This window comes from Plectropomus leopardus, chromosome 21 (assembly GCF_026936395.1).
Source record: "Plectropomus leopardus strain MGB_pleo_1.0 chromosome 21, ASM2693639v1, whole genome shotgun sequence".
Lineage (NCBI taxonomy): Eukaryota > Metazoa > Chordata > Actinopteri > Perciformes > Serranidae > Plectropomus > Plectropomus leopardus.
Window position 1 is genome coordinate 21,885,221 of NC_142196.1, and position 288,358 is coordinate 22,173,578.

General features: G+C 38.8%; 5 protein-coding genes and 1 long non-coding RNA gene across 10 annotated transcripts; 5 read left to right on the forward strand and 1 right to left on the reverse strand.

Moving 5' to 3' along the window:
* Positions 1–14,039: 14,039 nt before the first annotated feature.
* Positions 14,040–30,181, forward strand: LOC148186067 (uncharacterized). Its single transcript, XR_015775278.1, has 4 exons — positions 14,040–14,136; positions 15,354–15,486; positions 29,677–29,739; positions 29,964–30,181. It is a non-coding gene; the product is annotated as an uncharacterized LOC148186067 (long non-coding RNA).
* A 2,273-nt stretch (positions 30,182–32,454) lies between these two features.
* On the forward strand, positions 32,455–58,075 carry LOC148186068 (uncharacterized). Its single transcript, XM_088072349.1, has 5 exons — positions 32,455–32,460; positions 32,726–32,864; positions 56,465–56,521; positions 57,856–57,902; positions 57,989–58,075. The coding sequence occupies exons 1-5, from the start codon at positions 32,455–32,457 to the stop codon at positions 58,073–58,075; spliced, it is 336 nt and encodes a 111-aa protein (XP_087928475.1).
* Positions 58,076–105,355: 47,280 nt separating this feature from the next.
* ralylb (RALY RNA binding protein like b) lies at positions 105,356–228,493 on the forward strand. Of its 4 annotated transcripts, none has more exons than XM_088072105.1 (10): positions 105,356–105,719; positions 149,631–149,719; positions 154,919–155,192; positions 207,220–207,295; positions 208,391–208,438; positions 209,797–209,969; positions 217,063–217,179; positions 219,384–219,553; positions 221,422–221,460; positions 223,702–228,493. In XM_088072105.1, exons 2-9 carry the CDS (start codon positions 149,636–149,638, stop codon positions 221,452–221,454), a joined length of 975 nt encoding a protein of 324 aa, XP_087928231.1. In that variant the 5' UTR covers positions 105,356–105,719; positions 149,631–149,635; the 3' UTR covers positions 221,455–221,460; positions 223,702–228,493. The 4 variants fall into 4 exon arrangements, with proteins under 4 accessions (XP_087928231.1, XP_087928233.1, XP_087928234.1 ...); XM_088072106.1 differs by having other exon boundaries at positions 105,357–105,719; positions 217,066–217,179; XM_088072107.1 differs by lacking the exon at positions 149,631–149,719 and having other exon boundaries at positions 105,356–106,452.
* Positions 228,494–256,530: 28,037 nt separating this feature from the next.
* rbis (ribosomal biogenesis factor) lies at positions 256,531–259,114 on the reverse strand. 2 transcript variants are annotated; one of them, XM_042510749.2, is made up of 4 exons: positions 258,989–259,114; positions 257,364–257,479; positions 257,139–257,255; positions 256,531–257,039 (listed from the first exon to the last, which is right to left on the reverse strand). In XM_042510749.2, the coding sequence occupies exons 2-4, from the start codon at positions 257,472–257,474 to the stop codon at positions 256,971–256,973; spliced, it is 297 nt and encodes a 98-aa protein (XP_042366683.1). In that variant the 5' UTR covers positions 257,475–257,479; positions 258,989–259,114; the 3' UTR covers positions 256,531–256,970. The 2 variants fall into 2 exon arrangements, with proteins under 2 accessions (XP_042366683.1, XP_087927875.1); XM_088071749.1 differs by lacking the exon at positions 258,989–259,114 and adding an exon at positions 258,793–258,967.
* Positions 259,115–259,119: 5 nt separating this feature from the next.
* On the forward strand, positions 259,120–261,519 carry rad51b (RAD51 paralog B). The gene has a single exon (XM_042513532.2). The coding sequence runs from the start codon at positions 259,264–259,266 to the stop codon at positions 260,326–260,328; it is 1,065 nt and encodes a 354-aa protein (XP_042369466.2). The 5' UTR covers positions 259,120–259,263; the 3' UTR covers positions 260,329–261,519.
* A 1,948-nt stretch (positions 261,520–263,467) lies between these two features.
* On the forward strand, positions 263,468–271,487 carry LOC121960751 (carbonic anhydrase 1). The gene is made up of 7 exons (XM_042510602.2): positions 263,468–263,626; positions 263,886–264,083; positions 265,834–265,952; positions 267,002–267,094; positions 267,243–267,305; positions 267,393–267,548; positions 269,931–271,487. Exons 1-7 carry the CDS (start codon positions 263,593–263,595, stop codon positions 270,048–270,050), a joined length of 783 nt encoding a protein of 260 aa, XP_042366536.1. The 5' UTR covers positions 263,468–263,592; the 3' UTR covers positions 270,051–271,487.
* The last annotated feature ends 16,871 nt before the right edge of the window (positions 271,488–288,358 follow it).

The following is a 288,358-nucleotide window of genomic DNA, read 5'->3' on the forward strand; positions in this document are numbered from 1 at the left end:
GTCCATTGCTAATTTTAGCTCACAATTTCAAATCTGTGAAAATAATTGCATGAAGTTGCCTCTCGACAGTCACCTTGTAGCTTTTGCAAACTTCAGGCTGTTAAATTACACAATTAAAAACGCTGCTAAACAAATGAGTGCTGGTATTTATTTGAATATTCAAATCTTGGAATTAATTAAGGACTGCTGTCACAACACTGTCACTGACATTTGACATTTTCCCTCCTGATGTCTCTAATTCTTTCAAAATGTTTTCATATTGCAGTCAAGTGTTGAGTTTGTTTTGTGCATGATTGAAAATCTTTAGTTGAGAATACTGGCTTAGTATGAAATAGGCTATAAAGTTTTTTTAAAAAAAAGTATGATCATACATGTTAATATCACCACAGCTACAATCACAATTTTAGATAAACTGAGCTTATATGTGTCCTTAAACACACCCGATACCTCAGAAAATTTGCACCAAACACCACAAATAAATTCTCTAAAATGTTTCAATTATTTGAGTTCATCATTCGATATATTGCAGTTAACTATTTATATATATTTTTGGTAGCTTTTTGATTTAACATGGTCTAAAAGTCTGTTTTAAAACCTTCATACTACCGAGAATATCATCCTGTTGAGAAATATTAAATCATTTTTTTCCGTTGGCCTTCTATTTTTTTTCTGTGTTCCACTTCATTCCACTTTGTGAATGAACTGGCTAACTACTGTCTTGAATACGTCCTGTTGATCTTCCAATCTCTCTTTTTTAATGATGGTTACAGACTACCACGACCTGCTGCTATAAAGAGTTATTTCCTCTTATGCAGGTGCAGAATGTACTTGCTAGTTGGCCATGTGCAGCTTTTTGGGCGAGACATAGACGGCGTAAGGGAACATAATAGCTGGTCTTTGTTGCCACTAGTCCTTTAAGTTGTTTTAGTGTGTCAGCCTACCCAAAATTAACAATTAGCTCCTGTTTCATAACACTGCCCCCTTCAGTTAAACAATTATTTGTTAGTTGTGTATCGTCCTATCGCTGATAAATACAAGGACATAAAAATATGTAAAGGTTTATGAAAAATAAGACGTTTTGAAGGAGCCAAGTGACGAACATGTAGCTGCATTGTCACTCGCAGCCTGTCGGCTTCAGCTGGCAGACACAACGTCAGCATGCATGCAGACAGGGAGCAGTCACTGTCACTGCCCCAAAATCTGTCAAAACAACAACCACCTTCAAAACAAGTCAGTCATACTCATGGATAACTTCGGCGAGAATAAACAACCCTGATTGTTATTTCCTGAAATATTTATAGCCGGTGCATCTTGAGCAGTGAGTTCTGCAGTGCTTCCTGACAGATCCTTACTATTTCCACGTCTGTCAACACTACAGAGTGTGAAAAGAGACTGCTGCTGTCATCCGCATCAATGCCAGCCCGCTCTCCCATGAGACCCAGTGCAAGCCTTTCACGCTAATAAAGATTTTCCGAGGGCAAATATGATAAACTGAGGAGTGGAGGTACAGTATGCAGGGAAAATGCTTGTGCACTCTGAGCGAGACAAATCATTCCCCCAAAATGACATTCAGACTGATCTTGCAGGGGATGCTGCTGTAATACACTGTGAAATTGATTCCATGAAGTGAATCATGATCTAATCTTGTCTACCAAAAACAAGGTGGCTTGTTCCGTGGATGAAACACCTAGACGGAAACAATCCACAAAACGTGCCTTCACATTTCTGCTGCTGGAACAAAACTCTTTTTCAGACATCACAGAGACCAACCTGACAGAGTCACCTGCACTGTTTTTATTTTGCCTGTTCAGATATGAAATGATTTGATCATTACTAAAACCTGTAACTGCTCTTTATTTCCCTTTTAAAGGATCTGAGTCACGAACCTCCATCAAAGCTCTACCTAAATGGAGCAGTGAAAAAGATTTAGGGAGATTTTGTGGCGTCTTGTGGTAAGAATTGCAGATTGCAACCAGATGAAACTTCTCCTAGTTAGATTTCCTTGAGTGAGTTTGTAACACCATATAATGAGCCAAAAAGTCCTTATAGGGAGGGTGGGAGAGAAGATGGATGGGTCCAACAAACTCCAGACTTTCACCTGGGAGACCGCTGTTTGCTTTAAAGCGTGACTGTTAAGCCAAACCATATTTTTTCCCCTAAACCTAACCATGTGGGGTTTTTTTTCAACGTAAAAAAAGGTAAAAATGAAGTGTTTTACATGTTGTTTGGAAAAGACTGTATGCATGTGATGAGTAAAAATTATACTTTTTCTGTGAAAACAGAAGTGTATTTTAAAAAGACACAATGCATTTAACAAGCGTACATTGACATGCTGTCTCAAAATGTCCAAAACAGACACAAGAGATACCTAGCACGTCATATTTTGACGTGAAGGTCCACTTACAAAGAGGTGGTATTTGATGAGTTACAATAAGAACATGTTGAATGGCCCAATCAAGAGCCAGTGTTGAGGCTACTGTAGGAACAATGGCGCTGTAACATGACGGACTCCGTAGACGAGCACCTGCTCACTACGTAGATATAAATAGCATAATTCTAAGGTGAAAAAAAACACGATTCTTATTTTCAGGTGATTATACACTGAAGAAAACATACTTATTACATTATGTTCTATTCCTGCACAAATCCCCCTGAATCCTATAAACTGGACCTTTAAGTCATTTGTCTGGTTGGACTCACAGCATGCCACTCATTTTTTGGAGCTGCACCGCATGACTAAAGCTTGCATTAAGAATGTCTAATCAAATCGGTCAGTGACATGCCTGCAGAGTATTTTCTCCTCCTAAGCTGTGATCACACAAGTGACTCACCCAGAAAATAAGACCACTCACTCTGAGCCATTTCGAGGAGTATTTGAGAGTCCAAATATGGCGATAAACAATCTTTTCATAGTTTGTGGACTTGAAACTTCATGTCAGTTCAGGGGAAACATTCATCACTATTACATGAGACCTGGCTGACCGAGCTGTCAGGAGGCGATGACGTTTGACTGATCTCTGCGCACCGTTGGCTCTGCTGCCTGTGTTTATCCAGCTGTTCAATAGCCTCATAGTTCTTCATTTGTCATGTTGGGACACGGGGGAAGAGAGTGTTGGTTGTGGGTTTGAACTCAGGTCAGTCGGGTCGATGTACCCACAAGCCGACCTGTGCGCCTCCCTAAATTAATTCAGGTAAGTTAAAGGAGAACTCTCCTGTTTTTACAAGCTAAATCTTTACTTTCATTCCAATCTGACATGATAACATTTTAATCTTTGCTACCACAGGGCAGGAAATAGAGGTCTCTCTGATATCTGAGACCCAATCTGAGTTCAGCAGGGTTCAAATGACAACATGTTCAGTTTAATCGGGTTGATGAGGGTTACGTTTTATTGCTGCAGGTTTTTGGGTCGGTGTGTCAGTAGGCTATCAGATTGGCTATAACTTCTGATCACGTGTATGGGGCAATTGTCGCAGAAGAAAAATGTGCTTTTCGAGCTGAGGTTGAGGGTGTGAAGTATGAAGTGTAGGAATAAATAACGTGTAACATGTAATACCACTGCAAATGTGCAGGGTTTGCTCTCTCTACAAAGATCTTTTTGGTTCTACTACAGTTGTCATCAAGTCTATTCTGATCATTGCATTTTTTTAAAAAATAATGTATTTTTGAAACACAAATTTGTTTTGGGTTTTGTCCCAAAATATTGTCCCCACTATTACTTCTAACATGAACATGAGCTGTCAGTTTAGCATTAGCATTAGAGTTTAGCATTTTGGCTGTCACCGTCTTGGATTTCTGGAGCCAGAAGTGACCATATTTGTACAAGCTGGTTGAGCTAACCTGAATGCTAACTGCTAGCGTGGTTCTCATGGTGAATTTACAATCTATGGCTAACTGTTTTAATATAAGTGTTTATGCTAATATAAGCTAAAAACCAGGCTTAAAACACTTAAAACAAATCCTTAGTGGATCTCAGTACAACCAAACTCTGAACAAGGTTTTTTTTAGTCCTGACACACTTAAAAAGTGACAGCTATGGCAATGTGCCTATACTCACAATGGTTACCCCAGCTTTGTCAAAGGCGTAAAAAACGTGTAGAAGCAGCATTCATATTAAGAGATTTTGACTCTAATTATGCCAGTTTCACAGTGATTTCTGATTTCACCTCTTTTTTCTCATGATTGTCATCTTAAGTCTAGGGCAGCATAAAATTGCACAGTGTAGGGGTGTGCAGTTTTAGATAATCTGACACAGGTGCAGATGACCACTCACTTTTTTTGCTCTGTTGACTCAGATCCCAGTAATTAACTTATCATACAATTTTATCTGATAGAAATAATAAATACGAAACACATAAATTCCCTTTAAAAGAATGTGGAAAAAAGTAATTTAATTCAGAGTTTTGCCAGAAGACATTACATCGGCGATAATGTCTGTTCTTCAATGTTTAAATTAAAATGGTCTAAAATCTATGTCAATGTATCAGCGATGGCTCTTTGACAACAATGGTTCATTTCAACTGAATATTAGACATCGAGACAAACGGTTCCACATAATTGGCAATAAAAAGCCCTCCAGACAGGCCCTATTCTTCAGATATGGGTTTAATTGTCCAGAATATGATTGCTAAGTGAGAGATCCCCTCACTTATCAAATTAACGGCTTTGAAAAGTGGGGCAGTGGAGTACTTAGTGCTTATTAAAGTGGAATGGGTCATGCCAAAGGTAAGCTGTTTATCTGAGGAGAGTATGGAGCAGAGGAGGAACGCCTCATAGACAGAATGAAAGAAATAAAGAGTTTTTCCTCCACAATCCAGCCTCTCATTAAGATACGATTGGAGAGCCGCGGAGTGCCATTATAATACAAAATGGGAGTTTGATGCAAAAATAATTCGAGATTTCTCTGTGTCGGGAAAAAAACAGGAACAGGACTGGTGATAAACACAAAGACACATAGAGAGATACATGGAATTGGATAGACCCATGCGTATTTCTTGCATAAACGGTCCATACCTCCTCATGTTTTATGCATGCGTAAAGGTAGTGTATGGCCACACATGAGCTATCACATTTCTCAGTGCTCATTTATAGCTCTCCTGTGTGAGTCTGGCTGGGCCCAGATAACAGTGAAACTGCCTGGAGGGCAGACACAACACCCCAAAGAGTAATACAGGCCGTCATAACACCCAGGAAGAAACATGGTAATGCAGGTAAACTCAAAACTCTTATCAAAATGCCATACACCTTTCAGCGCGGTGAGTGAGCACTGTGGACTGGCTGCCAGCTGGCCTGATAACGGCCCAGACATCTCAGGTCCAAGTGTGCCGGTTTTAGCAATACTGGTAGGAAAAAATGAAGATATTTGTGCCTTTTAGTGCATTGATTTTTCAATAAAAGTCCCTCATGACAAGAACCTAAGGTTGTTATTCTGAAAAATATTCCCCTATTGGCTCTTGGTCTTGTAGTTTAAATGACTGGTCATTTTCCGGGATACAACTTATGCCCCAAAAAGCTGTCCAACCTGTGCATGCAAAGATACAGTATATTAGTAATAAATAATAAAATGCGTATGAAAGGCAGTGTTACAAGTTCACAATTTCATCATTATAGCAACAAATACACAAGAAATCATCATTTATTTCTCCAGTATCACAATAAACATTAAATTACAAAAAAAAAGTGGAAGCAGGCCAGATGAAAACAAATATGAACACTTTGCAATGGGCTTTCAATGATTATATGACTTTTATTTGGTGCCACAGCAGTCATAAAATTAAACTGCAGCCATGAGTGATTGTTGACGCATTATTGTATGCAAATTAAGCATGGCTCAAGTTTGTGCAGGTTGGAAAGGCCAATAGTTGGTGCTTAGGGGAATGGGGGAGGGCCTTGGGGAGGATGTAGCCCCGGGGCCCATGGCACTTTAATGCGTCCTTGGCATTAGTGGGGTTTTAAAAAAAAAAAGAGCGGGAGGGGGGCAATTCTTATGTGCAGGGTTAATTCGATTGTTCATTTGGCCTTTGGGTCACACTAAAAGGGCCCTTGAGTTGACCAGAGGGTGTTTTGAACCAACCAGAGGGGCACTAATGGTGACCAAAGGGGCACTAGGCCACCCACATGCCTGTATGGCGAGACATGTGGGCGAAAATGAGATTTCTAAAAATGGGACACTTTGGCACTGAGAGCAGTAAGGGCACAGGCGGTCAGGTTTGTGCTTGACAGTGCAATTTCCATATTTTCACACTTAGAGACTTTTTCAGACCCCTGAAGGTAATCACAGATCCAAACGCTCTGGCATTAGCACAGACGACACTTCCTGTTTGACCAGCTTGCTGAGTACTGGACTCCTATTTGACCTTGGGAAGCAAATATTTCCAAATAATATTCCTTGTAATGCATTTGCATTCTCTCACCCCTGCATGCCCTGACAATAATTCAAGGCAGCCACTAATCTCTTGCTAATATTAACCATATGTTAAGAGAGATAACTGTTTGGCAGGGTGGTCATTTGGCATCGTTAATGCTCAGGGCAAAATGTGCCCAGTGGGTTGTCCCAGAGTCATCTGTCTTAGAAGAATTCTGCCTCTGAAGTTGTTTGCAGACCCCTCAGTGTCACAACTTTAATGGATACAAGGATTTGGTTTCCCCTTGCCCAGTCCTATTTGGGTGAAAAGCATCAACAGTGAGGCAGCGAGTGTAAACCAGACAGCGAGAGATTTCCTCTCCCTGTAGTGATGCAGCAAGAGGAACCAAACCAGAGCAGTTTTTTGCTTGCTTTCCTCTTTTTCTTTTAAATACATAGCCTAAATGATAAAAATGCTTAAACTGTGACTGAATAACTAAACAAATAAGCATCTCAATGCAAATTTACTTCCTTTAAAAAGAAAAAAACAACAACAGAAAATCAATGTATTGATACTTTATGTTAGTAAGTGTAAGTGTTAGTACATTTACTCAAGTACAAATTTGAGGTACTTGTACTTTACTTGAGTATTTTCTTTTCATGTCACTTTTAACTGTTACTCCTACATTTTACTTCACTACATTTATCTGACAAACATTTATTTACCTCACAAATTAAGATTTTTGTATAAAAGAAACATACGTTCTCCATGTTTTTCGATAAATCAAATAAAGACATCTGCAATTATTAGCTGGTTAATCAATGAGTTGACTGACAGAAAATTAAAAATAATAATAAAAATAATAATTTAATTTTCTGTGTTGTTTTTTTTAACACATTTTTATTTTTTGGTTGTGTTTTTTTCCAATCTACCTAATCATTTTCAGGGATTTTTTCAATATGGAGTTTTGGGGGTGTTTTCTTTTTTTTTTAATTTTTCTTTTTTTTTTCTTTTTCTTTTTATGCATTGGGCGCTTTTTATCTTTTAATACTTTAAGTACTTATTTTTTTTACAGTGTGGTCAAAGTGCTTTTACTTTAGCAAATGATCTGAAAAGTCTTTTCACCAGTGGACAGAGGCAGGTATATGTTCTTAGGGGCTTAATGAGGAAACGAGGGACAGGTGTGCAAGGAGGAGCAGGATCAGGTGAACAGCTGAGGATAGTAAAGTCTCAGTGTATCTGGTGGACTGGTGAGGAACTGTAGTTTCATTTAAAAAGGGCCAAGAGTGAAAGAAAAAGTGTTTGCACCTGAAGATGGAGACAGCTCAGGTGTCACCGGGTCACCTTTTTTGTTTTGGGACTTTTAAATCCAAAACTATTTTGGTAAGTGTCCAAAAATACTTTTAATTATAAGATGAGTCTGTATTTCAATGCTCTCCAAATATGCGGCTCCTGATCTAGTGTGATTAGACACCACAGAAAATGATGCAGCATGAGAAGCATAAGCACCCCATTGTCATGAATTTGCTGAAAGCTTTTAATTCATGACAGTTTTTGCCACAGCAGTATCGTTCTGTATGGATATGACTTTGCAGGCCACAGATATGAGTAAGATAAAAAGACAGAGGTGACGCGATTATCTAAGCAGCCGCTCACAGGTTCAGAAAAAATCCATTATCTGAGTGAACAGGGAAATGAACCCAGCAGTATCTCCTTTTTTTGCCTTCTCCTTCCAGGTGCATGTAAGGGCATCTGGTTCGTTAGCTGCCCCTCAGCACTTTGTCAAACCGGCGAGTTGGGCACTGCGTGAGTCCAACACATATTGGAAAGATTAATTTACCAGAATGATTCTCCTGTCCATAGCACTCTCACCAATTAGGCTCCAGCAAACACATTAAAAGACTCTTGATGCTCACTTTTTCAGTGAATTGTTTTAGGAAAGTCATCACTCCAGATTGATACTTCTTTCTTAGATCATGTCTGACAGTCAGCTCTTAGTTTAAGCAGAGGACACAGTCAGTGGGAGGGGGAAAGGATGGAGGGGGATGAATTATATTTGCAGTGTAACGGAGGAGGGAACACTGTCACACGAAGATAACAAAGGCAAAAAACAAATCTGACATGCTAGTTTGCTTTGGGGCGTCTCAAGATGTCCCAGATGCTGCATCGATTGTCTTCTATTGTGTCACAGTACACTGGATAAAATAACCGACTGTCATTTTGTACGCCCATTTTCTCATGTCTGTTGAATTTTGGCCATTATTAGGATTATATTGTGTAGTCTTATCATAGCGCACACAAGGCCAGGAAGCTCTTTGTTACTGGAAATTAAGTGGTAAATAAAAAGAGAAACCTATTATGTTTTGAAGATTTTCAGATCATCTTGATGTAATCTGATTTGGGCAACAGTGAGCCTTTTGTTGATGTCAAATTTCAAGAAAAGAGTGACAGTACTGATTCAGGAGTGCACACAACCTAATTTCCAGACTTGTCTCACAGAGGTACATGAAATTACCATGACCTCTTGACATCATTTCGTGTCGTGGTGGCACATGTTGTACTAAAATTATGTACTGAGTGTCATTAGTACCCATTTGGTTTGGCTCACCAGGTACACACGGCCTCTGGGCACGGTTACAGCATAAGAGGTGCAGCCTCTGGTCACATAATGCTCCAGGCACGAAGACAAATTTTTGTAATTGTATTGTAATATACTGTTCAGTAGCACTCTGGAATTCCCTTCCCAAAAATATTTGACCTACCAAAAAAAAATCTTTTAAAAAGCTTACAGAGAAATAGCTTACCAAATAGGTTGCGGTCATTTCATGCGTTTCTGTGTGATCATGTTTCTAATTTTCAGTACATAAAAAGAGGTTGATCATTATAGAGATCTACAAGGTAAGCATTAAAATAGCTTTTACTTTGAAGCCAATGTCAATAACAAATTAAAAATGTTATGTTAGAGTTACAAGGCACTCAAATAGGTATTTATTTAAGTTTGAAAAACGTGGAATATTTATTCATCTTTGAATAACGTGGAGATCAAAAATCAATTAGTCAAAATGTCACATTACGTCTCAACCATCTGTCTGTGTTTTCTGCCTTCTGGCGATATAAAGCCATTAGTTGTGGTGTGAGAACATTTATCAAAGAACTTAAAGGAAAATAAGGATAGAGTTACACAAGGAGAATGAGGAAAAGTGTATATGAGTTGAAATGAAAGTCTATTCACAGTTTACATTCCCCTGGTAGAGGACACCTCCACCAGCTTTTCAATCGCAGGTGATTTCCCCGCTCGCTTTATTTTAGTGCAACTCTAATCTCCACTGCCATCAGTTTAGAAAGCTGAGCAGGAAAACTGCATTGCAGCTCACATGAATTTTATTTTGTTGTCATGTGGCTCACTGCCAGCATAAAATGACACCTCCACACTTTCAGATCTCAACAGCTGGTCCCCACTGTTTAGATTTTTTGCCTCCATCTGACCGTTTACCGTCGAGACAAGAGAGAGGCAGAGTGGACGGGGAAGATGTGACAGATTTAAACCTCAGCCAGATTCACACCCAGTGTGTCAGCTATATCACCAGGCAGAATGTTGACGTAAAAGTGTGGCTCTAGAGATGGCAGTATATCTCAACAACTGCTGGGTGGATTATAATTAAGTTTTTTACACATTTAAGGTCCCCACCAGATGAAATCAACTGACTTAAGCTTCCCTGTGAAAGGAGATATTTCAATATTTACAAGACGGTTTGGCAGAAATTTTGGCCACTTGCTCCAAGGCCAAAAAAGTACAGTAAGTAAAAATATGGGGTAAAAATATAAAAGCATAACAGAAAGCCATGTCACGGCGGCCATACAAGATCATTCCAAGAGATAAGTCGGCACGGCAGCCAACCAAAAACACATGACAGATTTTAAGAAAATAAAAACACTATGCATGTTATGTCAGAGGCAAGAGAGATGAGCCAGAGAGATAATAGAGATGTAGTTAAAAAAACACTGTAGGGTGATATATGGACGGATAGTCATGGCACAGCGGCCTTTAAAGATAACCAAACAGACATGTCAGCACGGCGGCCATGACAGAAAATCAAACAGATTGGTCGGCACGACGGCCAACCAAAAACACAACACAAACATAAAAAATAAAATTGGCATTTACTTTTGTAGACCTTTCTGGGCGGCGATAGCTCAGTCTGCAGGGACTTGACATGGAAACTGGAGGATGGTGTCCTTGAGCAAGGCACTGAAGCTTTAACTGCTAGGAGCTCTGAGTATGTCTCAGCTCCATAAATCTAACATCTCTCTGCAACTAATGCATGTCTATAGGTCCTGTGTGTGCATGTGTGCATGTGTGCATGTGTGTGTGCAATAAATAATAATAACAGAGTGTAATATTAATTTTTGACAATTATTGTATCATATAGATCTAAACTAATAGATCCAAGAAGATCGACAACAGATAGTCATGGCATGGCGGCCATGACAGATAATCAAACCAGCCAAACACAACACAAATCGCCACCCCAGCATTATGAGGTTCAAGCTGACATTTTTTCAAAGTTATTATTCTTATTCTGTGACAACATATTAACATTATGTGAGGTGTTTCATAAAAGTCATATGTGTTTTTGTACTAACAACAAAGATTCTTTTAATTCTTTTAATTTTGCTATTTGGGATGCAAAATTTTGAAGCTCGATGTCTCAAAACTGCTCAGAACTCAGACAGAAACTCATAATTCCAAGGTAGCAAAATGTAAATGTGACTTAGAGGACATACAGAGAGATAGTCAGGGCACGGTGGCCATATATAGATAAAGAGGATGAGGAATAGAGATAGATGTAGCGATAGAGTGGTAAAACCGAGATAAGGGATAGTTACATAAATGAGAGATAGATAGTCATGGCACGGCGGCCGCAAAGATCAATAAACAAACAGATCAGTCGACAAGGCGGCCAACCAAAACCACAACTCAGACTTAAAGAAAATAAAAATGGCCCTTACTATTCGTAGTCATTGGTCCAAGATGTCTGTTTAAAAAAATTGAGAATTTCTGTGTCATTCAAATGTATATTTCATATAGTGTTTTTGACTTTAATGGATAAATTCTTCATCCATAAACAAACTGTTTTACGTTCACACCCCTCTTTCAATCTTTACTGGATGGATTTAAACTCAACACTTTATTATCTTGCTTTTGCAAATAATAAAAAAGCAACAGATTTTTATACTACTACAAAATTTAACCTGGTGAAACCCTGTGACGTTATATGAGTGTGATTTTTTGTTTGTTTGCTTCTCTCAGTGTCCATTATTTCTTTTTTTATTTTATTGTAAGACTTTTATTGGTTCATGTATTGATATTATGATTATTTATTTATTCCTCAGCCTTCTTGCTCACTAAAATAACCTCCATTAGCTAATGTTATTGTATTAGTTAGCTAGCAATGCAATTTGCAAAAGTTTCTTTAACATAATATTTATAATATCTTCATGACCAAGCTTATTCCCCTACCACCTTAAAAGTGCAGATGAAAATAGCTAATGTTAGCTAACTGTTAAGAAGCTAACTTAACACTTACAGGTTTCATTTGTAAACAAAGGCTTGTTAGCATTTATGTGAAATTGGTTAACCTTGAATCATAAAACCCAGACATCACCATTTGTCACCTATTTTAAGTGAACCTCACCTCATCAATAAATATTTAACTTACAATTGAGTGTATGAAAGTTGAGAGTAATTTTGATGTGTTAGCATGGTAACACTAGCCTACCTTGTCCTTGACCTACTAAAAACCAAGTTTTTCTTCGTGAATATATGATCATAAAAAATGATGGCATGAGATCTCCTTTAAGTTTATTAATGGAGTTAAGGTAAATATTAAGTTCACAAACAACTTTTTAGGTTATGGCTTGTGAGTTTAAGGATGTTGGATGTATTATACTAAAATCGGTTTAACCAACAAGTGAGGAGAGGCTCTCAATACCTGCTGTCAGGAACGCGCATCAGGCACGCTGAACATGAAACCCCACTTTTTTTAGAGAGTTCCCTACTTTAATTACACCATTAGCTAATGCTACTTTAAAGCATGCTTTAAAATTACATTAGCTCGTTAGCTAGTTACCGCTAGCTACCGTTAGCTTAACCATGATGCAACACCACATCAAGCAGGCTCGTGTCAGTGCTACTGAAGTCACTAAAAACTGTTTCAAACTGTCCGAAATATTCTAGTTTTCCAATCACAGCGAAACAATTTTCACCACAGTATAACATTATAGTTTCACAAGTACTACACAAGTAATACATATAGCTGAAAAAAAAAAAAAATACTGCCATTTTTAACCGCAATAATGACACCGACAATGTTGGAAGAATTTTGAAATACTCACCAAATGAGAAGGATTCCTTTAGAATATTAACAGTCCAGAAAGTTAAGGGTCCTCCGAGCTAATGTTCCAGAATGTTCCAGAATGTTCCATAAAGTTCCATAAAGTTAACTGTCGGAACGTTCAAAATCTAGCAGTGCATAGCATGCGCACACTACCCCTCTCTCACGGAAATGCGAAGTAGGCGGGGCCAGTAAAAAAAAAAAAAAACACAAACACATACATCTGTATATAAATATATAACATTTGAATTGACCTAAAAGGAGCTATAGTGGCCATCCAAAAAACGTCCATAAGCAGTGTGTACATTTGTATTTTAAGTATTTAAACAGCAATCAAAATGTTCCGAAAACTTCCACATTTGCTGAATCAGATCGTATTTTCATTGCTGTATTAAATTAGGACAAAAACAGAAAGCCTAAACACAGCCCAATTTTTAACATCTATTTTTGGGCTACACAAGGACCAAGTCAGATGGTCTAAACATAGACCAGTTTTCAACTTCTTTTTTTGGGCTAAATTAGGACCAAGTATCAAAGCATTGTAATTTATTGTATTATTTGTAATTTATTGCATTCCCTTCTGTGAGGTATTTCTATAATGCCAGTTGAGTTTTTAACTTTTTTTTATAAATAAAACAAGATTAGATCAGAGGTCTAGGGTAAAGTTATTTTATTTATGAATTATTTTATGACTAAAAACAAAATTTGATGCGACAAGGAGGGTTGATGTGTGCACAGAATATTGAAACTGGGATAGGATGTTGGAAACATAGGATCCTGAGAGCACAGATACACTCCCACATCAGTATAGCACTGTCATTGTGACCATGTTGGCATCCAGACATAAGCATTTAGCACAAAGCACAGCTGTACCTAATTACAGCCTCACACAACAGAGAGCATAGCTGCAGACTCTCAGTCTTGTTAAATGTTCAGTGCTAACATTTACAACAATATTAACAATTTATTGCTTTGTAATTTGTACTGCCATTTATTGTTATTGTACTTATTTAAATTTTAACTATTGTTTCTGTGCCATTTACTTTAATTGCACAGCACTTTGGTCAGCTCCAGTTGTTTATGTGCTATATAAATAGCATAAACTTTTTTTCCCCCTGTAACTTGTGTGCAAAATGCAGTATAGTTCAGCCACCAATCATTTTTCTCCTCCGCATTGCTTCGTAAATGACCTTTGCAATGCGCTGGTATATTTGGGTCTTTTATTATGAACGGGTAATTCCGGTTCGTTCCAATGTATAGACGGACGCTTTTATTTTGAAATGTTATTGCCGGTAGTTGGTAGTTAGACCGTACAAATGTTCACAGTATCAGTTCCTCTTAAAAATGAACAAAAACGTCAAAGTTTTGCTTGTTTAGCACCCGGCTGAAATGACACAAGGTTTGTCAGTGCTTCATTTCATTCTGTGTACAATTGAGTCACGTTATAATTCGTTTTTTAAAATGTTTTACGAGGTAAAATGAGTATGCGTAAGCTAGCAAAACGCTTTATTAACGTTAGCCAAACGCACCGGGTATCTGTCAGGCTTAATGAGCAGTTAACGTCCCTTTGTTAAATTATTACGCCTGCTATTTAGAAGAAATGTGATATTAAAGTTTGTTTGGCAGTAGCTGCACTTTAGTTACATTTGGAAGAAGGGTTAAAGCTGTGTTTTATATGTGGCTTTTGCTACTTTTACAATTTTCCTATGCTAGTACTTGGCAGTGATTTTTTTTTTAACTTCAATATGTTAACGCGTTATAGCACTCAATTGGAGATTGTAATTAAACTTCCAGTGTATAAGGTTTAAAGGATATATTTGCAGAAATTGAGAATAATATAGGCTAATAAGTATGATTTCTTTAGCATTTGTTTTTTTTTTTACCTTGTACTCAGCTGTTTATATCAACATAGGGAGCAGTTTCTTGTCTACAGAAAGCAATGTGTTACACTAAAATGGCCAAACCAATATTGGCTCTTAGAAAGGGACATTCACTTTTTCACATTGTCCACCATAGTTAGCAGCCACTCACCGATAAGCAGTGTCAGAAAAACACTGCTTTTTTAAATGTGAAACTGCTTTATTCAGTGTTTTTACTGGTTTTAATCACTGAGTCCATTTGTTTTGGAGAGGAAGAGACCTTAGCGAATTATTAAACTTCTGATCAAAACCTTATGAATGTCTGAATCTAGATTATCAGAGAAAAAAGTTGAGCAGAGATTAGCAGATGCTGAGCTATTGGCAAGTCTGCGGTGCGCTGAATTGTGTCAAAGAAACACTGATTTTGTGATGTGAAATTGCTTCATTTAGTTTTTGTTTTTTTTTTTACCAGTTTTTATCACCTGGTTCGTTTGTTGCAGAGAGGAAGAGATTTCTGCAGATAATTCATCTTCTGGAAAATCTCCTAAACAATTAACACTGAAGGATATCTAATTGGGAGAAGTTTGAGGTGGTTGCAATCTGCAGTCCTCACTGCTGAATGCCATTAAATCCCCCCAAATCCTCCTCGTTTCAAATGTGTAATGTCATGATACGTACAAATTCATTTTTCATAAAAACTTTATAAACCAAGAAATGTAATATTTTGTTTTTTGCTTTGTTTTTTTCTTCATCCTAGCTCTTTTGGTGTGTTTGCAGCATGTCTTGGAGCTACAGCATCATAAATCAGTCAGAGAGCAGGACCATCATTCAGCTGGGGAGGCTACACTTCATAAAACGCACACTTGCTGCATCGAATGTTGGCACTCGAGGTAAATACTGAATCTGCAGATTCATCTAATAAGAGTGTAATTCTTGGTTAGAGTGAGATGAGTATTTTACAGTGAAATGTGATCTGCCAGATCTGATCGCCATGTTTCCCTCATGCATTTACATCTAACATGTACAGGCATTTTTCCTGATGAAATCAGAATCTGCTTTCTTCATATAAATATATATAGCAGGTGTTTAGGATGTTAAACTTCTCTTATCCACATGCACAGCTTCAGCTTCTTGAACCACAAGCGTGTCACATTAATGAGTAAATTTAGATTTTGTTTTTCTATTCTTGTTATAACTGAGGTGCCTCTCCTTGGGAGAAAAAAAAGAGTGTTTACCTAAGTAAGTGTCCAAGCCACTTGGTACAAGAAAGTTAGCACGGGGAAAAGCGTCAGACAGGCCCTGAGGGCAGTCAGCCAGGGGCAAACGAGGGAGTGTCTCAGTGTCTGTAGTTCCAATTTGGCTGGCATCACTTTCCGATCGAATGACTTTCAAGACAGCCTTTTGTGGCAGCTTCCGAATATCCATGAGACAGCAGAGCTGCCCATCAAAATCATTCTGGAGAGAGAAATCAAAGTCAACTCTTGGCCTGAGCTTGTCTCTCATTAGGTTGAATAGCATCATGCGCTGACCGAGGCCGTGCTGTCAGCGTCGTACTCGAGGCTCTGGTATGTCTTCCTCTGTGTGCACTCAGAAAAATGAATATCTGGGGTACATAAGTAATCTGAGACAAGAATCAAAACATGAATGAATGATTTGTTTTAATGGTATTTGTTACTGAATTTTTCTTTAGTTTTGTGAAATTATTAGCAAGAGTTAACAAGGACAAGTTGTGGATGAGAGGTGTGACGCATTTTTAAAGCAGTGATTGCTGTGTGTTACACATCATACAATAAGGGGTGTCTAACAAACCTCCAGATGACTAATATGATAAAGTGACAAAGACCTTAAGAAGGAAGGCAAATGTATAAGACAGTTACTGTAGCAAGCTAAATGATGATGACTTGACAACTATTATACACAACATGAACATAATAGGCCTTTTTCTCAGAAGACATTTTGAATTGTCACAGTAAGAAAAGCACTTAATAATAAAATGAATAAAGGCTGATTTCCATTTAGCTTCTTTGATTTCAGGGTCCTGGTATGGTGCATGTTGGCTTAGTGTGACTGTCACTGTGTTGCTTGAATAGAGCCGAGCCATCGTTAGTGTTATCAGTAACACCTGTGTTTTCCCTGCTATAATAGGTGAAAATGTCTGCTGTGAGAAAGGCTTTTGACATTTATCTTTATGTTTCTGGCCAACTGTTTTGAGTGAATGTTTTATGTATTTTAACAGAAAAGCGCTTTTTAGGGATGGCAAAATGTCAGTCTGAAGGTCAGTCGGGCCACCATTTAGGTTTGATATGACATTTTGTGCAGACATCTAAGGTCCCCAGAAGATGAAGTCCACTGACTGTCATTGTCTTAAATATTAAGACAGACAGAAGTGAGCACATATTATATGCTCTTGCAAATTTTATGGATGTATTGAAAAAGCAACTGAAGCTCGAATTTTTGATCTCACGAGCTACTGCTGTAAATTGTGATTATTATTTCAGGTGTAAGCAGTGTTCTCAAAAATACACCACATTGGTAGATTCAGAGTTAACAATACGCCTACGTTTCTGTCTCATATTGGACAGAAGATTAGTTTGTGCTGACTGTCACAGTAGTCGTGGAAGATACATGCAGGAGCAGCTCTGATGATTACTGATGTTGACAATAGCATTGGGTTATATAACCCTCCCTCACACATTCACACTATACTCTTAACCTCAATGTCCAAGGATCTTCAGGTACTTTCACATTTAAAAAAAGCCTGAATATCTTATCCTCAAACGTCACTCACCATTCAGATGCAGTTTCATAAGTCTCATTGTGTGATGCTTTCAAAGATCTTAAAGAAATCCATCACAACCTTCGCTGGAACACGTACAGCTCAATAATAATGTTTCAGAGGGGATTCAGAGGAAGCTACAAAACATAGTTTCTTGGAAAAGTTCTGCACCGTCAATAGAGACCTGGGGAGACTGCGTAGCGGTGGACGCTTTCATCCCCACATTAAGCAGCGGTTTTCCTGTGATTGGCACCCTGAGCCCTGCTGGTTTCATTCTGGCCATATAATCAGGATCTCACACACCTGGTATGCAAAGGGAATGCTATTAACTATCTTATATAATAGGGAAACACATTGTCCTTTAACGACCGTTTTTTCTTGCCCTCAAAGAAAAATTCAAAGTTATAAAGTGTGTAAAGGTGTAAGGAGTTTGGATTAGGAAAATATGTTGCTAAGAGAATTCAAATTAACTTCCATGAGATAAAATAAATTACATTTTGGCCTTTACTGATGAAAGAATTACAAAAGATCACACAGAGAAACTATGATAAAATAAACATTGCCTAATTAGGTAGAATAAAGTAACTAAGGAAGCTGTACCACACAAGAGTTGAAGAAAGATCATACACATTCACAAAAACAAACAGCAGAGGTCAACATTTGATATTAACAACTAATGATTGCACTGTTCTCACGGAAATCAAACCTGTAATGTTGGCGATAGAGCTACAAATGAGCAGATGTACAAACTATCACAACACAGCCAGGAATATTAAGCTGCAAAAGCTGCTTTGATTAAAGGAACAAACAGACAAGTTACAAACAAACAAGAAAATAAAGAGCTTTTGATAGAGTTGGACAATTTGGCGATGAAAGCGGAAATTCATAGGGGTTTTCAAACGTCATATCTAATCATAGTACGATGATTTTTTATTTTTTGTGATCTGAATTGATGTGTTTGATTTTTAGATTTCATCTTATTTGATAAATGAAAGGGAATGAGTTACTAAACTGTCAGAAAAGCTCCTCAGACAGGCAACAGTACATCTGTATTAGTGTTTTATAGACTCCTAACATTTGCAGTTACTCAGACACAAACGGAAGGACATGTCCTTCTCTGGGGACCGCTCATCCCTTCAGGAAGCAGCCAGGTGAGAGTATAGAACATGACAGCCAATCACATGATGACAGGCCTAGAAATAAATCTCTTGAAGCCCTTCACTAACTTATATTTATATCTGACCTATAAAACCAGTGGCAGTCTCTCCTGAGAACTTGACTTGATGTTTTATACAGTGTACTGAATATTTTACATGACACAGGACAGTGTTTTACTTTGAAAGATTGCATGGACCTTTTTTTTGTTGACTTAACCAACTTATCAATATCTGATGACTTAATGTGATCCGCATCATCCAAGACCATTCCTTAAGCAATACAAATATGGTACTTTTTTAGGTTTCTTGACTGAAGTTCATTAGGAATACACTGCACAAACTACAGTTTACTTTGCCCACTGCAAGTCCAAGTTATGCTCAAAGTCTCACTTTAGAGAGGTACTGTATATTATAATATGCTAGTTAGTGGTTAAAGGATTAGTCTGGTGATGTTTGACATTTTTTTATTGTCAATAAATCCCATGAAAAAAACAAAATCAACAATGAAATGATCTTACTAATAAAAAATGTCCGTGTAACCAGAGGCTGGTATAGTATATTTGTCTCTACCACAGGAAAGGAAGATTTATTTATAAAGCACATTTTGGCAATACAGCAAGTCAAAGAGCTCTACATAAAACATCAAAAGCATAGAGACAAAGTGCAAAAGAAACAGATTATAAAAGGTCATTTAAATACAATTAAAGACACCATTAAAGAGCTAGAGAATGGAAAATAAAAACAAGACCAACACAAGTATAAAATGCAAAAATAAAAGTTACAGTGCAGTGTAAGACATGAATAAATATTTAATGTAATGAAAGACAGTGGCAAACAAACATCCTCAGCCTTTATTTAAAAGAAGTGAGAGTTGCAGCAGTTTCTGGGAGTTTTTTTTCTAGATATGTGGTGCATGAAAAGTAAACTAGTCTTGACTCTAGGGACATAAAGCAGACCTGTCCCAGAAGACCTGAGAGGTCTCAGTGGTTCATACTGTAGCAGAAGGTCAGACAAGTATTTTTACCCTAAGTCATGCAGTGCTTCATGAATATTTTGAGATTGATTCCCAAAGAGGGAGCGGAGTTGTTTTAAAATAAGACTTAAGTCTGCAGTTATGTCAGTGGCCTGGTCCCGTCAGCTAAATGCATCTATCAGTACCTTAATTTTCTATGTTCAGCCTATTAATGTGCTAAAATAAGCTACTTAGCCCTGTGACCTCACCCATTGGTTTGTGGAGTGCTGTTTTGAAGCCTTTAGTCTGTCATGTCATTTCAGCTGTCATTGTTTTGGGTTTTTTTTGAGTCAGGAGTGGCCATGTCTGGATGAGACTGTAGAGCTGTAGAGGAGCGAGGGGTGGATCTGACTCATAGACTGCAGTGACACTTTGCACACAGCCTGTCACTCAAGCAGCCCCGCCCTTAATCATGCGTAACTTTAGGCCTTAATAAAATGTAAATGTATGAATTATATAAAAAGTAACCCATTTAAAGTTTTCATGGATGTTGAAATTAGCCAGACTGTAAACATGTTTATTTTTGCTGTAAAGGTGGGTGTTTTAACATGGGGGTCAATGGCGATTTGTTGGCAGCCTCAAGTGGCCATAAGATAGGCTGCAGTTTTTGGCACTTCAACATTGGCTTCATTTATCAGCTTCGTAGTTTGCCGCTTGGTAAGAACCAATCGCCTCAGTGTTAATGCCACAGACAGGAACGTGGCATATTGCCAGGTTTATCAGATACTGCATGTTTTCCAAAGCATCAGCGGACAGAGTCATGTTTTGGACTCTGGGATTATTTCTTGTCATATACTCCCCAATTATTAGTGTGGTTTATTAACTGTGCTAATGGCTGCATAAACCTACAGAATATAGATAATCTGCAGTGAATTACTACTGCATTTAAACACATTATGGTGTACAGTTTTCATTTTGCCAGAATGAATGACACACAATGATACAACACATTAGTGTACAATACAGCTGATAGAGGCGCAGTCTAATGATATGATAATTAATCCTTCAAGAGCTCATAATTTAATTTCCTTAATTTCTAATAAAAATAGATAAACCCGTCTTTGTCAGGTGGTAGTAATTTATCACACCTTATCATTTTCAATTTCACGGAAACACTTTCATCTGTTTGATTGAGTGTGTACTGACTGTAATGTATGCATTTTAACAGTCATTTAATTGCTTTACTTTGAAAGTAGTGGAGCCACTTTTACACTGATCGCCTAATACTTAAACTATTACTGTAGGAACGTACCGTAGATTATGAAAAGCTTTAAGATTTAAATGCAGAGGCTTTGGTTTGATTTAAGAGCCACAAGATGCTGCAAATGCTTGTTCACAGCAGGAAAATGGAAGTAAGCCATTTGCAGCTCAAAAAGATTTACGTCATCCTCGCTGTTACTTGTTTCAAAGTATTTTGTTTTAAGTGCACACTGTTTTAAGTGGCACCTTTAGCAAAATAAAATGAGCATAAGCCGAGCTAGAAACTTGGTGACAAGTGACACAGGATGATGCCCCGTTTTGGTCTGAAAACTCTGATTATGTGCACTGCAGAGATACTTTTTAGATATACGCTGCCAGACTGTAACCTTAAGTGGGTGCCGTGGGGAATGGTGATGGATCATCCTTTCTCTAAACCAAACTCATTACTGTCAAGCTCCCTTTGACTTCCCTTTAATATGAAGACGGGTGAAATCAGAGCTGTCTGGTTTTATCATTTAGTCGTCATTGTTGTGTGTACTTTTGCTTTAAAGTGTCTCATCAAATCTATGATTTCTCGTAAGTGTTGTTCTCTTGAGTTTAGAGACGTGTTCATATGCAATCCTCTGCACTCTTAAATTTTCCTCACATGCAATGTCCTCGAGGCCAAAGCTCTCAGGTGTCTGGCCTGCACGATATCCTCTGCCCCGTCTTCCATGGCCCCTGCCTGAGGCACCTCGCACACAGCTCCCCCGTCTACCCACCCGTCTGCTGGTAGAAGCAGTTGTGGGGATGAATTCTTCATCCGAGTCCAGTGTCACGCTCTCAAAACTCTCACCATGTCAACAAAAATAAAAATGTAAATTATCTTGCAAAGCAACAAATATAAATAAGTTGATCATTTAACGGTGTACCTGCTATTTTGCTATGTGCTAGCTAACATTAGCTATTAAACATGTCAGTGGCTATGTCCAAAATCATTCAGTCATTAATTTCTCCATACTCACTATTTAGTGCGTTCTGTGTAGAGGACTATATAGTGAGCTCATTGGCAACATGAAACAGACTTTTGTACGCTACTCGGGTCATTTTCTTTGTGCTGTTGTTTAAGTCATTGCTGTCACACATTTAAAACATGCCATATCAGTGCTGGCTGGTGGTCCATCCATAACAAATACCGACATGTGTATTTGCAACAAATACATGATATTATACTGAGTGTATTCTTCCAAACTTAAGCATGTTGAATTGGCGTCAGAGATGGCAGAGCTTGTTGATAAATTTTAATTAGTTAGTTAGTTATTTCAGCATTGGATTGTTGTTAATGTGCTAACTGGCTAACAAGTGTCAGGATGGTCTTCTGGTTTCTCTTTTTGAAAACAATTACAAAGGACTGTCATCTGCGGGGAATGGAGATGTATTTCCTCTCATGCAGTATAGAACGTGCTGGTTGGCTGTCGGTTGTAGTCTTTGCTGTGTTCTTGTGCATAACTGGCATCTTCAGTCACCGTGGTACCTAGCCTGTGCACATGCATGACAGGCTCCTCTGCAGCGAGGTACTTTGGAGGCAGAACTAAAGCACAGCGGAGAATAGGTGGAGGGATCTGGAGGTTGTCATCTTTAAAATTCTCTGCAGCAGCTGTAAATAATATGCATTTGCTTTGTGTGTGCAAACTAAAGGTTTGTTCTGCTGTTAGTGGGCTGATATTCTTTAAAATGTCACAAATTGACATAAAACCTAAGAAACAGATTATACCACATTTAATACATTTTTGATTTCCAACAGTGTTGCATGAGGTCAATTTGCAGCATGTAGTCAGGTGATGAAGAGCACTGCCTTTTTAAACTTACCCTGTCGTAAAAAACACTAAGTGGGTCCTCAATCACAGTGCTCATTTTATACCTGCTGAACTGATGAATCCACACAAATGTCTGCCAGCACACACACTTACACTATTTATGGATCCTGCGGGAATCTTTATTTTATGATGAGTAATTTAGGGTAGTAATATTGACAAAAGTGCATTAACATCTTTAATGTTTGATCGTTATTTCAATACTCCATTAATTCATCTATTTGCTTGCTGCTTATCTGGTGCAAAGAGGGGAAACCAGCCATTTCCAAGCTCCTTGTTGATTTTCCAGAGATGTTTCCGGGCCAGCTGGGGGATTTTGTATTGTGGGTCTGCCCTGGGGTTTCCTCCCAGTCAGCCAAGAGTAGAAGCATTTTGACTCAAAAGCCCTCCTGGGTCATTGAGCTCCTCACACATTTATGAGTGAGTCAAGCTGCCATGTGGATAAACCTCATTTTGGCCTCTTACATTACCTGTCTTTTACTTTCTGCTCAGACCTTGTGACAAAAAAACGGACCTGTGCTTTGTGACTAATCTTGAATGATTACACGTACTGCATCCAATCGCATGGTCCCTCTTTTTCTTTACATGATTCATGACATATATTATGAAATACTGTCTGATGAGGCCAAAGAGACAGCGCTGTCTTCACACCATGTGTCACAGTCTTTGGATCTCAGCAGGACTTTAATATCCTGTCAGCGTACATGACAAAGAGGAAAGAGGACAAAGCGTGTCCTGTCAGGGTATAACAGCTAACTTAACATTTGCTGCATAATGTCTTTAAAGGAATAGTTCCACATTTTGGGGAATGCACTAAATTGCTTTCTTGTCTTGAGTCTAGAGTTAGATGAGAAGATTGATACCACTCTTATGATTGGAAAGTAAATGAGCCAGCACAGACAGAAAGTTATTGCTTAGCCCAGTTACCGGAGGAAAATAGTACGTTTTTATTTGTATGTTTCATACGTAGCAGAAACGTATCTAAAGTGACTTAATATATAAGCTAATATTTTCAGCAGAAGGGGATGGTGGATGGTGTGACATCAAGGCAAGATGGCTAATACTGTTTGAGACCAACAAACAATACTGGTTGTTTTTTGGCGACCCTTTGCAGCGTTTCTGCTGTTGTATGTGGAGTTCACCCTGGGTGTTTTTATCAGCACATTGCCGCATTTCCCTACTGCGTTTGAACAGCGAACCTGGATGTTTTTCACTGACACATTGTAATTTGAACTTAAACTCTATCCACTACAAGATGATGTCCTAATTTAATGTATCTATGGTTTGCAGAAATGTGCAATGTGAGCATTTTTTTCTGGTGATTGGATGGCAAACTCCATTAAAAACTACAATTTGTTGTTTTAACATTAATTTTTTGTATGGGGTAAATAATATAACGTCTTAATGACCTTTGTACTGAGCCAAGGTTGCTATCTCTTAGCTATGCTAAACTAACAGACTCCTAGCTCTAGCTTCATATTTAGTGTACAGACATGAAAGTGGTATCCATTTTCTTGTGAATTAGTACATTCTCTGAAATATTGAACCATTTTTTTAAAATTGTTCTGTGGAAGCAGGTTATCAAATATAATTAAAAACATAGGATTAAGCACCCTGACTCAATACTTAGAGTTAAAAGATAACTCTTACTCTGAGTATATAACCCTTACATGGCTTGTAGAGGTGGATAGAGAACCCAGTATTCCCACAAAAAACCCTGGTAATACTATTTCAGCCCTTTTCCCAATCCACACAGCACATGTACTATAGACAGGATTAACAAACTCCCTGGGCCCTTATTTTATCTCTTAAAGTCTGGTCTATTCTTCCGTGACCAGGACAAAATCTACATTTCTCCTCTTGGATCTGAGGCTTCGCCATCAGGCAGTCTCCTCTCTGGAAACCTCTATAAAGGATTTCAATGAGAGACAGAGCACCGAAATCCCTTAACAATTCTAATGGATAGCTGAAGAGATATGAGTGATTTTCAGGTGAAATGATGGAATTAACTCTAGTGCTGCTTGTTAACAAAAGGCGTCACATCAGAACTGCAGATATCTTTGACACCACCGCTGACAGTCTTCTTGCACATAGTGATGTGGATATTTTAAAGGTGATCCAGATGCATTTTTTTGCAGTCTGTGGTCTATTTTTTCATCTGTTGACTTCTTTAGAGGAAGTTACTGTGGACTTACATCATCATCAGTCAATGCACTTGACATGCTAGCTGATGGAAGAACTTTCCTCATAACATACTGCATCTTCTGCCACCCACTCAGAAACTGGAAGAAGCAAAAAACATGAGGCTATGTAAGTCAGGCTCTCCTGAATCCTCAGCTATCCACAACTTTAATACGTGATATAAGCAAAGTATCTGTAAGAAAGGTCTGGCATGTCATAGTGAAAGTTATTTTCTGACAAAAACTCCACACTAAGAAAATGTCTGTATCCACACGGTAAAACAAACTGTTTTTGTTGCTGTTGTTGCAGACAAAGCACTTCCCATTTGTGTTGGAGAAATCACAAGCAGCAACTGATGCTTTGATGAAAAAAGCTGTCAACAAAACTTCAAATTTCTTTCAGTTTCTCTTCACTTCTTTGCCAGTTTTGATTTTGTTTTTTTTCTCCTAAGGCACAGCTGATGCAATAGCAAGGAAAATTTGCTTCAAGGCAACAGGCAATATTTATTTTTAAAGCTATTTTAAAAGTTCTGTGGCCTTTTTTGTGGGTGACTATGACTTAACGATTAGAATAACTTTTACTCTGACAGAAATGTGTGTGCGTGTGTGTTTGTAAAGGTTGCTCATTAAGTACAATTATTTCAGTCTGATATTATGAAAATTAATTTAATTTTAATTGTATGCTTTTGTGGGAGCCATTTGCTTTAAGAGGGCCTCGGGCATTTTCCAGTTTTTGTCAACACAAAGATGAATAATTAACAATAATGTTTTATTTTCAAATTGGATAACACATGCACGCGCACACACACACACACACAAAGCGAGCTCAGAGGAAATCTGCACAGCTGGTGGCACACTTGGAGTAAATCAGATCTTGCACCTTTAACCTACAACCTTACAAATCTCTTGATTGGCAGACTTGATTTAAAGGTGCTTCTAATTGCTTTTAAATCACCTCTCTGTCCGATTACATCAATGACCTCCTCACAGTTTATGTCCCTCACAGATCACAGTGTTCAGCTGAACTCTTGCTCTTCCTCGCTGCGGGGCTAAAGCTTTCAGTGATGCTGCATTTACTTCATATGCCCCCAGACTCTGAAACAGCCTCCCTGTAGATTTGAGGGTGTGCACTTCTGTTTCAACTCTTAAAAGGAAAAACTTCTTTTTCAAACTTCAGTTCATCCAGGATTCTTTACTGCGCCTTTTCTCACAAAAAGCATATCTTATTATTACTATTTCGAGGTCTTTATTTATCTAGTCCAATAGATAAATATATTCTAATGCCAAACCTTGAAACTGCACTTATCATTATTTTTAAATCAACACTGGGTCAGTGTATGTTATAGTGGCAAACACACAAAATGATCATACAACTCAGTTTCCCTCAGTGATACAGAGTTTAAACACCTTTCAGCTCAGTTTTGGTTTACAGCCCACAGCTTTCACAGCTCTCATCAGCGACTTTTTCAAATGACCGACACCAATCCGATCACCAGAATAAATATTGGCATTTTACTTCTTTTGCAAACCACAGATATGTAACATGTTTTTTTTTTTTTTAATATTTTTTGGGTGTTTTTGCCTTTAATCGATAGGACAGCACAAGTGTGAAATGGGGAGAAAGAGAGGGAATGGCATGCAGCAAAGGGCCGAGGCTGGAGTCGAACCTCGGGCAGCTGCAGCGAGGACACTGCCTCTATACATGGGGTGCCTGCTTTATCCACTGAGCCACCAGGCGCCCCTATGTGACATGTTTATATTATCACATAGGAGATCTGTTTGAACTTAAGGTTTCTTAAGGTTTCAACAATGCTGAGGTTAAGTTGTGGTTATGTTTAGGCACAGAAGATCACGTTTGGTCTTAATTACCTAGTTTTGGTGGCCTAATCACAGCTGGAGAAGTCGCCAATATCTTGGTACAAAATAAACACTTTCGTTCACAGAAATGTCCCCAATGTCTTGCTAAAGAACATTCACTTTTAGTGGAACAATCCCAGCTGGAAATGCTGTCACTGAAAAACATTCACTTGTGATGGCACAATTGCTGCTGGAACTGTGGCAGAGTGTCGATAACAAACAGCTGTTTGCTCCACGGGTTACATGTGTAAATAGTATACTCTTTGCAACGAGATTTGCCATATCAGCCGATAATATGTGGTGGTTGTGGTTACAGCTTGCTGCACTGCCACAGTTTCAGAAAATATCAGTTAATGCAATTTTAAATATTAGACTTTGCCTAAACCTTGCTCCATTTTGTAATCCTCCTCCAAAACCATAATTACAACTGAACTCAGCATGTCCTTCCTTACTTACCTGTTTCTCTTTCTGGACTAAATGTCAAATTGGAGTGTATTGATCCTGCGTCAATGAGGTCTTTTCCATTTGACACACAGAGTCTGTTAGTTTGTATACTGAATGCTTTTCAGTCTTCTGTTATTTGCTGCCTTGCTATCTCTTAGTTGAAATCACAAAAAATATGTTGATATCACACAGAGTAGTGCACTAAAAAATAGTCTTCTAAGAAAAAAAGGAACTGTGTTTATGCCTGTGTTTCCTTCTTGCAGTCTCAGTAGGGGTTGTAGTAAGTGGGAAATGACAAAGATGGTGTTTGACATTGAAACGCAAAAAAAAAAAAGAAGGAGTGCAGCAGAGGGGCCGAGAGTACCAGTGGAAACAGACTCTTGATGATGTACAGTAGAACATCAGAGACACTTTACACTCCTGACTGGATTCTCTCGCCTCCCAGTTCTCTAATGTGACACTCTCAAGATGACAGCACATGTGATGTACGAGCAGCTCTAGCCTCTGTCTTCCCTACCTGATACCCCTCCTGGGTGTCAAAGCCACGTTCTCCCCTTTTACTATAAGCAGCCATCGCTTCCCCTCCCCCCCTACAATATTCACTGGCCTTTAGGTTACCATAGTAACAGGCTGAGGAGCTAATATGAGGGCAGTCATTGATTTGATTTTCTGAAGATTAATATAGACATAGCATAAACTCCACCAGGATAGAAGAAGGAACCTGATATGAAGTAGCTGAGATGATGTAGGCGGAGCTCCTCACTGTGACCACTAAGACAAATAATGGCTTATAATTCGATATATCATCGAACTGCATCTGTTCAATATTTGATGGTATAAAATTAGACTTCTATGTTTAATGCGAGGGAGGAAGTGTAGCTGTCCATATACGCTGGCTTTATTGGGAAGCTGAAAAATGTGTTTTTGTTCAATAAAAATTACCCTGTGTATTAATATATATAGAGCTGGGGGATATGGCCTTAAAATACATTTTTTCACTCCAAACTTGATTTACGATTTTAATTTTTTTTTTTCCCTCTTAAAAACAAAATACGAATCAAAACAAGTTTTTCTCTGATTTTAGCAATAAAAAATAAGAGGCAAACTGAAAAGAGGACTTCAGGTTAGTCTTGCATATTACAAAGTTTTGCATTTTATATAGTTTTGCAGTTGATTTTTTTTAGTTTGTCCTATCCACTAACACAGAAGAGACGTGTCTATGACCTATATAGTAGTTAGCCGCCAGGGGGCGATCAGGATGTTTTGGCTTGATTTTTGCGGAGCTGCAATGCTGTCCATCTTTACATACAGCCAATGGTGAAAGGCTAATTGGAATTATGCAATGAGAGTTGTACATTTTCATTGACGGGTTGTTGCCTTTAACAATTCTTACATCTTGGCATGTTTATCAGCATTAAATATTGGAAAAAAAATTAAAAATGAGATATCATTTAAGAAATTTAAAAACTGTTAGTAGAAATAGAAAGGCAAATCCCGTAAACACATTCAAGGTTTTTATGTTGAATGCAAACTTTTTATTTTTTTTTTATTTGGTGAAGGTTGCTACACTATGGTTGAGGAAAGAGTGTATTCAGAGCAAAAAAATTAAAATGGTCAGCGTTGGGCAAATAAATAACTTAAGGTAAGAGAAAGATCATGGTTGTGAACTCTGGTCTCTTGAATTAGTCTGATACTTTCAAGCTAGTTCAGACTCAAACTTTCTGCCTTGGTAAAATGCAAACATCATCCTTGGGTAATGAAAAATACATAAAAATACATTGCTTTATCTATGGCTGCATAAATGGATCTATAAAGATGAACTTCAAGGGAGAACAAACTCCAAAACAATCCACCATCTGCAGTACATTCAGTGATTCTGAAGCACTTTTGGATTACATAAATTGCGCTGCCTATAGGATGATGTGACCCTTCTCAAATCCATCTTCAAAGAGCTCAATCCCAAAAACTTCCTCAAATCCCAAAAGCTTTAAATTACCATAGAAATGACAAATCATCGCTGAAATCTCCTCCAGCTTTTTCACCCCACAAGTCCTGAGCACATGAAGTGAATGTTAGTGATTTAGCCTACGGTCACAGTCTGATCATGCCTGTGAGGCAGCCGTCTTCAAAGGAAATCGCAGCTGAAGTTTAGGTAATTAGAAAGAAGAGCTATCTACAGCAGGCATCATCATACAGTACGGGCTGTTGAAAGCCTGCGTTGTCTCATCTCCTCTCTCCTTCTCCTCTCGGTAACTCATATCAAAGGGAATTTCAAGGGTGATTAAAAGTTAAACTGGATCCTTAAAGGGGAATGCAAGCCCTCTTCAGTTTCATGTGTTTCACTTTTGTGCCCCTACAACGGCTCGGTTCATTAGTGCGAGATGTGCTGTGGCCTCTGATAGCCAGAGATGAGAGAGAATACACACATAAACTGCACATGTGATGAGAGCTAACAGTTATTTAACGTCACTGCACTGCTCCATTAGTAATGCATTAGAAAAAAATGTATTGAAAAGACCCAGGATTATTCTGTGTTCTGAAATGATTGCACAGTGGTGGGAAGGAGCTAAGTGTGCTTACTTGAATATGTTTTTATTCCAGGTTGTCAAACGCAGATCCTCCAAGGTCTTTCTCAAGCCCTGTCACGTGATAGCCACACTCAAGGTACCCTTTGCTGTCTCTGTCAGGGTGAAACATGTGGATAAAGTTGTCACACGGTAGCAGTCAGTTTAAGTTAATAAAACTGCCTGGTCAGGTTTAAAAAATATATAATTTTACTTTAAGTAAATATTGTGACCTAAATACATCATAAGGGTGACACAAGTACTTCACAGAGAGATGTAGGTGACATAATGCTTTGTTAAACCAGCCCTTCCTCATTCAAATAGCATCGATCGTCAGTGCGATTGGCGAGCGTGACGACAAAAGCCACCCTCTGCGTCTAACTGGAATGCAGCTGGACAGGGTCAGATGAGAACCCGGTCGGAGAGAACCAGTGGCATTGTCACTGTACAGTGGTGGACAGCCAGAAGGAAACGGGCACGTCCACATGCTGCAACGCACACAGGTGGCGTCACGTGAGAAGGTGGCTGGACGAAACCGATTGTGTGCGTGTCTAAATGCCTGTTTTGTTTTTTTTCAAAATCAAGCACTGGGCATTTTGCAACTTATATTAAAAAGATGGATGCAGCCACAGAAGTTGTGTTGCACAAAGATTATTTCAGAGTGAATAAACTGCACCCAGATTTAGCACCGTTCTTTTCTCCTGTGAGGTCCACCACAAAGTTGCTCACTTGTCTAAGAAACCTTGTCTGTCAGATACGCTTTTAATGAGCGCATTGGCTATTGTGAAGAAAAGTTTCATGATTTTAAAATATAACTATACAGATGTATTTATGTATTTTTTAGATATTTTTAGGGTGTTTTTGTCTTTAATTGATCAGACAGCACGAATGTGAAAGGGGGAGAGAGAGAGCGAGGGTGACATATGGCAAAGGGCCGAGGCCAGAATCAAACCTGCGGTCGCTGCGGCCTTTATACATGGGGCACCCGCTCAATCCACTGAGCCACACTGTAAATTAATCTCTAATATTTTTGAGTAAGCTACCCAGCAGAATATAAAGTAATTAAAATAAACTCCACCTTTACCAGCTGCAACTAAAAGTGCTGAACACATTAATGCATCAATAATTATAATCCACTGATATAATATTCTGAAAAGGGCCGTTCTGCATAATTTGTACTTATACTTTCGGTACTTAAAATATATTTAGATGCTAATACTTTTGAACTAAAGTAAGATTTGTCAAGCACGACTTTTACTTTTAACAGAGTATTTATCCAATGTGGCACTACTATATTTTGACTTACAAGATCAGAATACTTCTTCCACCACTGTTTGTTTAATGAAAAAGTGTAATAAATACACAATATGATTTTTAGTGGGGTAGCTTCTGCTTACTCATGGGCTTGAAAACACAATATTCTTGGTTTACAAGTTTCTTTACTTTACTGACGTGATTTCTTACTCATTTGCGCACCAACAAAACAATTTGCCCTTCAATTCCACTGCTGGGCAGAGCACTCAAAAAGGCTTCTGTTTCCATCAGTAAAGTGCACTCAATACCACATTCTGGAGGTAATTTCCCCAAGGATGTTATTCTCTTACTCTCCTCTTCTCGCTCTCAAACACACTCATCCAGCATCACACACACATGTGCACACACCATCTACATGCATGCATGCTTATGTTCTTTATTTATCTTTGTGCTGAGCAAACACCCCGCTGTGTCTCACTTGTTTCGTGTGTCACGATGATGAAAGGCACCTGCTGTTCTCAGCAGAAACCCTTCTCCACCCTATGTTACTGACATCCTGCCTGCATTATTCACAATTTGAGTGGTAATTCAGTCACTTCTGAGACTCTCAACATTCCTGACATGGGCTGAAGGGAAATGCAGGACAGTCGAGTGGATCCATGCCCTTACGTAACTTTTCCCAGAGAGAAAATGGGGCAATAATGTGAATGACTTTCCAGTCACTTTATGTTCACCTTGTAGAATGTGACAATTACCCCCCCTAATTATAACCCTATTTCAGACTGTATGAAATGATTTTCTGATAATTTTATTAGGCGCCCTGTAACTTAATTACTTTGTTGTGACTGAGTGCAGAAATTGCAGCACAGAATGTAGATTCACTGTGGGCTGTTTATTATTTTGTCAGGATCTGTTGTGGAAAGAAGTACAGATGTGCTTATGGAGGCACTACACAGCAGCTTACTCCTGAATCAGCACTAAATGAATGTGTTTTTAAATAGCCAGCAAAGCAATGTTTAATTTTCTGGTCATACGTAGTTGCTATTGTTGCTGGTTTGACCTTAGTTACTGTACCTATTATCTTTTGTTTTTCTGCCAGGACCACTGAAACTTAATTCCTCATCAAATTGCTTACCACATTTTCTGCCAAAGTTTGGTTCTTTCACGGGAGATATTTCTGTCTCTGATCCTCTCACTGGTTGGAAGTATGTGGGGCTCTGTTGGCAAATCCTGATCATATATATAGATAAATCAATAGATACATTATATTTTCTCGGGCCAAATTTGCAGAGCAGCAGTACACGAACAAACCAACTATAACATAGTATTTTTTATTTTCTTCTTTTTGCCAGGGTCCAGACCCTTGAATCCACCCACTTTACCGAGTTCAAGTTGACTGAAGATGAAAATGGAGTGTAACAATTTGCAGTTCTGTCTGATAACAGGCAAGTAATTTATACTATTTGCTACTATTTACTACTGCATTTTAAAAACATATATAATTTTAATTTGACTAAATTCACCTACTCTTTATTTTAAATACCATATAGTATTCAATGCCATGCAAGTAAGGATGACATTATAAGTTTATATTAGCATAATTGGACTTCAGTGTAGTTCAAAATAGGTTGCATCTGCTTAATTAATTGATTTAATGCATCACCCTGCAAGCATGCGTGACCCAAATCAATAACCCCTTTTTGCATCATAGACAGGTGCACACTGAGTTTTTACATGCTAAATACTAACATCTTCTTCTTGGATCCACCAGTGGTAACTTCTGTATTCCCTGAGGAACTTTTATCCTAAGTGATGACTTAATTGTGTTTCAGGAGCACAGTGAGGCTGAGAGGACTGGTTTTACTGGGCCAGAGAGGAGTGGACTGGCTATGCTTGGCTTTGCGAATGAACAAGAAGAGGAGCTATACGTGGAGCAGATGGAGAAAGACTCACAGAATGCCGCTAAGACAGGTGAGTAAGGTTTTTATTGTGATGTTAGCTAACTCTGTCCAGAGGAGAACGGAAACGGTGCTTCGCAACCTAACGTTTTGTGTGCATGTCCGCCCACAAGAGGTTATGTAAAAACTGCAGTTTTCTTTGGTTGTACATAATTGTGTTTGTGCTGCAGCTGCTGAGAGTTTATATTTTCTATACATCTCTGTATTGTTGCTTTAATTATGTTTTATTCATTCCATAAGAAGTGTTATTTTAATTTTTCTTTTTTTTTTTTAAAGTGGTGTTCAGTGACTATTTACTATTGGTCATTTTTAATTCCGCAGTATTCTGAGTTTTTTCTCTTTTCTGGTTAATTCTAGTGAAGCTGCACTGATGAAGGTGGTAATATATGATCAGTTTTAACAGGCTGGAAGGTAGCGCCTACAGATTTATTAATTTATGGTTTGGACGTTTGGGCTCTGGGGTGTGACATTGTTCTACCTGGATGTCGACAAAAAAAAATGTAATGCAGGAACATTTACTAAGAGTACATTTTTACCTCCCGTTTTTTAACTTTTATCCAAGTACATTTTTACACAAATATTTTTACTTCTTGAGAAAACATTTCTCTTAAGTATCGCATAACCGTCCATAGTAGCCAGCAGGAGAAGAATGTGTTATTTACATTACACACCATATTGCGTTTATACAATTGCAACTCAATGACAGTGCTCTCAAATCCAAAACTAATTTCAGTTTAAAAACTTCTCATATAGCATTCAATTATTTATTGCTTTTTGACTTTTTCTTGTGTTTTGCTGCTGTGTGTACAGTGTGTTGCATTGTGGAAAAGTATACCCACAAACCAAGTGATGTTAGTGTGATGCTGACATTGTTTTAGATATATATATATATTTATTTTTGTCATTTCTTTCCACATGAATTCACCACATACTCATACCCATACTACATATAACAAGTTAGATTAGTATGTAATTGGGGCACAGTTGAGGAGTCTACTCAGCCTGTCTTCCTGGTTTGTTTGATTGATAGCAAACAGTAAACAGATGATAAAAAGTCTGTGCATGATTTTTTTATTCTCTTCAGTTAGGATTCTAATACCTGTTCAAAAGACAGAAATAAGAAAATCAGTTTTGATGTCAGAGCCACATCTTTATAAATTCACAAAGCTGGTGTTGCAGTGAACTGGGGATTGAAACAGACTCTTTTGTCTCACACTGTGAATGCTGAGTGACAGACTGATGTAGCAACAGAGCGTGGCAAAGAAATAGTGTAAAACTAATGTTCAGAGATGTTCCTCTTCGACATTTAAATAAGGTGTCAAGGACTGAAGAGAGGTTCATCTGTCCTTCTGTCATCAGGGAGTTGAGAGTCTTCCTGGGCTAATATTAGACATCTCTCTTCACCCTGTTCTTCTGCAGTTAAATGGTGGGATCCATGCATCACTGATAGGCATGGGTCCACTTTAAAGCAATCTCATACAATATAGTGATCCCTTGCAAATCAAGAGCGTTGCACAACATATAAGTGCAAAAATGATGTGATAGCGCTCAGAATTAAAAGTGCAAATAAATCAAACAGCAGCTTTAGTTGTCCTTAGTTGACATGCAGCGTACAGTGCATGGCAAGTGAGTGGTTTTTGATTTGTACTCACGCCGTACATCCATGTTGCCACTTATCGTCATAACAGCGGTGATGCATACAGCCTAATGTGTTTTTCTGTTGTGTTTGATGAGATTCTCAGCAGGCTGCAAAAGGACGCTTCCACCACCCCGACACCTACCTTCACTCACTGCTACGCTTTTTCCTCACAAAACACAAAGTACTTTCTCATTTAAATGTATGCAAAAAGAATGGCTTAAAGGCATGCACCAGCAGACACAGTTTGCCACTGGTGGAAATGCAGGTGTGGAGATGAGAGAGCAGCTAATGTGTAATTCTGTCCTCTGAGGCTTGCCTTAGGGAAGAGACAAAATCACTCTTCACTGTCAAAACATACACCTATCTATCTATTTATCTATCTATTTATCTATCTATCTATCTGATTAGCATATTCACTCAGCGTGAAGGAGACACTGTTTGTGCCCTTGATTATAGTGATACTCCGCCCTAAATCTATCAAACACGCCCCCTCGCAGGCTTTAAACTTGGCTTTGAAAAAGTTAGTAGCTTTGTCCTTCACACTGCATGGCCAGCTGTGGACCTGAATTCACATTTGCTACAATGGGTGTTTTAGTGGATATTTTCATTATGTGTGGGACTCTTGGCTTGAACACCTAGGGCCATCTAACGTGAAATAATCTTATCTGAATTGGATATCCCAATGCAGACCAGATTTAAGGATTTTAATTACTAATGGATCTATTTATCCACTGAAGCTGTGGTGTGTCCCTGCCTCTTCAGTGTATACACCAAATCCATCGTCTTCTCCTGTCGCCATAACATTCCAAGGAGCACGGCGATGGATGCTCAAAACATTAGCAGGTTAATTTCCTTTGCAGCCACCGCACTAGCCATCAATATTTTGAATCGAAAGCAATGTAGGCATTTATGTGACCAAAAGGCAAGCCCTTTATATGTGGGAGTGTTTTTATTGGGGGTATTTTATATTTAAAATTTCAATTTGTGTATTTTGAGTGTTAGTGGATTCCCGCCTAGTGTGAGCACTTAGGCAGATGCTAACGATTGGCCGCACAGTGTGAGCGCACAAATTGTGAGCTATGGCTTTACATTGCAGACAATTTACCCATACAGTTGGAATTGGAGTTAAACAATGTTTCTAAAACGGGCTTATATTGTACAATAGCCTGTTCTGAGTAGTTATGTGACAGCATCACGGATCATATTCTCCATGAAGATCTTTTGATCTGACCGCAGACACGCATCACTCCACCACAGTGAGCCTGACGGATAGCGGGGTTGGTGATAAACGCTGGATTCATGCTGGATGCGGACGCACCTCAATATATTAATTGTGACGTAGCAGCTGGTCAGCGGCGATTCTCCCTCTCTGCTCTGTCCTTGTCTCTCTGTCTCTGCTTGTCTGTGTGTCTCAGGCTGTGTGTATGTGCCTGTGTGTCTGTGAGTGTGTGTCTGCTTTCTCTTTCATTCTGTGTTTAGACACAACTGAAAATTATTGTGATAGCATCTGGTGTATATTCTATCATTTATCATGACCAAATCATGTTAATCATATCTAATATATCCCTTATTTAATTCATAATAGAGTGTTTAGTGTGTTTTGCTGCCACATTTGCTTGCGAAAAATGTAGACTAGATGCCACAACTATCGCTGCAGATCGTCAGCCTGCCGCCTGCCTCGGCGCGTTTTGTGTGAACAATCTGACTGCTCAAATTGGCACACTTTCCAGCCATTTTGCATCTACTTTGAACCTAGTTACAGTGAGTCCTTCTTTGCCTCTGCCAGCTTACCTCTGATTGATCCCTCTTTTCAATAGACGCTTAGCCTTTCTTAATTTGAAAATATTTAATTTGAAGTGTTAATTGTTGTTTAAATGTCTATTATTATATGGCTATTAAAACACATGTGTGGTAGTTGATATTCCTGAAATTCTGGAACATTAACTGTGATATTGGCTGTCAGAAGAAAGGATCGTGGATCTGGATTGGATCCATCCCTCACTCCTTCAAGCTCCAACCTCTTGTCCAAATGTGGGCAGTTCTGCCTCCCAAAAACCAAGACGGTGATGGTCTAAATCACAAATTTAAGGCTTAAGTCCAAAAACCAGTGGGCTCCATTACTTTATACAATCTAAAAAATGTGTCTTACCAACAGTCTGAACCTCCCATATATTCAAATTACTGTGACTTTAGACAATTAATGCAGCAAATCCTAAAGTTGAGAAGCTGGGACAAATAAGTTTGGGTAGTTCTGCAAAACAAACTTTTTTGCCATTCAAATAGTTCCTGCATAATACTCTGAACCATTTAATTGATTAAATGACTTATTGTTTCAGCACTTTAGATGGAAGTTGTGCATTTATTTTGACAAATATATGAGTGTTTAAGCATATCTGTACAGTGGAGAAGGTTTTGTTCACACGCTTCATTGTTTAAATCTGAAAGTGTGACTCCATGACCTGAGTGCTGCATAACAAACCAGTCTATTAAACAGGAAAGTGTTTGAATAATGTTAGAATGAGCATGAAATATGCTATTATATTTCAAATGCTGTAGTAATTGTTTCACCGCAGATATTTAAAGCTGTGTGACTGTGGTGTGAATGCTGCTGATTTGGTTTGTCAGCATGAGAGAGAATATCACAGCAGCCAGAAGACGCTGCTTGGTGTACAGGGGCTCGAGTCACTGAGTTGTTTCAGTGTTGTTCAGTTCTCCTGACTCCTCATCAATGCTCACAAACTCCCTCATGAAGAAATTGGCATGCAGCGTGGGTGTTATTACTGCCTGTTGAAAGCATGTGCTTCAATCTCTCTTTGAGTTCGGCAGTTGGAGCATGCTACGGCCCAGCAGCACACACATTCATCATGACAAAGATGGGGAAAAAAGTGGAAAATAACCAGAATTATCCTTGAATACCTAACAGCAATGCCTAAGTGCAAAGTTTCTGAGCAGAGATGGGGCATGAAATTCCTGAATATTTATGACAAGGGGAGCAGGTGGAGGAGGATATGTGACATTTTTGTGACACTAACTTAAAGCTGAAATCTGTAATTTTATAGATATATATATATATATATCATGCCACAATTATGTCAATCTTTGTGCAGTGCGATGAAGCAGTAAAAACAGTGAATTTACCGCAGTTGGAGATGCTCTTCCTGCTGGTGCAATCAGGTTTGTCAGGTCCCAGCTTTCTGGCTGACATTATCTCTGCTGTCTGACCTCATCACTTCAATATGGTCTAAATATTACAGTTCACATTACCTAGCTGGTCACTCAAAGCAATGATTTATTAAAAGATTGACTTGAACACATGCAACGAATGCTAATAAAAATGTTGATGAATTCTTATAATATATAACTGTGCTAAATACAGAGCACACATTGGTTTAATAGAAGCACGTACAATACTGCACAATACACATAGTTAACATCTTGTTATGACAATGAGTGTGCAAGTGCAGTTTTTGTCATAACAAGATGTTAAGTATGTGTATTGTGTTCTGCATCTGTAGAAAAAAAACACGAAGGCAACATATTAAAAGAAGATGGATAGTTTAATTTGTAAGTAGTAAACACCCAGTCCAATTCAATATGCTCTGATTTTTCTGCTACAGCAATTATATACAGTAGTTTATGATCAGTGGTGGGTCATAACCATGGATGTATAAAGAGAACTTGATACAAAGGTGGAGGCAGGACCCCGTTCATTCCTTTGAAAGGTGCTAAAGGGCACACAGCCAAAAAAGTCTTACTTCCACATATAAAATTACCCAGATCATTGGCACTGCTTCTGCACAAGAGACCCAGAGAGTAGCACAAGAGACTTCAGCTATTTACAGTTTAGTGCTGCGCTAACTTGAATGGCAATCAAATCCTCATAGTGTGATGCTTAAAAAAATGTATTCACGGATTTTTAAACATTCATGTGGTATTAACAACCTTATAAATAGAAAGTTTGTGGTAGCTCTGAGTTATGTGTTTTCAGAAATGGTGCAGACCACGGACTCAAATTTTTTGGAGGATTAAAAAAAATAATTTATTGTAATTCAGTTGTAAAGAGTTCTTTATTATTTATAATCTGTCTGATGAAAATGTTGATACTCCCAATGGCCTGATCCTTTTCCTCTGACATTATACCTTTGCATTATCGGCACTATCTGACTTGCTCGCTAGCTTGCTCAATTGTTGTCTCGGTCGCCTCTAGACGGCGACAGTAGCATCTATGTTGTCGTTGATAAGCAATAGTGCTGGCATGACCTAACCACTTTAGTGCTTAGCATGTTGTATACATGGCTTCCAGTGTCGTAACTACGAGCTTACGAGTTACATTTGAATGCAGCAATACACACTACTCGAGTAGTTATTTTTATGTGTACTTTTGATTCTGCTTATGTCAATATAAGCGTATCATATAAATTTAAAGCACTGTTTTTGTTTTCTCTACCCATCACTGCTTTTAATACTGTGATTATGACTGCGTTAACAAATGTTAGCTAGATACTACTTTGTAACTGTCATAACTGAGTCAATTAACTGACTTTAAGACTCTTCGGCATTAGGAAAAGCAGAGAAAAGTACTATCAAGCTAAAGTTGCCAGCATTAGCTAATATAACTAGCATAAGCTTAAGTCTTTGAAACCAGGCTGAGGGGAAATGTCACAGATTAGTGAACAACGCTTGATGTATGCTAAGAATAGGAATCAGAGCCAGTGCTCATTCCATGCATGATTATTATATATGTAATATAGCATCAAACAAGCTTGTGTGGGTTCTTTCCAAACTTGTGTTTTTTTCTCATATATCAGGCAGCAGTGGAAGAGATTTCAGTCTCCCAGCACACATTTATCCTTCCTCAACCTACTTTAATGCTGCTGTCAAATCATTCTTGGCCCAAATCAGTATGTTGAAACACAAAACTCTACTATCTCTCAGCTGACTAGTTACCCGACAATTTGAAAAGCTGAAAAGATTTCTCTCTCTCTGAGTTCCTCTCAGGGGTAGAGTCAAAAGGGCAGCGGTAGTTCAGTGAGATTGTATTAAAAGTGGAACTTTTACAATGGTCTCATCTGTATGTAGCCATGTATCATTTGTTCACACCTATTGCAATTGAATCGCGCTGCTAAAGTGACTCTCTGTGGTGCCTTGTTGCAGTCGCACTCCCCCATCTGACTTGCAGAGAATGAGCAACGTTATTGCCTGGCCTAGTTCCTCCAGAGGCATGCTAATGGAACTATTTGGCAGCTTGCCTCCGGAGGCAGGAGGGATGGACTTGTTTCACTTGATGTCAGTGTGGGGATCTGGAGGAGAGAAGAGAATTACAGGTTGGCATTGCTTCAATTGGCAGGAAGGGAGCAAAAGACAAGACACCATGCAATGTTTCGATCACTAGACAGAGAGTCGAGCGCAGATTATTTTGGGGATTGTTTCAGTTCAATTATTTTTGGTGGCTTAAGGTTATACTGCCATACAGGACCTGTTAAGTCCATTCCCCTTGACCTGAAAGACATAAACAGCTCAATTTAGATGGAACTCGGCCATCTGTTACAGGTGAGCCAGGAGTGTGTATTTTGTCCCATCCCGACATAGAAACACTGCTGATTTGTACAGTAATTAAAACATTGAGCGCTAATGGCTCCCACATATGGCGCTGGCTTGTTGTTAGTGCCACTTGGTGTCTTTTGTGGAACAAACAGCTGTGGGTGCTGATTACCAGGAATGGCACTGAATTGCGTCGCCAGGACTTTTTTATTCTTTGTTTTCCCCCTTGCATTGCTGTCACCTTACTACTTGACTGTCACCATGTTGCCCTGTGGAGTATTTTTCCACCAGCTACTTGTCATTTCTGTCTTAATTTCAATAATGTCAAATGCACAGAATTTGCAATGCCCTCAAGATTATGATGTCCTAAATGAGCCAAGACTAATGCCCGTTCATAAGACTATTGCCGGACACAAGGGTATTATGTTGAGACTCGCATGACTATGACTGGCTGTGACAGCCATGATGTGAATATTAATACGTTACCTGTCTGTCTCCCCTACAGCACTGGTACTGTGTCTGACTTCAGCTGCATATATTTTCATTTAAAGTTGCCTCCTGGATGTGTGTTTCCAAGTACTATTCTCAATGGTACAAGCTTGTAATGACATTATAATCTCTGAGAATACTGGTAGAGCTCCAATAGCTCTCCTCCTCGGCGTGTCCCAGGGCTGCAAGCATGAGACCAGAGTGAGCTGCGCGCTGATGCTCGGCAGTCCTAGATGCCTGCAGCTCAACCATCTATCAGCTCAGCTTAGGTGGTTTCAACTGGTCAGCACCGTCGCGCAGGCACAGGCTGACACGAACTGCCCTGACGGGATATTCAGGGACATATTACTCTTGTACATGTGAAGTTTTATTACCCAAAAGGAAGCATTGTCCTGAAATGGCTTGAAATTCCTCACGGCGAATGCTCGAACATTGCAATATCTGTTGGTACACTTGTGAGTACGGTTGTGAAATGACTGCAGAGCTGCTCGTGATTGTGGTCCCCCCTTTTTTGAAGAGGGTTAATGCAATTTGTGTGAGCCACTGAGTGACGTAGTATCATATCATCAAAGTAGACATTTCCTTTTAATGGTTTTGACAATCAGCCCTAACTCTGACTGTCAATGCGCCGGAGTAAAAATGCCAAGTTCATTACTAACAGCTGCCACAGCCTGAAGAAAACTAAGCCTTGATATCAGAGGGAGCCAAGATAAGAGCAGAGGATTACTAGCCTGCCGACATGCTGAAGAGAATCAGACGGCCCAGTGAAGCTGTCTGTGGCATCAAAGGTCGTCCTTATTAAAGATTATTATAAAAAGGCTCGAAGATACTGTCAGATGAGTGGATTACTGTGAAAAAATAGTCAAAAAAATGGCAAACAGGAGGCAGGAAGGTGCGGCGAGGTCATGTTGGCTGGCTGATCAACTAACCAGCAAGGAGAGGGTTTCATCTCGGGTGCACACAATGCTTCTGTCAAAGGTGCCCCAAAGGTGCTCCTAAGTATATTTGTCACCGATGATTAGGAATCGCGGGGATATGGAGCAGGGTTTATGAATGCCAATACTGACTGCTTAAGGTGCTTCATCACTGTTTACTTAGAATCCAATTTATCATCGACCTGCAATAGGAAAGTCAGCAAAATTGTCCACTTACACAGAAAGTGCTGCATCAGAGAAAGTTTAATGGCTGCACTAATGCCTGAAGCCAGAAAATGTCTCTATCACTGAGCATTGATCAAGACAGACTAAATATAGAAAGCTACATTGTAGCGTTAGTAACTTTGCTTGAATCTAAGGCTTCTTCCACAACTCACAAAGAGATATATTATTCCTTTGTGAGTTCTGAAATTCATCTTGGCATTTGCAGGATTTTCATAAAGATCTGGCAGGTTTTTATCTGATATCTTCCAGTTGGAAGATTTCCTGCAGGTGAGTGAAAAGAAGAACAGAGACCAAAGTTAATCCGTTATGATGTTAACCGTTTGAACAAACCATTGATTCAAATCAAAAACCTCACAATATTTTCCACTCTCCGTCCTCGGGATGCTTCTAAAATGCAAAAGAGGGTTGGAGGAGTGTTGCATGGCGGCTTTGTAGAGATTATCTTTGCTGTAAAAGGTGATAGAGGATACCCCCCCCCACCCCCCTTCCTGTATGCTGCTGTGCTGCGGCTACAAATTGGAGCCTCTGTAATGGGATGCAGAACAGTGACAAATGGCTTCTTTTACAGTATATACGCGCATCCCTCTGACTTTGCCTCTGCCCTTGACATTTACTGTTGGAGACCAATGTTCAGTACAGTTTGACTTATAATGGCAGGGTGTTAAAACACTTAGGCTATTCTTTTTTCCCTGGACGTCAAGCTAAACATCTTGATCAGGAGTGTGCTGACACTCTGCAACTGAGTCTCGCAGGCAACTTGCTCATTCTTGACTGACATGGCTGCCTGTCTCTGTCACAGCCTCTCTCACTCATTAGCTATACTGAACATGTGTCTGCCAGTGTAATCATTTGATTATGATCAAATGTGTTATTTACACCTTGTATTAACATGCACCGTGGATCTGGATTTATCTGGATCTGATCACAGGCTAATCTTTGCATTTAAATCTGATATTAATAAGTTTTCTTGTTATCTCGCTTCTGCCTGCATTGGATCTATATCTCGATATGGAAATTAGAACCTGTCAACAACATACAAATGTGGCAGGAAGAGGCCAAATTTGATGACATTTCAACGATAGAAATCTCATCATTTTGTTTCATGCAAGCAATGAGACACTTTATGGTAAAAGTAATGCAATCTGTCAGATGGATTTTCAAATTTGATGACATAGTATAAGGATCCCCAGCTTTCTTTTTCAGGGGGACACTTTTCAAAATGACAGGAGAACAGGAGCCAGCTAATAAACTAAGATTAATATTTATCAGTATTTGTAAAATAAATGAATTGCCTGTTTTCAACATTCCAACATTTTCTGTCTGTACTTAACTTTGCAGAGAGGCAAATCTAGTCGCAGCCTTAAAATGAGGGGGCGTTTTTAGGATTTGAGGAGATTTGGGGACTAGCTCAGACCTCTGTTTGGGGGTCCAGGGGATCTGGAACTTTATTTTAGTGCTTTTTATGCAATCTGGCACCTTATTTACATTTGAAGTGCAAAAAAAAAAAAAAAATTTCCAGTTCATTTTCATTCTGATTTAGAAAATGGTCCGATTTGGCCCACGAGTCGTAAGGTGTAAATGTATTCTGGATCTGAATGAAGACCTTGTAGATTATTAACAACATTTTACATTGTTTTCATTTATAGGTCTCAATTGTATTTTGCAGTTATGGAATACATAACCCAATTACATGAATTCCTCTGTGGTGTGCTAATGTGCAGGATATCATATGAACGGCTGTATGAGGATATGTTGTGTCTGTATAGAGTATAGACCTTTTTACACCTGGTAATAACATGCATCTTAAGTGGTCGGATCACCGTTGAACAGCTCTAAATACCAAAGCAACCCTAATGTGTCTTGATATCTGATGTCTAAGAAGCCATGTGGAGTGGACTGAGCTGCGTATGGTCACATTCTTTCAGTAATTTGTCCTGTGCCACGTTGAAGGGCTGCTTAACCAGCTGACATCCCTCCTCCATCCGACTCCCTGCTGTTTAGGCAAACTTTCTGTTGCCGTGATGTTAACATTGAGCCCCGTTGTTTGTGTATGTGAGTGTGTTGGCAGACGGACTTTCACCAACTGTCTTTGGCATGGAGCTTGCATTCCCGCACTGATCGTCTTCCATGATGGTGAATAAAGTATCGTCTGTGTGGCCATGTGGTCACTAGAGACATCACCTGTGGAGATGCATTCTAATGCCAGGTGTGAATAGACAAACGAAAAAAAATGTCCACTTGTGATTTGATCTCCCAAGACACATGGTAGCACGTGGTGTTAACAAGCTCTATTAGGGGTTTATTTAACTGGTTTGGAATTGTTAAACTATTATGCATGGCAAAATAAAAGGTATTATTATTGTTTTTTCCTTAAAAAGGAAAAGTCCTGTCTGAACAGATTATATTTACACCAAGATGAGATCTGATCACAACACAAACCAGCCAGACTGATAGCATCCTGTCTGTAATGGGATTCAACCTTGCATTAAAATGTTTTCTCTCCCTTTACAGATAAAATATTGTAGTACAGATTGCATGTTAATATGGGGTGTAAATGGGGTCAAATTCAAGCTGTGTTCTCTTTCCAAAACTGTCATGTAAGCACATACAGTATAAACTTTAACCATATCTTTTGCATTAAGATCTTAATTGGACTGAGTTAAACATGATTAATGGAGCCAATTTACTGATGACTTTGGCATATATGGTTTCTTTTATTTTGCTTTGTTGATTCTGTGCCACAAAGCCTCATCTTCCTTTTTCTTATTTTTTCCTTTATCTTGTAAGAAACCACACACCCTCCTACATCTACCTTGATTGTCAGGCAGCTGATATGAGTTTATTGCAGGGTTGGAGTTGCTTTGAACCACATTAATCCTTTAATCAAGCTATTACCTTAATTGGGATACAGTAATGCTGGCGTATACACTGTAATAAAGTAATTTTCTGCTAAAGGAGCATAGAATTGGCTCTCCCACTTGCCGCTTGCTGCACAACTGCAAGGAGGATAAGCACTTTTCGACCAACTCTCTGCAGCACTCCACAGTATTTGCACATTATTCAGCTGTTCAAATAGCCTGCTGAATGATTTTTGCGATACCCTGGAGAGGCCCTGCGGTCGGGTGTCCATGTATTCTGTACATAAAAGAGCAGCTTCTTTTAATTGTCTCTTTTCCCAGGCCAAGTTAGCTACTTGGCTGACCCAAAAGAAAGACGTGGGTTGTAGAGTCCTCGTGGCAGTGCTGATGGGGGTGGTCTCTGCATATCGTTGGCTGCTTTTATGAAAAATAAAAGATTTTGTCACATTTGTGGCGGTTGAAAGGTCCACATGCTGCAACACTAAATTTGACCAGAAAGCTTGTAACAAAAAGCAACAGGAAAATCTACCATGTTGCATTAATATACAGTGGAAGTTTGTTTTTAACAAACCAATGAGAAGGTTAATGATCGCTCAATTTCATAAATATAAAATCTATACACCCTGTTATTAACATCAGATCAGGGTTGCAAACAAGAGCAACCAACGCAGTCGATGACTTGCTTCCATTATTTACATCCTACAGTGGAATTTTTATTAATTTAATTCATAAGATATATTTAATATATTTTACTAATGACGAGGATCTCCTTCATTCCTTCTATCCAACAGCTGACGCACACAGTGGATTATAGGATACTGAGGCCTGCACAAGATAACACCACTTCTGTCCCCACGGCTGACTTGTTTCGACAGAGTGGTATATTGTCAGTGCAGAGTGTTTATTAACCCTAACACAGCCAAATGTGAAATCAGACAAAACATCTTGAATTGTCTGATGAAGTAAAGTCATAAACATGAGAATCTCTTATTGTTACTATCTGTCACATATGACATGAATGTGGCATCCAGTGTCTCACACAGGTCTAAAATCTGCTTGTGATGGTAGCTTGTGAACAGAGTTGGCAATATCTGATGTCACAGAAATGGTCTATTTCCTGTAAAAACAAATACATTTGGATTTAATTAATACTTCTCTGTCTCTGACTTTTTGTTTAAACCGACATGGTAAATAAGTAGGCCAGATAATATTACAAAAAATGCTGTGAAATGCCAAAGGCTGTTTCTAATAAATATAGTGTATGGGCAGAGTTTGAAATAATACCATATTGGGTTAAAAATTGGGGGAATTGAAACGCCACAAGAAAAACAGGGAGAGGGCCAGGAAAATCAAAACAGTTGCCAAGCATGAGATCTATATTTTAATCATTTATGATATCCAAAGGCATGACCCGCCCTGCACTCCCTGATTAGCTGCACTCATTGCCTTGGATTGGCCAGGTTTAGGCATGACCAGAGACACTGGTCAGGGTGAAGCCTCCTGCACACTGTAAGAGTTTTGCAGTCTTATAAGTTTAGTACCAGCTACACTCTGCAACATGGGTCTTAAAAAACTTTGGGGCGGCATAAAATTTGATATATGCAGATTGTGTGATGACATCCCCTACTGAACCGCAAGTTACAACCTACGTCAATCAATACGCAAGACCAAAATGTACTTGTCGTGCATTACCCATCGACAGCGCCAACGGCCATCCTTGAACCTGTCTCACTGTGCGACGTAGGACCACCGCTTTAGAGCCACGACCAAAGATATCGTAGTGTTTCTGTGGCGATGGTTGTATGTTGTGTTGAGACAACACAAAATCGCATAATTTATACTGGGCTTAAGCCAATCAGAGGCAGAGTAAGCTAGAGTAGAGCAGATTTAGCCTTTGCCATAGAATAAGTTGAATTCATCTTTAGAATGATACAGATTTCAGCACGTTATCATACAAGCATTAAAGGGCCTAAAGGGCATCAGCAGCTAAGAGCGTGAACTTTCTTTTTGGGCTTAAATAACTCTTTAAATTGGCCACATTTCATAGCAATTGCATTAGACCAAACTATTAGACAGTGTATCCTTGTGCAAGTCTTTGAACAGCAAAGCAATCAAGCATGTGACTGTTGGACATGACCATCTCTAGCTTCATGCTTTTGCTAAGAAGTACAACAGTTCTAGTTGGACATGAATAATAGTTGCTAGTTGTTCTTTCTCTTCTCTGTTGTTCTTCAGTAATCCTTGAGATTCACTAAGTCACGTTCCCACAGTGGATTCCAGAAAGAGCAGGCCTTGAACATCTTCCTACCCTCTCTCTCTCTCTCCATCTCTATGCCTCCTTCTCTTTTCCTCCGTCTTCCCTCGGTTTGGAGAAATTTATTCCCATGGTGGCTTCTGCTGCTTCAAATGCGCTGACTTCAGCATCTGATCTGAGAACAACTCTTGTGATCAGGCAGGATTCGTACTTGTCAGGATCGCCTACTGCTTCAGAACCCCTTTCTTTCTACCCCCTCTTATTTTTATCACATCCTCTTTCTTCTCTCCCTCAGCATAATTTCCTTTTATTCTCAAGCCGCTCGCCTGCAGTCTGTTCTGTCTGCCTCTTTTTCTTTCGCCTTATTATTACTTCTGAGCTTTATAACATCAGCTTTACAACTTTTCATGACGGTCCAGTCTTATGAAAAATTATCCAGCTTGAATTTTCTCTGAGGCTATACAGAATATATGGACAAGTCATTTTACAGTGTAGAGACAATTTCTCATATTCTCACTATCTTATTGTAACGTTACATACAGACAAATAAATGATCATGTTTTGTTCTGTCAAGGGTTTGAGACCAAAGATGTTTGAACTAATCAATTTATATCACATTTCTAATAATTTCTGAGAAGCTACGACACAAATCAGAGAATTCATACAGTGGTTGAATGCAGATATTAAAAAAATGATAAATGAACCCACAGAGGATAAAGTGGAAGACATCAGGCGGTGTAACCCAGATCTATTCGTGCGTCACAGTGGCTAAGTGGTTGGACTGTCACCTTGCATCAAGAAGGACTAGTGCTTGTCGCCACAGCGCTTTCTCTGTAGAGATCACATATTCTCCATGTCGCCCTGGTTTTCCCCCAGACTCAGCAGATATGCAATTCAGGGCAACTGAGGATCCTAAATGACTTCATGGTACTTTTTGTCTTTTCACGTTGGTTTCCTCCTTTATTGCAGCACTTGCCAGAATAGTAACATGAAGAATGAAGAAATTCGTGAGCTTCAGTACACCTCAACACTATTCAGTGAACATGATGAAACCACCTTCATTTAAATGTTCTTTCACTAGCCCTGAAACAGAATACTTAACCTCTGACTTTTCCAATGTTTAGACACTCGAATGCCTACTTGCAGAAGTTGCTGGAAAGAAATAATGAGAAAAGAGGGCAGGGACAAAGGGCAGAGGTGTGGGGCTTTTATTCAACTCTATCTTCTAAGTAATATTTTTTTTCTGCTAATTTGCAGCAGTAAATGCTTTTTTAGAGAAATGTAACGTAACCTGAAATCTGCTAAGTTGCAAGCTGTAAATACAGGAGAGGGATTGGCATTTTAAGTGTTTTCCATATTTGAGTACTCAAAAAAAACTTGAGACAAACAAAGAAACAAAAAAAGCCGTAGTAATTGCTACCTTGTCAGCAATGACCATGACATAACCCACTGGTTTGTGAACTGCCATTTTTGGCTCGAGTTGGCATTTCGGCCATCGCTATCTTGGGTTTTTTAAAGCCAGAACATACTTTGGCGAGAAGCTGGAGTTGTGGAGAGGCAAGGGTTGGATCTAAAAGAGAAGGATTCAGGATTCAAAACTACATCTCTGGTGTTAAAGTCTTGTGGGTAGATGGCTCGTACTCCAGCCATCTACCCAGACCACCTCTCTACATGTGTCCACTTACTTTTGTACGTATAAACAACATTTGAATGATGTGAGCACTTAGTTCAGGAAAAGAGTGAACAAAATACACAGTCAGTGACTACAAATCTTTGAACTGAAGCGAACAAAATGATTCAAATCAGCGAAGTAATTTGTGATTTCGACCTCTACTTTGGGCAAGAATACCGACTGGAGCAATTTCAGCTCCCTGTAATCACTCCACATTTTCCTCTACTGACTCTTTCTGCTTATGTGTGGGAAAAATCTTTCATGTTCACTCCACTGGCCAGCTTTTGTATTCCCCCTCTGTGTCATTTATTTTTTTCTTATTTTATGTCCTTGTCATTCCGATAATATTTGGCAATTTCATTTTGAGAGTTTAACTGCAGAAAAGGTTAACAGGTGAAGTGTGGTGAATGCTGTCTGACATGTAATGTCACTTTGGGTTGTTTGTTTGAGTGATGGAGTGCTATCAGAACAATACTTAGATGGTTTCCATCTCAATTTAAAACATTCAAAAAAATCCGTTACTTGCCTGGGGCAAAATTCGTACAGATCTCGATACCAAAAACAGATAAGGGGAAACAAATATGCTGCCAGTATGCCAACATATACCTGCATGTAAACTGAGAGAAAGACATAAAAACAGTCAATATACCAGAATCAGATCACGATTTCATTTTGGATCTTTTAATTAGCCTGAGCTTATTGTGACTAAATCTCATTTCTCATTAATGGGTGTCTGATTAGGATGATTTTATACTTCCTTTTCTCAGCACATGAATATGACTATTAATGTAGTAAACTTTTTTCAACTCAAGTGCGAAACTGCTTGTACTCTGATCTCCCAGATGAAGGGCGGCTCTTACATTGCTGTATAGCTCTGAGAAATCAATACGGTTTTTGAGTTGTATTATTCTACTCTGTTCAAACTGAACCTCCTGCAGAGAAGAATAGCACGGGATACTTTCTAAATAGCCTTGAGCTTCAAACAATTACCAAAAGGCAGCTGCAGAATTAATTCAGCCTACAGAACTCTTATAAATTACTGCAGCAAGTTATAATTTAAATAAAGATTTTTAAAGTTTTTGGAAAACTTTAGATCATTCTCCTCTACACACATTCACTAAATCACAGCTCATCTTTTAAAGAGATAATTATGCAGTTATCTCCAATTTTTCTCTGAATCTGGCTCACAAACCAAAAACCACAGATCATGGCTGATGTTTTTACTCTGCAGTTCAAACATGCCTTCCCTCGGGTTGTTTCCTGTGACCAGACTGGGTTCATGGGAGGCCACTGCTCATTTTCCAATATCTGTTGGCTGTAGAAATACCACAGACTCCTTTTTCCCTGCGGGTGGTGTCATCTGCTTGGAAGTAGACACAATTTTTGGCTCGATGAAAGGTAATTATATATGGTGTTTTGGGTATATAATAATGGATGCACACGATAGTAAACAAACAAGTACAATACTAAAATATACAATAACATAACCAAAATAAGATTAGATTAGGCAACAAGACTAATTTGTTAGGCGTAGAAAAAAGATAATGATTTGGGTTAAGATAAGTGTGAAATGTGACATAGTCTAGATAAGTCAAGTGAGCAACGAGCACTTGACAGATTGATGTAAGTTGGAACAGTATTTAACTGTGGCTTCACGTGGGAGACAAAAAGCGGCCTCATTGGTGAAAATTTTTGTTTGTTTTAACCTGTATGTCTTCCGTCCCTCCTGCCCTTCGCTGATTTTCTCTTTATACTGCACAGTTGCTCTGAGCATGAAATATTGCCAACATATAACTACACTGGAGTTAGATAAAAGCCTTCTGCATCAGTATTAAGTGCCAAGGGGTGTGACAAAGTGTCAGTATTTGAGGACCGGGGTATTTGAAATCTCTTACTCTGAACTTTCCCTTTCTTGGCTTACACATTTGATAAAAGTGACAAAATATGGAAATTGGAGGGGTGCAACATAAAATGTACTTTCAACAGCAGTCGCATATAATACATTAATACAAACTGTATTTCACTATGCTTTTACAGCTGGAGTCTCTGTGACCCCAAAGTAAAATTATACTTGTATAATTTGGAAAAGCCAGGAGGTATCAGTCTAATTAAACAATATTAAGATTGTCTTTGAGCTTTTAGGGAAGGCCAGGGTCTCTCAGATCCAAAACACAAGATTAGAAAAAGAGGTATTGATCAATCCTAAAACTTTGTTGAACGTAATATATCCTGTTAAAAGTCCCAGTCCATTTAATTCAAATATCATGCTGCAAAGTAAAGTACATTCACGTTAATTGGATGTATTTTATGGCACAAGGCACAAGCCAAAATAATGTCATCCTCCTCCGCCCACAACTGGCAGAGTAACTGTATTCACAGTTTTTAAACATAGACTCCCTCTTTAGTCTGGACGTGCTCCAGAAACAAAACTGCATGAATGGGAAAGAGATTTTGTGGATGCACATGATGTTTCAGGTTTTATGCCCAAATGAGCTTGTTTTACATAACAGCCTTTAGTTCTGCACTTGTAATGCACACTCATCATTTTTAAAATGCTCAGTGAGTGCTCTCTCTCAGTCACCTTCACCATCATTTCCTATTTAGTCTCTACAGTTTTATTAACGGGGACCAGACTGCAATGTTATTGCTGCTTTGTCTTCTGTCCAACTCTGTTACTCTACACTTTATTGTACATTTACACAAGTCAAAGTACAAGTACAAGCTATAACTCATGATCATTTTCATATACAATTAACTCCTCACTATTACAATGTAATTAAAATCTTTACAATCATAAACATTCTTGTGTGGCAGCTGGTTTCAATCAAGAATCAAACTGTGCAATCACACAAATATCAGTTTTAAATAAAAAGAAAGTATTCGTAGCCATTTTAACAACAGAAAAACTGAAGAGGTTTTCTTTTAAACACTGTCCCCTGTGGGTTTTACTTTCACCATGGTGCTCCGTTGCTACCCAACCCTTTTTTCACTCCTGGTTATACTCTAATTTTATGGGTTAGAGACTCAGTGTGATGACATTTTGAGAGCATGTAGCTTCCTCAAATTGATGCACAGTGTTTCCTAATTACACAGGATGTAAGGGCAGAGAAGGACACGGGTAGGGATCATTTATAGAAATTAAAAATGATAGCTTATCAGGTAGAAAAAGACACATTTAAGTTTGATAGGTAAAGGTTAGAATGAGCTTACCATTAAATTTGTAATCCCTAATGTTAAAAAAAAGTTTTCATATCATTTATAGGCGGTGTGTTTTTAGCAATCAATTTGTAATTAACTCTCTATGGCTGTAGTGCCTTTCAGTGTTAGTGGTGGAGTCCACCGTTATCAGGATGAAAATTGCCAACCTACACACGAAGGAAACGATCCATGCAGTCCAGCATTGCTGTTTTTAATTTGACCTCACTAACATCAGCCTTGCTGTTTAGTGTTCACTCTGCTACAGCCGTGTCAAAGCTCTATTAAATGCAAACTGAACATTTCCTACTGTTGCTGCTTCACATTAAAAAAGTTGAGCTGACCAAGTGGCTTTTTTTCGTGGTTGGCTAATTAGTAACCTTGTAAGCCATTGTATCTTTGAAAAATACCGTGTTTTTGTAATGTTGATTTTGGGTTGAACTGTCTGTGTTCTTAATATCAAATCTATATATCATATTTGAAATAGAGGTCATATTAATGTTATTTGCAAAAATCTTTATTGCCAAAGCATTTTTGCAGACACATTCATTCTTACTAATTTGAGGGGACTAAGTAATAAAAGATGAAGTGCTCATAAAAAAGAGACAGTTCAATGTCTACTATTCCAAACTAGGTAAGCTCCATCCACAGATGAAGATCATGTAATATGACTGAAAGCTTTGGAATTGCAACTGTGGTAAATATCCCTTGTGGTGAGGTGTTTTTTTCTCAGTTTTGAATTATCGCGGCTAGAGAACGGGGGAGTTGTTGTTAAGATTAGGGAAGGATCATACTGTTGGTTGAATGTTAAAAATGTCAACGCTTACTTATTTATGAGACTAATGTTTAACTAAAGCGAAACAACTGAAGCTGCAGCATCGCCCTCATTTCCCAGACTGTTCCTTTAAGACCTCTCTTAAGGACTATTTGTCTGGCTGCTGTTTCACCTGTGGGTTCTTATCTTTGCATCTTGTGTTTTCTTCTGCTATTGCCTACAGCTGTCCCCTCATTTGTAACTCGCCAGCCTTGAATAAGAAATAGAGATTACACGCTGCTGATTAATGAAACAATGGAGAACATTTCTTACACAACGCGAGATAGTTCTGCATTGTTCTCTTTTCCCAATAAACCACAAAGACATGTTCAAAGCACAAAAGGCTGTCAAAGGGGGGGGGGCAGCAACTGTATTTCCTCCCCACAGGCTGTTTAATACAATGTGTAATGGAAGATCAGAGTCTCTGGCCTACCGGGGGATTACTGCAACCTCTGGCTGAACCACACACAAACACATGCATCCGAAATCTTGTCATTTATAAACGACCGGATCCATGTTGTGCTCGGATGCAACATATCACATATGCATGAACATGCCCTTGTATTATTTAAATGCTAAATATGACAAAGATAGATTTAAGAGCTTTAAAATGACATTTCACCCCCAGATTAAATATACATATTTTCCCTATGTATTAATCTAGATTGTTTTAGTTTGAGTTGCTGAGATATCGGCTGTAGAGATGTTTGCCTTCTCTCAAATATAATGGAACTAGATGGCACTTGGCTTGTGGTGCTCAAAAAAAAAAAAAAACTGTCAAAAAACTCAACAGCAATGTCTCTTTCCAGAAATCATGAACCTGCTACTCAAGATAATCCACAGACATGGTGGCAACAGATCTACACCAGTCAAGCTTATCACCACGCAAAAGAAATCGTGCATCTGCTTAAGGACGAGAAGCTTGTGCTCGTGACACCAATTGATGTAAACATTAATGGCAATGCAAAGACATGAATAGACACGAATATGCGCAGAGTGACGTGAATTATACAATGCAGATGATGCAAAGATGCAATATTTGTCCTGTTTGCATAACCGTGCAAGTTAAAGTTTTTAACTTGCACAAAAAAAATTGCGCGACACTGTGTTGCAAAAACAGGTTTGAGATCGAGTTGAGATTCTCCATTGTTACTAAGAATAGGAACAAACAATGTTGCTGTATGTGGGCACCTGGAGCTCTGCCCTATGGAGACAGAACAAAAAAGGAGATGGCTCTGAGATTAGTAAGCAGTGCCATACATTACTACACCGTAGGCCCTGAAAACATGTATTTTGGACTTTTGTCAGCTTTTTTGTTAAGCTGTTTCTTAGCAGAAGGTCTGAGTAATTTAAGCTACTCTTTTATTGTGGAAAGTAAACAATGGAAGGAGAGAAAAATAATAGTCTTGTTGTATTAGTTTACGCTGGTTCAAAGCATAGAGCCCCTGTTTTTTTACCACAATAACCTCAATTACTTCCAGCTATTTGTTGTACTTTACTACAAACCAAGTCAGCAGTCAGCTGCCTTTCTTTGCTAAGATGCAAAACCGCAAGCCCAGATGTTAATTGTAAATATTTGCCAGTTGCCAGTTGCCAAAGATACAGTATCGACTAGTATTTTATTATTTCTTTCAAGTGACCCAGAGTCTGATTTTGATTGTTTTTTTGGGTGTATTCTTGCAGTCATACCATTTTTTTTATACACCAAACGCCAAGTAATTTCCACGAGTGAAAGAAAAAAGAGGTCTCTTTAATTGATTTTTTTTCATTTATTAAAATCTAAGCAGAGCTGTATCTTCTCTTTTAATCTGCCTCGGGTTCTCTTGACAACATTAACCCTCGATTAAACGTTAACACGACCTCAAAAAAGCCAGGAGGATTTGAAAAAGATTGATTTCATTATGTGTGTTTTTGAGCTTAAGTTTACTTTAACACATCAAAAGAAAGTTATTCTAAACGTTTCCTTGATTTGATCAACTTCCCCATTTTATAAACCACTTCACGATACATTTGTATGCAAGTTTAGAGACATTTTTAAATAGTTAATTGGCATTAGGATGTTAGTTTGATACACAAACAGTTATGGTGTAGATCCACACACTGTGAGGAAAAGTTTGCATACAGTGGAAATCATTGAGAGGAAAATATTGTTTTTTCTCAACTCAGTTTGAAGGACTACATGATTTATGTAAAGCAGCAATCACCGTGCATTGGAGAGTGCCAAATCCTCGACCCGGTTTGGATGTGACCTTTCATACTAATTTAGAGCGATTCATTATAGAAAAGAAAAAAAAAAAAGACTTGCATCTAAACAAGACAGACTCTGATTTCCATATGCAACACTTAACCATTTATCATTTAATTGAGATCAGAGTATTCCTCGTCGGTGGAAATTAATAAAGGCTCTCAGGAAGCTCGGCAAAGTCAAGAGAATTCCTTTGCATAATCAAATATGCTAATTAGAAGAAAAGTGGAATTAATCTGCAGCTGTAGACCAAGACCTAGATTAGTGCAGCAGAACAATAGGGTGCGAGATGCCAGGGTGTGCCATTGTGTGGTTCTTGCTTATTGACACGAGCCACTTTTGTTCTTTATGCAAATGTTTGCATCTGAAGCTGGAGTGCACAGACCTGTGTTTGAATTCTGTTTTTTGTAAACATGTGTCTATAGCAGGTCAGGGTGATTACAACCTAAGAAAGAACAGGGCTGTGTTTATCGTTCCTAAAGAGCAGACATAAAATAACTTTATTTTACTAAATAATAATAATATAATACTTAATAATAATAATATTAATAATAATAACTTTATTTAAATAGCACCTTTAAAAACAGAGTTTACAAAGTGCTTTGACAAGCAAAGCAAAAGAAGAAACAGCAGAAACAGGATACTCAGAAGGCAACACAACACCAGAAAGCCAAACAATCCTACTGAACACAGGGGAGACAAAACTAGGGTAGAGTTAAGCTAAAATTAACACAAGAAGACAAATAATGCAAGATGCAGGATGCAAAATCAAACTCTGATCACTTGCCCAGCTCCTCATGTAATGGCTAGTGTGCAGATAACATGCATTCTTAAATTAGTCAGACAAATTCACAAAGAATGGATTGCAGCTGTCAACACGGTCATACATCGCACAACACTAACAACCGCTATCTGCCCCGTCTCACGTTTCTCATGACATTGTAGCTTAAACATATCCGTTAGTTATCTAACTTTTGTGGCTGAATTTAATTTGCCCTTTTTTTGCATGTGATTGCAAATATCCATGTCACAAAGTAGGTATATAATAAATATCCCAGTCTGTCGGTGCACTGACACCAACCACCAACTTTCTGAGGAGGCTAATAATTTCACTGTAACTGCTTGTGGCTGTTAATGCTGATTTTGTGAATCAGACTGCTTTTGAAATGAGGCTCATTTGCACAAAAAGGGTCCAATTGGGCGCCAAGCGTAGTTTAAGTACGTGCAAATATCACAGAAGTAAGGGAATACACAGTTAGGGGTGCATTTCACCCTTTACACGTGTTTGACAAATACTTTTTGTCTTATTTATGTCGGTTTAGCAGCTGCAAAAGCTGCCAAATCCATTTTTAAATTTCACTTTGTAAGCTGCATTTATGTATTTTGAGTTTGTATTTTAATTATTTTAAATCCTTATGTTGTTATGTAATATTTCCCAGTACATTTTTAATTTTATTGCAGGTTTGCAACATTATATATGCAAAGCACAGTTATAGGCATTATAAAACATTGTGACTGGATAGAGCTGACTAAGATATGCCACAAAGATAAGATAAAACTTGAAAATTGTTTTACATTGTAATGATTATTGTGTTTACGCCTCTTTTCACACAGTTATGTGTTGTGTCTGTTTATCATGCATAAGCATACGAAGTACACCAACAGTGTTCAGTGCAAGGAAATACATCTCTCGGCAGAATGGCAGAAATGTTTATTTCAATTGTTTTTTGCTGTCTAATCTTGTAGAAATGCACATGGAGGAGCACAAAATCTGGACCAATAATGCATGGAACAGCGGAGAAGGTCAGTCTGCTAGGTATTTGGCCAGTTTTGTGAAATATTTTGTTAAAATGAAAACGAGGCAAGAGACCGGAGACGTTCCTTTTGTCAGTACTCAAAGAACAAACATCATTATGAGATTCAAGCTGTTTATTAATTTATTGCCATGATACTTTGTATGATAACCCAGACAGCTTAGTCCCTGGATGGCAGAAATGATTTCAGGTAACACCCAACTTTTACATGAAATTGCAAGCTGCCCTCGAGCTAGTTTCTTGTACCCCCTTTCAAATGTTTAAACTTTAATATTTGGTGTTTTTTATGATTTATACTCCTAACTAAAATATTCAGGAAAACTGCAATACACTATGTTGAGAAGTGTCAGTCAGTTCACTTTGAGTATGATTCATGATTCTAAGGGATTCTTAGATACTTGATAAATTCAGACTCAGAATACCCAAAAGTGTGGCAAGATTAGATATTTAAAATGGAAAAAATGTGGAAATGCATTTGGTTTATGTAGAAAGCTAAGAATGAAACTGAAAAGAAATACCAGCAAACGCTTTTATGAATCAGCTCTCAGACACACATACTAATACACAGTGACATTAATGCAGAGAGGTCAGATTAATAGTCATCTAAATTGCCAAAGGACACCTCTTTTTCTTCTCTAAAAGCTGTTTTCAATTCATGCCCACAGTGTCGAAGCGATCTCTGTGATGATTTCTTATCAACACGCACAAGTTCCTCGACCTCTGAATGCAGAAAATAACCGAAATACCCAAAGAGAATAATGATGATTAACTGCAGGCATTTCTGTAATTAATGAAAATTACCAGAGAATCTATAATTAATGCGGAAGAGCGAGAAAAAGTCATTGCCAACTCTTGATATGTGATTAGAAGTGAGAAAGGGGCACTTATCTGTGGATGAATGAACTTTCGGGGGGGGGGTGTATCTCGATCCTGAAATTCAGCAGCTGTTTTATTTTCATTTGGTGGCAGAGGTAAAAAAGGTATTTAACAGACAGGAATATTAAGTGAGTCCAGTTTAATCGATTTAAATACGTTAGCATATGCTTTAATGCAACAGCTGTAATTCACCAGGCTAAAGGATTAAAAACAGTACTACAGTGAGCCCATATACGCTGGTCTAAAGACTTAAAAAATCATCTCACACACAGAGGCAGGGGTCAATGGGATTTCTGAGAGCCCTTGACAAAAGAAAAACAGACTATGCATGTTTCCACTTCTTTGAGGGATGACCGGCATTGTAATGACTTGGTGATTGTGTGCGGCTCCCTCTTTTCATTTGATTCGACTCTTTCCTGTTTTTACCTTTTATCTCCCTGTCGACAGGGTCTGTTTCCACTCCACGGACGTTTGAGGAGATCCCAGCCAATCAGGTATGACGATGAAAGCTAAAATCACAGCGAGGTGAAGAGGCTGAGGCCAGCAGAAGTTTGATTGATTTCATATTGTTTCCCCTCAGAAAGAACACTCGATTGCGGGGACTAACTGTCAGGAATACAAGGTAAGAGAAAAAAAAAAAAAACGCTCTGAGGAACCAGTTCAGTAAATTAAATGGATTTACGAGGAGCAGGGAGGCCTCGCAGAATGATTTTCAATAAGACGGAGATGGATGAATATGGTGAATGGCAAACGGCTGCCGGATCCATTTGTTTTGGATCCTTTCTGTGAAATTAAATCCTCAACTGATTATGAGAGAATGGTATTACATGGATGAGGAGGCAGGAATAGAAATATGAAACAATTCCAAATGTAGAGGAGCGCAAGTGTTTTCTCTGACCCATTGGAAATAACGCTCCATGCTGATGCCACTACCCTGCGCAGAATTGGCTCTCGCTGATAGAAATCATCCAAGAAATGACTTTCATGATTGCAGCTAATGTTTGCATTCAGCTGTTTGCCAGTTTGGATATAATCTCTGCTGCTCATTTATGCGTTTCTTCGAGTCAAGATTAAATTCCTGCGAGATATCATGCACCTGCATTCTGGAGTCTTGTAACGTTGACTGGGCGTGTTTGTTTGATTTACAGAAAACACGAATTGAGTATTTAAAAGGTCGTGTAATTGCTTTCTTATCGCTAAAATCTGGTGTTATTTTGACAAAGCCGCCAATAGACTTGCAATTTTCAGACAGTGTTCTTGCTTCTTCCTCTGTGGCGGCGCTGGCAGCATCTCCGGGCTCCAAATCCTGGCCAGGAGGCCGATGTGTACATAGACGGTATTCAGTGCTAATCTGATTAGGGTGAGGAGATAGGGATGCCTGGACTATATGTCATCTGAGTACAGCATCACCGCTATTGATTAACTGAGCAAACATCAGATGGAGACACCAAACATTTACACAGAAATGTACACACACACAGACACACACACACACACACACACACACACACCTAGCTATTCTGGGCTATGGCAGATGGTGGTCAGATAGACTCCTGTACAATATATGGGTTCATTTTCGGGAGGCATCTTCCCGTGTATGTCCTGCCAAACCGGCACTGTCTGTCCACTCTACCAACAGGCTGCTGGTGATAATACGTTGGAACCGCGACAGATGTCTCTCATCAAACACCCAACTCATTCATAATGGAGTGAAAATTAGAACCCTAGACGACTGTAACAAGCAATGATTGCGAGGGCGAGTGTTTGAGATCCAAACCAGACCGTAAACCTGTCAGCGGGCTGACAATAGCCGATCAAATTTTGATCAACGATTCCCAGATTTTGGAGGCACCCTGCCATCACACCTCATTGATCATGTCATCTTGTTTTCTGATTAAAACCGCGTCACTTTGCAGAGAAGAAGCATCCATCTGTTATGCTAGCAACGAGCCATGTGTGTTTGGACAAAGTTGTTGTGTGTGTAAACACTGTAATGCTTATTTGTCCATGTGAGCCGTGAGAGAGCAACGATTGGGATTACAGAAGAGAATAGACAAATAGGAAGTAATCTGTCGGGGGGAAACAAATTCCTGCCCGGGGGCCAAATGTCCTGACTGTGTATGCTTTATGTGTGTAACAATTAGGATTTCACATCCCCTCATAATTACCAAATGTTGTTGACTCCCAGACATTACATGGCTTCAAAGCTGTTCCAGATGATTAGCAATGTGCGCACATCAGAGGAGTTGGAACTGATGAAACTGAATGATATCTAGCAGTTCGCTAAGTTTTAGCTACAGTAGTGACTTGGCTTAATGGATAGTAGTAGCACATGGTCAGTTGGTTCACCAGTTTGAGTGAAATATTTTTTCAACTATTACATATATTGCTATGAAATCTTGTACAGATTTTTATGACCCCCCCTTTGAGAATGAATCCTACTGACTGAACCATGGGTCGACATGGGTACAGATATCCATGTGGAGGATGAATCTTGATGGCATTTGTGATCCTGTCACTATCATTCAAATCAACCAGAAGGTCATAATTTTCACTTATCCAGTTCAATGAGCTAACGAGTTAATGAGTGGATTAGCACAACAGAGGCATAGCACCTAATTCTAGTTTTTATGCATAGCAGTCTTTGTTGGGCCTCCATCCTTCCTGTCTTTATCCATCTCTTTCAAACACCTTTTGGATGTTTTCTCTACAAAGTTAGTTTGCTTCTTTCCTGTTTTGAAACTACTTCAGCAGCATAAGCAGTCTTTCACTCAGCTTTAGCTGCGTTGAGAGACAAATCCTGGTGCAAGGGCGGACTAAATCATTTTGTGTCTTTAAGGGGTGAGAGGGGCCTCAGAGTGCTTTTACTTTTTTATACAAAGTTCAGTCTTTCTACTGATTTATTCAGCCAATTTTCATTTAGTTGTGGCACTTACTACTTAAAAATAAACAACTGCAAACAAAACCAAACTTTTAATTTCAGGCTTCAAATAAGTTTCACTTTTCATTCCACTATAATGACCCTGCAGGCATTTATGGTTACCGGCAGATGCATCTTAATAACTTTGGTGACTGTTTTCCACTAACACAGTTATGAGATTGACATTTGTAGATGAGAGTGAAATGTGTGGACAAGTATTAAATAGATGCCGTGAAATTTGGTTCAGATATGCATAGTCTTTTGAGGATGAACTGTATGATGAACTGTGACCCTGTGACTTTTTATCAAGTACCACTAGTAGTTACATTTTTTATTTTTTTGATTTAACATTTTGATGTTGTTGAGATATTCATGGTCCCCAGAAGATACATCTAATAAGTGATTGCTTGACTCTTCTTCTAGGGCAATCATGAGGTTGACATTTGAGATGTTTTTTAGTGAATACTTCTCCGTATATTGCCATGAAATTTGGCACTATCATTTATGATCCATGGAGAGTGACCTGTAATGATCTCTTGACTTTTCATTTAGAGCCACAGGCAGGTCAAAATTTAGTTTATGGCCAAAAACCTACAAAACTACATTCCTATCAGCCGAAGCTTTAATTTTGGTGTACATAATTAGCAAATCTTGCTACCACACTAAACTAGGATGAGAACATGGTGGATGGTATTCTATGTGCTAAACATCAGAGTGTTATGTTGTCTTTTTGAGCATGTTAGCATGCTGATATCATCATCAAGTTCAAATCACCACCTCACCAACAGCCTCACCACTGTGATCTCATCCCTGCTCATCATATTTTGAGGCTTGGGCAGGTGTCATTATATGACATGATGACGCCATGGGAAGTGTTTTGCATTGTATCTTGTTGCAGGGGTTGGCAGTTATGTTTCGGGCAACGAAACTACTTGGTTGATGACTGAATAGTGACTGATGTGACAGCATAACTCAACGGTGACTTTTACTTTCACACAGGACATAAAAACTTTCTTTAAAGTAAAAGTCCTGTTATTTTATACCCATCTACCTCCTGTTCTGCTTGCCCTCATCTGAATTTTGCACTCTTAAATTTATGTCTTTTGCTTTGAATGCTAAATGACGTGGCTGGGTTTACATTAGAGTTGGTTGAAAGCCAAAGATGCTAAAAGATTCCCCTATAGTGACACAGGGGACACCACCAAAGCAGCATATTTTGATGCCTTGGGAGTGAAACCAGGCTGGTTCCCAGTTGTCTGTAGACCCTAAGTCCTGTTGAAACCAAATTCAGATTTTTAGATTTCTACCTGTCTGCAATCATCATTTTAATTGGAGTTAAGTATCAGACCTTCAGTCTTCAGCCTCTTTCATCTCATCTGATCCCATTCCATTTTTTACTTCACATTTCAAGGTTTGTTTATACATGCTTTTAATATTCAGGAGTTGTGGTATTTGAGCAAGGTATGGAATTGCAATTGAAGTGCTAACTAGATGTGTTGGAAGCTGCCCAAGGGAATGTGGTCAGGGTTATGGCGTGGCAAAGAGAAACTCTGGAATGAAGAATAGAGGTTAGAGTGCAAGAAGATTGAGACTCCTCACACTGCAGGGAATACAGATCTCATGTGAGCATTTAAAAACATTATGGAAGGGCCATTTAAAGCTTTTTTTAAAGATCCTCAGCTGTCTAGATAATGCTGGTGCTTACTAACTCAAATACATGGACTTTGTTCATACGTATTTCCCATATTTTGCAGGATTTGTGACAAAAAGTGAATATATGTAATAAAGTTTTAATGATTGCTGCATATCTGAGTCAGCTAAGATGGATGCACTGTAGATAAAGAAGTGGTGGAAAGAGCCAGGGCTGAATGGTAGAGTGACTATCAGATAGAGATTCACTTTCTCCTCTAAGGGAGGGGAAGTGGCCATTAGTCAGGGAAGTAATCTAATCAATGTTGTTGTGCACAACAGTGCAGACAGCCGCAACGCATCACCGAGCGCTATTATTCTTAGTCATGTTCTCATTGAGGGAGAAAACAGCGGCTCCCGACCGCCCAAATCTCCTTCCTCCATGTGTGCAGGTCCTGCAGCGGGAGGCTGGATACATGCCGCGCCACAGATAGAAGGAGAGAAGCTGTACTGACTGTTAATATCATATCCCGTTAATGCATTGAAAACAGTAATATAAATGTAGCAGGTAGAAGTATATTATCAGCATCCACTCCTGTACTCAACCTTCATTTTCCTGCTGTGCTGGTTTATGTTGCGGTGCCCCTTGCATGTGGTGATAATCTCTGACTGGGCTGCAGGAGAGATAGGTGAGAGATGAAAGAGGAGGAGAGAGGAGAACGGCGCTTTGATGGCCAACTGCCACGAGTTCGGCCGAGGTCAGACTGCATAGCACCACACTTCATAAACTGTTTGGGCTACAAAGCCGCGGGGAGTATGAGGATTAGACAATAAAGTTTAGTGGCCAAGGTGCAAATAGTTTGTCTGTATTCATATATTTAATGGACTCATCATTAGTTATACAGTCTCTCCTTTTTATCTCTTTCCGCCTTGATTTTCTGTTGCTGCTAGAGTTACATGCACAAGAAAAAGAGCAAGAAAGTAAGAAAAAAAACATTTTAAAGATATTAATTGTAGCATATTATGTTTTCTATGTCAAAATATCGTGTGCAGTTAGTGATTGAGACATTGTTTCTGTTCAACAAGGTTAAGCATGTATCAGATATTAATACTTAACACATTGCCACTGTATAACATAATTTTATAGATATTTGATAGATGCCTCTCATCACCTGTTCACACCGGCCCGGTCTTTATAACAGTTCAAAGCCTCACAGGGTTAAGTGATTTTTTTGATAGACAATTCGTTTGGAATATATGCTGAGCTAAATTCCTTTGAGCCCTCCAATATCACCGAAAGCACATTTATGGCAACAGTAAATCTTATGGGGCTCTATCATAAAGTCATATCCCCCTATCGATTTGGAGCCCTTAGAGCCCGGGCCGTGTTAATGCTACACCAATTTTCTTGTCCTTCATTGTGCAACCCGGGCCTGATGAGAAGGTCAGCCTTGGCATCCTAAGTGGAGATGTGACATGTGAATGGCGGCAGCTTGTACACATGCAGGGAATTTACAATTGAGTTATTTCATGGTCTTAGTACTTGACTACATGGGGAGCTAGAATCATGTTTTGAGAATTGTGTCTTCTTAAGGACTCTCAAACCTTTGAAAAAGAATTGATGCAATTGAAAAATATGTTAAAAAATGAATTTGATATTTTGAAAAATGTCTTTTTACTTTACATGTAAAGGTTAGATGAAAAAACCAAGACCACTCTATCTATATGCAATAACACGCAGACTACAAGCAATACATTAAGGCAAATATTTGGGACTTTACCTCTATACATGGCACATTCTTTTAATGCTTTGTACTTTGAACCTTTGCACATTCCTTTTAGTGAAAAAAGACGATTTTGTATAAATAATTCCTCATTTCAACTTCATGAATCAACGGGTTGTCTTACACTTCGGCACTTTCAAAGCGAGCAACGGGAATAAATAGAAACAGCTTCAGATGAAAGTTCAGCTCACATACCAGTAGCCAGTAAGGAGAACTCTTTTGTCAGCTTCAAATCCAAAATATTGTCATATTGCAGCTGTATTTGACACCTTGGGAATGAGAACAGGTTGGCATGGTCTAGAGAAGTGTCAATCTCACATCTATTTTTCAGCAAAAAGAAAGGAAATACCTTTTTTCCTTCCATGATATCAAACTATGCGATGAAACTGAGCGTTCTGCTGTAAACCGTGTCAAGATCCAACAGCTAATAGTATTGGAACCCTGTCAGTCCAAGAGAGAAAGAGTTGTTAAAATATAGTGTTTGCTTTCAACAAATACACTGTACAACTGTTTTCCAGCATGGATCACCAGGAGACAGTACAGCAGGCAGCATACTGCAAATGAAACCCAGTGCTGTTAACATATCGTATGCTGGAGAGGTCAAAGATCAAAGATTCACATGCTGGATGAAAACCAAACAGCAAGCATTCCATTTATCCACAACTTCTTTGTCCACCAACGATGCATTTTTAAAATGACACCTACTTTTCAAAACCATTCGGCTCTGAATGCTGTGAGGGCTCTGAATTTTTGAACACCACCTCACTCTGTGCTGCACTCTTGAGTTTTCATTTCCAAACCGGCTTTAGAAACCAGAATGAAGCATCTGACCTGGAAAAAAAATTCATACAGGCTACCACAACAACAAACCGAACAGAGGACAGATAGATTAGAGGTTTCTCATTCCACCATTTCTTTAGAGTGACCGAGAGGACTGCTGGCTATATTACACTGAAAATCTCACATGGTTCCTTTTAAGGCGACGGCTTAAATGGAACACAATCCTGTGCTCATGTCGTGTAGGGCCTTTTCGGTCCACTTTTTACACGGCATTACACTTAGATGCAAAGACAGAAAATAAACTGAAAAATATCAGCCAATAATGCATTGCTACAAAAGTTGCTATTTGTGGGCTGCAAAGTAAAACTTGAGAGCTCCCTTGAAAGGGAATCTGATCGTGGCTAATGCCCCTCATGGTGCTTAGTGATGCAAGTGGCCTCTTTCACAACGCTGCCATTGATAGAAGTGATCAAATCATTTTCTTGACTAATAGCCACTTCCACTCCCCAAGGAGAAAGCAAATCTGTGGCCGATGCATGTGATGTTCCCATCGCCACGGACGTAACTTTGATCTCATTAATTTATTCGTACGGGACAACTGTCTGGGACAATCACCACATGGGAAGCCTTAGAACTAATATCCATCATCCTAATCAGTGTGATAAAAATGGAAACAAGCCTCTGAAAGACCACGCTGAGAGAGGAAAAAAAACAAAAACATCTAATATACAGGGTTATCTTTAGTCCTCAGATACATGTCATAAATGGCCAGTTAGTATTACCATGTATAGCTGATTGAATAAAATAGAATTCTTTATTTCATATACTAAAAAAGACACACAAAGGGTTAATTAATTTCTCCAGAGAGAAAAGACATTCATTCATTTCAGTCCCGAAGTGACTTGAGCTTCAGAGCGTAGTGAGTTTAAACATCATAAGTGGATCATGCAAATCAATTGCCCCCTTATCACATTTAAAGCTGGAGCATGTTGGCTCTCAGCACTGGTGGGCCACTTGAGGATTCCTGAACGACCGCTTTACCGTTCACCCAGGAATGGAAGTGGTAATTATTCTTCCACTGTCTCTGGAGGGTTTCTCTGAGTCACTGGTTCATGCTAAAATTGTTCCGATGAAGTTGCATTTGTGGTGACGGCAGGGAACAGAGTGTGTATTTTGCATTTTTTTTTTTAGAAAAAGACGATAACATTATTTTTTTCATATACATATCCTACTTTGATGATGTTTTTTATATTTCTTCTACAAATATATCACAGTGATTTACATTTTTATGTTGCGAACGCTGAAAGAAGGCGACATCAGGCAATAATAACACAAGCCTCCAGGTTAGAGATCACATTATTATTTATTTATATAATTTATTTGATAGATAGTTTAATGCATATTAACATGGTGAAACGTCAGCCTGTTACAAACAAGTTGTAGTAACTGATGATTCACATATAGAGATTATAGCTATTGCTGGTTTCCAACTCCTGTCCCTATTTAGGCCTGTAGTAAAGAAAAAAATGAAGATATTAAGGTTACATGCAATAACATGCATGTCAACTTTCCCCCTCAAAATGCAAGTATTTTGTGTGAACCACACTCTAAAAGTATAAATTCATAAGGTCAAAAAAACAGTATTGTCTCTGTAAAACATGAACTCATTTTCAAGTAATATACTTCATAAATCCACCATTATAAAACAACTCATTGAAATCAGAAATATATACGTTATAGAGCTTTTGGTCCAGAGGAAAACGCAGTTCCTCTGTTCACTGTCATTTGTTTATAGACTAATGTTGACCTGACCAATATCGCGGTGCCACTGACATTGCCATTGTGGCGTCTATGTATATTTGTCTGTTACGTCACCCACCAGCAGGAGTGTTTATTGGTCTGATCAGGCACGTAGCTTTCTGGTAGTTGTAGGTTTTTTACCTCTTGAGCAAACGCACCCTTTTTCTCTGTTTTCTGTGGTCGTTCAGCACCACTTTCAAAAGGATTTGTGTCTTTCTACTGCAGAGACGGCCTTGTTTGATGTGAGGGCCTTCTTTATATTGGTGAAATACTTATTTAACAACTATGAGGAACCACTTTTATCCAAAATATGATCCATTGGCAGTATGAACATAATGATTACAGCAAGTGAAATGTTTGCCATACCTTGCATAAAAAAATAGCCAATTTTTTTTAAAAGTTAAATTACAACAACATGCTTTAGTTTCTTGGCTTTTCCTAGTTTAACTGCACTTTCATAGCGATTTCTCTGTGGCTATTTTTTAGTCCTGGCACTAAAAGATAACGTCTGCATGCTTACGAGATTGGCTCAGTTACCTTTCCAACTGGGGAATTAGCTGTCCATGAGCACAACGCCAGACATATGTAATCACTGAAAAAATCTCAGATGTGGACGATGATTTAGAGGCCTGGCACAAGAGTATTAATTCATGACTTTATTGTATGAAACTCCCTTCACGTGGGACCTGATTATGATTCATGAGATTTGATTTTCTGCCATAAAAACACCTCAAATGTTCAGAATTCTTCAGGCTTATCTATGAAAAACCAACAGTTGTGCTTTGTTCCTCTGCAGCCTGCCCGAGTTAACACCAGCATAGAAAAAAGCAGCCCGGAGCTAAAGTCCCAAAATGTTGTAGTATACATCAATATAAATATTGTATGAGATGTTGGCCTGGAGATAATCTGTGGGTAGCTAATAGCAATGTTGAGAACAGACTCACCATTGATTTTTGTTAATATATCCATTATTTAGGAGTTGAGGATTGCTTTGACCCCCAATTCCTTGTATTTTTCTCAAATTTCCTTGGCGGAGTTACCAATTAGGGGGCACAGCAGCTGAAAGTATTTATAGTACTGGTCTCTATTCTAACTTTCATTCTGCGTATTTTGCAGTCACAAGAGGAGGTGTTTTCACTCCTAAGATCGTCATTCTCCCTGGTTTTACATGTCAAAATCTACAAAAATGACATATAAATACAGTTTTCATTGTCTTTTTAACAATCTTCTCTCTGCCACATTTTTGATAAAGCCTGACAACAATTGGGAAGCTGAAGTTTGTGTAAAACAGGGACTTTCTGATCTGGTTTCCCTGAGTGAATGCTGAGCTTATACACTTTGGGGTGATAAGAAAGTGAGGAACACCAGATTAAATGGCCCCAGGGTTCAGCCTGAGGGTGCAGCGGTGCTCATTGGTCACTGTCATCCACTAAGTCTTCTTTTCCCTTACTGCCTTTTGTTTCGTGCTGCTGGCCTCTTTGGTCTCTCTGGCACAGAGAATAATTCTGAAACAGTGTGATTAATGTGATGCCATATGATCGTCTAAGATGTTTTCCTCAAATCCGATTTTATTTGCTGTGATTAGCAGACTGCAATCGATTGCTAACAGGAAAACGACGAGAATGCAAAAACAAGGAGGGGTTGATTCCTTGTGTGACTTTTCATCATATGTATTAAAAGACCTAACATTGGCAAAGAACTGAGGGGCTCTTTAGATTTAAAAAAAAATAGGTATCTAATATATATTTGTATAAAAAAAGTGAGCATGACCATGAGCAACAACTTACAGAGCACAGCAGTCTAGATACTTAAATAGGCTTTCAGACAAATGGCTAATCAGGAGAAAGGTGGCAAGGGGAGGAAGGTGTTTTCACTGAATATAGGCATTTGTGCACCCACATTTTAAGTTTTGCACATACACACGTACAAGCATACAAAAAATAACAATACAAAGAAGAATATGGTCTTGTCTCATTTAAATTGCCCAGACAAAGCAAACATTATGAGAAATAGCATAAAAGTGTCCTCAATACAATAGCTATGCAGGAACTATAACGGCAGCATGGAGAGCATTAGCCAAAAATTAACATAACAAATAACAAGAGATAATTCTTCATGAAGACCCTCTCAAAAATCTATTTACATTCTCAATTAAGTATTACAGCAACCACTTATATGGGGTTTGGTAATCTGTTGGCACAAAATGAGAATAATCTGATTGCACGACTTCATCTGCTTGTTTTAGCACTATACTGAGAGAAGGCAAATAATGAAAGGGGATGTACACGTAAGGCATAGGCCTTTCTAACAGCAGACATTTTGACTTGTTGTAGCACAGGTGTACAAATAACACTTGCGATGACTCATTTGAAATCAAGTGTCCATTCATAAACCCTGGTTTGTGAAATCAAAGCAGCCAAGGCTTACCATACTTTAAAAAGACTAAAATCTTACACTTTTTCACATCTAAAGACAAATCTTTGTAACATATTTTGTAAAGACTGGGGATCTTGCAGGATTATTATTTGAAAGACTACAACTAGATTCATTTTCGGATGATTTCCCATTCTACTCCTGGTGGAAAATATTCATTTAACTCCCTTTAAGAAATATGAAACATAGCATTTCCTTACTTCTCTGAAAAAACACATAACTCTAGTTACATAAGATCAGCTGTGTCTGTGTAAAAAGTTTACATTTTAGATTTTAATGCCTCAACTCCATACCAGCCTCTGTTGGTTAGCTGCACTATTTTTATAAGAAAATGACTCCTTTTACGAGCAATATTTGATCCATTTGGTTTCATCGACATAAAATAGTTTTTATCCCTACTCAAGTTGGCTGACGGCCGTAGCAGAAGTTAGCTGCTCAGCCGCCGTAAGTCTCTAGTGTGCGTGCTCTATGGGCCACACAATGCAGAAGATCAGGGTAATTTCACATCATGGAAATCAGGCTTTATTTGGTTACATGTGCCGCTGAGCAACTTTCACAGGAATGAATCAAGCCTCGCCTCCAAAGCTGTATCCAGTTCTTTTTATACATCAGTGAGAGTAACCCCAGATTAGCATTGTATGGGTGTAGAAAGTTACGATATAAGTGTGTTTTCAGTTCATCAGAGTTTACTTGTAACATTTTGGTTGCCTGAAAAAGTTTTGACCAGTGTGGGAATGGCCAAAATGCCAAACTCAAGGCTTCAAAACAGGCATCCACAAACAAAAATAAATAAGATGAAATATCTTAAATCAAGGCAATATATGCTGTTTTTTTAGGGGGACAATTTTATCATTTGTTTAATGCTTTTTGTCATTTTGCAGCATCTTTGTGTAGTGTAAATGTGGCAGTTTAAAGATACATTTCAGAAACATATAGCCTTACTCTAAGACAATGGCACTAGCATTTGCTAAAGTTTTCTTCATACTAAGAAAATAATCTGCTTCTTTTTGGCCTGGCCACACTAGTTTTCAGATATCTCTGGTTCTTTGCAATGAAATATTTTTAACTGTTACAGAAAATCTTTTTCCTTTTCTGTTGGCAGATAATTTTGAAAAATTTAAATAAATTTTACTCCCATTTTGTTGCTTTGTTTTTTTTAGAGTTGACATTTTTGCAGTAAGTGGTGATGTCACAGTGGCTATGTCCATTATGTTATACCGTCTGAGCAAGAATGAACAGAGAGCGGAGGAGATGGGAAAAGACTCACCCATAAGAATCCATCTGTTTATCTCTGCTATCCCTCTTATGGACTCACAACCTGTCTAGGGTATTTCTCTGACTTCTGCCCAGTACATACTGGGACAGACTCCAGCCCCACTGCACCATGAAAAGGATTAGAGAAAATAAATGTGCTTTCCTGTGTGTGAGAGTTTTGTGTGTGTGCATAAGCATGCATGCGGGGTCTGAAAGATCAAAGAGTGACATCAAATGTCAGGCTCTAAACAGTCCTCTCTCTCAGCATCCCACCGTGTTATTAGAAGCATCCAGAAAGACAGACAGAGAGGAGGGAAATCGGAAAGCCCTATAACTCAAATTGCCACCCGGAGAATGCATCTCAGACCGAACGTGATCAGATAGAGGGAGGACATTACCATTTCTATTACAGCTATTTGCCTCCAGCAATGCAGTCCATCGTCTGTCTCCGTGGAAATAATCTTTTTTCCCTCCACTAGTAAAATAAGGGCGCATTCTCACAGATTCAGAAAAAAAATCTAGAGAACATTTCTAATTCATAGAAAATGTGTGATTTTCAAGAACGTGTTTGCATGCATGTTTGTGTCTCTCTCTCTGTGTCTCTGTGCAGCCAAGAATAGCATTTGAGTCAGAGAGGCAGTGGTGGAGCCAACACTGAATGGGAGGTCCACCTCAGTCTTATGCTCCATTAGCAGTCAGTGTGTAATAGCACGGGTGGACATGTGTTCAGTACAGATAACAGAGAAGTGGCTGAGACTGTGACAGAGAGAGACAGCCCTAACAGACTGGCCCTGATGTTCCAGCGCCAGTGACATGTCTGCCTCGTTCTCTCCCACTCTCTCCCTCTCCCTTTGAGAGTCAGCCCCTTTCAAATACCTGTAGGTATGACAGAGCCAAAGAGAAGGATAGAGAAAGGGCAGGGAAAGCTCTTTGGACTGGAAATTATCTGGTTATATTGCAATTATTAGGCCAGGCTCTGACTAATTGATTTAACAACTGTGCAGATTTTTACCTCATTCAACCCAGAGCAGCTTCTGGGACTACTGGATTATGCAGTCTGCACCGAGTCCTCGCTGTTGCTTTATTCACGTTGAATCTTATTCATATTAGATTTCTGTTGTGCCACTGCTTTTGACAACATGCCCACATGGATCCACTTAAACAAATTTTGAGCTTAAATATTTATTGTGCGGGTATTAAATCGGAAAAAAATCATAAAAATGAAAATACAGGTTCGTTGAAGGGACAAACACAAACAGACTTAGAAATTCAGATGGGTTTTCTTTATATTGCTGCATAAACTGTCTTCATTAGCCAGGGAAGATGTTTTAGTGACGTATTAAATTTGACATTTCTACCAGTTAACACAGAACCACCTACACTGACATTTAAAATGAAATTACTGAGTGATCAGTGCATCAAAGTTTCAGGTCATCAGGGTTGAAAGGTAATCAGCTGAAAAGACCATCTATTTTAAGAACTTATCTTGTATTGAAACTTAAAGCTTCATGGTACGTTAACATGGAATCGAATCACTGCCTATAACATAACGTAATGGTTGCTAGCACAATTGATCCCACAGAGAATCAAAACCCTGGTCTGCACAGCTTTGCAGCTTTCATCTCATTGTTTGATTGTCCATATGGTTGAGTCTCAGTGGCTCTGAACGTGGGTAGCTCTGAGCTCATGAGCTCCCATAACCCCCCTTGCCAAGACATTGCAAAGAGCCAAAGTCAACGTCTAGCAGGGGACGATTTTAACATCTTGCAAGCCAAAGATACAGATTTATTTTTCTCAGGAGTTGGTAGACCAAACCAGAGATAAAAATACATAACTTAATAGCCATGTATGCTATTCATAGACTGCAAATGAACGTAGCTACAGTGACGTCCCCCGCTGTTTTTTGGGCTCCCATTTTTAGGCCTCAAGTTCGGCATAATAGCAGTCGCCTTTGTGTTGTTTTAGAGCTAGAAGTGATCGTATTTGTGTAAGAGGCTGGCACTGTGGATGAGTGAATGTTTGATCTGACTGAGAGCCCGAGGACATTATCAGCAGACAGCCTCTCACTCAAAGAAGCCAGCCCTCAATTGTGTGTAATTTTTAACCTTAATGAAATGTTGATCAGTGAGTTATATAAGAGTTGACCCCTGTTCAGCTGTCATGAATTGGAAAATTAGCTGTAGAGACCAAACTGTTTTTGTACCAGCCTGTAAATGTGTTTGATTCTGCTTAAAATTTGGGTACCCTGATATTTGGATCTTTTGACTCTTCAAAGAACTGCAGTTCTCATTTTGTAGCCTTGGAGTTGTCTGCTTGGCGCTATTTCGTCAGTTCCTCTTAAAGGAATACTTTCAGCCCCCAAAAGACCATCTGTATATCAGTTACTGACCTTAGCCTACACTGAATTCATGAAGAAAACTTTGGTGATAAGTTGAAGCCAAAGGGATTACATTTAACATTAGAAAATCTATATCGAAATATCTGTTTACAACATTGTCATTCCTTGTGGTCAAAAATTGTTTGATGCAGCTTTAGTGACATTTTTTGAGGAAAATAAAAAAATAACAAATGGAAAACAACAGCATTTAGTTTCTTCACCACAGAACTACCAATGCCAACAGCCTAGGAGTGACTACATGTTTAGGATATGTGACTGCAGCCCTAAAAACCTTTTTGAGTAGACTTACTTTGGAAATTGTGGTATTTCTAATATGTTTGTAAGTTTATAGTAGATGACAAACATGTAAGAGAGAATGCAAGCAAGTCACAGACTGGATTAAATCCAAAATAAAAATAAATGCAACTTTAAAATTACATTATAAGAACTTCTCACTGGGACGGCCATTCATTTAGCTGAGTGCACTACAAGCTTGTTGGTCATCAAAATGTTGGCCAACAGCCATTATCAGCCAGCAAAATTCAGAGCTCCTATCTTTTTTTCATTAGTATGAACGCCTTTTATGCTCTTGTGTAAACATATATAAGCATATGTAGTTATAAATCCACCATCAAGACTAGACTGATATCCACTAGTTGTGGTAAAAGGTTTTGTTTGAGCAAATTATATACCGTAGCAAATGCTGTAATTAAATTTAATTACATTAAATGCTTTAGTCTTTTGCTCAGTGCAGTGGTATGACTGCATTTGTACTTAACTTTAGAGTAATAACAGTTATTTAGTCACTGCTGATTTCTCACTAAACTCTACAGGAAGATTAGCCTGCAAAATTGCACTCATTAATGGCAAATTACCCCTTTAAAACACCATGGTGAAAAGTTTTGGCCTGCTTGGTTATGTTCCTATTTTCTGCAAAAGTGTCAAATATAATTGACTTTCACTCTCCGGAAAGTACCCTCTTCTCTACAAAGGTTATTTTTCCATCCATCCTTTGGTTTGGTTGTCTGTCAGGGGGAGATCTGAATAACTGGTAAGCAGAGTGTTCCAGGAAATTTGGTAGGCAGTGGGTCTCTTTTCTGTTGAAGGACTTTCAGATCTCAGATGTCATCTTTAAATGCACTTCTCTCTGCTGCTTCCACAGCAAGACGACGACTGACATAGAGAGGAACAATAAAAGATTTACTGTGATGAATTACTCATCCCAAAGAACGTAGTTAGTCTAGTTGTTTTTTATGGAGCGCCAAAGTCCCGCCCACAGTCAGGCTAGAGAGTTTCTTTAATTGTTCCTCCTGAAAAGCTAAAACATGTCACCATTTGACAAAAATCACTGTTTTGAATCCCCAATAGGAGTTGTTTTAATTTAGCAAATGCTGGCCATCACAATTTGGGCCTAACATTTGGTGTTAATATTATCTTCATGGAGTCAAACGTTATCCATCGTATTACTTGTTTTGTCAAATTTCACTTGTATAGCACTTTGGGACAACTCGTTTAATGTTACTAATGTTATATATTGTACTGACTAGTACATTTAAACATCAATGCCAAATATTTTGTAGTTTTCAACACTGAAAGCTGTCACAAGGCTCTGGCAGGTCTTGTGTGACTAAGACTGTGTTCAGACTGGATGTGATGTGAATTTTGACCTTGTGTTACAGCATGCACATGTTCCCACCGACTTGCATTGACACGACTTTGCCCTAATTCGTCCTGCCTCGAGCAAATTTGCGCCTGTTCATGCCCGAATTCCATTGACTATGTATGCAGCCACACCACGTCTCAAATCAGACAAAAATCATAGTTTTGTGTTCAGATTTGAACAGGAGGTGGTTTTGAATTATAGTTGTATTTTATAAACATGGGACAAACATTTTAGTCAACCATGGCTTTCCTACAGTGTTAAATACTTTGGTTTTTCTGAAATAAACAAAGTAATGCTGTTTTGTTTCCCTTGGCTTTGTCCTGACATTGTCCCCCATTATTTATCTATTTCCTTCTCAGATATTATTGCATTTAATTTAACCTTGGACATTTAAAAGCAACCAAATAGGTCTTAATAGACATTATTTTGTCTGCTTAGCCTGTTTTGATTCAGTAATGTTCCATTATGTCTGATATTTTCTTGGAAATTGACTCATGACTTGCCTTTAAGGACAATGAACTCATCTTCCATATCCATCTGCAAGTGTCCCCACAGAAAAGCAAAGTTTACCTGAACTTCTGATTCTCTTTCTCGTTTGTGCTTTCCACTGCAAACACAAGCAGCCAGCACATTGCACAATACCAATGAAGACATTTTGTACAACGCTAGAAAACCCAAGCAGGTCGAAAATCTGGTCTTTTCCTGACTGTATACAAGTGTTTTTGTGGGGGTTTGTTGATGTTTTTTTTTTTTTTTGCATAAACCTAACCACACATTAACCACAGCATTGTTGGAACAAAGTTTCAGTATATATGCTAAATAATAATGTGCAAATATTTCGTATCCAATTTTGCAGAAAGGTAGAATGCCAACATTTTTTTTTTTTTTTTTTTTATTGGTTGCTAATTAACACAGTTGAGATGGGCTGCATCGAGTTCGTGAGGAGAGGAGGAAAACACATAATTACTCCAATATTTTCCCTAAAAGGAAACAAACAGTTGAAATGACATTTCTGTTTGCCAGAGGACATTGTAATTAATTGGATTTACATTTGCTGTACATGAATTTACATTTATATTTACATTTAACGGCCTTTATAGGGAGTAACTTCCACAGCTCTGTCCAGGGAGCCCATATGTCTCCCCTGCAGTGGAACCAAAACTGAAGTGACTGGAATTATTTTAACAAATATATGTATTGCAAATAGTATTTGTTTTGATGAAATCGGCTACTTTTAAGGACCAGTCAGGCGGGACTTTTTCCTAATAGAAACAATCTGTTCAGAGGCGTCACAGTTCAGGAGTCGGGTCCAGGTCACATTCATTAGCAGTGACAGAAACAGTTTATTCTAAAACGATATGGGTCAGGAATACACATCAGGGGATATTGTAGGGTTGGGATTGACAGAGCCAGTTGGTTAATTGGTGATATCCTTTAAAATTGTGGTTATAATTGGCTTCAAGTGACATTTTTATTGGGTGTTACTGGGTTTGAAGGAGTGTGAAGTGGACGTTTCCACAATCCACACTGAAAGTTGATACTAACACACAAGCACATGAGCAAAGTGTTTATTTATAATACCACTCATCAAAATAAGTATAATGGCTGTTGATATGGTGCTGCAGGTTAATTGTTCCCAGGGAGGTTTTCTTCCTCCTGTGATATTTAATACAACTTGAGTAACATGATGAAACATGTCAGTTTAATCAAAGGCTGTTGAACTCTTCTGTGTGTATCAACTCTTTAATTTTAATTAGCTATTTCAAAGGAAACAGGAAATTTCTGCACAAGCTGTCGTAACTTCCCCATATTAGATTTGTTTGCAGTTTTATTGTAGCACAACCAGGTTTTCTTCCTCTCCAGCAGGCTGAACAGTTGATAATACGTCTTTTGTGTTGAATATTACAAACAGTAAGTGAGTTTAATTCTTTCTTTCCTTGCTGAAGGACAGTGTGAACAGCATTAACCCTTATATACACACATTATTGAATCCTCCATGATAAAGCTTAAAAGGATTATATGACTTTCACACTAGACTTTGTAATATGTATGTCATTCAAATTAGAGCCCCCCCCCAACCCTTTTTTTCCCCTCCAATAGGACCCCTTGTAAAACATTCTTTGAATTGGTACAAATTACAAACTATTTTATTTGATGAACTATGAGGTCTTCTTTTAACAAAAGAAATCATTGTTTTTTTGTGTTTTTTTTTTTTTAAGGATCATGATAATTTGAAGTAAACCTTTCACAGACTCTGTGAAGACAGCCACAGATCCTGCTTTAAGAATCAGTTATTTTAAATCATCAAATGGAGATGTTCTGTAACAGCTAATTTCTCTGCATATACATCCAGAATCTGCAGGCAACAAGCATTTTGTATCAGAGGCATTCTGGTCTCTAGTTATAGTCTTGAGTAGTGATGATTAATCAGCTTAGAAAAATTGTCTGAATGGAGAGGAGGAAAGCATTGGCCAAAATGCAATCTCAGAACATCTGACAACAGTTAAGCTTTATATTGGCCTTTAAAAATGTATCTGCATTTATATGCAGATATATGTTTATGGAGATTAGCCGATATGACCGGCACACAAAAGCGGAAATCTGGATATCTGCTGGCGACACGGGTTCTTACATTAGCTAGTTGTGTAATAGCTAACAATCTAATGATGTGAATTTCTTCGGTAACATAAATACAAAATACAGTACAGTATCACATGTAAAACACTCTTGTCATGTAGAATAATTTAGCTGAGTGCTGCAACTCATGACAGTTAAAATTTTACCAACAGTAAATACTAAGCAACTGGCAAGGAGGAACGATGCCTTTTGTTTTCCTTAGGAAATATAAGATAGCAATCATTGAGGATTGGTGCAATGATACAAAAGCAGAAGTTTCTTAACAGCTAGAAATAATAAAATAAATAAATAAATAAAATAACTGTACAAATGTCAAAAACAAAACAAAATGAGGAATACTCGAAATATAATCTGCTGAAAAAAAATAAAAAATCTTGCAAATTAGGTTAATGGGAAATTTTTTTGAGCCACTAGTGCACCTTGGAGATATTTTACTCCATTTACTTGAGAGCTTGGCAAGCAATTTGTTCTCAGATGGATAAATATTCAACATTCAAAACATAGCTCAGGCACAATATCACCTTGCAAGTGTCAATGCATTTCCATGCATGCAATAACAGCAAAGAATGTGTTGCACATTATATCCTGTAATTCTACTCCCTTAAAATATAACACATATACAGTGCATATGACCAGAGAAAAAGAAAAAGTGAAGGTGTTTTTTTTTCTTTAGCACTTTGCTCATTTTTAGTGGTCCAAATGAGAACATTTAATCAAGGGTAGATTGGACTGCAAGAGCCAAAATAATTGCAATGGAAAATCTTTAGTTAAAAAACCCTTTTAATCATAGCAAACAGAAACTTCTGTGATAATTTGTAAAGAAACAAAAAGTGTAAATGTATGAGTTTGGTTGGTCTCTTTCCTTATTCTTCTTGCCAGTGCAATAACAGGAATTGACGAGGCGTTAGCTGCTGACTCTGCCAAACAGACTCTGTGCTGCTGGTAGTTGTTGTGGGCATCAATTGTACACTCAGTAATTGTAGATGCTTTAAAAATGAGCCAGCTTCATCTGCTTTCCTTGGAAATTGGAAGCATATTGAACAAATGTTACAGTATGGGTATTTTTCCTTTTTTTTCCTTTGCCTTTTTAAAAAATATCAATTTTAGTCTTAGGAAACTGTTGCTCCCATGCACAGCAAACATAAACAGCTTTTCACTTTGTAATTCAAAGTATCAGTCACTGAGTGTGCTCCACACATCTCTCCTGCTAACTCGGATGTCCAATCTGATGTGTCAAAAAAGGCAAAACAGAGAGCCGAGTGGGCGCATAGCAGAGCAGAGAGACAGAGATAATGGGCTTTCAACTTGCTGAGAAATAAGGTCCCAAACTTTCGTTTCTGGCCTCTGCACAGTTTTACTGCTGACTGATCATCAAACCTTCAACAACATGTTTGAATCCTTTTAACAAATTTCTTTATGAACTTCCTTTTTCATTTTTTGATGTTGCAGAATAAGTTTTTTGTTGGGGAATTTGATATTAAATATATTCTGGGTGGAAACTGCAACTGTGAATGTTAAATGAGTCAAGTATTTTTGACTGACAAATCCCAAACTCGGATAATCTATCTCCTAAAATTTAATTAGAAGTTATTATGAAGTTCTGAACCCAGCAGTAATCAGTTGGTAGTTAAAGTGACAGTTCAAACCAAAATATTAAAAACATATTTTTTCTCTTATTGCAGTGGTGTTTATCAGTCTAGTCTAGATTGTTTTGGTGTGAATTGTCAAGTGTTGGAGTTACTGGAGAGATTTCTGCCTTCTCCCCGTTGTGGGATGCTTCCTTCTTCACAGTGATATGTATTGTGGATGTAGTTTGGTAAAAAGAAAATAGTTCCTAAATGAAACTGCTTACAACAAGGTCGGTGGATTATCTCCAGTAACTGGGTCAGAGTTTTTCAAATGTAGTGTTTTGGTGCTTTGAGCACCAGTGGAGTGCCATCTTTCATGTTTCTTTTCCTAAACCAAACCTTCATAACTTAATTTACGTAACATCTTTTGTGGGGTAGAAATTATACAAACCATTGTGTGAGGATACATTGCTATACTGTAACACTGTGAAATAGTTATCCCCAAATTTTGTCTGTGGAAGAAGCCATTTTTTCTGTTTTCTTTCTTTTGAGACACCAGTCAGGCCTTTACATTTCTTTGTATTAGTTTTGCAGACAAAGGGCCTGCAAGATGTTAAAGCTTAGTCGAATGGTGCACCAGTTTATCCACTTTTGAACACAAACCAGCCTGCTCAGTGTTAAGATGCTGGATGCCAGTCCTCACAACTGGCATAAATCACCGTGCACATGCCTCGTCCAGATGGAAGGATTTAGACGCATGGGAAGGGAATGAAACAAAATACGGGGGAAGACAGTCTTGTCAGTCTTGGAGGAGGGTGACGGGATATGATTTCTGGACAGAGAACTCGGTAGCACAGATGTGAGTGATGAACAGGTGTAGGGAAGATAGGACAGGTCATTTTTATCCAGATGTAAGCTGTCAGAGTGCTTTTCTTTTCTTGCACATGCAGGGACTGATAATGTGCTCAAACTTCTTGATATCTAATTAAACCTGAAACAAGGTGAGACCACTTCCTGTGCTCATCAGAAACTCTTCTCACACAATGTTCTTTCTTCCCAACTTTCGGCGCATTAGGTGGCAAAATTGCTTCTAATAGACGGTCAGGACTACAGTGTCCATGAAGTGTATTAGCATGCAGTGTGGCGCACGGTGCACCCTCATCAGCTTGTCAAACAAAATTACAGGTGCAGAATACACAGTGAATCATTCATCACCTCACAATGTCCTCCCTGGTCTCCAACTGCTTCCTCTTTGTTTAGCCGCGGTGCTCTATCGGAGATTCATCCAATCAATGTAATTGCGGGTGATTGTTTGATTCAATCCAGTGCCTCCTTACAATCGCTGCGACAATCAATGGCCGTTGCTCCCATCTTCCTGCTGTTACACTAAAGGATTATCCAGGCATGCTACAAGAAGAGAAATTATTTTATGTGAAGATTTATCTGATTATTTCTAAAGGATTAAGCGCTTTTATACCTGCGTTAAAGTGCTTTTGTCACCTTTTATGTTCGGCATCATGAATCGACCACATTATTTAACAAGGCATACATAAAAAATGCTGATTAATATTGGAAATCAAGACTTGTTCCTCTTTAATCGCCTCCGCTGTCTTTTCACATTCAATATATATCGGCTACAAAGAATGAAGTCTTTGTCTTGAGGAGACTTTGCATTAAATCTTACATTTGTCTCAAGTTTTATGTCTTTTTTAATGATTCTCCTCATCAGGTATTTCACTTTAGGTGACATCAGCTTTTAGAGCTCAGAAACAATGGAGCTGACTGTTCAGCATCTGTTGAAATCTTTGTGAGATACGTGCAGCTTTTTCTCGATGAGCTTTGTAATAACTCCGGGGAATTAATCACCAGTGGTTGTGCTATTTATGGGCCCATGATTATGATCAATGAAACTGTCTGAAATTATGAAAATAGATTTAAGAAAGTGGCGATCAAGCTAAATATTACTAATCCGAGGCTATGACTCCGAGTCAGATATTTCCACTCTAGCAAAAAAAAGAACAAAAGAAAACTTTGTATCTGCGACATTGATCATGTGTGATTTATTTGATGCTGTATTTGGAAATCCTCATTAGATTCTTTCATAAAGATGAACTTTGATGCCACAGACAGCTACGCGGGGCTCTGTCTGGATTCTCCTCCAGCGTGCTGACAGGCTGCTAATCCTCCCCTCTCATATCAGCTCCTTCTGAAATCACAGCTTAGTTTTCATCAAGCCAGGCCGGTTGATGGTAATGAGCTTGGCATTTTCAGAGCCATACTGATACGGATTGTAGTACATAACAGTGAGGAACTTGTTTCCCCAAAATATCCATCATACAGAGGTTATATTTATACAGAACGATAAAGGTTTTTACGTGAAATTACAGGGAACTTTAAGGGGAGAGTTCCCAAGTGTATAGGGTAATATTTTAACTATATAATCACCATGTAACTTTCCCAGTTGATTAGTTAGATAAAGAAAATATATATAAAGATGATTTAATATTACAAGTTTTCTGAAATGTTGTACTTATAGGAAAAGGAGGTTAAATCTATCTAAAATATGCTGTTGTGCATCCATTTCCAGAACTGGTGTATTGAAGTGCCACTGAAGGGGAGATGTTTGGCTCAGAGTATGAGGGTATTTTGAGAAAACAGCTATTAAAAATATGAACTGTAAAAATGTGATGCATTTTTAGACAAACCATATGACACTACGGTATACCAAAATGAACTAATATTTACAACTTCCCCAGTTGATTACTTACATTAGGACAATTATTTTTGAGTAACAAGATTTTCGGAATTTTACATTTAAATCTGCACTTTTTGGATACAGTTCCAAAGGAGATTTCTGAACACTTAAATTTGTATTTTGGATGTTTCCTTTTTTTACTATTCTAAAAGAATACATGCTATGGATGTCAAATAGCCAAAAATCTCAAACTTGACCTATGCATGACATTTTTTTGTAGTGTGTCGCCTCAAAATCAAAGCTTGTGTCTTATAATGGACCAAGCAACCAGCAATAAAAGCTTGTATTAATCTAAAGGGGGATAAGTAATTGCAGCTATTTTCAGAGCATATTGAAATGTCAGAATATAATACGACTGGCTACGCCTCCTTTCTCGCCGTCTAAATGCCGTTCTTAGGTAATGAAAGTCAACATACACTGCATAAGTGCGATTTGTCTCTGCATTTTCCAGCCAGGCCAGTGTTTGTCATCCTGCGCCTCTTTGCCACGGTGCTGAGCAGTAGCGATGGCCTAAGCTGTGCTGATGGATGGCTTGGCTGCAGGCTGCCAGGCGCTGGTGCTCGCCTCAGCTCCCACCGACGCAAAGCGACCCTTTAGCCCAGGGGTATGGCTTAGAATGCAGCTATTTGAGCAGCCTGGAAGATTTCACGAGCTCATTATAGTCAAGTGTTGAGCACACACACACAGGCAACTCCACGTATGTGCGCACTAACACGGCAACCACTTAGGATGCAGGTCCGTTTGCACCAAGGACAGGATTCACTGGAGCCTCACAAAAAAAATAAGAGGAGAAAACCAGGAAATTGCTGGTCACCATGGTGTGTTCAGAAACATTTACAGAAAATTGCTCGCATTTTACACAAAACCAAGACAATGAGACAATTTTACAATTTTAGAACAGCGGCATCATTACAGAGGAAGCAGATTTACTCCTCAGGCAGGATGGGTTTTTTAGGACTATAACAGGTGCACTGTCAGATTCTGTGCCTGTTAATTATGTTTGCTTGCGTAAGTAGAGCTTGTAATTTTGTTTGCTTCTTCCAATGGCATTCACAGCTTATTCTGCATTCACTTAAGTTATGTAGAGAAGCAGATTTTGTCAGTGCTGAAAGGAAAGGCAAAATTACTTTAATGGGATTGCAGTTATAGAGGCTGCTTATAATGGCCCCATTTGTAAATCATGGCTTTGGAGTTTTGCTAATTCAGTTAAATCAATTTTAATTTAAGGATAGGTTTTAATATATTGACAATTAACAGTATAAAAGATAAAAGATATAATAGCATTTGCTTTGCACATCTACCTAAAGCACATACAATACAGCAGCTCATATGCATATGCATGAGTGTCACCAGAGAGTGTGGAGAGTCGGCCAGGAAGCACAGAGCCACAGAGCAATTAAGGGTTTAGTGTCTTGCTCAAGGAGACTTTGAGAGAAGTTGACACTCGCTGGGGAACTGGAGACCACCTTTAACCCAAAGCCTGTCCCAGTTATAACCATTATTGAGGAAAAAGAAATCCAAGACACTGCAGTGATTCTGTGTGGGGCTGAATGTTAATTTTTAGATATTTTCTTTTCTTTTTTTACAACTATGATTCTTTCTTAACCTGCGGTCAATAATTTGTTTTCATATACAATTAATTAGCACCAACAAACACAATTAGCATAGAATTTTATGCCACATGCAAGATGTTTTTTAATCAGTAGAGTAACAAAATATTGAATTCATCTGCAAAGTGTTCACTCTTAACAGTTTTCTTTTCTCCAATATCCGCTGGCAACCAAAGCTTGATTAACATTTAACATATTCAGGAATCTCACAGTAATTAGTTAAAGGGGCTATAGTGGCAGCCCAGTTGCCAAGATAAAATGTTGGCATTGTACATTTCTGCGAACTGCAGATACTTTACATTCTTATGTATCATACAATCATCTCTGACATGAGGCAGTGTCTTAGCTGACTCAGCCAGGCTGCAGATCAATGCTCAAAACCAACAAACAACAAAACTGGTTGATTATTAGCAAGTAGTTGTAGTGTTTTAGTGGCTTTTTAATGGGCAGTTTTTAGTGAAAGGTTGCTTTATTCCCATTGGCATCCAGGAGACAGCTGTTTGTGTCCCATGTAAAACCAAAAGTCAAAGTTGACTAGTTTTCGTCACACCATTTCAAGTCACGTTACGTTACATAACAAGCATATAGGCAAACAGTTTTCCTTTTTCAAAATTAAACCATAGTATTGGTGCCAAAACAAAATGGAAGGTGAAACTGAAATGAAAATGCTCCGATTAACGAGCATTTAATGACGTGACAATTGCTTTTTGACTATTAGAAACTCTACATATGAACTTATTACAGCCGTTCAGTTTAGATATATTTGAAATGGGTGTAGTAAAAGGCTTCTCCGCCCATCATGCATTTTAATGCTCGGTGTGAATTCTCTTCCATCCTGTTTTTATATAAGTTTAAATCTAATTAAAAGCATAAATATTGAGTGTTAAAAAAAAAATTCGGGACCTGTGGCTGCAAACTTTGTCAGAGTACAGGACTGTTGGCTGGAGCTCTTAGAGTTCCTGCTACCGACCTGTTGTGGACAGTATAAACGAAACGAGTTTCACTCTAGAGACAAATCAAAGGGGAGTGTTGATGCATTGTGGGTGAACAGGTAAAGTAAGGAATCTGCAGTAAAGTTGCTTACAGCGTCAAATGTGCGTAGATTATTCCCTGGCTCCTCTCCAAACTGTCACTCAGCTCTTTGTTGACTTACCCAGCTGTAATGAGAAACACTCAGCCATGGCCACCCCGTGAGTCCAGTTAGCTTTTTGATTTATTGAAATCCGCTGCTGGTCTGTGCTGAGTCACCAGCTCTGTGGTGAAAGCCAGACTGATACTTCACAGTTCCTGTCCCTGCTTTCACTCTGCTTAGTATCATCACACGGTCAGACATTTTTCTTTGCCTCTACTGTAGCAAAGGGTGCAGTCATTTATCCAGCAAAGCCACAATCGACAGGGGACACTTGAGTAGGGCAGTTAATGCATAAAAATTATTATGCTTATAAATCCACTGCTTTTCTGGGTTAAAAGAATATATACAACAAACCGTATATTTATGTATTCCCAATCCAATTATTTTGAAGCGAGTGTGAATGCCAAGTTATTTCCCACCAATATACTTAATGTACTACAGTTGTTAATAGTAATAATTTCTCATCATAAAGCACTGGATGACATTAGTCCAGCTGGCTGTGGTCTTTACTCAGAACGTATCATGCAGCATTAATTCAGGCTTGTCTAGAAGCTTTTTGAAGTCATTCTGTGCCTTTAGTTTTAAATATTGTGCAAATGGCAGTGGAATGCAGCTGAAAATACACACAGAGCGCAGATGAAAGACGACCTGCAAAGTAACCCTGTCTCATATGATTTTCATTCATTTGCAAATTTGCAACAGGGATTTACATTTAGAGGCAACTTTTAGTCCCAATGCATGAGTGTGATGTTCATGTGTTGAGTGATGCGAAAAGTCAAAGTGATGGGAGAACAATTAGCTTCATACTTGAGGCTTCAGGGCTCATGTCATGTGTCATGTTATATACAAGTATGACATGTTCTGTATAAACATTGTGCATTTACTGTATTAATTGTATCTGCATATGTGGATACATTATGTAGATGTGTTTCGCGCGATTAGGTATTCTGATGAAATGCATAATTTAAGAGCTATTATATTTTCTCCAGAAAGTAGTCACCTTAAAAATGGTTACGTAGAAATGTACACGACTGGAATAATGAAAGCAGTACTGTTCTGCTGTCATTGCTGTCTTTCTCTTATAAGAATTGATTTCTCTATACGTTATAATAATAGGAAATATAAATATTTTATCTTCATTTATAAGGGCATTCAGTTTTTGTAATCACAATTGCAGAATTTTAATAGTTAATTGCGATCAATCATTTTTCTTCGCATGTTTAAAATTCCATTATTAATGCCCTTCGAAACAGTTTTGAAGTTCCTATTAACAAGGCAAAGCGATTCTTTCTGGAGTATTTTAATTGTGAATTAAATGCATAGAAATGTACTTTGTGATCTTTTATTTTTTTAATTTTAAATTCATGCTGCACGTCTACAACACTGTGGTCTAATGTGCAGTTACTCCGAGATTACTTTGATTACTTGCTGACCTCCAGTGAGCCCAGAGTGATGCAACAGCATCTGCACTATCAGGACTTCAAGTTTGGTTGCTTTCTCTGACTTAAACACGTCCTGTGTGCATGAAACTGTTGGTCCCTGCAACAGTAACGCGTACAGTATGACTTGTCACAACATGCCAATTTGAAGACGTCCCTTAGACCCAAGTTCTCCAAGATGCTGACTAGTCTGCGCTACTTAATACTAAATTAAAAGAACAATGCGATTGGTCCTTTAATAAAGTTGTTCTAAATACTACAAATGTTGGCTGGTGTTTCGACACCTTTGGTTGTTCTCTCTTCTTGCACCTTGTTTCTCCAGAAACCCTTACCCTGATTTACACAGGGATTGGGTAACCTTACATTTTTTATAGAAATATGTCTGTAAAATACCCCATTTGTACATTTTTAAGCTTTTAGGTGTCTTTAAAAAGGCGGTTGCATACAAGTGGCTAAATGAGACTACAGAGGGTCGTCACAATGACTGGGACTTTACAGCCCTGTTGTGGTGACACTGACGTCATGCGACTGTGGCGTAATTTGTGTTGCCTAACATTAGCTTTCTACTTATGGTGATATCATATAACTTCAAAAACTAAAAATAAAAGTGATGTTCATTCGTTGTGATCATCTTGCTGAACAAATCATGTAAATATTATAAACGTGTTTGTAACAGAGCTCAATTTCTGCAATAATTCAAAATCCAATTCAAAAATCTCATAAGCTTTTTGCCAAGGGAAACGGGTGATGTTATCTTTCGTGTCAGCGTACAAAAAATGTCATCCCTGTAGCACTCTATTAGTTTGGATGTAGCTCTTGTTCTTACTGCGCCAAACACCAGCTCTAGTTCTTCATCCTCTCATGACTTGCCATTGCCTCTTAAGGTAAAAGTGGTTTTACAAAACAAGATGACCCCAGGCTAGCTGGTTAGAATGCTCATTTTCTTATCTCTGCAATACCATACAAAGTTGTCTTTGACATAACGTAAACAGCAGTACTTTTTGATATTCAGTTGATAATATTCATTCATTTTATGAATGCTTTAAACTGCAACATGCTTGAAGATACTAGCAGTTCAAAACCTGAAGGAAAATTGTTTAGAAAACTGTCAAGTTAGAAACATAATAATTCGATTTAGAAGAGCTCGAAACATCACAGTTGCTCTTTCCTTCTTAATCCCATTAATTTAATTTTCTGCATTTCCTAAATGCTCCTAAACACTTTGTTTACACTTTAATTTGTATGGTGTTTCAAGTCTTAATAGCTGCGTTGGTGAGATTGATGCTTCCATTATGTTATGGCTGGGAGAATAAAAGCGTGATTATTTTCATAGCTTATCTTTTCTTGTCTGTTATGATTCCATTTTCGCCACAGTGCAAGTCCTGGCAAAGACTTATACGCTTAGAAGCCTTATCAGAGCTTCCTTTCAGCTTTGCTAGGCCTTTGTAGAAAAATCTCTCTCTGCACTTGCTTCTTCCACTCTCTCCATCTTCCTTTAGCCAGCATCTCTGGAACATTGATGATAATCGCTGAAACCTTAGACATACGCCGGCACCGTCACAATCTGCGGACATCCTGTTTTTCCATGTTGACCACAAACATCTCTCCTCTGTCCTGTTACTTACATGAGTTGTCAAGTCGTTATTAATCGCTTTGAGACGAGATACTTCAAAGTCCTCATTTGTTAACCTTCATTTGTCATAGACTCCCCAAGCTGATCCCAGGCAATTACTCATTGTTGAAGATGGGAAGATGAGCAGTCCATAATCAAGCAGCTCAGAGTTAAGAAACTCTTTGTGATTGATAGTGAGTTGTCATTAATGGCAAAATAATAAAGGCGCAGCGTGCCACAGGGATGCCTGACAGGCAATGGAATTGAGAAAAGATGAATTAATTACACATCTTCTCATTGAAACAGTCTATGGGCTGCGTTGCCTCTACTCACTCATTTTAAGTGCTTCCTTTTTGTCCTTGAGAAAGTTTCCTTTTCAAGCTTTGCCGCCTGCGGTTTTATCAGGCCTCAGAGAAGATACTGTTTGACACGCATTCAGATATCGTGTTTTGGTTTCCTTTTTAACCTACTTAAACAGATTCTGTAAGCATGAGAACAAAGAAAAAAGATGTAAATGCAGAATAAATGAGGGGTTTTGAAATGATAATTGGAAAGTTAAATCTTTATGTTTATGTTCAGTCATGATAAACACTCATTTCTTTATTATGAGGAAAATAGTATCCGGTTGCTGGAACAAAATGTTGGCATTGTGCGTTTATGCAAACTACAAATGTGTTACATTTGCATGTTTCATACTGATCCTATCAACATTTCTAAGAGTTTCTTTATATATAATTTAAAATTTGTCATTGGGAGGTTGAGGGGATGGTGGATGGTGTGTTAATTAGGCGAGAAGCCTGCCAAGCTGCAGACCACTCTTTGAGACCAACAAACAACAAAACAGGCTGATAGCAGTTCATTGCTGTGTTTCCAGCGGCTTCTTAGGCACCAAACATTGGTTTATTTTAGCCATCCGTTTCTGTTTTCCTGCTGCTCTTTATCCCTTAAACATGTATTTTTTTAGGGATCGATTGCTGTTTTACCAGCGGGTTGGTATCTCAGAAATATGTATGTTGGTAAGTGACTCGTGGTTCTTTTTCTAGTGGCTGTTTAGTCTCCAACTTTGGAATTTTTTAGTTACCCGTGAGGCTGTGGCATCTCAAACCTTGATTTGTTCAAATACAGTAGTGTTGTGAGTTGCATGCTTTAGCCAGTGCTATTGCAGTTATGTTTTTGTAGCTATTCTAGTTGCATGTATTATACTTTGTCTGCTTATTTGTTTTTTATGAAATAATATTCGGTTCTTGCATATCGGAGGTGGAGCAAAACACCAGGCTAACAGGATAAAAACTGAGCTACGCAGATGGAGAGGAAGTGTAGAGAGAAAGGGAACACTGAACGACTGCACCATTTTCATACTGACTTATGCCTGTGGTGTGCAGGTAGTTTTCAAAAAATTTCAGCAGCAAAATTTAAGCGGCCAGAAGGGCTTATGCATTACCTCAACCACATGGCCCATACACAACAAAGATCAGATTGTAAACATAACTTTCCATGTGGCAATTATTTATAAAGTAGGAAAACTACCATGGCTTTTGCTCTGTAGGCCAGCGTTGTTGTTTGTTTTGTCAGCTGATAGTTATGTGGTTGCTGCTGCTGGCTGGCATATTACCGTTACGTGTAAGTGCTGCACCAGCACACTGAAATGGAGTGGACCCACAGAGACGGTGGCAGTAGCGTAGCCAGGGGAAACCATGGGAATCAGGAGCAGCCCGCCTGCAGTCCAGGTGAAGACGTGGGCAGCATGGGATCACTGATTGTGTGCATATTTCCCCCAGCGTACTGATGGGCAAGCCAGTTCACTGAGGACAGGGGAAAAGAAGGCCCAGCAGTGTAGACCACACTGACTGCAGGCCCGGGCAATGCTCGACAGGTTCCGTGGTCTAGTTTTCCCCAGTGATAGCCAGCGGTGGAGCCACAGCGAGGCAGAGAGACATAGAGGATTACAGCAGTTGGTTTGAGGAAGCAGAGGAGACAACGTGCAGCGGTGCAGTTTTCCAGTATCCCCTAACCCAAAACCTGGTATTAACCCTTTGAAATTTAAGAAAACTGGCTTGATTTCTTTCAAAAACATATAAAGAAAGAAATGAAAAGCAACCAAAGAAAGAAGTAAATGAAAATTATCTGAAAATTAGTTTAAAAAAGGAAGAAAAAGAAAGTATTAAGAAAAAAAACACAGAAATGAACTAGAAATAATATTATAATGACTGTAACATTATTTTTTATATGTAAATTGTATGTTGACTTTTTTATGAAGCATATATTACCAGGTCGATCATTGCCTTTCTCCCTTGTTTTTTTTTTTTTTTAGGAAAACCAACTTGATTAGGGTTCAAAAGTTTAAATACTTGCAAAAGGCATATGAAAGCAGCACAAGGAGAGTGGCATTAAAAGCAAATAACGCTGTGGTTACGTTACACGTTATTGAAATGTAAAGTTTCAATGTCTCGGCTATATAATAACATGCAAATGTATTGTATCTGTGGTGTGCAGAAAAGTACAAAGCCATTTTTTTTACTCTTGCAAGTAAGGATTTGGAGAACAACATAAGGACATTTTTCCCAAAAGAAATCCACTGCTACACATGGCACTGAGAAAACCCCCCACAAAATGATCTTTTTAATCCCTCATAATCACTTTCTGAAAGTGTTTCTCGGGGAGGGAATGACATCAACAAGATTCCTGCACCACGCTGCATTAACTGTCGCTGTTGTGACTTTCTCAGGAGGAGGTGTTAGGAGAAACACTTCATTAAAATCTGAGCGCACACTGAAACATTAAAGAGATATCACCTTATGTTCTTCAGATTGACAATCAGTGAGCACCAAACTGGTCCCCTGGAGGGCTGCAGTGCATGATTGTCAAAACATGTGAAGTCAAGCTGCAATTTTTTTTTGCCAAAATGGAATCCCAAAATATCTCAAAATTCTGGGCAGCAAATCCTCTCTTTTCTTGGTAATATTTCTCAATTGAAAATACAGTTTTCAGCTTAAAAGGCAGGCAGTGTGTTGGCCAGCCTAAAAACATTATACCTTTTTTTTTCTCAAAATCATCGCTGTAGTTACTCCTCTTTGCTTTGGGCCGGATTTGTAAATCGCACTTGATGCTGTCAGGAAAAGTCTGTCAGGGTCAGATATTCTAGGATGCATTTTCATTTTAGTCACAGTTCATCACTGACGCGTTTCATCACTCTCCAAGTGGAAAAAAAAATGCCGATAATCACTGGCTGTTAGGTGAAGAAGCACAACAAAGCATCAATACATCGCAGAATGACGCCTCATTGTTTGCCGATAGACGTAGTGAAACCACTGTCCTACCAGAGACCCACTAATGAGCCGCTGAGGTTTCAAAAAGCCCAGAATTTCCACAAAAAAAAAAAAGTCACGAAAAAAACGGCGGTTTGCACAGAGTTCAGCATGTGCCTTTCATTGTTGCATGACAAACAACTGAGGCACAGCAGGGGGTAAAGCAAATAGTAATGTGTGTGCCAGGAGGAAGAGCAGAGAGGAATACAAACGAGGATGAGAGCAAAGACTTGTGAAAGGAAAGAGGTCGAAGGAAATCTGTTTCAATTATGTTCAGAAAGGTCAACTGTTGTGATGACAGATTGTTAGACATGCAGTGAGTGCACATTATTAATAATCCATACATCCATATAATGAACAGTCATGAATACTAATTGTTGAAATAAAACACACTGTGTATGGCTCCCCTATGTATCCACTCAACCTCAAGCTCTTGTTTTCATGATTTTTCCTTGATGATTTCTGTACTATGATGCTGTAAAGCCCCTTTGACTCTCTCAGTCACAAGGAGATATACCAATTATTTTGACTCGACTTGTCATGTAGGTCACACATCTATTCTCAAAAAAGCAATGTACTCGGTGTTATGAAGTCATGATGGGAGAAGGAAATGATGCGTGGAGTTTAGAAATGGAGGAAAGCTTTTAAAATTAAATTTGATTGTCATATTTTAGGTTACATACAGTATACATGAGCATATTATTTATTAATGTGCCTTACCCTTTTTGCCTCCTACATTTCTCACTTTTATTTTCACAGTCTTATCATGTTTAATTTTAAATGATTTTCCAGTCATTTTGTTTAATTTGTTGTTGTTGTTTCTTATTGTTTCCTTTCCTTTTTGTTTTTTGGTCTTGTTGATCTTTTTGCAACTTAACAAATGCAGCTGTTTTCCTATCAATTGTGTGCAATGCCCTTTAAAGATAAGTGTAACTTTTCTGCATTAAAATGTCTAAAGACAACGAGACCAATATTTAAACTGCGGGACTCCCCACACTTATGACAATGAAACCCTTGACATTGTCAGTGTTTTTTAATCCAATTTAATTTCAATTATTATACTCATCTTGCTTAAGCCAAGAGAAACAATCTTGCAAAGATTACTGGAAACCTTTACCACGTTTCCAAGCTGCGTTAACAACTAGGTTTGTGAGGCTTAGCAGAAGATATTAGAGCCTAGACAATACAAAAATAACCAGTGGTACGATCACATTTAAAGATTTTTACAGGCCATGTGTTATGTGAAGTGGACACAGAAAAATGATCTTTAATTTTAATGTAATTAGTTTATTTATTCAAAAACCTGCAGATTTTCTTCTTGCTCACTGAGCTGATTGCTTTAAACAAAAATGAAGAAAATGCCCCGGAACAAAAGCAATTAACAAATTTGGTCCCCAAACGCAGCGGTAAAATGACACACAAGCCTAATTATCAGCTTATTGGAACGTGATCTCAACTATCTATTTCTCACATTTATCCACTGCCTTCATTTCTTCTATTATTAAGCAAAACTCTGTGCGTGTTTCTTGTGAATGAAGAAATGTATCTGTAATATACACTTTAACATAATTCACAGGTGCTCATGTAAATATTATGATAAATTAAGTCAAGATGATGTTAATGGACATAGCGAGACGAGAGACAATTACAGGAATAATGTAAAAATCGTTTGTTTTTATACAACCTTGATAAAGTTTCACGTTATTGTGCAGATACACGTTGAACCATCCACGTTGAGGCTCTGCCCCTGAATACTGTATCAAAAACTGATTTTTAGAGGACCACATGTTCCTCTATGGGTTCATGAAACTTTACATGTAACATGTAAATGAGGTTTCAAATTTAGCTTTCCCTCATGTTTCCTTTGCTTCCTCCTTATTTGCTTTCACTATCAGATTTAATGTTAAAACCAATGTGTATAAAATCTGACTCCTTCCAAGTGGCTTGAGAATTAAGCTGAAGGCGATAATTAGATGCAGGCCAGGCCCCTTGTGTGAGGCATATAGTTTGGAAGCATAATTAATATTCATGTTGTTAGCGTGTATACTACAAATCCCTGTTGAGTAAGTGCAGCGTTCTTGTCACAAGCGGCTGTTTATGCAGAGAAAACAAGTGGAGAAACAGCCACAGTCAGCATCTGCCTCTTCATTCTAGTGCTTACAATACAAAATTGAAATTATGAGCAGCTAGTTATTTGTAAACAGAGTGAGAGTTGGTAAGAAATTGTCTCTCAGAAGATTTCAGATTACTGTTTTCTAATACAGCCAATCAGCACAAAGAAAAACATACTGCAAAACATTGGTTTTCTCTGCTGAAATCATGTTTTTCAGAAGATGCTTAAAAGTGCAACTATTTTACAAACGCCTAGATGAATTACTAAACTGTTTCTCCTTCATCGCCAGTGAGAAAAATTATCATTTTTTCCCCCATTAAGAACTATCATTAATTAAAAGTTACATGCTCGGATGAAATTTGGTCAAAAAGTACTTTTTGTTTCATTTAAACTGTTTTCTGTTTCCTAACCGAGTTAATGGAAGAGCCTTGGGTAACACTAGTCTAATAATTACATTTATGATGAATAATTGCATGAATAATTCATCAAGTTTTTTAGAAATTGCTTTAGAGAAATAGCTCCCACAAATAGCAAAATAAGTAAGTATATTCACAAAGAAGTTGCTTAATGATTAACATTGTTCAGGTAGGTGACATTTAATGTGAGCTCAGCAAAAGTTTAATGGAAAATATGTTTGAAAATTGAATAAGATGTAAAAAAGACGAGATAAAGAGATCCTGTATCCTGAGGTCCAGCGCTCCTCCATTGTGTCTGTTTTTCACAGAAAGGCACCTCATGTTTTTGGTATAATTATTATATTATTGTGTTTTCTCAGATGTTCAAGTCAAGTGTTAGAATTATGCACCAGCACCAAGGAAACAATGCCAGTGGAAAGCCAATTAGGATCCTTTTTTGGGGTGAACACACAGATATCCTGATTTAATGATGTTATGCAATGGGCAGTAGTAAATATGACAACCCTATGGGTAGTATAAAGAGAAAAATGTGCGTACGTGTATAGAAAAGGTTGGGGTGGTGGATGGGTCAAACAAACACAGGACTTTTCCACAGGAGACTGCTGTTTGTGCCCAATGTGAAACTAAAAGTCAACATTGACTCCTTTTAACTTAACATACGTACATCCTTTATGTAGCTACTACGTCACTTTACAAAGTAGAAGTGAGTCGCCATAATTGTAACAAATTTTTACTTTTTGCTCTTCAACTACATGTGTTAGCTATCATGAACCACCTAAAGTTTCTAGATAGAGAAAACAAGTCGTAGAATTAAACTGAGAGTGGAAGCGGTCCAATGTTTTAAATGAAGCGCATGTGTGTCTTAATAACAGCATGAGTTGTGACATGGCTAGATAATGGCATTAAACAAAAAGTTTTCTCAACAAATAAGCAATATTTTAGTTAATCCGTCAGGGATTTTATTAAAACTTGATACAGGCCAACATGTCGCAGCAAGTGTATTGATTGAGTTGTACAGAAACTATACAACCCTTATCTGGTTTAGAATATTATGAATGAAATCTGGCTGAGAACTGAGGGCACGCAGTTTTAGAGTGTGTAGTGGAGTGTAAATTGATATTTATTAGGGATGTTTACTACTGCACTGGTCACATGCCTACATGATGACGTCATGATGACATTTACATTGCAAGAGGAAAATGTGTGTTACAACTGTAATGCATACATACAACAACATAACATAACTACATAACAAACATTTATTTTGCTGGAAACCAAAGTCTTTTGTAGTAGTTTTGGTACCTTAACCTAACCAAGCAGCCATTATGTAATGTTGTGTAAAGTGGCTGTGTTTATTTTACGTCTTTCTTTGAGATCATGTTGGATATTTAATATGTTGTTCTACTTTAAGTAGCATATATTCAAGGACTTCAACACGGAGGGTCTAAATTAACTTTATTCTGAAGCTAATAATATCTTGTAGGGTCACATCAACCCCTGCACTTCAAAAGTTACTTGAAGGTCCAGTTTGTGGGTTTTGTTATTCTCTACCTACAAAACACAAAATGTCCCTTATTTTGATCAACATCAGTTCTTTACAGTCCATTTACTGGAGTTTCATAATTTTACCCAATACTCTCTAGGTTTGAGCAAGTACTTTGCTGCTGTCCTCGTTTTAGTTTTCAGAGAATCCATCCATATATTATAGTTCTCAGAAAGTTGTTTTTTCCACAGATTATATCTGAAAGTCCCCCTGTCCTCCAAATTACAGGCCTCTTTCATGTTGCAATACAACACCTTTCCCCATCTGTAATATCAAAGCAAAGCATTGATCCTATACATTTTTGTAGCATTGTATCTTACATTTTCTCACTTTTACAGAGCCTATGATGTTGGAGGATAACATCTCAAAAGCCTACAGGCTGTGAAATTTAAATCATGTCAGTACAACCTGATCCTGGAAGTCCAAGTGGCCTTGCAGCACTATGAGCAGTGCATTTTAAGCCAAGAGGCTCATGGCACACAGCATGGGGCTGGAAGCTAGTCAGCTAGCTGCAAGCCTCACATGCCAAAGGCACCAGGAAAGCCATTCACTACCACTGCAAGGTTCAATGGGAGAGAACAATAGCAGGCAAGCTCCCGTGGACTCTTTCTTGCCCTCTGCTTTCAGGGAAATGTGTCTAAGGAAGACCTGCATGTCTGCCAGAGTACCACTGGCCTCTTTTTTTGCTATCAGCTTCTGCAGAATCTGATTAAGAAGGATGTCCATGGCCTCTGCCATAACTGCTGGGAGCCCTCCTTTCAAAAGCACCTGTGCCTCCAAACTGAAACCAAAACCCTTCCAGTTTGGCCAAAGCAAGAGAACATGTAGCCTAGCTTGGAAGTGAGCCTGGACACAAGCAAACACACCTCACCCCTTTTGTATTGGTCAACCATTTAAATGCACAACACGATCTTCTGTTCCTTGAGATGAACAAAGCTTTACTCTGTGTTAAGGGTTGCAAGTTAGAGGAAAAAAAACATCTAAGATTAATCCTGTTAGTCTTATTAAGTACTTTGTTTTCAAGTTTAGATTATAAACCATGGTTTTCTTTTTTGTCTTCAAATTTAACGCACATTCATCAACGTGAACTGTAACTTAAGACAACTCAGCTTGATTTACTTAAACAAACAGCAAAACTTGTTTTTGCACGCTTGTTAATTAGCCATCATTGTTAATATTTTACTAGCAAGCATCAACTACACGTTAGCCTGTGTGCTAATCATGTGACACACTGATGCTAAGAGTGTCTACTAGTGTCAGACTATTCACATAAAATTAGTTGCCGAAAAATATTTCCCCTTCAAAAATAGTAAATGCATTTTGAGAAAAAAATAGCCATAAACTAAAGACCCCCTGTATTTTTGGTTACATTCATCAGCATCAAATCTAGCTTGAGAAAACTGGACTCAGTTTAATGGAACAAACAGCAGCTCTTTTGCAAGCTAGTTAATTAGCCATCAGTGTGTTGTTAATATTTTATGAGTAACCAATACTGCTAGCATTAAAACACATATGCTAACTTATGTGCTAAACAGATGAATGGTAAATAAAACAGATTTATTTAGTGCTTTTCTAGACTTAAAGACCACTCAAAGCGCTTTACAACATTCAGCCATTCACACACACATTCATACACTGAATTGAATACAATTTAAAGTTTTGTGAGACAAATGTAGCGTGATGTCATATTGGGTTTGTCGTTGATAAAATACACCATAACTTGTCTAGTGAACTTTTGTCCAGTGTGACAGCTGGAGCCCTGCGGCCAAAAACGCCAGTGTAGTTTCATGAGATGGTGGACAGGCATTTATATTTTCTTTTAACTCTGACTACTGAGGCACAATTCCTAACTCCTGTTTTCAGCCCAGTTAATTTTTCATTTCCAGCAACACAGAGGCATCAGAGGTAGCAAATCAGAGGTGACAAAGACTTATGCAGAGGTCTTTAATATATCAAAATCAAAGACATCCCGGGTGTTTTTTTCCTCCACACTTGCAGACAGACACAGAAACAGCCTTGAATACCAAATCATTCTCCGTACATTTCATAAATGGCCTTGAAAATCCTGAGGACAAATTGACAATTTCAGGTGATTTTTTTACCCCCACATCCACTGCTGACGAATAATGACACCAGCCATTACGTAATCTCACTCTGTGCAGAGGGTTCAGTCCTAACCAGCAGCTTCTTTGCTGTTATGGGCACTCAGAGAAGAGCGAAGACGAGAGGAGGCAGCTATCATGTCTATCAATATATGCATATTTGCCGTATTTTGTCATATAAAAGTTGAATCCAACATTATATATCTGTTATGAATGAATACTGTATATATTTAATAGAAATACTGTGTTTTATACTTATTTAGGAACAGATATCTTTAGAGGTGGTAATGAATGACTTGGTAAATTTAGGCTCATTTGTCTATTTTGCAAGTCTTGGTGGTGCTTTTTGTGGGTGGCTTTGGTCTGGCCACGTTCTCAGCTGATGCTGTCAAGTGGTGTATCATGTGGACACAAAAATAGGCTTATGTTTGGGATCTTACACAGAAGGCTGCTGTATCTGATGACTTCAGAATGAGAATGGGCTAACCATACAGCGGGCCAGGTCTGGATTTTTGGACAGTTCATCATCCTACAACCATGCGGAAACACTGACAGTCATCAATGTCGAAAGATGCAAGAAAAAAGGCTAAATTACAGCGCACAAGTTCAAGAAGCTAATGGGATCACATTTCACTGGATTTTACAGTTTATAATACGGTGTCAAATATTCAGAACTAAACAAGCGCTCTTGTGAAATAATCAAAACTGGCAGAAAATTTCATGTTCATGAAGGACCCAATTCCTCATAATAAAGCTGACCTTTCAAACTTGAAAAAAGTGTGCATTTTGAGTATCAATACAGTGTTATGGGTAAATTTGAGAATCAGCCGTGCACCAGCTGACATATGCTACAAGTAAAGAGATTTTTAAGTAACCCATTAAAAGCCAGTTAACTGAAATAGTTTTTGGCCACACGCAATTTAGTCCCAACAGTCACAGTTGGACCAATTTCATGCTTCGTGATCAAACAATGTACTTAAATGGTTTAGCATCTGGGAAAAGTCCAACTTTAGAAATCCAGAGCGGTCCTGTCCCTACCTGTTTCTCCAGACACATATGCTGTTCTGTGCAATGCAATGGAGAAAAGGGCACGGCACAGAAGAGCAGTAATGCAAACAAATTAACTGTCATGTACTTATGTTGGTTAATAATTAAAAGGGCTTGTGCAGCATACGGCACAATCAGGCTGTCTCAGTCCCACAATGCTCCTGCTCGTGTAGTGGCCAGGAGAGTCCTGCTACTCTGTGGTGAAAAGGTCACCCTGCCGCAGCCTCGGTGGAGGCCTGTGGCAGTCGCACAGAAATGGAAATGTCCCCGTGTGATGTGACAATTAATCTGACTGCTGTTAACAAGGTAAGAACATTAGGTGTGTGTGCATCTTTTCCGAGAGCCTTTCTTTTTTCTTCATTCCTTTTTGCGTTTCAGTCGAGATGGAGCTGTTACACTGTTTACCTCCCTTTTCAAAGCCAATTATTTTGTTCATCAGAATGTAACGATGTGAGCTATTTTTTTTCTGGGCTCCTTGTCACCGACTGAGCACAATTAATTCAATGCAGAGGCGAACATTTTCCTCAAGTCTCCTCTTTCTCTAAACTTAATTGGAAGCGTAAATGCTTTGTAAGATGGCACTGCGGCGCGCTGTCAGTAAAAGTTTTGCGTCTGTCTGGGTGTGCGTCTACATGTCTGTCTGGCCGGCTATTTGACTGTCTGTGTGTGTCTGAACCTTTGACCTGTCAATTCATACGTTTGTTTACCTCTCTTGACAAGACATCAAAATGAGAATTACTTGGAGGGGAAGGAAAACACAGTGTGAGTGAATACAGAACGCCTGTAATTGGGTCTTATTTCACAGCCAGACAACACAGAGGAGAGCGCCTTGGTTTGCATGAGAATTACAACAACTGTTGTCTGTTATTTTGATGAGAACAACTTTGACGATTCAACTCCAGTACATATATAAGTATATAGCGAGCAAGCAAATGAGCAAACCGATGAATGCAGTCCATAGGGGCATAAGTACAAAACAAATCTCTCAAAAGGAAAATTAATCTGCGTTGGGATACTTGTGGCCTCCCTAACATCTCAACAACTACCATTTAACCCCAGGAGTGAATCAGTGACATTTCCCTAAATGTGTAGATAAATAAATGGAGACTCAATGGAAAATCATGACATTTTTCACCCAGGATCTCATTCTCATAATTGTCCCAATTGTGTGTAATCTGATTAATAGGGTCTAATAAATTCTTGTAACCATTAGAGAGACACATTTGAGAAATGTGACTCAGAGAGATCAATGAAAAAAATAATTTCCACATCCAATATAGCATAACAGTCCTGAAACATTGTCAGTCTTATAATTAACTTTATTATTAAAAAAATTATTTTTGAAAGGAGCAGAATCAGTGCAGTAGTACCAAGCAGCAAACCTTTGTGGCTGAAAAATGAAGCCAGTGCAGAAGTGCAAAAGCTGCAGTTCCTCCAACGGCCACTTGAATCTGGCTCCAAAAGTGAGTCAGTCCCCATAGACGCCCATGTAAAAAAGGCCCAACTTTACAACAGAAATGTACATGTTTACAGCCTGGTACAAAATCAGTTTAGGTCCCTATAGCTAGTTTCAACATCCATGACAACTTTATGGGTGGTTATTTTATATATAACACCCCAATTTACATTTATTAAGTCTTTAAGTTACTTATAATAAAGGCAAAGCTGCTTTGAGGGACAGTTGGATGTCATCTGTTTACATTGATTAGATAGCATAAGCATGGTGTAACCCCAGATTTGGAGTATGGGCATAGCTGTATTTGTCACTATTTCTGTGTGTTTTCAGTTCATGAAAGTTTATTGTAACAGTTTGGTCACCTGTAAGTCTTAGTAAATGTGTTGTTCTAAAAAGACCCTCTTAGTAGTTGGATGGTCAGTTTTTGTGGTAAAGCCTTTTTTACTCTTGAAAATTAGCATTGTCACATATAACCATAGCTATAAATGCACTGTGCTAACCAACCAAATATGGTCACACTCTTTTGGTCAAGATGGCGATGGCCAAAATGCCAAACTTGAGGCTTCAAAATTGAATTCCACATCGAATGGGTGATGTCATGGATATAGATATTGTCTTTGTTCTCCATAAATTCGTCTCTCTTGTCAAAACATGGTGCCCACATTACCCACAATGCAGCTTGACTGCTGAAATGTGAGTTGGAGATTTGAGTGTGTGATGGTAGTAGCTGTTAATGTAGCCTTGAGCTGTCAGCCTAAAGCAGAGATGAGAAGCGGTCTGCTGAAGCCTGCTAAGCTTTACTGATTTCTAATTCCACACTTACAGATTGTTTTACACTTTCGCACTTTGAGCCTTTAGCCTCTGTTGACGCTGACTCAAGTGACATCGTTCAAGGCAATTTCTCAGATTTCCACAAAAGGCTTTATACAATATATATACACAAGAACTCTTCAAGAACTGTAAGCAGACTCTGATGTACAAAACTGGTGGAGCTTTTCTTTGGGAAGAAAACCTAAAATTGGCAAAAAGAGAAAACGCTTTTTGAAGTTTTGCCAGTATACATTTATATTCATTACCAATATAAAACATCTACTATTAAACTTTCTGCCTAAACTTGAATTCCCTCTCACAGCTATCAGGCCAAAGTATCCTTAAGTAATTGTTCCCTGGGCAAAGTCATTAAGACATAGTAGACTTAATAAACGTATTAAGATTAAAACAGATAGAAGTGTGACCTCCTGAATGTCAGGTTCACTGTAACATTAAAACTATCTTACACTTGCGTAGTATAATACAAATCTTGTCCCAAAAATATATCCCCTGAGATTTTTACTAATCAGCGTGGTATAACATTACCACTGCCAAGTTCCACATAAAAGGCTTTCTTCTATTTACCTGATTTAAGGAAAAGATTACGGATTATTGGAGTTATGTTTCATATCTCCAAATGCTGATACATCTATCTCAGTTTGTGACTTGGATGACACTGTCTCTTTGACTTTCATTTGTACATCAGAAAGACAGTTTCTCTCATTTAAACCCTGTACTGGTTCAAGCATCTGCTTTATTACTACGTAGATCCCATTTCGACGCATAAATAAAGCTATAAATGTACAGAAACATACTGTGGAGCAGCAGCAGCATCTTGTTATACTAAGAGCGTCCTCTTGTTATAATGTGATGCTTTTTTTCACGAGACTATAAGCACTGGAGCTCGCAAGCCTCCGCTGAAGGTTAGACAGAGGAGCAGAGATAGTGGAACATGCTGTCCTGTAAAGAATAATGCAGCGCTCAGATTTCACTTTGCTTCTCTCTCTGATCGAGTAGACAAAGTCCTTTGTAGTTTCCGCATACTAATGACAACGCCAATAAATATTATACTGCTTAGCAAGCGCACAGTCCCATTGTGTGTAAGCGCTGAAAGGGAGAAGAAGTTGAATAGTTCATCAGCGGCCTCTTCCTGCATAAATTGGCATACATTGTATTTTCTGTGGCTGCTTCACAATAAAAGTCACCCTGTGTTTCACTAACTGGATGCTTTTAATGTGAAGAAGTCACAGTAGGAAATGTTTAGTTTTGCATAAGTGGTAATGCTAACAATGCAGTACTACCCAATTTTTTACACAACTTTTTGACAAGTATTTTCTAACATTTATAACATGTTTAGAAGGAAATCACTGATTTTACCTGGACTTTAATATTATATTCAACGTCTGCTGATGTATGTCCCTCTAAATCCTACACACAGGACCCTCAAAACATAAATCTAGTCTTAGATGGTACCCGCTGATGGTTTTAAGTATAAGATATCTGAAAGACCTTCAAGAGTCAAAACACGAGGATTTTCTGCAGGGCGGCTGCTGTCCGTGTCAGTCAGCTCGCCTTATGTCCCAACAGGCTGCTGCGGGTCAGTCAGCTTGGACAGAGTGCAGCCACTGACAGGGACAAAGGAAAGAATGAAAATGAAGGTGCCACATAAACACATGGGAGATCCATTCAATCGAGCCTGATACCCTAAATGCATTGGCTGACATTTTTCTAACTGACCCAGCCCACACGCGCAATTGCAATCTTTAAAATATGCATTTAAATAAAGAGCCTTTTGTGCAATGATTTTACTAAACCTGGTAATATTAGCAAACATGCAAAAAAAAGAGGCTTCTGAGAATATTTTGAATTATTTGATATAATCCTTCTACCTCAAGCTTTAGATTTGTAAATGTAACCCATTTATTGTAATGAGCATTAAATCCCCTTACAGTTATGTGTGCACACTCCATTTATTTTTGATTAAAATATCCTGCACGATTTCTGCAGACTCCTTGACAAAATGGTAATTAAAGAATACAAATCCTCTCATTGCTTCAATAAAGGAAATTAATTCAGTCCGTAGTTTTTTGTGTTGCCACAGGATGTGGACTACCACTGGAGTGCGCTTTGAATGCTATGTTTATACACTATAGAAAGTTCACTCAATCTAACACAAAACATCACACAGGAGCAGACAAAAGCTATCTTCTATATACCTCTTGAAGTAGTTATTATATCCCTTCACAGAGGGATGCCATTATAATTGAAGAGGGTCATTGATACTTTATATTGCACCTTAGTATCACAAAAAGTAGCTGAATCACAAAGAAAATCATTATTTTCTACTTTTTTTCTTGCTGCATGTTGCACTTGACTCCAGCTGATAAATAATGTACTAACAAATATTGATTAATGAACCTGGAGAGGAAACACTATGAATGTGTGGAAAGACCCAAAGGTCCACATGTTTTGAGCTCCTGCCTCTGATTGGCTCATTATGGCCAAAGGCGATGAGTGGTTCTTGCTCGCTGCTAATCTAACGGGAATTTCATATCAGGCAATGAATTAAGATTCTATTTAGCTTTGTAGCATGTTTAATTTTTAAAACTACCAATGGCAAACAGACTCAGATTCAGCTTAGAGGAGAAAAATGTGTGTTTTGGTTTTGCGTTTGGCCGTGCAGGGGTTCCTGAGCCGCACCATGTCAGAGGGTTGATATGATTGATATTTCTTATTTCAGATATTCATAAAGGGCATTCCTTTAACCTTGCTGGTCTCTTTCTGATGCACCGGCCTGGCTGATAAAAAGCAAACCTGCAGCCAGCTTGACAGCATCTCCCATGTTTATGATCACGTGTATAAATCATGTCGGGTGAAACATAAATTCTTTATTTTCCCCCATATCTTCCACAGCGTCCATGAAAATGGCATTGTCATGGAATTAGCAAAAATATTTGAAAAGTCATGGAATTTTGTTGTGTATAACTAAATTGTAACAGTAATCTTCCGTTGATAATCTTCCACATAACCTTATAACCACATAACTGCAAATTTATTTTCTGTAGCTATTAACAAAAAGTTGCTCTGATATGTGTCAATGTGTGACAATGTTTTGTTTGTCGGTGCTTTCACAAGGTATTTATTTATTTTTGATAATCATCAGTACTGACTATGTGGATGACGGCAAATTATAGAACAGCTAGAACAGTCTGGTAAGTTCATAAAATTACATTATTTTACTGTAATGCAGCCTTTAATACCATGAAAAGTCAACACTTTGGTTTAATTGCATTTTCTTTGTCACCTCTGCTCTGCCCATGTGTTGGTGCCCATCTCTTTCTATTTACTATCCAAGTCTTAAGTTAGACCTCTGCAGCTTTGTGAATCGCCTCATTGACAGTGAGTTAGGTCATAAACACCCCCAGGCATTGATAATTATGGCCTGACATGTCCTGCAAGGCAACACGCTGACCGTCAAGTTCAGTTTAAAGGCACAGAGACCAATGTGCAATGGCACTGTTGACATATAACCCTAAATGAGATTGAAAAAAAAGACTGCCGTACAGTGTGTTGCCAAAGCGGCTTAACAGCCTCTGATGGCTAAATGAAAGAAGAGGTAAACATGCTCGATGTGAAGGTGCGAGATTTTGCTTAAAGGAAAGTTTGATCACCATTTTTGAACACCCGATGTATTCTTTCGAGACTGTACTGCATTTTACATTGTGCCTCCCAAAGGCTTGGATGTGATCTGCAAAGTAAATTAAATTAGACAGTGCTTAAGGTGGAAACAGTGCACCAACCACTGTTATGATGAATGAATGGTGACAGTTGTCTCCAGCGCTGTGTGTTACATGAACTTGTACTGAATTCTGTCTGACAACTGCAGTCAGACGCTAATGCATCAATAACACATTATTACTTTCCTGTCTGGCACAATCAGCAATAACCTACATTTTGCAGGTGTATTTATTTAGCAAATGAGAGAAAGAGAGGGGGGTGGGATTGCAGGGAGTCGTGTAGAAACTATAAATCCAAAATGCCATTAAAATCTGCCATAAGAGTCATCTCTTTGGTTTCCAGGCTATAAACAAATACATACAGTAAATGCAGTGATGCTATTTTTGATGCCCAAAGAGGGTTTAGGCACTGAGTGTAGGCAGAAAGGCACCCACTTTCAGCACCATGGACAGGGCTACTATTGTTGTTTGTCCTAAAAATGTGCCATGTTCCCCTTTACTTCAGCACAATAGAAGAGGCTAATGCTGGTGTTTGTCTTAAATGTGCGAACATTCTCCTCATTTCAGCAATATAGACAGGGCTAATACTATTTTTCATCCTTGATTCTCTAAATTTTAGCACCATGGATAGGGCTAATTCTGTTTTTGTCCTAAATGTACTAAATTCTCCTAATTTCAGCACCATGGACAGGAAGAGTATTGTTGTCTTGCCTAAGTGTGCTAAATTATAATTATTTCAGCACCATAGACAGGGGTGATACTGTTGTTCATCCTTGATTCTCTTTCTTTTAGGACCATGGACAGAGCTAAATGTACTAAGGTCTATCTAGTTCAGCACCATGGATAGGGATAATGTTGTTGCTTGTCTTAAATGCACCAAGTTTTCATAATTCAAGCACCACAGACAGGGTTAATACTGTTGTTTATCTCTAAATGGGCTACATTCTTCTAATTTCAGCACCATGGTGATTTTAAACTAGTCTTACACTGGTGATCAAATTATACAATATGTGTTGACATTGCATGTCAGTTGACTTGTGCCGTCAGAAGGTCTCTACCAATTTATTTAACATTTAGGGCATAATGTTTTTCAAAAATTTCAATAGATATTTTTTAATTATTTGGGGTTGTTCACAGAACAGATCTATTACATACACAATGTCTGTTATTTTTTCCCCAACTGCAAGCATCTTCTCAATTTTCTTGGTGCAATGCATCAAGGGAAGAGAGTTTCCATCTACAGCCCATTTTAGAAGTCAGTCATTTGTAGTGGGCATGCTGAGTGTACTCGAATTAACGTAGCACAATCTCAGAACCTGCTTAGTATTCGTAAGCGGTGTGTAGTATATAGTAAGTACTCAGCTTTTGATATTGTGTTTGTTCCAAATTGAACTATACTCCCTGAGTTTCAGAACCATGGACAGGGTTGAGTGGTATTATTAGTATAATACTTTAGTTTGCTTGTACTACATGTACTACACTCTGTTTCAGCACCATGAAAATGCTTGAGTGATAATATTGTTTAATACTTTTGTTTGCTTGAATTGAGTGTACTTCATTCTTCTTTAGTGCCATGGACAGAGCTGGATGATGTTATTAGTGTAATACTTTTGTTGGCTTGTACTGGATGTACTACATTCTGTTTCAGCGCCATGGACAGGGCTGGGTGATGATATTGTATAATACTTTTCTTTGCTTGAACTGAGTGTACTGCAGCTTTCTGTAGTACCATGGACAGTGCTCGGTGACAGAGATGTTATTAGTGTAATACTTTTATTTGCTTGCACTGGATGTGACGGATTCTTTCTCAGCACCATGGACAGGGATGGGCTGGGTGTTTTACTGTTGCTTGTTTGTCACATTCGCCAAATCCCGGTCCCGTTGACAACGCTGGCATTGTACTACGGGTGTGATACTGTTGTTTGCTTGTCCCGAATGTGCCACATACGTGAACTAGCCCATAAAAACCAACACGCCTGTCCCTTCGTTCCTCATAAGAGCAGAAATATGCCGCGCATTGCAGCTCTTGCTCTTACTGAATGAAATGAAAGCATGTCCGGATCGCGCCGTGGCGCTTACACCGAGTGAGGTCTGCATCTTTAAAACAAAAAAACAAAAAGCCAAAGAAAAACACAGAACCAGCTCAGTCATAACTGTGGGATGATAAGGACTACCTCTTTTTACTTTTGGAGAGAGCCAAGCCGTTAGGAGAGCATTCAGCATCAGCTGTTCAACACTGGTCTCTCATTGCTGGAAGTCGGGGCTGAATCAGTCACATGACAGAACTGGAGGCAGAGATCTAGAGAAAAGGCACAGCATTTCGGCTTGCACCGCCATACTGTATTTTGAGCCATATCACATTTTTATTGCAACATTTTACTCCCGCTCGGTGAGTACATTTTCAATGGCTTTTTTGTAAGCATTTTTTGTCTTTTTAATTGCCCCCTTTTTTATTTTTCCTCCTTTTGCTGGTGTTTGAATTTGAGCTTTGACATGGTGGTTTTGAGCGTTTTTCACATGCAGGCTTCAAGTTTTTAGCATGCAGTTATTCTGATCGAGAGTGCCAAGAGGGTAATCGGTGCTTGATCGGTCTTGAGAAAGCCTTTACTTGCTTGCAGTTTTGTTTCGAGGGTCGAAACCAAGCAGATTTTGTCAGTATTGAGATTTTTCCAAACAATTTATTGGTGGTTTTGAAACATTTTTTATTTTTTTGTTTCTGTCGACTTTTGCTGTTGCTATGCTTTGGTTTGCATTTTGCAGTGTTGTTTGTTGCCTTCGAGTTTTGTGATTTTGATGTGTCGGTGAATCTTACCGATCAAAAAACCCTTTGCTTTTACTTTGTTCTTCTTTTCTTTATAAAGGGGAATCATTTTTAAAGCCCGATGCCGTTTTAACGTGCTACTTTTCTTGCAGCGGAGCTCACAGGTTTGTTGTTTTTTGTGTTTCTCTCTTTTTTCGATTTCATTATACTTTTGCTGGTGGCAGTGTCAAGTATTTTTGGATGGTATCGTTTTTTGACTATATGATGCTTGGTGGACGAGAGAGTTTTGATTCTTGGGGGAGTTCAATGCGTTTTTGTTTTCTGTATCGACGAGGACGAACAGACATTTTCCCTTTTGCAGGTATATAATATAAGTGACACGTTTCTGTATTTACAATAAAGAATGAGGTGACAGAAATATGCACCTGTGGCTGACGTGTTATTTCGTAAGGCTGGCCAAATTGCTCACTAGAGAAGGCATTCTTTATCAATGTTATCTGAAGGTTACCTGATCTGATCGATCTGCCCGTAATGCTTCATTTGAATAAAGAAACAAAGGTGACGCGATCATCAATTCAACAACAAGGATTGGAAATCACACGCAGGTCGTTTGATCACAATGTGTTCTTTGTTTTGAGTTCAACAATCTTCACGCCGTCGCAGCTGAGGAGTAAATGTAAGTAGCATGCAGGTCCCTCGGAAGGATGCACTGTAACGACTGTAATGATTTCCCACAAAGTAAACTCCATCCATATGTCGACATGCAGGGGCAGAAATAACAATTTCCCTGTGCTGCAGCAGGTTTTAAACCGCAGTAGGCTGTGCTACCAAGTTAAAATAAAAAAGGATAACAGCAGTTTGCACTACTGTATGTCAAGTATAGCTACACTTAAGTGCCCTCCTTATTACTGGACAAACTCAAATCGGCTTTGGTAGGCCTGGATTCATAAATACTCCTGGATTTGTCAAATCTGATTTTGCAGGAAATGAATAGAGCCACTGACAGGACTAAAAGAGGACTTAGAGTGAATTAATCCTCCAAGAGGCAGGTTTATCTTCAGATTATTGGTGTGCTACAGGAAATGCAAACACGAGTAAACAGTTGTCATAGAGTCTTAGAGCAGGGCATGGACTACATTATGTTTACCTGTGTTTTGTAGGCTGCTGTGTGTATTCTCTGGGAAAAGATTTCGAGCTAACATTTCCGTGTGTCCATGTACCTTCTCCTAGTCTTTAACCCTTTGAAACGTAGGGCAGCATCACTTTTCTTGTGCTTTTTTCAGACACCTTTCACAAGTGTTTAGATCTTTGAACCCTGAGTAAATTGGTGCTAACGTTCTCAAAAACAAGGAAAAAATACAATGAGCAACCAAGGGAAAAGAAAAAAGCTGGGGAAAAAACCCCAAATGTATGATTATTATAATTGTGTATTTAAAATTAATTTACAGATTCTTTATAACTTTCAAAACACATTTTCCACGTCATGCTTGCCTTTTTAAAAATAATTTATTTTATTAGTAGTAGTAGTAGTAGTAGTAGTCGTAGTAGTATTGCTAATTTTCTGATAATATTGTTTTTATTTTTATTTTTACTTTATTTCTTGCTAATTTTTGGGTCTTTTTTTCCTTCCTTGCTCATTCCCTTCTTCCCATGATTTTGAAGAAAAAAAAATCAAGCCAATTTACTCAGATTTCGAAGGGTTAAGGAGACAAAAAGAAGTGCAAAATCTTATCTGACTTTTCCTGGACTATTCCAGGACTAGTCTAAATCTCTGCTTAGTGCTGGCTTCACTTTCTATTGCAACAGGAGGATTTCAGCTTGTACATGACATCTCATGAATTTCATTTTGATCCATATGTATTCACTTTAACAGAACACAGTTTTCATCAGAACAATGTTGCAAACCTATAAAATATATGAGAGTGGACCATTGAGCGTGGGCACAGACCGTTAGGTCCCAGCATCGTTAAACAAGCTGACGTGGTAGATCAGAATCAGTTTAATGTGCTGAAATGATAAATATTGAATGCAGGATGAGGCAGGTAAACTTTTAATAAGGCAAAGTGATTAGAGCAATTAGGATGAGACATTTTATCAGGTATTGAAAAGCTGTTATCATGTATTGATTTCCCTGTCTGCTTTTAAATCTACACAGCTCATAAAGCAGATGTAGATAAAAGAGCCACAGGGAGGTTTATAATGGTTTTAGAGTTGTAAAAACAATCTTTGCAGTCAGTGTTTGCGTCACAGATCTGTCATACAGATTTAAGGTGTGAAAATACCAGCGCTAATTATTAAGAGGAAGAGAGCAACAATCCAGTCCAGTAGTTTGATTCTGCTTCATTATCAAGTCTCATATTTTACCCATGATTAGATTTGATTAAATGTGGAAAAATAATTACTATACTGATTCAGTTGACAATAATTAAACGCATATAAGTCTTTCACTACTTGAAGAATGACTCTAATTTTCAAGGCCTTTATTTTTAGCCTCAAACCACAGCATTGTGCCTAGATTCTCTTTTCAACAACTTCTTCAAGGCAACACACTTTTGTGTTGTTTATCTCTGCAGAACGAAGCACAAACATCTGCTCGATTCAATCAAAGCGAGCCTCTTACAAAGACATTTTTAGCCGTGTGAATAGTAACGTTTTTCATTTCAATCCATTCATTTCAAATCTTGCCTTCAAAGCTCGCATCGTTGCATCACGACCCATCGACATTTCTTCACGCTCCTGGTTCGAGAGGTGTTTCTGCCACTCCGCCACAGTATGAGCTCCTGGACATCTCTCCTGCTAAGCATTATGATAGCTTCTATTACGTCCTGCGGTGTTGTGTCTCCCCTCCAGGCAGGTTTCCTGTTATCTAGGCCAAGCCAGACCTGCACAGGAGACTTACAGAGAAATATGATAGCTTATGAATGGATATACCTCTGCTGCCATGAATAAAACATCACGCCGGAGCAAACTGTATTAACTAAGCATGTGCTTAACTATCGAATGTTGGTCTGGATGTGACCGAAACAACAGTTTAGGTTTCAGCATGACAGAGTTTGACAAATGTAAACACAATTGATGTGCTGTGTGTTGCGTTCACATGTTGGGTAATTATTATGGGATGTTGGATTTTGTAGGTCTGAACACTGCAACCCACATAGGCAAATGTTACGAGCCAAGATGCATCTTCTGTTGTATTTTTAACAAGCTTCGCCTCAGTCCAGCCTGTTTAGTCACAGTTTTAGTACACATGCTTGTGCATACTTTCAATCAAAATACCAGCTATCAAAGGGATACCTCACCCACAAAATGACCATTTTTATATCAGTGATTCACCCTGTGTAATGCTGATTTTGTTAAGAAAACTTTGTTTATCTCTAATGTCTTCGCAGTGAATGAAGAATTCAAAAATGGTGAAAATTTCTTGATGAACTGAAGTCACAGGGGTCCATTTTTGACAACGGCAAACTCTTACAAACTCCTAAACAACTTGTGCAGTATTATCCAAGTCTCATTTCTCCTGTCGCATACTCACTGCCTCCCAAAAACATTCATTTTTGCTAAAACCTTAGTATTTAAAAATAAAAGTGAAACTTATCTATCCTCTCTTCAAAGCAGAACACCATTCACAAAGAACTGTAATTTGGAAATGTGGCAGCTGTTGGTCTACTGCTGCCTCAAACAGTTGTTTTGTGACTTCAGTGTTTAAAAGGGTAAGTTCATATTCACCAAAATCACAAAATAACACAAATAAACTACCTATTGAGGCTATGGTAGACCAGCAACTCCCCTAAAATATTGTTTTTGTGAATGGAGTCTGGCTTTGAGGACAGCATGGATAAAGTTCCACCTTCAGTTCTGTTTTTAAAACTAAGGTTTTAGTAGAATTGCATGTACTTTGGAAGTACTGACCATATGACTGCATAAACAAGACTTGGATCATACTGCAGGAGATGTGCTAGAGTTTGTAAACTGATGTTCTGATATTGAAAACATTGCTTGTGCCTCTAGGGTGAACACAGAATCCAAAATGTAGAAAATACTTGATGGAAGTTAAAGGGTTCCTTGTTTAACAACCACAAAACTATATCAAAACATCCGTTTACAAACTCTCACACAACTCATGCAGTATAATCAAAGTCTGATTTATCTAGTGGTATGCTCAGTACTTTCTAATCACATGCATTTATGATAAAACCTTACTATTTAAAACATAAGACATAACATAAATAAATGTCCATTTTTGGATTTTTCGTTCACTGTTGAGGTATGCAAGAGAAACAGAGCTTTATCACAAATTTTATGGTAATACTGGGTGAGGAAATTATATCCAAATGGGCATTTTGTGTTTGAAGTATTCCTTTAAGGCTGAAGAACAAGAAAAGAACCCAAATTTAAGATGACTACTTCAACAGATGATCTGTAAGATGTTGAAAGGGAGTCTGAGAGATGTTATATAAGATGCAGCAGTGGAGCTTTTGTGGGTTTATTGGCCTTCTTGCTCCATATATGCACAAAAGCAGTTGAAAGTTTCATTGTAAATGCCCTTTTATGAACTGACATCAATCGAATGTCTGGTAGCTGCAACGTCAAGTCATAACTGAGGGAGTAACTGGTTTCGGAGGAGTAGAAGAAGTGGTTCCTAAACCAAAAACACAAGATGAAGAATAGAAACAAAGACAAAACAACATGTAAGTGCTATTGTCTGCATTTGTATTCATTTGTATAAATCTAGAAAATGCATTATGATAAATTCCATGAAATTGCTGCATTAGTAATGCACTTTACCTAAAATCACATTCAGCTTCTTTGACTGAGACCTGATACATTAGGCCAGCTGATAATGTTGTATTTGCATCTTTATAACAGAGCGTTGCCCTTTATAGAAGACTACAAAAAACATAGATAAAGTGCTCTCCATTTAGCAGATCTGGACAAAAGAAAGACAAACAAATAAGCTTCTTTTATCTGGACTTTAGCAGCTGGGCGCACATGTCCATATCTACATGACATCAAGTATCAAACTATAACTGGCGTGTGCATCATGTTTCACTCTCTCAATGAGCCCCCCCCCCTCCCTTTACCAGATAAACAGCTTACCTTTGGCATGACTCATTCTACTGAAACGAGTGCTAAGTACTTTCCTGTCCTTTTCTGAGCTGTTAATTTGATAAGTGAGGGGATCTTACTCTTCATATTGTGGGCAATTAAACCCATATCTGAAGAATAGGGTCAGGCTGAATGACTTTCCAGTGTCTATTATGGGAACCATTTGAGTTATGGTGCGGCACTTAAATGAGCCTTCTGCACTGACGTGCTGAGACCTGATTGTACTTTTACAATTTCACATGGAAGTTTGAGTTCTATTTCATTAACATTTGGTAATGACTGTGCCATTCTTTATAAGCTGACAAGATGCTAAAGACAACACTGAGAGACTTTAGACAGCAGTGATTGTTTTACTGACTATTCTTTTAATTTGACTTTTGATTAGAATCTCAAGTTGATGTTGTACATTTCTGCAAACCACAAATATGACATTAGTACATTTTGTTTTGTTTCTAAAGTGACATAGTCTTGATTACACAGCACAGTATCCTGATATTTTGTGTGGTAATATTGTATCAATAAAAACCTGCAAAGTATTTATTATTTTATCACATAAATCAAGAGTACTGCAAATACAATAAACTAGGGATGCACAATAATATCTACACGTCATTGGTATAGGTGAACATACAAAACATCATCCCTAAGTTGAAGTATTTCCTTATTTTTGCACAATGAATGAGTATTACATATATTTAAAAGCATTGTATTTTATCTCGCCATCTGCTTGTGGGTCATTATGATGAGAGTATGCATAAAATTATGTTAAATCCACTACAGAAGAGGCTTGATGATCACTAAAATCAGACGGGGAAAAAAGTGGATATCAGTTATCAGCCAAATGAGTTGTAAAGTATTGGTATATCAACATCTGTTTTTATCTAATAAGATGATAAGATAAGAAGTTTTCCCATAATTTGCAGTTGAAAAGGGTAATAAAATGCAACATATGTTATCACCATAGTAAGCCAAATTCAATATTTAAAATTGCAATAGTATGGTGTTGTATTGTGTAATATCATGATAATGTTGTGATAATATCGCAATAATATTGTGATAATATTGTAACAGTATTGTATTGTGCTGATTCCCACCCTAAAGATGTATGAGCCGAGTTTCTCATCAGGAGGAGGAGACACCTTGGTGAGACAGTCACCAAACTGCAGACAACAGTTGGGGACTGACTGTTTCTATGGGAGACATCAGTAGCATTGTCAGTCATGATTGTGGCACCAAATCTGGATATTTTAAGCCAAAACATGATCTTTTTTTCAACCATAATCAAGTGTTTCTGTGCTGAAACATAACCACACGTTAACTAAAGTGTTTTAGAAATACACATAATGAGACATAATGAGATATAAATGCTACTTAACTGGTTTGCAGAAATGCACATCAGCATTCATTTTGGGTTGAAATTAGGAAACTAGAGCAAGAGTTGGTGTGTGTTCATGTGTTTGTGTGAAAGGAGAAACTCACAGCCATTTAAATGCAGTTTAAAAATGGCCAATTAAGCTGCAATCACTTCCATTTTTCCTTATCAAGAGCTCACAGAGGAATTACTTTGTCTATTTTTGGGAGGAATTAGGGTTCATGCTGTCTGATAAGGAGTATAACCTAGACTCACAAAGACAGATGGCTCTTTACACTTTGGAGTAAAATTCTTTCTTAAGGGAAGGAAGTCGAGTTAATGCTGTTTTACTACTTTGTCAGCTCAGTGTAACAAGTATTGATCAGGCCCACCTGATAGCTTCCAGGCGACATCTGTTTTAGCTCGTCATATTCGATGAAATTTTCTAATCACACTGTTCATCAAATTACATTCAGCAGCAGCATCACATGGGATCAAAACATCCAGAATTAGTTTTCAGATTACATATAGATTCACTGTAGTTGCCACTGATACATGTTGTTTCTCTTCTAAATCAAAATTCACATCATGAAATTTTCTGCAGCAGCATCTTTCCCTCCTCAGCCCCATGTTATTAAACCATAATTTTAGAAAATAGTGAGGCTCCGTATTTGTGTTTCATCACTCTTAACTTTTTGGCATATTAATATGTGTTTTTCATATCCGTCTGTGGATCATCATCATTAAAGTTTAACCCTCAAGCGGGAAGATGACCGTGCTAAAGATGACTCGCTCGTATTCTGCAAAGAATGGAAAGTCTCAGCTCGTCTTTATATATAGAAATATGGAAATGTGGCTGCAATGTTTTGGCAGAACGCAGCAATGTAGCTCCATAAAACATTATGAATATAATGCATAGACAAACATGTATACATAAAAATCATCAGACGAGTGACAGGAAAACAAAACAGAGGCAACATTCAAAAGCAGATTGAATAGTAAGGTAGTTCTTTCTTTTCTGACTTGCGTGTGCGCTATTTTATTCCCGTGATAAGAAAACATCACCATAGTTGCCTGATTCCTGGTAGTTTATGAAAATGCTTTTAAGGTCTTCAGCAAAAAGCAAGAGTAATATCTTCTTCAGTGCTCCTAAAATAACTTGTGTATAATTTCTCCCCACCAGGGTGAAAAATTGTCTTTACTGAAGCATATAAAAGCACCAAACATGGAACACAGCAGAGCAAATAGTAGCAGCAGAGCACCATCAAACAAAGGGCGCTATAAAATGCTAAAAGCAGCATTAAAAAGATAATGAATACAAAAGATGAAACATAAAAATAGCACAGAGCAGGTCGCATAGGTCAATTTGTAGAGTTTAAAATTCAGATGCCGCTTAGAATAAAAGACTTTAAAACATTCTTGGTCGCCAAAGGGAACCTATAAGGCTCACTTAATTAATTTAACATTAAGATGCAAAAGCAAGCACCACTGGCAATTTAGAAGTGACCCGGGCATGAATATAATAAGTGTAGAACCACCATGCACGGGGAACATTTAATTGGGGGAATCATTTTTGTTTGCTGTTAGATAAGTAGCAGAGCATTCCTCCTGGCAATTAGGGTAGAAGAGTCTTTGTGTGACTTTTTTATTGGTGATCAGGACACAGCGAGGAGACAAAGGTCAAGATAAACAAAGACAGCGAGGAAATCCATAGTTCTCAGGCACGTGTCTGATACGTCTAAGTGGCTGTGTGATGTTCGCTGAGTCCCAGGGCAGAAAAGTAAACAAACAAACCTGAAATAAAAAGAGGCAGAGGAGCGGCGTGGGGCCTTCCAGAGCAGGTGGCGGAGCCCTCCAGATGCTTCAGAGACTCAGCGAAGCAGATAATGTCCTGTCTAGATTACCTCAGGGAGCACGATTACAGTGGAGCTTCCTCATCTGGGTCAGCTTCAGGCTGGTTCTGCAGGGATCAGCTGTTCGCGCTGCCGTCCCGCCAGCCTCAGCTGTCGCTCACCTGCTTCTAACCAGCTATGGAGGCACTAAAGTACTGAAAACCACCATCTCAATAGACCTGATATACTCTGCTGTGCTATACATATGGTGTCCGCTCTAGTTGTAAGCTTAAAATGGGTTTATTGGCCACCCAAACTTATTAGGCTAGTATTTCTCTACCAGGGGTACTTGCACTCTGTGGGGTATTACTGCAGTTGTTGTGGGGATGTGAAGAAAATGTAGAGATCAGATAATTTCATAAAAAACCTGTAAACTTTGTGTGGCAATTAAGAGTGTGTGAAATCAAGTTAACAGGCTAGCAGAGGAGTCTAAACCAGGAGTATTCAACATTTTTCAGGCCAAGGACCCCTTAGAGATACAGCCTTCTACTACATGTATTGCATAAAATTGAACTGCATATTAAACTGGGCAAATGGAGGTTGTCAAGCGGTGTATCGGTATCAGCCTCAGGCTGCAGTCTTGACCTGAATTCGCTTTTCAGGTAGGTGAGGGAGAAAGCTCAACTTCAACAAAGAGAAGTTGTTGCAAAAGGCAAAATATGTTGGATTTTTGTGAATGTGTATTTTCAGTCTTGGAAAGAAAATACAAAAAATGATCAAGCGATAATTTGGCGGCCTCCCACAGTACCTCTGAGGACGCCCTCGGGGTCTAAACAGTTAAAGTATCATAAATGAATGAGCAAAAATTAATCTATAAAAGGTAGGATAAGATGGATAAATGTACTATGATTGGTTGAAATAGCTAATAATGAATAAACTAGTGAAATAGTTTGTAAGAAGTAAGTTACAAAGAAACTGGACTTCATCTGATCAAAAAGACAGACACAAGGAAGACACAAAATGACTACAAAACAACAAAAAAATGACTTCAAGTAAAACAAAACAAACACAAAGATACACAAACTACCTACAAAGAGCCACATGTTGACTACAAGGAGACACGAAACTAATTCAAAGAGAAAACAAATGAGTATAAAGAGAGACAAAACAACCAAAATGACACAAACTGACAGCAAAGAGAAGCAAAAAGACACAAAATAACTGCACAAAGACACAAAACCACAAAGCCTCACTGTCTGTAATGTATTTTTCTCTTTGAGTCTGGCTGCATCGTTTGTAGCTGTGCGTCTCTCTCAGTCTGGGTGTCTTGCTCCCATGCAGGAGGGGTGGGAGGGCTTTTACATGTCTGTGCCCTGAGGCCCATTGTCTCATTATCCGCCCATGTTCATAAAGCAGTTTGAAACGGAAGTCAGAGGTTTAAAAACTTTGAAGTTTATAACCATAAATAGAGTCACATCATGTCTGCACACAAATTAACGTTTAGTCAGGCTGGACAGTCACTTTATGCAAAATTCTGCCAAAGGGTTGACAAACTAAAATATTTTATGCTGGTTTGTTGTGTTGCTTGTTACTACTACTGTGAAGGAGACAGTAGAGATTTCAATGCCAAGTTTTAGTATGTCTCTTTCTTAAGGTGGGACACCAAATTACTTACAGAATTCAGACTGAGACGGTGAGATGGTTCATTTTAATGCAACAGAATGTTTTTTAAGTTGACTTAAAGAAGCTGTGTGAAAGATATAAGGGGAGTTGGGTCTCATTTATACTCCCTTTACATACCAAGATAGATATTTCCATTTTAAACATTAAACTGATCGCCCTTGTACTTCCATGCATTGTAATAATGTACGGAGGATGCTTTTCACTATATTACTGATTCGTTCTGCTCTGCCATTTTTTACATGTCTTCATCTTCCCTTAAGGTCGTATCTGGCTTGAAATATGCTACACTGCCTCTACAATCTCCAGTGTTATTGCTACGTTTCGTCTGTATCTGTAAGCTTTCAGAAAACGTGAGTATGGACAGAGGGCTTCGCCTTTGTCCGTACTTATCTGCTCTGGTGACTTGCGGTGAGGATTGCAGATTGCAACCAGCTGAAACTTTTCTAGAATTCCTTCAGCGTAAAGGAGATTTTTTACTGAGAGCCAAACTATCCACAGAAGTCTCTTCCTTTAAACCGGTAAAAACTCTAAATAAAGCAATTTCATGTGGCAAATCAGTGTTTCTTCAACATTGTTTGGCATTTCGGTGACCGTGTACAGACTCTTACTTCCTCTTTTGTATTAAGTGTTAGTAGTTAACTTCATCAGTGTAAATGAGTGTATAGACATAGAAATTAATACAGATGTATTATTGCTAATAATGTAAAAGAATATCTAGACTAAGTGAACTGTGAACTGCTGCAAACTCTCATAAGGAGAAGCACCCTTATATTTGCTGCACTCAGTAATAAAAAAGAAGGTCTATATGTAGAAATATCCAGAGTAGATATTTCAAGCAGATGTACCCAGAAACTGAAAAAAGAGAGATATTTCAACACAGAGGCATCTTGACTCACATACTCACGAGGATCATGACCTCAATTTTCAGTGTCTGCCACTAGGAAAGCACAGGTGCACTCAAGGAGAGAAAGCTAGCTAGCTAGCCAGCTATTGAGTTTGTGTACCCCTGAGGGCAAAAACATGTCCACCGAGCAAACCTTTTATGTTTCTCTCAACAAACGGTTCACTCAGGGGTAGCGAGGGACTGTTGGTGATGGCGAAAATGTATTCCGCTCCACATTCAAACTTTGATTGAGCCTGACAGGGAATCCTTAACTGACTACAGCATATGGACAGACTTGGGGCTTTTTCATTCAGAGAGGGTTCACATAGTTTTTTAAATGTTGTCTGCCTTTGTGGAGTTACTTGGTCGTGCACAACTTTTACTAACTAGGAGAGCAGACGCGTGTTCTTTCTCTGTGCAGCCCTCTGAGCTCTTGTGTATCAGGATTTGGGACACAAAGTGAACCCAGCTCCTTTGTGGTAATCCCAATTGTGTGTTTTCGTGTGCGTGTACATGTCCTTGCAATTATGCATCCAGAACAGGATTGCACGCTCACCGGATTGAGATTAAGAATGGCAAATGTCTGTCTGATTACACTCTGCAAGGCTACAGAGGCCCTGTGAGCTAAATCTGAGTTAAAAAAAAAAAAAAACACAAAAAAAACATCTGTCTCACTAAAATGTAGCCCTACTCACCAGTGTGTTTATGTGTAAAAATAGAACGCCCATCGCTTAATTCCCCACTTAGCCTCAAAAAGCAATCTTCTCCTGAAACATTAATAGCTTGTTGACATCTTGCAGTGAGCCACAGTCAATCAGGTGGAGTGTGTAAATAAGGCTTCATTCTTCATATTGATTTTTCCTCCAGGTTTTGACATCAGAGGAAATCATGGAGCTCATTGCTGTGTGTTCTCGCAAATACCGGCGGCTATTACAGCCTTTACTTCTGTTTCCATCCACTTTCTCTAATAAACATCATGAGCCCACACTCATCACTGCGCACAGACGTGGTTTGGATTTTTGCCTCATTGACTGTGGAGTAAAAAAAAAAAAATCCATTTATCATTAAGCACCTGTATCACTCAGAGTAGCCTGGTCTAGCATTATTAGAGGATATTGATTTTACTTACTTGTAAATTCCTCTGCCTCTTTATAGTAATATGTTTCTCTGGATTATGTTCATTACTCATTTTGTTGGCCAGTTAGTGTTCACGCTACATTGCATCTTCCAGACGTGAATAAACAGAGAATAGCACATTTAAAAAACACTGAAGAGTTCTTTCACACATAAATCAGTGGTTTCAAACCTTTTTGGCTTTTGAAGGCATTTTTTATCCTGTTAATTTTCTCAACATAATGTTGGGCAATACAGCCAAAATCTTCCACATGTTATATGTAATATTATATCATGGTAACAGTATATGTCATAATTGTTCTGTAAATTCAATCAAGACATGCTTTAAAATAACCACACCAGTCCTCATCACATAATTTAATTTCAATAATTTTCGTAGATTTAATAAAAACATGGGAAAAAGGCACTGAGCAATGAAAAAAGAACTGATCCAAAAATTAGCAAGAGATCTGTAAAAAGTACAAGAAATTCACCTGAAAATTAGTAAAAAAAAAAAAATTAAATAGAAGGTGAAAAAAATCAAATTTAAATGTGTTATGTTTAGTGTAGTTTTTTCTCTAGTTTCTGGAGGAGGATGGTTCAAACAAACCCTGGACTTTCATGCATAAGTGCAGTGTTCATATCTGATTGGGATGTTTATTTTCTACACCTTACGTTGTTACTCTTTTGCCTAATCCTAACCATCCATGCCAGCATGTGCGTTTATTGACATTCCAGCGTTGGTTGCAGCGTGCTCATGCTGCCTAAACATAAACACATGCAGGGTTATCCCACCATGTGCTTTGGTTTACATCACCGTAGCAGCATCCCAGAACATCAACAGATGCAGGAGGATACCTAGAGCTTAACATGTAGACGCAGAAGTCCAAAACAGCAATATGTGACGACTTAAGGTGAGAACCTGAATGTGTAGCTCCTTTAAATTGGGATAAAAATCTCCCAAAGGAAGCCTTTCCCTGGAGGCCCCCAGTCTGGGCTGAGCCCCAAATGTTTACAGTGTCTGGCTTTTCCCCTGCTCTAAATTCAATTATGAGTAATTTCATTCCATTAAAAAAAAAAGAAATCCCCCCAAATTCTGCAAACTGCATTACAAAAGCCATCAAATGGAACATCTTACACCTCAGCTTTTTCGGGTACTTTGTGCAACATCACGACAACAGTCCAAAGTTGTGACCGGATAACTAAAAAAGAAGAGAGATTTGTTGTTTATATTTTTCATGGGGAGCTAACTGCAAGGAAAATCCATTTCTGTCACTTTCTGACAAGTCACTGGATGACAGTGAATATATTTGTCAGGGGAAGATGTAAAGTCGTTGGAAGCCACAGGAGCTCCACAACTTGGTAATGCAGGTAGAGCCGCAGTATCTGTATGCACTGCAACATCTGAATGGGGTGAATGAACTGTAGTACACCTGCTCGGTCTCTTCTTATTGTGCTATACTCTAAAAGACACCTGTCAGTGACATCATCAGGGAGTACAAACATAATTAAGTAATCAAGCAGACGCATTACATATGTAAATGACATTAATTGCAGATATGGGTTTGAAATATTCATTCAAATTAGTCACATCATTTAGGCAGGGATCTCTTCCCAGCGAGTGTAATCATTGAACTAATTAGGTCAGTCAATGCAAGTTGAAACAATTTGAAAAGCAATTTCAGTTTCCAATTAATTCTTGAAGAAGAGAATGAAAGTGATATAGGATGCAAATGTGTGCAGCAATACAATAAAAAAAAACACACATAAGCTTCCTGACAGAAACATTCTGTAAGACTGTGAGAAATTTCAATGTAAACCTCAGCAGTTATTATTTTTCAAGATTCAGCATGCGTGTTTGTGCCAAGGTGACACTGGATGGATGGATTTTTGATGTGTTTCAGAGAAAGTATTCATTGCTGCATATTGTCAGATGAGAGTCAAACACTTTTTCACATTTCTGATACAAAACAAACCTCTTAGGACGATTCATAACTACCTGAGGAGTGCGTAGCTTGTTCAGGAACACATAAAACAAGAAGACCTGATGCACCCAGTTAAAACTTTCATGATACTAGATACAGTTTGATATAATCATAACAGATATTGTTAGACACAATGATAATTCATGTCAGAGATAAAAGAAAAATCATGAGGGAAGCTTATTTTTTTTCACTGTTTTTAGACCTTGATAATGCTCATTCATAAAAAATTCATAGCAAACAGGATTTAGAGGTAAAAGTAAAATGAAGATTCTTCATAATAACTTTACATACAGTATGCATAGGGATGTGTAATATTGGAATTATTAGCAATATCCAATATGCTAATGTTTTCCAACTCATTTTGGTCAATGATGCACATATTTCTTTCTGCCTAATTGTTGAGATATATTGTCTTTATATGTATAAAGACACAGATGGAGCCTTTGTCCGCGCTCTGCATTCATTTCATCCATATTTGTGCACCTTTAATGAAAGTTTAAAGTTACAAACAAAATTGGGCAGAAATACCTGAGATTGTGGAGGCAATTTAGTGAAATTCGAGCAAGATACGACCATAGGGGACTACGTAGACATTTAAACAATGGCAAAACAGAACAGTAATGCCTACCTAAAACATACAATATCCATCTAAGTGGACACTGTATTGAGTGTTTCAACGCAAAGTTTTGTTTCAGTCGGACTGTGTAACAGCTGCTAACAGTTGTTTCTGACCCAAACAGATGACCGGTGGCGGATGAGAAATGTAGTGCCAAAGAAAAAGCTGTGTGACAGCGAGGTAAAGCAGCAAAAAAAACTCTAAATGTAGCATCCACTTGATACTGATCTTTTAGGTAAGCATATTTTAAAAGTGGCTAAAATACGTTTTGATATCACCCTCTGTGCGCCCTGTCTGTCTCTGCAAACTGGGAGCACACCAACCGTCGGCTTCTGTATGTAATACGTTGACTATACATAAGTATCTCATGCAGCCCCAGTTCAAAAAACTCAAACTATCCCTTTAAGCCACTTGTATAAAGACCTTTGATGTCATTTTGGGGAAGGACAGTCGCACAAATACAGATATTTTATGTGACAGTTAAATTCTTAGAAGATGTTGTCTGTCTTTCTTTTGCCACATCACCCAGAGCAGATTCACAACAGCCCACTAGTGCCTTGATGAGACATAGAGAGACATGCCCTCAGTGCTTTCTTACCCTTGGTTCCTTCACCTTCTCCCACACATTGCCTCCATTCTCACTTTCCACCTTCCTGCAGCGCTGCCTGTCTCTCTGTCCTTACAGATCCCAGCAGAAGCCTCCAGAAAGACAGATGCTTTGTCCATTCATTCAGTAATTACATTTCACTGCCAGGTCTTTGCAGGCTGATTATTTAGCTGTCTGTCTCTCTCTCTTTATCTATTGGCAAGCCACTTCTTCCGTGTTAGCTCTGATTTGGGCACATTTACAGATAAGACTCACATCCAGTAACATCATCCTGACTGCGTGAGACAATGAGAAGAGTTGAAAGGGATTGACCTGCCAGATTTCGGTTTATTTTAGCTCCCATTCATGGAGGAAAAAAAACAATAATCGCTTTATCACAAATCCAAAGTGTTTAACTGCATTGGACATAATAAATTTATTAGAGTGACACAGTATGGAGGGAATCTAAACAGTAACATATGGAGGATGCTTGTGGTTAAGCCAAAGCAATTAATCAATTTATGTAGCCTATACAACCACAACACAGCATGTTTACTGCAAAAACATAAAGTTAGTTCTGAGAAAAATAGGAACAAATGCCTGTAGGTGTTATGTCTCGCCTTTCTCTCTCTTTTTCTCACTTTTTTGTGTTTGAATTGCCAGCTGTTATTGCAGATGCAGCAATTTAACTTAATGCAAGTACACAAGAAAGCGACAAAAGTCTCTTCTGTCGCATCTGAGCAGATTTTCCCGTTTTCTGTGGAGAACTTGGTCTCACCACACTTTGATTTTAACACAGTTTTGCCAAGATCAGCCTTCATTTGAGACAGTTTGCATGCAGTGGCACACAGGAGAGCAGAGACATGCTGCAGGAGGGTTGAAAGTGGCTTGAGATTCTATTAAAGCAAGGTGTAGTTACAAATTGTAGGTGATGTTGCTGTAATTCACAACAATGCATGGTCTTATTAGCAGAAGACTCCACTGACTCTTTTATTCATATCCTAGCATTAAACATCCATTTGCACATGCAATAAATAACAGCTACATTATATCAGACAGCTCTGCATTTAAGCGATAGTTTAATTTTTTGAAGTGGGTTTGTATTGGGCGCTTATACATAGTAAGTATAAGCAACAGATGTCAGTCAGTATGCACCCAATTTGGAGAAGCAGGCTGGAGTCTGACACAGAAACTAAGTAATGTACTGCTGTGGATGGGGCCAGCAAAAAAAACTTTTTTGGCCACCTAAAAAGAAACAATATTAGTTTAAAGCCTAGTAAACACTGCGGGCTATCCCAGACACTTTCACCACTACAGCAGCGTAGATGGATGATGAACATTAATGAGTGTTTTGTTTTTGCATATTCATATCGATGGACATACGTCATAGCTGGAGGTTCAGTCAGCGTTGTCATCATGCAGTCTGCATACATCAAACAGGATGTTGTACCCAAGTTTATTAGATCCATGTCACAATAACACAAATTGACTCACTGATCGAAGCTGTGGCAGACCAGCAAGTTCCATGTTCAGTGAGCTAAAATTACCATTTTTATCAATGGAGTTTGGAGGTTTTGACAAAAACAGAGATGGGGAATTTAGGCCAAGAATGGCTTCCACGTTAAAACAGGCTGTCTGACAGAAAGATAAAGCTGTGAAAATACTGTCAGTATAGCGAACACCTAATCTGAAATGGATTTTTATAAAGGAGACTTTTTTACTTGGCTAAAATACATTTTGTTAATGACTCCATCCACAGCACTTACTAAGCTTCTGTGTCAGACTCCAGCCTGCTTCTCCAAACTGGATGCACGTGAAGTAACATCTACTGTATGTAATACACTGACTATGAATGAGTACCTTATACAACCCAAAAATCTGAAATACCCCTTTAACCTGTCTTACTGCTGTGGTAATAATGAAAAGCAGTGGGATTCAGCAGAGACCTTGAAACGCCACATATATTTAGGAAAAGGCTAAATAAGTTAAACAGTCTAGATATATTTACAGTCAGTTGTGTTGCCATAGTTTTATTGCTTTCCTCACGTCCTTTCTGCTGCAATTAGTGGCGTCTAATATGTTCTGGCTCGCACGTGTCTCCAGCTCAGCCACTTGGCGTAAAGTGCATGAGTGGGAGGAAGAGGAGAAGGTCACTTTAATAATATTTGTACTGACTACAGCCTGTTGTCAAAAAGTGCAAAAAAAAAGGAAAAAGCTCCAAACTCAATGACTCTGACTGAGTTGTTTTAATCAATTTCAATTCAGAGGCACGACTGGAAGTCTGCACGCTGGCAGCTGATGGAAGGCCGTTGCTTGTGCTTTGGCTAAGGAGCAGAAAGTGTGACCATGAGGGCTGCCTTGGTGCAGTCTGCACTACAGTACAATACAGTACAATGTGGAAGAAAAGCATTCTTGTTCCTCTTAACTCAAGGCAAAAATATTTGATCCAAATGGCTGTAATACTTCATGTAAGTGAACAGGGTTTCAGACTGAGCCTGTTTTAAGTGCTGCTCCACAGCATTTTCCTCTCCTAGAGCTTTACAGTAAAGGCATAGTTTAAAAAATTGGAAAAGTGGTATTCTTGCTGTACAATATATTGCTTCTCTTTTATTGTAATTGCGATGCCAACTTAAACACATCACTAAAAGATTGCAATCTTGTACTATGGTGATTTTTTGAGCAACCATTGTGTGTGAACAAACAAAAAACTAAACAAAAACCAGGTGTGAAAAAAACTATTTAATTTCTAAAATAAAAATTAATGGATCTGATTCACTGACTGTAGCACAGTTTTGCAAACAGCCTGTTACTCAAGCTCCAATGCCCTTAAATATGAGTATCTTTGGGCCATATTAAAATGTAAACGGGTAAGTTGTATAAAAATTCACCTCCTGTACAATTGTCACGAATGTTCAAATTAGCTATAGAGATAAAACTGTTTTTTGCACGGTCTTGTCTGTAAACATGCTTATCTCTGCTGAAAAGGGGTTGACCGAGTTTCGCAGCCAGCCTCAAGTGGCCATTAGAGGAACTGCAGTTTTTGGCACTTCTGTGTTGGCTTTACTTTTTCAGCCCTGGAGGTTGCAGGTTGGCAGTTTGTTGTACTACTCAAATCAGCAGAATTGCAGAACTGAAAACACTTTAATATATGATTATTCATCAAATAATATCATCTCATATCATCACATATTTTCCTCATATCATACAGCCCTAATTTATAAGATAAGATCGACACCATGCTCTCATTTGTACACTAAATTTGGAGCTTCTTGGTTAGCTTAGCATAAGGACTGAAAAACAATAGGAATACACCCTGTGTCTGTCTAAAGGTGAGAAAAACAGCTTCCTCTCTGTAACTTTTCAGCAGTGCTGGGCCAGCTGCATCCCCCTGTTTTAAACCTTGGTGTTAACCTAAGTGAGCTGTCATTGTTATTAGTATATAGTGCATTTTCCAAGTGTCAAACTGCTCCTTTAACCCTGCAGAGGAAGATGATAAGAAAAGGTTTGAAGCACAACTCTATATTAAAAATAAATCATAATTTCCTGACATGTTTGGAGAGCAAGTTTCCGCTTGCTGTGAAAAGCAGTGAAGTGAAACAACAGTAATGCAAATGAGACAGTAGGGGGGAAAGGTTGAAAAAGGGATTCTTCTCTGATTTTCTTTTGTGACCAATTCCATTATGATGTGGTCATAAAAATGAGCTGAAAGGCCCTCAAACGTGGGGGGATTTTAAGGCAGGAGAGCACTGTGAAGGAATAATTCAGATCAACTTGAGGGTCATTACTTTTTCTGAGTGGTGTGTGGAAACTAAATAGACAGTCATTTTACCCAGGGCAGTGTTATATAGCCACAAGCAGGTCCAAAAATATGCCAGAGGGGTCGCTGGGATCGCTGCTGCATTCCAGATTTCAGCCACAAACACTGAAATGAAGGAAAATAAATCTGTTTTATTTGGACTTCATGCCATAGCATGTTTTTTTCTCTTTCTTTTCCCTTAATATGCTATATACTGTGATTTATGTTTGTTACTAGTCGACCACCACATAACCATAAGATAACAAGTCAACAGGGTATTGTATGTTAATATTTGGGGTTAAGTATAAAATAATTTTATATAATTTGATTTGTCTTGTAGACAAACAGTTTTTCTACACTACATCCACATGGCTTTGCCCCTAAAGTGGAAGTTTGTCACTTCCAAGGAATTTTATGGATCAAAACAGCAACTTCAAAACTGCCCTGGCAAAAATATGGTATTTCTCAGTGTCTGCACTATTAATTAGCTCCAGTTACCACAAATCTCTCACCAAATTAAATGACCCCAACTCTTGCACTAGATGACGTTTTCATATTTGAAATTCGGATAAACTGATTAAATCAAACATTTATTTTTCAGATATTTTTTTTTTTTTACAGGGACCTTATCATGTGCTATTCAGAATTTAGAATTTATTAATTTATTAAATTGTTCAGATAGGCCATTATTTATCTTAAAATAGTAAACTTTTTCAGAACATGTAATTTCAACTGTTGTCAATTGGAGGTAATGCAGCACCCTCAGCACCCACCCAACAGTTGACTAAATAAGACTACAGAACACGCCGCGCCAAACAAGGCTTTACAGTCTCATAGTGGTGGCAACGCAACTGCAGTGTAGTTCGTTCATAGCCCTAGTGTATATATACGTGTATATATACCCACAGTGTAGTTGTTAATTAGCTTTTTACTTCTGGTGATCACATTTAGGCTAAGTATTATAAACATTTGTTTACCACAGATCTGATTTTCTGCAATGATCTAAATCCCATGGAAAAGTCCCATAGGCTTTTGGGCGAGGGAACCAGGGCGATGTTAGCTTTCGGGTTGGCCTACAGTAAAAACGTCATCCCTGGGGCACTCTATGTCTATGCTTTATGTAAATTTTATTTCCCACCTTGAAAGTCTTAAACTCTGTTTCTCAGACTTTCTAACACTTTGTTATGTTGCAGCCCTAAAAGTGGTCAAACTTTGAGTTGAGAAATGCTTAAATCACTTTATAGAGCACCAATTACATCTAAAAAAAAAAAAAAAACAAACTAAAAAATGCAGCTATTACTGAGGACATGACTCCACTGTCCTCAATACAGTACAGCCCCACTCACACCCACTTGTGCTTACAGTTGGTTCCCCCATGAAATGGATTATTTGATTAGACTATGAGTCAGCGTGCTGCACAAATGTGCATATATTAGGATAAAGTGTGGAACATTGTGTAGCCTGTACACTACACGGGGTAGAGTCCTAATTCTGCTTTGTTTTATGATAGCCAGTCTACAAGACTTAACTGCAGCAGCACACAACTACACAATATTTGTCAGGATAACCAATATAATACAGATGTCACATTAAGAGAGCATAATAGTGAAAAAAGTCTTAAATTCATTGTTCAAACCAGAGTTATTGCAGTTAAATGACACTTTTTGTATTATTATTTATAACTTTAACTTGCTGTAGACACACTTAAAGTCTCCTTGTATTATGCAGAGATGCATATTTTACTGTTCTGATCAGAGATGGCAGTTCTGCAGCCCACATTTGTAACTAAATTTCCCCAACACACCATCTCTGCGGTAAAAATGCAAAACATTTTCAAGCCGTGCTGAATCACACCATCTCATATGGGAAATCAGCACATTAAAAGCAACAGAAATACTCCATGTAAACTCTCAAGATGCTTTTCCATGGCCTTGTTGTGCTTTCAAGTCTCTTCTCCCGCTTTGGATCTCTGCCAGTGTCATAGTAATGTGTCAGGATGTGTCAGCGTCTCATCCAGGCAACACTTTTCAGAGGATTCTGTTAAGGGCTCCCTGTTTGTGCAGGACAGGCGGAGAGTGTTTATTTTTAGACAGCCCGCTGCTGATTGTATTTTGAGTGATTTAATAAGTGTCGAGAAATGTGGAGAAACTTTGCCGGGTTTCAGACATCACCCCGGAAAGGTCAGCAGAAATTAGCAGAGTAGGAGTGAAACTTAACCTTTCCCTCGGTTGACTGACAGAAAGACAGAAGTGGCTTGATTGCAGCCATTGTGTACTCTTGTCTGTGATGATAATTACACATCCTGTTGTTTGCCCAGCTCCATAAATATTTCATGAGCTCCCATCATGGATTTAAAAAGACGAGAAAATTTTAACCATCCTATAGCAGAAAATGACTGCAATATATGAGCTAGAGGGGTTTTGCTGGTGGTTTTACAATACTAATGACTCCTTCTGGGGCCCACATTTGTGGCTCTCTGCCCTGACTCCTGCCCGTCTTGGAAACCTCTGTAGCTTCTGTTAGATGTAGTTTGTTGCACAAAGAGCCTGTAAAAAGTTAAATTTGAATTGAGTTCTCTTTTGAGAACTTCTCCAAATGATTTCTAATGTAAATCAAATCTCCAGATAAACTTGAATGTCAGTTGGTGAAGGAATAGTTTAGCATTTTGGGAATAAGGCTTATACTTTCTTGGCGAGAGTTAGATGAGAAGTTCAACACTGTTACTGTGTCTGTGAGTGTCAACTATTGAGGTAAGATTGTGATGATCTTATATCGCATAGCATAAACACTGACGGCAGGGGAAAACAGCTAGCATGATTCAATCCAAATAAAAAGGAGTGTGGGAGCCGCATTCACGTATGCACACTTGCTCAAGACCAACGCAGCTCGCAGAAGTCTCCTCCCAACACAGAGACAGACTTCTGGATTTAGCAGCAAGCACAAGTCACTTGTCAGATTTAAAATCACTGTGTGAGGGAGGTTTCCAGGTAGCATGTAAACACTGGTGTGCAGATACCGCAAGCTCTTGGTCTCAAGCAACCATGCATATGTGAAGTTTTGCGTTTTGTTATGTGACTTTTTTACATTTGGATTCTGGTCACCATTTGCTTCACACTTTTACCCCGTGAAATTCCGGCAGTGTTTTGTGGACTATGAAACTTCACCGACTTTCCATCAGCATGACGGTGAGTAGATGATGACTAAATTTTCAATTTTGGGTGAACTATCCCTATGACAGCTCTAAGGTGACAAACTGTGAACAGAGGAGGACTTTAAAGAGGTTTAAGAGTTTCTGAAGCAGAAGAAAAAATGGAAGAAAGACAAAGAGGTCACAGAAATACTCTCCAAATGCTGGATGACAGTGAGTTGTTAAAAACACAGCAGATTAAGTGTAGGGATAATGTTTATGATCGATCTTATTAGACACCACCAGGAATAAAGTGAGTACAACACTGACATATTTTTAATTGGAAAAACGCAACAGTGCAGTAGAGTAATCACAAACACGGTCTCATATTGTGACACTTTTCATTTTATTTCCACTGGATGTCCTCAGAAAGGGGCATGTCTGTAACAACCAATCAGATCTCTTAAAAGAATGCATCACACCGATCAACAGGGTCAACCACACCTTTAAGTATAAAACTTCCCCTGACTTTCTATCAGTGTGAGGGTGGGTAGATAATGACTGAATTTTCATTTTTGAGTGAACTATCCCTTTAAGGGCTAAGCTGCTTTATGAATAACTTTAATCTTTACCAGGACCTAGTCTTGACTTGGTGACTTGAAAATGTCACAATTCTAACCATTTTTACCTAGAATTGCATCACTAGGGGCAACTATTTGCACTAGGAAGCTTTGTGAATACGGTCTCTGATATGTCCAGTCTTTTCTGGTCACCTGACTATTTCATTCAACTCCTCAACTGTCCTTCACTTTACCTGATCAGCCCTGCAGCTGCCTGATCCTCCCCCCTCTCACTCATCACTTCATTTCCACTGGTATTCCCTGAGTCTGTTTAGACCTGGTTCTAGCACGCATTTCAGTGATCTGAGTGGAAGTGGACAGCCAAGACACATCACCACTCATACCTGTGCCCATCATGTATCTCCAGCTTGTGTTGAGATTTCGTTACTTCCCTGCTCACAGTTATTATGTCCAAACTGTTGACGACTATTTTGGAACAATGCTCAGGGGGTGGAGATGATAAAAACCCTTGACCACAGAGGAGTAATTTGTCCCAGGAATAAAGTTAGATGTTAGTGTGTGTTCGTGTTTTTTGGTCCAGTGGAAAAGGGGCTCTCGTGGTGAAGGCAGGGATATCTTTGATCCATTGACAGATTCTGGCTAGCTGCCCCCCCAAGCATGCGCTTGTTCAGCATCATGATTTATTGGTCAGACTAACTTTTCAACCTCTTTCTTTAACACCACAAAGAAAACTCTAAAGTCCAAGGGCACTTTCTTGCATGTTAACATTTTAATCATTATTTGAATAACAATCCTTTGAAGGAAGTCTGAAGCTTCCAAATTGACATTGAAAAACCATGCAAAATATTTTCAATGTTGCCAGTGATAGGAAAAATATAAGCTGTGGAAAATCTGTATCGCAACAATTGAATACACATGAAGAGAACGTCATGCAGCCTTAATTGTCAAAATAACCCATATTTCCATAGCATTATAATGTACTCTGAAAACGTGTTGTGTTGCTGTATCATCATCATATGTGAAAACAGGACAACTGCAGTACTTACTGAAACCCTGAACTGCAGAACGATATTAGCAGCATCAGTTTCTGCCTGCTCTTTATTGTTCAAAGAGAATTCTTTACGCTGGCAAGGAGAGGTTTGTGTCTACTATATACACTGCATAGTAAACATGACCCAGCGGCACAAACCAGAATACTTCAGCACTCATATTGATCACCAGCAGAGGGATAAAGAGTGGAGCATCTGGAGACACAGTTGGGTTTTGATGAACATACCCCCTTCGGACACTCGCTGGTAGATTCAGTCGAACATTAAGATTCACTCCCTTTCTGAAGTACTGTACAGAACAATAGGGGCATCTTTTAAAAACATCCCTAGGAAGTGCTTGTTTTATTCATCCATTTTAAATTAAAACCACTAAAACTGCTTTTGAAACTGCTAGAAAAATAATATCAGTTATAGCAACATTGTTTCTGACTGAAGAAAACCTGGGAGAGTGCCAATTCCTCAAAGACACAGACGAGGGTTACAGAGAAGTGAAGACTCTTTTGGGGCATAGCGTCCCATATGCTTGATATAAAATAACAAGTATGAGCCTAAGTGTTTCCAATGACTTAGCCAATTGTTTTCTATCCATATTCTGTCCTTGTAAGTGAGGTAAGGAAGTTTAATTTGCACTAATTTAAGAAAAAATGAATATAAATTGCTGTTTCTCAAAAACTGTATATTTCCCCAACTTGGGACCAAATTACATACAATCTCTATATTTCTATTGCCATTGTACATTTCTACAAACCAAATAAGTGGCATTTTTACGTATTATGTAGCGGGTACATTAAACTTTATTTTATTAACATGAGGTAAGGTTTAGGAACAAAAGCCAGTTGGTTATTGTTAGGAAAGATCATGTTTGGGCTTTTAAAAAAAATGTTTTGTAGCACAATCACGGCTGAAGAAGCCATCAATATCTCGGTAACAAAACAACAACTTTTTGTGTAATCATCTCCGTTGCCAGCAACGGCAGCAATCCTTAAAAAATACAAAATAGACACTGCCTAGTGTTCCGACGGCCCAAATATCCGAAGCCCTGTTAGCCCACAGAACGTCCCATTGGACGAAAAGCTATTTTTTCGGACAGCCCATTGTCTAAAACATCTATTGCTCCAAAGTCCCGTTTCTCTAAAAATGCACACGTCCTGCAGTTAGACTATTCAATTCCAGGAAAAACATTTGCATTGTACACTTATGTAAACCAGGGATATGTTACATTAGTCAACAACACTTGATTATGGTTAGAAAAAGACTGTGTTTTGGTTTAAAACACCCATGTTGGGTGCACAAACAAAAACACGAAACGCCGCTGGGAAACTCTGCAAATGGTCTGTAAAAACACATGGGATCGGTAGCAGAAATACCGCAAAGGGAAGTTAAAAAACCAGGATCAGTGGCTGAGATGCCGGTGGGAAATCCTGCGAAGGGTCCGTAAAACACTCAGGATCAGTGGCTCATGCAGCGCTAGCAAGCTGAAATTAACTGCAAGGAGTGTGTGTTCTGAGTAAGGACTTTTGGTAAAACAGAAATGTGCTTTCGATCCACTGTGACATTTTTCAGACTAATGAGTCTCTGGAATTTTGGGCCATTGGAGCAATGCAATGACACCAAAAAGCCAACCTGTTTTGTTGTTTATTGGTCTCTAACGTTGGTCTGCAGCTCAGTAGGCTTCTCGCTGTGGTCTAACACCATCCAACTCCAAGTGACATGTAAACTACATCACTTTTAAAATGTTGATATGATGCGTATGAAATGTACAAATGTAACATAGTATTTGTAGTTTGCTGAAGTGTGCGATTAAGCATTTCATTTTCTTCCGGCCACTGGGCTGGTGCTTTTCCTTGAATACTCAAATAAGTAATATTTTCACATTTGTTTTCACACAATGTGACCTTATTCCACTATATCTAAGCTATATATTCTTTCAGTATCAGTGTTTATATGTGAAACTACACACAATCCAAGAATTTGCTCATTTTTTTTACATGATGAAACCTAAATGTGCCCATTCCTGGTTTTTAGATACACTAGACTTGATGTTTTATGAAACATAGAGTAACTTCTTTCTTTATGTTCCTGTATTGATTATTATGGTCTTAGACATGACTGCAAAGACTGAGCTTTTCCAACATTTGAAGATAAACACATTTGGTTTGGATTTGCTCAAGAGAAGAAGAATCTTGACACTGAGGTGTTTAGAAAGCCCACACACAGATACCTCAGAGACTCTCACCATCCTGTTTGGGTGTAATCCAAACCTTCCATTTTGAGATACCATTAACAGCATGAGCTAAAACCAAGAACAGACGCACAGACAACAAGAGCTGAAAGCAGTTAACGACATGGGTCACAAACAAGGTCAGCAGAGAGAAAAAACAGACCAAAAATACATGTGAATATCACACAAAAGCAAATAGTTTTTCCCTTTTTCCTATCCCTAATTGGCTGGAGTTTTCACAAAATGTTTAAGGTAAGTTAGGAAAGTGAGGTAGTTCACAAATAGAGACAATAAAGGCTGCATAACTTAACGCCAGCAAAGCAATATTGTCTGTGCTGTGAATATTTGTATGCTGCAGAAAGAAGTGAAATGAATCACATCTAGACTCAGTGGATCATTTAAAGGATAAAAAACACACTTTCAAGGACTACGATGAAAACTTTTCTAGAGAAAGTGCTAAAGAGCCATATACCTTTCTGTATGTCAGGCTGGAGGCTGAATGGGTGCTGCAACAATAGTCTCCTTATAACAACTCCGTTACAACTCTAACAACTGCCATAAAATCAATACCTTGGCATTTTTCCCACTCACCCACTTTCCTACTCTGTGGAATTTGGGACACGACCTGGAAACGTGACATCACACGCAGAGGGTGACGGATGTGAGCAGGTGTCCTCCACCACGTCCTCATCTAGCTGCAGTCATGGGTTTTCCCACATGACAAGCCACGAAGAAGAAACTATTTTATTCTTCACAATTGCAACGTATCGCTGATGCTTGTTGATGCTGATGTTTTTCTGTCTGGATGACTGAGATGACTCGACACAGGCTTATTGGACTGGAAGCCTTTCCTGCAGTGATGAATAACCGGCTACTTTTTTAAAATGATTTGCCTTTTAAAACAGTAGCCTTAAACCCATGCACCCTGAACCTTGGAGATGTTTACTTAGAGATATCTGCTTGTTTAATATGTAATTCAGAGTCTTACATGCATTATGAAAAACATAAAAAAGGTTCAGATGTTGGCTTCAATCCAAATTTGAAATATTGTCATTTTAGTTTTTTTCACAGTTTCCTGAAGCTGGGTTGATCATGTAATATGGACAAAGCCAATCAAAAATTCAAAAACAGGTGTAATGTGACTTTGATGTAATCTTACTATTTCAACCCTCGTTTCCAGAGGCCTTAAATTCGACATGATTGGAGAAATACTTGTTTTTGTTATCTTCTCCAACATCTAAACTATAAGGGGGCAAAGAGGGACAATTCCACTGGGTGCAGCTGCTTGGCAGAGAAATGCAGTTGTAGTGGCGATCCTAAAGTTTCCAAAGACACATTTCAAATAAGTGTGTAAAATGATGTGCAAAACTTCTATAACATTTCTGTTTGATGGAATGGTGCAGCCATAAAAAGCACTGAGTCTTGGGTCTAAATACTTCACTCAGTGTAAACATCATATATCTCAGACATAGAGCTGGCACAAACAGATACAGAATATATATGATACTGTCAGACAGTGAGGAACAAGATGATTTATTGGGAAATAATTAAACCACTTCATCAGTTTACAGTGACATTGTTTGGGTGCTGAATTATTACATTATTGTGAACATTTAAGCTATTAAAAGTGACTATATTAAGTATCATCACTGGTAGATGGTGTTCCAGCATTGCCTTATTTGGGCACCATGTCAGATTTTCTTTAGTGTGAGAAAAAAAATGACACAGACATACATATTTCTAAACCAAAGTGGGCAAACTAAACTATTAATGGAAAAAGAAAACACTTTGCTGTTACGTTATTCATGTTGTTGCGAAAGTGACATTCAATTTCAGTTTTCATCATATTCTCTTTCATCTCCCGTCTATTACATTCAAATACACTTTCATCAATAAGCTCCCGGGTGAGTCATTAGAAGGAGGAGAAAGTCATTACATGTCTTTTGCATACTGAATAATGGAGCTGGTGCTGGTTGTATTTGTCATTAAAATGTTCATAACCAAGATGCACCATTACCAAATAGATTCAGCAGGATACTCCAGACTCACTTTGCTCGTCGCTGTGTTACATTCAGTTGTTTCCTAACTCAAACTGAGACATTTAAATTGATTGAAATGATGTTATTAGCAGCTAGGTTCGCAGACTTCCATGCCAAAATTGCAAATTGCCGCTCATACCTGATTGTTTTTGGATGACTGGTAATATCTTCTAGGATGAAAAGATTATCTGAAGCTTTGTCAGTGTCAAAAAGATGCATATTAACAACAAAACACACTTGTTTTTGACTTGTTTTGGACAAATTTGTGAATTCAAGTTTAAACTGCATTTCCCCAAGAACCAATCATGTTCTCTCCATTTCTCTTGTCCTGACAAAAAGTTGCCACTATCTCTGCTAAGCAGGAATGAAATTTCCTCATAGTCGTTGACAGAGTCAGATTTGTTGTATTCATGTGGCAGAATTTGACAAAGTGCAGTCTGCACTTCTCCCTTCTTTTTTTCTTAGCACTCATTAGACAGCATCATATTTTTGTCACAGGAGAGGAAAAATCTCCCAGCTTCAGTTTGTGTGTGCTGTCACAGCCTTTTGAAATAAGCACCGTGCTGCTGTCGTGAGTGATAGACTTGAGAATGTGTGTCATGTAGCCAAGGACTTCTGATGACTAACTTGGAAGACAGACAACAACCAAAACACTTCCAGAGCCAGTGAGCAAGGGGGGATGTGCTGCTGCAGTTCTGTGCCATTATTTAGTGTGTGTATTATTTTTCCGTGTCCGCTCAATCGGATGGGGGCGAGGGTTTGATAGTATATGATTCTGCTTCATTTGATTTTTTAAAAAATTTTTATTTATTTTGACATGTTAAAAAGAAAATAGAGAAATGATTTTACAAGCAGCAGGCAGACAAAAAATCAATAGGCCTATTTACAGACAATTAAAAACATAAAGCAAAAGAAATGGTCCAACATGTGTTTACATATTCGAAAAGGAGTTAGAAGAAGTACAAACTTATTTAACCCCCTCCCTTCTCCATAAGTCACTGAGTTTTAATTAAACAGCTTCCTTATTCATTTAAACCTATACTCTAAATATATATTTGCATACACCCACATACCACAAATCCAGTATCTACAATTTAAAGTTATTGTTTACAGCAAAACAGATGAGGTTAAACTCAGAAACTTGGTCTGCAGCCATATTTAGGTGGGTAGAGTGTATCAGGTGGCATCCACATGAATACTTGGACCCAAGATTTCCCAGCAGAACACTGCATTATAACAAGACGATCAATGATCAGTGTATGGAAAAGCATCACAGAGCCCCTTTAAGCTAAATAAACCACTTAACAATGGTCACATAACTGAAATCAGGCTGTTTTTTGTTCATGGAAAGCTGACATTAAAGAGATACATGTGTTTCACAGAACAGCAACAATAAGCTTTTAAAACAACGCTCTTGCCAGTAAACACGTTCTTTTAATAACAGTACTTTTCAGCGGAGACCACATTGTGTGTGTTTGCGAAAGCACTGCGCTGTACGTTGATTAGCGGCTATATGAGGCGGGCCAAAATCGCTGCAGTCAGATGGTGCTGCTGGTGGAGCTATAATGTGGAGGCTGAAGGAGGGGTGCAGTGCAGTAGGTATCAGCAGTGATTTAGTGTGAGAAGGAGAGGTGATGGAGAGAAAAACATCAGGCATGTCTATGCAGTGCGTCCGAGCTCCTCAGAGAGATGTGAGCCAGTAAACACTAAGCTGCCTGCAGCTCTGTCATACATATTATTTGGTTTGCTATGAAGTGAACCCAGGCTTAATCCTCTTCAATTCTGCAAGGCAGAGCAGGAAATCAGCACGCAGTGATTATCACATGACACTGTTTATAGTTTTTATTAAAGTAAATCCATAACTTTGTAACCAGGCAAATAACAGCACATGATAAGAGGGAGTTTTAGGTGATTCATTTTGCGGTGATTACAGGATTGTGTCAAAAAAAAGAGAGAATCCACAAGGGAGGCTTATTATTGTGTAATACTTGCTATTACTTCACCAGCACCGACAAATTAACAGGATTCACTCTTCCATGAAAAAGCTGTTTATCTATGTATTTTCAAACTCCCTGGGGTCGGTGTGGCAAAGCGAAAAAAATAATAAATAAAACGCCCCGTCTGTCATCTATTTCCTCATGATTCTTTGATCATTTTGTGACCTCTCTGCACCCCTCCTCCGCCCTCCTGCGCCGCGGCGGTTTATTCACATGACGATTCATCCGGCACTCTATCAGCATTAATAATGCAATCTGACAGATATTGTATAAGGCTGAGGATGAGGTGTCACTCACAGCAACAAACAAGTGAGGAAATGGATGATGTGATAAGGCTTGAGAGGGAGACAGAGAGAGGAGGATCAAAGGTTTAGCAGTTCACTTCACCTTAAGTTATTTTAGTATTTGACAGATATAGAGCCCCTAATCCTTGTGGATAAGATTTCACATGTCACCGTTTTTCACCAGATTTTTCATTATTTACAGATATTTTGGTGGAATATATTCAGAATGTTGGACATGGAGATGGATTTCATTTTGGGAATGAGAAATAGTTGTCACAGGGACAGATGACAGTCCTCTGAAAAACAGCCCCCGTGGTTTCTCCATTTTAAAGGTGGTCTGTCACCCTTAAAGCTACATTCCCCTCATAAGGACTTGTGCCATTTGACTGTTTGAGTTCATGCATCGCTCTTATGAGGATGTGAGCATTCATGCACAGCTAGTATGTCCTTGTGTGTTCTGGCTTTAAGGCTTACATGTCATCCAGTCTAGTGCTAAAAGGAAATGAAAGGTTTCAGTCATTTCAAGTGCTTGAGATCCTCTTAATGCTTCCGTGCCAGCGAGAGACGTGGCTGGAGGCGTTTTGTTTTTGGGCTGTTCGTCAGTACTTTTGTCTCATACTTAACACGTTATCTCAAGAATACCTTGAGGAATTTTTTTTCAAATTTGGCAAAAACGCTCACTGGACTCAAGGATGAACAAATTTGATTTGGATGGTCAAAGGTCAAAGTCACTGTGACCCTGCGTCCATCTCATTCTTGTGAATGTAATATGTCAAAACATTTAAAGGAATTTGTTCATATTCGGCACAAACATTCACTTGGATTCAACAATGACCTGTTTAGATTTTGACGGTCAAAGGTCAAGGTCACTGTGACCCTTCACCCATCTGATTCTTGTGAAAGCAATATCTCAAGAAGGCCTTGAGCGAGTTCATATTTGGCCCAAAAGTCCACTTGGACTTAAGAATGTGTGTCTTTGATGATGATTTTGGCAATAACTCAATGATTCATGCATCAATTATGACAAAATTTAACACAAATTTCTTAAAGGAAATAATGATGACATTTGATATCCAAGAGGTCAAAGGTCACCTTCACTGTGACATCAAAAGGTTCTGCAAAATCACTTTCCTGGCCATTACTCAAAATCATCACTCAGGAACAGAAGGCTGCAAATTGACTGGCGCACACTTAAAAAAACCACAAGGAGATAATGGCAATTATTACAGCTAAAACAGACAGGATTCTTCATTCAGATATAAATAAATGAGACAATATGATTCAAAAAGCTTTTTTAGTAACCTCTTAGCCTTATTTTGTGACAGCAATCATTCCAAGAGAGTAGGTGTCATTTTTTTCCCAAATGATTGATGTCTTATTTTGAAAAGAAACCCTTCAAATTCATATGATAATGCAGCTCTCTGAACCTCCTGCCTCTGAGCTGGTATTTTTCTAATGTCTATTTTTATTTTGTGTTTGTTTTGTCTCATGCAAGTGAAGCTTCTCGAGCTTGTGTAGTGTTATGCATAAAGCCATATGGCATGCGCGTTTTATTACTCTAAGAGGAGAAAAAGTGTCGAGGGCAGCAGACAGACTCCATAAGCTTCTTGTGCTGCACAAAAGACAGCGTGTGCTGTCAAACTGTCAAAACTTCTGCATAAGGATTGTGATCGGTCCGCCGTGTGAGGTTCTCCATCGTTTTTTTTGTCGGCCGTGTTTGTGCACAAGCGTTTGTGTTCTGTGTGAGTGCCCGCGCTTCGACATCTGTGTACGCACATGTCCTTGTATTTGTGTATTTCACGAGTGTTGAGCGTGTATGCATGTTTGAGTGTGTATATCAAATATGTCTGCTCTTTTTCGACAAACACTAGACTCTGATCCATTTTAGTGAAGTCTGCGTCTCTTATTCCGCACGTCAGTAGACCTGATAAATGGAAATATGGCAGGGCAAGAAGACGAAAAAAATACTGCTACACTTCATGAAGCACGATGACGGCTTCATTGCCCAGGGAGGCCCTTAAGGGTTCCCTTGGGCTCCAACCACCAAGTGCTTAAAAAATCTGCAACTGTGCCTTGCAATTACTGCTTGAAGTGATCTGTGGTTTGTCTAGTTTAGAATAGGCAGAATTAGCAGCAATTACCACCTGCTGCAACTGTGTTTGCACATTGTAAGAGACACACACACACACACACAAAAAAGTATCAGCCCCTTCATCAAGCTTATCTTATTGTCTCCGCAGTTCTTCTTAATTCTCAATTATTTAGCGAGGAAGTGAAAAGAGCACGGCTGTCGGCAAATATTAAGATTGTTTTAATTGCACTTTACTGTTAAACTACAAACGCTGTGCAATTAAAAGGAAAATGAAATGAGGTGGGCGTGATGAAGTGTCTATATGCAGACGGGGAGGACGGGAGCCATTTTTAATGGAGACGCCACATGCAGCCAGCCAATTAAATAAAACTGTCCAACGTTCAATTTCACTCTCGAAGACATATTATTTATTTCGTCCTGACTTTTTCTGCATGACACTTCCATACTTGCCTTGGATTTAAATTTATGCCTGTTGAGAACACGAGATATTCCCAGTATTAGCCAGTGTAGTGGCTCTTCTGGGACTTGTGGGTTATTGAGATTCAGGCCTTAAAAGCAAGGCCTGCTAAGTCTCCTTTGATTTTTGGGAACTATGCCCTTCACAACAAGGGGCTGCTTTGATATGCACATTTTAAATGGAGAGAAATCAATTGAATTGAACACCTAGCGAGCTCTGCTTTTGTCTTGCATTCCTTCATGTTCGCAAGAAAATATTTGATTTTACACAAACGTGTAGACTTCTCTGGTCTATAAAACATGGGGGGTTAAGCTTGTGCAGTGGTTGCTCTTTGGATGTAAAAAGCAAACAATAAATGTACAAACATGCACACAATGTGCTGTGTTTGACCTTCTGAGCCTACTATAGACCTGCAGTCTCTACATTATATGTAGAGATCTGTATAGTGACTCACATTCATTATCTCTGGATGGAATGAGGCTGATAACTGGAATTAAAGTTGTATAAACCTTTAAGGTCAGAGGACTTCTGAGTGCATATTGATCTTATGGAGAGACATTTCATAAGAGCTCTGTGCATGGTGAGTACTATATAACACTTAAGACTGTCTTTATATAAAATCCTTTTGAAACTTGTAAAGACCATATTTTCGCAGTAATCTCCATTCTATGCATTTTCATGCAGTTGTTACCTGTATACAATTATCTCTCCATATGTAGTTTCAGAGTTATTATGACAAGTTGGCCCATTTCAGCACAGGATTCAAAATGTACATCTGTTGTGAATACCTCCATGTAGTTTCCTGTGAATTTTAAAATGAATCGCTCGCATACAGCAGGGCTCCAATGTCCAGTGTTGGTAAGGCTACTTTTTTTACACACACACACACACACACACACATATGTATAGATATATATAAATTATGAATAAATAGAAAGAATTTTTTAAAAAACCCACAACAATAGGTCAGACAAACAGATGAATGATTATTGAAAAAAAACCTGAAGTAATTTGATGGTGACTTATTTCAGCTATTTTTTTCAAAGGATGAATCTGATGTCAATTATTTGAGGATTATTAATTGAATAGGTGCAGAAAGAGAAACTATAAAAGTTGTTTAGTGTACAAAAGGTTTTTCTCTCAAGGCGTAACATTTTTCTGTGAATAATTTCTTGATATTGCGACGCACAAGGCAGCAAAGAGGTTAGACAGATCTACTGTAAGATCCACAGTGACTGGGATAAACCTCACCAATAATTCCCCAATTTACTTTAATGTGTCGCTGCAACCTCTAATGACGTATTCATTTGAGTGATTGGTTCTCTGGCAGTTGTAATTACCACATCTTCAGCCAGGGGCTTTGTATTTCACACAGGCGAGGGACAGACTTTGTCTCAATTAGTTTTCGGTTTTATCTCCTCTTCCCTTTCTCTACACCTCACACCTCAGTGGCGCTGACAAGGATGTTTGTACCTGCTATACACAGCGGCACTATCAGTTCAATCCTTGCCGTGACTTTGAAGATTAGTCACCGAACCATGAAGAAGCTTTTGAAGTGTTGGGGATTCTTTGAAGTTTGCGGTGCGAGGTTTTTTTTCTTCCTTGTCAATGCGTTACACAAAGTTTCTGCTACCTTTGAACATTTAGCCTGGCAATGAGAGGAGGGAGCAGTCACAGGCATAAACACAACATGATGGAGATTTGTATCATCAAAGTCCATCTGAGGGGGGTTTCAAACCGATGTCTTCGGCATCCTTCAGGTCGCTCCACGCAGAGCTGTCAATGCTGTTTGCCGTGATTAACATCTTCATTGGGAATTCGCAGGAACGAACACTATAGATTCTTTCTCATATTATATTTACACATGTTCACGTTGTCATTTTTAAGTTGCTCAGCAAGTGCTCTGAGAAACCCCAGTTGTGTATCTAAGTGGTTCCCAACCTTTTTCTGTCAGGGACTCCTTTTCTCTCTTTGGCTAAAATGCATAAAGATGCAGGTCACATAAAGAGCATATTCAGTTTAAATATTCTGAATCTGAATTCATCATTTTCCGATTAACCTGCAACAGGCACATGAAGAAATAAGTTTGCAAAAAAATTATTCTTTGATAAAATCGTGTTCTTGACTGCACATTTAGCACTTTTTTTTCAGATGATCCATTCAGGCAACAGATATGCAACTCAGCTGGTTGAGTTGCCAATTTCTTTTTCTCCAGTTGTATGACCAATTGTGCATTTTGTTCATATAAAAACATTACAGACAGGAGAATATGTTAACAATGTGCATCAATGTATAAAGAAAAAAACATTTTTTAATGGCTTATTAAAATTGCAATAGTTATAAGTACCATAATTAAAACAGATAAATAAACAAAACTAAATAAATAGAGGTAATAATAAATCTAGTTACAAAATTGGTATAAAATGTTAAAGTCAGTGTATTATAAGTAGAATTATAAGTCAGTGTAAATTAAGTCTGCTGTGCTAAATGAAATCATCTATTCCTTTACATAAAGAGTAAAAGCTTTATATATAGGCCACACATGTAATTCAGACTAAAATCCATAACAATAATGATACAGAAAAACTTAAACTGTAGAATTAACCCAAATAATTAATGCAATGTTTGGAAAAAGAAGCAGTTTGGATTAATTTTGAGCAGTAAATTGCATCAGGTTATAAGGTCAACTGATATTTTCACGAACTTTATGTTCTCTGTATTACTTTTTTTTTTTAAAAAATTTCTAGCAATCATACATACTTTAAAGGCGTCTTTTCTGACAGATTTTATGTTTAGTTCTTCCGCACACTTTTATTTTTATTGTTGTTTTATTGTTTGATTCACATAAATTGATAAAATGCAGAGTTTACTAACACCCCTTTTAATCAAGAAGGCCTCTTGACCCCCCGTGAAGCTTTAGTGGGTTGCGAACCAGTGCTGTAACTCAACCATGGCCTGGCTCTGACATGTTTATTCCTGTCACGTGGGGGGGGGGGCGATGAATGACTAGAATAAACTTCTCATCCATTCAGCACTTGGCAGGCAAACCGATTATGAATAAAAATGAAATTGACATTGGAAACAGCAAAGCAGGAAAACCTGCTCATTGAAGCCTGATGGCCACATAAAAAGAGAGCCGTGGCCAAATTTTCTTGGCCAACTCCGCGTGGGTAGGCCGACTTTCCCTGGCTGCTCACCTCAATATGAAATTAATGAATTTCCAGTGACTTGATTGATTGTGTTGCTAGAGGTGTGAACGCGTGGTCGGGGCAGCTGCTCTTCACAGCAGACGTGGAGCTGCATCACCAGCAGAAATATGTACACAAACCGTAGGGGGGTGATGGGAGAGCATCTTCTTGTAAAGCAGTTTCGGCGGCAGGCGGTGCTACAGGCAAGGGCAGCTGCTGCTGGACGAGGCCTCTGCTGACACATAGGTCATGGCAAGGCTACAGATGGCCGACCAGCCCCTCTGTGCAGCACCACCAGAGAAGAGGCAGTGCCAAATGTGTCGTCCCTGTAACCTCAGACATTGACTCAGAAACAGAGCACACTTCATTCACAGTCCACAGGACGAGCAAATTGCATAAACTTTGAAAAATGTGCTTATTTTGATGACACTATACAGATAACAATCCCACTCTTCTGCATAATAATTCCATAAACGAAACCTGTGAATTTTAAGGTCATTTAAATTCCACTGAGCTGTTGCCAAGCCTTTGAAGCCAAAAAATTGCCTGTCATCCTCTTACAATACAGGCTATTGAGCACAGTGCGGCTCACAGGGGCGCCCATAAATAAGAAATATCCTTCTGCAAACTGTTAATTGTGTGAGCTGAGAACAAGATTAAATGCAATGTCCCCTGCTCCGGCGAAACACGCTACTGTTTGGCCACATGACTGTTTTTGACACTGACGCCCGTGCTGCAGTTTGTGTTTTCAGCAGTCAAACACTTTTTAAAGTGTAGATTAATGCTTCTAATGAAGAGTTGGGACTTTGTTTTAGCTCTCCTGCAGAGTAGATGTTAACAAATGCTAATTTGCCCCCATTAAAAATTTGTCCCAGCTGCAGCTGCAACTCGGAGCGCTAATGATGACACATCCAGATTTAATGAGGAGAGCAGAACGGTCAACGGCCAAATGCATTAGAGCCACCAAATCAAAGCATACCTCTACAATATTTTGGCATTTTCAAACACTTTGGTTTTTGTCATGTCATTTAGCAGTTTTTATGAGTTTCTCCATATGGAGTTTAATGTAGTTTGCAGATCAGATTGTTTGCAATGTGAATTCAGAATAGACACAGTAATCAAGAGGCAACAAGTGACAACAGTCACAACAGCACAGTCCCACATGTCTAACTGAGAGTCCTAACAGTTAACATTTAATGAAATGCTTGTGTGGTGTCTCTACAGTATGAATGACCACAGAAAGACAGTATGATCTGTCTATGATCTGTTTCAGTACTGTTGAATTTGAAGAGACTTTAATCAATATTTTCACATTAGCAATTGATCAAACGACTACTTGTGTCTGGAAGAGGTCTCTCTCATAGACTGTATATAAGAAATGGACTTGACATCATACTATTGGTGTTGGGACTCTTGTTTTGAAGCCTTGAGTTTAGCATTTTGGCCATTGTCATCTTGTTTTAATGGAGTCAGAAGTCATCCTGATTGTCAGGTTTCTATGGTGGTGATTTATCAATCACAAGGTTGCCCCGCCATTAAGCATACCATGATTTATCATCTATTTCATTCTAAACTGAGACATATTTTACAAATGAACATCATGCTATACTGAAGAAGACTTGATACCAGTGATTGAGACCATAAACGTTTTTCGCAGTAGCCCCATTAGAAAGAAATAAGGTTTATGGCATTTTGGTTTTCTGACCCACAACCTCACTGTTTTGGTTTTGGAGGCAGGTGAGAAAAGTGGCAGAAAGACAAAGTAAAGTGTAGTTAGTGATAATATGTCAGTGCTGTGTTTCCAGTTTGTTTCCATCCCTACAAATTGCCAAAAATCAGTATATGCAGGTTAAAAATAATGACAAAAACAGATAATTCAAGTGGGAATACAGCTAGTACACAGTGTGCAGAACATAATTTGAATCTTAAATTTGTCAAAGATAATTTTGTCATACTAAGTATGCAAATAGTTTCTTACACTTAGTTTTACAGCAGTGAGTTATTGCAGTCATAGTTTTAATTAAAAGTGATAGTACTTGTTACCCAACTGTTTAATGACAGTTGAGATGACGGTTTTGTTGTCGGTGTAAGACTGTTGAGGCTGTGTAACGGCTCAGTGTTGGATGTTAGCAACTGAATATATAGATTTTGATTCTGTGGGGAACACTAAATACTCATAATAGACTTTGAATCCAAGACAGCATTTTGCTTTGTGTAAAACTGCTTTTGCAAGACTTTTTGACATTACAACATGCAATGCAATTTTTTAGAACAGCTGCTGTGAAATCAGGCATTTCAGGACGCAAAAGTTAAATAAATTCCCCATAAAATTCTGAAAGGACTGTCTTATGCTGTGTTGACATCACCGGGGACAAAACAACAGCTTGACCTCCTACACCATCACAGAGTCGCCACTGAAGAGTTGCTGAAGTACTCCTTGACGTAGTTATATCATCATATCCTTGTGTGCATCTAAAAAGCACTTTAAGTAAAAATCTAAAGTTTGTATTGCTTGAAAAAATATCTATGCTTTTGGTCGATGTCTGAGCCATATTTTATTATCATATTTGGCCGTCCCACTGTATGTCGTGTGCACCACAATACACCGAAAGATAATGTAGCGTCAGTCAGTTTTGCTAAATAACACAGCACTACAGCTAGAAACAAAACATTTGATTGATGCTTTAGTCTATCATTGAAGAGCTGAGAAAAGTTGAGGCCAGCTCAACTTTTATTTGTAACGTGTCACGACTGTCACATAGTGACAAGTGTCAGGGGTCAGTTTCTAGCTTGTCACACGCTTCCAGTGAAATGGACTTGTTACCAACTGAGTTGTTGCCCACAGCCCTGCCCCAATGATATGCCTTGGCCGCTGAAAAGGTCCAGTAAATTTCCCCAAATCTCTTAACAATAAATCTATGCACATATATACACTTTCTTTCCTAGTTTGGATTACTCAGGTCATGTGTTCAGCAGCCTACAGTATTTGGGGGGTATTTTTTTCACAATGGTTGCATGCAATAAAAAGATTTTCAAGAGAGAAATTTTTTGTCATGGCACAGATTACATATCACTAAGGCAGAATTAAATACAATGTTTATTTCTGTTTCCTTAAATTATTGTAAATACATGAAATCAAATATTTTTATAATTACTTATATTTACAACAATTTTACCCCCTGATGGCTCTGAGTGTGAACACAGAATTATTGTTACAACAATTGTGCTCGTATCAATCTGTGTATAATACATTATATATCTTACAGTAGATAAACATAGTATTATATCCGTCTGCAGTCCCTTGAGAGAAAGGTACTGTACAGCTGTTACCTTAGTTTTAAAGCGTAGTGTTAATGTGAATGCAGTAAGCATGAAAGCTGAAGAAAATGGACTCTGATATTTGAATGCAGTTAGCACAGAGCTGAGAAGTCTAAAGTTTATTTACGGTTTATTCCCAGGAGAGAGTTCTTCAGTACACTCGCTCGTACGTTTCCATCTCCATTTTGTGATCCTTCATTTACACTCCAGCACGTCCCAGAGATAATCATTTGCATTCAGAACATCTGGTAAGTGCATAAGACATGAAGCATTTCTATAGTAACAGTATATTGAACAGTTAGACCCAGTGCCACCTGACCTTCAGTAAGTTTCATTCTTTGTTTTTCCACTTGCACTAAAATGAAGGATTGCAGCACTCTTCCACCGCTGCCTTGTTGTTTTTAATGTTGATGTTATCCTAAAAAAGACATACGCCTGATAAGAACATAAACACTATGCTTGTGTTTGGTAACTCAGAAACAGATGCTATTTGTCTGATTGCTCATTTTCAGAAGATGGAGATATTTTTGCTGCACTGTGGAGCAAAAGCTTTTAAATATCCCGTGGAGCTGTGCTCCATAGTGGAGAGGAAGCTTTCAAAACAATCATGCAGAGTGGGTTTTATGTCATAAAACACCCTGGTGCTATCCTTACCAATCAAATTGGATTAAGAGCAGACAGAGATTGATCTATTCTGCGCTCGACAGCTCACTGTGTTTGACCAGATTAGTTTCAACTCTGTGCAGCTGTATGCTGCCATGGAAAGAAATGAAATCTTGTCATTGCAGTTGAAGTGTTCCCCTGTCCATCACAAACAGCCGACTCCCCCCGGACAATAACAAATTCCACTCGTATATCATCTGCGTCTGCCCTGCCCCGGCACGCAGGAGGTTCTCCCACCTCATTTTCACCCATTTCCCCCACCGCAGGTGAACAAGGGCCAGCTGAGAAATGGCTCCATTTGCATCTTAGCTAATTGTATAACCGCCTCGGGCTTTCTGATAGTTAATGTATTTTCTGAGAAAAGTGTTCGAAAGGAAGAAAAAAAAAGGTTGGAGCTGCAAAGCATATAGACACTATTTGTAGTGAAATGAGGTTTGCTGCAGGTAAGAGGAGGCTGAGAGACGCTGTGGTATTGAAGTTAGGTAGAATATATGAGGCACATGTGCTTTTTTTTCCAACACCATAAATATACAGCAGACAACCAAAGTAAAAAATAATCCAAAAAAGCAGAGTGTTAAGTAATTATACCTTTATGTGTTTGAATGTAGTATGGTAATAAAATTCACTAGCAGTACAGCCCAACAAATGTAAGGAAACATCAGTTTTCATTGCATTAACAAAGTGCTCATTTAACACGGTCTAGCTCCATTTAATGCAAACTAGTGGAAATGTGAGGAGCTCTTTACATCTCAATTTTATGTTGTGACACTGCTGTTGTTATATCATTAAGAGCCCGAGTCTGTGCGGTAGCGATATCCGGGCAGCTCTGTTGAATGCGAGCGCACAAATTGGCTTTCATCGCTGTCAATCATGGCGGAAAATCCCCGTTTTGTATAATATAACAACTAATTAAAACTGTACTTACCGTAAAAACGATCACTTGAACAAACATCAGGGGGATAAGAACAACCTTCAGTGACAGAAACAATCTTTGGGAAAAATTAATTTGGCATGCACTTTAAATTTTTATTTTGGCCTTTGTCCCATTCACTAACATGCAGTGGCGGGCTTTATAAACCTATACTGCAGACAGACACTAGAGGGCGATCAAGATTGAAAAGTTACACTTGGGAACCGTCATGTTGTCCATCTTTATATACAGTCTGTGGTTAGGAAACAGTCATGTTTTGGTTTAAAATGCCCGATATTGTCGGCACAACCACCACTGGAAATGTCACAAGTTGTCTTTAAAAAACACAACTGGTCTCAAAAAGTGGGCTGATGCTTGGCAGCCATGTCGCCCTCCTGATGAGAAACTCGGCTCATATTCATGTGCTCTGAACTACACATCTGTAGAATCGTTGATGTTATGGTTTGCCCAAATGTAAAATACCAACACTGGCTTTTGGCGACTGCCTCACACCAGTATAGGTTTAAAAAGAAAAACACTTAACTCAAGAGATTTTGCTGCTGTCTTTCTCTATACAAGTGCTATTGAGAAAAAAAATCCCTCAGTTTTGACTTGTGATAGTCATAAATAGTGATGCTGCGTAAATGCCCCATTCACTGTAATTCATTTATGCTTTTACAGCTCTTCAAGCACCCTTGGCGGGGAAAATTAAAGTTGTTTTGCTTCCTTTTATAGACCCTCTCTGCTGTAGCTGTCTACTTACGGAGCTGAGTTCCAGCCCGACGCTGTGTACCTTGACTCATAAAGCCAAAGGGCAGCAACTGATTGAAAATGTGGAAGAAAATTAGGTTTATCTCTCTCTATCTTGAAGACTAAACACATTTTTCAAGTGGCAGGTAGAACCGTGGATATGACATTTAATTTCTTTAAGGCTGCAATCCTGCTCATTTTAAATTAAATTTCCCTTCAAATCAGACAAACTGGTATGACTGCAGTTTGTCTTTTTTGGGAGGCTGAATAGCCTTGCCCTCTGACCACGCATTCACAAAAGTGCACACATTCATGGCTGGTTGCACTATAGAAGAGCTCTGCAGCCTACAATACAAATAGCGGAATTGATTTACAAATAGAGGGAATTTATTTCTCGGTTGTTGCCGTTGCTTTCAGCGGCACAGAGACACATAAGACAAGATATAAATGGAAGGAATCCATGAAGCAATTATTCCCCCTCTGCAGTACATGGCAGCAACACCACTGGAAAAAAAAGGTGTATCAGGCTACCTTTCTCTGTTCTGTCTCACTGAGCAGCTTCTCCAGCCTTTCCTCAGCCCGTCAACTGCCTTGGCAACAATCAGAGCAGAGTGGCTGAGGCATGGCAAAGAGAAATGTACAGTGGTGGAGTGGTGGGAAATTACAAAAGGAATCAATTCAATGAGTTCCCTCCCTCCACGAAAAGATGTCTATAAATCAGGTAGGTGGCCAGACCCAAACAACAACCTTTTAAGAGCCTGTCTACTAAGGTGCAGAGCATTACAGAGCAAGCTACAACTCAGTAATATTGCTACTTCTCTGCTAAATTCTACCTTCCCAACACAGCTGCTCTATCAACCACATGACCTCTGTGCTTTTTCAGCTGAGCTTATTCCTTCACCTAAGATTGGTATGTTTTTCATTAAAAGCAAAGCATGCAAGGATTGTCTGTAACGCCACAAGAGCAAATTGTTTCATTTCGAACAGAGACATCCACCTTTTGAAAAATGTGACACCTACTCTGACACGACCACGCTGGCATGAAAGCGGAAAAAAGCAAAGACTTATCTGTCTTCTGCTCTTTACTGACAAAAAGGCAGCACTGTCGAAGCTGTAATCATTTTTAAAGAGCCGACTTTTGAACACTGGGGTCATCAGTTTTCCTCTAAAAGCCGTTTGTAGGAAGCGTTTCTGGGATGAAGCTCCTCTTTTGTGCTTTTTTTATTCTTATAACAAAGTCTTCGGGACAATTATTTTACCAGTTACACACACAGTGCCTATCACTTCCAGTGTTGTTTCCCAGGTTTCTCCTCCTGACGCTATCACATCATAGGATGAGATGCTTAATGGAGGTTGTAAATAAACTAAACGGCAAGGTCAGCGGGAAAACCACTGATGGAATAAATTAGTGTCCTGCTCGAAAGAAAACAACAGGGTAGACAACATGAAATATAACAGTAAGGAGTGGTAAAAGGGCTCCGTGACCGTTACTGACTCCTGATTTATCTGACGAGAGAGGCAATCTAACGCTTCTCTGCTGATTTGCCATGTTCCCCGTGACCTGTCGACGGACATCAGTATGGGGATGGGTGTCAGATTGTGGGTTTAAACTACCGTTAGACGTCCATTGGTGGAGCTCATTTGAGTTTGAACATGTATGTGTGTGTCTGAGCCACATTAATTTCCCAGTGTCTGCTGCTGATAAATGTCAGAGCCACTTGACGGATGGCGAGCAGCAGCTTATTCCCACATACGCCCACACAGAGAAACAAACACACACTGCACACAGCACTGTAAACGGTGGTGTAGCATCAGTGTACGTGATGTAATGCTACAAACATGTGCTGCCATGTGAAATAATGCTGTTATCCATGAATGAGTGGCTGAATGTCTCGCATGATCTCGTTCTCAGGAGTAATGGATGCCTCACAGAGAATCTCTCTCTCTGGAAACCACATCTCGTATTTCCTGGATGACTGGACGGTTTCCTCATCATCTCCTGTAGGTGCAGAGCGATCGACCTTAAGGTGGAATTTGGTAGATTGATTGACTGATTGATGTCTTTATTTTGAACATGTACAAAAACAGCACTTAAAAACATATGAATAACAAGGAAAAAAACAACGACAATAAATGCCTCACATAATTGTCCCTATTTACATGTATAAAAAGGAGTAGGAAGAGTTATAAAAGTATTTAATCCTACACTTTTGTTATATAATGAAATTATTCTCAAAATCCCCTAGAGACTTCATTAACTGCAAATATTGACCAACTATTTTATCTTCTTTCAGTACATCTGATATACAATAAAAAATGTACAAAATACAAATAGATTCACACACCCATATATATACAAATCGACATATTTTTACACATAGCTACATCTGAGCTACATATAAATCCATGTAAACACTCGGCGATTGTTAAAGCCCTTCCTCATCCCTGTACTTTGTGAGAATAACATCTTTATGTCTCTTTTTAAACTGGGTGATGTTTGGACATTGCTTTAGTTGCACATTCAGACTGTTCCACAGTTAACCATCATTCAGTTTGTGAATTACATCATCTTGTATTTTCGACATAATCTCATGCCCTGCTATAATTAGCCGAATAAACCCATTACAGTGCAGCTCTTCACAATAAAACGACATGTAATTGTGAAGATACTGAGGCCACACGGTGTCAAGTCGGCGAGGCTGAGCTGCGAGGATCTGCAGCTTCTTGCAATGGAAAATTGAGTTGGATAAAGGAGGGGAAAAAATGACAAAATGTGTGTGCCTGGTATTCCAACAACATCAGTGTTACCTTGGTTACTAATCCTATTTACTGAGGATTGGATCCATTATTCAGGTTCTTCGTCTCAAAGCTGAATAGTTGTTATCACTGTGTGTCAGGGACAGAGACTCAGAGGAGGCAAATATTGAATATTCAATGTTTCCTTCACAATGTTTCACAGTATTTAATGCACGAGGTGTAATCCATTTTGGAATATAAACTGTAATGAAAACCTGGATTTCTGCAGCTATAAAAATGATGTGTGTGCATAAAAAGGAAAATCAATTGGAAAAGCAAAGAGGAAAATGTGGGATAAATCTACATATCTTTTCATGTATGTTAAAGGGTAAGTGCAGATTTTTTGAAGTGGGTTTTTATGGGGTTCTCATCCATAGAGAGTATATTACACACTCTAGCTCTCAGTATACATTCCCCTAATTTGATGAAGCAAGCTGGAGTCCAACAAGGTAGCGCAGCAGTGTACTGCTGTGGAGGGGTCAACAACAAAACATATTTTAGCTGCCTAAAAAAGTCCAACCTTAAAAAAGAAAACATCAGGTTAAATGTACAATTTATGTAGAATATTTTAACTGCTTTATCTTAATGTCAGACAATGATTTCCAACTGAAAAATTAAGCCGTTACATTGCTCTTCTCAAATCAAGAATCCATAATAACAATTAATTGAGAAAAACAATAAATATGTGCATGCACAAGTAGTTTGAGTTTTGCCCTTAAGAGTCCTACTAAACTCTTTACATGTCTAAAGAAAATGAATATATTATATTTTCTAATATTATTATGCATGCATTACTACCACACAGCTTTACAAACTGTTTTCAAGATGGTTTGTGTACAATGTATCCATGACAGCGCATAGAGCCAACAAACAGATAAGAGTCCATGTGGTATAAATATTAGACGCATAGAATATTAGATGCATATTCCATATTTGCTGTATACATGCCCCAAATAATGCTCCTGAAACCCAAATAGTACTGGCTAGGGCTGTCATTGTTAACGTGTTAAGGTCCGTACGTAGCTGCCAACATTCCTGTCTTTAAGAGGCGGTACGAAGATGAGTTTTAAAGCTAGAAAGATGACACTGGTATCATATTAAACCAAATGATACCTTGACATGCTAGCTTTTAAGGAAGAAAAGCCTCAAGATATTTTAATGAAAATGGTATCTATAGTTACCCATGAGTCTCCCCTTTACAGACATGCGACTTTATGCTCGTCTCGTGCAGTTGTCTTCCATTTGATTCATAGTCAAGACAATCTGGTAAGAATTGCTCTACCTTGTCGATAGGGACTTCCAAACAGTTTTGAAATGCAAAAACATTGGGATTGAAAACGTGATTATTAATTAACTACTGAAATTCTGCAATTAATCACAATTAGATAAATTAATTGCTTGACAGCCTGGCATATCCGACATGGCAAAATCAGAAAATGCTAAATTCAGATAGTGGCCTAGTTTGGAATTTGGAATATGCTGTTTGCATGACCCCCATCAAATTCATAATATTGTTATTTTCTGATTAAAAGGGAAATATTGGTTTGCTTGTAATCATAGCTATTGACTTAACGTTATTGTACACAGCTGCTGGTCTACTGCTGCTCAATCAGTTATATTGTTTTTATTATCGTGCAACTTTAAAAAGCTTAGTTCTTAGATCTAATGTCTGTTTTTCTCAATGGAATCTGGTAGCCTTGATGAGAGCATAGAGGGGGAACTGAAGCTTTTAACTGCTCTCCTGCTGAAACGAGCTCTTAAGTTGTAAAAATAGTCTTGATATACTGTAACTGTAACTGAAATTGATTCTTTTTAGGTGGGACTTTTTTAAGTGGCTAAAATATGACTTGCTGCAGACCCTCATCCACAGCAGTTTACTTCTTAGTTTCTGTACTGTTACTCCAGCCTGCTTCTCCAACCTCAGGGTGTGCTGACTGATATCTACTGTGTGTAACACACTGATTACAGATATATATCCTGCACAACCCCACTTTGAAAAATCCAAACTTTCCCTTTAACTGTTATTAAATATAGAATTGTTCGACAGTGCATCCTTTTCTTGGGAGATATAATTTTCCTGCAGCCAATCATCTTTCATAAACACTAACATTCAGGTGATGAAAAGGTCACTCAGAAATAATTGCAGGGGAGGCCCACAAAAGCTGAGGGTAATGTGTGCTGATAACTTGACAGCACTGAAAAAAAGTCTGAATAAAACTGTAACATGAATTACAGCCTCAGCGTTGTGTGATCAGTGAAATGGCACACAAAGCATTAGGGATGCAACAATATGGGTATTGAGATAGCAAAGCTTTCCCACTGACAGCTACTGTATTTGGTTTTTCCACAAAGCGGAGGGAAACTGCTGCGACATTTACATATTGTTGCTCCTTCTAATTCTCCCACTCAGCCATCCAGTGGTAGCATTTCAACCATGCGAGAAAATGTGGCTTAGGTAAGCAGTTGACTGTCCAATGACCCTGATTACAAATGAGATGAGGTAAACCTTCAGCAACAAAAGCCTTCATCAACAAAAAGTCTCTGTTTGAATTGATTGTTATTCCAATAGCAAATTCAAGTACAAACCTTGTTTTTCATGGATTTCTCAAGTTTTCTGTATTAAATAAAAACAAATTGTGAAATAAATAATCAGATGAATAAATGTAGGGTATAAATAAGCCAACAATTTGAGAGGTTATTATATTAAAACAACTCACTGGCATTCTTATTTCAATAGAAACATAGTTCAGTTTTATTTAATTAGATAATATTTATTTAAATGCTTACTTTTCAAGGCTATTTAATTTAGTAATCATAATAATAATCATATTTTATAAAATGATGAGTCTGTTTGAAATTGCATACTAACATACTACAGTAGGTGATGTAAAATTGAGTACATAGTGCAACATAGTTTTTTAATTACGTGTACCCCAGATATTCTCGTATGTATACTAGATTATCAACAAATTCTGAGTATGAGATGTGCAATTACTGGACATATTCAACCGCCCCAAAATGCATTGCGTCTCTTCAGAGTGTCCAATGACGAACTGTGGGGCATACAGTTTAAATAATGAACCATTAAAAGAATTATGAATGATTGCATTAAGGTGTAATTAAGGTGCAGTTAATTTGCCTTGAAACAAAATTGGAAAATACTAAATTGAGTGGAAGTGCTATTTTGAATTTACATTTCTGATAAACAATTTTCATTCAGTCGTAGCTCAGACCAGTAATGTTGTGTTTAATATAGTTAAATGATAAAGATAAGAAGTATTGCTTGAATATACTTCAGTGTGAACAATCTGCTGGTGATGGCACCCGCTATCCAACTTAACAACTGAGTATGAAGTACGCAGTGTGTTAGTATTCAATATGTAAGGTCCTGTTTACACTTGATTTTAAAGTGATCTGAACACACACTGACACCCGAAACACATTGCTGTTCACACCTGTCGATCATGCATCTCCAAGGTGTCCAGCGAACCGCTTTTGTTTAGATTTTAAGTACTGCCTACATCACTTCTGCAAGCAGGTCAAAGGAACATGCGCCCAATTAATAAGTCAATCCATCACCAAACAAAAAGCCAGATTTGTTTCACACTCGCCAGCCAAGAAAACAAACAAACATGTACTAATTGAAATTGGCAGAATAAAATCATTTTCCATTTTTCAAGCGTTAGCGCACAATCACCAAAACCTGTTACATGCTTGTTGGGGACACAACACAATGGAAGATATTTGGTAAAATTCATCCCAAACTACCTTGGCTAGTGATCAGATCACAATGCGTCTTAATGGCTGTTTATGCTTTTAATTAAAGCTGAACACTTGTGAGCCAATTAAAATGAAGTGTTAACTGGGTGTGAGTATGCAATTTCGAACACAGTGAATGTAATTTTCCATGATAGAAGAGTTACCAGCCAATCACATGCTGCCAGCCTTTAAACAGGCACAACAACCCCAGCTATCTAACTGGCTAGCTCCCGTTGGCTAACTTAGAGACGCCACAGAGAAAGACTGTGTCCAGTGTTAATAGCAGCAGTTAACTGGTTAGTGCAACTTTTTCTTTTTTTTCAGAATTAGGATTTCAAAATATAGATCATCTCTGTGGTTTCTTGAGCCAACAGGAGTTAGCTTGCTAGCAGGCTGATGCCATCTAATATGAAAGAGAATGATAAAATTACACAAATAAATTTTTACCTGAAATAATTTGACAATGTAGTGTTTGATTTGTATATTTTACCATATGATTATTTATTTCATAATGACTTATTGGCTTACTTGTGGATTTAATACTGTAGTCTTTGTTGTTCCATACTTTTTAACAGAATCAGCTGGAGTTAGTCTGCCCTAAGCCTCTAAAGCTATGTCCTCCCCTCCCCCGTCTCTGTGTCCCAGGAGGGTAACTGGAGGAGAATGACTGGTAAAATCCAAACCAGCAACATAACCAACAAGAATGACCCACGCTCCCTAAACTCCAGAGTCTTTATCGGCAACCTCAACACAGCCATTGTCAAGAAGACAGACATAGAGGTCATCTTCTCCAAATATGGCAAGATAGTGGGTTGCTCTGTGCACAAAGGTTATGCCTTTGTACAATATTTGAATGAGAGGAACGCTCGGGCGGCTGTGGCTGGAGAAAATTCCCGCATCATCGCTGGACAGCCTCTTGGTGAGTCTTCTTTGCTTTCTCTTTTTTAGTGAGAATTTTCTGAATTTCTTGCATTTCATCTGCCATGAGGTGCCCACGAAGGGCCAGGGAGATACAGTCTATACGTCACATCACAAAAACTTTCCCTTAGAGATACAGACTGTTTTGTTAAGGTCTGTTCTTTGCTGGAGGAATGGATTGTCTCTCTTGGGAACACAAATTGCCTCGGGCGTCTCTCAGACTTTTGGTTTGGAGCCTCCCAAGGCTCCTAAATGCTGAATTGTCTGTGTTTATTGTTACGCTGTTTTGGAGAAAATCCCAGCTGAATCTGTTAACTGATCCACTAGTGAATGTAAGGACAGTTTGATTTTAACATTTACCAGGCAGCAACTTGCAAAAAGTATGTCAAAGTTCTTGAGACACACTATACTTAGAACAGAATATGTTAAGTGGAATGGGATGCAGCCACAAATACTGTGCAAGCATCGATTTTCTACTGTGCATGCTCTTTGTGATGGGTTGCTTTTGTGGAATTTGGCAGTGAAATGCTTTTTATAAACATTTGTTTTGCTCAATCACAATTAGTTTTGTCTGTGAGGGGCACTGTCTTGGGCCTTATCTTGTTAAACCATCTTTGTGAAGCCTGGGGATGGATTGAAAAGATTCAGTGGTGTTCATTTCCAGAAACAACTGCTTTGAAACATGAATTTAAAATAATGATGACTGGATAATACTGCATGCAGGCGAGAGACCTTTTGATAAAAGTCTCTGAAACGTGTTTGGTGATTCAACCAGGGAACCTGGGGTCCAGAGTGTAAAGAGGGCGAATATCACTGGCTGTCAGTATTTTACACAGTTAAAAAAATCAGCATGAGATGATCAAACGGAGCAGTGCATGATGGAAGTAGAGTGCAAAACTGGAATGGCTTGCTATGTGGAATACCTACACAGTTGATATGTGGCATTTTGGCTCCAAAATCACTCTCCAAAGTGATACACCAAGCTCATCCAGCAGAGATTTGGGAGTGATGATAAAAAAACTTCCCCTATGGGAAAGTAGACTCAGAATCTGCAAGGTGACCCCCGGGTGGAGGTGAAGATGTAGTGGAGTGCAACATGTTTGTTGTTTCAACTACGCAGGCAACAAAGGGTGCAATTATCACTGGGTGTCTATATATTACAGAATTTAATGTTCCCAACTGGTGGGTCATGGTCCAAAAGTGGGTCACTGATCCATTCTGAAGGGACTGCATGTTACTGGTGATTGTGTCAGGTTTGTAAAAACACACTTTAATTTGATGTACAGGGAATTTCTTGCAGAAAGTTTTTATTTTGAAGTGCCATTGTTGTTGTTTTTGCAATACGTGTTGTTAACATTTCATGAAATAAGTTTGAAAATGTGTTTTATCTAATGTGTGGACCTAAAACTATTGACTAAGGACAAATCTGGACCCAGAACCACTGATGTCGCCTATATAATGTGAGTTGATCGAGTAGAGCAGTGCATGATGGAAGTTCAGTGACAAACTGGAGTAGATTATTATGTGAATGTGGAGTATGTGCAGTGTTGATATATTTAGCATTAAGGCTCTGATGTCACTCTCCAAAGTTATATGTCAAGCTTGCCGAGCAGAGATTGGGGAGTGATGATGGGAAACTGCCCCTTAAAGGAAAGTAGAACCTGCAAGGGGGACCCTGGGGTGGACGTGGAGCTATGCTGGAGTGAATGTGTGTTGTTTCAACCAGGGAACACAGAGAGTAAAGAGTGCAAATCAATGGATGTCATTGATATTAAAAAAAAACATGCAGCCTGTTTAGTCTGAGTCAATCAGAGAGAACAGTGCATGATGGGAGTTTAGTTTCAAACTGAAGCGGATTACTATGTGAATGTGAAATATGTACATAGTGACACATGAAGCTCACCCAGCAGAGACTGGGGAGTGATGATAGTTTAACATGCATGTCAGACTATCCTTGGGCATGATACTGACCCCTAAACAGTTCCTTATGTGTTCCTTCAGTGTGTGTCTGTGTATGAATGTATGAAAACTTGGCAGGTGCCACCTTGCTTCCCACTTGATATCCGTTTCCTTGTTATGTTCGGTTTGTTGTCAAAGTGACACAAGGAATTTGGACGGGGAAGAGTAAAGGAGGTCGCTTGTGTGTGTTTGGCATCAGCACCGGAACGGAGTGTTTTCCTTACATTAACTGCGTCGGCCTGGGGTCAGGATCGCATCTAAAAAAAACAGAATCCTGTCAGATTTCGGTTGGGTTCGGTTATCACTTTCTTGAAATTGTTTTGGGTTCAGACAGAGGGTGGATTTTTGTCCTTATGGTTGATAGTGAAAGAAGGTTTTATATAAGATAATGAAAACAACTGAGGAAAACAATCCAAGTTTAAAGGCATTACCCAGTGAAAACAATAGTCCCCAGATTGTAACTTATGTGTTAATGAACATTTGGTCTAACTAATGTGCAGATTAAAAACTGAATGTTTATAAGGAGAAAATGCGGCACTTATTTAAAGTTAGTTGTGTGTCCTCTGCATCAATAGGACAGGCTATCGGCTTGGCTTTTCTTTCTAGACTGCATTTATCAACCTGAACATCAAGCCAATAATGTGACTCCACTGTCCCAGCCTCTTCTAAAATCCATCTGGCTGCTGAGAGACCTGAGTGGTTTCTTCATTTGCTTTCTTATTATTAAGATGATAGCTGTGTATGAAGGCCCATCTGCTTGGATAGGTGTTACCTCTCCACGCTCAACATACAAAATGTTCGCATAATAAGCCGATTTTCTGATCTGATATCGCTGAAAATATTGCAGCAATAGTTAATGAAGCATGTTGAGCATCAATCTATTGTTCCGTGATGGTAAAGACAAAAATCAGCAGCACGTAATGATGAGCTCCTGATTAATGATGGCTAATGTGTTTTTGCCAAGTCTTTCATTAGTTTTATATTTGGCATTATGGATGTTGTAATTAGAAAAAAATGCAGAAAAACACATCAGTTATTAAAACCTAGTCGCAACAAGGCCGTCGCAAGCCAAAACCATCACTGAGCGCTCTACCATATCCATAATAATAGTGTAAGTGATTTATTTGTTATTTTGCTGCAAATTATATATGCTCTCTGCGTGTTATTACCTGTTTTTGGGTTAGAAAGCAGACATAATTGAAAGTATTTCTACTACAATTGGAAAAACTGACCTCGCAGCACGTCAATCCTGCCTTCATTGTTATCGCTCAATCTACGTGTCATGTGGCGGGAGCATGATCGGGAGATACATCCTTAATTGACAATTAAAGGCACCCTCAGTCTAATCCTCCCAAGATGATGCTTTTTATATTAACGTGGCGAAGAAATGAATCAGCCGTATAATGATTTGGAGTTGAGGAATGACCTCCACAAAGGATCCGTCTTCCTGTTGGAAAACGCTACATTAAAGTGTTATTACCTGCAAGTTGATTGCACCTCAATTTCAGAGATCACACCAGTAGGTGAGTTAATTTCGCTGTGTTACCGGAGGAACTGCATTCAGATATGATCGTATTTCATCTGCTACTGGTGGCTGAGATCATGCAGCCCACATGAAAACAAGCAGGACATGTTATCGTGGAGGCACAGGTTTGAAGAGCAGGCCGTGGTCACTGGAGAAAGAGGTCAGTGGATTAATCGCATCATCCTGCGACTGCACAGATCCACCTCAGCTGCTCAGACGCACTGGTGATGACTAATCTGTGCACTCAGTGATACACAAGTGTCAAAGGTCATAGCCTGCCACCACCACAGAAGAAAAGACTCTGTGCGGGTGTGCTGGATGAAAAACAGCTGATGAATGAATGCAAAAATTCATAATAGCACAGCTGGCAGCACCTTCCTTCCCCCCGTCGCTGAAGGAAAAAAGTGGATGCTCCATTACCCTATCAAATATGAATAGCAGTTCACGAGATCACATCTACGATTGTGAGCACAGCAATCATTACTAAATAGCAGTGCACGCAATCCTATTCTGAATGGCGTAAGTGCAGCGTCTCTCCACAATTCAGAGTTACGAGCATGAAGACATTTTTCTAAAAGCACTCTGTGTGAACACAGATGTTGAATATTGAGTCGTGCAGAGCAGACACGGGGAATGTTTCCTATGTTGTCTCTCTCACAATGGTTTTTGAAAACACAGACGGTGTCCCATTTACTTTTCAGGTCTGTGTAGTTTTCATTATCATACTGTTTTGGCAGTTAATAATATACAAAACATTAACAGATTTCACTGGAAGCAATGCAATACATCCAAATATTAAAGGTATACCATTTAGGATTATCCTAAAGAAATATTATAAACTCATTTATTATTAAGTGTGTGGCGGTGTATATATCTGCATAGACTCCGCTCTCTTCCTGTATTTTCTTATTTTTTTCTCATTATGCTATGTGCAGGATAATCCTTAGACATAGCACACAGGTGAGGTTGGAGCTTTGTAAAGAAACCAGACGAAATGTCAAGCAGACAAAGCTTTTTCTAGAGTTCAAGAGTTAATCTGGGGTTGGTTTTCACCCTCTGCTGGCAATACTGTTAACAAAAAGTAACTGAAATTCCTGCAAAGGGGGTAAACACAAAATGTTAGTCCAAAGATTTAATATTTTAAAATGCTTTGATTACAATTTCATAGCTCTTTTACTTCCAATTTCAATGTCTTGTGGTATTTTGGGATCAAAAAATTAAAAAAAGATAGTTGATTTCGTAAGCACACGACACCTCACTAAACTTTGCTTTTGTGTCGCTCTCCATGGTGCTGAAACATTTATACCCAGGCTGTTTCCCACCTCACACTGTAAAATATTCAAATATGTATAGCTTACTGTTTTAGCAGTTATTAAAGAAAACATAATACAGTTTACATTATACTAAATATGCAGATACACATAGTATAATAAAGGATAAAGAGGTGTAACAGCACATAAATCTGGTAAATTAAATCGATCAAATGATCAACAATCTGATATTATTGATCCAAAGTGAAAAATTTGGTACTAATTGTCATTTTTTAAGATTCGTCCAAGCATGTCATACTAGGCAGACAATCAGCAAAGAAAAAGAAATTAGGATATTTATCGATATTGTCTTATATCGATCATTGGCCCCTGAGCTTAACTGAATCGAAATTGTATTGTAGCAGATTTTGTTTTATCAGCAAATACCTGTCATTGTCCAAAGAATCAATATAATACTATATTGTGATCAAACTTGTGATTTAAGTCCCTTATTGTATCTATAAGTATGTCTCAAAAATATACAAAGTTTATTTCAATGTTGTCCATCAACACCAAAAACCAAAGAAAGTTGCACACTGACTTTCTTTAAATATGATCTTGTCTCTCTCCGTGATGCTGAAACACTCAAACCTAGGCTGTGTTCCAGTTAATGCTATAAGCAATGCAAATATGCACACTGTACTGTCTTGGGAAATACAGGAGGTAAATGTGTACACTTTAGTACTAGAAATAATATTAGACATGCAGACATCAAACAATTTTATAGCACTCCTGCCAATATAATGTCAGCACAATGTTTATGCCTATATTTGACACTTTAGTTTCCCATAATGTTCCTAGAGATTTCTTATGATTATCCAGAATCAGTTTTAAATAGACTGCAGTCCTGGTTACGCCTCTGTTTAGCGGGTGGAGCTCACACTAAAATCCCTTACCGTCGCAAAAGTCTCGGAGCCATCTGAGGTCAGCCGCTCTGTATCCCTACCTCTCACTCTGTTGTTGTCGTCTATGTTCCCTTCCCTCTGGCTAAAAGCTGACTGGGGGAATTCCTCGTGACACAGTGACATGATGATTGCTGGCATGCGTGAACCTCAAATGCATCGGAGCAGTTTTCCTCCTTCACCCGCTGAGATCTGTCTGCTGTATCTCTATGGCCTCGCTCTTCAGTGGACTCAGTGGGCTGCCATGGAGACAAACAGTGACAGATTTTTTTTCCTTCAGCTGTCCCAACATGCACTAAACCTGACCATGTTACTGCTGAGTCTCCAAATCGACATGTAAACAGCACAGTGACAGTAGATAAGCTATCTGAATATCCAGAGCCGTGTGTTGCAGCGAGCTAAAGTCAAACTCAGGTGTTTAAAAGTTTCCTGAGATTCTGTGCAGAGTTATGATTGTTAGACGTCTTTGATGTGTTGGCATCAAATACTTTGCGATGCATATCACTCCTGCCCTTTATGTGGTAAGATGAAGATCTCTCTTTTCTTGTTTTTCTCATCTACAGAGGTGGTTGTTTCAGCTATGTCCTGATGTGGTACCGTGTGCTTGTGTGTGTCCGCCTGTAGGCAGCAGAAGTGTGTGATTGGCAGGTGGTGATTGAAGCTCTGATGGAAAGGGACAATGAAAGAATAACATTTTTCTAAGCAAGGCCATGTATGAAGATACAAGCTGCTGTGCATCCTGTGCAGCCTGTGCGCAGGGAAGAGAAGAGAAGAGAGGGAGGTTAATAGCAGAGAGAGGGTGAACTAACAACATCTCTGGAGAGTCGGTGTGGAGGCAAGCACACCTGATAATCTTCCCTCTGTCGACTCCAGCTTGGAGGAGCCCGAGCCTCCCAGAAGAGATCTGCATTCCCTTCCACCTGGAAGTTTCATGGTGAAGGTCCATCCTATTACAATATTAATGACCACAGTGAAGGATAATGTGTGATGGATCACCAATCATACTGGCTCCAAATGGCATTGGCAAGAGTTAGGCACATAAATAATAAAGTGATTTAGATGCAAAATCCATCCTAAGCGGATTACAAAGGCAGTGGCACTGCAATCAATCGTCATTTTGGACCTACATGATGCATAGCAAGGAGCACAGGATGCAGGGGCTGAGGTATGCTGGGAAGAAGGAGAAGAATGAGCAAGGACAGGTAGAGAGAGAGTGTGCAGAGAGTACGGCTTTAAGTGTGTGAAATCTTGGCAGTGTAAATAAACACCTACTGGAGGCATATGTTGTATTTGTGGATACATTATGTTTCCTGATTGTATATATTTGGAATAACAGACTTTCATGGCCTACTCTTAAAGGCCCTTGACACTGATATCATATGACATTGTATATGCTGGTTTTCCGCCATGTGTGGTTTTTTGTCTTTTTTTTTTGTCGCGTATGTTCGATTTTTCTACCCACACTGAAAACCAATTTCCCTTTGCAATAATTAAGTTAATCAATCAAACCAGCCCATCATAATATGACAAGAAATAATGCAGAATGCATTGGTGAGCGAGGGTAATGCTGACACAAGCTTCACAATCTCCTCCATCTCTCTGTCCTTTTAATGTTTCATGTTTTTCTTCTTTTTTTTTTTACATTGTATTGCCACAACTCTCCAGGCATTTCTTATATCATCTGACACATCTCAACAAACGTATACAGTGTTTCCTCTAGGATTTTTTTCAGCAGCGGGGGCAGGCTCTCCGGGGAGCCGTGGTGGCGTGAACAAATGACGCTTTTTAAAGGCTGAATGTAAAAATAAAAAATAATAACAAAAATTCAACAATAAAATAATAAAAACAATAAATAATAATTTCTTGATGGGGCTGTAATCAGTGGCAAAGTTTGCACCCAGGCTCAGAACAATGGATTTTTCTTGGTTTTTTGTAGAACAGCTCTAAGGCTCTGTTGTACGGTAATTCCCCAAGAGGTGGCCCGTTGATGCTCAGCAGCATACATGCTGCAAGGTGATCCCCCTGCAGCCTGTTTCTCAAGTCAGTCTTCACCTACAAATAGAAACAATAATTTTTTTTTTCAACCCATTTAGGGTCCCAGCCTGATAGCCTGTGTTTCCCTTTATGTTTTTCTCCTCTCCTCTCATCTCTCTCTCCTGCACCATCACTTTGCTCTCCTGCTCCTTCACTCGGCACTCCCCCTCCTGTACTCTGCTCTCCTTCACTTTGTTCCACTGCTCCTCCCTGTCTGTTACTTGTCTTATACGATTACATAAAACATTAATGTTAGATAATTTACACTCACGTCACATTTGATTACAAGTGTGAACATAATTTTTTACCTAACCATCATAATTTGAGTCAGTAAAAAGGCTAATGATACCTGACTAGCGCCATCCTCATCAGGTGTCTTTCTCTTCTTTGAAAAATATTTGAACAAGCTCATCTGAAAATGCAGTCAGCAGTTACATCATGGCGTGTATATCGCTTAATGCTATCAATTAGTTTACTCACGTTAGCAACACTGAGTTGAGTTGGCACCGGGCCCAATTAACTTAAGCTACGTAACCTTAGCTGGCCATCAATATTTTGCGAATGTTTATTTAACTAATAAAATCTATTATAAGTTTTCTTAAGCTAATAAGTCTACCTTTTCTCCGGTAAGTTGCACGCTATTTTCAAGCCGACACTCCTCTGACTCTCCGACCTGATGCCTGGATGCGAGTAGCTAATTAACGTCGGCACCAATTAGTTCTGCTGGGGGGTGGGAGGGGGCGGTGGTATCTACCCCAAAGAGTAGATATGGAGCAAGATAGTTATCTGCCTCAGCACTCGCAACACCCAACGCAGTGCAGGACTGTGCTGTGATGCGGCGGTGGTGTATTTGCAATTTAAAAAAAATAAATAAATATAAAAAAAGAAACGACATTTGAAGGAGCGGCGGGTAGGATTTAGGAGTGGCGGGCCGCCACTCCTAAATGAGTGTAGAGGAAACACTGGTATATATGAAACACACAACTGATTGTGACAAAAACATTGTTAGACCCATCTCATTGCACAAATGTTTCGTGGGGATACTGCACTATATATGCCTTGAAAAAATAGTTCCACATTTTGGGAAGTCCATATATTTGCTTTCTCGAGGAGAGTTAGATGAAAGGATCAATATCATGTCTATTTGTTGGGTATGTAGTTACAGCCATCATTTTGTTAACTTGGCTCGGTACAGAGACTGAAAACTGGGTGAAAATGAACAAACTAATCTTTTTGAATGACTCGTTTTAGTGTCTGGTGTATGGGCAGTATCATGGTATTAGGGAATACCCAGGTATTAAGAAATCCCGGAAGTATGTTTTTTAATTCTGTCATAACTACAGGCTCTCCTCTTTCCATTACCCCGTATGTAGTGCACAGCATGCACCACCAGAACTCGGTCACTGATGTACTGGTGTAACTGGCAGCTGAGGTGAAAGACAACGTGACACCTTGGTGGTGGAGGGATAAGTTACAGGACTGTAAACAGCCAGCAGCCAGCAATGGCAGACTTTAAAGGTGAATTGAGGATTTATTTTGACCAAAGTGGAGCTGGTGATTGTTGGAACAGTGGACTTACTAACTTGATTAGTAGCAAGAGTAACCAAGATGGTTGTGATGAGTTTTCTTTCGTTTCTGTTGAGTTAGAATGAAGTGTGTTTTATGATGAGTTAACATCGAGATTAAGCCTCGTCAGTCTTCTGTGACCGAGACAAAGTTGTATTCAAAAGGTGTACAGTTGTATTTTTTCTGTTTAATAAGGAGAACAGGTGTGGGAATATTACTCATTTTTACATGTTGGGGGTTTCTGTTGTGTTTTTATTGATCTGAAAAGCTAAAAGTAAAAGTGCACTCCCCATTGAGAGGTCTGCTGCTTGCCCTTTAAAGAGCAACAAATCATTGGTCAGTGACGTTTCTGTAGCATCGTATTGACCTTAGATAGCCTTACTACAAGTGTGATGCTTATATTTTATCTTTATTAATGTAATATTATACGTGATGCACTGAAGATAAGTTTCGTGGGGCAGGCAGCACAAGCCTTTTAACATGCACAATAACAATAACTGCTCTTTCATTATGCATTGAGTGTATTTTTTTCTTTTTGTACCCTTTTTGTTCAGTTTTGGTTACTCTTTCCACCGTCCTATCCTCATATGAATGTCATTTATTTGCCAAAAAAGAGAAAATACTAAAGAAACAAAGATGAATTCGGCTGATTATTTTTATTATTATTATTTTTTTAATAACATTTTCCAAGCTTCAAAACATTTACATATTCTTACTCAGAGGAACACATAATGTGAAACGAATCTGCCCGCCCATCTCTGTTAAACAGGAAAGCAGCTTACTTCTCTCCATCTAAAGGTAACAAAATCCCCCAACCAGCATCTCTAATAGTCACTAATTAACACACATCCTGTGTGCTTAACATGTACAAAAACCAAAGCTTGTTAACAAAAAGCTGTGGTTTTTTGGTGGGTGGTATTGATCTCCTCCTCTAACTCTTGGCAAGAAAGTGATTAACCACAATTCCCAAAATGTCGAGCTATTGCTTTGACTCAGAATTTGGTGCCGGCCCTCCAAAGAATTAAAGTGCAGAAACTTTTGGCTGCACTCATCGTCTTGTATTCAGAGTTAAAGGCATTCTGGCAAAAACAAGGTAAATACATAACTCATGGAGACAAAAATGAGGCTGTTAAATAAATTGCAACACTTCCTCACAAATACATGCAACTCCTTTAAATGCTTTGAAAATCAGAGCATGCATGAAGTGAATATTTGTTATGTATTTATTTGGTATTTTTTTTCTTTTTGTACTCTTTTCTACAGTTATTGTTACTCTCTCCACCTTCCTGTCCTTATATTTGAGTATGATTTATTTGCCAAAAAAGACAAAATGTCAATTAGGCAAAGATAAATTTGACTTATAGTATTATTATTATTGTTTTTTTGTTTTTTTTAAATCAAACGTTCTCTAGATATCTTGCCAGCCTTAGTTCGAAAGGTTCATTACATTCACTTCCTCAGAGGAACTGATATTGTGAAAAGAATCAGTCTACCCGCCACTATTGAAAACAAAAGCCCCCAACCTGCATCTCTATCGAACTATTGCTTTGACTGAGAATTTTGGCGTTGGCCACCAAAAGAATTAAAATTGCAGAAGCTTTTTGCTGCACTTATCATCTTGTATTTAAAGACATTCTGGCAAAAAGGGGGAATATGTAACTCATATAGACAAAAATGAGGCTGTTAAATAAATTGCAACACTTCCTCACAAAATACACACAACTCCTTTAAATGCTCTGAATATCAGAGGCTTAACATTATAAGTGAATACCCGAGGGGGATTTTTTCTTTAATGTCTATCCAAACCAATCCTCCTGCATTTTCTCCACCTGGCTGCTGTAATTCTCTCTATCATTCACCATTAGTATTCACAGGCTCACTTTCACTTTGAAATTTGCATAGATAATTCCAACTATGTCTACAATAACTGCACAGCTCAGTAACTTTATTTTGAGAGCCAGGTTCAGAGGCATGAACAGTCATGAGTGAGAGGCCTTATGGGTGTTGCAGTATGCAACTAGATGGGCCAATTCTCCCTGATCCATCGGACTGAGCCGTGCCAGAGCTAACCCCATAAGGCCCCCTCTGTGTCTTTCATGTCCCTGTGTTTGCTTCTGAGCTTGTGAGAGTATTCAGCGTGTCTGAGCATGTGTGTTGGGTTCGATGTGTGCTTGCAGATGGGGAAATGTTAGAGATTTCAGGTCCGTGCTGCAAAGGGAAGCAGAGCGAAGGCACTTCACACCAACTGTAATATCATTTTCTTTCTCTTTGCTCTCTTATTCCCTCTCTTGCCTCCTTTCCATATCTCTCCTTGTCCTTGCGGGTGATTAGAATGCACCCTGGTTGTCCGTCTCCTCCCTCATTAATCACGCTCTGAGAGACCGGGCCGGACGTTGAATGCACAGTTGGCCTGACCCAGCTCTCGACAAAAGCATCCATAACAGCAGGTACAGAGCAGCGCACAGACTCACAGTCGTACAATAACATCAACCGTATAGCCAAGCTGGGGATTTATCTGAGCTGTAATGTATTCAGAACATAAGAACGTGTTTCTTTTGTGGAAACAATACTGGAGAAATTTAAAGATTGTCATTGTGCACTTAATAGGCTTTAATAAAGCCACCCAGGAAACCAGGAAAGCACATTTCCCCGGCTGCCAGGATCTCTTATTGTCTCTCCGTCTGTCTCTTTCTCACTCCCTCTGTCCCTCTCTCTCTCTTTCAAGCATACTGACAAATGCTTTAGTGGGGCATGAGCCACAGTGTGGACAAAGTGAGATGGATTACTGTGTGGATTTTGGCAGGGGAAACTGAAGCTAATTCTCTGATTAGAAACCTGGGTTCAGAAGGCAGAGAAACACTGAGCTGTGAATCAGAGTCGGAGCGCAGGGCTCAGTGGGCTCCAGAAACCTGTGCGTGTGTGTGTGTGTGTGTGTGTGTGAAGAGAGGGAGGGTGTATGTGTGTGAGTGTGTGTAGGCGGTTGCATATGCTCATGTGTGGAATTCAGAATGCAAGCTTTTGTTTTTTCTGCAGGTGCTTTTGGTGCTTTAGTGGCATTATTAATATGAGCAATATTAGTTAATTAAACAGTCAGAGTTTCATCACCTTTGCCACAGAGCAGCGGGCCTGTTAATATTACATATTACATAAAATCACCATCATAGTGCAGGCTGGTGTGCGTGTTGTGCAGCAGGTTGTGGATTCTCATACTAAAGCAAGTGTGTCAAAGTGCCCTTGAGCAAAACAAAGAAACCTGCTTTCTCAGCACAAACCAAAATGAAAAATGTAATATCCGCGCCGCAGCCACTGGATATTCCAGTGGATATTTAGTGCATCGCATGATCCACAAACGTAACATACAAACAAAAAGATCTAAAGCTCATCTCTTCGAAATTGATTGGCAGGTGTTGCAGTAATACAAAGGCTAACACTCTAGAGAAATTACAGTTTTTATTGTTTTTGGCTTTGCATCAATAATGTGCTTGCAACTCAGCAGAAAACAGACTGAAGGCATTTTTTTTTAAACATTTAATCAGTAGAGCTGACAAGTTGTGCTTTAGTTATCAGTAAGGAAAGTTACATTTCAACATGTAAAAATGTCACTTTGACTAGTTAAAAGGTTAATTTAGATGTAACAAATATATTTTAGACATACAGAAGTTACATTTTGAGAAGTCAAACTTATTTCAAGAAATCTTGAATTTTATTTTAGATATTAGTAATTCCTGTTCCTCCAGTAATAATACTGATTACAGATATTTACAATTGAATTTCCACATGTTGAATTATAATAGTATGAATAATAATAATAATAAATACATTTTATTTATAAACAAAAACAAAGGTACAAAATGCTTTACATGGCTTATCCTGGATTTAAAACAATGCAGGATTTAAGCAAATAAAATTAGGCAATTTCAAGAAATACAATAAAACAGGAACCCCAACTGAAGATTTCACTGAGGAATATAAAATCAAGCTATTAGAATCATAGAAAAAGAATACAATACCTGCTGACAATGTAAGATAACAATAATATTTCTAATCAATTAAGACATGTTTAAACAGTGTGCTTAGATTAATAAGAGGCTTTTTTTGAACAGAAACATTTTAAAGGATTATGACGTGAAGTGGAAATGTAATGTCTTTTTTCAGATATCAACAATTTACAAAGGCTTGCCATGGAGACTTTTTTCGTTGGCTATGATTGAGCGCCAAAAGACACCAGAGTTAAAGGCACAGATTTTCCTTTTAAATTCAGAACTTATAGTCCTCAAATTCATGTAGCTAAATGGGAAAAAGACTCATGGAAAGGATTTTTAAGAGTAATTAATGACTGTCTTTTACTGCATTACTGTACTCAGATTACATTGCAGTTACACTGGTTTTAATTTGAAATGTCTATTCTAAATAGCACAATGTTACTTTAGAAACTTTTTCAGCAGCAGAAACAGAAAGTTGCCTGTAATCTGGCGCAGATGAAACGCCGCTAATAACAATTCAGTTCGATTCATAAACACTTTATTTGTCCCCGAGAGGCAACTTGTATGACAAGCAGAGCAGTGAGGTAAAAAACTATGCATAATGACAATGACCTAAAAGACACGAAATAAAAGACAACAATGACTTGGAAAAAAAATGCAATATATAAAGCTGCAATAAATAAAATAAAAAGCTGTAAACATACACTTGAAATAAAACTAGTGCAAGTTATGCAATAGCAAATATATGAGGTATATGAATGTTGACAGAAACACAGTCGAAGTCTCCAAAGACTGTTGGTGTATTTTGAAAGGGGAGCCAGAGTCTCGTAACCTGACGTGCCAGATGGTTTGTTACACAGAGGCATCTGAGGAGCTGTTATTGGAAAGTGTTTGGAAAAGGGCAGGCACCTTGAAGAAACACTTGGCAGGTGAATGGGTAAACCATCTGTCGGTCACTGTCTATCACGGGCCATTTGGAGAGGAGGACAAAAATATCTTCTCTGTCCAGACCGATTCTTTTCAGGGTATCGGCTACTCTGAGTTAACGACTAAATGTTTCAAATGCACGTTTGCAGAATCCAAGGGGCCATTTACACAGCAAGCGTTCTTTAATTGTTCTAAATGAAAGTGGCATTTTGGGGGCCTGTAAACACAAACTTATGAAACCAGGTTCCAGAGTGTAATTTTTTGAAAAAGCCCCCCTTTGTGTCGCCGCATAAACCGGCAATCCGCAGATCCTGTGAGAATGGTGACGTCACAGCTGCACTTTGCTTGTTAGAGATTTGATTTGATTTGATTTTGAACATGTAAAAGTAAAAGTTACAGACAATGAAAAACATAAAACAAAAGAAATTGAGAGAGATTTCGTTTACATATTCAAAAAGGAGTGAGAAGAAGTGCGGACTTATTGACCCCTCCATATTCCATCAAATTTTAATTAAGCAGCTTCCTTATTCATTTTAATCTATGCTCTAATTAACTAAACATATATGCATACACCCACATACCCAAAATCAAATATCTGCAATTTTTCATTGTTTATTACAGAAAAAATAGATAAATTAGGAAAAAAAATTAATATGAGCCAAATAAATAAACAGAAACCTCTGTAAACACCTCGTGATTGTCAAACCGGCTCTTCATCCTTGTATCTCCTGAAAATAATCTTTTTATACTTTAGTATGAACTGGTTTCTGTTTGGACATTGTTTTAGCTCCACATTAAAACTGTTCCATAGCTTCACTCCATAGATTGATACACAGATTTTTCCTGGTGTTACAAACACTGCAAGTTTTGAAATTTAAACCCCCCCCCCCCAAATTGTAACCCCCCTCGATCACTGATTATTGATTATGAGTAAGTCAAGAATTATGTAGTTGTCAACTCCAGCTGAGTGGATAAACATGGAGGAAGTAAAACCAGATCTGAAATGTCTCTCTTGTGATTTTTGCTGACATTGGCTCACTTCTATAGTTGAATAAACAGAGAATATAAACAATACTCAATTTTTCTGGGGACCTAATGAAACTCCCTCAAAGGACCCCTAGCGGCCCCCCACCACTAGTTGAAAATCATGGGTTACAATGCTCTGAACAATAAAATATAACACATCTTTGTAGCATTCAGGTTGTTTTCACATTACAACTTAAATCTCACCTCTCATCTCTCAACAAAACACAGTCAGAAGAACTGAAGTGACCGGTGAAAGTCTCAACGCGCACTACTCTACAGTAACAGCAAGGCGGAAAAGTCTGGGATACAGGAGCCATCGCACGTCAGACAGGCTGACCCGTAAAGGACCAGAAACTCAAAAGAGCCATTCAGAAACATTTGCAACTGGACTTGTTGAGTTTCTTTAAGACGTTTTCACCTCTCATTCAAGAGGCCTCTCTAGGTTAGTTTTCATAACTGAAGGAGCCTCTTGGATGAGAGGTGAAACACCTTCAGGAAACTCAAGCAAGTCCAGTTGCCTACAAAGAATTACCATGACCTGGATGACTGACAATCTTCACTAGTCATTCAAAAGATCAGTTGGTCCATTTTTGCCCGTCTTTCGAGAAAAGTGTTGAGTGACGTTCTTCGCTCTTCTGTCAGTGAAGAAATACTCTCCATGATGATAAAACTCTTGCAGCATTTTAAACAAACAGTCATCTCTCCATGTCATCACAGGACACTGATTGGTTCAAACCGCTGATAGTTCAGATGCAAACGCACAATTTTAAGCTTTACAAGATGGATTTTTGTGTTTAATTATGCAATCCTTGCATAATCTAGTAATATCGCAAGAATCAAGCTGCCATGCAAGGCTTACTAGGCTCTGAAAATGGTTAAATAAACCCAAACGGTTTAAGTTTTATAGTAATTTCTGTATTTTATCACCTTCAGCAAATAGCGTGAGACCAGTTTTTAAGAGTAGTTACTTATTTAATATGTTTCTACATATTGGGTTTTAATAAGGTCAGAAGTAAAGAAAAAAATAGTTTTCCAATTTGAAAAACACATAAATTGACACATTCATTTTGGATAAACACTGCAAGGCAATCACTTTTTTTTTTTAACAACATGATTAATTTCTTTCAAAAGCAACTCTCCCTACCATTGCTCATGACAGGACCGAAAATATAACCGACACGAGTCAGTAAGTAGAGGACACATCCATCTTCATTCCCGTCTTCATCTCTTCCATCTGACCGACCGGCCACCTCACAGTCTCAGGCTACATTTCTTCCCTTTGTCTGAGCGCCGATCCCCGAAGCTGCTGTCCCTTCTTGTAGCTTTTAGCAGTTAGTAAATAAACTGATGGCAGCCCAGTCTGAGGTGAACAGTGGGGACGGTGAGAAATAGGATTAGCTTGAAGCCTAACAAGCATCCTGGCTGAGATGTGTTCATTAATATTACATCCATCTACAGAGGAAGAGAGAGTGGGGAGGGAAAGACAGCAAGGGGGGAAGTGGCTCTGGACCACTGAAGAAGAACGGAGCTGGATAATTGTTCCCCATGCATAATCAGAGATGCCTGTTTACTACTGGAGCTGAGGTTCACATTTAGGGCATGCTGATGCAGACAGAAGGGGTTAGAAACTCTTTCTTATCGTGCCAAACTCTACACTAAATATGCATGTCAATGATTAGAAAATAAACACAAAGAGGCTTCGCACGACCAAGCGATGTTAAGAGCCTTTTGTGCAGGATTAGTGTTGTTGCAGATGCTCTACTTGTGCACGCTGCGAGATAATACTTCAGTCAGAGCGCTGTGCGTTTGTGCCAGGTGTGCAGTCTTGCTATGACAGAGACCACTGCAGTGCGACCTTTACGCCGAGCATCAGCTAAACAGACAGACCTTTATAACAGACCTGACACAGACCCCCAGAATGGAAAATCTGCCCTTTAGCACTCCATAATAATTGATCCAGTCAGTCATGTCTGTCTCTTAATTCGCGCCGTAATCGTCGATGTGCACCTCGGGCTGAATGACAAAAGAGAAATCCAGGCTATAAAAGGTGACGTATTGTGTGAGTAATGGTTTGTGACTTGTGATTACACATGCAGTGATAATTACTGTGACCCCAGAGGGTTTCTGCGGACCCCTGCTCACAGAGCTCTAACCTCTCTGACTCCCCCGCTTAGTACGCGAATTAAGAATCACTGTGACAGACTCACCGGGGAGTTCTCCCCGATGAATGAAGATGGACAGTATAAACAAAATAACATTAAAAACAGCCCATAACCTTGCCCCGAGCAATTTCTTGCTTTCTCAAGTGTTTACTTTCCCTTTCACATTTTCCTTATTTGACTCCCGCATTTATTCCCCCTCCGTCTTCCCGCTCTCTCACGCTACTTTGCTTCCACCCTTCCCTCATCTTCTTACTCACAAGGCCTCCTCGCCAATTACGCCGCAAATCTGAGAGGCTTGTGAATCATTGCGTCCAGTTGTTAGCTCGACTGACTCACAGCTGGAGGACGGGACCTAGCCTTGGGCTCGGCTGTCCGGTAAAGGTCAAGCTCAGCATTATGGCGGTTAACTACCTCAAGTTTATTGCAGTCAACACTTTGCATTAGCTGCAGCCAGGAGTAACCTCTCTGACACCATCGAGACACAGTTTACAGTCAGGCCGCAGCCATCCCAAGGTACTCGGAGCTCTGTTTAGAGCATTGGTGCATGACAAAACTGGCCAGTTGGCCTTCTCAGACCTCAAGCTTGTTCTATTTTGGGGAGTGGGGGAGCAGATAGAAGGATTATGCAGCTGGGAGGACACAGATTTGTTCCCGACAAAAGATCCACATGCAAACATATGTCTTATTGAATATACAGTGATTAAACAAAACATCTGAACTACATCTACACTGTTCAGGTAGTTTTGCAGCCCATTTTTAAGCACAATCTCACTTATCTCTGAGCATGAAACTCTTTTCTCCAACTCAGCTGCTTCTCTTTTATCTGTCTTCTCCTTTGTGACTGGTATAGATTTAATTAGGGAAATCAGTAAGGCATAATGACTTCTACCTGGATTGACCTCGTTATAAAACTGTGTCCTGAATATTTTGCATATTTGGTGAAGATTTGATTAAAACACCGAACTGCCTGCTTGCTCTGTGAAATTCACTCTGGATAAGGGCTCATTTATACTCCCTTTACGTAATAGATATGTTGATTTTAAACGTCACTGCCAACATACTTCCATGCGTCCTTTATGTTGGCATAGATATATCCACTGCATGGTGTGCAAACAAACATGATGACGATGGAAGAGTTCGCAATAATGTACCTTTTAATGGAGGCAGTGTTGTAGAGGAGCTCTGAGTTTAGAATACATTTTAATATATTCATAATGTTCTTCCATTTTTTAAATTTCTTTCTCTTCTCCTATGTTTGTATCTCTGTAGAACTACTACACTGCCCCCCACGGTTTCCAGTAGGACGGCTCCATTTCATGCATATCTGCAATGCCGGACCTACCGCATGCTTCCACTGCCCCTCCTCCCTCCCATACCACCCACAAAAAAACAACAGAAAAACTTTTACATTTATTGTATTTATTATTAACAAGAACAATAGCTAATGAGAAATCAACACAAATGAACACCTTCTCTAACAAACATTAAAAAGAATACAGTCTGTCAACACATTCTCAATCCCAACATAAATTGCCTAATCTTGGTCCTACACATCAAAATATGACGCTCTAGGCATCCCTCCAGCGTCAGTTTTGAATGCTCAGGGACGGCGTGTCAATTTACGCTTCTAACAAGCAGTCTTTTCAAAATAGATATCTGTTTTCATAGGAAAAGTACAGTTCCCTGCTTAAATGCATGTCTCTCTTCAAAATATCCTTAGGATGTTAAATATCTGTTTTTATGTTTAACTGTCTAAGTTTTGGTTAGGTTTAGAAAAAAAAATAATAGTTTGGCTGGATAAGTACATTTGTTACCATTGTAATTTAATGGCACATGACATACATCATTAGCATGCTTCATATACTAGCACCACGTTGTTATTAAAATAACTCATTCGATGCTTGGTTTCAAACGGGACACAAACAGCTTTCTCCTGGTTTGTTTGACCCATCCACCTCCCCTGGCACCAGCACTTTTCAGACATTCTTGCTCTTGCCACATTTATTGAGAGCATAAAAAAATGTTGCTGCCTGTTGCATCTCATACCAAGCGTCAGTATTTGAAATGTTAGGCGTGACTCCAGATTGCAAATTTGCTAATTTTGTCTTTTTTCCCCCTTTTTTTTATACTGCACTCCAGATGGCTTTTGTCTTTTCATTTTCTCTTACTCTCATGCTCTCCACATACTCTCCATGTTCCAGCATGTTCTGATTATAATGATCCCTATGATTCAACTAGAGGTGATTACTCTGCTGCACAGACTGTTAGCATGAGACTTTTTGATCATCTTTCCCTTATGTTGTTTTAATTCAAAAACTATATTATTTGCAACCTCACCTATAGGAAGGTTCACCACTGCGTATCCTTAAAATTTCAGAAAACTTGGATGACATGAACACAAAGTGCAGACAAAAGGCTCCGTCCATGTCTGCTTTTAACATTTAGCAAAACTGAGCCTTAACAGTTAAGTTGCAAGAGCCAATGAAGATACTATCAATAAAAAGGTGCACACTGTACCGAGCTGACAGGATGACCAAACGTCTCCTGCAGCTGTTGAGGGAAAGGAAGCACAACACACAGCTGTCTGCTTCATGTCACCGAGGAATAATTGACAATCACAAGCTTTATACGCACAGGGAGGGGATGTCTTCAATAGATAGCAGCTGGCTTCAAGTGCATGCCTAACCTTGAATACTCCTTCTGGCTTGCTCTCACATGCTTGTTAGCCTGTAGCCTTGGTGGAAAAGCAAGAAGTGGAAAACAAGTTGCAAAACTAATAATTAAATGAAAGGAGGAATGTTTGATGGTAATTGCAAGGTGGCTTCATTTAGACTATTCAGAGCAAAATTTAAATGTAATACATGGAAGATGGATAAGCAGGATTCTGATATAGTCTTATATAATGTAAAGTCACTACCAAGGTCTTAAGCGTCTTAGTTTTCAGGGTATGTTACGTGAACATGCCTAAGTGGGACTTTGCAGCTTCTGGGACTCAGAGTGCTTGAGCTGTAAAGTGTGTCACCTTTTTTTTCCTGTAGCCTACCTGTGTGACAGAATTATTAATGAGCTGTGTCTGTATTTATGCACCTCATCTAACGGGGGAAGATGGGCTGCCTTCATTACTTTGAGTTGTGGGAGCCGTCCTGTCAAGTGGAATTTGATGCGCGGCCAAGACGAGCGCTTGTTATAACAAAAGGGGAAATTCATCAAGTGTTCATTTGGTTTGAGATGATGGGTCACGACAGTGTCAGTCTCGTCTCCTCAAACATGCAAAAAATGAAGATCATGGAGGCAGTAGAGTGTGTGGGATAACAGTACTTTTTCCACTGTACGGTCACTGAGCACCACACTGTGGTACGCAGCGGTTATTACCACTTTGTGACTGTCAGAACCAAAACAGTGCATTAAGCTGCAGTCATGCCTCACACATTTATGTACACTGGAACAGTTTCTTTCTAAAATACTGCTTTTTTTGGAATGAATTGCTTTCTAATCGGTTTCAGTTTCTTAAATTGTCTTTTTGCTGTTTACAGGAAATTATCATGTCTAAATGTGTGACCTACTCAAACTGTCTGTTTTTTGGAGCGACTAGATTTGACACACATCGTATTGAAGACCTAAAGGCACAGTGTAACATTACATTAAACTGTCTGAGCCACTATGTTCAGAGATTGGAAATGTCTCAAATATGTTAATTGACTATTGCGTCTTGTCATTTGTAGAAAATGTTCAACATAGTGCACATAAAGTTGTTTCTTTATTCAAATCTAAAAACAAACATACATAGAGATGTGATAGAAGTCTTTTTATGCATATGTCTAATGAGGAGAATGATATTTTATATACTTTAGTTATTATTAACAATCATTATAGTGAAATATATAAGGCTTATTACAGTATTACTTGTTTACAAAGGGCTGCAGTTACACGTTACTTCATGTGTGTGCAGCTGCTCTTGTGCAAGTCTTCTTTTGTTAATTTGAAAGAGAGGTAACAACAATTTTGCAGCAATTTTTTAAAAAGCTGTGTGAGGCTCAAGACTTTTTAGGTCACAGGCTAGAACAAGGTCAAAGTTCTAGTGTGTAGGGTTTAGTGGCATCTATAGCTTTGAAGGTTGCTATTGTGGTTGACACGAAAACCCGAATGCCCCTATCTAGAGCCAATGTTTGTCCATTTTGGGCTACTTCAGAAACATGGCAGACTTCATGGAGGAGGAATTGCTCCCATACAAACGGCTTATTCTGGGGTAATGAATACACAGTGATTCTTAGTTTCAGGTGATTACACACTGAATAAATCATAGTTATGAATATTATATATCATTCCTGCTAATATGTGACCCCTAAATCCCAAATTGCACCTTTCATTAAAGTGAGATATGTAACAAAAATGACATTGTTCTTTACATATTTTGTTAATAGAGCCTTTCTAGGTCTGATATTACCACTGCCTTGTGTGACTGACATCACTGAGTCTGTTTCCAGACTTTGTGACTCTCCACCTCTGCTACTTTAACAAAACATTTACACTGGTGTGTTAAGGGCTTCCCATATGTATAGACATGTCTTACATCTGAAAATACACACTTTTCTATTCTAAATTCATATTCTTAAGTTCATCTCAGTCAGCAACAGTCTGTGAGCATGAAAACATACATGTTTTGACAAAAATATATGCTTTAAAATTAAAAGTAGATCTCTACAGACAAATTTCTTCTTTGCAAATGTGGCATGGTCTCTTTGATAAATAGAGGATGCAAAGTTGATTTTCATGTCAACTGGCGACCTGCAGTTTCATTATAAAAATGGGACATCTTTAGGATGCTTTTGTACAGCAGTGGCCCCCTCAGGAGACAAGAGGAGATGCTTGTATATATCAGCTATACAGTAGATTGTTGCAGAAGGGGAGAGAAATGCAAAGAGATTATTTCCTCAGACAGAGCAGGTGTGGTGCTGATATGGACAAATGTGTTAATCATGTAGACTGTGAAGGAAAAAACACATTTAAGTTTAGTTTTGTCATATTACGGTGTTGTAATTCTTGTTTCTCATACTTTTTTATATGTAAGTTCTGTATGTGAATATGTCTTGTGTGTTTGCTGGTATTCTGTGCCAGCAAATCAGCTGTAAATCTGAAAGCTGTTGGTCTTTGTGTACTTAATAGAAAAAAAGACATATTTTGACACGTGCTATGAAGATGGAATTGAATTGTAGTTCAACAGTGTTTGGTGTTATGCAGACACACATTATTTTTTTTTAAATATGCATCAAGATCAGTGAAATGTTAAATTTGCAGTGGGAATAAGTTGGCAAAAGAAGTTTTGCATCTGTTTTTGACTTTGACTCTGCAGCCACTTTGGAGAAGTGTTTCTGATTTGAAACTTCTTGTTAGATTCTGTAAAACAGGTCTGCAATATCAACAGATAGAAAGGTTGTTATTTAAGATTAGTAGTGAGAGCAGATGCAGTAACAACACTGCAATTACAGATGTAGAGCATGTATAACAATGTGTTTGAAGAGGTTTTCACTTAAAACCAAAGCTGCCATTTGTCATCCTTGATGCATTAATAACTATATTCTGTGCAAGTGCCTTTCTCCATCTCATGGCAAAGAAATCGCAGCCTTGTTAATCTTTGATGCAGTAGGTAGAATCAAAAATGAAGTAAAATCCATCTGCTCTGCTGCCTCTTTGTGTCTACAGTATGGATGATGGCTCAGTCATTTGTTGCCCCATTACATCCAGGAGACATTATTGCCTGTGTATCAGGTTTCTTCAATCCGCCGCCTCCCTGTGTGGCTTGCATTATCTCTCCCAACGAGGTGAACGGCCGTGGCACTGATAGCGTCTGAGCTGAATTAGATCTGGCAGCCTTTAATGCCTGCATGAATAGCAATTGTGACTAGTTCAACATTTGAATACTTCTTAATGTGATTCTTTGCACTCTGCTGACCCTGACAGATGGAGGGAGAGAGCGAAAAGAGACAGAACGGAGTGAGAGGAGGAGGGAGAATAAGGGACAGGAGGTAAACAGGATAATGCAGATTAGGCCCTAAAATCACTAAATGAGTTTTTTTTTGAGGAGATATGGGCTGGATAAATGCAATTCGAATGTAATGTATGAAAAGATAAATTATTAAATGAAGTTGGTCAGAGGAAGTTTTGTTTATCTGCCCAGCTTTTATGTATTTGCTCATCTGCTCACTCGTTTAGGATTTGTGGATTTTAGCAACCCAATCAACGGAAAAAATATTGGCATTTTACATCTCTGCGAACGAAAAATATGTTATATGTGCATGTTAATTATGTAGCAGACAAACTTTATGTTTTTTTATGTTATAACAGCACTGTGGTTAATATGTGGCTAAGTTAAGGCACAAAAACTACTTGGTTTTGGTTAGGAAAACATCAATTTTGACTGAAAATACCCAGTTTTAGTGTCACAATCACAGCTTTAAAAAAATACGAAACACTACTATTCCCAGTAGAGAAAACAGCAAGGGGTCACTAAAAACTGCCCATATCTGATGGCTTAAAAGTGTCCCAAAATGCAGCATTCACTCGCTAAAAAACAACCAGTTTTGTTTGTCAGTCTTAAATAGTGGTCTGCAGCTTGGCAGGCGTATTGCCTTAGTGACACGTCATTCTCCATCAGGTCCACCTCCTGATGTCAAAGTCAGCTCGAATACCGTGTCACTTTAAAACTGTTGATATGTTAAACATACAAATATATCATTTATAGTTTGCAGAAACCTGCAATGCCAACATTTTCTCCTGGCAACAGAGAAAACTGGAGTAATTTACAGAGGATGTTTGTTTTCTGTCTGTATTTTATGTTGTGCATCAGACTGGCAGCCATGTGGCTCTCTGTCTTTGGCCCGAGCCATGCTGGGATAGGCTTCAGCTCAAATTTGATCTTGAATAGAATAGAAGGCAAACAGAAAAATGAGCCACATCACTACTAACAGAGAAAGCCAGATGATTTTGGAATAAAGCTGAATCCACCCTTGAACAGAAATTACAAAGTTCTGTTCCTGAGATTTACATGGTAAAACCAAAAAAATGGAGCAAATCAAGAGGTGGCAGATTTCTTATGTTGGCCCACTGACACTGTTTACTTTAAGACACAGTATGTGAGGGAGGCTTAATTACATGTAAAATTAATCAGCCAAAAATGCACCGATGCTTATAAAATCAACACAGCTGCTTCATCACCATCAGTACATCTGTTTCTCTGATGTTCAGCTCATAAAGAAAATCCATAAAATAAGCCAGCTATATAGAAATAACACGTAGATTATATTTTTAATGTAGACGTTCTCTCAGCTGTCATGCTGTTTGTTCTCCACTAGAGTGTACAATTTTCCTTCTGAGATTCGGGTTGCTGTTACACTTGAATCACTCGGATGCTGTTATTGAAAACCTGTAAAGAGGTTTCTTACAGCTTTTGTGCTCAGAGGAGGTCCACGGTAATTGGTAGCAATGTGTGTGTTTGCAGGAAAGGATGCCTATTTTCTCTTTATTAATGTTATTTTTTAAGACCTCTCCCAGGGGATTGTTGTTCTTCCTCACAGTATAAGTCTCTCTTGACCACACTGCCCCTTTGAGTATTTAAGGAGAAATCTGCAAGCATAAACTTGAAGTATTTAAGTGAGAAAGTATATCAAAACACTGCTAACAAGGCAATAATAGGGCACCTGTTTATAACAGGGTGCATGAGAGAGTATTTGGGCAGTCGTGGATGCAGAGAATTTAAATGAACAAAATGTGCTGTTTCATCACAGAAAATAAGCCTCGGATGCTGAGAGAGTTTGTTTGAGTTTGTCTGTGGTTTCTTTATATTTTTTGACACCTTGACATCGGTCTGTCGAATTGGACCGACTCCAAGCAAATGAGTCGTTCAGGCTTTGTGAGCTTAGTACTAGCAAAGAGGGGCGATTTGCTGTCACAGACTGCTAAGCAGTTGCAGCAGTTGACACACTAGATACGTTTGCAATTACTCAGTGCCAAAAGCAGTGCCTGTCTAATGAGCTAAGAGAGGCTGTAAGTCATAGGCCAATGAGATCTGATGGCTTGAGCAGATTTATATCCATCATGTAGAAAATCTTCCCCGTGGGCATCCGCAGCATCCCTCCATCTCGGCTCTAAATGAGGGTCATTTGTTAACAGGGAGTGTGTTTCAAATGCCAGCAGAGATTGTCTGAGAATGCAGAGCACTTTATATCAGGTTGATGCATGTACTTCTTCAAGGAAGCTCTCCGTATCTTAAAAAGGGTAATGATGTGCTCAATGCTTTAAAGACTTCATGAGGTTCCTGGAATCAGGGTATATTCTTCTTAAGGAACTCGCCACGTCCAAGTTAACACCAGCTGGTAATCTCTCTTCAATCTTCCCTTCATGCGATGGAAAATTCAGTACCAGGGTTATTAATTCAGATTGGTTTAACTGGGTTTAACTAGGCCCGTGGTGCAGTAGCTAGGGAAATAACAGTGGCTGCTTAAGAGACGCGTTAATATATAACGAGCAGTGATGAATAGTCAATGCGGAAAAATGACAGCACTGTGGTCCTTTATTAAGATCATTGGAGCCAAAGTTAGAGTCTAAACTAATTGGCAACCTCCAAGGCTGAAAAATGAGGCCAATGGAAGTGCCAAAAACAGCAGTTCCTCTAATGGCCACTTGAGACGAGCTCCCATAGACCCCCATGTTAAAATGTCCAAATATAAAGCAGACTGGTACAGCTGTTGACAGACTGGTACAAAAAGATAGTTTCTGTCTCTACAGCTAATTTTCCAATTCATGACAAGTGTCGGGGGGTGAGTTTTTATATAACTCACCCTTAAATGTTATTAAGGCTTTACGTTACGCATAGTTAAGGGCCTGGCCACCTTAAGTGAAAAGGTGTCTGTGGACAAACTCTTCTCTGGTCACATATATGCAATATATATTCTCCTTTTTACCTGTGTTTTTGGTCTCCACCAACCCCTGGAGAAAATATCTGGCTCTTTAGCTGATAAATGCACAGTGTTTAGCTGTGAGTCTCGACTTTGTCTGTCTGCTGTTTGGTGCGTGGCAGGGAGTGTCCAAGGGGTGGGGGGGGGGGGTTAGATCATTTTTATTGCAAAATGACTCTATGCTCTATGCGATCATTAAGACTGAATGTAAACATTAAAGTTTACATTCAGCCACGGCCTCCAGTGGCTGTAATAATTAAAACATAAACGAAGGGAAACGTCAGATGACGTAGCATAATAAGTGAGAAAGTTGACATAGGGAAGTGGCCCTATGGGTAAAAAAAAACACAAGACTTTCAACAAGGAGACCGCTGTTCTCTTCTTGTGTGAAACTTAAAGTCATTGCTGAGTTTGTCTAAATACATAAAGTAGTCATTTTATGTTACATTAGTAACAAATGTATTTATTTTAGCCCAAATCATGATCTTTTTTCTAAACTGTAACAAGTAGTTTTTGTGCAACTGTGACAATATTAACCATGCGTTTAAAACCACAACCCTTAACGTCCATATATAACCCATTTTATGATATCGGTATGGAAGCGATTTTAGGAAACGATCTTGTGGGGCGTGTTAGTGGTTAGGAACGATGCAGGTGTATGGGTTGGGGAATTTCTTGTAAAAAGCTGTGTATAACTGAGATGAACTGCAAAATTGTGTCGTGATGCCCTGAGGGTTCATGACAATGACTAACTTTCACATTTTACAAGGTTGTTTGATCCATTTTTTATTGAATATAGCTGCTTTCATAGCCCCATGGAGGTCACAGAAGTTTTGTTCACAGTAATAGATCTCAGCCTTGCAGAGGTGGTCTAAACGGAAACACTGAACATTATATTGTTATTATCTTAACATAAATGACTGAGCAGAGTCAAAGCTTTCTACAGTTTTAAGAAATTTACTATAAAACTTAAATAGAGCACTTACAAATTCTACATCTAACTGGAAGCACGACTATTCAGGGAAAAAGTGCTGCCTTTTCCACTTAAAATGAGGCTGCTAAAGCCTGCATTTGAAAAAATCTACATATTTCTGAAAATGAAAATGTTAAATAAAAAAACTAATGAAGAGATTTAGTCTGTCTGATGCTCATTAAAAAGGGCCTTGAGTCAGGTAGAAGTATTAAACACAGGCGGCCTTGTGTGAAGTAGCTCTTTAATTTCTCATTCTTGGCAGGAAAAAAAAATCATCACAAAATGACGCACATTAAGGTGCAAATCATGACGGATTCAAATGTCTTCATGAACCATACTGACCGCATTCTCACTATTGTATCTTTGAAGCTGGCTGTTGTATTAATCCATTATGGACACCAGATGTCCCTGCTATACTTAAATAGATATTTTTCTTATTGCTGGTTCCTTATGATTGTTACATGCTTATACATTCTTATTTGTTTTCCTCATTTTGAAGAAAAATGCTTTAAATGCAAAGAAAACTGTGCTAAAAAGCCTTTTTATCTTTATTTTTTACAACAAATGGCTTTGACCTGTAGATCATGAACTAGCAATGACTTTTGCTGTGTGTGATTTATTTGATTTTCACTAGATTCACTTTGAGGAATTTCATCCTCTTCTTTTTTTTTAGTTTAAAAGTAAAATCATACAGAAGACCATTTGTCATTCTGGAGCATGTGAGAGCAGCAGCAGTTTCCGAGGAGAGCAATATTGATTGAATTCCTGCTACTTCCATGCAGTTGGCTTCCAGAGTTGTTTGTTTCCACCGCACAATTCATCTCTGGCCCAAAAAGGGGTAAAAAAAAAAAAAGTGTTGTTATTCAACCCACACAACAATAATGTAATATAGTGGAATGGATCGCACAAAATCAACATCCAGGCAGCTTCCTTATCCTTGTCTCCGTAGCAACACAATCCACTTTGCAAGTAAGATGAGATGCACCTTTTCTCGAGTGTACCCAGAGGTTGTGGAGGGAGTGGAATATTATTTTTATGCCAATGTCACTGTATGCACGTGCAGAGTAAGATAATAATCAGACAGAGGCTTGCTGCTGAGTGCCACCTCCTTCTTGTCCTAATACAGAAAGGATCTATCTCTGCTTTATGGAATGAACCAGGCGGAAAACCTTCAAGGTCAGAGACAGCACTTGATTTCAGACTTTGGTTCTGTTTCAAAGGTTGGATCGGCAGGAAAGTCTGTGTACTATGAGCGAATCTGAATTAAATTATTCCCAACAGAAAGCTGGAATAAATTTGAAGCACTTTTGAAGAATAGCAAAACACACTTGGATGACATAGTGCCAACTCGTTTTGCATTTGTAGCTGGATGGCAATGTCAGCCAGACTCGAATATCTCAACAAGTATTGGATGGATTGCAATAAAAATTAGTTCAGACATTTATTTCCCCCCTCATGCTGAATTTTAATATCTTCCAACTTCATCTGGTGTCATCACCAGGTCAAAATCCTTGAAAAAATACATCCAAACTAATGACATTCCCATCAGCCAAAGCTTGAGTTTGCATCTAGTGCAGGTTAGCAAATGCTAACACACAAAACTGAGATAGTGAACGTGGTAAACAGTTTACCTAACAAACATCAACATGGCACCATTGGCATTTTAAAGGGATAGTTTGGGATTTTTGAAGTAGGGCTGTATGAGATTCTTATGTATAGTTAGTGTATTACATACAGTAGCTGGCGGTCCACGCGCTTACACATTGGGTGCACACCCCACAGGCGTTGATATCAAAATGTATTTCAGCAAAGGCCTACCTAAATAAAACAATCAATATCAGCCTAAGTGGACACTATATTTAAAATATTTTCACAGCTTTACCTCTCCATCATTACATTTAGCGCTACATTTCTCATCCACTGCCGGTCAGAAAGTGCTGTTCATGGCTGTTATGCGATATGACTGAAAACAAACTTCTCGTTGAAAACACTCTCAATACAGCGTCCACTTAGACTGATATTGTGTTTTTAAGGTAAGCCTTTTTTTAAAAATAGCTAAAACACATTTAGATATCAACCCCTCTATACAGCAGGGTGGTGCTGAGCTGTGGGGTTGCTTGTTTCTACAAATCAGGGCGCTGACGACTGCCAGCTATTGTATGAAAGACACTGACTATACATAAGTATCTCATACAGCCCCACTTCAGAAATCCCAAACTATCACTTTAAGTAAAGTAAGCATTTACCTGAAAGCTAATTGTACTTAATACAGCCTAACAGAACCACTAGCATGACTGTTAACTTCTTATCCACCGTCAAGACTGCAGGTATCTTTCAATATTAGGGGGCGGTACACATGTGCAACAGAGGGTTTCGTGATCCAGCTTTTGTGCATGAATTTGTGCCTTTTTCTGCATCAATGTACTCCTTAATTCTGTCAAAGAAAAAGTCCTCTGCTCTTGTCATGTTTTTATTGGAGGGGACAAATGCACGTTCCAAATATCCTCTCCCCTGGTGGACATTTCTGCAGACAGCATGCTAATGATATGCTCCCTCAGAATTGGCGACATTTTTGGCATTATGTTGCGTGATAAACCAGCACATTTTAGAGTGGCCTTTAATTGCGACCATTCCAAGGCACACCAGTGTAGTTATGATGCTGTTTATTCAGCATTTTGATATTTCACACTTTTTTTTTTTGCTGTATGTAGATGAAATAGGTTTGTTTGATGCATCTAATAGGCTCAGAAAACTTTGGCTTAACAATGACGATAAATTCTCAATTTCACCTTCACAATTTAAGATTACAGTTTGAGCATTTTGATTGAAGTTTTTGCATTTTAAATCTCGCTGTTTCACACTTTTCAAATTAACATTTCACATTTTAAATGAACTTTTTTCTTCTTTTTAAGTTTAATTACGGCTTGATTATTCATTGTAGTGTGATAAATTAAAAATCTTTTTAATTATCTATCTTTTAATTTGAATTATGGCCAAAAATACCTTCCATACTTTTGACATAATTGGCGAGTCCAAACAGATTCATCTAAAGTGATTTATATCCAGGTTAGATGTGTCTTTAAAATCAAATGCAAAGGGGTATTCTACAGCTATTTCCACTAATTTTCTCATATCTGCTTCATATTTTTGTTGATATGTGGCTGGCACTCAGCTGCTGTGAGTGTGGATGAGCTGCACTGTAGTCCCCCCTCCTCCCCCGTCTCTCAGCAATGGTATGATCCTCGCTCAAGCAGCGCCTCCAATCCTCCGTCTGAAGGGCCAATTAATTTATTTCTGGTCAGAAAGTATCGCAGCTCGCCGAAAAGTCCCGCCGCTCTGTGTGTCTGTAGCACCTGAAAGAGGATCTGAACGAGTGCAAAGCTGGACCGGTACATAATGACCATGTACAAGAGGAAGCGTCGCAACCGCCGATGTAAGTTTACACGGCGTCATTAGGGGGGCTACGTGATGCGCGCGAGGACATTTTCTTTGTGCGGATGTCGCTCCATACAAGTTGCAAATATTGAGCTGTGATTCATGTTAAAAGATGCACCCAGCTTCTTTTTGACTGTGCATTGCCAATTTAAGTTTATAATTTAAACGCAGACAGTTTCAGTGAAAGTTAAAGGTAAAACCACAGCTGCTGCATCCTCTGTAATATTGTGTGTGTATATATATATATATATATATATATATATATACATATATATATTTTATCTTTCAACTTACCTAAGAGGAAGCCAAGTGACCTGCTGCACGCTGGCTGATTAGTGCTCACATTAGTTTGGAGAGCCATCCTTGCACCTGCTCTTGTGTCAGCTGTAATATATTCATTCAGCTCAAGTTAGCATACATTATCATGAGATGTGTCCACTCATCAAGGTTATGAGGTTGCTATTAATAACGAAAACAGTCATTTTAGGTGCAGCTCAGTTATGATCCATCACCTTATAGTGCCCTAAGAGATGTAAATTCTAATAGGCAGGTGCAGTTTCATGTGAAATGTGTCCTTGTTGGTGCTTCTGTATTGAACACACAGTTTGGTCTTTATTAATTACTTTACTCATATGGTGAGAAGGTGAAATGCTTGTCCTGATGTAACTTAGTCCGTGGAATGAAGATGGTCCTAAATGCATGACTAATTGTAATAGTTGACAAAAGATCCATTAGTTAGCCTTTAGCCTATGCAAAAAAAGTCAATTATTACATAGCTGAAGCTTCCTAATGGTGCATATTTGCTGCTTTTGTTTGTCCTCTGTGGTCATAAACTGGCTGTCTTCAGGTTGTAGATTGTCAGTCAGACAAAACAAGCAATTTAGAGATGTCCCTTGATCTCAAAGCAGTAGTGACTGTGAAAAATTTTGACTTCTCACTATTTGCTAACATTTTATGGACTGAATAAGAATTTCACTTAATCAGTGAACTGACTGTATAATCGGGATGACATCATGCATGCCTGGAGAACTAATTGTGCATGCTCTGATATTGAAAGCATATGGATGTTGTGCTTCACTAATTACTAGTCAGTTAAAGTGATGTTGGCAAAATATGCCACAAGTGCACACTCTCTACAATAAGGCTGCCATATTAACAAAAAAACAATCTTATTGCAATTATTTTGATAGATATATGGATAGATATTGTTATTGTGAAAGGAGTTGCTATTTTAGGGGACATTGTATTTTTTGCATATAATTTTCATGTAAAAAAAAAAGAAGATGATTCTATGCTTTTTGCTGGGGTTTGTACCAAACAAGCATGTTCCCAAATGTCCGCACTATGATTTGTAGGCTGTGACATCGCCATTGCACCACAATGCTTCATATTTAATGTTATGTTGTGTCACATTTTACAAATATTTAAAAAAGGTGCGGCTCCTGGGATTTTGATATTGCACTTGGCCATGTTGCAGTTTTTAGAATATTTTGATTTATTGTGCAGCCCCCTACAATCAGGCATACCTGACTGTAGAGTGTGAAACAGGAGAGCTGGCTTAATTTTCCTCTCTGCATCAGAGAAATTGCAAAACTACATTGTGCACCGCATGGGCTACAAATAGGCTGCAGTGTATGACTCTCTGGATGCACAGCTTGTTATATGGACAAGGTGGGAGGAAACCCAAATTTGGATGCCAAGCACAGAAAAGTCGGTGTTGAGAGACAGTGTGGGGCAAAAAATCCAGGTGCTCCTAAGCCGAAAAGCAGGGAGACACTAAAAACAAAAAAATGTTGGTATGGGCTCAAAATGGTGAAGATATGTTGGACTTTTGTCCATCAGCTGTCAGAGCACAGACTGCCAGTGGCTATAGACTGCAGGTCCAAGCTCCTACTGTATGTTTTAAAAAATGGATAAAGTTGAAAAGTGCTTGGAAAATGTACACAGGATGCAATGTGCTGGCGTTGTATAGATGCACTTTAAACCGACAGGGCACAGGTGAAACCCTTAATTCAACAGTTAGCTTACTTTAAGCACCTTGGTTTCACTCCTACAGCTTGTTCTTCTTGCCATCAGTTAGTGTGGGATTTCAGCAGCATTTAATGCAGCTTCACCAGATCGATGGATGTGTGTGTGACATGTAACTCTGAAGAGGTTTCTGTAGGTGTAACTTTTGGGATGATCCATCTATAACGATTTATTATTTCTTTCTTAGCACCGGCAGCTCTTATTTTAAAATGTTCTCTGCAGCAGTGCTGCATGGATACAAAGAAAAAGCAACACAAGAAAAGCTCTTTACAATCAGTGATTGTTGCTTAATTAGAAAGTAATAGTGTAATAAAGATGTCTGTTCTGTTGTTCTGAATGCGCTGTGTAAAACACGTCCCTGATTGCCCATCTGGAATTCATCTTTTGTGCTTTGTTCTTTATCAAAAGGTGAACTCTGAGCCCGTGAGCGTGTTTACGCTGTTGCCTATTGTGATTAATTTAATTAGGAGACCTCTCTGGTTCTTTTTCTTGTGAGCACGCACTTGAGTATTTGAGTTGGAGTCCATAAATATTTAAGATTTTGCAGCTCAGGAATCTTCAGAGATCAAATGGGGTTCCAGCCCTCTGCACCAGCGGGATTTGCTCTCTCTGCATGTGTGTGTGTTATACACTTGTGCAGTATGTGTTTGTGCGATTTCATCTTCAAGCAGACTTTGAAAGGAAGTTTTTTTTTTTGTATGATCATTTGCATGTTGCTTCATGTAGCTTAGACTTTTCTCTGCAGCTTTTTTTAGACAATTCGGCCTTCTTGTTTCACTTGCAGTTTTTGTCGTGATGGAGGGCTGCAGCGCATGACAAATGAATGTGTCTTTCTGTGCTGCAGATGTTCGTTTGTGGCTGTGTTTCTGTGCCGCTGATGGTGGAAGGCGAGGGGGGTTGTAAGGGGGTGCACAAGAGGCAGGCTGTTACATCTTCTGTCAGATGTCCTCCATGTATCTCAAGCCATGTGTCAAGGGCAGTCGTGTGAGTGTTTTTCTGCCTCCCAGACTCCACTTCTTTTCAGCTTAGCTCCATTTCGCCCAAATTTTCAGTTTGTATGTCCATGGGAGGGAATACAAATCACGCACAACACAATCCTTGGTGGAGCTGTTGGAGTCGGCTGCTCTGCTACTCTTGAATAAATCACAAGCAATTACAGAATATAATCCGTTCCAGATGCTTTAGTTGCCACCAAAGATGCAGTTGCTACAGTTTCAGTTGTGCCTCCACACTTTTCTTTTGACCTGGACAAGCAGCCGCATCACACTCCACTCTGTCCTGGAAATGTGATTGCATCTGTCAGAAAAGGACCCTAATGAGACTCCTCGATCGATGGTCGATGATGAAATAATGTGACACAGTTGTCACAAGATGTCGCTCCCCCCAGAGTTGCCGTCTCTTTCCCACCGGCAGCTTCACTTGCGTTTAGTGGAGCAAAGGCTTCTTGGACTGTTGCCAGGAGAAGCGCCAATCAGTGCGAAATAAAGACAAGCATTCAGTGACACACAAACGCTGACATCTGCACGCGTACGAGCGCGGATGCACGGAGAAAACACCAACAATGACACCTTATTATCCATATTCCTGTGTGCAATAAGCTTTTGGAGGGGAAAACTGTTGCAAAATGGCTGATTTGTGTGTGTGTGTGTGTGTGTGTGTGTGTGTGTGTGTGTGTGTGTGTGTGTGTGTGTGTTATTGTGAAGAAGCAGAATATTTAGAGCAACAGGCTTTGGTGAATGGCGTGTATTAATATTGGATATAATGTGCACAGTCGACGGATGGGTCTGCAGCAGTGAGGATGGTGAAATTAAGGTCTGCCAGGTGTCACGGTGAGCACACTAAAATAATTAGAGAACTTGTAACATCTCACTCTGTCTCTCCTCCCATCACGGCGCCCGTCTCTCACATGCACACCTATGCAGTGATGTGTAACATCTGCAAGGCCGGTTGCATCACATTATCATGCATGTAGGCCACGAATATGCCTGTCAAATTTCCCTCAATCAGTAATTCTCTTTATTTCCTGGTTTAAATGAAATATAAATGTCTTAAGCAGCATGATGTCAGAACAAGTCAAAATTTCTGTTGTAGGTTCAACACTAACAAGGCCTATTTTTAGCAGTGAGGAAAGTCGAGGGCGATAACCTGATTATCGGCGTGATTGTTTCTCAGTGGAAACACTTGTTCTAAATGCTCATGTGGCTCTGACTGACTGCTAGGTGTTTGTTTTCATGCCTCGCTCCCCACCGCTAAGCCTCCCCGCCGTGCCATGTTCACCCGCCCCAGACGCCCGCGTTCTGAAGTGCATCATTGTTGACTGGCGCGAGACAGCTCGCTGGGTTTTACAGGTCACACAGAGGGATGTGATCTCAAACTGATGCCATGCCTTTATCTGTTGTGCCGGTGCCTGAAGGGGCCGGGGATTATGAGCTGATCCCCTCAGACTTTGGTCTATGCAGCCTCAGAGAGGCAGCGAGGCAGGGCGGCAGACTGAAAGTCACACTCGAGTGTTTACAGAGGAAGAGATGCTCCAGTTTTGTAATGGGATGTTCACAGAGATGTTGCAGTCACATGTAATGAAATGGCCGTTTAGTGAACTCTGGTCTGTATTATAGAGCAGAGGGATGAAGTGCGGATGTGAATCTTTTTTTTTTTTAGAGCCACTGGTTAATCTTTTTTTTTTTGAGCCACTGGTTATTATTGTTAAGCTAGGGAAAGTGTGGAAAATTCTTACAACATAGAAGCAGAAATCGAGCAGACAATTGGTAAATATTTTGATGAATTATCATTTATCTCTTTTTTTTTTTTAACAAAGTGCCAAAATATGTTCTGGTCCCGACCTATATATGGAAACGAAATATATAGTATATATATACATATATAGTAACATTGGTTTTCCTAGTTTTTTGTCATATAAAACTATTTTTTTTTTGTTTTTTTTATTGGTAGGATAAAGCAAACAATTTGAATATTTTAACTGAAGTGTTAGGAAATTGTACAATTCGATTTTATTTGACATTTCAGGGACCTAAAATGACCTTGTTAATACACGGGCAATGATAGTAAAAACAATTCAACCCTATTTCCCCATGTTTTTGTGCCTTAAGTGACCAACAACTTTTGAAATTGATCCAGTGAGCGGATGTTCTGCAGTTGACAGTGGCGAAACGGGCTGCAATACAGCCAATCTGGGCATTGGTGCACCATCACTGTATGTCCATTAAAACAGTTTGTTTTTACTGCTGACAGGCTCAGATTGATGTTATAAGTGTCTGATAACATTATGGCAAGAATCCCTAAAGATACAGACCATTTACTTTTCAACCAGAAATTGCCCTGGTATAGCTATCCCACCAGACTCCATTTGAATAAGCAGTAAAGTTAGTCTGTATGGAGGCAGCATATTTTCACTTCTAACTGGGTGAATTAAGGGTTTATTTCAGCTAACCACAGTTGGTGATTGTTGGAACAATAGAAAAGCGAACCAAGACGTTTTTTGTAAGTTTGATTTTCTTTTTGTTGACTTAAAATGAATTCTGTTTTACTTTGATAAAATTACTGCTAATATAAATGTAGTCTTGTTGTGGAATAGCAATTTTGGGGCTGTTTCTGGTTAAACAAAAAATCTCTCTCTCTTTATAGAAAGTATCCCTACAGAGATTGATACTAAGATAAAAACGCAAGTCTGTCAGTAGCAATAACCAACACTTTTCGTGGATGTAAACTGATGTTGCACAAAAGCTTCAGGCAGTTGTTATTCCTAGTAGTAAGTTAGACACAAAAAAATAGGGTCCAGATTTAAGAATACAGGAGAGACCTTTTAAATTTGCAAAGGAAAAAAAATCAAAGGTCTCTTACTTTTTAGGGCAGAAATGAGGCTCATTTCTGTTTACTGTTATTGTAAATCGAACCTCATCTGTGGGTTTTGGACTAATGGTCGAACAAAACAAGCTATTCTGAAGACTTCCTGTGGAACTTGTGACACTTTCTTTCTCTTTCTTGCAGTCTTTTATTAAAAATGTTGTGAATGAAGTGTAAGGCCTGACTCAGCATTGAGCAGGAAGGCTTTTAGAAGTCTTTAAGAATTCACTGTGAATGGCAGATTTTTGTAATTCTCTCTGAGATTTTGAGGAAATCTGTCAATTAAGTCACCGTATTGCAGGAATGAATTTCCAGAGAAGAAAGGATGAAAGGCATATCTGGCGTTTTATGATGTAGCACACCAGTGAGGGGCCTTGCCTACAGGTCATGATGCAAAGTGTTGGGTAAGATGCAGCAATTCCTTCATCTCAGACCTCCTGCCTCCCATACACACCAGTCCAGCTTTTCAATTCAAACCAGGCGTTCTTGCATAAGACCCCCAAACTGAAGCTGATGAAATTTCCACATGCCTACCTGTCCCTCCTGCACGTCCATCACCTGCTTGATTCACCTCCTTTACTCCCTTTATGTCTCTATGTCTATGTCTGTCCTGCTGAGGAGCAATTTGCATGATTAGTGACTTTCTTCCATTAATTAAGACATTGGGGAGAGTTTCTTGTTCCATATGGAGATGATCGGCAGCTCCTTCTGTGTCTCGCGCTCTGGCTGCTTTTCTTTCTCTGTCTATGCTTTTTATACTTTATCTCATCAAATAGACAGTTTGCGTTTGCGAGGACACAGGAATGAAATGAAAGAAAACAAAATACTAAAACATTTGTTGGGTCTGAGTTCTCAAATAGAAGGATTTTGTGTTTTATAATGTTGTGAATTGAATCTCAACAAAACGTTTTTTTTTTTTTTTTTGAAGATTCCTTTTTGGGAACTTTTGATTAGCATTTGTCACACTTATCTTTTAGTGTCTTTAAAAGATTAAGTAATTAAATGAATGAATAAAGGATACTGAGACTGCTGGGCCAATATCTAAGCAAGCAATACATTGTGGAATATGTGTACATTATCTGTTGCAAATTTCAGATGTTGCAAATAATATCTTAGGAAAAGGATAAAGGACATTTGGAGCTCAAACAAGTATAACATGTTTATTATCACATGTGACAAAGAAGAGGCTAAAATCTTCTCAAAATTTTTGAGAAGCTGCAACCTGCATGAGTTTAGTATTCTTGTGTGGAAAAATTACTGATGCAGTTTACTGATTATTATAATATTTGCATATTAATTTATTTTGGTGTTGATGAATTAATAAAACAACTTATCGTTTCAGCTCTAATGTAGTCTTTTCATCGCAAAATTATATTGTCATGATTCAGTTGTCCTCAGACAAGTCCTCCATCGGCGTCTCCAGTCATTTTGACCCTCTGTGCGTCTGGCTAGCTCGCCACTTTCTGCTCCTGCGTCTTTCTTAAGGACATTCTTGTATGTTGATGTGGGACATCCTTGGGAACAATGTCTGTGCACCCAGTTTGAAAGAGTCTGAATAAGCAACAGATAGAAAAAAGAAATAACCAACAGAACACTTTCGCTGACCTCCATGCTGCTTTCTACTGTCAACAAACACTGTTGTACAGTGTATTTGTGCTGTTGAACATGACACACCAGAAAACAAACAGAAAGGCATAGCCATCTGCTGGCAAGTGAAAAGGAGTCTGTTGCTTGTTTTTGCGGGGTTTTAAAAAAAAAAAAGCATATCAATCAAATCTTCAGTCCAGTTTTATTTATGTAGCACCTCTCAAATAAATCAAATGCAGCTCAAAGTGCTTCACAGTTTGATTGAAGAAACAAAAACAAGAACAAAATAGGAAATAAGCAAAAATGGATCTTAATAAATAGAATAAGTATAAATCATAAAGTAGTGATAGTAAGACTCAACATAAAGGCCAGACTAAAAAGATTTTTTTATTAAGGTTTTTTAAGGTTTTTTGTTTCTGTTTAAAACTATCAGTATTTCCAGCTCCTCTCAGGTCCTCCGGCAGGCTGCTCCAGTGTTTTGGAGCTTAATGGCTAAAAGCAGAATCACCATATGTGCGCTGATTGAGGGTTATTGGTGGTTGTTTACACTTTTTAACAGCGTCTCAGTGATCCAATTGCCTAAGAACCAAGTATAAATACAGAAGGGTCTTAGAGTAAATTAAAGGAGATGACCTTCGTATTTTGAAACTGTCCCAACTTAATGTGAAAGAATACAATATGTAAACTCTAATTTTGAATTCGAACATAAAAATGAATAAAGCCACCTCACTTCACCTTGAACTTTGTTCCTTGACTCTCCCGAGTAGCCCTGTTTGATGTTTGATCTTCAAAGGTTCAAGAAGAGCACCTTTGATATGCAGATAGCCCCTCTGTCTCCTCGCCACTCTTTGCCATATAATTAGACAAAGGGCGTCCACACAGTGTTGTCCTGCTGTGACTCATATGTTGTCGAGAGGCGTCGGTAAACAAGCTGATTTCTCTCATTGTTAAGAGGAAACGGACATTTTAGTTTGAAAGGGTAGCAGCGTCTTGTGACCTTGGTTTTTAGGAACGGGAAAAAAGAGGCTGAAGTTTGAGAGTGAAGTGAATGAAATGTGAGGTCTGATTCAGCGTGGATCAGTTTGATTGGCTGTGAATGGCAGATTTGATTGTAATTCAGTCTGAGATTTGGGGGAAATCTGTCCATTAAGTTGTCAGTTTATACCTGCAATATGGCTTTTATCTGAGATAAATCAGAGAGGAAAGGAGTTTCATGGTGCCCAAACCAGCCAGGGCCTCGCCTACAGGTCATGATGCACAGCGTTGGGTAAGGTGCCGCAATTCCTTCATCTTCCTCACGAACCCGTCCAGACCAAAAAGCCGAAGCTGATGAAATTTCCCACATCCCAACAGTACTGTGACTGTACCTGTCCCCCCTGTCGTCCATCACCTGCTTGACTCAGCTCCTTCATCCCTTCATGTCTCTTTTCTTATGTCTCTCCCGCTGAGGAGCAATTTGCATGATTAGATACTTTGTTCCATTAATTAAGACATTAGGGAGATTGTCGCCAGAGTTTCTCGTTCCATGAGGGGATGATCGGCAGCTCCCTCTGTGTCCCGCGCTCTCATTCTTCCTCTTTCTCCGACTCTGCCTTTTAATGTTTATCTCATCAAATAGACAGTTGGCGTTTCCGTGTTCTTTTCATTTCATTCTCCTCTCTGCGCAAAAAAGAAGAAAAGTGACAGTGGTAGAGCCATCAGCTGTGGTCTGTGGGGAATTTTCAGAAAAGAAAAGAACGCATTTCTCATTCCTTGAAGGTCCTCGCTGATGCGTCTGAAAGGGAGTTTATTGCAGTCAATCACCAGGTCGCTGTGCTGCACGCCTGCGATATGACTCAAAGGGCGACACGGAGGCTTTTTAGGTAATCAGGAGGGGGAAAAAAAATTGTTAACTTGATGGTGACAGGGTGTTTTAGGTTTGCAAGATTACCCTGTAAATTAAATATCACAGGTCTTCAAGTGACGTCTTTTCTGATTTTTTCTTTTAATTAATTTATCAATGGCTCCGTGCATTGAAACATGTGGGGCTTACAGGTAATAGAATAATACTGAAGGTTTATGCCATGGCCAGCAGTTTTATATATTGTAATTATCTGAACTGATGGTGTGTTTTTATCATCATCAGTTCGTACCACACTGAAAGCCTATGAGCCTTAGCCTTGCTGCCTTGGATGCTGCTATTGTAAAAAAGCTATTTAGTGGTGTGTATGAATTCCGAACACTTTGTACCACAAGCTTTAAAAACCTGCATGTTGGCTTTTAACGATGTAGTCACTATAATAAGGGCTTTTCAATGCAATTCTTCCTTGCTTTTCATGTTTATGGCATTTTTGGAATGCCTAGATTTCCAACACAAGTTTTTGACCTGCGTTTGATCAAGCAACCAGTCATCTCTCTCTTTTATAACTTTGCAGCACCAGGACCAGAGTATGGTGCCATTGTTGTCAAATTCATTGAAAATTACCCATAATACAAATTCATTTAAGCTAAAAGTTATATAGGAATTTATATTCACTTAAGCCACCAAACTTGGACATCTCAACAACTTTTGGATGGATTGCTTTAAAATTTTGTACAAACATTTATGATCTACAGAGGATAAATCCTACTGAAATTGGTGATCTCCTTCTTTTCCTTCAGCACCACCAAAATATCATAGTTTCTACTTATTCTGCAAAATATATCAGCAACCACTGAATAGATTGGCACAAAATGTACTGGGGACAATTTAGGGCTGCCCCCTGAAAGTTGGAGACTCGAATCATCAGTAGGAGACCCCTCAGTTAACTGAGATTGCCATCGCCGTTTTGGTCCCCAGATTTAACTGTGGAGTGGGAGCTCTTGACTTTGTGCTTTCCTTGGGAGTTGCGAACATACAGGCAGCAGCACAGAGGAGACAGAGACATCATCATAAGGTTAAAAAGAAGTGAATTTACAACTCACATTCTCTGGCATGTGCGTCACAACACAGCTAGACGTTGGTTACTGTATTACGTGAATGGCGCTGTCACACTAGATTTCCTGGAAGCCCATTCAAACTTTAAAACTTTGTATTGTGGAAGATTTTTATTGAACAGCCGAATCTAATTCGACGAACAGCCCTAGGACATTGATGAATCCCAAATATGTACATTGCAGTTCCAAAGTTTGGAATCACCTTTCATATTGATGTTTTTATTCTTTCCTTTAATAATGGCAATTTTAACAAAGCCTAAAACTGTAAAATTCAGACACACAATATATTATTTACATTTGAAAAAGATTTTGCCCTGAAAGAGCAATAAAAAGGGAGAATACTGTTGTAACCATTTTCCCCCACCGTACCCTTTGATTTAACTTTGTTTTCCAGTCCAGAGAAGTGGAAGTGACCCTTGATTATTATTGAACCACACTGGTGCAACTGGGCTGTAAATATTTAAGGAAGCAGTTTTTTTGGGGGGGGACTCTGGAGTTTACTCAGTGGTTAGATTGAAGAGGTTTAAACTGGGATAGTGTTAAACTTAAACTACTCTTCTGTTTCTATTGTGAAGTTTTAAAAATAGCTTTGCTAAACCAACATTCCTGTTAGTTCCAGCTTACTACAGGCATTATTTTGCACTTTATACTGAAACAGGAAGCTGTTCCTATTTAAATCTGCATAGGCTGCAGATTTTCTGCATTGATCTAAGCTTAAGTTTTCTTTTACTTACTTATGTCTGCTTATTTATTCTATTTTTATTTAAGTGTTGCTAAGAGAGATCTTTGTCTCTATCTTCCCTTCAAGGCTTACGTGTATTGTTCTTCATGTTCTAGTGTTGTCACAATACTGAAATTTCTAAAAAAAAAAAAAAAAAGAAAAAGCTGGTACTTGTGTATTGATACTGCAGAAAATAAGTATTGGAAATGTTATAAATAATCAGAAGAATCTATGTTTTAATAAATGTATATTTTTTGACAATACTACCATTGGACAAATCAGAACTTATTCTGCAAATCCTTTACACAAAATAAAATCTATTTGTAAAGATGGCTTTGTACAACATACAAACATGAAGACTATTAAAAAATGTACAGTTGTTCTCTCAGCGATCTTGCCGTGACCAAACAGACTTTTGTGGCAGGCAATTCCAAACATTTAAACTTTGATAATCTCCTGACATTTCATCTAGCGTCACCAGCACGTCAAAATTTTAATTAGTTCCATACTTCGGTTTCTGAGTAAAATACTTACAAATCAGAAAATGAACAGAACTTCTGGAATCGTGGATGCCTAAAATATCTTCCAACTCACCATGTTACTCTTTTTCATTTTGACACAGTAGTTTCTCAGAATGCTCTTTTGGGTAAAAAGCATTCCTAAAATACTGACTCATTATCAAAGACTTTTCTCAAGCACATCATATCATGTCAAAAAATCAGCCAGCTCTACTACAGCAGTGAGTTTATTGTTTGTCTTTAAGGAAAGCCTGCTTATTTTTCTCTGTATGAGGGCCCAGACATATTTAAGGTGATAATTGACTCACATCAAATGTTGTTATAGTGTCTGTGCTGCAACACAGCAGGTGTCCAAACACGTAATTTGCAGCAGCAGAAACCAACAAGATTCAGCTGGGTTTTGGTTGCTGGGTTTTCTGTAACTGCTGAGAAAAAAGTGACGTAAAAGCAAGGGAGTCTGGCATGCAGATTATTGCTTTTTGTGTGCTTTCACTTACACTGTTAGGGTTATTTGGTGTAGTTTTGGTCTAACTCAAATTTCTTCTCTCGATGTAATGCAGTTTAAATGTTGTTTTAGCTTCATTATGGCTGACTGCATCGATACACAGTCTGCCATTTGTTTGGATAATGTTCCCTGCATTATATGTGAGCCATTGTTTGCATGATTCTTTTAAATGAATCTAAAATAAGAACCATAAATTGCATTCATTCTTTTTGCAGCAGAATGCTAAGACGTCTGTCTTTTCTGTCATCACATCGTGACATTATGTAACCATACCTTAGGTGCCGTGCAATCTTAGTATTTTACCATGATTGCGCTGTAATTTCCCTGGGAATGATAATAATAATGGCCACGGGAGATCGTTGTTTGCATAACTTTGTATATATCAATCTAAAATCAAAACCATAATAGCTAGAATATTCACTGTATTTACTGCAGAAAGCTAAGGCTTCTGTCTTCTGTTTCATTATGATTTATGCTTGTAATGACGTCACTGGCCTACGTTACCTTCGGTGAAAAATGTGCAGTGGCACCAGAGGAATGAATGATGAAACCTTTACTACCTCTTCGTACTCTGCTCATAGAAATCAGTATATCTCAAAAAATAACTTAAATAACTTAGGGAGTGTTTAGAAATGCTTTATATTTCTGCATTTAAACATCCTTTGGATCAGTAGTTTTTGTATTTTTTTTTTTAAAATCTGATCTGATTTTTGTATTATTTTTATTGGCACAGTTTCAGTGGTTTATTAACTTTATAGCTTAGCCTGTACAGATTTTAGGCAAGGCAAGGCAAGTTTATTTGTATAGCACATTTCAGCAACAAGGCAATTCGAGGTGCTTCACACAGAACATTGAAATACAACAACAGGGGGAAAAGAAACACATTTAAAACATTATAAAAGAAGCATGTAAAAGGTGATTAAAGACAGCAAGTAGGAAAACAACAGATAAAACCCAAAATTGTAAAAACACATATATTAAAATAAGAGTTGCAGTGCAGAGTTCCGAAGGAAAATATAAAATTTAAAAAGTAAAAAGCCTTTTAGTCAAAGGCAGCAGTGAACAGGTGAGTCTTTAACCTTGACTTAAAAGAACTCAGACTCTCAGCAGACCTGATATTTTCTGGTAGTTTGTTCCAGATATACGGAGCATAGAAACTGAATGCTGATTCTCCATGTTTAGTTCTGACTTTTGGAACACAGAGCAGAAATGCTTTAGTGATTTGAAGCATTTGAAAATACTCCAATAAATGACATCACAATAAGCAAAAGTACCAATGCAGGCACTGGTGGGCCATTTCTATCGCAGAGTTCAAAGGGTTCTGCAAAATGAGCTTTTGAAAGCTGAGTGATTGGAGTGTCAAAATTAATATAGCATAGAGTTATAGCTGATGAGAGCAGCGTCTTGCAGGAGACTTACATTTTTTGGGAATCTGCCCTTCTGCCCGTCTTCCAACACTCTGCCAACACTAATACAAAGAGGTTCTTTGGCTGACGTGACACAATCTATCCGTCTCTCCTTCTCTCTGACCTTGCGGTGACCCCTGCCATCCGTGCTTGTTAGCCTACCTCTGAAGCCTCAGGGCTATTAGCTGGTCTTCCCTCCTCTGTTTGTGAGAGGAGAAAAGGTAGACCGTAAAATCTGAGAGCCAGCGAGATGAGAAAATTACAGTCTGATTTGTTGTGGCTTCAGCAGGAGCAGCAGTTTTTTTTGGCTGCTCCAGCAGTTCATTCATATTCCTTCCAGGATTAAAAGGTGTCTTCCTGTTCCCTGCATCCTCACAAGACTCACCTCTCCTTATGTTTTCGGGCCCTGTTGATTTTCACAGGAGTACTTTCTCATCCCAGCGATTCCCCCCTGCAATGTGTTGGCATATGGCTGAGTTTATAGCCTTGATTTATTCAAAGCCTCGTCTTCTATTGCTCGGCTGCTATTCATCCCTTGCTAATGAAAGGAGGGGAGAAATGAGACTTGCAAAGCTTTGGTTGTCGGCACAGGTGTCGGATAGAGAAGGGCCCACAGGTGATGCTCGGCGCTGAAATGTCTCATAATGAGCTTCCTCAGTGAGCACTGAGACAGAGGGAGAAAATATGGGGATGTGAGAGAAAGTGACGGATGGCAAGGTGGAGTTAGATACGGTCTTGTGCGAGTGAAAAGAAGGTGTGGAAAGAGAGGGGAAAGAAGAGAGAGAAAGAGATGTTGAGGGATGGGTTGAGGCTGAGGGCAGAACAGGAAGCATGAGCAAGAGTAGTCTGAGGGAGACAGAGATGTAAGGCAACAAATGAGACCAATAAAGCACATAGGCAGGCTGCTTCGGGGAGTCACGGATCCTTGTTTTCTTGACAGAGGAACACAGGTCTGTCCTCAGTGATTACTTACGCTCTGTGGCTCTGTCTTTCCACTGCAATTTACCTCCAGAACCTTTTCCCCTCCCTAATTCCTCAACCAATAACAGTGCTACCTTTAAATATTTACACTGGGTTGTGTTTGTTTCAGTATCTATGGACAGACGGACACCCTCCTGCTCCGAGAGATAGAAAAGTCAAGCTAGGAGTCGAACTCAAGCATATCTATAAATAATTTCACGGCTGCAAAATTCAAATTGCATCATGTGTATGTTTGCAGCTACAAGGTCGAGGCCTTTTGTTTTAGCTGCTGCCCATATAAAGCAGTGCAACAGACCTGAAAACCCCCTCGTTCAGCACCACGGACAGCTCCGCGCCTGTCCCTGCAGATCGAGCACACAAACCGGTGCTGCCACAGGGTTCCCGCTGATCCTTAAAAGGTGTTAAAAGGCATTCATTAATCCCAAAAAAAAGTCCATACTTGGTATCAAAATGACTTAAATTAATCCTTCAAAAGTCTGAAATACTCAGTCTGTTCATAAACCAAATACATACGTTTATGATAATTGCATATATACATTGTCTTCCATGTGTTTCACTCAAAAAAGGGTTTTATTTCAACATTTGATGTAGATGTTCTAACTTTTTCACTGGACAAAAGAAATTTTATGCCGATTTATTTTTAAGTTTTATGTTTCAGCTTTGGTTATTAGAAAAAAAAAGTCTTTAACTTCACTCTGAGTGGCATTAAAAAAACTGTCTTAAACTGTCTTAAATCTAACTTACCTCAAGCTCCAGGAACCCTGTACAAACCAGGGATGTCCCCATCATCTTTACCCGGTCATTTGATATTGATTATCTGCCAATAACTAGTCCCAACCTGATACTTGTATTTACTTGATAATACAGCTGCACAGTGCATACTTCAAGTATGTTAAAGTTATTGAAATTATTCTAGTATATATATCACAATTCCAAGTGCAGCATTTCTTTTTTTATTAAATAACAGTAAGTAAACAAAAACATAATGTCTTTAGAAATAGCTCTCAACTCCACTTAGTGTAGCATTGTAATTACATTACAGAACACGAAAAATGAGTAAAATAATCACAATTCCACTCCAAAGTCATGTTATAGCTTAACTTAAACATTCCCAGTCACAACAAATAAAAATCAATCACAAATCTGCTTATTACAGTATTATAGTAAAACACCAAAATTGGTGTAGCAGCTTTAGTTTACATGAAGAAGAAAATCAGTTTCTACTTATTGGAGTAGCAGCATTACAATAAAACTGGAAACTCTGCTGCAAACAGTGCTCTCCGTCAGATCAATTAAACAAGACATTGATTGGGGACATCCCTACTACAAACTAATGTGAAAGAGGAGAATAACTGAATAAAGAACACAGATTTGGTCCCTGACACAGCGTACTTCTCATTCATACCAAACTCAGTCCTCAGTGCTGCAGAGGTACAAAACGTTCAGCTAAAAGCTGCATCAGAGATAATCCTCAACAGCACGTCTTGCAATTAGTTCCTCTTAGGCCCTCTTCACACAAACTGAAGTGAGGACAGTTTGAAAACAAGTCAGTGAGCTACACACTCCATCTCCGCTCATAGAATCCCATCTGAAGTAGTGTTCAACAGCTCTTTGAAGGAGGATGAGAAAAAGTGTTTTCGTATAAAGCTGATACTATTATGACTATTATGTGCCGCTACTCCGTGCCAGTGACACTGAGTTGTTGCAAACAGTAACACAATTAAAAGTTCTCATTATTTATGTTGACTTTTGTTTGAGAAGAACATGTTTGATCATCAAATATTTCCTTGTGGTGCTAAAATAATTATTGCCAACAGATCGGATATAAATCATGTTGACATATCTTTTACTTTTTACAAAACAAAAAAATCACCATACATTGTCCCGACTTTGTTTATTTAATTTAAACTTTAAACATGCGGATGAAAATGTACTTAATGGAAAATAGTTTGATTATTTAGTTTTTTAAGTGAGTAATTGCGCTTGCACCCCTTTTGGCCCTAATTTTATTTTGTGTTCAGTGTTAGGTCCTTTGCTGGATTAGTTTAGAATTCACAAGTACCTTTTTGAAAGTACAGAGAGTTAATTAAGAGCTTTTATTTTATAAATTGTCATATGGGACATGACTCATTTTCACCCAAAATGTCAATTACAACCCTCTGGTTCTCATCCCTTGACATCTCTTGTGTTTAGCAAAAAATGCCAAACATAAGCTGGTTTTAGCTTCTATCAAATATTGACTGTTTTTTGCTCTTTCACTTCACTGAAAATTGAATATCTTTGGATTTTGGACTGTTGTATGGAGAAAAAAAACAAGCAATTTCAACATGTCACATTGTTATCCGTAGAATTTTGTTGGGTATTTTTCTGATTTCTATATTTTTTTGTTGCTGAAATGTTTGACAATCATAAAACATTTCCCCAAATCCCAAAGTGACATATTCAGATCCCTCACTTTGTCCCACCACCAACATTCATGTAAAATTGTAGACAAGCTAACGGTGGATCGCAAATGTACAACAACATTTTTGTTGCCAACATTAGATCTCAAACAAAAGCCAGAGACTATATTGTATTAAGTTGCTTTGAGCGGTAAATTCACCACTTCTAAGCAGCAGAAAAAAGATAATTTTGTTTCAGAGCCTCACAGTGCCGTCAGTCCTCCTGCATGTCGGCAGCTTCTTCTACCAAAGAGTTGCGTGAAAGTCAAGAGCACTCACTCCACAGCAATTCTAAAAAAACCAAGACATAGCCTGAAGTACACTGCACTGCACTGATGATTTGAATCTTAAACTTTCAAGGGGCAGCACGACTAAATCCCCTTTTTGATCGAAGAGTTTATGAATCACCAATTCATTTTATCTCTTAACTGAACTTTTACAGTGCTGGTATTGATTGCTCCAGTGGACTCAACTCTTGAACCAGACTTATCCTGACAGTCTCAATCAAAGAGTGCCGAGTCTCTCCTCTGGCAGATGCGGTGCTTGCCTGGTTTAGGACAGAATAGCAAGGATTTGGCTCACCAGAGAACCATATAATAACCCTGTCTGCGGTTCAAAAAGAATATCTGGATTCAGGGTTTTTAAATTGCTCAAGGATTTAGATGCCAATTATATTTAGCTGGATTGATGAGGGCTAATTAACGGGTTGGTCTTTCTCTCAAAGTACACCTTCGGGTTAATGAGCAAAATCATAATTATCTCCAAAATCAGCATCACGCTCAAGCCCAGCATGCACACTCATGCCCAGACACACGGTTATATCAGCATCATGGTCAAACCCATCATGCACACTCATGCCCATACACACAGTTATACACTCATTTAGTCATGCAGCTCTTCGTAAAAAGTCTGTGTTTCAGCATGTCTAAGTAGGCAGTGTACAAACAGAGCAGGGTTTAATCCTATTTCTCGTGAGAGCAGCCACTGGGAGAAGGAGGCAAGAGTTTGCCTGAAGCTTATTTTCACCCCAGTGCAGTTCCACTCCCAGGGATTGGGGCGCTTTCACTTGTTTGGTATTTGGAGGGGTTGGGGGAGCAGGGCGGATGCATATATTATTTAAGCAAACGTGTAGTGCTGGAAGGACAAAATTATAGCAAGAAATTGCTACATGCATAAACACAATTTGTCAGAAGGTGGCTTTAAAGTGATCAGTTCACCTATGAGGTGTGTAGCCAAGGCTAGGTTTTGGTTTTGTCTCCCGAGGGCACCTTGCTGGCTGGTAGATTGTCCTCAGTCTATGAAATGGCCCTTTTGAGTACCTTGCTGCATGTGGAAAAACGTGTGTATCAAGGACAATATAAGAAAAGCAGATGATAGGAGTATTTTCTGCCTTTGGTCAGAAAAGTATTTTTGAAGCTATGTTTTTTTCAGAGTTTCCTGTGTTGTTTATTCATTTTTTTGTGAGAATAATGTTTGTATGGCTCTTACCTGACTTCAGAGAAGGAGGTGAATGCTACAAATGCTCGGTTAAGTGACATTCTCCTGCATTATTCTCTGCTTAAAGAGATACTTTGGTTATTTTCAACCAGCTTTGGATAGATACATAGATAGATAGATAGATAGATACATACATACATACATACACTGATACACTGATACACTGATACATAGATAGACTTCGTCGTCCACCCTGTCTTTGGCTTCGCTGAAACACAGCAGGGATATATAAAATTGTAGTTTTCCCTAATATAGTTATTCTTTGTTCATTGCCTAAATGCCATAGGGAATAAACGACTTCATATAAATGTTACGACTGGTTTTTGGGACCCTAAATTGTCCAGCGATTTCCTCAAATTTTGCTGAACTTACTGGTGGCTTATCTTGAGTGAGAAAAATAATGAATTTAATAGTGCTTGGAGAGATTTGTTTGCTTTCACCACCAATGCTGCCATACAAGCTCATTTATGCCTATTAGTAATTTTAACTAATTGGCCAATTTTGACTTAATAATCCATACTTTCTTTATTATAAGGCTAATTATAAGGCTATTATAAGTTTTTTGGCCAAAAATTCTCTTGATAGAACAGGTTGCCGCCCCCTGGTATGTACGTTAGTGGAAAAAAACAGGCCCATTTCTCGCCTTTAATGTCTTCAGAAACATATTTTAGTGCCCTGTTTGGCTGTAATAAGAAAGATTTTTGAAAGAAAGTAGGCTGAAAAAAATTCAGATCAACAGTAAAACCAAACAGTGCTGATTAAATATGAAACAAGATTCTGTTACTGAGTTGCTTGTTTCTCGCCTCAATGTTTTCAGAAACATATTTTAGTGCACTGTTTAGCTGAGCTTGTGTGTTACCAGCTGGCTGCCGTATTATTTCATGACTCAAAGCGGAAAAGCTTGCATTATGTTGGTCACCAGTGGGAGCATTTATTAGTCAGAGCAGTGCAGTCTGGTAGCAAACGCGTCCCTCTTTTCTCTCTGGTCATAAAGCATTAAATTAAAAAATATTCCCATCTTTCTACTGCATAGATATCCTAGTTTAATTTTAAGAAAAGGCATTTTTTCCAGAAGACAAATTTTAACTTTTTGGATATAGCCCCATGTCTGCATCCATAAAGTTCTGGACTGTTTTTTACGCCTTTTGAGTGTTTTTACTTTGGACAGGGTGCTTGTTTTGACCCACTGGCTTCTCTCCCGGAAGCCACTCAGACTGTTCACAAAAACACAAGGACCTTGCAACACCCTTGGCAATGCACAGATAGCGATTTGAAAAAAAATCTGCGTCACCGACTGGCTAGGTTACAAAACTGCACACCTGATGGTTACAGTTTTTTTCACACAAAGAATGAGGAGCCGGCTATAAATCAATGTTTCCTGAAATCCAGCTATAGTTACAGTTTTTCTTTGTTTGCTTATTCTTTTCCATTGTTTTTATGTGTTCAAGGATTCTCTCCTGCCTCTCAACAAGAATTTCATTTTGTAATCTTTCAAGTGCGCGGCAGCAAGGTCTCCGGTCTTGCCTCAGAAAATTGGCTGTGGCAGTGCACCTTAACATTAGCGAATGTGTCCCACAGTACTGCAGCTGTGTCTGCGGCTTATTTAAATGTTTCATGAAAAGTTCAGTTTTACAATGGAAATGGCACACAGCTTCCACAGAGCTTGAGTTGATATTTTACTCTCTTTCATTATGAAGCAGCACTTTTACAGTATGCTCCCCTGTGCTCTGGCGCTGCTTTGAGCTATAATGCAGTACCATCACCACCATCAGGAGCCGTCACTCTGTTTGAAGAAAGGAAGTTGTTTCACTTTCACTGACACAGTTCTCATCTTTAAATTAGGTTGCACTGCAGCGAAGGAAAAGCTGGAGTTGATATGGATTGAACTGAATCCTACAGTAGCCTCCCCCTCATACTACAGGGCAGAGGTTCTCAAACTTAATAAGCCAAGGTCCAAATCTGATTTCGAGTCAAGGCCAAAGGTCCATAATAATCGGCTATAAGCAAATTACTTTTATTAAACTTGCTTATAACTGTCAAGCAACGTACATGCAAGTTTAAGGCAGTCTGAGAAAAAATACGTTCGTACATTTAAATAGTGACATCATCACCATATTGGTGACAAAATGTTCGCTGATAGAAGATGCACAAATCTCGCTTTTTCGTGCCCACAGGACAGAATGTAAACGCCTGTTAGCCATTAATTAACTTGCTCACTTTGCTTCCTTAAATGTTTTCAAAACTCTTAAACTTGAATATTCATTCTTGACTCTTGTTGTACAATTCTTCACCCAGTGTCCACGAATTATATCGTGGTGGCTTTCAGCTGCATGTTGTGGCCATCATCAGTAAATGGAGCTTGCCCGATTTTTAATATTTATACATAAATAAATGATAACAACAATAAATACACAATTTAAACAATCGTACAATCGATCTATTTTAGCAATTTAAAGCTAAAGTAGGGAACCTTTTTTACTCCATTTTTACTCTATTTTTACTCTGTATTTTTTTACTCTATTGTCTGTGTTGTTTTAATAGGGTTTTTTTTGCTATTTTTGGATTGTACAGCACTTTGGTTTACCTTTTTTTGTTTTTGAACGTGCTTTATAAATTAATTTGGATTGAACAGTATAAAATGTCCATTTATTTATCAAATCATTAAAAGTCTATTTGCTGCTTGTAAATGCGAAATGAAGTGTTACCAGTTAATGTTTATTAATGTAAAGTGAATGACTGACAAGTGATTTGTCTGTGCGTTTGTGTTTTTTGCAGACATAAACATGGCGGGTGAGCCCAAGCCGTACAGGATTAAAGTGGGCTCCAAACGGCCGCTCTCAGCTGTGTATAGGTAAGATTTGCTCCCACTACAACTTACTCCTTCAAATCCAAAAGTGCAGCCACACGTTAATTATCTTCCACATGATCCTGCTGATGTAAATGTGGAGTAATTTTTTTGAATACGATGATTCCTATCATGCTCGTTTTTCCTTTTCTTTTGAACCCAGAATTTATAATTGACTTTTTAATGCTCTCCACATTTCTCAGCCCTGACTGGAGTTTGTTCTGCACGGTCCCGTAAAGCTCAAAGGAGAAGCTGTTGTATAAGCTTCATTAAGCATGACCCTGATTTTCAGGCCCATACACATCTCTTGGTCACAAACAGATCAAAGCAGCGCTTGTTTACTGCAGTCTAATATGACAGACGGGCAGACATGTTTTTTTATTTATTGGGACAGTTTTCTGTGTGCACTGATACTTTATCCATTGGCAGAGTTTATATTCCCACCGATTTAGCCCTTTTTGTTTTGTTGGTTTGTTGCATTGCACGTTATTTTACTAATTTATTAGTTTGTGCATTGTGTTATTATAAACCCTCATTTGCATTTTATAGCTGCAGCTGAAAACAGCCGGGATGTAATATGGTAATTATGGAACAGGAACAGGAGAGGCTAAAACCAACAATACACCACTATAAATTGAAATAGTAATACATTAATCCTAATTAAAATTCCTGTGAGAATAGCAACATTTCAAAACAGCTCCTTCTTCACTCCTCTTCTCTTTATTTTATTTCTCTCCCTGAATTATAAATTAGTTGCCTTCCTGAGCGTGAACCTAACATTGATTTTCCTCTCCAGGGTCTAAGGAAAAGATTTTTCTTTCACTCTCACAGTATTTCCCCCTCTGAAACTTTTCTTTTTCTTTGTTGATCTGTGGTCTTTGCATGCCAGCGTGGCTTAGGCTTGCTGCTTAACCTGCGGTGAGCTTCAGGCTTTAACTAGAGCGTGTCCGCTCGAGTCAAAACAGCTTGAGTTTGATCTGCTTACTTTTGACAGATCCAAAATGGCTGGTCTTAATACGACCCATCTCTTTCTTTATCTGTTTCTCCCTGTTTGTCTGCGCCCTCCTCTCCCCTCTGTCTCTCTGTTTGTTTCTCTTGTAGTGGTTTTGAATTTGAGTACGAGTACTACAGGGATGACTTCTACAGCAGGTATGTGTCATTCACATAATGTCAAATAATTTGGGATTTTACAAGTAAACAGTTGACCATTAGGTTAATCATGAAGCCCTTAGTTACTGTTGCTATGCCTCAAGTTTTCAGTTCTCACACTGTGCAGATTAACTACTCGACTCGACTTTTCTTTGTCTCTGAGAAATAAATTGGCTTCTTATTTTGAGATTACTGAATTCTTATCTTTTTTTTCCTAACCACCCCTTAGGATAAATAAGACGCAAAAGAATGAATCAGCCAGAGTTCTCTTGCTGTACTCATAGGCTTCTCAGAGGTTTTTAGGATTTTAGAATGTTTCCAGGATTTTAGGAACTTTCTTGGGTTTTAGGACATTTCTAGATTTTTTGGACATTAGGGGCTTAGCTAGAACGTCTGCTGTGGGATGCAGGGTATCCTCCACTCACACTTTTTTTTTTTTAAATAAACAAGCTCTGTTTTAATGCTGTTCTGTGCACATTGGCACCTTATGTATACTAAAAGTACAAAACAATTCCTATTGACAGGGGTCAAATTTGGCTTGTGGGCCACAAGTTGAGTATCAGTGCTCTAAGCTTTTTTAAAATTGCATCACTCTTACTTCAAAATGAGGAGAAATCCAAAGCTTGACAGAGCAACGCTATGATTGGACAATCACTGTTCAGGGGAGTGGTTTAGTTAACGATCAATAGGTCTTCCCTCTGGATTTGTCACAGTCCCTCATTAAAAGTCGTACCTTGTCAGATATAATTCAGTAACCTTCCCGCAGAGGCACCTTTAGATAGTCAACTTGTCAAAACGGCTGAACAGATCAAGCGTGCATCTCGAAACATGATGAAGGAACACTCGTTTCCTCTCTCATTTATCCGCCAGTGATCTGACTGCTTATCTGCCGAGACATTTTCTAAATGTCAAACTTGTTGAGAGCCGTGACAGACGTCTACTGTCACCGACAACAGTCAAAGCTGACACCGTCGTTTGACATTTAGCACCCTCTTCTTTTCATCTTCTTCTCTTTCAAAAGATATGTGAGAGGATTATTTGCATGCGTGCGATGGCCTGGATAGTCGTATAGAGAGAGGGACAGTGCTAGATTTCATGTCGCCTTTTTGTTTTATGTGTGTCGTTTGAGAGAGAGAACCCAAGAGAAATCCACAGAAAATCTATCTTGAAATACAATACTGGGAACAGATACAGTAATAGGCTTTGGGAAGAGGTGATGGCGAAATAGACAGAAAAACCTTTTAGCTCCAGTAGATGGACACTCTCTGAATGCTTTAGGGCCTCTTATAAAAGACAGTGACTTATAGAAAAAGGGTAAGAAGTGAAGTGTAATATTATAGCTTTTCTCTTTTCTCAAGGCTTTTTGACTACCATGGCAGAGTGGCCCCCCCACCGAGAGCCGTGATCCCCCTCAAACGCTCCAGGGTGATCACTCCCTCCTCCCGCCGCGGGAAGACCTTCCCCATGAAAACATCCTCCTCTTCCTCCTCTTCATCCTCCAGACCTCCCACGTCCTCCTCCGGGCTCAAACGTACGTACAATAAGGTGCTTTTTACTTATCTTGTGTTTACACTCGGCCACTCAGATTTTGCTTTATTTAATTTTTTATTTTACAAAAGAACACTGCCTAATTACGCTAATAGCATTCTGTCTTTTTTTTTTTTTTGAAAAGTGCTTAATGCAAATCTGAAAACCACGACTCTGACAGGAAGAGCGGTGGCATGATTCAGCTGTGCTACTTACACCACGCCACTATAAAAAGCTATTTAATTCACTCCAGCAGCTCAGAACAAGCCACACTGCAATGTAGAGCAAAACACTAAATCGCAAACACAAATATAATCCGAGCTTTGCGAGCGGCACCCATTCAGCAAACAGTGTTATTCCTGTCACCCAGGATCCATCTGGATCTCATCCGCTCCCTCTGATTAACTGGTGATGCTTTATAACGTCCTAAATGTAATTAATGTGAGATTGGGGCCATCTCTGTGGAGCTGTGGTCAGCTGTGTTTTCCTAAACGTTCGTCTCTATCCGTAGCCTGTGTAATTGGCTACAGTGTTTATTCCATTGTTGCCTGTCTAGGCCGGTGTTATCAGCGCAAGCAGCTTGGTGAGGTCTGTGAGGAGGACCCAGATGCAGATGGTTAAAAAAAAAAGAAACCCATCTCCCATCCTCTTTTTGGACAGAGTCAATGAATTCTCTCCTCTGTCTATGCAGTGCCGCTGTATGTTTGGGAGAGGAATTCGCCCCTGCCAGTACTGTGAAAAATCACCGTTTGTATTGACTTTGGCCTAGATAGATTGGACAGCGAAATAAGGTTGTCCCGACTGCAGGGCGGGTTTGTGCGGGCAGTTTTAAAACCACTCAGGCTGTACGAGTAATAATTCACTGGAGGGAGAAAAAGAGAAACAGCCGTCAGATGCAAGGATCATAAGGATGGATAGATTCATGTTTTATACATTATACCGTCAACAGTTACTATGTTTACATGTGCACTAAAACCCTAATATGAAATGAAGAAAATTGTCTGTCTGCATCCAATTTTCTCCTCGATGGGTTGCACAATCAATCCCAAAATTCACATGGGCATGGAGAATTGCCATAGGTAGAAATTGACAAAGCTTTTTCTGTCATCCACCCACTGTCTGTGCCTGTTTTGTATAAAAATGTTTCATAAATAACGTTGACTTGCTCCGTCTTTTGCCCATAAAGTCAATGAGTGAAAACACGCACGGTGCTACTCTGCCTGTGCATCCCACATTGTGACCGAATGTGAAATTGCAGCTTGAATGACAGAAATAAAGCGCTTAAAACCTAAACTGACAAGATCTGGTGTCAGAGCAAAAAACAAAAGCTCCTAATGGGCAATATTTGGGATTTACACCCAGTGCTAATTGGGAATGGCAACTCACTGTGGCTGCAATATTTTAAACTTATCTGCCGTCAAAAATGTCAAAAATGACCATTGACTTGTTTTGTAGACATGTTTTTTTTTCATAAGCAATGAATGTGTGGGATGTAATTAGTAACAATTGTGACATCACAAGTTTATCACTGGTTGGAAAATTTTCTTATTGGCCCTTATTCTAAACAAACCTAATTTTAAACATTGCGAAAGACTGAGATATCAACAGGTTTCTGGATGAGTGCAAATATTGCAAAATAGTTAAAGGAATGAAAGAGGGAGGCTGTGTTTGCATGGTCAAAAAAGTTCACCATTGATTAAAAAAAAACGTTGAAAAAAGTTTATTTTTATGCAAAGAAGCAAAATGGCTCCAGCTGTTCCACTTTTCCATATTTTGGTTTTCTCAATGACAGCTGCATGTAAACAGGACTATTCGTGAAATATTGATTTTCATTAGCCAATTTAATACTGCCTTTTTTGGAAAGAGCAAAAACTAGAATGTTTTGTGCATGTAAATGTAGTGAGTTTTGATTGTCAGTTGACTTTTGGCTTTTGACTCATTTTGTCTGCTAAGGAAACACTGATTGATGGCTCAGTCTTTAATCTGTGCTCTGTTCTGTTAAGTCTGATTTGTCACAGGCTGGATTGAAAATGGGGCATATTGATGTTAAATGTTGTATTTCTTACAACAGTCATGTTGAATATAGTGAGTATAGATTTAAATGTGTATAATCTCATATTTCCTTCCATTGTGTCTTTAAAATCTGGCTCACAGAATCCTCTTAAAGGGAAACTTTGGTATTTTTCAACCCAGACCCTATTTTCCCATATATTTGTGTCGAAGTGACTAATGGGAACAACACTTTCTGAAAGTGTTCCAGTATTAAGGGCTATAGTCTCAGCACCTACAAAATGGACTGCAATGTAATCACTCGGGGCATGTGCACACCTTCAATTTACGTTCACTAAAAGTGCTTGTTTTCACCACTGACAGGTTCAGATTGTTATTTTAAGTGCACAAAATCCTAATCCCCCCCTCATTTACATTTCAGCCTGTTTTGTTTCACTAAATACAGGGTCAGTTTAAAAAATATGGTTCCCTAATGTCACATGGACACAAAACCATGAGAAAATAGAGTCCAGGTTGAAAAATACCAAAGGTACTGTTTAAAGTTCATCTGTCCAAGCCGGTAACTTTTCAACAAGTCTTCAGAGTCTGAATTACATCAGCATCAGCAGCCCCAAAACTCTTTGTCCGCTTTAATCTTCACAGACCAGTGATTCAAGAGATCCTCACTATCCCCAGGATAAAAAAAAAAAAAAGTGGTTCATCACAACGTCCTAAAATTAGATCCATTACTCATTCCCTGAATCTTATCTTATAATGCTTATTAAATAACAATGGCATTTTCTCCCTCCTTTTTCCTTTTACTTGAGCTATTTAAAGATGCTGTGTTGATGTTGGATTAGGATGTGTACATTGTGTATCTGCAGCTTATGTGACTGATAGCACAAAAGGAAAAAGACCTGGAGGCGCCGATAAATTAAAAACTGTTCCACACTTTCTTATCATCAGTAAGCTGCCCACAGCGAGCTCAGATAATGTGGGAATAAGGGAAGTGAGTGTATATGTGTGTGTGCAGTCGTGGATGTTGGTTTTTGGAAGCAGGTGATACTGAGAGGGAGATAGAGACACTTCAGTGTGTTGCTCCATCGTGATATCATTGTATATCCACTGTTTTCGCCTTTATGCCCGTCCAGAAAGGTCGATTTTCTGCTTCAGGGTAGCTTTAGGGTTGAAGGCTGCTTTACAAAACAACATGAGAGTCAATCTTGTGATTTCCACACACATAATACCTTTGCGTAACCTTCAGTATGGCATTATATACCACTTTTTTTTCTTCCATATTTATCATCCTGCTTTAAAGTTAGTAATACCATGCAGCAGTGATACTCAGCCTGTGGAAATAATCTGACCCCCAACCATTTTCTAATTGACAATAAAAATAAAGTGATTAACATTGGACATTTTAATTGTATGTTTAGCACACATGAGGTGTCAGAGTGCATAAAACAGCATCAAAATAAAAATTGTTTATCAAAAGAAGTGCCAAAGGAGGATCCTAGATGAGCCCCTAATGCCCTAAAATCCTAAAATGTCCAAAAATCCTAAAATATCCTTACATACTAGAAACATCCTAAGATCCTAGAAATGTCCTATAATCCTAAAACATCCTAGAACCCTACATATGTCCTAAAATCCAAGAAATTTTCCAAAATCCTAGAAATGTCCTAAAATCCTAAAACATCCTACAATCCTGAAACATTCTAAAATCCTACAAATGTTTAAAATCTGCAGAACGTCCTTAATTCCTGGAAACGTCCTTGAATACTAGAAATGTGTTAAAATCCCACAAGTGTCCTAAAATCCTTGGAAAAAGTATGAGGCTGTTGTGACTGGCCCCTGGCCTTCTGTCATTTTTGCAAAAGTGGCCCCCAAGCAAAACAAGCTGAGTGTCCCTGCAGCACAATATGCATCGGATCTTACCTTTGCACTGTTGGTTTTCAGCACAAATTCTTGTGAGGGATGAAAATGTCATTTTTGGTTTACCGCAAGCTAATATGTCAGATATTTTTATCACGCACTGACATCTTCTCTATCCGCACATGTTAATGTTTTATGCATCGGTTTAGCTCATACATTTATAATAGTGCACAGACATAAGAGATGATCTGCATTGTGATGTGGTGTGGGTGTAAATATACATGAAAGAAGCTAACTTAAAGAGCCTCACGCAGACATGATACCAGCGCCGTAATGTTGTGATTCCGTGCGAGTATCCTGCCTCTGATTTTCCGGCTGCGGCTTTACAGGAACTCGTGGGTTTGTTTACCGAGCGCTCATCCGTCGTCTCTCCAGCCCTGACAGAATCTGATAGGTGTCAAAGAGAATTTTATGTTTTCTCCTCAACTTCTGGTGTCTGTTTTTCCTCCCTTCCTCTCAAAAGATGACACATTTCAGCTGCCGAGGGTTAAGGAATAAGATTATCTTATTACTTTTATGGTCTAAATTCTTTAATCTGCTCAGTTCAAGCTGCTAAAGAGTACACCCTCGTTTCAGCAAACCGTGAAACAGGCCAGATTGAATTAATGACGACGTCCTTCAGACGCATTTATTTTTTATTTTCAGCAGATGTTATTTGCATATGACACATGAAGGTTAGGACTCAAACTTTGCCATGATACGGTCACGCTTCATTTACCCGAAGCTCAGATATGTATTGTAGAGTGAACACTGAGAGTAAGACCCAAAGCGAAGGAGGAAGGGGAAAGCAATTATTCATGAGACAGTAAACAGAAGCTGTGGGAGGGCAAACTGTGCCCCCTGTTTCTCATACGGTAACATTAGTGAGGCAGTAATCAGGCAGAGTTGCAGAGAGTTTATGAAATTGAAAAAAAATGCAATCAAAACACATTAAAATAAATTAGTAATTTAGTTTAGTGTCCTCAACACAAGTGCAAGCATCAGAATTAGATTTTAGTCTTTCTTTAATTACCCTGGAATAAAAGACAAAAGGTCTGGTGTGCATCATAATACAATATATGCTGGTTATTCAAAAACTGCAAAATAACCTTTGTATGTACGTGAATATTTCAAAAAGTGAATGAGCTGCTTTTCCTCTGCAGTTTAATTATTTGAATATTTCGGGCAGGAATCGTGATGTTTTACGTTTAAATCTGCGGTTTGGATTTCAGTCTTGTTGAGTCTATCAGTAATGGTTTGTGTTATGGATCCCACAATATATTTCAATAATTTGTTGAAAAGAATTATGTAATTCAATACTACCGAACCATGTCCTTGGGCACTTGTTTCAAGTTAGTTGCACTGAGTTGTGTCTATTTTAAAACTCCTTGAAAATACAGCTGTAATCTCTCAGGCTGGAAAAAAAGACAAATATTTTAAAACTTAAGTCAATATTCCTGTGTATTTGTAAAGCATATTGTCCATGTTTGATTGTGTTTGTCAGTAGAATAATTCCACTTCTTTGTATGTACAGTTTATCTGCTGTGAAGTTAATAAAATACTCTAGATTAGATTATGCTACCAATGAATTAGATTAACGTTTGAGCACTGGCTCCATTACCCTGTAATTACTTACAAATGACATAGAGATACTTCTAAGAATTAATTGTTATATAGCAGTAACTTTCTACTGGGACCAGTATAATAAACTCAAACATATTTTCCTATTGTGCCTAAACAAATACTATCTGATTAAAGTAAGGAAAATGTCTTTTATATTTTTTTCATTTTCTGTTTTTGTTGATATAGCAACACTTAGGGGCGATTGTTCTGTCCATGAGAATATACAGATACAGATATATATTTTTGAAAGTTGATTATTTCCCCAGTCTGTTTTTTAAAAAATCCTGTCCACATGACCTTCGTTTCATATCTCCGTCCACACGAGAACACAGAAATGACTTCTAAATGTTTGGTGTTAGCTTTCTTCAGCAGTCTGTCCTCATCACAATGAAAGCAAGTGTACAGGCTAACACCTGCCGGAGATCTCATCACCATTTACCCCCTTTGCTATAATTACGAAGTAGCTCACTTCTCATCGCCAACAATCCCACTCTCGACAATGTCCCACCACATGCTGTCCCATCCCACCATTGTTTCTGGTGGTCTTTAAACGGTGGACTCTGAGGTGACTGGACGCAGAAGACGGTGTCGTTTGGCCATGAAGGGGCGGAGCAATACGAAATTTAAGTATGAAGTAGTCAAGATACCAAGCACTGCTCGCAAAATGTAAACAAACAGGCAAACAGGTAGTCCGCCTCTGCCGTTGTTTCTAGCAAATCTGATACGCAAAGCAACAATAGGCGTGCACAAATTTACGAGATGTTTTCCAAACGCTCCGTTTTACATGTCCACACAGATCCAAAGTATCCAGATTTTTAAAAATCTGCACTTTTGAAGGTGTTTTCAGAAATATACATTTTGGTGACATAAAATGAGAGGCCGTAACGTAGGGGAAATATCTGTATAGCCGGGGCAGTAAAGTAACTGGTGAATGCTTTTATCGGGAATAGTAGGAAATGATCGTTTTGCATTAACAGTAACTCGGTAACTAATACAGCTCCTGTCTGACTGTAGTATCATGAATGGTGAACAGTTAGGTTGATATCAGCTTGATGAAAAAGAGAAGCTCAGAAGCACAATCAAATAAATAAGGGAAAATCCTCATGGATTATAACTTTAGGATACTTTTTAAAGACTTTTATCTAACCCAACAGTAACAATATGCACTCAGCCAAGCAGATACTATATTTGAGTATAAACAAACTCCACACTTTATATAAGCACCTCATGCCAACTGAAAGATAACAGTTAGTTGAGATATTGGCATTATTGAGCAAAACTCAAGCAGCACTGCACAGCATGGTGGGCGTAAACTGTGCAATAATCTTCAAATTGAAAGCAGCAGGTCCACATTTTCAGCAGAGTAACTTTGCAGTTGGCCAGATTGAGATGTTCTCCGCAGGGAATGTGTGACTCAGAGTGATGACATGATATCCAAAAACTAAGAGCATTAAGAGTTGACAGCATGCGGTCTGTGATAAAACTGTATGAAGCAGCATCGTTAAAATGAGCGCATGGATGAAACTGGGACAAACTTGAAGTTGCTAAAATTCTGCGTCCCTGTCTCTCAGCAGTGAAGACGGACCAGCTTCAGACTATAAAACGGGAGCTCACTCAGATCAAGATGAAGATCGACTCTTTGCTGGGACGCCTGGAGAAGATCGAGAAGCAGCAGAGAGCCGAGTCCGGTGAGTAACTGACAGACGCATTAGGGCTAGCTGCGAGAGAAAGGGAAAAGGACGTCCACCACCGAGGGAGGGAAATTAAGAGCGAACGCTGGCCATAAGTCTTCATGACACTGTGGGAGATAAGAGCAGGAGAGCTTTCTGTCATAACAGCGGACAGGTGTCAACGCCACGCTGACTCAGTTTATATGAGACGTCTTTATAGATGCTCAGGACAATCTCAGAGTGCAGCTCACCGTAAAGGTCATTTAGACTTTATACTGTGTTGTGCGTGTTACAGTAATTCTCCTGGCGTGTTTGCACTGGTTTAGTCAAACTCTGGACTTTTTTCTTTTTTTTAATCCATGACAGATGAACACAGAAAAAATCACACCAAGCCTTGGTCGTCCTCCAGGCAGCTCCAAGTGAGAATAAAAACTTAATAACTAGATAAAAAACAATGACAAATCCAAGGTTTAAACCAGGCATGCAGAAATATTTAAACTGTAAAGGCCAAAATTTGCTAAAGGGGCCAGTTGAGAATGCCGTTAAACGTGATTACATCTAATTATGCAACCACATTTGGTTTTTATATTGCCCTAAAATCTTTATCACTGGATATGTTTTGTCTCTCTCGTCTGTATGTGAATATAACTCGGGGCTGCGTCCCTCAGCAGGATTTTGTGATCAATTAGAAAAACAACAGGTAGCCACTGCAGAGATGCTAGGAGTGGTTAAGGCGGCTGATTTTTAAAATAAACGGGATAGAAAACAGCTTTGTATCATAGATGCGATGTGTTTATCTGAACTTAAAAAGCAAAAATACCAGTATTGATGATTTCAGTGCACTATGCATTGCTCAACAGTATGTGCTATCTAAAAATTAAAGAGCATGAAGTAATATAACAAGTTTTTTGTACCAAAGTGTCAGAAAATTAGCGTGACACCCAGATTTGCCTATTTGAGTTCAGAATGAGTTTACTATAGCTTAGAGCCATACATTTCAGCTTTTTACATGCGTTTCAACAGATTTACCCTGTTTTTTCAAAATTACAAAACACAAATAATGTGATTAATCTTTCATGGCTAAAATCTATTGACTCGGCAACTGTTCAGCAAATTTTTAAGGGTGGCGTGGTTGTATACAAAGTCAGTGAAAAGATGAGAATTTGCCCGTGGCCGTGCAGATTGGCACAAATTCACACAAGACGCACTCGTGCAAAATGTTCCGAATATATATCACAAGTATCCCAGAGCTTTATAAATCTGCATTATAAGTTTGAGTTTCGATAAAAAGTAAATGCAACATGTGCAATGGAAACAGGTTCAGCAAATAATTGATGATGTACAGTCACTGCATAAGCCGCTGCGAGCTCTCTTCATCGTCTCTGCCAGGCTTTTACCAGCTTATGCACAAAGTGCTGTTAGCACAACTCCTCCAAGTTTCTATTTTCATTTCCAGTGTGCTCTCTGTGAATATAAATTCATATTTCTCCTTTGTTTGAGGTTTGACTGGCACTCTTTTAATCATCTCGTGCAGATTCTTATGCAGCGGCACCTGACTGTAAAATTAGCACCTTGTACTGCTTTTTTCTCTATTAACCAACACCCGATATTTGCATGACAGCATTTGATGGAAATGCAGAAAAATGAGCATTTCCTTTTGCAGATTTTTTGAAAATTTGGTTAAAATTTGCCCTACATTTGGATGGAAACCCAACCACTGGCACGACTGGTGTTTCAGTTTCTGGCTGGTGCATTAGCTGTTTGGGGCAAATAAATACAAATTCATCTGAATGACACAAGATAACAAATTTACACAGCGAAAGCTGCACATGAAACTTCATTCAGCTATGAATTTACTTATGCAAAGTTGAAAGCTAAAAAAGATTTTCTATAGCTTGTGCAAAATATAAGAATTTGGCAGCTGGTGGAGACAGCTGTACCACTTAAAATGAGTGTGTGTCTGCTCTGTGAGATGATAAATTAGAATGCATGTGGTGTTGACAGGGTGTGTGTGTCACTTGGTCGTGTGTTAAGGTCAAACCACTTCTGTCCAGCTGAGCGCGCGGAGCAGCGCAGCCTCTAGGGATTGCTAGTGGGGGCTACACTTGCACAGATTTTGAAAACAGAAAAAAGCAGCCAAGTTAACTTTTCTACAGCTGTGTGAACCAAAGAAAGCTGTGACTGTGATCACACGATTCTCTGTGGCCTTCTCTCTCACTCAGAGGCTCAGAGAAAGTATGAGGACAACTGCGACTCCGTGCACGAGGGGTCCGTGTCAGAGACGGCGGAAAACTCCGGGGAGGAGGCCGGCGAAGTGGCGCTGGAAGTGGAGGCGGGAGAGATGACCGATGGAGGCGAGGACGCCTATGACGAAGAGGGCAGCCACGATCTGGTAAGAGAAACGGCTGACAGGCCTGACAGGGAGGGAAGAGAGCAAGGCACTTTGGGAGATCTCAAGTGGGCAGACAGTCTTCGCCTTCTGAAAGTTAATTTTCCAGAATTATTCATGGCCACAGATCTGAGAGAGCGGGGCTTCACATGAGTGAATGGTGAGAGCGCCTGGACTGACAGTTTCTCCCTGTCGACCCCGGCTCCAACAGTGGAAGCGAGGCTCTTCACAGGCCCACACACACACACACACTTACAGGCTGTAATTAAAGCACAGGGCTCGAGACACAAAGAGGAGCGTTTAAGACCAGACCTGCTGTGGGTCTGACTGTGAAGTGGTCGATGTAGAACAGTGTGAATATGTTTCCTTTTGCAAGGTCACTGATGAAGATGTAGAGATAGTTATCGAAAGGCCAAATGGAGATAATCTGTCGAGAAAATCCAACCATTATATATTATAAATAATTAATTATCTGATCCTTAAAATGCTGGAAATCAAAAAGTCCCCAAGGTGATGTCTACAGCTGCCTAAAACTCAAAAATATTCCACTTAAAATTATTCTAAAAGGAATATTTTGCAAAAACAAACTGTACCAGCAAATTTTTGGGATTTCTGCTTGCATTATAACATTTTCTGACAGTTAACAATTAATCGATTAGTAATCAACTCTTAGATTAATTGTCAGTTAATTTGATAACCGATTAAGATTTTTGAAGAAAAATAAAGTCAAATTCTCTTCATAAATGTGTATATTTTATGGTTTCTTTACTTCTCTGTGACTGAATATTTTTTGGGTTGCAGATGAAACAAAACATTTGAGGAGATCATATCGGATTTTGGGAAACCCTGATCCACATTTTTTTTTAACCATTTTCAGACATTTTATTGCAGCAAATTGTATCTGGTAGACTAGAAAGCAAATATATATATATTGATTTTATCCCCCTCACTCTGATATTCACAAGTTTTCATTCACCCAAGTTATGTCTTTTTTGAAACTGCAAAGAGAAGGACACACTCATATATTACACAGGATTTATCAGTATTTCATCCAAGACTGCAATCAATTGATACACTTTTACAGTTTTTTATTTTCAATGGCAAAATGTGCTGATAGATGTTGAATTAAACTGGTACAGACAGGTGTTTGATGAAGGCTTCTGGTCTGAAATAGCACAATGCTTTTCCTTGGGAAAAAAAAATGTTTTTCTTCTATTTTGTGCTTTGAATATCAAAAACCGGTTGCCATCGCAGCATTCGGAATAAAACATATTATTAATGTCTTCTTTACAGTGTTTTGTTCAAACGTTTGGCCTTTGAACTCTATGAAATAGCAGTTATCTGCATGCTGGGGCTTTAAAACACACAGAGTGCTCCTTGTTATACCGCGTTTAAAATATTAATTCACATATTTTTTTAGACGTGAACCTAACAGCGATTCTGCTTTATTTCACACCACACAGTTCTTCGGGTTCAAGCAACGAGATCAAAGTAATTATCCTGGCTTTTCATCCAGGTTCGCCTGTGCAGTGTGGCCATGCTTTTGACCATGCTTTCTCTATTATGCAGTATTTATTAGCCATTAACCAGGTGAGCATGGGCATGCTATCCTTGATGAAAGCCCGGTGCCCCCCGCTAATGGAAGACATTATTTTTCACAGACATGGTGGAGGAGATATATTTGTCTCCTGAAGGTCACATTGATCACAGATTGCGATAATGTACCGCAAAGACTGTTCTCGTAGGTTGGCATGGCTGCTCTTGTTGAGCGTATATCAGCAATGACCTTTAGAAAAGATTAAATACAACCTGTGTGCTCAGTTTAAACACTACGTCACATCCATTATGTCCCTTCTTTTCTTTTTTTTCAGGTAGAGAACCATGTATCGGATATTGACAACTGAGATCAGGTAAGATTTTAATCCATTTCAGTAGCTGTGAGTTTGTTCTAAAGGTCCTGGAGGCTCTTGCAGCAAGTCTTCATTAAAGGCCTTATAACCAGTCCTCATTAAAAGCCATAACCACTGAACTGTGTCTCCGGCATCTCTAAACATTCGTTAATCATCTCCTAAGTCATAAGCTCCATGACATTTAGAAGACCAGCTCCACTGAAGGGCAGCTAATGCCGAATTCAACAGAGGGAGCAATAATGGCATTCCAATGGGCCAGAACTGCCCATAAACAACATTCATCTAATTGAATTGTGTGGTAGGGGGCATGAATGGCGAGGCCTAAGGTAAAGAGTTTTCTGCCTCTCGCCTCTCAGGGTGTGGGTAATGATGCAGCCACATCATCAGTCCGCTCGGCGCTGGCTGGCTCCTCGTAGTGGGGGTGCTTAGCTTTGTTTACGAGTCGCACACTGTCGATGTAACACTGAGTTAAGCTGTCTTGTTTTGCTTCTGGGTGAGCAGAGGACATCCAAACACTGGTGATTCTTAGTTTTAATCTGCCTTTAGTCAGTGCAACGACATTTTAGTCCAGTTTTTGTTGTCTTATTCATGCATTTTTAATGTTTCGGGTTTTTAAGCTGTCGCCGTCTCTAAAGGGTCAGCGGGTAACTTTTAAAAGAATAACTTTTTGTCATATTTGCTTAAACTTTCTCTCCATCCTGACATTGGTGCATGGGACAGATAATCTCTGTTCCTCTGCCTCCTTCTAGTGCTCCTTATTGCTCCTGAACGAAAGCAACCAATCACACAGCTGTTAAGTGCTGCTCATAAAGATCGCTCCGCTTACTTTAACTGGGATAAAAACTATTGGATTGTGTGGATCTTCAGGCTGTGACACACCATTGCCACGCTGGGCTGATGGCTCTCGTTGCCGCGTTGTGTCTTTCACAGTTTGCTCTTGTCGACTTTCTTCGACTGTTTTTTCCACCGATTCAGCAAGTTGAATCAGTGGTGGCGTGGCCGTGGAGCCCATCGGTGAATGAAATCACTCCAATTGGCTGTTCAGCTTAGTGCACAAAAGGAGAAACAGAAGTGAAAAATGTAAACAAAGTGTGAAAGTTAAGGATGGAGTTCAAACAAACTCTCTATATGAGTTTCTTTTCTTCTGCCACTGAGCTCTTAAGCAGAAACGTCTTCTTATGGTTTGTGTTGTTGTTCACTGCTGCACAGTAAATATGATTTGTTATCGCAACATTAGATTGTGTTGCTAATCTGCTGGCTGGCTAACTAGTGTCGTGGCGGTCTTCTGGTTTCCTGTTTTGAATGATGAATACAGACAACGGCCTTCTGCTGCTATGAGAGAACTAAAAGCTGGGATTTTATTGGGAACTACAACCTAAAAATATCTCTTCTCATTGAATCTCAGACAGAAAGCTAATATGTGAATTTCCCAAAATGTTAAACTACTCTTTCATTCTGAAATCATGTACCCAACTAGAAGATTTAGATGGCTGACAGCACAAATCTATAACCTGTAAAAATATTACATTCCATATCCCTTCATAATCTTATATTAGCATTTGTTTATCTATTTCCTAAGGTTGCATGCTGGCTTTTATGTTTTTGAGCTGTTTAGTTCCCATTTTTGTTTACTTTCTAGTGGGATTGTAGATGCATTTTTTACATAAATACATTCCTTTTCACCCTCAGAGAACTGTAAGCTGTGCAGAAACTTTCATGTGCGTTATAGTGAAAATGTTCCCAACTAACACTGCACTTTTTTTCCCTCCATCATCCTGCAAAGGCGTCTAGTCTCAGAGTTTTCTCCACCGCTTAAGAAACCACATGTTACACTTCAGTTTTCCATTTCCTTTCCACATGCCTGCCTTTTTGAAGAAAATCTATCAGTAGCCAATTCACAACACCTCCTCACAGCACATACATTTAAAAACCTGAAAATCTCGCTCGAGGTCGTGGAGAATATATGAATGTTTTGCTCGCGGGCCTACCAAGGATAGAAATTCACAGTGAGAAGAACCTCAATAAGTCATGTCCAGAAGGATTAGGCAGGCAGCTCCGGCTACCAGCAATATATTTCTGCACTTCCCAAAGATATTTCTGAGGCCATTCAAAACGGACAAGCTTTTAAAACTCAGTCTAATCCTCATCAGATTTACTGCATTATAAATAGCCACCATGTTGGAGGAGACACAGTCCCTATAATGTGTTTTCATCAGTTCTCCTGCTCCTTTATCACTGTAGGATGAGGCAGCAGACACCCCCCGGTCGGTGGTATTAGAATTCATCATCACCTTCAAGAGATGGAAAAGGATCTCTGAGGGATCAAGAATCTCATTCTGGACTGTAAGTTGTGTTCAAGAGATGCTGAATCACATTTAGATGCCCAACTGTGCAGCACAAACCGAATGTGGTGTGCTCTCTAAAGAAAATGTATCCAAGACCCATTTTAATACATTGGCCTCAGTTCACCTCATGGATATTCTGTGCAACATATATTTCATTGCAAGAGGCTGACAGCATCACGCGCTTATTCTGTTCCTAAAAATAAAACAAAGAGGGAATGAAATAAAAGTCTTCATTCAGATTTATATATTGAATTGTGTTGAAAGAAAGGAACATGACACTGTTGATCAACCGTTGCTGCTTTTCTGAAATGTGTTTGCGATGTAATTTCACCAACTGTTTTCCAATGAATTTCTGTTGTTGCTAAAAAATGAATAAAGTTACAGTCGGAACAATGTGCGACCGCATTATGATATTCACAAAATGAATGAAACATCGGTGCCGTCTGGTTCGGATTTGACTCATGCATAAGCCAATAGCTGCGAGCATAACTTTATCCAGCTTTATCCATTTATCACACAAATGCCCTGTGGGGCTGTTCCATCGTATTCCAACTCCTGCCAACTTTCAGAGGCAGAAAGGGCTTCCTGTGGTAGAGAGCCAACACTGGCACCGGCCTCCTGCCAGGGAGCAGTGCCCCAATGTCTCAATGCACTCCTCCCTGTTCAGCCTGTGCATCCCAACATGGACTGCTGCTGTTCAGGAGCCAACGCCCTTTCTCCTCCTCCTCGACTATCTCCCCCTCTGCATCCTGCATTGATTCTCTCTTATGTAGTCAAAACAGCAAAGCAAAGTTTTTTAAATTATATACTAAGATGCCTCAATGTTATCCAAATCAGTGATCTTTGATTCAGATTGCAATGGCAACAACAACCTTCAGAAGCCAAAAGTAGCAGGGCACTTGGAGAACGCAGAGCACCCCAAAGGCAAAAAGCCCTTTCTTGCAATGTTTACAAATGTCAAAAAAGTGATTCGATCTGCTCCAAATTTTGACAGGCTCTTACTTGGCCCATGTGTCATCGTTTTACTAAATTTTATGAAAATTGTGCCAGTGGTTTTTCTGTAATCCTGCTGACAAAAAAAGACTAACCAAATCAAAAACATAACCTCTTTGGCATAATTAGTTTGAGAGTTAATACAAAATTATATCCTGATTATTCTTTTAATTAAACACCCATGAAGGTCAGTAATGAAGAAGAAGCTGAAGTGGCCGAAGTTCAATGATTTGTCCACTTATTTGGTAGAGTTTACTGACACAATGCGCATGATTTCTACCATTTGAGATTTGTGACACTGAATGCGTTTACATGGGCATAAATAACCTGTTTATGAAGCGTATCCTGATTATGATCATTTTGGGATATGGTGTTTACACGAGCACAGAGAAATCCAGCTCTGCATATTCCTGGTATACATGAAAAATTAACATATCCTCATGCATAAAAATGACATTACATACTAGATGTAAAGTTACGTACTTACCAAAAAGCTACTGTGGTTATGTTTGGGAAAAGAAAGATGAAGACTATGTACTTTGAAATTACTCAAAAGTTACTTCTGGTAGCATATTTGGGTCTCACAAAAAAAGATATGGTGTTTACATGCTCAAACACATGTATGGGATACTCCAAAAAGCTGATCGTAACAGTTATTTATGTCCATGTAAACACAGTCATTGCTGCCATGTGGAGCTGCTAAAATGCAAAAAAAATCAAATGCAGTTGCAGCTGAGTGATTTTAATTAACCTGATTATAAACAAACTGCAGCAAAGTGAATTTTGACACCAGTGACTGGATGTCAGCATGTTCTACTGTTAATTAGTCACATCATGTTTGCCCCCCTTTCCCACTCAAAATGAGTTAATTTACTTCAAACCATGACACAGGCATGTTTGTTTTCTCAAGCTTTTCATTGTCAGAAAGTGGTGCTGGGAACTACAGCTAATGAGCACCAGGTGTGCTAGCTGATTGGTCAGCAACAACAATTAGGCTGCTGATGAGCGTCAGCTGGAGCAGCTGGTGTATATTAGCTGCAGACAGGAGTGTGAGCATGAAGTGCAGGAGGCAGTAAGGCTGGTGATCCAACTGCATTCATCAAAGCTATAAATGATGCAGCTTCTCTTCAAGCTCTTTGCTGTCATTAAGCTCTATCATTGTCCTCACTGCAGCCAAGTAACACCTCTCCTCTCTGCTGCTTGTGTACCTTCACTGTGCTGTTGTCATCCTCTTTTGCTTTAATTTGTGCTCACAAGCATGAACGCCTGGTGTGACCACACCCTCACTCCACTTGAGGGTCTATTTAATGTTTGAAAGCAGACAGGCCTCTTGTTTTGAAATCACTGAATATCAAAGTCCTAAATTTATGTAACAGTTGAATCATGTGATTCGGTGCTGTTATTAGTTTAGTGAGTTGTTTCCCCCAAATTATTAAGGCTATTGGTGTCTAGTGGAGCAGAAAGTTGTGGTTTTATTTGCACAAGTTTATGTGCCCTTGAGACTTGTAGCCACCCCAGTGCAATCAAGGTAAAATAAAATCCATTTGTGGTGCTTGAAGCATTAAAAATGCATTTGAAAAATTCAACAGCAATGCTTCTTTTCAGACAGTGTCGTTATTACTCCAAGAAATCCACACATGCCTCAGTAGACATTTTGTTTTACCTTGTGAAGCAGCCCAGTCATTGGAAAAAAATGTTGGCATTGTACATTTCTGCAAACCAAGGAAACATTATCAGCAGGAGGGGGTGATGGAGGGTATGAAACCAACACAAGACAGCTGCAGAGAGCAGCCGACCACACAGGTATTAGTTAACAAGAAATCAGGATGTTTCTAACCAGGATGTTTGTGGCAGCTGCTCATGAAGCCAAAAACAACTTCTCAGGTGCAAAGTACCAGATCGTCTGCATCACTGGGCCCACAGAGTGAGCGCACTAAAGACTTTTGCAAGTCAGGCAGCTAATCTCTGGCATAGCACTCTGCTAACTTTAATTGGGAAAATATGATTTAGTCATGCAGCTCTTCTAGACCTGTGAAATGTTATTGGACATAAATCCTATCAGTGAAATGAGTTCTGTTGCGGGGATCGTGATGCATAACAAATGTATCCACTGATTTATCGATGTGTCTCTCCCATTGTAAGTCTATAGGATAAAGTTTTTTGGGTCAGATGGTAACAGGTGATGGACTTGGAAGCTGTAATTCATCTGTTTGGCCACTATGAAGGTACGCTTCAAAGCCTGGTGCACTTTCTGGTGGTTTGTAATCAAGTGGTTTTGGGCCTAAACATAACCACAGCATCGTCACAAAATGAAATTGAAAATTAAGACGCAAAGGAATGGAAAGTTTTGACATATTCACAACACATAAAACATTCAAAATGTAAAATATCCTTGGTTTGCAGTGAGGTATACAATGCCAGCATTCTCTCTGGCGACTGGGTTGTGAGTGAAAAAAATAATCTCATTAAAACTGTGGATTAATGACCTGAAAAATGGTGTTTTGTACACAGGTGTCGATTTTTGTTGTGGAAGTAGGGACACATTCCCCTCAATATTCAGGAAATTTGCATTTGTCTCTCCCAATAAATACAGTACATCAATGTAGCAGAGGACGTTTATCTTGAAGATTTTTACACTATAAATTGATGCAGAAAGGCACAAAATGTTGCATAAAAATCACCAAAATGCAGGAGATTAAGTATTCAAAAGTTTCTGGCAGAGGACCCCCAAACTCTCTGTTTTACATGTGTCCCCCCCCCCCAACGTTTGAATGAAAAGCCTACGCCCTTGTTTTTTTATGTAATTATTGAAACTTTATTCATCCCCATTGTGTCTTCCGAGCACATAAACCTTGGCAAATAAAACCAAGATTAGGAAAGAAAATATTATTTTGTGAATTGGTTGAAGTGACCCTTTGAACAGAGAATTAATTCAGTGTGAAGGAAAGGTCGCCGTGCACAGTTTCATGAACACAACAGTCGAACCTGGCAGTGCTGCCTGAAAAAATACATAAAATAAAATGTCTGTCCTGCAGCTCATTCAAAATAAGTGTCTGGTGAATGATGATAATGTGTAATATTTAGCACTATTTTTGTATCCAAAAACATGTCTAAGGGAAATGGCTCTGCTACATGTTTATCTTTTTCGCTGGTAGCCTGTTATTTAATGAGCAGTATGGTGATGTGTTCAAAATACTTTGCAAAATTACAAAAAAAAATCATTGCTTTTAACTGTTGTAATTTCTCTGGGTCACTTTGAAACATTTCTGGCTCAACGCTCACTTTTAGTTTACCCTGTAAATAGTCCTTTTCATGTTAATTTCAAATACCAATAGACTGAAATAAGTTTAACATGGTGCCGAAATAATGTACGGACAGTTTGTTGGAGTCGTTGCAGGTTTTAACCAGAATCGTGGGGCTTGTAGAGATAACTGACAACTGTTGTATAGAAATGTACATTTTTTTGTAAAGATATTTTTATCAAAAGGCATGTTTACTGTAACTTTGTATTTTCAGTTCATGTTTTAAAACAGTATATTCCAACTGTTGTGAGGCTATAAAACTCATTGTCATTGTAGATAACTACTTGTGTTCTTACCAGTCAATAAAAATGTTTGTGTCATATTTAACTAGTCAAATGTTTCAATGATCAACACTTTATTTTACAAATAAATATGTACTGAAGGACAAAGAAACCTTTTGGCTTTATTGTAAATTGTGTGCATGAATGCAGACGTGATAATTACTCGCAGACGTATGTAAATATTTGGTGCATCGTTAAGGCGCGCCACTTAAAACTCCATTCACTCAATTCATTACAATGCATCTTCTTTCTCCGCAGACTGCTCATTTAATCATGATTTATGCGGTTGATTATGCAGCGCATGTGCCACAGTCGCCGTCAGAGTGACACTATAACAAGTTACACGTCGCAGTGTTTGAATACATGTCAAATTAACGTCATTCAGCAGAAAAGTGGACACCATAACGGCAGCTTGTCATCTTCTGTTTCACTAATAGCAGCCGTCTCGCTGGCTGCCGGCTGATATTAATGTGTGCCTTCAATCTGAGTCTTTTCTTAATACGACCTGACCGGAGCAGCATTTCCACCTGTGGCAGGTATTTCTACACCTGACTAATAACAGCAAATAATTATAAGAATGCATCAGTCAAATCAATCAGCGTCACAAATAGTCATTTATGGTAAACATCAACCTGCCCAGGGACTGCAGATGAAAATTAGCCTCTGACAAACGTTCATTATATTAATGCCAATTGATGTGTCGTCCCTGACATTTAAATAAAAGAGAATTTTGATCCAGTTAATCAGAACAATATTTTGCACTCTTAATAAAAGAGCCTGTAAGTAAAATTTGTCCACATAGCTTTGTGTGTATGCAATTAACTTAAGTGTAAAAAACCTGAACAAATTGGCTTGACTTCTTTCAAAGACATGAGACGAAGGCAATGAGCGACAAAGTAAGAAATGTCCCTTAAATTAGTAAGAAATTATTATAAAGTACAAGAAAATTTACTGAAAGTTTAAAACCACCTGCCATACTGTTTCCTGTATAGTGAAAATGGAGGCTGAAAAAAAACATAGATCAAACAGTAAATCTAAGCAGCACAGATCAAAAATAAACCAAGATTTTGTCACCATGTTGCCTATTTCTCACCTTAAATGTTTCATAAACATGTTTTAGCTACTGTCTAAATGTAGTTTGCATTACGTCACACACCAGCCGGAGCGGTTATTGATCCATTGCAGCACAGCACATTTATTTAGTTATAAGTTTATTTACTTCTTGAGAAGAAGCATCCTTTTTCACTGGTCATGTAGCAACAATTTCAGAAGTATTTGCGTCTGCATGAACATCCTTGTGTTCTTAAAAGGCCATTTTTAAAGCAGTGGAATATTTCTTTAAGGAAACTCAATCAGGAGGAGATGCAGGACTTGTACTTGTGTCCTCTGGCCGAGCAGCCGTCTCCAAACTCATTACACTCGCCCTCAGTCGGATTAACAAGCAGTCCAGTTCTCGTGCTTCACTTGGGAGCGAACAACGTGATTTAAAGGCTGATTATGACCCTGGTTCGGCCTTGCCTTTAAAGACTTTGGAGAGCGTGGACTCAAGCAGCAGAGCAGCATGGACAATCAGCCAGCGTGTCCTCAGCGCTGGGACAAACATTTTTCTGTAGTTTGAGCTGGTAAATAGCAATCGAATCTCTGTTGTGCAAGTCAGTTCAATATGTGACACAGAGTCAGATAGGCTTTTTTTTGTAGTATCCACATGGACTATTCTTCACCACTCTTTGAGCTGCCGCTCGTCTCACTTCAAGGGCATCGGCGCAAAGCGAACACATGCGGTTAATAAAAAAACGCTTGATTTAAGCTGAATTTTTCAAAACATAAGGTGCTCTGCAGAGGATCTAAAAACATAAAATCATAAAATCAACAGCTGCTGCAATAAAGGCAAAGAGCTATTCAAAGGCAGGAAGCCAAAAGCAACAAAAAAAAGCTCCTGATTAAAGCAAATCCTTTCCATAAATGAACGTTTGTAGTGACTTTAAAGATTCAACCAATTGGAGCTCTGCAGGGGTTTTGTGCGTGTGTGTGTGTGTGTGTGTGTGTGTGTGTGTGTTATTAGAGACTACAACATTAAAGTCCTTGAAAGGTTTCAGGATGTCACTTTCACTAAGTTAGAGACTCTGTAAAGGTAGCTGCTCGGCAACAGATGGCCGATGGAGCGCCCCCACCATTTATCCGCAGTAAAAGGTAATGCAGTCAGGTTAATGAGGGCCAACTACAATGCCACACACAATTAGCCCGCCGTATCAAATCCGCAGCACCAGTGGCTGGCATGATTTCACACAGCTGTTCCCGTTTAACCTATATATGAGGAAATGTTTCACCCCTGCTTAATGCAGCAGAGTTTATTCATATATACAGAAATGACTGAAGCTTCTCAAGTGAAGATATTCAGCCGTGATAGCGAGCCTTAGGATGAAACTGCCAACACGATTTTAATTCCGCCGGTGCCGTTAAGCTTCTGCAATATTACTTTCACAGCTGTGGAAATAAAAAATAGATTCAAATTATGGCTTCTGCTCCTGCTGCTGGCCAGTTGGTCATCTCTGAAAATGTGTGTTTAAATTATTTTTAATTCAAATAAATGCATTACTCAGTCTGGCCCACAAACATCAAGTGGCATGTGTTTATATCAGCTGACAGTTTGGATTTGCTTATCTTTGCTTGTCTCTTTCAATTCGGCTGACAAATCATATCATCAGTTAGCTTTTACATATAGATTTGAATTATCTCAACTCTGGCAACCACATGGATTACTGAGATGGAAAATAAACATCATATAGGCGCAAATTTGTAGCTTATTTTGAAGTAGGTAGTAACTCCATCCAGCCCAATCACTAAAAGAAAATTTTGGATTGCACGTTTCTGCAAACAGGTTACATTTGCATGTTTCATACGTATCATATTAATGTTTCTAAAGTAACGCAGTATGGGAGGTGGAGGAGACACGTGTTTTTCACGTTTTTTAGTGGTCGCATTTCCATTGGTGTTTGAGTCACTGAACATGGATGATTTTTAGAAAATGATGTTTGTATTTCTAACAGCCTTTCTGCCACAGACAGGAGTGGTTTTTAGTGACCGGTGGCAGAGCTTTCAGCTGTGCTTTTTTTTAGCCACCAGTGGCAGCATTTCTGGTGGGATTTATGCCATTTAACATGAGTCTTTTTAGCAACTGATGTATTTGCAGCAGCTTTTGTACCACCAAACTTGGATGTTCTTTAGCGACCAGTGGCTGCATTTCCAGTGGCTTTTGTGGGTATAAATATGGGTATTTAAGCCAAAGCATTATATTTTCCTAAATACAACCTGTTGTTTTAACATCCACAACCAAATACTGTATTGTCAGAAATGTAAAGTTTTATCAATTAAACAATAACATACATATATAACCATATATATATATAAATGGTTTGCTGCAAAATACAAAGCCAACATTTTTTTCTGGCTGTTTTGTGGTTCAGTTTAAACCATGCATTTTAATTTGTATCTGTCTCTCTATGTGTATGCATCTTTAGTTAAACTGATGAAATATTTTTACAGTATAAAACCCCCTTTTATTGTATTCCATTTCAAAAGTTGGAGAGCATTTGCTTTACTGAAAATATTCATTTCCCCGGCTCGCCGCACAAATCTTAATTAACATTTATATTATATTAGCTCAGGGGTGCATGATGAACATGTTTTTTTTTCCCACATCTGATTTGAAAAATATTTAAATGAACCTACATGTGTCGGCAATATTGTGAGTGTCAAGTTGCAAAATTAGAAAGAGGAGTCTCGATATTCATCTCTGCGGAGGCTTTGATGAAATAAGTGGAGTTTATGACTGCAGTGAGGGATGAGGTGTTGTAAAGTCATTAAGTTGGGTTAGAGGCCGTAAGACTAATGTTAGCCTTTAGCTCTTTATGGTGGATAACATCAGCCTTTTTGATACAGTCTGAAGTTGATTTATCAGTAACATTAAAATTTTTTGGGTGATTAAAAAGTCGAATAGTCTTAACAATTCTGCTAACATTAACAGACATTAACATGCAGTATGTCCATTCAGCGTCCTGGTGAGGAATTAGAGCATTTGAATACTACAGTACATCTTCTCAAATTGTTATATTGCCGGTGCAATTTTATGCCTATTGGATGATATTACATTGATTCAGGAGCGGGGAAGAACAATCACTCCTTCCGTCCCCGAGCTGCGAAAGTCATCAGGTTTTTTAGATGACATCCATCATGGGGTAATTTAAGATTGAAAACACGTCACAGTGATGTATAGGATGTGTGGAAGGTGGAGCGGGGAGCTGGATGATCGTAAAGGTTAATCCTGTTATACCGAAGTCAGAAATAGACAGTCAGACTGTATGTGTAGTGCGGATTTGCAGTTTCAGCAGAAAGGAAATGTCAGAAAACTGAAAATCAAGAAGAGAAGACAAAAAGCTGAAAGTTTATTGATTCCTATGCAGAAGTGGAAAGAGTGAATATAGTAGGACTCTAAAACTAGGACTGGAAACTTTAAGAAAGTAAAATATAATTATAGCTATAGAGCTCAAACTTTCTATTTTTCTGTTTTATATATATATATGGCCTCTAAAACCAGTTCTGTCCGGCCCCATTCTAAGCCATCCAGGGGTGTATCATGTGGACACAAAAGGTGACTTTTGGTGTCGGGATCATATGCCAAAAGCACCGTCAAAGTGTCAGTATTTGATGACTTTGGAATGAGAACAGGCTGGTGGTGCACAGGCAAGTATGTGAACAAGTACGTTCATGACGCAGCCGGTCGTCTGCGTGAACACGTGGTCAAAATACAAGTATTTCTCGGGCCTAATGCTGCATTAGAGTCAGTGTCACGTAAAAAAGAAACAGTCGGGTACCCTTAAGTTTGCAAATGCAGTTTTCCAATGTTACACGTATCTGTCTGTGACTGCTGCTCCAGTGATTGCAGCAAAGTTTATCTGGTCTCTGTTTTTGTATCTGTTGCCTTGAAAACTTTCTCAGAAAAAGGTGATTGTCTGTATCAAAGCTGACACAAACTAATAATTGGTATTCAACCTAATATGACACGCTTTTATCTTTGTAGCCTTTTTCCTGTCTATCACAATGCTGTGTGGCATTGAGATATCCTTAAAAGCATTATGAGCACTGCCAAAAAGAGCACACCAAAATGTGAAAGACACTTCAGGGACATTTGTCTGAAAAATGAACATCGCATTGAATCAATATCTTAGAGTCGATGAAAAGAACATTCAGCAAATTGGTGTTTACTGCAGGGCTCCCTTTTTTTTCGATACCTCTATAGCTTTGCAATCTATTGTATGTATTTTTTTATATCTTTCTGTAGAGCAGCAAATATTAAGCTGAAAACAAGATTGATGAGAGCAGTAAAAGTAAACTTAAATGGTAAAGTTGTACAACCCAATCACCAGAAAAGATGTTGGCATTTTGTGTTTCTGCACAACATGAATATGTTACATTAGTGGATTGTTGTGTAGTGGATACATTGAAACTATATTCACCAGCAACAGCAAAACAGCAACAGTGGCTCACAAACAACCATGTTTGCTGCCGATAAAGCTGCTAGAAAAGTTTTAGTGCCTAAAAAGGACTTGTAAAACTGTGACAGGTCAAAACAGCCACATTTGGTGCCAAAAAAGCCCAAGGAAAAGCATTTGGTGCAAGCAACTGAAAAAAAGCAATAAGTCACTTTAAACATCAGTTTGGTGCCTTAAAATCTGCTGGAAAAACAGCAACAGGGCTAACAAATATCCACATTTGGTACCTAAAAACAGCAAAGCGGATTAAAATACAGAATAAGTTATGGTACCCATATTAAGTCTATGTGGACCTCTTACAAAAAATACATGCATGTTAAATCAAAGATGTACAAAATAAAACTGAAAAAGCAGAAACCCAAATAAAATGGCAAACAGCCAGAACAAAGAGTGAAAAGAGGATGAAACACATCTCCCCATGCAGCGAAGATCTGACTGCTGGAAACAAGAAGGGAGTAATCCTCATTACCTATGCCGCTGTGTGGGCTGAGTTATCCCTTCAGTTCTGCACTAATTGCCTTAAATCAATAAAACTGTTTAAGCCAAAGGAAAAGTTCTCAGTCACATTCGGGGCATCATGACCTTGGGAGCTCTTTACGAACGTACGGGAGAAAAGACACGTTTATCTGTTTTGTGCTTTCCGGAGCAACACATTAGGACTCACTGACTTGACAGAGAAAGAGGGTGAGACAGGCAGGCAGACAGCTGGAGATAAAGGGAGAGGATACGTTTTGAGTGATCTCTTTTGAAGCAGTGTGATTTTTGCTACATGCCTCAAGGTGTCACTTCATAATTGAATCTGTTCCTTTGTGCCGCTGTGAGGCCGAAGTGGCTCGAGGACAGCCCGAGGACGGCGACGTGAGCACCTCCTGGGCCCGCAGGCCACGGTTTCCCCCGCTGATAACACTGTACATGAGCAGTATCACCACCTGATAACTCTCCACGGAGACAGACTGCTAATGGAAAAAAAAAAAAAAAGTTATTATGCATCTCAATGGAGAAATGATAACATAGAACAGAGAATTGTCACATTATAATTATGAGCAGAGAATGAGTAGAAAAGGAACCCTTCAGGTTTCGTGACTGAATCCGCTCCTGCTCCAATTACGTTCTCGAGAGGCTGCCGTCCATTCATGCACAGCCACAAATTATTGTCACTTTTAGTCCCAACCATCATAATTATCATTCACTTTGTGACAAAACTTTAAAATGGGGTTACAAAGGTAATATGGTGTTTGAAAAAGGAGGAACGACGCTGATTCAGCACTTAATCATATGGGTTTATAGAAGAACTGAGATTTTTCTATTTAAGTTAAAGACCCAATAGCACAATGTTTAAACAAGTTAAGGTACTTAGTTTAGTTTAGTTTCATTTAGTTTATTTGTTTCACATAATACAAAGTACCATTCGGATAAATCAAATAAAAATTACATGTGAGGGTGTGGTAGAAACCTGTAATGGCTTAAATACGAAAACCAACCCAGAAAACATATGGATAGTTAAATACAAGCAATCAAAACATCAATACATTTAACATGAAGTATTATCAGCAAAATGGACTCAAGGACCTTTCATTTTGTGTTGAATTTGGCAGCATCTGTGCAAAAAAAGTGGTTGTGTTTCCATGAGTTGGCTAGCGCATGAATTGGTTTTGGAAAAAAGTGACAGAAAGATGCAACTTATCTTCAATACTATTTTTCTTGTTCAAACACAGCTTTTTGCACAATGCAGAGCAAATCAAGTCATGTATTTGTTTGTAGCTTTGTAAGGTTAATAACTATATTATGCAATTGTTAAACAGAGTGAGCTTTGTTTAAGCCACCAGCATAAATTAATTTGTTGATGTAAAACCATGTCTCCCAGTGTTTTTCATTAATAAAACAGACTGAAGAGGGAACATTTTGGATGGGTTATGAATCTTTTCAGATCTCACAGTTCTCTCGATCTGTGGACTTATGTTTTTGCTGCTGTAGATCCTTCCCCACACAACCACAATACATAACATCAAAAATAAAGTTCTCTTAAGAATTTTTTTTTGCGTTGTATCTTGATGCAGGGGGTCAGTGGTTTGGTTTTAGGCAACAAAACTTCTTGGTTAGGAAAAGATTGCAATTGACTTTATCCCTGTGACTTATTACTAATTTGAACTGACATGGCAAAATAACTCAACACTGACTTAGTTTCATGTGGGACACAAACACCCATCTTGGGTCTAAGTCCTGTGTTATTTGGACCCATCCACCTCCCACCTGGCCACTTCTCACTCTTTACACCACGACCATTGCTCTGACTGTGTATTAATGATACAGATAGGTTTACATTGAAGTTGGTTGGTCCAGTGCTTCTCATATAAATGCTAAAGGGTTCAATGTGCATCTGTATTTGTATCTGTATAGCTGTCATGCCATTTAGTGGGGTAAAAACTACAATATCTTCCACTAAAATATAATGGGGTACAAGTATAAAGAATCAAATGAAAATACTCAAGGAAAGTACAAGAAACTGAGCTTTCCACCAGTTTTTTTGACCCTCTGTGAAGGAAAAATGGGCAAATGTGGAATTTATGACAAGGTCTAAAGAAATGCAGGAATACATTATGTGTTACGACTTGTATGGCTTTTTTGCACACGAAAAACTGAATCACAAAAAAAGAAATCTTGCCTTATCTTCATTCGCCAAGGTTATACAGCGGATGAATGATTTACTTCTTTACTGTATTAGTCGTGAGAGTTCATCATACTTTTCCTGACTTCTCCAGGCCAAGATGAGGAGAATAAAATGAATTTTCCTTGATCCATTCCAGTCTCATTCCAAGGCCAAATTGGCTATTGATCTCCGTCTCTTTGTCTATTAAGGGAGAGTCTTGCATGCCAAAATCGGTCACTGCCGTGACGGCTGCCCATATCTCAATGCTGATTGATTCTGTGCAAGCTGTGGTCGTCCGGGCCAAACCAAGGTTGATGGGAGAGGGGATGAGGATGATTGTCTGAGGTTGCTGTCAGCCCGGCAGTCGATGCACTTGATCAGTAGAGCAGGAATACACACAGGCCAATCCTTTTGCCTCGTTTCTTTGGCTTGACGTTACCCACACACCCTCTGTGTTTCTGCCATCGCTTGAAAAGGAAATGGATACAGAGGAAGGTTATTCCATTCATCCGTTTTGGAGGGACTTGATGCAATCAATACCAGCAGAGTGGAATGATGGAGCGCCGGTAAAAGGCAGTGCAAAGACTTAGACTGTGGTATTGTATAAGGAAGCAAAAGAAAGCAAAATCCCCCCACTGTGACCCAGTGCGAGAACAACAGTCGCTTTGATTTCTCTTTTCTCTGAAAGAGTTTTCAACTGTGCCTTGTGGCTTTCACTGTTTGAATGAGAGTTGATTGATTTTCAAAAATCCCTCTGAACTTAGGGCTGTTTTTTTCTCCCCCTGCTCAAATCCAACTATCGGACAAGTTTAGACACGTGATTGCGAGAACAGAGATTTTCCAAAATAGTTTCTTTTTTTTTACACAGCATATGGATTTTTGAAAGTATAGCCTGGCTCCTGGTCATTTGAGGTGAAACTGCAGGCTTAGCTGCTCTCCTCCAGCATTCACACGAAGGTTGCAACAACAAAACCCTGATTAATGGTAATGAGAAGAAATCTAATCTCATCTAGATGTGAGGTTTATTAATTTCCCAGATACAGAACCATGAAATGGAATTAGGTTGTGTGTTTATTTGATACACCAAGTGATATTGGATAATAACGTCAAACTTCGATTTCATATCACCATTAAAATGCAATGTGTTTTTATCTGGCTGGTTAATACAACATTACTTAATTAAAAAGTCCTCTGAGGAAAGTGCATGGTGAAATGATCTGTACCTTACTTTTTAAAGCAACTTTATAGTTGTACTCCACTGCATCTCATAGGGAGATATTATACTTTCTACTCCACTACAACAGCAAAATCCTGACACATGAATTCTTAAAAAATAATACAAAAACAGACATTTTTCTGCATAACTTACTTACTTTAAGTTGGTTTGTGATCCCAAGCGGCAACCTCCAGGGCTTAATGATTAAACCAACGCAGAAGTGCCAAAAACTGCAGTTCATTGCATGGGTACTTGAGGCTGGCTCATTATCATGATGTCAACAAATGCATGTGGTGGGATTACGCTGATGTGGATATGTTTGGACAACAAAGGCACATGACAACAAAACCGCACGCTGGCACAGATAATTAGGTTTTTCGCAACAAAGTCATGGATGGATAGCTTTAGGCAAAAGAGGCAAATAGTCAGGTGTAGAAAAAAAAATCACATTCAAATGAGAAGTGAACACCAGACTCCTTCATGAAAGCCCAGGGTTAGTTGAATCTATCCACTGACCTTTTCGTCCCCCAAAAAAGATCTTCATGCGCCTTATATTATGTCATCACGGCTGCATTCTCAACTGACGCCGCCCGTCATGTCAGCATATCATGCTGCCTTGACAAGTTTCATCTGACTGTATAATAACACTATGAACAGTTCTGTCCAGCCGCGTTCTCAGCTGACAATGTCCTGCGGTGTATCAAGTGGACACGAAAAGTGGCTTTTGGCATTGGGATCTTAAGCCAAAAGTACTGCAGAAACGGTGGTATTTGATTTCTTTAGAAAGAGAACGCGCTTGCTGTACAAAAATATAATTTAGTGCAGCTTTAAATTGGAGCTATTGCATGATCTTTTTCTTAAGTAGTAAAACATGGGTTCAGATTTTGTCCATGTTTCGTAAAACATGTTCTTTCTTTAATTAAAAGATGATATTTTTTTTCCACAATACATAAGCTTCTCCAAAAACATTAGTTAAAATTAGTGCAATTAGAGTGTCTTTTGAAAGCTGTCACCGCCATGCAGTCTTACTCACAAAGCACTTAGCAGACAAGATGGAAAGAAGGTGCAAATAGAGTTTTTATAAAAAAAACATTTTTTGCCACTTTGATTAATCTTCAATTACCAACAGCATCTCGTAAATTCCTAAATCTTTAAAGGATTTGAATAACAGGAAATACTTTAAAAGGAGGTACCACCGCCAACTCACCAAATGTTTCTGTTATTCAAGGTTCTGCAGCACGTCGAAGAAAAGGGTTCTGCCATTCAGTGATGGCACGCCTGTCAAAGCAAATGGACTGTTTCTGAAATGTCAAATGAAACTCTGCAACCTTTGGAAAGGTTAGGCATAACAAGGGAAGCCCTACTGTACAAACCCACCACCTGACAATCAGTGTGGCCCAACACAAGATTAACCTCCGTGCAGACTGATGGAAAGATAATAAAGACATCAGAATGGGACGCTGATCATAAATTGAGTCAGATGAGTCTTAATCGTAAGGACAATATTAATGTCTGCTCCAAAGTATCAATAAATCATGAGTTACACTGAGGGTGGCTGCTGAATTTAAATTTTATCTCCATGCATAATTTGATTTTCCCAAACAGCTGCTCGGGGTAATGTGGAGGACTTTATGGGAAGGTGATGGAGTGAGCTACGCAGAATCCAACGAGGGAGGAGGGATTCGAGAGACGGCCTACAGCTCCATGTCTGGACTACTGGTCTGATTTAATGACTTTTTAAATTAAAGGATGTGGCGTGATCGATTCAAGGCCATCTTTGTGGGAAGTGGCCGCTGCTTTAAATTAGGTGGGATTAAACCGTTGTAGTTGGAATTACTGAACACTGCAGGTCAAATACTCACATTACCCTGTCCAATTTTAAAACAAACACAGCTACAATTGCTTTGCAGAGTCACTGGGGGATAATGAGGTTTGTTTTCAGCCGCCAACACTACGGTGCCATGTTTGCAAAACACCTTGTGAAAGAATAAATTGACAAAATTGGGCTTTAATATGAGATATTCACTAATTGTGATTATGTGGTCTTACAAAGTGAGAGGAGACAAAAACTTTTTCTTTTTTTGTCTCTTAGAGGAAACGTTTGTAATTTTGTGGACCCTATCTTCACATGTATTTAATTTACTAATATTTTAGTTTTGCAGCTGCCGGCAGCAATCTTACTTTATACTGGGCAAATTTCAAAGACTGTTAAAAAAAAACATGGGAAAATAGGGTTTCAGGTTAAAAAATTCCTCTAAGTTACACTTTAACAACACACCATAACATTGCATTAATCAATATTTTCATATTTACAGTGTGTCAAATAACCATGTGTCAGGTATCACTTGAGGTAATGAATCCTTTTTTACCATCTTTGAGCTTATTGTTTTAGTTGTATAGTCCACACTGCAAGCTTTGATTCACTCTAACCTTGAGTGTAGAGCAAACACACACACACACAAAAAAAGATAAGCCGACTGTCTACTACCTGCATCAAACAGTAAAGAAAGTTATCGATGAGCTTACTAGAGATCAAAATAGAGCTAAAAGATGAACATTAACATGACCAGAAACATGACTCCAAATGAAGGCTAGTGTTCCTGTGTTTCTGCTGGATGTGTAATTAGGCAATTATTTGCTAGCATGTTCACCACATCATCTTTAAAAGGTCTTTAAAAGGTGTACATTGTAGTGTTTGCAGTTTGTTTTGCCCCAAAATGCCCAAAACTTGAATGTTTACATGACAACTTTCAAGTAGCGTAGAGGCTCCATCATGTTGCATTTTGGATAAATGTTCATTAATCATTAATTGTTGTTTTTTTCTGTAAAGTAAATATAAACACAGCTCGGTTGCTCTGTGTGGGATAAACACAATCTTGATTATGTCGTGATTTTTTTTTTGCAATGATGCATGAAGAATTGATTTTCTGTCATCATTAAAGATAAAGTATTGCCTCACTTTATCCATGTGGACATAAACAAATCAATGTCAGACAGTTGACTTTGGGTCATCACTTTCAAACAGACCCACAGCCATGCTTTTGATTTTGTGTTATTTTTGAGATTTTTACATGAAGTCCTTTTCTTTGCATTTACCATTTAGAATTAAGTCTTTGCAGGTGTCGCTGTTTCCTTTGACATAAGCAACAATTACTGCAATAGTGAAACGAACAAACAGGTGGCTGAAAAATGAAGCCGATGTGGAAGTGAAAAAAGCTGCAGTTCCTTGAATGGCCACTTGAGGCTGGCTCCTCCATAGCTCCAACTTCTCGTTCAAATATGGGCAGTTCTGGCTCTAGATACCAAGATAGCAACGACGGCCAAATGCCAAAATCAAGGCTTCAAAGCGACAGTTTACAAACCAGTGGGTGACATCATGGGAGCTACATTAGGCTACATTCTTTCTTTTTTATGTAGTCTATCAAGAGAGAAAAAGAAAGAAGAAAAAGAGACGAAAGATTGAACCGGGATGATATTTTCTGTAAGCTGACACACTGTGGTTCCCCTGACAAAAAGTAAATGGTATTTTTCCATTGGATTTTAGATTAGACAATAATCTCTGTGGCAAACAAACGATTGTAATACATATATATTTTGTTCAGAAGTTATCTTAACAAATAAACAACACTTTTAGGATTTTTGAAACCAAAATGCCATTGCCAAGTATAAAGCAAATGTTACACTGTAAAGGAACAACACTACAATCGCATGATTTGATGTCACCCCCTCAACAAGGCTGTAAAGCTGTGTTCAGCATTGCGTAGCATGATGATGATCTGCAGTCTGATGTAGCCACTTGTTGGCAAGCGCCCTTTAAAGTTCTTGAGTGGGATACTTAATGACATGTTTTATGTTGTTTATGTTGAATAAAAACGTGAATGTCTCTTAAGTTCATTATTTATTATTAACCACAGACCTTATTTAAGGCATCTACACAAAAACCCATTTTTAAAAATCTCCATTGACTTTGAGACAAGGGAACCAGGGTGCTGAAATGCAAACTAATTTCCAGGTTTCAGGACTCATTTCTGGGGCACTTTTTATCTAAAATAAACCACTGCTTCTAAAGACACAAAATGTGTTATTGTTGCAGAGGAATTTTTCTCACCATACACCTGGTTCTCTTAGAAAGTGATTAGATTAATCCAAATGTCAAGGTAATTGGTATATTAATCAAATTTGAATAGTAAAACAGTTGTTTGTGTGAGAAAATGTACAATTATCTAATACTCTTGTTTTTTAAAACTTTTTTTTCAGTCAATGAATGTTGCTCTGTAGATTTTTTTTTATGTCAGAACTATTTCATTATTTTTCAAATAATTCATTGTGTTGGAAAATGGCTTCTAAATGTCCTGTTTATGAAGACATCACACCACAGTCAACTTTTTTCCAAATCCAATCTCGAGCTTCCACACATCAATATGTTGTGTGTGAAAAGATGCTACATTGCAAATCACATTGAATACAAATGTGTCTGCAAGATCATTAATAGCATTGCAAAGATGTGCCAAATTGAAAATGGAACACAGATGGGTTTTCGCACAGTTCATTACTTAGATTGCCTTCTGAGAACACAATGGTTGAAATACAGTGTGTGTGCTCTGATGAGTCACGCGCTGTATAGGGAAAAACAACTGTCTGAGGCTCTGAAGACCATAGATGGACCGCTGTGAAGCACAGAGACAGCGCTGCTGCCTGCAGAGTGGCATCAGCGAGAGCTGCTTCTCTTATTGTTGCATGTTCACGCAAGAATAATGAATCATCTGTGCTGTGGAGTCTGTAGATTCAGTAGACCTCCTGTGATACTTATATTTTAATTGGAGCGTTGATTGATGTGTACAGGCTGCTGAAGAACATCGCGGAGCAAGTAAACCAAATATGCATTATTAATTTAATATCAGTATTTCTGTTACAATACTGTGAAAAATGCAGTTCATTGTACATGCACTTTATTCCATAAGCAAACATTTTTGGTTGTATAATTTAATAGTATTGTCCATTAAGTTCTACATTATTGCAAGAAATCATTTCAATTGGACAGTTTACACCTTAATATGAGTTTCAGGGATCCAAAGACGTGGACAGCAGAGACACATTAGCCTACTGTTCACATCTGTTTAAATGCTAATTCAACTGACCATTGCGTACATACATACATACTGCCTACATTTGTTCTCCTAGAAGAAGGTCAGAGGGACTTGCGCAGTTATTACATCCACATTTTGACTGTCATGCTCACTACAAATGCGATGTAGTCGCATAACATCATCATGGAAAAGCAGTCATCTCACAATTGTGTTTTCTGGCCATTTTGAACGTATGGCTTAGGTTTTGTGCATATCTGCAATGGAAACCTGCCTACTGGCTGTAGCAACGACCCTCAGACAGGAACACAATTTGAAGAAGAGATGTATAGTGCATTCAGAAAGTATTCAGATCCTTCTGTACTTTTTTCACATTTTATTATGTTGCAGCATTAAATAATTTAAATTAATTTATACCCTTATCAGTTCTCACTCAATTCCCCAAAATGACAAAATATGAAAATGTATTAAAGAGGGAAAAAAATACTGAAATATCACACTGAGAGCAGTATTGAGTCCCTTTGTTATGTCTCTTAAAAGTAGGCTCAGGTGCCTCCCTTTTCTCCTGATCACCTGTGAGATGTTTCTACAGTTTTTCAAGTCATTGTTTTGATTTTATAGTGGAATAAAGATATTAAATCAATTACTTTATTAGTGTTCCTTTCACTTTAAGGGTATTGTGGCTGGCATCATATTTTTTAAGCAATACCAAACCCTACCTACATTACAAGTTTGCTTTGAAAAGACACAGTGCGTGTAACGAGCTGAAACTGACACACCCTTCCCATCTTCCACCCATTCTTATCTGCTCCATTTTGTCTTTGACGTCAACCTCTGTGCACCTGCACTTTCCCTCCATTTTAGTCGTCTCAGCGCACAGCCGCACTGCTGAAATCCATTTCTTCACAACACCTCTGGGCTCCTCACTTCCCCGGGGTAAGGTGAGCTGCTGTCATCATCTTCACTCTGCTTGTCTGCAGGTTGAACATTTCCCTCTCTTATCTGCTCACAGAGGCCTAAACACCAGACAGACAGACAGGATTTCAAATCTCGTTCATCGAGGCAAATATCATCCAACAGAGTCTTTCCACTCGAGTGTCTGACTTCATCTGGCACTTAAAATAGTTGAGGCAACACACATGCTAAACAGCATTTCAAATATTAGCCCCTTTAAACAGAGGAAACTGCTATTTTTAACATTTATTCTGGCGATATTCTGGCTGCACAGCAATCACTCCTCAAGTATCGCCTGTCAGTCAAATGCTGCGTGCAGTATTGTATCTGTAGATGGTTAACTGCTCGTGCTCCTCTTATATTTGTTCCACACAAACAATTCTGCTGTTTCTGGTATCATAAAAAGAAACATTTTCTGTGTGCCAGAGGGTTTTTCTCCTGTAAAACCCCACACAATAAAAGCTTCCATGGTTTGATAAGCACAGCAGACAGATACTAGCCTGACATTTATTAAAATGTATTTCTGTATTCATTTTATTGCATTTTTATTTCAGTTAATTATTTTTGTTTCAATTCCTAATGTTTTGATAGTGATAATGGTAAAAGTTTATTGTGTATGTGGAGTTTTGTTTTATTTAAGAAAAGTCATGCAATTCCAACAACTCACAACTCAAACTGTCTGTTGGGTTATAATTTTATTGTTTGCCTTACTTTTCTAAGTTTGACCAAGCTGATTTTGCCCTGTTGAGCCCATTTTTAGCATTGTTGCTCCATTAAAAGGCCCCAGCAATCACTTTAGTGAATACAATGTTAATTGTAATAATCAAACCAGCAGCAGGAGTTAAAAAAATAAAACCCCAGTTGTATTCTTCTATAAGTAGCATGAAAACCATGCAGACAGCATCCATATATCACCCATAGTTTGCACTGTAAAAAGAACAACATTAGATTGCTGTGTTGAATGTTTGATTTAATACTGTCTTAGGATACTAGAACATAACCAAAAATGAAATCCTAACCACAAAATGTAGCCTGGTGCTGGTACCCCCCGGCTGCTGAGGGAGCTGTACCACCTTCCCCTCAGGCTAACAGTCCAGTCTCAGTGCTGTCTTCCCGTCTGACTCCTCATTCTCCCTGCAGCAGCCTCCCCACTGCACCTGAAAGGGCCTCAGCTCCTCCACATCCTGGATCCCTGATGGTCTGCTGACCTGCTCACCACAGTCAGGACAGCAAAGTCTCCCTCTCTTCCACTGAGACGTCCTCTCATTAACAAGCACTGTGCGTGCATCCCTTTCTCTCCTGAATCACACACCTTGCTCCCTCATTGCTCTCCTCTGCCAACACTGGAAATGTTCATGTCTTGTTAAATGTATGATTGACATTTTCCTTTGTCCTTGGTACAACTTCTCTATCATCTCTAAAGTACTGCTTGCTTGTAATTTTTGTATTGATTATTACTAAAAATGCAAATATAAAGAGGTAAGCTTTCAAATTCTCAAAGCACTACAGGCTACTTAATATGCTTGAAATGCCCTGCAAAATAAGAGACTGTGCAGAACAATACAAACAAGTCTTTATGACTAAATATCAATGCAAGCTGCAGACCTGGAACAGAGTCATGTATTGTTAGAGCAAATTGGTGGTGAGAGATAAGGAGCGTAATTTATTTTTCTTTTTATACATTCAGGGCTGTTTTGCTGAGCATGCACACTCTTATTCAGCACCTTGGCATTCACACACTTATTTACATTTGTAAACCCCCTATGGCGCTATAGTTATCCAGCGCCTGCCACTGAAAAGATCCAACAACTGGGACTCGCTGTGCTCAAGGGAACTTCCACAGCAGCTGTTTGGAGGAAAAGGAACATCACAACAAAAGTTTGTTGGCTATAGGTTAGTCGAGGGAATCTTCAACACAGCGACAAAAGCCGATCATTGTTCAGTGGTATAGCAGCAGCAGAAACTCAAACATGGACCAAACAGTAAGCAGCAGTTATGGAAGGTGACTGGCAGAGATGATGGAAATTTGAATTTAAAAATTTCTGTTTGAATTTGCAGCATCAGTGCGCTACAACACACCGCAACAAACTTTGAAATTCAAATGATGAATCAACTTTCCTCCACTCATCATGACAGCTGCGTGAGAAACATTTCACCATATCTTATCAAGCCAGTCACACCATGCATTTAGTCTTATGATCTTGTTTTTCCACATGCAAAAACAATCTGCCAGCAAGAGGAAATACTTCCATGGTTATACTTTCAAGTGTCATAATCTTGAAAATCAAAAACTTGCTTTAAAGCCCCCCTTTTTTTAATTCTTTCTCTATAATATTAAACATTCATGAATAAATAGCAACAATTAAAATTTAAGTTTGAGAGAAAAAAACTGCCTTGGTTATTTATTTAGTGTTAAACTGTCACAACAGCGTCCTCAGTTGTGTTTGTATTTTCTCATTTTGCCTCATTTCCACTTTTCCAAGCCGCTACATTGTTGTTTTACTTTGTCGCCACCAGATGCCCACTGATTTACCTCATCCTGCTCAGCTGTGTCCTGCACACTCACCTGCTCACCTGCATCTCATTTCACAATCATCCTGCCAGTACATAAACCAGCCCTGTTTCACCAGTCAGTTGCCAGATTGTCAGTGTTCCTTTGTCCCTTTGCTTTTCAACCACATACACCAACCTGCCTGCAAGCTTTCACATCTTTACTTCTGTCTAATCTGATTCAACATAAAACTGCTGTCATGTTTGCAGATACACTCTTAATTGCTGTAGCAACGTATCAAACTTTTCCAAGTGAGCAACAAACTTTTCTCAAGAGAGAAAAGCACCTAGAGGGAAATTTTGCTTTCACAATCTTTGTCTCTGAGAAATATATCAGCTTCTTTGTGGAGATTTTCTGATGTGTGTCTCCTGACCTCCCCTTAGGAGAAATAAGGAGCAAAATAATAAATCAGTTGTTTTGCTGTGCTCATAAGCTTCTTAGAAGTAAGACAAGTCTGAGAACAGAGTTGAGATGTAAATTTGATCACTGAGACAAATGTCTTACATTGTGCAGGCTCATAAAAGCCAATCATGTTTTCATGTGGACCTCAGTGATATCTCAAGAGCTGATTACTTCAGAAAAATAAAGATCAGTGCAGTGAGAGGGAAAAAGAGCATTTTAAGACCTTAAATTAGGATTGAGCTCAGACAAAAGGAAGACCCAGGAGTTGATTTTAAGAAATGTTGATGAAAATCTTATATAGATGTTATATTGAGCTCAGTTGTGTCTAGGAGAAAAAAGATAGACAAAGAGGAGATCTTATTTTGAAGTTTTACTTTCCTTTGGGTAAGGACAAAAACAGAACTCTCTTATTTCAAATAAAGCTAATAAAACTTGTCTTACCCTTGCAGAAAATTGTGTGTTCATGCACATCCGTCTCACATAATTTAGAAAAAAGAGTTTCGAGGTCTCTTAAATATTAGATCACCAAATACAAGGTCTGTCCCAAACACTGTTTAAAAAAGCCCTGGTCATTCCCACTGCAATAAAAAAAAAAACACAGGTGAATCAGACTATATGAGAGTATTTTTGTGGCAAAGTAAATAGTACAGTGGGATTCTATGTAACTGCAGCGAAACATCATACAGGCATTTACACAAAAGACATTTGCATTTATCGAAAATGTTCTCACACATCATTACATTTGAGGACACAAGGGGAAAATGCTAAAGTAAAGCTGAAAAAGTGTGTTTCTCTTTTATGCAGCTCAATCATTACACCCTTTCTGTTCTGTGTGTACATCACACATTGTGAAATTCACACGGACTATGTTTAAGCCCAGACATAAGGCAGTGATAAAAAATGAATAACATCTTCTTCCAGCTTTGCATATAACACATTTTGCATGCTTTCACTTTTGCTATGGACATGCATTTTGCATTTTGCATTTTGCAGTCAACAGAAGAAAATGTTGGCATTGTGCATTTCTACAAACCACACACATTTGTATGTTTGATACAGAAATCAGAGTTTCTAAAGTGACGAGTTAATGAGCTGATTTTAAAAGTTAAAGGAGATGGTAGATGGGTGATGCCTGTAAGACGCCTGCCAAGTTGGAGACCACTGTTCAAGACCACTAAAAAAGCTGCTTTTAAGCCAGAAGTTGCTGTTTCTCCAGCAGCTTTTTGGCACCAAACTCTTTTTTTAGCCACCCATAGCTATTTTTCCAGGGGCTCTTAGGCACCAAATGTTGGTGTTTTTTAGTCACCCATTGCTGTTTTCCAGTGGCTTTTTGGTATCAAACATGAACGTTTTTAGCATTCAGTTTCTGTTTTTCTGGTGGAGATTTTTACCAAGACATCGCTGTGTTTTCAGCCATGGCTGTGTTTAATGACACCAAAATCAGGTATTTTAACTCAAAACACGATGTTTCCATCACTATAGCCAAGTGGTTTTTGTACCTAAACCTAACCACATGTTAACCACAGCGTTGTTCAAATATATAGTTTCAATGTATCCACTACATAATAACGTGCAACATATCCATAGTTTGCAGAAATGTACAATGCCCACATTTTTTCTGGCAATTTGGTCTTAGCTTTTTGTGTGTGTGTGTATATATATGTACATGTATATAGAACCACGACCACCTGGAGGGAAGTAAGCACTTGAGAATGAGCGCCTTGTAACAGATGAATGAATTATATATAACGCAGTATATTTGCATTGCAGTATCTTTTGCATCATTTTCCTTTTGTCTGCGTGTGTATCAGAGAAAGCGTTTGGGTGTTTGTGCTCATATATGTGTGAAAAACAAAGAGACAGTGACACAGAGGCAGGCAGAAATAAGTGTGCTGTGTTTTTAGACGGTGACATCTGACGAAGGAGGAGGGGATGAACAGATGTACTTTGTTCATGCGTCTGACGGGTGTACCAGAGAGCTCTCTCCCCTCTCCACTTCACTGACAAGCAAGCACGCGCTCCCCTCAAGATCTCCTCTGAGCTGTACACCTCTCTCCTCCCTCTCCTGTCCCTCAAGCCACAAACCGGCCCACAGCAGCCGCAGGTGGGACCTCACTGGTGACTCCAGCGACGTGCTCAGGATCCCATTAAAAAAGCAACTCTGTGTGCTGTGTTCTCTCAAGTGTAAAGCCTATTTCATTCCCTACGAGCCAAACAGCTTGCAGTAGCTTGACGCTCGGTTGGTTTGTTGCAGATGGAAAATGGGCTGCAGAGGCTTGGGTTTGTTTGTTTTGGCATTTGGTTTTGATCCAGATACAGTTTGTGGCGTTGAAGGCAAAGGGGTTCTTGACTCGGCGGCGAATTGAAAGCTCTTAGTGGTCAGTGCCAGGCTTTGCCCTGTTCTAATTCCAAGTTTGAAATGTTTGAATGGTAACAACAAACTGTGGACAAGACCTCAAAGTGCTATTTGAAAAAGAAAAAAACATTTGATAAATCATGATCATTTGGGAAAAGTTTTCTGTAAAGGCCCTAGCACACAAGGGGCTTTTTGTGCGATTAATCACACATCAATATATTTTTTGGAACTGTTTTTGTCATGAGTACTTTTACGGCGAATGCAAATATTTTGTGTTGAAAAAGTGATGTAATTTCCCCCCCCCCTTTTTTAGAGTGAGGTCGACTGTTTTTCTGAGCTTTCGTACCATCAGTAAAGGCATTAAGCAATCACACTTTATGGATCTCCCGTCATGTAACAACCTAAAAAGTAAAGGCAGACTTGTTGCAATCATTAATGTATAAAGAAGACAGGATACACCACTGGAGTATCGTTCATTCCCATGAAAGCTGCTCAGTGACAAATTAAGCCAAACAAGCTCATTTTCTGCTGTAAAAAAAAATTAACCAGATCTTCTGCATCATTGGACCCATACAGCAAGCGCACTAGAGACTTACAGCTGCCAACTTCCCGTATAGCACTCTGCTAACTTGAATGAGTATCAAAAATAATTGTATCATGCTGCTCTTCTAGACTTTTGTCATGCAGATTATGACTATAATTTCTTAAAAGAAGGTGATGGATAGGTGTAGATTTTGGGGAGATTGCAAGTGACACATCCTCTTAATTATTTAGAACATGTGCATTCCTCCCCCTGGTAACAAAATTAAAGACATTTATGCTTTAAACTGATCAGGAAAAGGTGCATGTTGCTGTATAAAAATCAACAGAATAACGGAAATTAGTGTTTGAGACTAAAATTTTCTAGCAGAGAAGACATTTCCAAAATCTGCTGTTTCACATGTGTCCATTCCAATGTTGAAACAAATCTAACGCCCTTGATGACATGAAAGCAAAGACCATGCATCACGACATCTAAACCGTTACCTTAACCGTAACCAATAAGTCTGAGTTGCCAAAATGTAACCAAATCCTAACCACAAAGGTGGCAGACCAGGAAATGTTCACATGAATTGCAATGACAAATTACAAATGAATCTTGTGATGTACGAGAACTGAAGATGAAGTAAGATGTTGGCAGATCACCAAGAACACACTTACTGATTAATTTGTCTTCAAATGGCTTTTGTTAAACTTAAAAGTCAATATATGGTCCAGATGATTTGTAGGTGAGAAGACATTTAGGTTGATATTGATTCCGTTTGATAAAAAGGGTAATGTTTCAGTAACATAACATAACAAACAAAATGTTTCTTCAACACTTTGCAGATAAATGTTGAAAAAGTCAAAACGATGCAACCTAGACATTTGAAAAATTCTGCCAATTATGCTGAAACGGGACAGCTTAAAGTCTCCTCACTTGCAAACCAAAGTCCAATTTAGTATCACCACATTTAAAGCAGCAAATCTCTGACTCTAATGTTAAGCTTGAGTTTTTTCCCCAGGCAGAGATGTAGCAGACACAAGGGTTGGCTCTATATAGTCTTTAAAATTCTGTTTCTTCCCCGACCTTGATGCAAAGACGATATATTTCTGAAGCAAGCGATGGCAGAGTGCCAGACTTCCCGTGTTTCTAAGGATAAAGGAGACATGCAGACATGAAGAGAATTCAAACTAATTTGTTGTTGGCTTGTGCTCAAAGGTCCAGAGTGTAGGATTTACGGAGGATGTGTTGGCAGAAATGAAATGTAATATAATAAGTTTGTGTTCTTTAGTGTATAATTGCCTGAAAATATGAATCTTGGTGTTTTCATTATGTTAAAATAAGCTGTTAATGTCTACAAAGGAAGCAGGTCCTCGTCAGTGTAGGACACCATTTTGCCTCCCATGTAGCCCAGAATGGACACAAACCAAACACTGGCTCTAGATAGGGTCACTTGTGTTTTCTCTTTGGCCATCATAGTTAGCAGCACCTCTGCAAAGAGATCATTTGAAAACCACAGGTTTTTAATTGAAACCGCTTAATTCAATATGTTTACCACTTTAAAGCACTTTAAAGTGGAATAGGAGGAGACCTCTGCAGATAATTCTGCTCACGGTGAAAAAAAATCCTGAATGTTCGGATCTTAAGTTATCAGAGCAAAAAGTGTTATCAGAGCAAAAAGAACAGGCTAATGGCTTGTTCTTGAAGTACCAAACAGCATTGGAAAAACACCAATTTTAATAACAAACCCCTTCATTCTGTTTTTTTTTTTTTAAATCAGCGTTTTGATTTGGAGAGGAGGAGACCTCTGAGGATAATTCAGCTTCATCTGGATCTCTGATTAAGAAATAAGTGGAGCACATCTAAGCAGGTGCAGGGCTAGCAGCCCATCTCTGACGTGCCAAACAACATTGGAGAAACCCATATTTTTAATGCAAATCTGCATTTTTCAGTGTTTTTACAAGTTTTAATCACCTGGTCTGTTTATTTTGGAGAGCAAGAGACTTCTGCAGATAATTCAGCCCCTGAACAATGAACACTGAAGGAAATTTTAACCGGGAGCAGTATCAGCTGGTTGCAATCTTTAATCCTCACCACTAGATGCCACTAAATCCCCCTAAATCTTACACACTGTTCCTTAAAATAAAAATCAATGAGTAGTCCTCTTAACCAAGACTTTTCACTTTTAACCTAGATGTTAAAAAACAACACATATAAAAGGTTAAATGAAATCATAACAGATTTAATCACAACCATTAAAAAACAAACTTTGTAATACAATAATAAATAAAAGCTAAATTTATAAAATCAGTCATCTTTTACACAAATTCCAAGATGACAGAAAAATTGGAAACAAGCATAAGGTCTCAAATAACTCACATCCACACCTGTATCACACCACCTCAGTAATTCAGCAAATAACAAGTGAACATCTGTCCTGCCCTTCTCCCTGGCTCAAAGTTTTCAGATTGAATGTCAATAAAATTCAAATGTACGCTCGAAGCTAGCCTCGCCCGTCAATCAGTGATGTTATTGGCGTTTCTGCAGGCATATGTTTGATCTGACCTTCGGAGGGACAGACTCTCGATCAAAACAGCAAATCACACTGGAGGCACAGCGGCAGCCAAAAATCCCTGACTTCAACACTGAAGACTGAGGCAAAATATAGGCTACAGATTCACATGAGATAAGTCTGCAGGCATAAATACGTGAGGAGAATATTTAGGCAGTCCTCGACTGGACTGTGGTCTGAAGAGCAAACTTTAATCATAATTTGAATCTTGGCTGTGTCACTTGTTGGCAAAATGCCTCTAAAGACATTAGGGGAGATTCAAACGGCTGCTGGAGGAAGAGAGCTCCATTTTTGAAGAGGAACAGTTTTTTTTTCAATGTCAAAATGTGTTTCAGTAAGGAGGATTTTATGAGTAATATGTACCCTTTCCAAGCGGATTTATCAGATTTCTATACTATGCTGCAGAGTTAGACAGTGGAGTTGTTTAAATTGATAGTTTTCTTTTTGTTTGTTTGTTTTTTAAGTGGGGTTTTATAGGGTACTTATCCATGGACAGTATATTGCAGATGGTAGATGTCAATTGGTGCATTCTCAGTTTGGGGAAGCAGGCTGGCAGCAAAGCAATCTACTGCTTTGAAGGGTTTCAGCAACAAAATATATTTTAGCTACCTAAAAAAATCAATATCAGGTTATGCTATATGAGTGTTTTTTTACTTTGTAACACAAGGACACAAGTTACATTTATTAAATTAACTGTCTTTTACACAAATTCCATGATGGCAGAGGAATGGGAACATTTTTTTTCTTGTCAAGGCTTCTGCTGCCTCCATCAATAAGTTTGTCCGCCCATTCTCATTTCAAAATTGTCATATCCACAGATTTCAGTGTAAGACACCGACTGCAAACCGACCTGGCATGGCCATTTGATACACGGATCGGCAGCATCACTTGCAGCGAGACCAAAGCTGCAGCTAGACCAAAGGTGGTGGATTGGTCCAACATACCCTGGACTTTAACCCGAGAGGTCAGTGTTCACTTCCTGTCTGAATGTAAAGACAAATCAGGATGTTTTTTCCTAAACCTAACCATCCATGCTTTTGTTGCCCAATCATAACCATGTGTTTTTGTTGACATCCGGACGTTGGTTGGCATCCCACAATGTCAACAGCAGACACAAAAGGATATCCAGAGCGTAATATGTTGACGCCGAAGTCCTCTGATAAAGCAGCAATATATGACGACTTAGAATGAAAACATGTTGAGTTTGTTTGTATTATTGTTGTAACTCTGGCATTTAAAAGAAATAGACATTTTGGATTCACCAAAGTCATGCAATAACCCAAACTAACTATCTGATCGTAGCAGTGGTAGATCAGCAGCTCCTGTGTTCAGCGAGCTATAATTACTGTTTTTCTCAGTCAAGTCTGGTGGCTTTGATGAGTGCATAAATGGGGAACTGAAGGCATGAACGGCTCACCTGTCCAAACGGGCTGTCTGACAGACGAAGGTAGAGTTGTGAAAATACTCCCAATATAGCGTACAATTAGAGTGATATGATTTTTTTTAGCTGGCTAAAATAAGTTTGATCACCCATAGCATTACATTGCTTAGCTTCTGTGCTAGACTCCTGCCTGCTTCTCCAAACTGAGAGCATAAAATCCAAACTATCCCTTGAATAGCCATGTCAAGATAAAGTTTAACATTTCATCATGACTAGTAATTTAATTGGAATGACTTTTCAACCTTTAAAACACCATAATCGCACATTTTTTTTAAGTCAAGGTTGCATTCCTTTGAAAAAGTTCATCATGGTTTCCTTTAACAAGCCTTCAGAAAGGCATTAATCATTTCAAAGCATATTTCATTAGGACGTTGAAGCTGATAATGCATGTCCTTGCCAACTAATTGATGTTTATTCAAAAAAAGTCGAATAGGAAGAAGTTCAGAGCGGAGTCTATCACCACCAAGGCTTTAGAAAACACCGATGTCTGGGTTGTGACAACTGCTGTGATCTGAAATGGCTGTGAAAAGCAAATCTGCATAGGCAAACACAGGCACACACACACACACACACACACACACACACACACACACTGTGTCTGTCTCTCCTGCGCAGACAAATACGGTGATTCTTATTTCTGTCACAGGGAGGAGTGCAGGTGCTGTAACCTTTCGCTGCTACTCCTGTCAGAGTGAAAAACCCAGCTGTGCGGTGGGAATGACATACTGCAAATAGGCCTTCAGTTTCTTATTGGCATTCAGTGAGCCTTCACTTACACACAAACTCTCTCTCTCTCTCACACACACACACACACACAGAGATATCCACTTCCTCACTTGTCACCATGCATATTGATAAGCCCATACAGAGCACCATCTTGTGGACATTTCCTGCTCCGGTCGTTGTCTAAAATGTCACTTTTGATTACATCCAATTAAGCAACTGGCTAATAAAGTTCAATCAAAAGTGCCTGGGTGCTTTTTTCCTCTCTCTATCTCTCTGTAGACACAATTTTAGCTATAAATCTAATTTATGGAAATCAATTCTCTGTTCTAAAATATGGCATCATTAGCATTGTTTGTCTCTGTCTCTCACACGCTGAGCCAAGTTCTTGTATAATTGATGGGTCTAAAGTTTGAAGTTTGATCAAAGGAATAACTTTTAAACCAAAACGCAGAACTCACTAGTATTTGCATGACTAAGAGCGACAAAAATGACTAACACTTTCTGGCTGACAAACACACCCTCACCTCCTGCCACAGATACCCCCCACCAGCTCATGTAGATTACATTCAAAATTCAGTGTGTGCGTGTGCTGGCATGATATCTGTCTCCCCAGGGTGTGTAGTGGTGCAACCCCACTGCCTGTGCTGTGGTGCAGCCATCTGGATCGCAGCAGGGAGCACCTGACACCTTAACACTGCATCCGCTACACTCCCCTCGCCAATCGTTTCCAACTGAAAACCTTTTCCTCTCTATTAGAAATAAATGTTTCTACCCCGAAGGCGCTGAACTAATGCATTGCAGACCAAATCTTTTTCGTGTTTGTTGAGATTTCCTGTGATTCTGCGGTCGTTTTTTGGGAGGTTTATTGATGCTAAAAGGGATTTGCTGCACTTTTTCAGCAGCATCCTGCTTCATAAAGTTTATATCTTTAAAACTGCTCTAATTCATCTTTTTATATTAACAATATATTTGTAAAGAGGATTTTACTCTTCATCAAAGAGGTCTATCTCTATAGGGATGCTTTGACACCTAAAATAATAATCTGATTATGCCAGTGGCTAAAAAAGCACTTTTTGTGGCTGAAAATTGCCTTAATGGCAATGTGACCCATTTAATCTCACTCAGTACTGGACCACTTTCAAAAATTGATGTTCCCATTTGTCACTGCACACACAAAAAAAATCTAAAACGATAAAAAGAGAAAACAGGGTCCCAATTGAAAACATCAAACTTACCCTTTAAAAAGGTGATATCAATGGTGTGTACTGTATATAGCTTGTTTCTGCTGCCTCCCATTGGCCAAAACAATTAGTTGTTACGGGTTCAAGCTTTTCAGTACAAGTGCATTCACTGGAGAATAAAATAAATATCCATTCAAGTCATTTTCACCTTGAAAATCCCTTTGTTTGCTTATTTATGTCAACATACATTGGTTTGTCTACCAGCCTCGCTCCAGCTTTCACCGTGCTCCAAATGTATTGACCAACTAACTCGGTCAGAGGTCGCCGTGAAGACAAGCAATCAGCCGGGCACTGGCACACCCGTGACCTCTAATGTCAAGTTGCTACAACAGGATGCAGCAGCAGCATACTGATAACGGCCCACAGCTCGCAGGTGGAGCCAAAAAATCTATACTTCATCTTCAGGTGCAGTCCTAATAGAAATGACAGTGTGAAGCCCTGAAATAGCTTGTACATAACAGGGGTGGACGGAATATCAGACACGCCTGACAATATGATTCAGTCCAGTATGGCAAGACGACGGCCTCAAAATGAGCTCAATCAACACCCCTCTGAAACAAACACATGCTATTCAATGATGCATATGTGAATTTCTCATTTAGATTCTTGTCTTGTGAACATGTACATGAAGTGCTGATGATTTCCATAAAGACAAAACTCTTTGAAGCAAACACTTTCATCATTACAAGCGGCACAATGATCTCCTCAGTGACTTCATCTACAGTAAATCCAAGTTATGAAACGCATGAAAATAAAAACCTAACTGCCTTGCAAAACAAAACTCAGAAGGCACAATATAGTGCACATGGCTAGATAATTCTTTTGTTTAAAACAAAATAAGTTGACTTTAATTGCATGCAGATTCAAGACGATGAGGAACAAAACACTGGTATCAACACTTTTTAATAACAAAGTTACAAGAAGTCAATTTCCAACTGTCAATCCACAGAACATTCATTAGCAATTGTTTTGTTAATCCATTAGTAGAAGTAGAAGTTTTGCTGATGTTTTTTGTTTAAGAAATATTTCATTAAGCAAAATAATCACTAATTGTGGCAAAGATAAAGAAAACAATTCTACACAAAAGAATATTCATCAATAGAATAAAAAATATATTCTTGATCTCGGAAAAAAGATCACAATTGACAGAGCACAAGTCTGTCAGTTACATTTATTTGCATTGAAAATACAGAATGCTTAAATTACACACGCTCAACTATCATGCAATAAACCCTTTTCATTTCCAATGTAGTTGTTGCACAACAGTACAACAGTCGGTCACTACATCTGCATTTAAACTTTGTGACATTCCCACTTTCATGGTTTATTATAGCTGAGAGAAGAGTTGAGCAGCGCTGTCGACGTTTACAGATTCCTTTGGCGGCTCTCTGACAACCTAAAAATCAAAAAAATATTTAGCGTTAACTATATCAAGAGGATTCAAATGCTGGATGATAAATAGCAAGTGTAAAATGCCAACAACATGCACCACTACCTGTGTTTGTTTCTTTGGTTCTGGAGCAACAGACTTGGAAATGCTCTTAACATCCCTCTGGACTTCTGTGAAGATTTGATTGAGGTTCTCCACCTTCTCATTTTTCACTGCATTGATCTGTGAAGCCACAAATTACCTTATGCCAGAGCTGCAGCAACAAAATCAACGAACAAAAGAGAATACAAAATATATGCAACAAAAGAGAGGGAAAAAAGGAGATCTTACGTGTTTGAGCGTCGTCGTGACGGGTTTCGCTTTGTTCTTGTGCTTCAAGTGCTTGTTTGCCACTTGAAAGACGTTTTTCTGTTTTTTCCCCTTTTGTTTATTCTTTCCCATGATACCTGAGGAGAGAACGCCCGTCAGCGTGATCTGCTTATGGGAAAGATTTCTTTTCTATAACATAGCCTCTGTTCTATCCTTTGTTATTTTCCCTGACTGGTTCGCCGGCTCTAAAGTGATAGTTTTCACATTGATCGCACAGGCTCACTGCTGCTTTAAAAAAAGAGATGTTGAGATTGTTCCAGCTTCTCCGCTTGCCTCCTACACTCAGCAGCCACCTGATTAGCAACACCTCTATTGACGCCTGAAGCTCACTCCTTGAGACAGTGAATCATAGAACTTGAACAAGGTCAAGAGGTTCAGCTGGTGTGTGAATAAGTCTAATTAAGTGACTCTGAAAGTGGCATAAATTGATGTCAAACACTCAAATTTGAGCTTTTTCCAATTTTACAGCTGACCTCCTTGCAATTTCATGCACAACAGTGTCTAGACTTTTACCAAGAGTTGCACCATAAACAAAACAAACCTTCACCCTAGCTGTCTGACTGACAGTTATTTGGAGGGTTAGTGAAGAAAAAAATAAAGAAATACAACTTGCTTTAGTAAAAGTTTGAAGTACTTCTACTTAACTTCAATATTTCTATTTAATGCTAATTTATACTTCCAATCCAATACATTTTGGAGAACAATACTGTACTTTGAACACTACATTTGACATTAGTTACTTACTTTGAAAATTCAGATTATCAATACAAAATCCTAATCAACTAAGTACTACTACTACTACTCATAATAGTAGTAGTAGTAGTAGTAGTAATAATAATAATAATAATAATAATAATAACGTTATTTATATAGCACCCTTATAAACAGTGTTACAGAGTGCTTCACAAATTGTAAAAAATAATACATCTTCAAACCCATCCTTGGTCCAAAAAGATAATATATATATCAAACAAAGTTTTAGGATAACGTGAAGAAATTAGGCACTTTAATGGACCAAGACACCCTTAAGTTAACAATATCATCTAAATTTGCTGCATCTTTACTAGCTTTACTACTTGTAACATAGTATTTTTACATTTTGGCGTAAGTATAACCTCTACCAACACTGTCAAGTGTGAAGGCAACTAGACAGCCTGGCAGTCATTTGACAGATATAACCATGCACTGTACATGCTGCATATTGTTTATTTTAATACTGAGTTGAATTATTGAAATGTTTAATCTTTTGAAGGTAAAATATAAGTCCTACTTCAATGCGAATGTAAACACACATCAAGCACGCAGCCTGCCTGTTGGATACAAATTCAAAAACTCTTAAACTTGATCCACATCCCTCTGGATAAACATAAAGTCAAATAAAATCACTCACAAACATCCAGATGTTGTTGCCAGCTAACGTTAGCAGCTTGTTTATGTAAGTTACATGAGGCTATGCACGTGTTATGTCATTACTTTATTATGACGATATTTAATTTTGTTAAATTACATAATATTTGCCAAAAAGAATCGTAAACGGTGCATACTAAGTTAAAACTTAAAAAATGGTGAAATACTTTAAAACAGACCTTATTTCGGAAGCTGTTGGTTGATGTTTATATCCTCATATGCTAGGTAGTAGCAAACGTACTTCCTCTGCTACGTCGACGCGTTGACGTATCGAGTAGTAGCCAATCACAGCACAGCAGTAGTAGCCAATCACAGCATAGGAAGGCGGGTCAATTTGATGTTGTAGAAGAAGAAGAAGACAGGCGAAGTAGAGCCATTTTTCTCTGTTTTGCTGTGTTAAAACCAACATTTACGCTTGAAACAGTTAAAAAGAAAGATATGAAAAGAAGACAGCATGGCGACTAGACTGCTAAAGCGAGCTGGCGTTTCAAACGAAACGTGTGAACAACTTAAACGACACCACATAGAGAGTTGTAAGGACCTGTTGTCTCTGACTCCCATTGAAGTGATGCACGCCGCCGGGATGAGCTACCAGAAAGCCTCTGAGCTGCTGCAGACTGTGAGTAAAGCCATTGCACCGCCTGTCTCCACGGCTCTCGAGCTATGGACGCAACATTTGTGTTTCTCCACATCTTTGCCAGCTTTGGATAAAGTTTTGAGAGGAGGTTTACCTTATGGGACCATCACAGAGGTGACAGGGCCCTCTGGCTGTGGGAAGACTCAACTGTGCATGATGTTCAGTGTTTTTGCTACTTTGCCAAAAAGTGAGGGTGGCATGGACAGCGATGTGATCTACATCGACACAGAGTGTGCTTTTTCTGCTGAGAGGCTGGTGGAGATTGCACAGAGCCGGTTTCCAGACTACTTCAGCTGCAGGGAGAAGGTCCTGCAGATGGCCGGGCGGGTGCACCTCTTCAGAGAGCTCACCTGTCAAGATGTCCTCAACAGGCTGGAGAGACTAGAAGAGGACATTATCTCAAACAGAGCTGGTCTCATCATCCTGGACTCAGTGGCCTCGGTGGTGCGCAAAGAGTTTGACACAACATTACCAGGCAACTTGATGCACCGCAGCAACCTGTTGAGCCACGAGGCCTCCACCCTCAAATACTTAGCTCACCAGTTTAACATACCTGTGGTGCTCACCAACCAGATCACAACTCATGTGCGGAGTCAAGGGTCTGAAGGGGAATCTGGGTTTGTGACAGCGGCTCTGGGGAACACGTGGAGTCACAGTGTAAACACACGTCTCATAGTGCAGTATGTGGACTCACACAAGAGACAGATACTGATAGCCAAGTCTCCTGTTGCCCCGTTTGCTGTGCTGAACTACACTATTGAGAAGCAGGGGATCTGTATCGATGCAGATCAGGAGATCTTGTATAAAGGCACAGATCCCGGACTCCAGCCAATCAGGGTGCAGACTGAATTCAGCTGCAACCTAACCAGACCTGTAGACTAGATCAGGGAGACTGGGAGAGGCCAGATGCTGCAGTCCTGCACAAGTCACAAATTCAGGACATAGCCTGGTCCTTCGTCAGGCGGTCTAGAGGGTCTTTCCAAGGCAGTTTTTTTTAAATTAACAAGCTCTATTTTGATGTTTTTATGCACTCTGGCACCTTATCATAGGGGTCGACCAATAATGATTTTTCAGGGCCAATACAGATAATTAGTAGTTAATGAGACCAATAACTAATGTTTGGAACTGATATACATTTACAATAAAAATGAAAATATTTCTGTCAATTTTTAGAATTAGGAATATAGAAAAACTCCAATGCAAAACTTAAAACTGAAATGTTCAACATCATATATAGAAAAATCCCAGCAACTTTTAAAAAAAAATATGGAGTCAAGAGAAAATTTCAATAAAAATAGCTCCCTGAGGTTATACATGATAAAAGTTCCTCCCATGCTGACATTTTCTTTGTACATTTTGATTCATTGATTTTATTTGTGATAATTAAAATAAAATGCTGATACAGATAATCGGCAAAATGCCAAATATCTGCCCTAATAATCGGCCAGGCCACTAGTCTGTTGACCCCTACTTTATTTATTGTAAAAGTACAAAACATCCCAGTGTTTATCACTTTATTTTCATAGTGAATTGGGAAATAGTTGGGGGGCCACCCAGCATCCTTTTACAGGCCAGATTTGGCCCATGGGCTCTAAGTTGAGCATTATTTGATAAGTGACCAAACACTATGACTTGCCTTTATTTATTTATGTGCGTTACTTTATTAAACCAAAAACATAATTTTGTCTGACCTGTTGCGTCCTTACAACTGAAAGTATATGTCTTTATTCTGAAGGAATGCTTCTGCGAGGAAACTTCCTTCCTGTATGAATATCCAGGGATGATGTGTAGACACTGACCATTTGTCTAAATATTTTTTTGTCTTCTGTTTTAATAAAAAAATATGACTTAATATAATTCTTGTTAAATGTATTTACAACACCCAAATACATCCTGAATGTTTGATTGTCTGTGAATGAAAGAGCTTCTGTTTTGGACATGAAGCCTTCAAAATAAAAGCACAGATCTTTAAATCTGTAAATAATACTCAAATAATGCCACACACTGTTTGGCGGTGCATTTTGCACCAAATTACCCTCTTACCACATGACTGAAATTCATCCTAGATTTGTGATTTAACAGTTTAGAAGCTATCTCTGGGGAATCCATCCCTTTCTTCACTCTTTACACTTCACACTTTAAATTATGATGAAATTAATATATTTATTCTTTAAGCAGGTTATTGTTTGTTTCCCCATCAATGCTGCATGAGGAAAAAAGAAACAAATAAAATGCTCCTTGTTGTCTCATTGACTAACAGCAGGTGGAGCCATTATTCCACCACAACTGTGTTCATCACAGCATGTGTGACCTTCTGAAAAACTTGAGCTATCATGTTACTCTGAGCTGCACTGGCCACTAGGATGCAAATTGTTATGGAGATTTTGGGAAGAGACATTGGAAGAATGAAATGACCCCTCATCAAGACAACGTATTTATTTTAAAATATTTTTAATACTTTTTATTTGCAAATTATGTCCCGTTATAGGCATCTGTAGGCTACTATTTGTGATTACATTATGTCAGTCATTAGGGTCAATTCTTTGTCCGTTAACAGTGAGTTGGCCTACTTGCATACCTGCAGCAGCACCATCACAAATCAAGTACAACAGGCCTTCTGTTTTTCTTATCTCACTTGCTGTGCAAGAACCGGTCGGACAACGCTGCTCTCATTACTTAACGTTCTTGCACCAAAGACACAAGTTATGTTCCTTTTTTAAATTAATCATGTGTGAGAGATTCCCCCAAAGAAAATAACAAGTTTTATTGTTTTTATTATTGCAGAGCAGGGGCGTAGCACCAAATTCCCCAGAAGCTTTTTATTTTTATTTTTTAAAATAAAGTCAGTCTTTTTTTCCATTAAGCATAAGCAGTCACTCACTTAGGACTTGCCTCATTTAGAGTCAAATCCCTAGCAAAAAAAAAATACACAAAAGGGGAAAAAAAAACATGGAAAAAAGTAAATGACCAGAAAAAACCTGCTTTAAAATTATAATTTTGGTAATTACAAATGTATAGTTCTCTGGACATTTTCCCTAACTTATAATAAGCAAATAATTGAAAATAAGTACAAAAAAAAAGAGGAAAAAAAAGACCTTCAAAAAGTGCTTAAAATGATATATTTCAATTTTTTTTTTCTGTAACATAATTTTAAATATATTATAGCCCTCTCCTGCCAAGTTGCTCTTCATGTCATTATGCTTTCACATATATATTTTTTTAAGAAATTAAACTATTTTTTTTATGCTTGTTGTGAAAGGCGTCTTCGCGCAGAATATTGATGTTGATTTGAGTGTTAACAAGCTTATCTAGTTATGCCACTAACTGCTTATGAAAAAAAGTGCAAACAAAATCAAACTTTTCATGCAAGGGTTTTTGTGGGCCCCCCTCCCATTTAAGCTTGAGGCAATTAGTTTACAGCGCCCCTGCTTCAGGGATCTAACAGAAACTGCGAAACCCTCACGCAAGGCACAGAGTCCAGGCTTCAAGTCCCTTTTTTTAAAGCTGCAATGTTGAAGCCAAACAACAGTTGTTCCAATTAGTTTTATTGTTACAGTTATTGGCATTTTAGCTCATGTTTTTTAATATTCCACATTTATCTTTTATCATTTACCCTATGATCCAACAAGTGCATATATTCTATAATAACTTTTTATGTAACTAGTCCCGTTTGCCTTGCACCGTGTTAAGTTTCTTTAATGCTAAGACTGTAGCGCACTTTGCAGTTTGAAGGTGACACACCGGCTGCATGCTGCCGCGTAATTCCGTTACTTCCTCACATGATATGTAAGTTAAACCCGTTATGAGGGGCGAGAACGCGCTCAGCACGTTGTTGGAGGAATATTAAACAGCTCATCATGCACTCGCCTGTCAACGAAGACTTTACCACCGCAGCAGAGAGATAGGGGGGAGAGAGAGAGAGCTCATTGATCCACAGTGTTGCAACGTTGCGGCGCATCGAAACTCCTCCCGGTCATTGCGCGGACATCATGTGGCTAACACCAGCCCGACAAACACACACCACACACAGGGGACCCTATATAAGCTCTGCAGCTGTCAGGTGGAGGACACTGGCTGCTTTTGCGCTGGGGGACGACTCGCTTCAGGGAATTACAGCTCTATAGATCATAGATCCAAACTGTAGCAATGGCTCACGCTTGGGGATACGCATCGAACAACGGTGAGGCGCTAACTGCACGCACAATGTAGGGGTGATATTACTGTGAGGAATGGCAAAACCAGTTAAGCAGTGAATGAATGGAAGGACAAGGAATGCACGGGTCACTGCTGAGATTTTTTTTTAAATTTATATATATATTTATTGCACATTTTGGTGCCTTTTACGCGCGTTTAAAGCACACTATCCCCCAAATGCGCAATTTGTTCAATAAAAAAAGCACTAATATGCTAATCATAATTGTATCATTATATCATTTTAGGACCAGACAAATGGTGTGAAAACTTCCCTATTGCCAATGGACCCCGCCAGTCTCCCATTGACATCGTACCTGCTGAATCATCATACGATGCGGGGCTGAAGCCGCTCAACCTGAAGTACGACCCCTCCACCTGCCTCGATATCCTCAACAATGGACATTCCTTCCAAGTGTCCTTCGTAGACGACACCGACAGCTCAAGTTAGTGTGACATTAATATTTTATGATTACAGACTCTTGATATCAACGCTCCTGAATCTGATTAAGAAGTGTGCATTGTAATATATCGCTTAGCCTGCAGAAAACATTATTTTCCTATATGTCCAATTATTATTGCAATGTTTGTAGATGCAACAGAGGAGCTTTAGTGGTTTGCAACAAAGACAAACAAGGTCCTGATGATGATTCATGGGATGCAGTACCTGCAAAATGCGGACATCAGGTTTATAGCATGGCTGCTTTGTGTGTTAACTGCAGCTCTCACAGTCTATAGAATATCAAGCATAATGTTAATATTTATATGGATGCATGCATAATGCGCCCCAGTTTTCAGTAGCGCCTACAGGGATTAGACAATAATGATCAAACAGATTATTTTTTTTATTTAGTTGTATTATTCTGGTGTTTTTGCATGCATTTTTAATTAAATTAGATTTTTTTGGTGACTTGGCTGCAGATATTCTATTCAAAAACCGAGCACAAAGCTTGGAGATACTAATTGAATTGGTAATGTAACGCCCTGGTAAAGCTTTCCCACGCCAAGTCTTTTCTGCAGGCGGTGGGGTCAAAAGCAAAGAAAACCAGGGTTACTCTGCAAACAAACGCTGACTTGGTTCACTGTGAATGCGTCAAATATGCGTGGGAGTGAGTTACCATATAAAGGAGGTTTGATTTTTTTTCCCTTTAAAGTACCAAATGGGGATAGCATTGTTTGTCGGTTTTCAGTTTTTTTTTTTCAACTGCATCTCCGTTAATGCAAGATTTTATTTCAGAAAAAGATGAGAAAAGGGATTTAGGATTTGGAGGATTTTGGATTGCTTGTCCTTTAACTGATTTGACAAAGGATAAAGGAGAGTATGCTTATGTAACCAACACAATCTAGTGAATGCACATTAAGATGAAAAAAAAACACCAAACAAACAAAAAAACACAAAGCACTTTTTCTAAGAATATCAGCTAGATCACTTTGAGCTTCTTCATTCTTCCTTGGTATTCCACTTATTTTCCACCCTGCCCTTCTGAATAGAGGACAAGCTAAGTCTGCATGTCACTGTCATACATCATGTCATACATCATGTGTGTGTGCACAGTGGAAAAGATGGATAGCTCATGTATTTTTATTTTTTCAGGAATTTCTTTACGTCCCACACATCTTAAAATCGCTTCAAGATCAGCTCTGCACCTTTTGATCGTTTTAGGCCGACTACTGACAAACAAATTTCCTGTTTGTTTGTTTGTGTGTGTGTGCGCGCGCGCGTATGCACGTGTGTGTGCGTGTGCATTTCGTAACATAGCACCAGAAATAGAACAATATACAGGATTATCTGCCACAGTTTCAGCTCTATGTACTGCAAATAGATACATTATGCAACATTGTAAGGAGGTTTGATGTTAACAATACCTGGACATCATTTGGGGCTGAACCCTTAATTTGATGACACAACAGGAACTGAATCTGCTTCCATGAAATAGGAAGTCTGCCACAGTGACAGAAGTGTGTATGTGGTCTGTGTGTAGGTGTGTGAACTCACATCTTATTCATCTTTTCAACCTTTTCCTTCTGTTTTAATGCTTTACTGCTCGGAAAAAATATTTCCTTCCACATAGGATGTCTAAAAGTTGCCCATGAATCACTGTATCATTTTATAATAAGGTCTCATCATGGCTGGCTGCAGCACTTCCCATGTTCTTTGTGGGATGACCTGATGGGAAATGTGTGTTTGTTCTGCAGCTCTGAGAGACGGACCCATCTCTGGGGTCTACAGGCTCAAGCAGTTTCATTTCCACTGGGGAGGTTCTGATGACAAGGGCTCCGAACATACTGTGGCCGGGACCAAGTATCCTGCTGAGGTACGGATGCTCTCAGGCATTATGATGATGATAATACTCAGACAACTATAGTTTCTGACATATTGAGGTTGCCATGTAGTAACAAGGAGAAAAAGACGGATTAGTTTATAGTTTTATTTGTATTGTAGATTGTTAACTTAAAAATAATTCTCTGAAAGTAAGGCCAAAGCACAGAACTCATTTTCTTTGCCTTTATTTTTGTCAACTCTTTTGTGCTTGAGACAGTTTGTATTAGTAAAACTTCAATCTGGGAGTAAATATATGTGGTTTCAGGCTGTTCTCATGCACTGTTTATATGTTAACCTACGAAAAATAATGCACTAGAATTCCTACATAACCCACATAATTGTGAAGGCAATAACAGTGCGATGAATGTGCTGAAAAAAATAAAGAAGGACGAGATATAAAGAGCAAAACGTTGCATAAGGACGCAGGTTGAGGTTGGGAACGGGTCAAACAAATACAGGACTTTCACCCAGGAGATCAGTATTTCTGTCATGTGTAAATCAAGTGAACTTTTAGTTCTTTTAAGATATGTTGTCATGTTACATTCATTGTTTTTTATCCTAAACCAAACCCATGTAACTTTACGTTCCTAAACCAAACCTACATGACTTAACTTTTCTAAGTAACTTTATTTTTCTTAAATCAAACTAAATGACTTTACTTTTCTAAACCAAACCTACATAATTTTATTTTCCTAAACCTAACCTTTGTTAAATACATAATGTGAGGACTTAACCAGTAGGGGTGCTAATTTGTTAGATATCATACAAACCAGTGGCTGAGAATACCTTATTGGTTGATCTCCTTAAATAAACATATTTTTGTGGCATTTTTTTAAATTATTATGTTTCCAAAATGCTGGGTCAAGTTGTTATCTTTCAGCAGTATCTTTTCATCGCATCCCCAATGCACTAAGCCAAATAAACTTCCATTCCATCTGCTATTCAGTTCAACATCAGATAATACAGATAAGAAACGACAGGATTTCCACGTATCTGAAAATGGATTTTGTATTTATATTTTTATGTTTCATTTATTCCCAGCTCCATCTGGTGCACTGGAACACCAAATACCCAAGTTTTGGTGAGGCTGCCAGCAAGCCTGATGGGCTTGCTGTAGTTGGAGTTTTCCTGAAGGTCAGTGATTAAAACATGTTGTTTAGTATTACAGTAACCAACACAACACACTGCATACTTTTGCTTTCATATACTGTCATGCATATTTCAGTAGCTGCAATGGATAGTATAAAGTATTAAGACTCAACATTATCTTGTTGTTTTTCAGATTGGTGCTGCAAATGCCAGTCTCCAGAAGGTTATTGACGCCTTTGATTCCATCAGGACCAAAGTATGTTTCTATAAAAATCCTATGCATTTGATGATTTATGATAAGGTATTTCACTGATCCATTCTTCACTTTCTCTTTTGTTTTCAGGGAAAGCAGACCACTTTCTGTAACTTCGACCCTTCCACCTTGCTCCCGAGTAGCCTAGACTACTGGACATATGACGGCTCCCTGACCACACCCCCTCTGCTGGAGAGCGTCACCTGGATTGTCTGCAAAGAGCCAATCACTGTCAGCTGTGAGCAGGTATGGCTAGCTCACAGAGCCCATTCATAGGGTAGCAGAGGCATTGGCTGCATGCCAGCCGTCTAGAATAGCCCTGTCTGCAAATCCTCTCTCACTCTACGATCTAAATCAAGGGCTTAATTGTTCAGATTATCTGAAACGAGAAGAAGAAACCTCTGTGATGGGAGGAGAGGCAATACAGCAGCCCATTTTACTTCCAGAATGAAAAAAAAGACCAAGAGAATGAGAGCAGACGAGATGTCACACATGCTGTTGCATCACCACAGTATTTCTGTTTCCGTGTGTGTGTGGAGTAAACAGGAAATGAGCCACCCGCACATGCATCACATAGAGACTTCAGTGGGTGATTTTAACCATCACTGACTAAACACTGTAGACATCATACCTCCATTTGCTAGTATTTACTCCTAAAATGACCCCTAATCCGAACACTGGAGTGGATATTTGACTTCTAACCACCCAGTAATCCAAACTAACAGCCCCCTAGGCTGGTTTGTCCTTGTGGTTGGAGTCTTAATAGGCCATTGAAAAGTAACACTGCCAGCTCAAATGTTTATTTCATGGCGGCAAGTATATGTCTCAAGGGTAAACATGTGGGATGTGTTGACACAACCTTTAGACTGGGTGCCGTATAAGACCGGTCAAGAAGATTAATGACAAAGAAGTCATTCATGTGAAGTAATACATTATTAGTTAATGGTTTCTAATCAGGTAATAAACAATTAGCTGAATAATTTTGTCCCAGTAGTGCGTTGTTGCCTAATGTGTAGATTATAAGTGGCTGAAGCAGTTTACTACCAAGGACTAATTCATTAGCCAGAGTCAATGATAAATCCTTTAAATAGGTCATCTGACACCAACCTGTAGCAGCTGACTTGTTTTTCTTGCCCTGCCAAACTTAAAGTAAAATATTGGGAATATTTAGGAAGTGATGAGAGTTAGGTGAAAAATTCAATGCCAGTTTCATGTCTGTGCACTTAATATAAAGCTCACACCAGCAGTTTAGCTTAGCATAAAGAATTTTAAAAAAACATTATCTTAAGTGAAAATAGATTTTTCTGTACGAAACACATTCAGGTTATGAAAAACAATGCATCATCACAAATTAAGTAAAATTTTGAATGCAGGGCTTTCATATAAAATGGAGAATTTTTACACTATGATGTTATTGTTTCTATTGGAAGACACAATTTAACATTTTGTTAAATATGCTCACACTTTCTTGCCAAGAGTTAGACATGTCTGCACGCTCAGTTTGAAGCTACAGCCAGGAGACAGCTAGCTTAAATTGAGCATAAAGACTGGAACTGGTAAATAACCTCAATTTGAAGTTTATACTCTTTGGTTTTTGTACAATTTTAATTGGTGAGCTTTAGATGCGCTGGTAGGGGGATTTTGTTGTTTTTTCACGTTTCTAGTCAGCTGCTGGCTGCAGCTTTATATCTAGCAAATAGAGAACATGGGTGCATAAAGAGAACTGGATACAGCGTTGGAAGCAGTGTTGCTACAGGAATGAGTCAGAAAACCAGGAAATGAGTTAGCATTTTAGCACTCCAGCTTCCCTCTTCTCAGTTTTTGAATGGGTTTTTGGTTAGATGCTAGATATATGGTCTGTGGTTAACAGAAGCTAAATAGACTTTCAAGTTGTGAAGATGTCAGTTAATACACCACTTGTGATCTTTTGAAGCTTTTTTGTCTCAAAAAAAGGCAGCTTTTTGCCTCTTGCAATTTCTAAAGAACTTTAAAAATCCTGCTGAACAAAAAATGCAAATATCAGCCACAGAGCTTATTTTCTGCACTGATTCAAAATCCAATGAAAAAATCCCATTGGCTTTTTGACAAGGCTACAAGGGTGGTGCATGGTGCCAAAAAAGCTCGATTTCATCTGTATGAAACTACATGGATCCTCTGCATTGTGCGACCCACAGAGCAAGTGCACTAGAGACTTAAGACAAATGAACGGATAACTTGTGCTAGTTTAGACCTCAGATAACTTGAATGTGAAAAAAAAAATATGTAGACTTTTAAAATGTTATTTAACAGAATGGACCAAATTACAGGTTTTTTGGCGTCATGTGATAGACCTGGAAGTTGCAATTCTCCATGCTTTGCCACAGTAAAATTGTCTACAAAGCTCGGTGCTGTTCTTTTCAGCTTGGAATAGATTGGTATTCTCATGTACCTGTTGGCAAATGAATTTTCCCAAATGTCAAATAAATTCTTTAAGAATCAATAAAAACAATTGTTAAGCATAATTCCACAGTACAAGGCTCTGAATCGAAGTCAGTGACTCAGCAGTGAGACAAGTGATGTGTTTGCTGAGTGACAGTCACAGGAGGTCAGCAGGAATAACTAACACGACCGTCTCCTCCCTTTGCACAGATGGCGAAATTCCGCAGCCTGCTCTTCTCCGCTGAGGGTGAATGCGAGTGCTGCATGGTGGACAACTACCGCCCTCCCCAGCCGCTCAAGGGTCGCCCTGTCCGTGCTTCCTTCAAGTAATGCCCCCTCCCCCTCCTTTTTTGCCCTTTCTGCCCTGTTGCCCTCTCCCCTCCCCCTCCCTTTAGTCAGAGTTACCTCTCTTGCAGTGAGCCACAAAGCAACATATCGCTCTCCATCCAATTTTTAGCAGAAATGAAATTCCTGTGGCCCATTGCTTTAATGCTGGGTAGTCTTTGAGACAAAGCACTTGCAGGATTTGCATCTCTTTCTAAGTAGGTAACAAGCCAGCAAAAGGCCCTGTCATAATTTATTCTATGAGACTAACACGATGGCTGCGACACATTTACTTAGGACTTAGCACGTGGTGCTAATGTTTTAGAGACATTACACTGGTGTGTGTTCTTTGTGTCAACACCACAAGGATGAAAAAATGAGTTAAAATGGAGCTCCCAAGCTAGAAGGAAGCAGAATCACAAGCTAGTCGCAGCAGGCAGGGGGGGAGGATGAAACACCATCACCATCTGTGAGGAGGGTAAGGTGCAGATAAAAAGAGGCGCACACAAACACACAAGGCTCACACACTCCTGCTGCCAGTCTGCCTGTAATCTCTGACTGACTGCCAGCCTCTGCATCACAGCAGCTTAATGAAACGCTGCAGCCGCCTCCATCACAACCGATTGACTCAGAAAATCCCCCTCTGGCACACACACACACACACACAACGTGGCACGCACAGTCTCATTCAGACGTGATGCCTATAGGCACTGACCTGCTTATTGATTTGAATTGCAACAAAGGACATGAGGACAGGCTGCTGCTAATCCAACACACTCAACATCATGACAACAGCTTGTTTCTCTGTTTTAATCTTCAAATGTGTTTGTCATCCTGTGTTGTGTTTTTATTAGTATTATGTCTTTTTTTTAGCCTGACCGCTTATGCAAATTAAGTCTTAAGTGATTCCTAAATTATGTTTTGTAACCAAAAGCTCATCTGCATTTTTGATGCCCTGATGATAGTATAGCAATAGAGAGGAATAATCCTCCAAAATGAAATGTAATGTGTTAAAAAAAATCCCTTTGTGTTGTGTTGAAACTGAGTGCTAAAGCTTAAAACGCACAGTCGCCTTGTGGGCGAAGCCATAGTGGCTAATGCACAAAGCCAAGGAATAAATTACCCTGCCAAGGAAGCCAAGGAGGTAAAAGAAACCTGCCAACAGATCAGATTATAGTGTCAGTCTGATGTCAGGCTCTGTATAGGAGCAGAATTAACTTAAGGCCATTAGAGGTCTTGAGCACCTCTTTTTATAGCCCTGTATGCATTTCTGAAACAGTAACACAAGTGATGCATTTCAAGAAAGATTGTAATTAACATAAATAATAAAAAAACGCCTTATGCCAATCATTGTTAGGGCTGTCCTGAGTATGTGCAGTTGTCATTCTATTTTGGAAGTGGATGTTTTAGTAGTTGAATAAATATATTTTATGACAATAAGAAGTGTCAAGTGTTTTGTTTCTTTGTGTACCATTTTCCATATCAGTTTCTAGTAATGGAACATATAACCAAGCACATTAACTCAAGTACTATACTTAAGTATAGTACTTGAGGTACTTGCACTTTACTATGGTCTTGTCTCTCCAAATTTCAATGGGTAATTTACACAGTTAATTTACACATTGAGATTTTTGCATTAAAACATAAGACTTGAAGAAAGAATGTTTTATTATTGATAAAACTTCCCAACAGTTTATACAAGTGCAGCTAAAACAATCAGTCGATTAATCAATCAGCCAAGCGTTTCCCAAACAGCTCCTCCAGTCTTGGAGTCTCCAGTCACTTGTTCTGCATGTTTTAGATCTCTTGCTGCTCCATCACAGCTGAATGAAATGATCAGCTTGTTGTCACGCAGCCTTAGGAGTTCATAACGAGTTGATCACTTGAATCAGCTGTGTTGGAGCAGAGAGAGACCCACAACATGCAGGACAAGTTGGACTTGGATAAACATGTAAGTCATTTTCTATTAATTTTTTAAAAATAATTTTGAGTTTGGGGGTGTTTTTTTACTGCATTATACATTTTCTTGATTATGCTTACTTTTATTAAGTAACAACGCAGGACTTTAACTAGTAACAAAGTGTTTTCACAGTGTGTTAATAGTATTTCTACTCATGTATGATCTTAATACTTCCTCCACCACTGTCAGTTGCTGTATAATGTTTCTTTCTTTGGTATGCAGGCCGTTTATGTAAATTCCCCCTGAGTCCATCTTCAGCCATCAACGCCTGAAACCCAACAGGAATAGAATTACACTTGTTTGTCAAAAACTAATGGTCAAAGTCATTTATTGAATGCAACAATTATAAAAGCAGTTGTTGCCATTGAAAAAACTTGGGTCTCAGACTCCCTCCAACAATGACATTTAAATATAATATGAAAAACAAAATAAAATCACACAAGTCAAAAGAAATGATGATATAAGATAAAAGGATAGAAAGCAGTGCAAGGGATAAATTATAACAAATATGAAAAAGAAATATGACATATTTTTTAATATATCCTATATCTAAATATTTTCATTTTACTTTTACCAGTTTTTAGCTAAATAATTTTACAATTAAGTAATGTATCAAAGGCAGCTTCTCGAACACCAACTTTACAGCATATTTTGTGTGTTCTTAATATAGGCGAGGCTGACTGGTGACATTATATTATCTCAAAGGTAAGGAAATGTACCTTTAAACCTCTCCAACGAAATGTTGGCAACGAAAGTGCAATATGCAGTAATGGAGGAAGTATTGGTTCTTTTCTTAAAGCATTTTGGAAATATACTTATTTCTTATTACTTTTAGGCTACCAGGTGCCATAAAATTATGACTTATGCAATTGTGTGCCACCATGTGATATTGGAGACATTTTTAGTATTTTTGTGACCAAAATCCATCATCCTCCAATCGCTCCCATCAACGCCATTTTGACGTAGCATAGGGACATTTAGTAATGAAGTATAGAGAACAAATCCCAACACCTGCAAAATGTCATAATGAAACACCCTAAGATATTTAAAATATCATCAGCCTTATTTTCATGTCATCCAAAACGTAACATTTTTCTGATGTCATATTGACATCAGATGCCAGCTGGGCTGAATGGAACCACTTCAAAAACTAGAGCTTATTTGGTGGAAAAGGGGCATTAAGGTGTTCTATGTAATGTGGTTTTCTTGGTAATATACCAAAAACTGTCCCACATTACCTGACTTCATCCCTTATAAAATTTTATTTGGAAAAGTCCCTCCAAATTTTACAGCACTTTGGTGAATGTACTTATTGTTCTCCAAAGCTGGCATCATGTGTAGCTATTTCAGAAACGGCACCTCCAGTTGTTGATTTTGAAAGTACTTGTGAAAATATTTGCCAGGAATAAATCTGCCAGTGGTCCAAAGTACTGCACCTTCAGCAATGGGTAAAGTGTATTCTGCATTTGAGCAGAGCTGTTACCTAATCCTATAGGTATATGTGTAATTCAGTTTATTTTAACTAATTAGGAATCTGCAGTCAAGTTAATTTTAATTTCAAAAACTTAATATAATTTGTGAAAAAGAATGGTAGATATAGAAATGTCGGCCATCTGTTCCTGTTTTTACTTCAGCTTTTGTATTAGTAAGCAAGGGGCAGGAACTTTAAGATTTTCTTCTTCCTGCTCCTGTTTGTTCATGCAATGTATATAAGTGTTATGAGAAAAGCTTATAATGTTATTGTTTTGAAGATCATACAATGACATGAGAAAATAAACCAAATATGAATGAACGAAAAAGATTGCATTAAGAAAAAAAAAACTTCCATGATAAAGCTTTACCTCATGATATCTTGTAGATGAACAGCAATTAGATACATGGTCCTAACATGGTGTATGGCAGAACACACAGCGAGCTGCTAATACCTCAATGTGCTCAAGTTTTTAATCAGCAGAAGCATTTCATCCTCTGTGAAATTTGAGCAACACTTGACTTCTCACCTCCCTTATAAACCTTCAACAAGAAGACAAGACTGATTTTAATTAAGAGAGCTCCTCTGCTCGAGGGTTGGTGTTACCTCGTTTTGTCAGCTGGTCTTGAGGCTCTGTGGAAGAATACGTGTCCCGTATGTACAGTAAAGTTTGGCTCGACCACACAGGGCTCTAAATAGAGCTGGATTTGTTCCCAGTACATCCTCAGTCCCCTGTGTGCCCTTAGTCATCCCACTGTAGAGTGTGTCCTAAAATATCAATAAAATAAAGAGCTATCGAATGCTGAAGCGTCTGTCTGGCTACGCCAGTCAGAATCAATGACAAATTGTATAATATGAAAAAAAACTCTTTGATACAAAGGTGGCATTGGGAAAAGTTTTATAACCAGCCAGCCCACAAGGTCAGCTATGTTGGTGGCAACAGGAGACAACAGGGGTCTATTTCAAAAAGCAGGTTTAACAAATTCGCGGTTTGGTGTGTCTGGCTCCGTAAGAGGGGAGGGGATAGAGAGAGACTCAGAGTTTGTTGAAGAAAACCTGCCAGTAAGCAGGTTTTGCTCATGGAGTCAGTTACCACAGTGCCACTGACTCAGAATTTAAGTTTTTTCTCTTTGTGGATTGGAAAACCCAGAAATTCCCTCATCTCAAAATTAACTAAACCTACTTGCTGGAATATACCCAAGGAGATGAAACCAGCACTGCCTGGATTCCCTCTGTGGTCAAACCAGTTACAAACCCCCATCAACAAAGAGCATCAATCCATTTTGTTATGTGAGGCTTGTCAAGTATGAGGAACATTCGCCTATCAGATGTACTCTGAGTCCCCTTTTGAGAAAACCTCGTGATTTGGAGTTGTTTCCTGTAATGGACAGTTTGCTGCTCTCTCTGTGTTCCCCAGCTTTTAAGGCTTTTATCTAGGGCCAAGAGATACGACAACATTTGTTTTTAATCCAATACCAAGTAATACAGGGCCCTGGGCAGGAGCGAATGAGTTACTATGGTTATGGGTCTACGGTCTATGTCTGCTCAAAAATTGCCATTTTCTGGAAGTGAAGTAACGTACTTCGTCACGTCCCCTTATGTGAGGACGGAGCATGCACAGAAAGAAAGCATCCAGAGACAATCAGCTTCATAATTTAAATGATACGAATTTTCTATTGATCATTTTATGAAAAGACCTCTGCAACCAATTGAAATTTGAATCAGTTTGGTCCTGTGTAAACTTATCGAGGTGTCTATATGGATCATGCTTAATCTGTTTGGGCTTTTAAACCTATTCTAATCAGATTAGTAGGCTCCATGTGAACGTGTTTACACAGACAGCCTTACTCTTCAAAAACAAATGGGTACATTACAGAAGAGAGCAACTGATGCAGTGGTACTGATCCTATTGACGCAAGAATCGATCTTCAAAATGAAAACGTAGTATCTGTAGTATTGACATTGTGGTGTCGATCTGCCATCCCTTGTTTTATGTTTACAGCAAGGTTTTTGCCCAAGGTTAAATGTTCAATGTTTGTTTCTCTGGGTCAAAAAGAAACAAACCACCTATAACTTAAAGCCTATGACCTCAAATCTGTGGACGACAGAGTGCTCTTGACTTTGGACGCTGATATCTCCACAGTGGCTGAATGAATGAATTCTTAAAATCCAATTGTAATTGCATTTGAAACATTTATTCCCCTTAATTTGTTATTGTTTTGTTTTGTTTACAATTTGAACTGCAAAGATAGCCCTTACCAGTCTTTTACAATATTGGTTCATACCAAGAGACACATGCTCAAAACTCAGCAAAAGGCTATAGGACCCTGGGAACATATGGATGACCCCTTATTAGTCCTGCATATTTGCAGTTTACACTGATAGTAAATGTGAAGGTATGTTGTGGGGCCCCTGTCTCCATGTGGGATAGGGCCCCATCTTGTGAGGCACTCATTTTGTTATCTCTTCTACCATGGAAGGCAATCAGTAAAAAAACAATGTGCGGGTGTGAGAGTGGAGGTAGTGCATCGGGGTCTGTAGTTCAGCCTTGAGCTTCAAGGTTTTATGCATAGTGTGTATCATGTTTTGCTTGACCACCGTAGCAAGAACAATCCTCACAAGATGGTGTCCCCATCCAAAAAAATGTAACACGGCAGGATGTAAATTTCATATTCTATATAACAGCAGTAGATTTCACATTCAAAATTCATAGTAATGTTTTGAATAGTTGGACTTGCAGGACAAACATGCAAAAAAAAACATTTCTTTTCACTCCTAGTTGCCAACCATAATTTTGTATCACTTAAAAGCAACTTGCACCCACCCTGTAGGCGCACTTGATCTCCTTATATCATGTTGTTACCAGCAGCGTTATTACCTGACGCTATCCTTTAGTGTTTCATGCACACGCAACAGAATCTGTCCAGCCGCATTTTCAAGTGATGCTGTCCGTGCACGTTGCATGTGGACGTGGATCTGACTCTGTCCAGTCACGATCCAGTTGGACACGGATGGTTTCTTTTGGCGTCACACTCGTACACCGAAGCACTGACAGAACGCTGCTCTTTTACGAGTTCCGAGTGAGAACGGGTTGAAGTAACATAAGCTTGGCTTACTGTAGTGTCACCTTCTCCAAATCCAATATAATCAAGAACAGGTCCGCCAGTGTTAGCCTGAACACTGCATTCAGGACTACCTTCCACACACTGGGGTAAAAACCACAAAGTGGAAGAACTGGTCATTAATAAATGTAACTTGACACCCCATAAATCACTGCCTGGCCTTGGAGGTAGTGATTGGTTAACACTGTAGTAAGCCAGTAACCAGATACAAGGATTATACCTAACGTTAGAGAGAGCAGCCATTGTTGAATCCATTCTCAAGGCCTGACGAGCCTCATTCTGGTGTTCAGGGTTGGGGTTTAGCAAACGGTCAGCTGTTTTAGATGACATTATCTGCACAAACTAAAGGTGTGAATAAAACTAAAGATGTCCTTTAACACCCTACATGCTGCATTGGTAAAAACAAAAACACTATCTTTGATCACCTTCATCCCCTGTCTCTGTCTCAGCACAGCTTCCTATTTCCACCATCCCATTATCTCACCAGTGCTGCCTTTGAGTTGCATCTTTTCATCTCTTTGCTGTTGTGACAGCTGGGTGAGAGGAAAGATCATGCTGGGTACCATCATGTAACACAGATGTGACCACGCTCTCTTGCATGTTATGTCTCCCTGAAAACATGCTTTGAGAATATACAGCCTGGTTGCAGTCTGCAGCAAGGTCAGAAATGTCACAGCAGATTTACGTTAGTTACACTGTGCTGAGCCTGACATGATAAACATGTTGATGGCATATTGTTTTTTAAATGGATTTTATTGAACATATAAGGTGAGGGCAAAGAAATCAGGGTTAATCCTTTATGGTCAGCGCATAAGTCATGGTCAGCATGTCACACATATTTCCCCCCGGGCTTCTGACCAGTGGTGCAGCTTGTTGCATAATCGGGCATGGCAGGCGGGTGACGTGATGTATTATGGAGACAGGAACTACGCACACATCCATAATCGGAGTCCGAGGAGATGGCCGCCTAAATGCACACCTCTGCAGGATGCAGTCGATGGATCTGACGTTGCACTTCTGTGTGGTTGACAGGCAGGGTGAAATATGACCTTTAGTCAGGGACAGTGATGTCCATTTGCACAGAGGAAGGGATGCATCAACTTCACTGTACTGACGCAGTGTTACCTAACTGATTCAGTGTGGAGGGTGAAAAACTTTACTATTATTCAGATATGTCTGTGTGTTTTTGGAAAGTCAAACAAACATTTAAGGTAGAAAAACTACTGTTTTGAAAAAAGGATCTGACCACCATTTTCATTTAGTGGATAGTCTGGAGTTTTTAATCATATCCATGGCTGTATGACTAAAAGGGTCTGCCAGTCACAGCCGTGGGGGCCAAGGTGTCAGGGGCCCCTCCTTACTTTCACCTGCTCAATATCACTCAAATTAACAAGACACAAGAAGTGGTGGGTTCTTTTGCACACGTGTGCCCATCTCATAATCCACCCATGATCATATCCTCTGATTTTCATCTGTAATTGAAATTTCCCAGTTATTATAAAATTGTAGATGTTCAAATCTGCATTTCTTTAGGACTTTTAGGCTTTTTTTGCCCATGTAAGACACAACAGATACCAGATAGACATTGTGGGAAGGTTGTTTTCCAACATACTGTTTCCAGGGTCAATAATTCACTAACTATTGATCTGGGTTTTTTGCAATTGTCAGGGAATAAAGCCTTAATTATCACTCAGTTTGGGAGCATAGTCTTTTCTTTATCAAGTTATGGGGTGTCTTTTGGACAGGATGACTAACATCAAACCGTTGGTATTGATGTGGTTCTGTGTTTTTGCAGTAAAGTAATATCAGTGTCCTGATACTTTGTACCCCACAAAGATCCTTGTAGTTTCATGATATCTTTTGCATGAAAGGCTGAGTTTGTAGATTTTTTGATGAACAAACTGAGTTACTCTACTTAAGATTATATTATATATGTGTCCAGTGCTTCTGGAATACAAGTCTTTAACAATGAGCAGTCATTTTTGTAGTTCACGCTTTGTTTTTACCAGTATAATCAGTGTTAACTTCTCTGCCTGCTTTGTCTGAGGTTGCAAGTGAGTCAGGTGTGCAGCCTTTCAGTCCTAATTACTGATGCCTGTCACCTGGTGTGATTACCTGGTTTTAAAAGCCCCTCCTCCACCAGCAGCACTTTCCCTGAGCCGCTCTGACAGCCTGCAGGTTCTGCAGGAGCTCAGCTCCCCCTCACCACAATGTTTGCTTTTGATTTTCTTTTGAAAATTTTGTGAACTCTCAGTTTGGTTCATTCATCTTTGTTTCTTTCTCTAAGTTGCACCCCTTGAGCCAGGGTCGTATATATTATGTATACTGATGGAGTCTCATGGCGGTGATCAATCAAGCGACAGCTCATTTGTGGCTCCTTAAGGTCTTTGTGTGGTGTTGATAGGCTTGAAGAAGAACACTTGAAGAGAAATCACTCAGTCAACTGTGGTGACAGTCAGCGTTGTCCACACTCATGCTTCACAAGAGCAAAGTTCAGTTAGTAAAACTGCTCACATGTGTTGTTCATAATTTGAATTTTAAATAAATTTCCCTCCCAAAAATTAACCAATTTACATTTAAGTCATCCATAAAAAATACAATAAAATAAAACTTTATGATCATCATTCACTTGCAGATATTTACCAGTGCTGGCTGGTCAGATGCTTAAACCCAAGGTGCCCCCAAGAAAAAAGAAAAAACTCTTTAAAAACATCAACAAGAGGAAAAAACAGGAAAAACAGATCAAGATATGGACTTTAAAGACTTGAAAAGCACCTATTTACATTTTTTAAGGCCCAATGTCACACGTGATACATGTGAGTCTGATCTCTTCTGGTTCCAAACAAAAAAGACAAAATACCAAACTCGAGGCTTCAAAACAGAAACCAATAGGTGACGTCACTGTAGCTAAGTCTATTATTTATACAGTCAGTGTATATCTGATCATAAAGCTCCTTCAGATACTCACAGTAACTGGCCTCAGCAGCACTGGTAGCTGCGTTGTCTTAATTGCCGGTTGCACTAGCCACTGTTCAGTTCACCGTTCACCAAAAACATGTTCAATGAACACACCAAAAGAACACAGCCCTGGTGATGATAGACCATTTTTGCAGTGGGAGCTTTTGATGTGCAGAAGTTGTTTCGATCTCTGCTTGTGCGGTCTGGTGATTCACTTTCCGTGGGAGTTTGTGTTTTGCATCTAGGGAGTTCTTACTGTAAATGAACGCAAGAGGGACAATTGTGAGAAAAAGAGGTGCAGAGGAGAGTTGAAAGTTGGTTTAAACAAGATGGAAAGATGATTGTTAGGTGGATAAACAGGAGTACAGTTTTGTTCCTTAAGGTCGCACTGCCTTCAGCTATCAATCCATGTTTCCTGCTATTCGCTGCTGTTACTTTAAAAAACATTCTTCAAATGAAAAAGTAAATAAGCAACATGAATGACACATTCATTTCATATCTGCTCCTGTAGCAAAACTCCTCATGCCCACAAGCAGAATCTACAAGTCATCAGGTCAAAGATAGGACTCAGGAGGCCCTCCACTAAGTACTAAGCATTTTTCAAACTGTGAGCAAGAATGGCTTTATGAAAACATTTCAACGGCAAATTTCCTCTGTAATTTCCTCCTCTCTGTCTACATTGCAGTTTCATATAAACACCCACTTTTCAAAAGGAGTGCTTCACTGACATATGTGCAATCTCCTGTGACCAACACGTGTTTCATTATATTCCTCCCATATTGTTTGATTAGGAAATAAATGTTTCAACACACTCTGACCTTTAACCTGGTGATATGACACAGGAGATTCATCTTAATTCTTTGTATAAACCACATGCCAGTGTGTACTTTATTTCCCAGACATGCAAGAATTGGCAAACATTGGCCCTGTGTGTGACACCAAAACCTCTACAGGCAAAAGTCACTGTGTATCAAACATTAAATTGAAGCTAAAAAAAGTATTTTCTTGTATATTTTTGGAAAATTGTATAAATTTATCAAAAATTGCATTCCAAAAATACAAAGTTTATTTCTCTAGTTGGAGCAAGGACACTTTGGGACAACAGGATATTTGCCTCAAACATCAACAACAGTGTTTTTACATGTTAATCCATGGGGGATGCTGGTGGTCAGAAAGTATGTCAATAAACAGAGTAAGAATGCAAATATTCATTCAAGGGTGACCACTTTATTTAGTTTCCCACAAGGAAACGCAGATAAACACAAACATTTTTTTAATCCTGTCCATTAGCTGAAAGTCTATATTAATCCCATTGTGGCCTTCTTTTTTGTCTTATTGCACAAATCACAAGCAGGTCTGCTATTTTGTTAAAAAATAGTACCTTACATTTATTCTTACGAACAAAATCGCTCTGTGTGAAAATATATCTTGCAATAAGAGTGTCACATTTGACATTCTTGTTCACACAGAGCTTTTGAAAATAGACACACAAAAAAAACCTGGGCATGTCTGTTGGCGTGCAGCTCTGCATGAGGACATCAGTATGATTCTGAATTATCCACATACTCTACTGTAGCTCTAACTTTAATGAGATCATGGGATAATCCCTGTTAACTGCAGGGTCATGCTACCGCTGAACCAAACTGACAATTACACTGTGGGTCATTAGTGACATATGGAGCATTCACTGACACACTATGTTCGGCATCTGTTGATGTTGTTATTCATCAATTATGCCTGTCATGATCAGGCTGGATAATGATGACTGCATTTTGTGGGTTTTAGACTCTGTATAGCCTCCTCTCCCCTGTATTTTCATAATATAGTTTGGTCCACCAAACCTGGTGCGCACTGTCATTTGCTAACAGGGCGATGTGTGTCGGTAGAGCTCCCAACTGAAGACAGAGGCCAGCAGCACCATGTCAAACGGCATGTCAGCGAGAACAATATTGCATCACATCAAACTTATATATAAACCCTGTCTCCTAGAAATTACATTTGTATCATTTGAATGTACCTAACTTGCATTGAAATCACTATCTGCATTACATTCAGAAACCTTTCTTTGAGTTAATAAAACACTGCATTTATGTACCGCGATGAATAAACAAGTAGGTCAGGGCAGACATACCAAGTGCAGGACTGTAAGACCAGACTCTCATTTTCGTGTCCAGACTCCTGTGTGCAGCCACAAAAGCACTTTGTTTGGGGTAAATATTAACAAAATGCAATAAAAAAAATAATGCTGCAGTTGCTATCAGTGGGTAGTGTCAGCAATGTTGCCTGTTTTTGAGGACTGAAATACCTTCAGAATCAACATTTTATGTGACTTGGTATGTTAATTAACAACATTTTCAACGTAATTTGTTAAGAATTACATTTCTCCCAAAAAATGTATTCGCTGTTTTAAATTAGTTGTAATTTCTGGTAGACAGGGTTGCTATTGAGCAGTGCATCTCAGGCTTTGTTGCGTTTTTCACTGAAAACAATTGGCAGCGTGGGAAGCCAGTGAGGGATCATTGCACGAGTAACTCATACTGCTCCATTGGGACACTTGCCTGGATGATGTGGGAATTAGCATGAACATTTGTGCACTTTACACTTTGTCAATGACTTCCCAATGAAAAGGAGCAGCTGCATATGTCTCTTTCGAAGCTCAGGCCAACAAGAAACACCGTGTGGGGTCTCAGATGTCACTAATACCAACTGTGCTTACAGTGGATTCCACCAGCATCTTACAAACAAGTTGAGCCTGTGCCACTGGATGTTCTAAAAATCCCTGGTTGCCATCATCCAGAATAATTTTACACTTTACACCTGGATTATGTCCAAGAGGATATATGCTTGTTTCTTTGTTTCTTTAGCAATCCAGGCAACATGAGTATCCGGTTTGTTACGGACAGCTGTGAGCATGAAACACTTTCCTGTCTGTTATTTCTAAAGGTCTATCCCTCTTCCAATGAGAGAGTTATTCATGTTTTTATTACCTCTCAGCTAGATAATTGCAGTTCTTTGTATGTGGGTGCAGACACACGTTCTCATCCCAAACTGTCAAATGTTGCCACTTTGCAGTGGACTTCCCCGTCTACATATTACCCTCTAGATCTCCTGCGTCTGCTGCTGACGCTCCATTACTGTGGCGTCAACAAAAGCACAAGGTGTGATTAGGCTTAGTGGTTGTGTTTAGGCAACAAAAGCACATGGAAAACAAATCCTGGGATGTCAACAAAATCACATGCTTAGGATTAGGTAACAAGGGCACAGATGATTTAGGTTTAAGAGGCACAAGCAAACACCAGACTCTTGCTTGAAAGTTTGGGGTTTGTTGGATGCATCCACCGCCCCTCCCACTGGACCCTCATGCTCCTTATATTACATCATTACCTGCAGCATTTCAACCTGACGCCATCCAGCAGCATCACATGCAGACGCGTCAGGCTCCAACCGGTCATTCTCAACTGATATTGCCCGTCCTTGTATCACGCTGCTGCAAATGTTTTTTGGCATTAGGATCTTATTTCCAAACCACTGCAAAAGTGACAGTATTTGCCAAGTTTGGAATGAGAACGATGCTCCCAGATGCTCCCAGATGTAGGCACAAAAAAAGCAGCAAACACGCCTTTGCAATAGCTGTCCCTAAGCTCTGGAACCACAAATAAAAATTATAGAAACCTTTTAGTCGCTACTGAAGACCCACCTCTTTTCATTGTCTGTTGTGCTGAAATTTGCCCTATTATGTTTATTTTTTCTTCTTTTTCTATTGTACTTTGCTTCTGTATTTATATGTTTTTGTATTAAAATGCTGTTCAGCATTTTGGTCAACTGTGGTTAATATTTATTGTACAATACATATAAAGTTTGACTTGATTTGACTTAATCAGAGAGCCTAGTAGTTGAGTTTGAGCTGACAGTCCATGCATAAGCTGTATGACATAACATGTGTTACCGACCATGTGCTGTTTGGCGTAATGTCCCTCATGCTGATATCATTTGACAAACATGACTATATTTTCTACTGATAACAGCGAGAATGGGGGTGTTGATAGTGGAGGGGTGTGTCACCTTGGGAGGCCGCCCTACTTGCCTCGTACAGCTCGGGAATAACCTTATCTAGGTCACCTACACAGAACCTCACTACCTCCTCCTCCTCCCGCTCCACTGGCCACGCTGATAAGAAGAATGAGTCCATTCAGCGAGGCTATCAGGCCGGCGCTTTGCTTAGCGAGCGGGAGCCAAACCTGCACCGGTTCCAGCCATTTCTTTGTCCGTTTGATTGTTAGTTTCTTGACTCTCTCTGTTGCTCTTTGTCCCTCAGTTTTTCTCACACACACAAGGAGACAAACTTTTTGAGGTGGAGAGATGTTTCGCCTGAACAGATAACAACAGTCTCTTATTCACTTTCTCATCCCATCCTCCCTTTGTTCCCTTTTGTCCCGGTCACTCGGCCAAAAAAATCTTCTTCATGTTATCCACTGATTTCCCCCTTTCATTGCTCCAGACCACAGTCAAATTAATCCACCCATGGGCCGGATTTCTGTTCATGCTCCCCTGCTCCCTCGGTGGCAGGCTGGCTAGCATTACCCCGGGAGTAGGGTTTCCTGTAGATCTGCAGGAGGGCATGTCTCTCACATTACCACCTGTTAGCCAGTATTTATGAAGGGAGATAAATGCAATGGGAAGACTGTACGGCAACATTTGAAGCTCAGCTGTTCGTTTAAAAAAATGTGCTCAATGCAAAAGGTTTTATCTTGTAACAAAGTCCTCACTGATGTCACAGCTTTGATAATGTTTTGTTATTTTAAGCAGGAGTGTAGGATTTTTTCTTTCATGATGATAATTATATTTAAGTGGTCAGAGTATGACTGCCATTAAAGGTGTGTATGTGTTTGTTTTAGATTAAATATTAACGATCTAATGTTTGCTTTCTGTTGAATTGCACATGCTATCAGGAGATTAGCGTAATCTTTTATTTTAGTCATCATTCTCTTTGTAAATTATTTGGTAGCTTTTAATTCAAAGATTATGTGGCTGATAAAATACTGACCTCAAAATCTGTCAGTTGGAGGAGAGAGGAATGATTTGAAAATAAAGTACAAGATCAATTTTCCTTATTTAGTTTTGGAAGAAATTTGTCCACAATTACATCAGATCCATCATATGGTAAAACACTGAACTTTTTTCACTTTGGAAATACACAAAGATTAAAGATAACTTCAGCACGTATCACACAAACGTCTGTCACCACACCACCACTTCGACAAAACACCACAACTGTCCGTTTTTCTTTGGAGTCCCTTTCATTTCAGAGGACTCTTGTCTGGCGCCATATATATAAGGAAGGAAATTCCTTGAAAGTAAACAGCAGCTTAGAGAAAGATCACGCCTTTGATAGACCAACACAGCCTAAATAGCTTCAATAAGAGCCTCTAAAGATGGAGGAAATGTGTGCTGAAACACGGGATGATGAGGTGATAAAGTGCAACAGCCGCGGCCCTCATCGGCTTACTAGATGACGGAGATTCTGAAGGTCCCACCAGGACAGACGATACACATCACACACAGGAAGCACATGTCGCATTATCTAACATGTTCAAAGTCTCAATGCAAATGCATACCTAAAGTCAGCCATGATTAATGAGCAATGATAGCATTGTGGTCCTTTGAATAATCACAATTTGGTACATTTTAAAAGGTACAACCTGGATTATTCATCTGCAGAAGACAATAAGTCATTAGGAATGCCGTTCATTTCAACACTGTCTTGGAAAGATTAACTGAGCAAACTTTCTTGATTACTCACTAAAATATGGGGACGCAGTGAGCAACTTAAGGAGAAATTTGGCAAAATTTAGCCAAAAAATTGTGAAAAGTACTAGAAAATAATCTAAGAAACAAACAAAACTCATCCAAAGATAAATTTAAAAAAGAAAAAAAAAAACTAAGACAAACAAGATAATGACCTAAAAAAAATGTTTAAATAATAATATTTCTGTAAAATAATTAAAATATAATTAAGGTACTAATAAACATAGCTTATTTTTTACATTTTTCCCTTGTATTAAAAAGTGTATAGTTTTCCAAATTAAAAAACGTCTTGTCAAGTTGCTCACTCACTTTTCCTCCATATTTTCATAACAAAGCAAAGCAAACCAAAATTTCTTTGGGTTTAAATCTTCGTGAAGGTGTCTGAACACAAGTGTTGTTGATCCAGGTTTCATGGGGTTAATTTAATGGTGAAATACCTTCCAGTGGCTACTGCATGGATTGTGTTTACAATCTAGTAAGTGGGACATCCTTATACTGGCCATAGAGATAAGATTGTGGGCGGATGTTTGGGTGGACAGACCAAAGGACGCTAACATCAAAGATCAGGACCTGCATCTCCCATGACGTCAGTTTGAGGCTACTGAAGACCTCGGTAAAGGTTAGGCAAAGGTTATGGTTTTGGTTGAATATTGAAAAGGTAAATGTGCTGTCTCCTGCTTCCAGTCAGTGTTGATTTATCTGATATTTCACCAACGCATCCCACCCCAGCTCATCAAATATCACCACTTTGTCAGTTGACCATCATGTCAAAATATGGCGCCCCAGGTATCTGTCCATGTCAGTTTTGGATGTTCCCAGACAGCGTGCAAATTTTACTCCTGTTGCATGCATTGTGTACTTTTAAAAAACACTTCTGTTTTCACTGGAAATGTACAGCTTCTGCATGTTACAAATTTATATAATGAATGCCGTTACAGGTGAAGAGGTGTTTTATGTGCTTTTTTGTTTCTTTTTGTTTGTGCTTTTCCATGAGCTAACTTTCCCTCCTCCTCACCATGCAGAGTGAATGAGCACAGCTGAGCTTAATCAGCTGATTAGGAGTGTGCAGTACTAAAGGACTGAAGAAGCAGCAGAATAGTTGGAGCCAGTGGGTCAGTGTGGTAGTGTGGGTGCTGTGTGTCAGCTTGCAGACTGCAGACTGCAGACTGAAAAACCTAGTTGTAGTGCAATAAATTGGTGATATTTACTCTGTTTTGGAGAGAGGGTGTTACCTCATAAAAGCACCATAATTTTAATGCAAGTCAGGAGCTGATAAACATATTTATCAGGAAGGCAAATTAGCCCAGTCTTCGTTATCTGCCACCTGTTTATCTGCAACAACATTACCCAGACACATTTGTTGTCATCAGCGTCACACTGACTGAAGCTTCTGAGGAAGCTGGTATTTGGCCTCAGACATGTGGGCACAGAAGGTTTCATCAGCATCAGCAGAGATAACGTTCCTGTTAAATACTCTGAAACTGACTTTTACTCTGATTCTTACGAATTATGAGGGCCTGACGTGACATCTGACATCAAAGAAATATTGAGTGGTTTCTTGCATAACCACTCAGTGTCCACTCTCAGACAGTCCTCAAAGCATTCAGGTTAACAGAGATGAGTGTGGGATGCTGACAAACACAGTTGTTCAGCTGTCATCATCAGACAAACAGCAATGGAAAAGAATGGGAACAACTATGTACAGTACTTCTAATGCTTGATAAATGTGTTTAGTTATGTGGAGGGATAATTACATAAAAGATGTGGATGGATAGTAATTAATTAAAATGAAAGGTCATGCCTGCATGGATGGAAACATAATATTTGGCAACTAAAGCTAAATAGGAAACAAGATATGTTCATAAATCACCAACAAAAACCCTGCATGTATATATTGCTGCATGTAATATGAAATCACTGTGCATATATTACTGACAACTTGCTGCTGCTGTGTAGCTATGTAACGGTTAATGGTTTACCAGGTTATCCTTGTTCACAAGCTGACAGAGTTAATATGTAACAGTAGTGACAGCCTGCATGCTGGTCGTATTTTAAATCTAATATTTTTAAATTGACCAATTCTTAATTTGTTTTCAAAGCTGACTCTGAGCTGCAGAGAAATGTATCTGATGCTTCACAGGGTGCGGCTGTGCCAAATTTCTCTGGCACCATATGTTGGTTCTCTGATAACATGCAGTTACTCTGATAACGTACTATATGTACTTCTTAGGAAGAGTGAGAGGGTAAATGACCACCAAAAATTACTGTAATCTGTAAATGAACTGTTCAAGACAGAAAAAGTGCCAAATTTTGTGCTTTTATTTTATTTTGCTTTGTTTATTTGACATCGTAACTGTTATTTTGCCTCAAAACAAAAAACACACACCTTAGAAAAAGGTAAGAGAAAAACAAAAAACCTTTTTACCACAAAAATGTTAATTTAAACATTTAGTGGCTGTCATGCATCTTCCTGAGTATGAGTAGTCATCTTCCAATTGCAACTTTAACAGGACATGGACAAAATGTCCTTAAAGTGCTGTCAAAAATGTTAATAAAAACTCTTTCAAACTGCAATTCCAAAATGGTCTTAAATCTGTAAAATATTTTCCTACTCACATTTTCAATCATATAATGAATGTCATTTCAAGCACAAATGTATGCAACGTATGTCAGTATTTACATTCTGAATAATTCACACATTTATTAAACTCTTTCATTCTCAAAAAAAATGGCTTGCTTTGGTTGTATAACAGTGGATGAAGCAGTATGTGCCCACACTACAAGAGATTTTTCAGCATGTCTGTGCAGTGTAGCACAAACTAAATGCAGTCCCTCGCCTGCAGGCCCAGTGGCTGTACAAGAGAACACGAAATGACAGCTTCATTGTAAATCTGACATATCGCTGTGCAAGAGGAAGACCCCGGGGGTCAAAGTGGTAAATCTGTGGGACGTTGATGCAGGCATGTTTGTGTGTATATGTGTGTGTGGATGGAAGAAG

Excerpts from the sequence above, each read along its gene's own strand:
- ralylb (XM_088072105.1), top strand. The coding sequence starts at position 149,636 with ATGGATGCCTCACAGAGAATCTCTCTCTCTGGAAACCACATCTCGTAT. Across the intron at positions 155,193-207,219 it reads CATCGCTGGACAGCCTCTTG|ACATAAACATGGCGGGTGAG; the intron begins GTGAGTCTTCTT and ends TGTTTTTTGCAG. Across the intron at positions 209,970-217,062 it reads GTCCTCCTCCGGGCTCAAAC|CAGTGAAGACGGACCAGCTT; the intron begins GTACGTACAATA and ends CCTGTCTCTCAG.
- LOC148186068 (XM_088072349.1), top strand. Across the intron at positions 32,865-56,464 it reads ACAGAATGCCGCTAAGACAG|AAATGCACATGGAGGAGCAC; the intron begins GTGAGTAAGGTT and ends CTAATCTTGTAG. Across the intron at positions 57,903-57,988 it reads AGGAGATCCCAGCCAATCAG|AAAGAACACTCGATTGCGGG; the intron begins GTATGACGATGA and ends GTTTCCCCTCAG.
- rad51b (XM_042513532.2), top strand. The coding sequence starts at position 259,264 with ATGGCGACTAGACTGCTAAAGCGAGCTGGCGTTTCAAACGAAACGTGT.
- LOC121960751 (XM_042510602.2), top strand. The coding sequence starts at position 263,593 with ATGGCTCACGCTTGGGGATACGCATCGAACAACG. Across the intron at positions 263,627-263,885 it reads GGGATACGCATCGAACAACG|GACCAGACAAATGGTGTGAA; the intron begins GTGAGGCGCTAA and ends ATATCATTTTAG. Across the intron at positions 267,095-267,242 it reads TAGTTGGAGTTTTCCTGAAG|ATTGGTGCTGCAAATGCCAG; the intron begins GTCAGTGATTAA and ends GTTGTTTTTCAG.
- rbis (XM_042510749.2), bottom strand. The coding sequence starts at position 257,474 with ATGGGAAAGAATAAACAAAAGGGGAAAAAACAGAAAAACGTCTTTCAA. Across the intron at positions 257,256-257,363 it reads TCACGACGACGCTCAAACAC|ATCAATGCAGTGAAAAATGA; the intron begins GTAAGATCTCCT and ends GTGGCTTCACAG. Across the intron at positions 257,040-257,138 it reads AACCAAAGAAACAAACACAG|GTTGTCAGAGAGCCGCCAAA; the intron begins GTAGTGGTGCAT and ends TTTGATTTTTAG.